We start from the raw sequence: 283,383 nt of genomic DNA on the forward strand, positions 1-283,383 counted from the left end.
AGGGCACGGGCTATACGGTCATTCAGAGAAGAGCCTTTTTTATCGTGATATATTACTAGATGTACTCTACTGAACTCTGTTTCTCGCGTATTTCTCTCTCTCTCTCTCTCTCTCTCTCTCTCTCTCTCTCTCTCTCTCTCTCTCTCTCTCTCTCTCTCTCTCTCTATCTCTCTCTCTCTCTCTCTCTCTCTCTCTCTCTCTCTCTCTCTCTCTCTCTCTCTCTCTCTCTCTCTCTCTCTCTCTCTCTCTCTCTCTCTCTCTCTCTCTCTCTGTCTATGTCTCTGTCTCTCACACACACACACACTGCACTGAATAAGTGAAAAGCCCTAGTCTCAGTGTCAGGCAGTATTCTCTCACAGGACTCCCTGTGGTACCGTCCCTGACGAGGCCTCCTCTCCCTCTCCTCCTCTCCCTCTCCTCCTCTTCCTCCTCCAGGAGACGGAGATCCGCACGAGACGGAGGGAGCGTGACGTCCTCGAGGAGGAGGTGAAGAAGAAGAATCTAACATGTCAGACTTTGGCAAGTGCTCCCGAAATACCCCTGCCTCTGTCTCTCTCTCTCTCTCTCTCTCTCTCTCTCTCTCTCTCTCTCTCTCTCTCTCTCTCTCTCTCTCTCTCTCTGAATGTTGAGACTGCAAATTGATTTGTGTCAGGAAGGCCTTGCCCTGCAGCGGTCACACTCACACACCTCTCCCCAGAGAACGGTAGAGCGGCTTTACGGAGTGGATTACTCAACTAGAAATATATAAGAATGTTTATTTTTCCTCCGTTCGATTTGCATGTCGCTTGAGACTTCCGTTGGCGTCAACGGGATGACTGTGTGGCGTTTTGCATAACGTGTGGGATGCACTTGTGTGTACGAGCTGTTATTTGTGCGTCATGGCACCGACTTTGTTTCAGGATCCTCACGGCAACAACCCGGCCTGAGAGAGACGCATGTCCTTCACTTTTAGCTGTGTCCCTAAGCGCTGTCCACAGCGATATGTGCACGGTGGTCCTGGTTGTATGCTAAATGAGGCCGGTGTGTGTGTGGAAGGTGTGTGTGTGTGTGTGTGTGTGTGGAGGGGGGGTAGAAGGGTGTTACATAAGCCCTCTGCTCCCATGCGCTGTTCTGGCCTGCTACACCCCGGAGGACATGCTCTCAGAAAGCACCAGAAATCAGCGTCAGCGGGCCTCCTGGTCTGGCCTTCGCTCTGAACAAAGGGCCGGGGACGGGAGAGAGAGAGGGCGGGCGGGCGGGGAAGCCAGCGCTGAGAGAGGATAACCTGTCCTGACTGGCAGGAGAGGGCCTTTTAACGACGGGCCTCTCTTCTGTGTGTGCTCAGCTTACCTTCACATTTCATTCCGGCTGACTTTTGGTCTACTTTGTTTTGCTAGAGATCTGAAAAGGAAAACAAAATCTTGTATCATTCATGGAGCATTTAAGCCAGCTACCAGTTTAATGATGCTCTGGGTATTTAATGGTGCCAGATGCAGTAAATCAGTGTGAAATCCCGACTTAGAGCCTGGAGGTGTGAAAACGTTCCAGCCTGACATGGAATCTCAAGGAATGTCTCATTTAGTAAATCATAGCATGATGAATGGCGCACTATACCGATTTCTCTCTATTGGAAAGCCCCTGATCCATGCTGGTTTGTTGTTGTTACTGTGTGTGTGTGTGTGTGTGTGTGTAGGGCTGCAAGCTAACACAGCCACACACATCGAAGACGAGGGGGGCCGTCAGGAGCCATGAGTGTGTGTGTCCACCCAGCCAGCCTCTCCCAGCAGGGGTCCTCACAAGGAGGGACCCACGGCTCCACTGATGCTAATGGGCTACGGGCTGGGGCTGGGGCTGGGAGGGGGGGCTGGGGCTGGGGCTGGGGGTGGGAGGGGGGGGTGGGGCTGGGGCTGGGGCTGGGGCTGGGGCTGGGGCTGGGGCTGGGAGGTGAGGGGTGGGAGGTGAGGGGTGGAGGAGGCGAGGGGGGGGTATTTCATAACCTCTAAATGATATTTGTTGTGCTAACTTTAATAGCCGTGCTACTGGATGTTATTCCAGACTTGCTCTAACCCTACGCTCAGAGAATTGTTGAATCGTTGGGTTCTGCCCACAGTTAAAGTAGGATGTTCATGGTGCTGGAAGGACGCACCAGGAAGGTGATGTCTCTGTTGGGGTCATTTGAATTCACTCCCTGGTGCCCAGAGGCCCTCCTCTTTAGAAAAGCTGACTTTGTGTGTGGCGTTCTGCCCTGAATAAACAATCCATTAGAGCTGTGTGCTGTGTGCTCGCACTGTCCTCTCCTCTCCTTTGTACTCCTCTGCTCTCCTCCACTCTGCTGTACATCCCCTCTCTCTCCTCTCCTCTCCTCTCCACAACTCTCTTCAACTCTCCTCCATTCCTGGCCTGCCTTGTCCTCTCCTCTCATCCTCTGCCCTCATCCTCTCCTCTCGTCTCTGCTCCCTCCAGACAGCAACACTCCCCACCCCCCACCCCCCTCCTCCCCCATTGTCGGCCTCTTCAGTCCCAGGGAATTACCCAAAGGACAAACTGTCCTGTAACGCCAGTCAGAAGTGGCGGGCTAGTGTCTAGAAAGGCTCTTATCTCCTTGTCCAGAGGGCTCCGAGAGGGGGCCACAGCTCCGGGAACACGCCAACAAACTAAAGGAACGAGAGGCTGACTTTCACTGACATTTATGTCCGTTTCGGTTTGGCCTCTCTTGGCTTCACCTCCCTCCTTCCTCTCTGAGCACAGACACCCCAGCGCAGTTTTCAGAAGTCACGGCACAAAAAAGCCCGGTATTTACACTGTCACAGAAATAATTGGGAATTCTGAACGTCACTTGCAGCAGCTGTCGCCCGTCCCCAGCCAGTTGTAAAGTTGATATTTTGCGAAGGTTATTTATCCCTGTTTGAAATGAACGCCTGGCTAGATTCTGTCACATTTCCAATTGCGAGAGAGGACATGTATGCAAACAGACAGTCCAGGAGCCTGCAGGATTGAGTGCCACTATATTGTGTTGGAGAGCCATTTTCCATCTGGTGTCTTCTCAATCCCAGGGACATGGTTTTGTATTTTCATCAGAGCATCCCATCAGAGCTGGGGAACACACCATGGCAACAGACTGGCTGGCCCGTTACCTAGGCGACGACAAACAAACATTTCAAAACTCCTCCCCGTTCTTGATCGGCAGTTAGAAGGTTGACAGGACGAGGCTTGGCTGTACAGCTGGCTCCAGCACTGGCTGTGCCGTGTATGTACACAAGTAGTCATTTCAACAGGTGGGCGTTGAAGGCATGCTCCTGTGTCTATGGAGCCCACGCGACATCTCCACACTCAGTGACTCCACACGGGGGGGATTGTTTGTGGGCAGAGAGACCTCTGTCAACATCACATTTTGTCCAGAAGGCCTATTGATCCAGGCAGGGGAGAGAGAGAGAGAGAGAGAGAGAGAGAGAGAGAGAGAGAGAGAGAGAGAGAGAGAGAGAGAGAGAGAGAGAGAGAGAGAGAGAGAGAGAGAGAGAGAGAGAGAGAGAGAGAGAGAGAGAGAGAGAGAGAGAGAGAGAGAGAGAGAGAGAGAGAGAGAGAGAGAGAGAGAGAGAGAGAGAGAGAGAGAGAGAGAGAGAGAGAGAGAGAGAGAGAGAGAGAGAGAGAGAGAGAGAGAGAGAGAGAGAGAGAGAGAGAGAGAGAGAGAGAGAGAGAGAGAGAGAGAGAGAGAGAGAGAGAGAGAGGGGGAGAGGGAGGGGAGAGGGAGGGGGAGGGGGAGGGGGAGGGGGAGGGGGAGGGGGGAGGGGGAGGGAGGGGGAGGGGGAGGGAGAGGGAGGGGGAGGGGGAGGGAGAGGGAGGGGGAGGGGGAGGGGGAGGGAGAGGGAGGGGGAGGGAGAGGGAGAGGGGGAGGGGGAGGGGGGAGGGGGGAGGGGGGGGATGTCTAAACTCCACAGGGGCCCGGGTTAGGACCGGGAGGATCTGACGCGGGGGTAACAAGGAGAGAGCAGCACAACACTGCTGCTTCCACAGGGGCCCGGGGGTAACAAGGAGAGAGCAGCACAACACTGCTGCTTCCACAGGGGCCCGGGGGTAACAAGGAGAGAGCAGCACAACACACGGGCAGCGCTCTGCGGCCATCCACAGCCAGACCACGTCTGGACAAACACCCCCCCTCATCCCCCATCATCCGCCCCACCCCCCCCCCCACTGATCTTCTCTCAACAAACGCAGGGAATCTCAGGTATTCTGCACATGTGCCTAATTACCCCGCGTCGTGGTCCAAATGTATTATTCACAAGCCCTCCTTTCCTTGCCTCCTGAAAAATGAATAGAATTCATCCTAATGACCTCCCTGTCGGCAAAACATCAAATGCCATATATATATATATATGGCATTTGATGTTTTCAAGTCACGTTTTCAAGTCACTTTTCTATATCAATATATACTTCCTCAGAGCAGATTTCCTTAAATAACAACTGCATGTCTTAGTTTTTTGGGGGGTTCTGTGCATCTCTCCTCTGTGTCTCTGGGCCTGCCCCTGTATTCATGTCCTGTCCTCTGCTCACATCTCTCAGCTCGGAGATGAAGGATCAATGGACGGGAATTGGAATGCCAATGCAATCATGCGCTTGTACAGGAAAGATTAGAATTGACTGGAGGGAGCTGATGCAGATTGAAAGATCTTTGGATGAAAGCAAATTTGAGTCGGTTCACCTGGGTTGTCGTGGTCTATGACATCTTGGTCAGTGACGTGTGTTTTTCTGGTGCTCGTACAGTCCGTTCCCTCTGTCCTGGGCGTATGTTTGTTTGCGTGTCTTTGCTTTACCCGCCACCGAAACATGGCTGACCTTCCCTAAATAAAACATCAAGAAATAGCAGTGCAACCCTGTGCACTGTCAGGAGCCATTAGCAGACACGCTGTACTTACAGTAAATCTATCGTGCATGAGCGGGCGAAGCCCCTGGACACAGCGCCGACTGAGCCCGAGCGAGAAGCGAATCACAACAGAGCGTTCTTCGCTCGACGCTGTGAATTGCATTCCTTGGCGTGTCTCATGGCTGTTGATTGAACGTAATTAAGTTTTCCTGCTCTGCCATGAAGGGATGTTTTTTAATCTCCCCCTGACACACTTGGTGGGGGGGGGGGGGGGGGGCATAGGGGGGGGGGGGAGGAGGGGGTGTCGTGCGGTGGTAGCGGGGGTATAAAAATGCAAATCGTATCCGCATTCTGTGAATGTGTGTCACTGGAAGCGTCACGCCGTTTTCCCCTCTATTTCCTACCCAGCGCTTTGCAGTAAAGGCCTGTGTGTGTTTCCCATGCTGACATGTGGCGCCCGAGTGTCTGGCCGTTCTGTTCTGCCGTGATACCGAAATCCAGAGACGGTCGTAGCTTTAGTCATGCTCCCTAGAACAGAGAAGTAAACCTGCCACGGTTTGCCACGTGGATGAATAATGCATGGCCTATCGACGGCAACACGGTAGCACAGAGCGGAGCTCTGGCCCAATCATGCTGTCCAGCCGGGGTCTGAACACCTCCTCTCTCTGTCTCTCCTCCTCTCCTCAGGAGAATGAGCTCCAAGATGTTCTCCAGGAGAAGCACCTGACTCTCCAGTTGTTCAACAACAGCCACAAGGCGTCCGAATATGAGAAGGTAAGTTTAGAGACGTCACACGCTGGCATAGGACTGGTGCTCGGTGAAACATTCAGCTTGTCCGCACACGCACTCCTCGGGACATATTCTCCCCCCTCTACTGAATCATATGTCTGTCATCTGAATCTTTAGTTTTTTTTCTGAGGAGGAGCCAATGGCCAAAAGACCCTGTTGTCTCCAGTCCTCCAGTCCAATCAGACGGGGGCTATTGTGTTTCCTGAGCTCCCTCCCCCTCTAAGTTCCAGCTGCATAGATGAATGTGTTTACCTTCCTCCAGTGTAGCATGTTGAGTTGTGTCTCCTCCCCTGCCTCCTCTCTGTCACCACCAGCCTTGAGCCTTCACTTCCATTAGAGTCCCATCAGCCTCCTCTTAGCCCCCAGACCTCCTGGGTCGACCTGGGCTGATAAAACAGAGCGCTTGCTTTAGACCGGGGGAGAAAAAAAAGGCAATTTCCTGGAGAGGAGTTGTTGATTGGCGGGTCGCTGTTGCCGGGTGGAGGGAGAGGGGCGGGATGTTGCCGTGGGGATGCTGGTTATTGATGTCTCATCGGGAGCTGGGGGGCGTGTCTCCCGGCAACCATCGCTCAGTGTTATCGCCGGAGGCGGATAAGGGAGCAGCACTGACGGCAGTGCGGATGTCAGCCCTCTCCCCAGCCCCCCTCGCCCCCCTCACTGATCTCTATCACGGTCCCTGAGTCTGGCCATGTCCCAGCCTTCCTGTACCCATGTACCCTGTCTGAGCTGGCTGCGTTAGCTCTATCGCTAGCTTCATCTGGACACTTTAGCCCCATTGCGGTCTCTCTCTCAGACCACCACTACCCCCACCACCACCTCCCTCCCTCCCTCCACCCCTCCACCCCCGCCCCACCCCCCTCTACCCCAGTGTGCAGATACATCTGTTGTTCTGTGTTGTCGTAATGGTAGCAGCCTCCTTCCTCTCTCATTAGTCATTTATGGCTGCAGCGAGAGATCACCGTTAGCGGTGGGGGCCGGCTAGCGTGGCCATGTCGTGGAGGGCTGGCGCGCCTGAATTAGCATCAGAGCTCTTGAAACGCTGTCTGCTGTCAGAGGTCCATGACAAGTGGTCTGTCGTAGAAAACACTTGTGTCAGGAGCGCATGAGAGCACAAGATAACGGTGGAGCTCTCCGTTCACCTCAACGCACATTAGACAACCAAGTAGCTCACCACCCTCCTAGTACACAAGTAGCAAACACCGCTAGGACGCCCAAGTAGCAAAGCAAACCGCAGGCTCAGTGATGCTGTCTGCCTGTGATGGTGAGACCGGTGGGAGGAGACCTCTGCTGTCCACAATATCACAGCTTTCAATCCACCATGTTCTACCATGTTCCACCATGTTCCACCAGCCAGGTTCTCATGTCATCACGTCCAGTCCCAGTGTGTCTCACCTTGTCTCCTTACTGTGTGTGTGTGCAGGTAAAGTCCGAGTATGCCCTGCTCAGAGACACGCTTGGTGCTGTGACTCGGGAGAGAGATTCAGCCCTGCGGGAGAAGACCCAGCTCCAAGGCAAACTGGAGAACCTAGAGCAGGTGCTCAAGGTGAGAACCCAGGGTAGCCACGCCACGGCCGGGACCCCACTTGGGAGAACCTTCCTATGTGTGTTTCGCGGGCTCGTGTTCCCTGTCATAGCTTAGGTCTTCTTGTAGGGCCCCTGCCCCCCGACTCTTTGTCTCAACTCCCTGACTCCAGCCCCTGTGTTTCCTCTGCCCTGCTCCGTGGTTTTCTTCCAGTCCTCCTCCTCTCTCTCTCTCTCTCTCTCTCTCTCTCTCTCTCTCTCTCTCTCTCTCTCTCTCTCTCTCTCTCTCTCTCTCTCTCTCTCTCTCTCTCTCTCTCTCACTCTCTCACTCTCTCACTCTCTCACTCTCTCACTCTCTCACTCTCTCACTCTCTCACTCTCTCTCTGACTGTCTAATGTCGCTGACCTGTCTGTTGCTTTCTAGAGCCGAGGTGGGAGGTGTGAGGTCTGACCAGGAGCTGTGAAAAGACTAGAAGACCAGTCTGCCCCCTCCCTCCCCCTCCCCTATTCCGCAACCCACCCCTGCCACCCTCCCCCTCCCTCCATCCCTCTCCCCCTCCCCCACCACTCCTCTCCCCCTGCTAGATTGAGAAGGTATCACTGCTATGCCACATGTCCATTCGAGAGCAGCCCACTGTAGACCCCGCCCCCACCCCTACCCATGTGAATGCTCCTCCTACAATGTAGTGGCTTTGGCTATCTCTTCTGCTGTCTCTCAGGCCTGCTTTCCTAGCTCACCACTGGGCAGCCGGCTTTGAGGGCAGCGCATTCTGGAATGTGCCGGTGGTGCATGACAAGGCAGACCTATGTTTGGCTGTAGGGGTCTGGGCACAGGGACAGGTAGAGGGGCAGTGGGGTTGAGGGCCGGGTGATGATCACTGTTTATGGTCATCTTGAGTTTCACGCACATGCTTGATGACGTCAGCTAACCTACAGTACGAGTTTAATATTGGCATGGAAATGTATTTTGCTGGATTCCCCCCCTAACAACTCCAATGCCAGTATGTTTGTTTTCTGATTATTCACATGGTTTGAGAGCTGTGCAATGACTGGTTGGCACAATGGGATTGCCTTCAGGCTTTTGTTTTGTATGGCTTTTTTATGTTGTTATGGATGACCACAGTCATGTAAACACAGGTTGGAGTTTGCTCACCCTTTCTGAGTAACTGAAAACGCTACAGCATGTCGATCGTGCAAATGCAGCATTGCTTTCGAAGGCTTTTCGTTCAAGACACGCCTGACAGGGAATGTTACCTGAAGGGGGCAGCAAACCAAAAACCAGTGCATTGATGATTTGTTTTCATGCACAGCTAAGCATCTCCTCTCCTCTCCCACCTGCTCCGATCTAACCCACACATCAGGAGGCATACGATCTGACTAAAGACTGCTTCATCTGGACTGTATTAGAACGTTCCGACCAAATCACACTCGCCAAGTGAGTCTTCACAACAGGCCATCCAGGGCCGCAACACGCCATGACAGGGCCGCAACACGCCATGACAGGGCCGTGACATTCTGCGGGGGGGGGGGTCTAACTCGGCCTTGCGCTCGTCCGTTGTCGTGGTGGTGATGTCAGAGTTGGTACAGAGGACTGGAGATGCATTCTAGCCTGGCGAGCCCTGAGTCTTTCACTCGACTAACACCAGCCCTCTGTATCCCCCCCCCCCCCCCCCCCCCCCTGTCTCCCACCCGGCCCCCGGCCCCCGTGGACAGCATATGCGCGAGGCTGCAGAGAGGCGGCAGCAGCTGGAGTTGGAGCATGAGCAAGCCTTGGCTGTCCTCAATGCAAAGCAGCAGGAGATTGACCTTCTGCAGAAGGTAAGGTGCGCCCCCTCTGGGGGTGGGGGGGGGGTGGTGGAGGTTACGCAGCTCGCCAAATGATCGCAGGAGGGGATGACCTCTCTCGTTAGCCCGGCCTTGTTCCATGTCAGAGGTCAGAGGTCAAACGCATGACGACGCGGCCCCATCTACTACAGCGTAGGCTCTCTTTTTTTGGGGGGGGAATCGTCTCTCCGGCTCCCGCATCGCCCCCTTCAGGCTGGGCAGGGGAAGGACATGCCGTGCAGCAACAAGCGCCCCCCACGTCGAGCAGATAAGGCCTCTGGGACGGCAGATCTTTTGACGTGGCGGTTGTGGAAGCCGAACGCGGCCGGGCTGAGCGGTTTGATGTTTGGTCTGGCTCCTCTGAGGGGAGGGTTGGATGACGTCACGACGCGAGGCGTCTGTGAGAGCGTGATGTCTGGCACTAGAGCCTGCCTCTGTGTCAGTGTTCATGTTGTAACGCTCATCTTAGAGCCATGAACAGACAGGTCGTCAGCCGGAGATGCTTCTCAGACTGCTATGTTCCTTCAGAGACATTGGCTGCTTTTTTTTTTGTTGCCTTCTCTCTTGAATTAATTGCTCAAAGTGGATTCATAAAATTGGAAGATGCTGCCCCATTCATGTAGAACGTTCAGTTTCTCAACAGATGTTCTCTGTCACAATAAGTCAACTAGCATGAATTATTTTCTGCTTTGTATGCGGTACAGTGAGATGAAAGTACACATGGATGAATCCTCTTGAAAGCCCTTCACCTAGTTTGAACATATCTATTTTACGCTTACAGTACCTGGTCAGATTTATTCAGCATCAATCCGGATGTTTTTTTTTGTTGTGTTTGTAAACTTATTACACACACAACCATAGAGCTCAACCCAAATCACACTGACAAGTTAACCATTGCCCTGTCTCCACAGGTTAGCATGCTAATGCCAGTGTGGGGGGTGCTGTGTTTGGTAGTGGATGCTAATGCTAGTGTGTGGGGTGCTGTGTTTGGTAGTGGATGCTAATGCTAGTGTGTGGGGTACTGTGTTTGGTAGTGGATGCTAATGCTAGTGTGTGGGGTGCTGTGTTTGGTAGTGGATGCTAATGCTAGTGTGTGGGGTGCTGTGTTTGGTAGTGGATGCTAATGCTAGATTGTGGGGTGCTGTGTTTGGTAGTGGATGCTAATGCTAGTGTGTGGGGTGCTGTGTTTGTGCTGACCTCAGTCTCCCTGTGTTCCAGGCTCAGGTTGAGGCTAAGAAGGAGCATGAGGGAGCGGTACATCAGTTAGAGGTGAGTGTTAGCACCCCAGGGGGGCGGAGGGAGACTTGGCTGGGGGTGTGGGGGTGTGGGGGGCTGGCTGGCTGGGGGTGTGGGGGTCTGGGGGGCTGGCTGGCTGGGGGTGTGGGGGTCTGGGGGTCTGGGGGGCTGGCTGGCAGGGGGTGTGGGGGTCTGGGGGCGGGCGGGCTGGCTGGCTGGATGGGGGTGTGGGGGTCTGGGGGGCGGGCTGGCTGGCTGGGGGTCTGGGGGGCGGGCGGGCGGGCGGGCTGGCTGGCTGGGGGTCTGGGGGCGGGCTGGCTGGGGGTCTGGGGGGCAGGGTGGATGGCTGGCTGGGATCAGACAGCCAGTTGGACTTGTAAGAAGCCTGGAACTACTCTAAGTCTCTCTAAGTCCCTTGGCAGAGAACTCTGTGACTTGATGGGACCTGTTGAAGTAGTATTTGACATTTTAAGCAACGCTAATATGTGTATATACTATTTAATTTGTATTTCACCTGGGAGGTCAAGTATGAATATATTCTTGTCCAGAATAATGGCCTATATAAACTGACAGTACAAAGTGTGAATATAAGTGTTTTGTGAATATAGAAAAAGTATTATTGTCTGTAACCATACCAACCATTACCAATCATGATTTCATATTATTCATAGATACTACCCTTATATATTATTTAGAATACTGTAATGAATAAGTTTTGCATGAATGCTGCCAGAATACCTTATTTTTATATTTTAAATATGTTTTGGTTTCAAGGTATGAGTGTTCACATGTGTAATTGTGCTTAATTTCTTCCCTACATCTCTTTTCACTGTGTTACTGGTGTGTGTTAATGCATATACAGAACCACTTGGACAGCATGCAGGTATTTCAGAATTGTTTTTATTTACTTAATATTTGTCATCTTTACCTGTACAGTACATTGGATGTGTCCCTCTACTGTAACTTTCTGGCCATTGAGGTAATTGATGACATAAAAAGAAAAAGTTTTGTATCAGAAATTATGATTTCAGAATGGATCGGTTGTACCCTTATGCATATATCACACAAAGATGGAATTTCGTGTGAGAGTTCTTTTTGTATTTGTTCTGTTTGGAACCATGAGCTGAGCGACGCGACCATGGCATGATCTGGTTCTCTCTCTCTCTCTCTCTGCTGTGGCAGACTGTCCAACATGGAGCGCTGAGCGCTTCTCTGAGTCTGCACGCAGAGGGACAGCAGTCGCTTGCCTCTTTCCATTCAGCTTGTCATCAGCATGTGCTGGAGATCCTTCAGACCTTAGAATACACACACGAAAAACACAAAATCCTAATAGCGTGAGATACAGGAGAACATGAGAGAGGAGGAGGGAGAGAACGAAAGAGATTGAGAGGTTGGAGGAAGAGAGTGGGGCGACTGTAGGAGGGCGTAGCGGGTGAGAAAAAGAGAGATGCATTTGATGCTTATTCTCCTGTTATACTTCAACTTCATCGTGTTTGGCGTGGCATGCACCGCAGCATGTGTTTCCACGGGCTGCCACTGCCTTTCGGAGCGAGCTACGTGATGCTAATAGGCTAACCACACTGTGTGTGCTAATGCACCCAGCCATCGAATCATACGCAGGGAGCGCATTGGAAAGGTCACCCCCGCCCCCCTTTCCTATAACAGCATGTTCATGCCCGGCCGAACAATAACTTGCCTGCATGAAAGTCACCCACGGTGCTTAACACAACTCCAAAGACGTTGCAGCAAGGCAGCTGTGCTGGGCTTCTGGGAAACCCTGCCAGCTCCATGGTCTCCTTCAGAGGTAGTGAGATGTAGGGGAGGGGGGGAGGGGAGGGGAGGGGGGGGGGCACCCTTGGGTTTAAAATCCCATTGATGCCCATGGGTCGGCTGCCCTCATAAAACCGGGGAGTCCGACTCCTGAATGCTGTTTCATTCAGAGGTAGTCCTTGGATGTGCTTGCCCCTGTATTGTCTCTAGCCTGTACGGTGGGGACGGTGTTTCACTGCATGGTTCTGTGATGTTGTCAACTGCTGTTGCCCCTCCTGTCATGTGACTCACGATGACCCTTGCCTCTATTCTACTGTCTCTATGCAATGAAGTTGAGGAGCGTGTCCCGCACTTTGAACACAGTGCAGTTTTTGGTATGCATACTTCCTCTGAGCAAGAGGCTGCTCTTATAGAATCATGTGCATTTACTGTAGCCGTGCATGTGATCTTTGCATATTGTGACTAGACTAGGTGTGTAGGAGTGGTCTGTATTTAGCTTGATAGGAACCCTTCAACACCCCTCTCTCTGTAATGGATTAGTAAACATTTTAAAAGTCCATTATCACATTCTTCACTGTAACTGTTTGTAGATGCGAATGTTGTCATCCTAACTGGTAACATTTTCCACTCCTTTTCCTCTTATCACTTTCTACCTTTTTTTTGTCTGGATCCTTCCTTCCTCCCTCTCTCTCTGTCGGTGTCTCACTGTCATCAGGCCAAAGTGCGAGAGCTGGAGGAGAAATGTCGAACGCAGAGTGAGCAGTTCAACCTCCTGTCGAAAGAGCTGGAGAAGTTCCGGCTGCAGGCGGGGAAGTTTGATATCCTGGGCACCGACCCCTTGACTGGATGTGAATCCCCCGGTTCCCCCAACAAGACCCTCTCCCAGCTCCTCAACGGACTGGCTGCCCCCATCGGGAAAGGTGAGTGGAGTCCCATCCACCCCGGGTGTGTCATAACTGTCTGCGTAAGCACGTCACAGAGCCTTTTGGAAAAAAGGCCTGACGTCACTGTTTAAAAATGCGGTCAGAGACATCTGAGAGGTTGTGTGCGTGTGTGCGTGTGTGCGTGCGTGTATGTGTGTGACACTCCAAAGATTTAGTGAAGACTATTGCAGTGATGCGGGAGATGTTTTTGTATAAACAATCTCTTTAGTGGATGAGGTGGGAGCCACGCGCAGCTGCGCTTGAAATTGGATACGTGGAAAGCTTGTGACGCGCACAGGGGCAAACACTGCGCTACTAATGAAATAATCAATCATAGAGCATGTTCTTTATCCTCCACAGCATGCCACGGGCTTGTTGTTGGCTGTAATAACCAGATACGGCACGGAACCGGCATCCTAGAAATGTTGAACTCTAGACTCACTGTGTGCCTTGTTCACCTTGGATTACTTACAGCCCACATACCACACGATATGCTGTAGAATGGAGATTCGTACACAGCGTGTGGATGTGTTTTTGTGAGTCATACAGGTATATTATTTGCGCATTCCAGGTCTCAGTGCTTCTTTTGTTTTGTTTTTTCCCGCCCTCAAGGCAATGACAGTTCTCTGAGCAGATCGTTGATATCCGAGTTCATCCGCCCCCTCCAGCTCAGCGGGGACAAGCCTGAGCTGCTGTCGGTGAAGCCGACCTTCCTCACCCGCAGCCAGGCCAGCTGCACTGGGCGGACCGTGCTCTCCGAAGTGAGTCCTGACCCTGACCCTGGTCTCTGTCTGTCTCCGTCTGTGTGTCTGACCCTGGTCCCTTGTCTGTCTGTCTGTCTGTCTGTCTGTCTGTCTGTCTGTCTGTCTGACCCTGGTCCCTTGTCTGTCTGTCTGTCTGTCTGTCTATCTGACCCTGGTCCCATCCACATGTCTGTCTGTCTGACCCGGGTCCCTTCCTGTCTGTCTGCTTGTCCAATCCTCTGTCTTTCTGTCCGTCCAACCACCCCTAAGACTCTCCTCATGGCGTCCCGTCCACCCATCCATCCATCCGTCCAATATTCGATCAGTCAGCAAAACACTCCTCCAAGTTTTGCCAGTTTTACATGAGCCGGCGAAGCTGTCTGTGAAAGAACCTCAAGACGCTGTAGCAAAAGTGACCCTGATTTTCAAACAGAGATGGATCAAGCTTCCGCGATAAGAAAGCATTGTACCAGCGCTTCATTCCCACAAGGTCACTGCCGTGCACATGAAAAAAAAAAAAAAAAAAAAAGCCCACATATTTTTATGATTGCAAATAGAGCTCTACTTGTGGTGCCAGTCAGAGCTGAGGGCGGGTGCATTGAGAAGCCATCATTCTGTCAGAGAGAGGGGGACTGAGGACGGAGGTGCGAAAGGCCCCGATCTGTTCCCTTTTCCACTCGGCTGCCGAGGAGGATGGCGAGTCTGCGGGAGGGGATGGAGATCTTCAGGAATCCTGCCCTCCTGCTTCCTCACCCAGACCGCACGCAGGGCTTCTGATTGGTGCCTGGAGAGACCCAGAACGGAACCAATCCTCACTGTTCCTCTTCTCTTTTTTTTTTTTTACTTTTAAAGATGGAAAAACAACTGAGCTCGACGACTAGGTCCAGGCCCAGATTCACTGGCAAGGTCCGTCTGTGTATAGCTCGGTACAGGTGAGTAACAAGCCTTAACAACCACTTCTGAAACGGCACTGCTGCACCATACAGTTTGTCACAGAGAAAGGTTTTAGGCCAGCCTTTAAATTGTGATGCAGTGCTATTTTCCTTCCAAAGAAAATGGCCTGTCAGCAATAAATAATTGGGTTTCCCTGATACGACTGAATCCCCATGCTGTGCACCTGTGTTGTCTGTGTCTCTCTAGCTCTCTCTCTCGCCTGCTCTCTCTCTCTCGCCTGCTCTCTCTCTCTCGCCTGCTCTCTCTCTATTCGCCTGCTCTCTCTCTCTCTCTCTCTCTCTCTCTCTCTCTCTCTCTCTCTCTCTCTCTCTCTCTCTCTCTCTCTCTCTCTCTCTCTCTCTCTCTCTCTCTCTCTCTCTCTCTCTCTCTCTCTCTCTCTCTCTCTCTCTCTCTCTCTCTCTCTCTCTCTCTCTCTCTCTCTCTCTTCTCTCTTCTCTGTCTTTCTTCCCAGGAGAAACTTTATACTTCAGATTAGGGTTATAGCATATTACTCAGCACTTGCACGGAGTTACATAACAGAGCTGCAGTGTTTGTAGTCAGGATATAAAAGACCCCATATTTGTGTGAACAGAATTGGATTCTCGGGGGCTGAATGTTTAGATTTCCCATTTCCCTGTAATGTGGAATTCCCCAGGAGGTCTAGCTCTGCTGAGATGGAGTGTGTTGTTCCCTTCCTCTAGCTATAACCCTTACGACGGGCCGAATGAGCATCCTGAGGCAGAGCTCCCTCTAGTGGCGGGGAAGTACCTGTACGTTTATGGAACCATGGACGACGATGGCTTCTACGATGGTCTGATATATGAGATATAAATATATATATATATACTATGTATCATTTCAAAATGGATAAAGATAGTATTTTGAACATGGTTTCGGTTGCAATTTTTTGAAAATCATTTATGTTTAAATGTGGAAAAGCTCATAATCCAAATCAGTTTTTCATGAGTGCGTCTGACCAGAGGACTGTGGCTGTGTGCGTCTGCAGGGGAGCTGCTGGACGGACAGCAAGGCCTCGTCCCCTCCAACTTCGTGGACATGGTTCAGGATGAGGAGACGTCTTCCGTCCACTCCAGGGAGAGGACCAAGGAGCCGAGCTACCTCAACCAGAGTAGCCTGGGCTCTCAGGGGCTGAGCGTGGACCTGGGGACCCTCGCCTGCCTGGACGACCTCCTGTCGGACAGCAAGCTGGACTGTCTCGGCACCGCCACCTCCACCAGCGGCAGCGCCGGCCTGGGCATGGACCTCCTGGGAAGCACCTGCAGCAACGGCACGGGAACCCTGGACGTGAGCGTGGACGAGGTGGGCGAAGACGTCGTGCCTTACCCCCGCCGCATCAGCCTGATCAAGCAGCTGGCCAAGAGCGTGATCGTGAGCTGGGACCCGCCCGTGGTCCCTCCCGGCTGGGGCTCCATCAGCGGCTACAACGTCCTGGTGGACCAGGAGGTGCGCATGAGCGTGCCCTTCGGCGGCAGGACCAAGTCCCTGATCGAGAAGCTGAACCTGGCCAGCCGCACCTACCGCATCTCGGTGCAGAGCGTGACGGAGCGCGGGCCCTCGGACGAGCTGCGCTGCACCCTGCTGGTGGGGAAGGACGTGGTTGTGGCGCCGTACTACCTGCGGGTCAACAACATCACGCAGGTGTCCGCCCAGCTCTCCTGGATGCCCAGCAACAGCAACTACAGCCACACCATCTTTCTCAACGGCGCGGAGTACGACATGGTCAAGGCGGGAGGGTACAAGTACCAGTTCTTCAACCTGAAGCCCATGACCGTTTACAAGGTGAAGGCCGTGGCCCGGTCCCACCAGGTGCCTTGGCAGCTTCCGCTGGACCAGAGAGACAAGAGGGAGATATCTGTGGAGTTCTGCACACAGCCTGCAGGTCAGCCCGCCTCCTCTCTCCTTCTACCTCCCAACCACATTTCTGTCACATCTACGTTTCACAAAATGACATTTGTAGATTTGAGGATTTTGTTCATCCTACTCCTACGATCTAGAGAAGTGGTTTAGTCTGCTGTGTGTGTGTGTGTGTGTGTGTATGGTGAAGCAGAGCTCTGTAGAGTGGTTAGGCCCTTCAGTTCCTGCTGGCTGTCAAACCTGCACTCACCACATCCACCCTCTCTGAAAAATCTCTCTTCCTATCTGGTGGAGAGGCAATCTGAAGTGAACTGTTCTTTGAGAGCAGCCTTCTATTTACTTAAAGCTTTGACAAGCTTCAAGCTTTGAGCTCATTATATTTACAGCTTCGTGCCTGACAGACATCCAAGCCTAGGTGGTTGTTTAGTTTTTTCACCCCGTCCCTCCTTCGGTCGCCCTCGAGGATTTGTGCGTTTGTGGCTTTGATTAAAGATGATGAGGCGCATTGGAAACGTAGAGGAGAAAAGCAGGATGAAAAGTAGCTGTAGTAGCGCCGGATCCACAAGGCTGCGGACTCCTCAGGAAGAGAAGCACCAGAACAGAACTGGTGAAGGAGACAACCTCTGGAGGCTCAGTGTGTGAAGTAGTGTGTGTGTCTCTCTGGGGCTGCTGTCACCTGAGACCCTGAGAGAGGAGGAGGAGGGAGAGGGAGAGGGAGAAGAGGAGGAGGGAGAGGGAGAGGGAGAAGAGGAGGAGGGAGAGGGAGAGGGAGAAGAGGAGGAGGGAGAGGGAGAGGAAGAGGTTGGGGAGAAGGAGGAGGGAGAGAAGGAGGTTGAGGAGGAGGTTGGGGTGGAGGAGGAGGGAGAGAAGGAGGGAGAGGAGGCGGTTGGGGTGGAGGAGCAGGTGGAGATGAGAGGAGGAGGAGGAGGGAGAGGAAGAGCTGGGTGGGCAGCTGCGTCTGTGCATCAGCAGCAGCATCAGCAGTGTGTCTGGGGTGTGGACTCATTACTGGGAACACACTGGGCCCTAACCTCACAATGTGATGGTGGCTTGTGATAAGATAAAGACAGCATTTGTGAGCCTTTCAATTACTGGGAATTGATCTTGTTCCTGTGGATAAAGTCACCAATTACATGATCCACTCTGTGCCCTCAGCCTTGTCATGAGCTATTTCAGTCCTCACTCAATGGATGCCTTTGATGCTGCCCCTCCATCCATCCCTCCCTCTCTTCCTCCCCCTCTCCCTCCCTCTCTCTTTGTGCCGAGTCGTGGGCCTGCTTTAAAGACTTGGAGCGTGTTAGGCTGAGTGATGTGTACGCGTCTGTTGTCGACCGCTCACAGAGTGAGCTCATCAAATGACCTGGGTACTGAGCGTGCTCATTAAGGGCTCTTGGACTTGCCTTAAACCCCCTGCTTAGGACTGAGCCCCCACAGTACTGAAGTGTGTCCCTGTCGGACGCGTGGAGACCTTTCATTATAGATGAAGGCACAGGAAGCGCTACTCTATCGTCCTCTGATGGGACGCCGTGCTTAATCAGAGGCGGCGTTGTCATCCGGGCCTCATGGGACCTGTTACTTTCAGGTGCTCATTTAAACACCCCCCCCCCCCCCCGTCGGGGTTTGAACCCTCACAGCAACCCGGACTCTCCGACGTGCGTTGTGGTAAAAAAAACAACTGAAAACAGCTGAATGGCCAGAATGTCTGCTGACTTCCGAGTCCTCCTCTCATCCCTGCTGACAGTCATGGTGCAGAAAATGCAATTAAGACGTATTGACGTGGGTAGCAAGACGAGGCAGGGAGCTGCCGCCGCTGAGTGCAGAGTGGGCAGCTGGCTGCTCGCGCTGGCTCTGTGGGAGCGGGGAACTGCAGGGCACGGGCGCATCAGCCCAGATGGGGCCTGTTGGTGAGCACGCAGCCGTGAGGAGCTGCACTGTGGAACTCATCTCTGGGGCGGGGGGTGTATGAGGGGGGGGGGGGTGTGTGAGGGTGGTGTGTGTGAGGGGTTGTGTGGTGTGTGTGAGGGGGTGTATGTGGTGTCTGTGTGAGGGGGGGGGTGGTGTGTGAGGGGGTGTGTGTGAGGGGGTGTGTGGTGTGTGTGAGGGGGTGTATGTGGTGTGTGTGTGAGGGGGGGGGTGGTGTGTGAGGGTGTGTGTGTGAGGGGGTGTGTTGTGTGTATGTGTGGTGTGTGGGGGTGTGTGTGTGTGAGGGGGTGTATGTGGTGTGTGTTTGAGGGGGGGTGTGGTGTGTGTGAGGGGGTGTATGTGGTGTGTGTGTGAGGGGGGGTGGTGTGTGAGGGTGTGTGTGTGAGGGGGTGTGTTGTGTGTATGTGTGGTGTGTGTGGGGGTGTGTGTGTGTGTGTGGTGTGTGTGTGTGTGTGTGAGTTCCACGTTGATGTACGTTTCCTCGTTCACACACTGGCATCATTAGATGTATTTGCTTTGGCTTGTTTCTGCACTGCATTGGAAGCGTGTCCAGTACAAGTCACACACATACACAAGATGCATGCACCTGTATAAAGATACACTACAGTGGCACGTTATACTGCATCCTCAATATTCACATTATACACCGGCCAAATTCAAAGTAGCTGTGTTTCAAGCATTGTACAGCACTATGATATCCGGTCAAGCTGTTAATTAACAAACCTAACATTTGATCTGATGTTGATGTCCTCTCCGCCCCCCCAGGACCCCCCTTCCCCCCCCAGGAGGTGCAGGTTCACTGCGGCCAGAGCCCAGGCATCCTGCAGGTGCGCTGGAAGCCCCCGCCCCTCACCCCCGCCGGGACCTCCAACGGGGCCAACGTGATTGGCTACGCCGTGTGCACCAAGGGACAGAAGGTGCATAGGAGCAATCTGCCATCCCACAGTTTAGTCATGTTTTGTTTTGTTCTGTTTGTTAGGATAGGAGCGTGTATTCTGTCTGTAGTACTTTACCGCCATCTGCTGGAGGGAGGCGGTATAGCAATGGCATTCCATCCAATTGGCCTGGATTATGTAACACAATGGTTTTAAAACGGTTTTACCAGGCTCCATTTTGGCTATGGCATGTGTATGTGTGCATAGAGAGTATGTAATCTGTTTCCCCTAGCTCTCCCTTGCATGTGGGTGAATGTCCCAGTACAATGTGAATGGCCCAGTCCAGTCACTGGAGACCTGTGTGTTGTCCTGGCGTCCCCAGATAGCGGAGGTCCTGTACCCCACGGCCGACTACGTGACGATAGAGCTGAACCAGATCCAGGGCCTGGAGGCCCGGGAGGTGATAGTCAGGACGTTGTCAGCACAAGGGGAGTCCCAGGACTCCCCCGTAGCCCCCATTCCACACACCCTCCTGGGCTCCCCTCGCCTCCCCCACAGGCAGCTTGCACATCCCCCTCCCATGCCTCACCCCCAGCCCCCTCCGGCACACACGCAAACGTACCCCCCTTACCCCCAGACCTACCCGCCATCGCACCCCCAGCCCCACGTCCAGCCCCGGCCCCAGCCCCACACGCTGCCCCACGGCCAGCCGCACTCCCAGCCCCTGCTGCGCCACCCGCCCCCCCAGACCCGTCTGCAGACCCACCCCATGCCCAAGGCCAAGCCCCTGGGAAGTGCCCGAGAGCCCCAAACCAAAGACGGCGAGGGCGGGGGCCTGCGGGCCGGACAGCCCTGGGAGCACGCCCGCACGCCCTCGCCCCACCCCCCCGCGCGTGGACACACCCTGGAGCCGCCCCACTACCAGCCGCGGCGGTCGCCCTCGCCCCAGAGGATCCTGCCCCAGCCTCAGGGGGTCCCCATCCCCAACACCATCGCCAAGGCCATGGCCAGGGAGGCTGCCCAGCGGGTGTTCGCCGAGGGAAACCGGGTGAGTGCTATATGTATAGAATACACAGTACGGATGAAATATAGCATTTCAATTCCACAAGTTCTCTGCTCAGGCATGACGCAGCACTCCCGGGTGAGCCACGCTTCCCGTTCCAGTGTCTGCTCCCTGACCTATCAGCTCCTTGTGCGGGTGTCTGAAGTTTGTGTCCTGTGCTCCAGGTTGAGAAGAGGAACATCTTCAGCGACCGGGGCGACGCCCTGCATCCTCTCAACTCTGACGAGGAGGAGGACGGCTACGACTCGCCCCACGCCCGCCGGAGAGGCGCGTCCGTGGACGAGTTCCTCCGGGGCTCCGAGCTGGGAAGACATGTGTGTGCTGCACTCCGCTACACCACACCTGGGTGTCCTTCACACAACCACAGCTACACAGAGGACACACGGGGAAATCTCACAGTTAATGACAGGGAAATATCTCTTTCTATCTCTTTATCTTTCTCTCTATCTTTTTCTCTTTCTCTATCTCTATCTCTTTATCTTTCTCTCTCTCTCTCTCTCTCTCTCTCTCTCTCTCTCTCTCTCTCTCTCTCTCTCTCTCTCTCTCTCTCTCTCTCTCTCTCTCTCCCCCTCCCCCCCCCTCTCTCCCTCCCCCTCCCCCAGCACCACCACTACAGCCACAGTGAGGAGTACCAGACAGAGAGCAGCCGTGGCTCAGACCTGTCTGACATCATGGAGGAGGACGAGGAGGACCTCTACTCTGAGATGCAGCTGGAGGAGGGCCGCCGGCGGAGCATCAACTCTCACAACACTCTCAAGGTACAGCACACGCCCCCTGGAGGGGGGAGGGGTACAGCACACGCCCCCTGGAGGGGGCAAGGGTACAGCACACGCCCCCTGGAGGCACCCGGGGGGGTGGGGGGGTGGGGGGAGGGGAGGGGGGGTTCATGTGATCTGCAGCGGCCCCTCTTCCACACGCTCCACATGCAGGCTCGCTGTGGCCTTGCCTGGCTGAGCTCTCCAGCCTGCTGTGACCCCTCTGACCCCTGTGACCGTCTCTGACCCCTGTGACCTCTGACCCCCGCGCACCTCGCTTCATCAGGCTTAGCTACCGCCGGGGTGTGTCTCCGCCCACCCAGCATGAATGACACCAGGCCACCCTACTGTGTCGATATAATGTCTTATGTCGAGATTCAACGTGCTCCTATTTGACATTTTAACTGTTGTTGTTTTCCTAGTTTGAATTATCTGTATGATGTCAAGTTTGGATTGTGTGGTGTTGTTTGTAAAAAAAAAAAAAATAACGAGATTTTAGGATTTTCTTTGGAGAACGTTTTTATTATCTTTCAAAATGTACAGTACCATCAGCTAGAAAGGCCATGGCATAGTAAGAGCATATGGGAATCTCATTTAAGTGAGTTGGCTTAAATGGAACTATTCACTTTTGTTTGAGTCTTGTCTCATGGAATTTGTTTTGAATTTTGTTCTTGATGTCCATGATATCCTGTCTGTACAGTGTGTGTCTAACTGTCATCTTGGAGTGTGGTGAAGAGGCACATGTTAAACTGGCGACTTGAGTTAAAGAAACTGTGCCAGAGGTGATGTGAGAAGTATACAGTACCATGTGACCTGGAAGTTCATTGGTGTGTTGATCAGCATGGGACCTTCTAATGCTGCATCTGCCCAATGTTTCCAAATTCATCAGTTCACAAAGTCTGTCTGTTTACCTGTTTGTGTAAGACTGCTTGTTCGGGAATGTACTTTTTATGTTTTTTTTGTTCTTTTTTTATCATGTTCTGGATCAAATATAAATGTTTTATTTTAACAGCGGCAATTAAATAATCTCATACTATTATCAGTAGGATAGAGAGCCAATGAGAAATACATATTCAAGACGAGATGAAAATGAATTGATAATTCAGTATTAAGGTCAAAACTAACCTTTAATGAAATCTGTGTTTCTATCTATATATATACATACTTCATTTTTATCTTTTCCTTTATTTTATCATTTTGTTTCCACAAATTTATGTTCAGCTCCTCGTAAACATTTGCATTTTTCTGTGTGTACTGGTCATCCGGTAGATGGGTTGAGGTCATGAAACCCTCTGACCTCTGAACTCTGACCTCTGCTCAGTGGAACATCCAGTTCTTTCATTTTCCCTCCTCTGTTTCCCTCCACAGATTCCCGTTCAGAGCATGAGTCATCTCTCCCTGCTCAGAATGACACTGCATGCCTTACCTCAGGCCATTGCCTCAAATAACTAATTCTGTCTTTATTTTGTCTTCCCCCTCCCCAATTTATTTTCTATTCACACACTGTGTTGTTTCCTGCCTGTTCTAACACCTTCAAAAACAAAAAAACCAATACAATACAATCCTCCCAAACGTAAACCTCCTTTACTGAACTGTGAAACCCGGATGGTGCTGTGTGGCGGATGGCCTCCCCTGCCTCAGGCGTACTACCGGCGGCAGGACCTGGGGGAGGAGAGGGACTCGTGGGACCTGCAGAGGGAGGTGGTGAGGCAGAAGTCTCTCCGCAGCAAGCGGCTCCACAGCATCCCCGAGGTGTCGGAGGAGGAGCCCGACGGCGTGGACGGCCTGGGCCCCCGGCTCCGCTTCGAGGACGGCGGGGGGCGTCCCGGCACCCCCCGCATGCAGCGCAGGAACCGCATGTACCCGCCCGACCCCCCCCTCCACCACCAGCTCTCCCCCAGCAAGAACTCTCGCCGCCTGCAGCGCCAGCGCTCCTCACCCCGCTACTGCGACGGTCGCTACGGTTACTCCCTGGAGGACCGCTTCCCGGGCCGGCCCGGCCGCCAGGCCACCAAGAGCCCCGACAGCGGCCTGGACTGCGGCAGCGAGGAGGAGGGCTCCCTGGGTTACCGCGGCTACCACGGTTACGGCCCCGCGCGGGCCCCCGTACGGGTGATCCACTGCGAGGGCCCGGTGGAGCGGCGGGCCCTGGCCATGGGCCGCAAGAGAACCCTGACGCGCCAGTGCAGCGTGGAAGAGGACTTCTGCGATGGGCCCGGCTCCGCCCCCAAGACGGGCCACGTGGGGGAGCTGCGGAGCAGGGAGGTCCGCTACGGACCGGGCCGGGAGCCCGGGCCCAGATTCTACCCCAGGGAGGCAGGGCTGAGCCAGGGCAGGTTCAGCCAGTTGGACAGGGCCTATCTCACTCACAGGGACAGTAGGGCCGGGCTCGTCAGGGGCACAGACCAGCCGCTGGTGTGTGTGACTCAGACTGCTCTGCTGTGCATTCCATCAGTAAAACCCATTCTTTATTCCTTCGAAATTATCATAAAAAATGTAATAATTTGTTTTTCCGTTGATTTTCTCTGTGGGTCTCTCCACGTTTTTTACGTTGATTTCTTATCGTTTTTGTGCGATATATACCTGCAAGTTACTACATGTTCATGGTGGCTCTTATTTGTAGTTTTTCATGTGTATTAGTTTGCTCGTTCTTAGAACGTCCAGTGAGTTTTTAAGTGAAGCTTTTTTGGTTATCTAAAGGCCATTTCAGGAAGTTTTTGTTTCTCATGTCTCTGAGGAGAAGGTCTCATCTCCGGGGAGCTGGGGTGTCTCTACATGGAGATACGTGGTCTCCCTCTGCCCCTCCCCCTTCTCCCCAGCCAACCAATGAGGCGTCCGTGTGACAGCTGACTGACATCAGCCCTCCTAGCCTGTCATTTACCGGTCCCTCCACCCCCCCCTGACTGCCCCCCCCCCCCCCCCCCCAGAGAGACCTGTGCTCCCAGCATGCCCTGCTTCTCCCAGGTCCCTGTGGCTGGTCTGCACTGCCAGCTGAGACTCTAGCTGTGACCCCTGGCCTGCTGTGAGGTGTGGCAGTCCTGCGCCCTGTCCCCACCCCATCACACCGCCTCAGACAAAGACCCCTCTCTCTCTCTCCCAACTTCTTCCTTTCCTCTCCCTGTCTCCTCTCTCTCCCTCCCGTGCTGAATAGTCGCCCCCCCCCCCCTTCCTCCACCACCCCCTGCTGCCCTCGTCATGAATAAGCGTCGGTCCTCAGTCTCTGCCGACAGAGAGCAGGGCCCAGGGTGGAGGCCGGTAAGGCTGTGCCCAGCCCCCGCACACAAGCCTTCAGCCGTCTCCCTCTCCTCCACGCACGCTCACTCCTCCCGCACCAGCGCGTGCCGTCAGGGAGCCGACATGCACAAAACTAACAAATGGTCTTTAGCTAAACACCCCCCCTTCCCTCTCCGCGGTCCATGTTGTTGTGTCGGGGTGCGTTTGATTTGGTTGTGTGGATGGTTTATTGGTTTGTTGTTCTCCTTGTTTTATGCGTTGATTACTTTTACTTTGCCTCCCTAAGGACAAATGGAAGTGACATCATTTGCTCTTATGGTTTTGCATTTGTTTTCAATGGGTGATTTGTCTCTCTGTCTCCCTCTGTCTCTCTCTCCTTCTGACTTTCTCTCCTCCTCTCTGTCTCTCTCTCTCTCATCTCTGGCCAGGAACAGGCAGGGTGTGTTTAACCTGGCGTGTGTTCTCTCTCTCCCTCCGAAGATCATAGGGAACTCCCCCTCTCACGGGCGCTCCGAGCGGATGGACCAATCAGGACGGAGGCCTGTCCGCGGAGGGCCTCCCCCCCAGCGACGCCCCATCACGGTCCCTTCCATTGGTTAGTGAGGCCACCTCCCCTTCCCCCCCCCGCCTCGGGGCCCCTCGGTGTTGCCCAAACATCCCATGTGTTCCCCTGGCAGAGCCCATGACAGGGCCCACCTGCACGTTCTCACCCGTCCTCACGCCCCCCTGGTGAGACGAAGGGGCGGGGGGGGCGGGCAACACCGGGCTGGTAACCCCCCCCCCCCCACAAAGACACCTGAGGGAGATGTCTGCCCCTTCAGTGGAGGTGGATCTGAATAGGTGGGCGTCTGTCTACACACAGGGCCAGCTCTATTCTGACCTCTTCTCGTGTCAATTTTGGCGCAAGCTTTGCTGTTTTACACTGACGGATGTCTTCTCCTCCCCCGCCCTCGCAGCCCTCCCAGCCCCCTAGCGTGGGTCGCTGCAGAGGGCTAAAGCAGTGTGCATGTGATCGTGTGTGTGTGATTATGTCTGTGTGTGTATTGGCTTTCGTCTATGTTTGCATCTGTGTCTGTGTGTGTGTGTGAGGGGGGAGTCCCTGACTGTAACTCTGTGGTTGTGGTTGTGGTTGACTGTCTCCTGTAGAGATCACCATGGAGAGTAACAGTGAGGGGAGTCTCTCACCTGGCAAGGAGGATGGTTACTATGGCAGTGTAGCTCGGCGCAGGAAATGGCATCACTATGGTATGTGGAGCAGCTTCTCTCAAGCAGACTGTTACTGTTGACCATGACGGGGAAAGACGAGAGAGCCTTGTGTTCATCTGCAGGGTGTTTAGAGGTGGAGGGTCTTTCTGCTCCGAGCTCGACTCTAGACAAGATGGCCGCCGTTTCTGTCAATGGAGAATGAGTGTCCCCTCCCTGTGTGTTCCTTTACGACCTCAGATCCCAAATCTCCCTTCGAACCCCCTCCTCTCCTCTCCTTAATCCACCCTCAACCTCCCCCCCCTCCTCCCGCCCTCCACCCAGGTAGTTTGTATGTTGATTTTGCATGAGTGGTTGTTTGCAGAACAGTGAGAAGAAGACATGGTTGGAGAACTTGCCCCCTTGTCTTGTTGGTATCACACCACATGATGTCATCTCAATTAGACATTTTGATTCCAAATAATTTCCCACAATGTTTATACTACGTATTCATTGTGTCCAGTACATCTTTGTGGTTCTGGTTGCACAAGATAAATAGATGGGATTCCCAGGGACCTGAAGCAGACTGCCATCCAAACGATCGCAATCGAAGCATTTGATTCAACATGGGGGACCCATGAGTTGCATGGTTTACAGCCATCAGGTTCTTTCCTTTCCCCTCACTGTCCCTGTTATGGAACCAGGAAGCTGCTGTGGCGTTTGGTCTGTTGACTTCTTTGTTCTCCGAACCCTAACCCTAAAGAACTGGGAGTTTGTCGCTTCCTGTATGACATGAAGCAAAGTAAAACAGCAACGTTTGTTACCACCCCTCCCCCATCCCTTCTGATAATTTGCGCATGGTCATGTGATTACCCCCCCATCCCACAGCTTGGCTTGTCTGTCCTCCCCTGACTGTGTCTGTCTTGTGTCTGTCTGTGTGTGTGTCTGTGTGTGTGTGTCTGTGTGTGGCTGTTAGTGACACTCTGTGTGCGCTGTCAATTGCTCCAGCTATAGGACCTGTGTGTATAAAGACCCGTCAATCAGATTACAGAAATGTAATGCAAATGTAAAAAAGTAAAAGAAAAACTAGTATGTTTGGAGTTGAAACTAGACACGAAGTGTACTTTAGACACACCTGGCTCTTCTTCTATACCAGTGGTTCCCAACCCTGGTCCTCAGGGATCCCCTGTCCTGCATGGTTTAGATGTTTCCCTGCTCCAACACACCTGCTAACGACCATTCATTTAAATCAGGTGTGTTGGAGCAGGGAAACATCTAAAACAGGCAGGACCGGGGTGCCCTGAGGACCAGGGTTGGGAACCACTGTTCTACACACACACACACACACACACACCTCCCCCCCCCGTCTGCCGGGCGTGACGCAGGGCCACCTGGGCTGGCCCGGCAGTAGCACCACCCTCCCTCCTGTGTTTCAGACGGGTACGGCGGGCGTGGCCACCTGCCGGGGCGAGCGCGGCGCAGCCAGGAGTACTACGAGGAGTCGGAGGGCGAAGAGCCGGCACGCGTGTTCGTGGCGCTGTTCGACTACGACCCGCTGTCCATGTCCCCGAACCCAGACGCTGCCGACGAGGAGCTGCCCTTCAAGGAAGGACAGATCATCAAGGTGGGGGGGGACAAACACAGGAAATGACGTTGTAGTGATAAGTCTCTAATAAGCGTGCTGCACATGCACACACACACACACACACGGGGATGCACGCGCTACCTTTCATAACAGAGGTGGGCTGTTGTTGGGTTATGTTCCCTGACTGGTGCTCTGACACCAATGCTTGTGTGTGTGTGTGTGTGTGTGTGTGTGTGTGTGTGTGTGGCTTTCAGGTGTTTGGGAACAAGGACACAGATGGGTTCTACAGGGCGGAGGTCCGAGAGCGGGCGGGGCTCATTCCCTGTAACATGGTGTCTGAGATCCAGACTGAGGATGACGACATGATGGACCAGCTGCTCAAACAGGGCTTCCTGCCCCTCAACACCCCGGTAGAGAAGCTCGGTAGGCCCCTTCTCCTATGCTTGTCTCCCTCCCTCCTTCTCCTCCTTCTGTCCTTCCTCTGCCGCTGTTTCCTCCCCGCTCTCCTCCTCCCCCCTCCCCCCGCCGACTCTCTACACTGGTGTGTTTTGCGGATGGTGCTCTTATTTCTTCTTCTCCACTTCCTCCTCCTGTCTTCTTCTCTCTTTCCCTCCTGATAAGTCAACTGCAACCGCTTCAAAGATGGCCGCTCAATAAACCGCAGGTCCCGAAAATCCAAGAGAGGTGTGTTCTTCCCAGGTGCCCTTTGACCCCCTCCTGCTCCCATATCTGTCCCCCACCCCCTCCTGCTCCCATATCTGTCCCCCACCCCCCCCCTCCCATATCCATCCCCACCTCCCCCCCCCCCCTCTTGTTCCCATATCTGTCCCCCACCTCCCCCCCTCCCGCTCCTCTAACCATGCTACCGTCTCGGGATTTGTTCATTCTAATCCATAAATCATAAAAATGTGAAGATGACAGAGAAGGATATAGCTGAATGTATGACTGACAGTATTACCAATCAGTCCCTGATTGAGTAACTTCACAAGGTCATTAACCATCACATGCATCTTCAGGAGACGATTATTTAGTATGTGACCTTTTACCCCTCCAATCAACCACCCATCTCTCCCTCTCCCCCCCCCCCCCCTGCCCCTCCCTTCCTCCCTCTGCCTGTCCAGAGAGGAACCGGCGCAGCGGGCGTCAGCACCCGGCCTCCACCCGCAGGATGGTGGCCCTGTATGACTACGACCCACGGGAGAGCTCCCCTAACGTGGATGTGGAGGTACCTGCTGCCTCCCCGCAGTCCCACCGCGCACTGTACACTCACACACACATGCTAACGCTACATGCTAACGCTACATGCTAACGCTTCATGCTAACGCCACTGGCAGGGAAAGGGACAGCGTGGTCTTCCCCAGAGTGCACAGTGGGGTCCTGTTGCTACGGTAACATCGACCGTATATCAGACTGAATCACTTAAATAGGCTCAACGATAAACAACTCCCCCATAACCCCTACCCCCCCCCCCCCCCACACACACACACACACACACACACAAACACGCTCCCTGTGAATCATGTGAATCATGAAGTGGTCACCTGTCCCCCACTGCCCCCCCTCCCCTTGGTTTCATCCCCTCTCCTTTCTATTGGGGCCCAGCCACAGTATGGGAGAGACAGGCTGATGGAGGAGGTGAGTGCGAGCAGCGTGCGTGTGCTCTGTGTGTGTCCCCCACCCTGTACAGTGTGTAGACGGGGTGGGGTTCAGATGAGGGCCCACCCCCCACCCCGAACACCCCCCTAACACACACACACCCCCTCTCTAGTCGTCACTAATCCCCCTCCATGCCTTGCTGGGCCCAGCATCCTGCCTTGGTTTTGGTCTGTGTGTTAAGTAGTATTCTTCACCTGTTTGTTAGTGTTTGTGTTTGGTTGGAGAATCCCCGAGGAGTCCCACTGGATTGTGATGCAATCTTGTCCTTCAGTCATCAAACAGTTTGATACATGTGTTTGTTGTCTGGTGGCTAGACTGTCTTGACCCTCCCACATGCATCACACTGATTGGAAGAGGGAGGAGAGAATCTCACGCTGTTTCCGACCCTAATGGAATCCCTGGTTCTTCCGAGGTCTTATTTAACTGTGTTTAGCTTGCATGGGACTGTGTGAGGCATGCAAGGGAAGATCGATGTCCTGTAACTCTCTCTCTCTTGGTCGACAGGCTGAATTGACATTCTGTGCCGGAGACGTCGTCAACGTCTTTGGCGAAATCGACGAAGATGGATTTTACTATGTAAGCGTTCAATAGAACGAAGTCACATTTGTTCATTTGTAGAAACCGATCGAAGAGTCTGTGTTTTGTGCCTCTTAAAAACCCCTTCCATAGGGCTGCGCTTTACCATCGCCACCTGGTGGTTTACTGTGAGAACTGCACTTGTAATGCTCCCCTTAAACCACTAGATGGCAATATCGAAGCGCAGCCCAATGGCCCTGTTGAAACAGTGCCCTTTAACGACGGCCTCTTCCTGCTCCCCCCCCCCCCCCCCCTCCCCCCCCCCCCAGGGTGAACTCAATGGACACAAGGGCCTCGTCCCCTCCAACTTTCTCGAAGAAGTGCCTGACGACGTGGAGGTTTTTCTCACGGACTCTCCATCTCGGTACCCGCAGGACGCTCCGGCTAGGATCAAGACCAAAAGGGTACACGCTCTCACGCAGTACTAGCCCTCTGTCATCCATATGCTCCTTTCAGGTCCCTCTCTCGCTCTCCTTCCTCCTTTAGTTTCTCTGTCCGTGCTTGTGTGTGTTTCGTTGTCAAGGTTACGATGGGGGACGCTTTGTCGCTGTAGACGGCAACGACGTCCGAGAGCTACCTTTTAGATACCACACCGAGGGTCGTTTTTCCTTTTTCAATGTTGACTGCTGTGAAAAGGGGGGAACTTATGCACTGTACGTAATATCTGGACATACCGTATTCATAAAGCATTCTTCCTAGCGAAGGGGCGGGAGCAGCAAGATGCTGACTTAAAAAGGTTAACGTTACGTAATATCTTGGGAACGTCCACAAACTTTTTTTTTTGCACATGCATATTTAGCATTGTAGTAATGCTTTATGAATATAATCTGTGTTTGATCTAAAATAACTGACGATAGAGGGAGTAGTTTTGATGTATCGGAGGATGAAATATGTAGAGTGTAGTGCCGCATGTTCAATCTTTAAGATGCATGGATTCTCCTTGAACAGTTTTATAAGAAAAACAAGTCAAGTACTCTCATTTTTGTATTTGCCTCCTGAACGCCTTGTTTTTGTATGTTGCTTAACTGTAAAATAGCACGCCAGATGTCAACTAATTTATGTTCCTATCAGAGTATAATTTCAACAAAAAGAAAACATTCTATAACTAGTTGAAAATATGTGTCAACAAATTGTGTTAACAAATAACTGCAATTGATGTTTGAATACCAACAGGTTTTCATCAGAGATTTCCTTGGTTTATAGTTTTGCCATTCTCATAGTGTAGATTATTGAAATGCCATCACTGCATTTTATTTTATTTATTTCTTTTTTTTCTCACCGCTTGGCAAACCAGAAGAAGAGTGTTCATTTCACACCTTAAAGGCTCTGTTTCCGTCACGTAAGTGGGCAACTGAGGATACCAAGGTTACGTTTCTCTCGTCTAATGCAGGTGACATGGGCACCTCTAAGTTATGGTACACACTTTTTCATAACACCTTTCGTCAACATCTTTCTTTGTCGCCTCGGAAACACACAACAACGCATCCCACATTTGGCTCTTACATTACGACGGACAGAGAGCGTTCGGAGAAAGGCGTGTGTTCTCTCACTGAAGAACAACCGCCCTATAGTCAGTGCATTAGACGAGAAGCATGGTGTCTTCGGTTGTTTCTCTGAGTGTTGTACGATTATGTCCGTCACCCACTCTTAGTCTCCTGCTGTAACTCATGAAAAGCTAAAAGGCTAATTGTTGCACGACCCAGGATGCTTCACCTGTAGAAGTAGCGCTAGACTGAGCCAGGCCCCTAACACTGACCTAGCACCTCCCCTCTCCCTGAAATAGTGCACTCCATCAAACGTACCCAACCCTGTATCGTGGCCGGATGCCAACCAATGACAACATGTGTCAGACAAGCGCATGGATTTCCTGGAGCTTTTATCACCTGTTGGGCACAAAGCTGTGGTCTGCTCCAACATCTGACATGATGCATCACTGTTTGTGGGGGTGCACTTTTTCCTCTTTCACCTAACGAATGACGCAAAATGGTTAAACAAGCCATTAACATTTTTTATCCTCATAGAGCCGGCATCTAGTTTAGATTTTCAAACCTCATTTTGATTAACATGAGAAACTGAGAATCTCATTTTTTTTTTTTTTTTGGTTAAGTTTGCATAAATAATTTAGTGCTTGCGACCAGATTTGTAAATTAAACTTTTTTAAAGCAGGTTGAATTGGTTCCCACAACCTTGAAGTTACCTTGATGAAAAGTGATAAAATGCTCCAAAACTGGTAAATTGATAACTTATCTCCTTTACATGCCATAAACTATGAACATTCAATGTGCAGATACTTACCATTTGGAAATACGTATGTTATATGTAGCTCTGTTCCTCCAGAGACTTCTGTCTCATGTTAATGGTATCCTGTCAACACATTTCTCCTAAGTGCAATTTAAAGGAAGCCTTTTAGCTCATGATTACAAGGAATATTTAGATATTCAATGTTTCTCTGTAACCCAGTTGTACAGTATACAGTATGTAAGTAAGACTATATATATTTAAACAAACCTTTGCTGTCATTTTGGCCCATGATGTAACACAGGACTATGTTGTATCTTGTTTTCTGTGAAAGGCATTTCCTTTTTCATTGATAGACATGTTTGTTGGAGAGATTTGTGCAGGATCAGCAGACCATGTATACTACTTGGGAAGAGAGAGGAGAGAGAGGACCTAAAGAAAGCTCTCATATAGACTCTGTGTCTTTGACTTTACGCTAATAAGACAACACCCAAGTTCTGACACGTAAGGGAGACAGACTGGGGCATCCAGAGCTATGGTGGCCCCGATGAGACAGAAAGGACTGAGAGAAGGGGAGTAGTGACTGGGGTGCGAGAGCTGGCTGTTTAACCCCCTGAACTGTCCCTTACGGGTCTCCCATTAGGTTCCGACGGAAAAACCGGGTCCGCCCAGAAGAGCCGCCTCACCCACTGTGCGCCCACACTTCCCTGGGTCCGGCCCCGCCATCGTGGGGCCCGGGAGTCCCACGAGAAGCCCCTGCGACTTGTCCTCCAAAAAGAAAAAGGGACTAATCTCCAAAGGGAGGAAACTGTTGAAAAGACTTGGCGCTGTAAAATAGTCTCTCGACATACCCTACGTGAAAAGGATATTTCATTATATTAACACCCCCCCCCCCCCCTCTCTCTCTCTCTCTTCCATTTGCTGTCATTTCAATTCAGTCAAGAAAAAAAATGGAACCTCGGTCTTAACATGGATTTGAATGACATGTTGCCAGCTTGGTAAACCACTGTATTCTGATACATCTGTTGTATATTAGTCAGAATCCGTATTTTCTTATTTAAGTACAGTACATATTTTGAATATGATCTCACAGGTTGACGTTGTATCGACCTCTCTGGCTGTTTGCGTTTTTCAAGCTGCTATAAACCTCACAGCAGCACCAGGAAGGACAGGATGCATGCTGGGAAGTCCTCCACGGTCAGTAGGACTGTGTGTGAAGTCGCTCCAGCGGCTCCACTGAGCCGGTGTGTGTGTGCGTGTCAGAAGTAACGGCCGCGAGGCCACAGGCTCGCCCTGGGGCTCGTTGAAAGCCCAGGTTACTGAGCCTGGGAGCAAGTTTTGCATGTGGTATCTTAAGCACATTCAGAGTGGTCGTTCCCTCATTGACCCTATGAAAGCACACGCTCATGGGACGAGCTTTGTCTGTTCAGACCTTCTTGCAAGAACCGCGGAGTTCTGTTAGATTCACGGTTTGACCGGTTTCAGATGAGTATGCAGTAGAACCGTGGGTCCTCTTTACGAAGAACACGTGATATATTGAGATTGAACAGAACATACTGCCCAGGTACACACAGTCTTGTGAACACGTTATTAAAGGCAGGCTCAGTGCAGAGGAAAGAGACCACATGGCTCTGGACCGAAGCTGTGGTGAGGCCAGACCACTATGTAGCTATGGGGCTGAAGCTGTGGTGAGGCCAGACCACTATGTAGCTATGGGGCTGAAGCTGTGGTGAGGCCAGACCACTATGTAGCTATTTTTCAGACTCCCTCTGGACAAGCACATGATTAGATGGGATAGGGTTTCTAAACAGCAGCATTATGTTATTTCTTTTGAAATAGTTGAACGGACATGAAAAGCCGTGATGGAACCGCCCTAAATGTATCTGCCTTATAAATGCACAATGGTTTGTATCTTGTCAACCGGAGAGTTTCTATGTCCTATATGCATTCATGTTGTTGCATTATTTCAGAAAATGAAATGTAATTTGCAAATCCAGACTAGTGACGTGCAGCTTGTTGCTTGTATGAGTGTCGTGTTTTCTGGGGGGCCTAAACTTTTACAGCTTGTTTGAAACTTCAGACACAAGGTGGAATTAGGAGTGGGGGGAGGATGATGTTCAGAGTACGTTTTCTCACAAAATTCAAACCCCTGATGTTTCGTTTCTCAGACTGTGAACAGGAGAGAAAAACAGACGGTTGCTTTTTAATTGACATAGTTGGAAGACATTTGGTCTTCGAAAATCGAATTTAATCCCTGCATATGTTCTTCATTTCGCACAACTAACTCATGACAAAGACGTTAAGGCACTTTACAAGAATATTTTGTGTTATAATCTGTACTTAAAAGTTAACTGCATTTCCAGTCCCTCGTGTGTGAGACCAGAAGGGGCATCACTCAATCAACACGGCCTTCCAGGGAGCGCTCACATGAAATCAACATCCATGTATAACCACAAGACGAGTGAGTCACAATATGCATTTACTATTCATTTGTTTCGTCGTGTACACACGTTCCTGTTGAGTTTCTAGACTTGAGAGCATGAGGAAGTTACTTTGTGGCTTGCAGTACCCTGAGCACCATGCCGTCAGATTTGATTGAGTGACCTTCTAGTCAATTAGGTCTATAAATGACTTTATAGAAGTGTCCTATTAACAAAACACAAGCCTACCTCCATTGGTGACCCCCTAAAGTCAAATAGAATACAGAAGGCTGGCATCTGTCATACTTCCAATAGAAAACCATGTGATTACCGTATGCCCTGTGCTTATGGTACTGGGCAAGAGTGCTGTCTTTATATCCTTACCCAAACTAGCACATAGGAGTGAATGTATGATGAATTGAAAGCCAATGTATCAATACTATTCCTAAGGGTTGTGCAGATGTCCAACTTATGTACCTCTGGTCCAGGCTTGTGAAATCAAACCTTTTCTTCCTGTTATCTCACCATCTTCCGTTAACCACTCCATCCTTGAATCCACCTCAAAATCTGATTAACTTGTTAACTGACATGAGATTTGAACTGAGACTGCCAAAAAAGAATGTATCAAAAGCATTCTGTATAATGTTCTGTACATTTCTCAGCCAAACAGGCGTTTAAACTACGATTAATATATGTACATTTCACAGACCATGCTAAGTTGTCATTGCTTCTATACATATTATTTGAGCCACTGTTGCTCTTTTTGTACTTGGTCCATTTGTAAATTGTTTTTAAATGTTTATACTTGATTTTCAGACTGCCTTTTTTGTACATTAAAACTTTATAATCAAACAGTGCAAGCTTTCCCCATGGTGTCTTCTAAACCATAATGTTTTAAAAATCTGCAATTGTGTGCTAGCTTTATGAAGAGATAACAGCCTATATTGGTGGTTACAAAATATTGTATGGGTGTGCATGTGCAATTTTTTTATGAAAATAAATTTGATATTTTGTACAGTTGTGTTTCGAGTTTTGCCCTGTTGTCATATTGCTTTCAGTTTCCACGCCTCACCTGTGACATATACAGCTGTCTTCGACCCTGGTCCTTAGGGCCCACGCCACAGGATCTTCGGCCCCACAGACAATGCTAGGTAACATATGTCCCGATTATCTTGATGGTTCAGCAGATGATCCCTTGGTGTGAGGTGTGTTTAGAGTGACCACACACTGTAGGAGCAAAACGGCTACATCTCGGATTTTTTGTCCTCATGTTTGTGGTCTTTCACGGTTTGAAAATCTTATAAGGGAAAACAAATAATAATCGTATAGCGTGTCCCCAGCATAAGATGTTTCCCGCTCCAACACACCTGATACTAAATGGGTCGTTATCAAGCTCTAACCATTTCGTATCAGGTGTGCTGGAGCAGGTTAAGGCCCTGAAGACCAGGATGGCTGTATACAAGTTTAAAGATGAAGTCACATGGTTATCAAGATGAGGGAGACATCCTCCCCATACCGACTGGAATATCCCCTCTGCCAACTCCTGTAAGCATCCATCCACGACCCAGCACACCCACACCTCTCTAAACTCTGGCCAGAATGCTTTATTTTGTAGGTAAACAAAAGGTGGCAATTCAGCTACTAGGATACTGGGATCTTTCAGAATGCTAGAACTGTTAGAACTATAATCTAAAATTATTTATTATTCAGCAAACATTCAAATAGAATTTGATGCACATTTTTTTCTTCTTCTGATTACTAAAACAAATGAATTTTAGACGTACTGACTAAATGGAACATAATATGAAACAAATCAAGTAGCCATTCAAAATGACTGAAATGTAAACAAGCAATATTAAAACAACACTTGTAGAAACTAAATGTTCTCTCAAAAACAGAAGTGACCTAGCCCCCAGCAGGGTAGCTGGGTTCGTCTCACAGGTAGTAGAGGAAGTCATCCAGGTTCGAGTCAGGCTGTCTGTGGATGCTCTGCCCCACCAGGAAGGCCAGCTTGTGGGCATACTGGCAAGGAGCAGGGACGCGAATGATGCCCTGGAAGAACACACACACACACACAATACTCCAATAAGGCTTACCAGTCACAACATCTGCAGGACCACAAGGCAGGGCTGTGCAATCCCAGTCCTCGAGGGCCGCTGTCCTGCATGTTTTAGATGTTTCCCTAATCCAGCTCACCTGATTCTAATGAATGGTCGTTATAACAACCCATTTAATTGAATCAGGTGTGTTGGAGCAGGGAAACATCTAACACATGCAGGACAGGGGCCCTTGAGGACTGGGATTGGAGGACTATCAAAACAGTAAGTGTAGTACGTCCACCCAGGGCAGAGAGAGGCTGGTATAGACCCGTCCAGCTCAGCGGTCCTACCTGCCAGTTGTAGTACATGTGGCAGAGCTTATAGGTGAGCCTCTGCATGTGATCAGGCTTGAGGCCGCTGCTGTCGTACACCACGTTGTAGTGGGTGGGTGACACGCTGCCCATGCGCACGGCCTGGCTCACGATGAAGAAGTCATACCTGGGTAGGACCAAGCACAAGCACATCGCGCGCCAACACCTCAAAACAGGAGCATTTACATCGATCACACAATTTTAAGTATTATATTAGTTAAGCCAGAGGGATTTTAATCCAGGGCTGTTTCCTGACAGGTGGGCGTACCATTCGGGGCGGGTGACCTCGGTGTCGATGACGGTGCCAGGGGGAGGGTTGGCCAGCTTGCCATCGATGCGGGCGAAGAACCTGGAGCTGATGCGCTTCTTCACCACCACCACGGTCAGCTTGGGGCTGGAGGGAGAAGGGAGGGGCACAGGCATGAGACCAACCAGAATCTGTTCACGTTACCTTAGGTGGGGTGGTGTGCAGGGGAGGACAGACACAATGGAAGCTCTGGCTCAGATGGTCAGAGAGCTGGTCAGTGCGCTGGTCTTACGCGTAGTCTTGGCCCATGGTCTTGATGGACTCCATGATCTGGGGCACCTCGTAGTTGACCACGCTCTGCAGCATCCCGTCCCCCACGCCGTCTCGGTACACGATGATGCGGGACGGCAGGCAGTTGTTGTACTTCAGCCAGGACTTCAGAGCGCCTGCAACAACACGTCACTTCAACACCACGCATGGCAACGTTCCTATTCAGATGCTGAAACTAAGAACAACATCGACTACCACAAGGTAGGAGTTGTCACACATCTCTAGCCTTGGTCCTCTGTAGCTCATGTGTTCAGGCTTTTCTATCGACTGGACTTGCCTTGCAGGGCCACCTTTAGCCCATCCATGATCTCCTGGCCCCGGTTCTGCAGCACACACTTAGAGAACCACCTGGGAAAACAGGCTAGAGTTGCAGTTCAAAATGGCCACTCGTACTGTCAGTCAGTTTGTCACATCTGGCTGCCTCACATCTCCCAAGTTCTCTTCAGATGCGAACACCTGACCACCTCTCCAACACGGCTCCCCTCAGCTAACCCACCCCAGGACCTGGTGTCTAAGGAGGAGGGCAGGGGGGCACTGCAGACGATGCAGCCCTGAGGAGCTGAGGATGAAGGGCTGGGTGGTACCTGGACATGCCCTGGTTCAGACTGGCCACCAGAGCTCCGATGGACCTCTTCCCTGCCGACGTGTCGTGGTAGCAGTCGATCCCCACGATCATCAACTGCTTCAGCTGTGGGGCACGAGAGAGGTGACATAAAGCCGACACTACAACCATGCTTCACCACAACCCATGTGGTCATAACCCACAATGCATTCTCAGCCTCGCGATGCTTCACCATGACCCATGTGGTCATAACCCACAATGCATTCTCAGCCTCGCGATGCTTCACCATGACCCATGTGGTCATAACCCACAATGCATTCTCAGCCTCGCGATGCTTCACCATGACCCATGTGGTCATAACCCACAATGCATTCTCAGCCTCGCGATGCTTCACCACAACCCATGTGGTCATAACCCACAATGCATTCTCAGCCTCGAGATGCTTCACCACAACCCATGTGGTCATAACCCACAATGCTTTCTCAGCCTCGCGATACGATTGGTGGAGACTGATTGCGTGCCACACTCACCGGGATCTCCACGCTCCACAGCTCTCCTCCCATCTTGCAGTTCATCTGCATGGCGATCTTGGTGGCCACGGTCATGAGGGCCTGGGGCTTGCTGAGGGTGCGGGACACCACACACTGGCTGGGCGTGGGGCAGTCCACACACAGGTACTTCTTCACACTGTCGTACTTGTCCTTCCTGTTGCTGGGCAACACCACCACTGCCTGGGGAAGTGGGGCGGGGGGGAAGAGACAAGTGGCTGAGGTCTGGCTGGAGAGGGCTGCGTGTGTTCTGCGTTCCATCTGAGGTCTGGCTGGAGAGGGCAGTGTGTGTGTGTGTGTGTGTTCTGCGTTCCACCTGTACATGTATGTTTTGAACGGAGTGCATGTATAAAAACGCATCATCTTGGAACCTCCCGTTTTAAAAGAAGTTCCCCCCCCCCAAAAAAAAACACAAAAAAAGAGAATGAATGTCAGCGTGCCATGCAGACTGACCATCTGGGTGTCTGGGTGGACCTGCTGCTGCAGGGCCCTGAGCAGAGCCTCCTGACGATCCTCATACTCCACCCTGGCCACAGGACGCACAGAGCATCAGCAACACGTCAAAACGCCCCCGTCTCACCCTACTGTTCTAACAGCAGCGGGTCGACATGTCACATGAAATCCACATCGCAAAGTGCTGCCACTAGATGGCGCTGTGGTGGTCGTAGGTTGACTCACATCTCAGGCCTCTGTATGCGGATGCCCAGAGGCTGGGACACCTTGTTGAGCGTCTGCAGGAGAGCCTGGGCCTCGCCTGAGTTGCGGCGGGTGTAGAAGATGCACCATTTTTCCAGGGGCCGGGAGCTGATCAGGGGCAGGCCCCTCATCTCCTTGGTCCAGTCGGCCGCCCAGGGGTTATAATCAAACTGGGGAGAGGACGCACAACCCGTTAATGCTTGTGTTTTGTGAGCCTGCTAACTGAAGTGTCATTATGATAGGAGGCTTGAAAACTGAGTTATGAAGACAGGTTTGTTTGGCATTGGTGACACCTGTCCTGTATGTTTTAGATGTTTCCCTGCTTGATTCAAATGAATGGTCGTCAACAGGCTTCAGCAGAGCTGAAAACGACCCATTCATTTGAATCAGGTGTGCTAGAGCAGGGAAACATCTAAACCATGCAGGACAGGGGGTACCTGAGGACCAGGGTTGGGAACCACTTGGTTTAGAAAACCCAATAGCTCCAAGCGTGTGATAGTGATGTTATTTACCGATCTGGAGCCCTGGATGATTCTCTCTGCTGGGAGGACTCTGCCAGTGAGGTTCAGCAGCTTGTTGTCAAAGTTCAGCCCCCACGTACTCATCTCCTTCTCTGCTTCAGTGTTCCTGGGCAAACGAGGAAGTGGTCACTGTGTGACTGTTGACCACAATGCTTTTCTCTTTTGGGGGGCTTTTTATGGCTTTATTCAACAGACATGAACAGGAAATGTGTGGGGGAGAGAAGGGGAATACACTCAGAAACGGCCCGGGCTGGAATCAAACCCAGAGCGGTACACGCTCTACTTGATGGGCCGCACCACGGTAACCTGGCTTTAGGACTCTACAGTAAATGCAGTGGTCCAGACATGGCCGGCCTACTTGTGGATGTTGTTGACAAAGCGGGTGAGCCGGCCCTCTCTCTGCTCCGGGGTCAGTCTGGTGTGGGACGACAGGTCCTTCATGATGTTGAAGTCGCTGCGCATCCTGTCGGTCAGGCCTGTTGAGGAGTTGAGGAAAAATAGGCAAAAAAAAAAGAAAAAAAAAAGAAATACATTAATACACACTGCAGGACCAGCAGTGGTTCAATCAACCATAGTGGTTTGCTCTGATTGGACACCGTGGTTTGCTCTGATTGGACACCGTGGTTTGCTCTGATTGGACACCGTCTAACAGGGAAAGTAGTGAATGTGGCTATGACCTCATGAGCACTGATAACTCACTCATACAGGTGTGTTGTGGAGGTACCTGTGAGGTAGCAGAGCTCAGGCACCAGCAAGGCTGGCCCTGGGGGCAGAGCTCCAGCAGGCCCCAGCTTCTTCACGTGGCTGATCAGAAGCACCTGGTTGCTGTCGACGATGTCCAGCCCGTATTGCTGCGGAAACACAAGGATCAGCTGGTCTCAGAGCAGCACACCCTGGGACGATCCCCGCCCCCTCATCTCAGGAGGACCTACTGTCTTGTAGTAGTTCTTGAAGGAAATGTCCGCGTCTCCTCTCTTGAACGTGTTGTTGGGCGTGTGGTCCCAGGCGATGTCATCAATCCGGTAGGTCTTGTTGTTGTACCTGGAGATGGTGATTGGATCAGAGCAAGGCCGTAGAGTCAACAATGGGGGGGGGGGGGGGGGGTTGGCCGTTTATGATGATCATACACGGCCCTGGATCAGAGTGAACATCAACATGGTCAGTATGACTTTTAACAGTGAGGAGGGTTCAGGGGGGTTAGTGAGGGGGGGGGTGAGTCAGGGGCTTTACTTGGTGAGCACGATGAGGCCCACCAGCTCCTTGGTGCAGGCCTCGGGGAAGCGCTGCTCGCCACACTGCTGCCTCAGGCCGGCCATGACTGACAGCACCGTCTCACTGCGCAGAACCTTGTGGCTCACGTCTGTGCACAGCATGATGCTGGACTCGTACTGCAGGATGGTGGTGGTGAAGCCAGGCCAGATGGTCAACCTGCCTCACACACACACAGTACACACTACTTAGTATCTACACAAACACAAGACTCAGAGAAAGCTACAACTCCCAGCAGCACTTTCAGCCTCTGAGTTACCAACCTGTGCTGGGGGATGTTGAGCGGGTCGTCAGGGTTGTAGTAGTGGCGTCCTATCTGCTGCATGTTCAGCATCCTCAGAACCCTACATCAGACAGACCATGTCAGAGGTCACAGGCAGGGGAAGCTCATACCAGGGAGGAGGAACAGTATGTTACGCCCCCCAGTGGGCTGGAAGTGTTACTAACCGTCTGAAGATGATGTTGTAAAACTGCAGACACACTGGGGAGGTGGGAGGCAGCTCGTTGGTCAGGGTGACGGTGATCTGGACCTTCTCTCCGTGTCTTGTCTCGCTGTGCAGCACTGTCTCCTACAGCACACCGTGTTACATTTAGCAGACGCTCTTATCCAGAGCAACTTAATGTAAGTACAGTTAATGTAAGTACAGGGACATTCTCCCCGAGGCAAGTAGGGTGAAGTGGCTTGCCCAAGGACACAACGTCATGTGCACCGGCTGGGTTCACCAGCCGGGAATCGAACTGGCAACCTTCAGATTACTAGCCCGATGCTCTACCCGCTTAGCCACCTAAGTGTTCCACGTCTGGCCTTCTCAGCTCATTTACAGCCTCGCTACTAACATCTATTCATCCTTTTACAGGATTTCAGCCTGGCTGGAAGTCCAAGTCCATTATGGGGATTGTGTACATTTATCCATCTACATAACCATTTATGACTGAGCTCAGGAACCTTCTACCCTTATATATTTGATTATTAATATCATCACAACATGTATCTAACCTAATCAAGCCTGCTCCAAAGACTTACACTTTGATATCTCTACTTGAACCTTTATTATATATGCTTTATTTTTCTGGAATCATAATGTTACCTCCTGTACAGCAGTTTGGTAAACCATGGTTATTTTTGAACATTTGATGGATCTGTAGTGTGCGCTGGTCACAGCCAGCCAGTGCCAGCTGGAGGGCTCTTACCGGGTTGGGCAGCCTGTGAGGCAGGAAAAGGAGGGCTCCGTCGAAGGTGCGAGCCATGCCCAGCGTCTCAGAGTGCTGGAACAGGAGGGCGGAGCGCAGGCGGCAAGACTCCATGGGGGGCTTGAAGTCAACGTGGTACTGGTACAGCACCCACTGAGGCCGGGACAGGATGCGGAAGAAGTTGGCCTTCAGTTCAATGGGGGAGCCAGAAGTACCTGGGGAAAAAAGTTGTCTTGGTTACAAACGAATGTAAAGAATAAAGAGGCTTGTTTAGTTTTTTTTAATTCAAATAATGCAAAACTCGACAGCAATGGAAACATGTTAAATGGCGCTTTGTTACGACTGAAAAGCACAAACCAGTCTTGGATTCCTTGACGTGGTCCATGGCCTGCCTGGTGTAGATTCCTGCATCGTGGAAATCCCGGCGACGTCCTCCTCGCTCTCCAATCTTCACTTGCTGAAAGCCTGCAGATATCTGGAGAACAGCTGTAGGGCGGACCACCAAAGACGAGCAGAACCAATACAAATGGATCAATAAAAAGTTTCCCCCTAACATCTTATAAAAAATAAACTATACAATGACATACACTCTTATCAAGGTAAACGCATCATTTATGATCACGACAGTGAAAAATGTGAATTTATTGCGGCTGGTGATCAGGGAGTTGCACCTTCTGTGGCCGCCACTCCCGGAGCCGTTTTCTGTCTTCCGCGTCCCACGAGGTCCCCTTCAGACTGAGGGGGGGCTGGTTCCTGGGAAGTCTGCGAAAGTGAGTATATCCGTGTTTAGTATAATTATTGCCAGATACACAATGGGACACGACAGATGTCTCTTGTATCATGCATATTTTACTCACAACTCCGGGAGCCCCGGTCTCTTGACCGCGTGCTCTGCCTCTAGATCTTGCTCGTGCGCGACCTGTCATTTTCGGTTTCTGGTAAATTGCAGAATCACCTGTAGAGTGAGATTAGATGGCTAGCTACTTACCACGTGTTGCTACAGTATGTTAGGCCGTGTAACTCACACGCACCCAAATACGGCACCAAATGCACCCAAATCAGAGATCACAATTAGGTCGCTAAATGCTAATAAGATGGAGACATCATGAACATGTCGTAGCCATTTAGCCATTTACTTTTAAATAAATCTTACATCAGCAAATATTTGTAACGTTCCTTTAACAAATATACTTTCACTGGAATTGGACCAAAGTCGTCACTAATGTGGACCGCGTTAAAACAAACTCGCTGAGCACGTGTATGGCTCCTGCAAGTACCTAACAAAGCGAGCTCTTGTAATTTGAAAATATGGGAGATTTGTCGACTTTATGTATTTCTAGTTACACATACAACACTTAACATAGGTATGCACATATTTAACAGGAAATAAAACGTATAATGGCCATTAAGCGAGCGAGGCACAAAATGTAGCTAGGATTGCTAATAAGCTAACTAGCGTTAATTGGTAGGTGTGAGCTCGTTTTAAGTTTTGTAATCGATTTCGAATACTCGTGTATTATAAGACTATGTAATATATGTAAGAAACCTCTACATTTATATTCTCTAAAACATAGATATAACGTTCATTACTTACTTTCTCTAGCTAGTTCATTAATTAATCTAAGACTGACAGGCAGCTGCGTACTGAAATATTGCGCTCCTTCTCCAGGTTGATATAGGTCATGTCACAACCATATACCACTCCGCAAACTGTTATGTAAATACAGTTATACCACCTTTCTGTAGTTTATTTCAGTGATCTTATAAAGTATACCAAAGCATTTAGACAATAATTGTTACATGTTACAAAGATCCAACACATCATCCCCGACGAATAAAGGAACTATTTTGGATATGCGCAAGGACATTAATGTTGCACGAGGTGGCCTCGTGCTGCAGGCCAGGCAAGGATTGACAGCGATTATACATTGTCTGCTGCGATCTATCGAAAAATCCACTAGGTGGCGTTAAAGGACAGATCTGTGTCCGATCTAATAGACCAGTGACACCGAGAATCGGAGTATCTCTCCAAAAGGGCCTAGAAGTATTTTTTTTTATAAGACAAGGCCATATTATCAAGGCCATCATCTCATAAGATCATGTAACCCTGATAATATTTGTCTGTGATGTTGTCTGTGTCATACAGTCTAATGGTCTTATTTCCGATAACAGAATTCTCACAATTACTGTGTAGTGTTGGTTTGTGTTTGTGTTCATTACACTACAGCAGTCTCTCCATGGGACCGCTTTGTTCTATCTCATCACTATCGTTTGTTTTGACGTGGTAAAGATCAATGGGAAATGCCTGTTTTGGTGGATGGTTGTAAACAGATCTAAGCAAAGAAAACTCAGGTCGGTAAAAGGGGAAAGCAAACTAAAAGTTACAGTATTAAAAAAATATATAAATACTATGTTCAAACCTTTGCACATAAATGTTAGTTGTATGCTTAGATTCACAATGCCTGTTTTTGGGGGGTTTGTTTCCCCAACATCACTGGAGCGCGGAGAGTCCTGGTGCATGTAGTTGTCTCTAGCGCTTAAAAGGGAAACATATAAGCCTAAGGCTGAACCCAAACCACATCTTTTATCGCTATAGAAACCATAAGTCTTTAAAAAGACTTGGGCCATTTACTTGATTGTGTCATTGTTCCCCCCTGACTTCGATGAAAGATTCTGATGTTTAAGGATTAGGGATTCTGAAGACCCCTTTTTCTCTTACTATGCCGCGTTAAGAGAGCCAGATAGCCAGTTGCCATTTCTATCTCTGTCCACTTCCTCTCAAACCTTGACCCCCTTCAACCTTCATCCTTTATAAAAAACAGAAGTTGGCACCTTTAGAGGGCATTTTGAAGAAGACATACTGAGGACTTTCATGTCTGAGATCTAAGACTGATTAGAGATTCAGACCTGAGGGACCAGTCTGAGAGGAATTGCTCCAGTCACTGTTTACCTGCTCGAGAGAGAGAGGAGGGGGGGGACAGGGAGAGGGGGAGAGGGGGAGGGGGAGAGAGAGAGGGAGAGAGGGAGAGGGGGAGGGAGAGAGGGAGAGAGGGAGAGGGAGAGGGGGAGGGGGAGAGGGGGAGGGGGAGGTGGAGGGAGAGGGGGAGAGAGAGAGGGAGAGAGGGAGAGGAGGGGGGGGACAGGGAGAGGGGGAGAGGGGGAGGGGGAGAGAGAGAGGGAGAGGGGGAGGGAGAGAGGGAGAGGGAGAGGGAGAGGGGGAGGGAGAGAGGGAGAGGGAGAGGGAGAGGGGGAGGGGGAGAGGGGGAGGGGGAGGTGGAGGGAGAGAGGGAGAGGGAGAGGGAGAGGGAGAGGGAGAGGGAGAGGGAGAGGGAGAGGGAGAGAGAGAGAGAGAGGGCGGGGGGGAGAGGGAGAGAGAGAGAGGGCGGGGGGGGGAGAGAGAGAGAGAGAGAGAGAGAGAGGGCGGGGGGGAGAGGGAGAGAGGGAGAGGGAGGGAGAGAGAGGGAGAGGGGGAGGGGGAGAGAGAGGGAGTGGTTGGGGAATATGTTTCATAAACATTAATGTTCCATTTTAAAAATGCAAAAATGATTTGGTTAGCATCTTTAATGGGAGCGTCACATATTCTTGTTTCTCCAAAACTGAACACAAAGAGAAAGTAACAAGAGAAAAGACAACAAGGTTTGTCTGTTGAATTCCACTCGGTAAATGTTTATGACGGGTAGTTAAATGCAAATAGAAGTAAATAGACCATAATGTGATCATTTAACACTCAGACTCAAACCTCTGTTTGAACTAACCGAAAAGTATAAATTCCCTGTAGGCAACAGCAAATTAGATTCTTTCTGAAAACGGGACTCGGGGGTGTAAGTCACTGAACAAAGGGGAATACTCTGAAAGCTAATGACCTGAAATAGTCCCATTTATTTTTGGTTAGTGGTGGCTGAGAAGTAGCTGGGCTGCATGTCCATAATTGAAGTGGATTTGTTCTTATGTGTTTGCAGACCGATCTGGTTGTTGCTTGCTGCAACTGTTGCTCCTGGACAATGAGTTTAACTATCAAACTCAATCAGGTGCAGATCTGTCATTGTAGAGCATTGCAAATAGATTGTTGAATAAATACTCTTATTCTATTCAAAAAAGTCAGGGATATGCAAACATGTATTCAATGTTAATAAACATGTATTTTGCATATTTATACTGCAGTTAACATAAGTTTAAAAACTCTCAGTAGGGTGGCCTTCTTGGAAATGCACAGAAAAAAAGCGACATATCGTTGTAAGTGTTGAAACCTCGGTCTGCATTGCATATGACAAAGTGAAGGCCTGCCATCATGGTGCTTTTGTGGAGGAGATACCGTAGCAAGCTGATAAAACAGTAGTGTCCTTCCTGGAAATAGCATTATCTATCACACCACCTTTCAGTTCGACGATAAGACATCGGACGCATACTATAAAGGCCTTCTTTGCGCAAAAGAAAAAAAAATGTGTTTCTGTCAAACACCATCCCGTCCCTACATCAAACAACAAAGGCCATGCCTCCCAAAAAGAGAGGGAAAATGAAAGGAGAAGAAGAAAAGCAGAGGCAGAGAGCGAGCAGGAAGCTGAGCCGTGCTGGGTTGAGAAAGGTGCCCCCTGCCAGGGACGCTGATGAATACGCTTCAGGCTTCAAGCTGGCCCAGCACCCCCTAGCAGTGTGGATCCCACACTTACTCTAATCAACTACTGCGAGACATCTAGGCCCAGCAGAAATGAGTGGGCGCTGTGCTCTGACAGAAGCCTGCTCTATGGCCTTGGATTGCAAACCAAACTAGAAATGGGGATAAAACTCATTATTATTGTCGCCATAAAAACAGACCTTTTCTTTTCAGAACGTCATTTGGTATGGTAGTGCTTTACGGTGGTATATAGTGTATGGTAGTGCTTTACAACACTATGTCCCCTAACCTCCGCGACCTGATTGGACTAAACCAGAAGGACAAAGCCAGATCAAACCGTGCCATAGGCTCCCACTCCTGATTGGACTAAACCAGAAGGACAAAGCCAGATCAAACCTTGCCATAGGCTCCCACTCCTGATTGCAAAAGTAGAAGAAGAGCGGATTGTGAATAATAAGGATGTACCATGGCATGATATCAGTAAGCGGGTTAGGAAAATTAGATTACTCTATTGCCTGCTGTGGAACCTAATCTTCTCAGCATCACCGCAATCCCTCTATAAAATAGCACCTTCTGCATGCACATGCACACACACCCACAGCCAAGCAAATGCACACACACACACAAACACACACACACACACACACACACACACACACACACACACACACACACACACACACACAGGGACCTTCATGTCTCACATGTCTAATAGTTTGAAACCAGCCACTTGCACATTCGATAGGAAAAAGTGTTGGCACAAAAATCTGCATGGACATTGTACTGGAAGCTTTGATATCCGCCTGAAATTCACATCTTCTGCTTATCACAGAACTCTTTTAAACCCTAGTCAAGCTGAGTCAGCCAGCACAAAACTGTGAAAAGAGGGTTTCTACCCCAAGAGTTAACCCTCGACAAAAGCTTTGTACCCTTCCTGATAGTTTAAAAGGTTCCTTGCCTTTAATCTTTAATAAACAGTGCTATTGTGCTATTATCTCCATTAAATACAGTCCTGACCAAGTAGTAGGAGTGTCTTTGAAGTCCAGTAAGTGGAAACAAATGGCCACTGAAAGATCCTCCAGAGAAGAACGACTGTGACGGACATTTTCTTTAACGTTTTCTTTTCATATTGAAGTCTGTAGCTCTCCTGTGTAGAGCCCACCATGCCTTACAAGGATGCAAATGTATTTGGGGAAATCCAATTAAAATAGATACCAAACTAAGAAAGGCAACAAGGAAGATTAGAGTCAAACCACAACACCTCTGTTATTTATTTTCACAGCAAGACTTGTTTTGATAAGCATCCTAAAACCATATCTTTAAAGAGGTTTAAGAAAGATGTGTTTTATTTTTAAAGATGGGTCATAAGTTTGGTAGTGACCACCTAGACTGTTAAGTGAGCTTGAACTGACTGTATTGACATTAAACAAACTTGACAGAATCCAGCTGTCAGATCATTCTATGGGTGCCATGTCGATTTGTTAGCAAAAAGCCAAAAGTTAGTTTGAAGCAAAACCTTGAAGGAAAAAGTGTAAGATTGTTTATTAGCACAGTAGCAGGTTCAGCGGGTTCCTAAAAAGTCTGGAATATTGTCCAGAAATAACTTCCACTCTCTCAAAACATTAGTGCCAAGGACAACTTGAAGTTCGATTTCGTTTCTATTTGGCAAAAGCTGTTTCCTCTACGTTCGATAACAAAGATCCCACTCATCCAAGGACCTTGACACACCTCCGGGCCTTCACAGCTTGTATGTTGATACAGCAACAGATGGGAAACACACAGCGGGGATAGCGAGGAAAAAAAACTGCTAAAGGATCTGAACAACAAAGAAGGAAGACGTCCTTCTCTCATTGTGTGGTATGTCATGGCGCCTGCCATCCTGGTTAGAGACGAGAGGAGCACTGGAACACCTGGCAGACTCCATAGTGATAGAAATAGAATCTTGTGTTATCTTGTGTGGCCTCCACATGTGTAAACATTCTGCTTGGCTGTTGTCTTTTGTGTAGGGCGGGGGGGGGGAGCAGGAGAAGCAGGAGAAGCAGGAGGAGAAGGAGGTGGGGGGCCCCCTGCTGACCACAGCAGTGTCCTACAGAGGCGGTGCCCCCTCAGAGGGAACCTCTGAGAGGGGGCCCATGTGATCTTTGAAAAGTCAACAAAGGGCCGGGCCACAGCTGGGCTTCGGGGGGGGAACAGAGAGCGTTCGCGTAGCAACACCCTCCTGCTGCTCCCAGGCGGAGAGAGAGAACTCACACACACGCTGCCCGGTTCGGCGTCGACGTCGGCAGCATCTCCTGGAAACACCGGAGGACCCGAGGTCTCTCCCACCCTCCGCCCCCTTTCTTCAGAGGTCGAGCGAAAGCCGGCGTGTTTGGTTGTCGAAGGGAGTTTTGGGTTGTTTCCACCGGAAGCTGGTTTGTGTTGATTTACAGTTCCTCGTTGGAACACCTGGGCTGTGATGCCTGATCTGTCCTGTTCAATACTGAGCAGGAAGGATTCAGTAGTTCCTCCATACGCCAAAACTCCCTTCCTCGGATTTCAGCCAAAAGCCCATCACCCAACTACGAGTATCAGCGATTTCATTTACACAAAAGATGAAGTTGCTATTTGCACCACTCAAACTGTCCTGAAAGAGGAGGAGGGCAGAGGAGGAGGGCAGAGGAGGAGGGCCGGGGGGGGGCGGGGGGGGGGGGGCAACGGGTTAAAGTTGAGATTTTAGTCGTTATGCTTCTTTTTGTCCAAAGCATCGGCTTGAACAAAGGTGCAGTGGAGCATTGTGCGGCAGGAATCTAATAAGCAGGAGGGGGGAAGACAAGCAGAGGGAAGTGAGCATCAAAGAAGAGCAGGCACAGCATGACTGGCACTGGCCTGAACTACCAACCTAAGACACACAGCATGCTCTTCAGCTATCCCCCCTTTAGATGAGTCCTCGGCAGTAATTAAAACCATCATTCCCACTGCCTCGGTATCTCATTAGCCACAGGAGCCTAGGCTTTCATCCCTGCTTGTTCCCAAAACATCACAACTCCGTGCTGACAAAGGGGGGTCCTACAGTACCAAAACAAGCATTTGTAACATCTCAGGGCTAATTAAAACACAATTATCATTTTGTAATGTCTAAACTGGAGCATACAGTAAGAGAAGGTCAGTAGATATCCCCATGGTTCGATGTCGAGGACAGATCTGTTGTGATTAAGAAAGCAACACTAGTGTCGTCGACAATGCTATTTTCAGACTGTGTGTCGTTGGGGAGGCAAAAGGCTCTGCGTTTCCCTGATAAAAAAAAAATATCAGTTGACCTTCCCAGACGTTGTTTCTGGCTCCGGTCCTTTCATTTGCAGGATGTTACAACCCCAGAGACCAAAGCGACAAAGAAAAAACATCTCTGCACGTCTAAGAAAGGATTTCACTGACATATTACATGTGAGTTGAGTGGATGTTTGGGATTCAAACCCTCATAGTGTAGACAAACTGATACATCTGAAGCTCTTAGGCCTGTGCATCAAAGAGGAAATTAGAGACGGGCTAGTATCAATAGCCGTGGTCAAATTTAGCACATTGGCTGCAGATAAAAAGAAAATCATCTTGCCATGTTTAATTCAGTAAGGCATGACTAACTTTCGCAATACGCTGGGCTTGAGGAATATATTGGAAGCGATCTGTCTTACACTGTACAGAAAACGAGTGTGGTCTGAGAGAGAGAGCATGTGTCAGGACAGGTGTTAGATGTTCCAACATGTTACCCTCTCGTGAATCAGTTCCACTACAGTTCAGCCATGTGGAGTCACAGTGAACACATCAGCTATTGCACTACATGACATTTTCAAGCTGTTTTAACACTTTGAAAAAAGGACAGAGGGAAAATAGGAAAGTGCGGTTATAGACACAAGTTGCGCGGTCCCAAATATCTTTTACATTTGCATATCCAGGTCAAAACAAATATCGTTTTCTGACAAAAGTTTATTCACCACAAATTGGCCCATTTTTTCAATTTCCTACTTGACTCACAGTATACTGTACTAGTACTCTTACACTGTACTAATTTCTGCATTTTTTTGCATAATGTTCGGATTTGGCTTAGATTTCAGCCACTCACTCAAAACAAAATGCTAAGAGCAAGTAAGAGGTCCTCTCTTTCCTTGTATGGCAACATCCATCTGTTCCTAAACAGTGCCATTACAGAGCCCTCACAAACATCTTGACCCTCCCTCCCTCCCTCCCTCCCTCCCTCCCTCCCTCCCTCCCTCCCTCCCTCCCTCCCTCCCTCCCTCCCTCCCTCCCTCCCTCCCTCCCTCCCTCCCTCCCTCCCTCCCTCCCTCCCTCCCTCCCTCCCTCCCTCCTCCCATCCACTGTGTGAGAGAGGAGGACATTAGAGCTGAGGTCCAGCCTGTCTCTGACAGTGGCAGGCCCCTCCTGAAGTAAAGGACAGCTTGAACCATACTACGGATGACAGTCACGCGAGTCCATGCCCTCAGCCACCCCTCCTGGTCCATATCCAGCCAAGCACTTTTGCAACCCAGCTGTGTGTTGTTTACGTATTGTTTGTTGTATAAAACGCTGACTGTGTGTCACTTCCAAACCCATCCGAGTTTCCAGTCCCCACTTCCTCCTTGATACCATTATGAGTCAGAGGAAATTAAAACCCATCCACAAGCTGGTTCTCTGCCAAAGTCTGTTAGCCGACTTTCTTTCCCCCTCTCCGTTTCTTTGAGATGCCTTTGATGTTGGTTGGGGGGGGGGGAGTTTCACCCTCAGTGATGGTAACGAATGATACTTTAAGCGATTCTTTTTTATCCGGCTAGCTTAATGAAAGATTAATGGGTTTGATATTTTCTCTTGTTTATGTTTTATTTAAGCAGTAAGTCTCGGTCCTTGGAACCTGTTAAAAGCCACGCGGCAGCTTCTGGAATGATTTTAGTGATCAGTGGCTCCTCATCTCTGCGTGCTGCAGATTGTCCTCCCGGTCTCACCGTCTTCGAGCGAGGGATGTTGACCTCGAGATGGGCGCCCACGGCCTCTCCATGGGAGTGGGACAGCAGAACCCGGTGTGTAGAGATGACTGCAACAGACGTGCTCCTCGCCTTCCATTCAGTTCTGAAGGAACTCCATTAGTTGTGTTTGAAAGCATGGACTCGTGGAGGATAAAAGGCCCAGGTTTAGGAACTGCTGTCTTCTTCATTCATCTTCCTTGATGTCAGGCCTTTCAATGCCTAATCAGTTACAAATGAGATCCTGTTACTTGCCGCGGGTGTTGATTTGGATATTTGGTTGTGTGGACTATCTATGATATGTTGGGGTTTCTTCCTGTAAAGAAACAGGGATGACAAGACACCATGGCAGACTGACAGAAAAACAACTAACAATCTCTTCCAAGTAATTACCTCTAATACAAAACACTCGTTTAAGGTATTGCTTTCGATTGCATATTATATCACCACTATATTTACACATGTAAGACAGGCTTTTCTCTAACCTGTCTGTGAACCAGTCTTTGTGTTTGATGTGTTGCATTCCGTAACATAATCCTTAACACAGTAATAGTTTAACGATGACATAAACGCACTTAACCATAACTTTTCTAATCTCTTTGATGGAAGCTGCAGGTCGGGACATACCAGGGTTTTTTGATGTTCCTCTCCCTGAGTGGGAGGCGAGGGGGGTCAGGGGGAGGGAGGAGGGTGTTGGTTCACATCAGCAGTCTCGGACGTTGTTTCCTGTTGGCTGACGCTGGCTCCTTTAATGTGCTCAGAATGCAGGAGGGCAGGATACACATGTGGTATGAGCTGGCAGAAGGGAACCCGTTGGTCCTGCACAGGGCCCGGTAGGAGCAGACTCCCACGTCCAGAAGAGTCTCTGGTCACTGTTTGTGTGTGTGTGTGTGTGTGGGAATGAGGGAGGGAGGATTGGAGAGAGAGTTTGTGTGTGTGTGTGTGTGAGGGATGGAGAGAGAGAAAGAGTTTGTGTGTGTGTTTGTGTGGGAGGGAGAGAGGAATGGAGAGAGAGAGAGTTTGTGTGTGTGTGTGTGAGGGATGGAGAGAGAAATAGAGTTTGTGTGTGTGTTTGTGTGGGAGGGAGAGAGGAATGGAGAGAGAGAGAGTTTGTGTGTGTGTGTGTGAGGGATGGAGAGAGAGAGAGAGTTTGTGTGTGTGTGTGTGTGTGTGTGTGAGGGATGGAGAGAGAGAGAGAGTTTGTGTGTGCGTGAGGGATGGATGGAGAGAGAGAGAGTTTGTGTGTGTGTGTGTGAGGGATGAAGAGAGAGAGAGAGTTTGTGTGTGCGTGAGGGATGGATGGAAAGAGAGAGTTTGTGTGTGTGTGAGGGAGGGATGGACGGAGAGAGAGAGAGTTTGTGTGTGTGTGGGGGGAAGGGAAAGAGAGAAAGTGCGTGTGTTCTTTGCACTGTTTGAGTGTGTGTGTGTGTGTGTGTGTGGGAGGGAGGGAGGGAACAGTTGATCTCAGAAGGTGGCTTCTGGGTCCTGGCAGGGCCTCCCTAACCCGAGGCCCTGCCTCTCTCCTTCTGATTTACGTCTGACTGGTGTAATTACACGGCCCGTCAGAGCTCAGCCAGGTTCAGAGAGGGTGAGGCACAGACATGCCCCATCACCTGAGGAGAGACGCTCCCCACCCCCCCCCCCCACCCTCACCCCCCCACCCTCACCTTGTCTAAAACACAGCTGCAATTTTCCCCTCTGCGTAATCTCTCTGACATTTGCTCCGGGAGCATAGTTGTGTGACAAACTAAACAACGCCGTGGCTCATCACGAGACGTTGTTCGATTTTGGAATTTGACGAAAGAGTCAACACTTCATCGACGTGTTTTATCAAACATAATACATATGAAGACTCCAGTCGATAGCTCACAGCATATTCCCATGCTGCTTTTGGGATGTGGGAGTCCTCGATCTCAGGGGCCTGCGTTTCTGTGTGTGTTTTGTGCACACATGGGGCTGACCATGATTCACCACACTCTGACAGTCAGCAGAATCCTGTTCCTCTGGAACAGTCCGTGGGTGAAGCAGGGACAGGGGCCGAGAAAAGAAAGAAAGAGAGGAAGAAAGAGAGGCAGCGACGTGAGTGTGACAAAGTGCTGCCGACTTGATTTGCTCGCCATGACAACGCCGGGCTGTGGAAGGGGGGTGGGGGGGGGGGGTGGGGGAGGGGAGTAGGAGACCCCCTGCCTTCTTGGCCCCAGACAATGCAGAGAGGCAAGGCTTTCGTAACCGCGGTGACATCCCCGTTGTGGCCGGGTCAAATCCTTGAATATCAATGAACTGACTCGGTGCCCCTTGTGAAAGTCCTCAAAGGTGTCCGGCCCTCGCAAGAGCCCCTCCCAGCTCTCCCTGACCTCCCGTGACCTGCTCCTTCCACTCACCTCATTCAGCTCTCACGGAGCCACCTCCGGGGGTAGAGCCGGCCTTAACGGGAGCACATCCATCTCTGTCTCCAGCCCCCCCTGTCCCAGTCTTTAAAGACACATGTGCCAGGCGTTTTATGGAGTAGTCTAATATAGTCCTCTCCTCAATGGCCTGTCAAGACCAGGACGTAAGCTGTATCTTGTCTTGTAAGTCTGTACTTAAAGGTTTATCGTGTCGTCTGCACCCAAACTAGTGTTGATGGAATAGCTGTGCTTTACGATGGACTGTTACCACCATGAAATCTAAACCCAGACTTTGGGAAAGGGTTCAAAAGACGCTGAAGAGAGACACGTTGAGGCGTGGGACGTTGAAGTGTGGGACGTTGAGGAGTGGGACGTTGAGGCGTGTGACGTTGAGGCATGGGACGTTGAGGCGTGTGACGTTGAGGCGTGTGACGTTGAGGCGTGGGACGTTGAGGCGTGTGACGTCGAGGCGTGTGACGTCGAGGCGTAGGACAGGGAGCATCCAGCAGCAGCTGTGACGGCGTCCACACAGACGCAGAGACGGAGAAGTGGAGGCTGCGTGCTTGTGTGGGGCACAGCTCCTGCAGGGGGGGGGGCTGCAGGGGTCAACAGACATTCCTCCGGGCCCCTCTTTCTCACTTATGACAGCTGTCGTCCAGACAGATTTTAAGTGGGCTTGGATTTTCCAGGGCCAGATAAGTGGGAACTGCAACACCCCCCCCCCCACCCCCCCCCTCTCCCAACACCCCCCCCCCCCCCTACACACACACACACACACACACACACACACACACACACACGCTCGTGGTGTGGATAAGTCAGTTCTGCCATCAGCATCATTCCTACTATCAGGCCTCAGGGATCTTGGCCACCGCCGTTGTCCATGAAAGTATATACCTCCTTTAGCCGTAGCCTGATTACTCAAAGGAACACATGTGCCGTATCAGATACAGGACAAAAACGAAACAATACGACCATTTACCATTCCCCGCCCCGCCCTTCTTCTGGGTTCAATTACTTCCAGTCTTGTCACATTCTGAATTTTCACTTTGGAGCTGAACGGGACATTGTTTAGGACTGCAGAGGACTAACACATGTTGCATGTTGTGCGTGCCACTTCATATTAACTCAATGTCTTGGAGGAAGAGAGAGCTCTCAGCGGCTTTGTGCGGGCTCCGAGTGCCCCAGTTCAAATGAACGAGGAGGACAGAAGCACATATGGTGGAACCACGGCGGCCTGGGAGGGTCAAAACAGGAAGTGACACATCACGGTATAGGTTTACTGTCTGGGAAGAATCACACACTTCATATTGAAGTCATCCAGACATAAGGAATTTCGCTTAGAGGGTTTCAACGTTTCATATAGTGAGTTTATTCTCGTTTAAATTCCAGCTGTCTCGGGTTGTTTTGATGATTACTAATCACACTAAACAGGCCCTTATGAAATGAAACTTTTGATAAGCTCTAAATGTGTTGCTCTGATAATGATTACTATACAGACGTTTTGTACCACGTCTTTATATTTCCTGTTGGCAAGGCCGAGATGTTTTCCCCAAGTTTATGTGACAGTTGATTGTGTCGTTTCCTTCGCGAAACCTCCCCTCTGTGCAGACTGTCTTTGTTAAGTCGGTAGAGAGCGTCTTTGAACCGCAGGGTTTGCCGTTCATGAGCCATGCCAGCTCTGCCATCATCCCTCTCCCTCTCTCCCTCTCTCCCTCTCTCCCTCTCTCCCTCCCTCCCTCCCTCCCTCCCTCTCTCCCTCTCCCTCCCTCTCTCCCTCTATCGCTCTGTGTTTCTCTCTCTTTCTCTAGATCTCTCTCTCTCTTTCTCTCTCTCACACACACACACACACACACACACAGAAACACAAACCAATGCACAAACATACTGACAGTCCCCCTGGTGTGCCTGCCCTCCCCATCCTGAACCTCATAGCATCAATCCTGTCACTGGCTTGCCAACACGCTCTGAGAGAAGTGCCACCCACACACTCACACATACACACACACACACACACACATACAGACAGACAAACACACACATACAGACACAGAAACATACTCACAGACCCAAACACAGTACAAAAAAAAATACATATTTTGTAATTGAGAAGAGTGTCATCTTAAGGAGTGGCCATTCCTGTATGCACTAAAGATGGAAGCCTGATCGGTAACCATGTACACCTCACATTCACTCACGTGCATATTGTATGGACACATTAATGTGTTCCTGAACAGGCAGCCCCTCTTCTCTAGAGTGCAACAATAAGATTCCAGGGTGCAGGAATTCTGATGGGAGGCATTATCCTAGCTCTGCGCTGTGAGGATTAGGAAGGTGGCAGATTAGAGCGTCGCAATCTGGCACAGCTAAATCACCATGGCGAAAACCTCGCTTCTAGCTGACACCAGACTATTCCCACCCCCCGTCTACACACCAGTCTCCCGTCTTTGGCCTTTGTCGATCCTGCCTGCCTTCAGCCAACCCGGCTGCCACGATTATTCGTTTTTAGCGCTCCCATATTTTTCGACAGCACACTGTGGAATATCCGTCGGCCATTGTGATCCTGGTGAGATCTTCCCCAGCAGAAAGACTCCCCTCCATCGTTAGGAAGAGAGATGCATCTGAATGGCAGCTCCGCCTGGTACCTCACCAACATATGGCGGTTTAAACCCTGCTGCATTGATGGGGAGAGGGAACGGAAGTAGTCAGGGAAGGTCCCAGAGGAAGGAGCGTCACAGGCAGCGTCGCAGACACTGTAGTCACTGTAGGCCCCACGGGCAGAGACATGTAGAGAAAGGGACTTTCTTTGCTATTGTTTGCTTTCTGCCTGTTTGCAAGGCGGCTTCCAATCTAATCTAAACAGAGATGGATTGAGGCAGAGCAGGAAAAACGACAGACAGACAGAAACAGACACACACAGACACACACAGGCAGACACAGACACAGACACAGATAGACAGACACACACACACACACACACACAAACACAGACAGACAGACAGACAGACAGACAGGAAGAGAACACAGGCTAAACCCAGCAGTTCCCATGTCTTGTCTGTTGTGACTGTATGCACAGTAGTAGCCAACCACACCACTAAATGTGAGGTGTGACCGTGCTTCCTGGTTAGAGTGGGCTGTCTGTTTGCAGGGGCTTTTAGACACGAGTCTGTGTGAGTTAACACTCAACAGCCTGGTCTGGGGCACTTCCAGAACAAGCTCATGAACATGTTGCTCTTTCTCTGGGAGCAAGCGGTCATCAAACACCTGTTTGATCAGCGGGGTGCCCCATCTGCATGTGAAAACTGGTCCCTGCCTGGTCACACCTAAGACAGCTCTCGTTGTCACCGGATTCTTAAGTAAAGACTCTCACCTCCAGCAGGAGGAGGGAAACTGCTGCGGCCGTGACAGCTGCAGTGGAAACAGGAGAGTGTGTGTGTGTGTGTGTCTGTCGACCACTTGTGTGCAGGACTTTGAAGAAAAACATAAGGATGACGTAAAAATGGCCTAGTTGAGAGTTTGAGCTCTAAATGACTTGAAATATGAGGAAAATTGTGACTTAGTTACATGATATGTTCCTGTTTGCTCTGTGTAAAGCTCTGTATTAGAAGTATGAATTATTTTACATATCCTTTTAGGCCAGGGAAAATTGATTATGTCACCTTTCATCCTTTACAGTAAATGTCCTCGAATACAAACAAAGCTTAGTTCTCCGAGTGGCAAATGATTTATGTCGGTGGCAGTTGTTTGATAAGTGGGAGAGGTGCCAAAATCCACCACAAGGATACAACAGGCCTCTTTACTCTTGTTTCATCAGGAGCATACATGTTGGGAGACCCCCCCCACCCCCCCAGCCACAGCCACATTCCTTTGTGTGTGCGTGTGCACGTGTGTGTATGCAGACGTGTGTGTGTGTGAGTGAGTGGTAATAGGTCTAAGACACAGTGGAGCTGAGGGCCTCTCTCCGAGCAGACAGGCCCGAACGAGTAAACAGGTGCTGTCTGACCAGCTGAGGATGAGGACAGGGGGCGTCTACACGACGACTGATCAAAGACACGTCATACCTGCCGCCAGTCAGCCAGACGAGCCTGATTTATGTCACCGTGTGGGGAGTGCCTGTTGACTGCCTGCGACAGCAGCCGCCAAAGTGCAGGTAGAGAGAAAGGATTCCTCCACACCTTCGCACACACACAGGGGGGAGAAGCCACGGTTGAAGATGAGGGAGAAGGATGGGGGATTGAGTCACCGTGGATAGACGGAAAACTATTTTGACGTGCTGGTTACAGACTCAACTGTAGTGATCATGTTTTTAGGTCTGCTTTCTCCGTCAATATGCTGCTCGGCTTTTCAAATGAGTCAGGAGTACAAGGCTTGCAGCAGGGCCGATCAGTCACATCAACTGTGTGTTGGTAATATCCAGCCCCACAAAGACACTTAACATCATCTCGATTACACAGTGTAAAAGCACTTCTCACATCTGAAAATCCCAACTTGTGGGAAAAAAAAAAAAACCCTGCCTTTTTCAATTAAGTCAAGTTGGTATCAAAGGTTTCATGCTTTTTCAACTCAACTGATCACAGGCTTGCTTTTGTCAACACATTACATTTCCTCTACATAGCTGTCTTTCCCATAAATCTGCCAGGGTGTAGACGGCAGATCTAGCAGAGTTGTTTAGGAAGACAGTGATGACAGAAAACAAGAGTGACAGAGGGAGAGGATTGGTGGGGGGAGGGGGGGGGGGGGTGAGAGAGATGGTGGGGGGAGGGGTGAGAGGAGTGCTGGGGGGTGAGAGAGGGGTCTTACAGAGAGGGGCCGTGGTGGGGCTTTGAGATACGGCGATCTGAAGGCCCTGAGACACAGTCACATGCCTGCTGCCAGGTTCCCCACTGGGGCAAACAAAACATGGCGTCTAGCATCCCATGGCCAGAGACAACAACAGGCCTGTGAGAGTGCCCATGAAAATCACAGTCATGAGCTAATGAGCTCCTTGGCTGATACACTCGGTGGAGCTCCAAAACAAGCTAATGTGCTTGGGAAAACAACATTTCATGGGTTATGTGCAATCTAATAGTGGCCAGAAACGAGACACAAAGTCTTATCATGTTTTTTTCAAATTTCTTTAAGTCAGAGATTTATTTTTTATTTTTTTTGCTGACAGTTTTCTTCACTTTGCTAACCAACCAAGTATTTCCCCTTTGAAAAGAACAGAGCGAGCGAAAGCCAGCTAGCAGGAGCAAAGCCCAGAGGGGTGGTAGCTGTCATGTATATTTACAGCCTTCCCAGACACCTTGGGGGCTGTTATCCAGGTGGCCTCTGTTGAAGCTCTCCAAAACACTCACCTATTTTTCTTCTTCTTCGCAACACAGAGTATCAATAGACACTGCTTGACTTTGATTCAGCCACAGTGAAGCTGTGAGTCATGTGCTTTTCCACTTCTAAAACAGGTTAGGCTGATGCTGGAACTCGAATGCCCCGAGGGCGAGTGCATATTTACACTCGACCTGCCACATTATTAGACCTTAGAGAAGCATTCAGAACCTATAGTGCAAAAACCCTGACAGATAATGAAAAGAAAAATATCCCATATGCAGTTGTCCAACACCAAAGCTGTGTTCACATTTAGGAATATCGAACTCTTAACACGACATAGACACAACCTCTACTGTTTTTCCATTGGGAAAACAGCTGCCGTTGCTTTCACTCACTTTACTCAATATGTCTGAAACCAATGAAATGGGTTTGCAAGTCTGCACAACTTTAGGGTTGCTAATTTACTACTCTGTTCCCACACTGGAACAGTTAAGTTGAGTAAAACCCAGAGGGCAGCCCAGTCAAGACTAGACTCGTAGTCCTGAGAGGATGTGCTTTAAATTGTTTACTGTGCAGAAGCACTTAACCCCCACCCAATCCACTACACTGTCAGATTAACCACTTTGAGTCAATAGCTTTACGCAGCTATGGAAAACCGTCTCAGTCAATACAGAGCTGACAGAAAACCAAGCCCAGAAGTGGGTTGAAAACGAACAGTGTATCCTGTGCATGACAAGAGGACGGATGACAGATATTGTGCATTTTGTTTGCAGTCATCCTTCCTTCAAAAACCATTCAAACCGTCTAATCCTGTTCTGAATAGCTGTCGGGTGATTGCGTAACCCCCCCCCCCCCTCCCTAACGAACTCTATCAAACTGATGAAAAGCAATATCAAAATGTAAGTCTTATCATAATGTTGAGTTAAAAACGTATGAACGAGACTGATTAAAGGATCATCTCTGTTGGAAAATCGAAGGTAAACTTGAGTTGTTGGAGAGGCTATGTCTGACGGGATAACATCAGGCTCTTCGTTGCACATTCAGCGCTCTGAACTTTGTCATGTGAAGAAAAGGTACTAAAATCAAAGGCTCAACATGAGAAAATGACCTGATTTGATGTCGAAATAAGTTGTAAAACTCTAAACCAGAAGCAAAACAAACTTAAAATCTTCTTCTGCTTTGTTGTTTATACATGATGGAACATAAAAAATTTGATACGTTTTAATAGAAAGAAAATATGAAAGACTCGCACTCACAAAATGGTTTAATCTACAATTATAAAAAACTGCTTTGTTCATAATCTCTTTGATGTCATCCAACTTTTGTAGTCGTCTCTAATAAAAGGCCGTCAAGAAAGAATTGAGACTCCCCATCATGTTCAACTTTTCCAAAGAAATTATTTACAGATTGTTCTACTTCCTGTGTGTAGCAAGCGTTGTGGGGAGAATGACTGTCAAAGATTCCGTACTCAAAATTGTTACCCTCGGCTCTATGAATTAATCTGCACTCAATTCCACAATTTACCGTGGATTACCTATTTACAGTCTCATGCCAATTCAATATATACAGTTATCCCCACATTTAATTTGCCACAGATTTAACCATATTACTATGTGCTAGTGACTCATTCACATCATAAACACAACACGCACAGCTGTAATATACAATTCCAGTTTCCACCACAAAACTAGAATGTTTTATTAATTTTCTATAAAATATGACATTTAAGAAATATATACAAAAAAACAAACAAAAACTCAACCACCTGTACAAATAACTTTTGCGATGTCTAGTGCTTATTGATTTATTTATGGCATGGATTAGCTTCACAATAGACAGTCCGTAAGGTCCTGACTCTCTCCACAGCTGCTCTCTCTCACTTCAGTTCAAACATCTATGACACCGCCTTGATTTCCATTAAAAAAGCCACACAACACTCTAGGCCTCCATCTCTCTCAGAGAACCCGCTCCCATTGTCCCTGGAGTCCTTTCATTGTCTGTAATCTGTTGCTACAGTACAAGTGTCTTTGTTTGCCTCGAAAGAAAACATCTATTGCACATTATTCAAGCAATCCAATGACACAATCCAAATGGTTTATTCCACTTTCTTAGTCTTGGAAAAACAAAAAGTTATTTTCTCGATTAAAGTTCTGCAACAGGATGTCTCTGGGAGTAGTCGTTTTTCCAAACAAAGGCCGTCCTTGTAGCTTGAGAGAGATCCCAGGTACGAACAAATAACACTCGTCACATTGCATGATCTCCAACAAAGTTTTGCATAAATTAAACTACGAACGCTGCCGTCTCACTCTTCAGTTTGAAGTCTGGGGTTTTAGGTTTAAGGGCTTTTTCAAACGGGTTTTGGCTTTGCACAGACCGAGAGAGAGACGCTTCACACGCAGGGGGGCGGCGGCCTGGCGGGCTCGTACTTGCCGTTGTGTCCTTTGAGGGCCGGGTGAGGCTTGAGGTACGGCCCGCTGCTGGCAAACACACTGGCGGCCTTCCTCCTCGTGTTCTTCTTCAGCTTCCGGCTGAACACGTTCTGCCACGACTGCAGCGTCTTGGAGGTCCAGATCCACATGCCGCTGGTGATGCCCACCACCAGCAGCATGAAGATCTTCACCATGAAGATCTCCACGGCAGGGATGGAGCTCTTCATGACGCACTCCTCCGACTCGGGCCCCCCGCCGCCGCCGCCGCCGTCCATGCATGTCTGCTCGCCGGCCAGGACCCTCCAGTAGTCCATGTTGAGGCGCTCGTAGAAGTAGCAGGCGATAACGCAGGTGGCGGGAACGGTGTACAGGACGGAGAAGACCCCGATGCGCACCATCAGCTTCTCCAGCTTGTCCGTGTTCTCGCCCTCCGTCTTCATGATCTTGCGGATGTGGAAGAGCGCCACGAAGCCCGACAGCAGGAAGGAGGTGCCCGCCACGAGGTAGCAGGAGAGGGGGATGAGGACGAACCCCGTCAGTGCCTTCACGTCCATGCTGCCCACGTAGCACAACCCCGTCAGCTCGTCCCCCGCCACCTTCCTCATCACCAGGATCATGATGGTCTTCACCGCCGGGATGGCCCAGGCCGCCAGGTGGAAGTAGCTGCTGTTGGCCTCGATGGCCTCGTGGCCCCACTTCTTCCCGGCCGCCAGGAACCAGGTGAGGGTGAGGACCACCCACCAGATGGACGAGGCCATGCCGAAGTAGTAGAGGATGAGGAAGACGATGGTGCACCCGGTGGACTCCAAGCCCTCCTGGATGATGTACTGGACGCCGCTGTCCCTGTCGCAGGCGATGCTGTCGGCCCCCACGAACAGGCGGATGAGGTAGCCCACCGAGTAGACGCAGTAGGACATGGAGAGGAAGATGATGGGGCGCTCGGGGTATTTGAAGCGTTGGGGGTCGATGAGGAAGGTGAGCACGGTGAAGGAGCTGGAGACGAAGCAGAGGATAGACCACACGGCCATCCAGACCAGGGAGAACTGCTTGTCTCCCTGGCTCCAGTACACGTCCACTTTGGGGTAGCACTTGGGGGCACACGACTCGCTCTTCTGGACGTAGTGGAACTTTCCGGGGTTGCTGCATGTTTCCTTGCTGCCGCTGTCTTTGGTGTGGAGGTCCTGGCCGCTGAGGGGCCTCTGGGGCCGGAAGTCGGGGGTCTGGGTGTGCGACCCTCTCGGGGACTCGTCCGAGCCGTTGTTGGGGGCCTCCATGCAGAGGTTGTTGGGGTCGTTTTTGGTGGGTAGCCTGGAGCAATCGAGGGATTCGGGCCAGTGGAAGTTAAACTGCTCCATGATGGGAGAGCACTTGAGCCTGGCCTGCTCACACATCACCCTGCAGGCTGGAATCGGGGTGGACACCTGTTCCGTGCACATGGGAGCGTACAGCGAGCACAGGAAGAACTTCAGGTGGCTGTGACATCCGAACTCTATCAACGGGGCGAACTCATGCAACTTTATGGCGGCCTCGTTCTGGTCCTCGTGCCCCATTAGATTGGGCATTCTGGTCATGTTGTAGCCAATGTCTTTACACAAGGGGATGACTATATGCTGGCATCTCCCCTCGCCTGGCCGGTCTGGGTCGATGGAGCTAATGGCTGAGCAGCTGCCGCTAAGGCAGAGCAGCAGATAGATAAGGCTCCACATGGCAGAGGAATTCATTCTCTGTTCTTTAATCTCTCTGGTAACGAACAGTTGGAAATAGAAAATGCTCGCCTTACAGGACAACGCAGAAATTGCGTGTCCCCTGGCCAAGTAAGATGCTGTAACACGCTGTGTTTATGTCCATGAATGTGACAAAAAAAAAGTTGAACGGTGAAACCTTAGGATAGTTGGTGAAAGGACCGGCATTTAGTAAGTATTCCGAAAATGTAATGGTTCCAGGTTATGTGCGCCCACCACAAAGTCCATGGTTTGAAAATTATATTCAGTTTTCTCCCGAATAATCCAAAAACGGAGACACGTTTGTCTGTTGTTCCGTGGGTGATTAATTCTACGTCCACTCATTTAAGTAAATTATAAAGTCTTGCGATCATCACATTCAACTTCTTTCAATGCGCGTAAAGACAACCACATATACCGAAATATCCCGTTGCTGTTCGGCAGCTCAAAATCAACCCCTCGGCTAAAACTTTAATATTTACCAACTCAAATAATTGCTCTCCTCTTCTGCTGTCCGTTAGGGTTTGTGCGCATAGTTAAAAAAAAAACAGCGAAAAAGGAGAAATCTAGATGTGCATGATCACATCAGTTAAATGTGTATTCTAATTCCTCTCCGGAGACAAAGTCAATTCTACTGGTTGGTGTGGCAGTGCTCGTTTGAGCTAGTACTCGCCACCGTCCTGGACTAACCTGCCAAAAGATCCGCCTTCAAAGACAGCTACTTTGCATAAGAAAGATGAAACTGACACGGTGATTATGTTCAAATCGCGCGGAACAGTCTGTAGACGAACCATCACTGCATTTAAAAGGGTGATCACAGTAAAGTTCCTTTGGTCATTTGTTCGCTTCCAAACCAAAACTTTGTCCAAAAGTAAGAAAATGTAACTCGTTCCAAGGCAGATTTACAGGCACCAAACGTTGCCAAAGACAACCAAGGGGATTCAGAGGGGCACCAATCGAGATGTCCCTTTCTCTGCCACAACTGACAATTTTCACGCTTCGTTCATTGTGGTAAGGGAGTAAGCAGTGGTAAGGGAGTAAGCAGTTTTTCTCTCCAAAATTCCCTTTGCCCCCTTTTCTGTAGTAAAGTGTAGTGCGTTAACACGCTGACAAAAAAACGGACTACCACAGGGGCGGTTTGCCAGTTATAATCTCAATTAAAGTTACACCATTTTGAACAATAATTGGTGCATAGAACAATATTTACATGGCAGTTGTTGAATTAAATTACCGGTGGATATAATATGTTCATCATTAGAGCAACAGAAGATTATAGATACAGCTGTAAATATATGACATAAGTGTTCTGTACTCCAGACAATCTACATGATATTTAGCAGATAGGCTGGTGACTCAGTTGTTTATTTTTAGATACTAAGTCACCATTAAGCATGAATTTTCCCTCTAATCCTAACCGTCTCAGATACCATGGGATCCATGATACTATAAATATGTGTATAAATACTGTTTGCCATCAAACAATCTTCAATGTAGCATCAATTACAGCTTGACAGCCAATAGTTAATGACTTTTACATTAGAATAGGACCATGATTCAGAGGATTGCTGAATTTAATAATTTATTAAAATAAGATGACGTCAAAAATAAGATAAAATGCCATCTTGGCACGCCACCTTCATATTTTCTATTCTTCACTTTGTCTTTTGTTTTAACTACAGATCATTCTGAGTGGAGACAAAAGATGAGCTATCAAGACTGTGGCTGCTGCCAAGTCTCGTACTGTATGTGACAGGGTGGCACGGTTCCTCCACTGTGTCTGGGACACCAGATCCTCCCTGGCCAACTCACATTACCTTGTAAACGTCCAGTGCTGGTGGGAGAGTTATACTGTGGCCTGGCTATGGTTTCCATCACGGCTGAAAAACCCGGATCACAAGTAAACAGAGCTGCTTTTAGTACATGTTCTTTTACAAGAGTAAAAAAAAAAAAAAAAAATGCTTTTAAAAGTATTTAAGAAATGTGCCCATGCCAGATGAGATGGCACCAGCGTGTCTAAATGGTTTAGCCTTGCATATCTCTCTGGTGTCATTTCAGCTGTCGCTGCTCAACGGGATGCACATGAACATGAATACAAGCAGGATATGAATACGTTCATTATAAACACAATGCCCTCCCCTTTACGATCTACATGCACATACCTGTTAGCTAGCTGTCTACCAGACACATGTTTCAATGGGATTTACTGCAGACAGGGACACTTACTACTCTAATGCTTCGTGTTTTTTTACCCTCTCACAATGGCTTTGGCAAACAGAACAGCTCACAGGCCCGATCAGTCTCCCTTCCTCTTAGGGATCCTACAATTGTAACTGATGCTGGTAGTAGAAAAAGGTGACAGTTCTAATGTTGAGATAAATGATTTGATATGTTTATGTTCCCCAGGCCGTGGGAGTCGTGCTTGCTTCTCTTTCTGATCACCCGGCGTTCAAGAAACCCCCTTCTGGCACATTCTAAAGCAAAACATCCATCCTCATTCTCTACAGCTGTTGTTTCATGACACACCGACAAGATAGCATTGTCACGTTGCCTAATAAGAGTACACACTCTTCAGGTTGGTTGTGATCTTTCACCTTTGTTCCTGCTATCTCCTGTCTGCTCTCTCCCCCTCTTTCTCTTTTTTGTGATGGCTTCGCTGGTCGTGATTATATCTCTTTGAAAGGGAGAAGAAAAGAAGAGGAATTGTGGACGTTCGATCTTTAGCATCTGTAGCCTTAGCCTTACTACTGTTTCTCAGATGTATTTTTTCCTCCCTACCAACCTCCCCCCACGCGTCCCGCCTCTCATAGCTTGCTCACACGCATGCAGACGCACACACAGATACTGTACGCGCACACACACACACATACAGACATACATCAACTTGATCTCATCTTTCTGTCCACAACAACACTATAAAGCAAGCAGTGCAGTTCCATCTCTGAGAAATCAGCAACTGTGAGATAATTCTGTAACTAATAAAGTGAAAAGGAGCCCTTTGATGGCTGGAGCTGAAAAGATATTTTATTTTTTTGTGTGTGTGGGATTTGAGATGTGTGATTCTATGGAGGGCGCGGGCTCCCCTGCTGCTAGACTCTGACTGGAAGCTGGCCCCCCTCTGGCTAATGTTATGGAGAATCGGAGGAATTTTATGGCTGTCTTTTCCCTGAGCCCTCTTTTTTCTTTTGTTCCCCTTTGAAGAATGACTTTAGACATTTTATTTACATATTTAACCACGGATGAAAGAAACCAAGGGTGAAAAAAGAAAGCTCTTTTGGTCCTTGTGGGAATTTTGATAAGTTTAAATGAACAGAAATCAAATTAGCTATTTTCTGAAGGAATTTGTCGCTTTTGTCCTAAAAAGTCTCAAATGAGATCATTATCACGTGCCAGAATGATAGTGATACTTCTGAAACAGACAACATCCTCTGATTTTTAAAAATACAATTAATAGTCTTTGTGGAATTTTGTTTCATTATCTAACATCAATCTGTAAATTCCACTGACTGACCTCACGTGTGTGGTTCTTGTTGCAGTCCGGTCTGTTACAACATGTGAGGTATGCCAAGGAAGAGAGGGGGGTGAGGTGAGAGGGGCGTTTCAGACATGTTTCATATTGTTACCCGAGCTGAAAGGGCATGTTGATTAAACGTACGGGTGGGGTACGGCTATAATCTTCTTAACCAAGGGCCTCCTCTTCTCATTCAGGGGCCACAATACACAGAAACAACACTCTCTGTTGGAGGTGACACTATTTATCCACATGCCGTGTGTATTGTCTAGGACTCCTCTTCACCCTTCTGATCACAACCATTCAGTGGTTGTGAAGCTTGGTTTTTGGGTTTAGCCAGCTCCGAATAATACATTCGGATCTATTTTATGAATTTTCTCAATTTTGTCTTTGGGTTTGGTTGCCTTAAATTAAAACCACTCTTTTTGCAGCAGTATTTAAGTAATGTTATTTAAAAAAATTTTTTTATCAAAGATGTGACAACTAAAATGGTGTGTGGCGTGTGACAAAATTATATTTTTTGAGTGTGACGGAATGAGCTGTGCAATTTGAGAATCTCGTGTTAACGTTGTCAAGAAAAATCCACAAAAAGCATGGCCTTATTTCCTTGTCTAATATTAAAAGCTGGTGCTTTAATAAGAGAGCCGATTTAGTGAAGGGTCAGACGTTTTGAGGAAATGCATATGAATCTGGCAATTAATAATTTAAGAGCCTCGCTTACATCAAAGCCACCCATAGTCTTTGCACATATGGTTTTAATGGTTCAATAAAAATAACTAATTAATGAGGGCTAATTTGTCCAACCCTTCTTCTTTCCGCGGCTTTACAAAAGTTGTCTTTATCTCTGTCAAATGAGAAACCATTTAAGAGTCTTAACACCCTAATATGACTGTGCTCTTGGTCACTGACAACAGCCACTAAGCATGAAGGATGATTAAGGAAGTCAACAAGCTATTACCACCTCACTGCCCGTGTTTACTGTGTGGATTAGTATTCAGTATGATGATGAAAGATTCGTTCACACGAGTCGAGAATTCTCATCCGCCCTGTGACGGCCCTGCTATAAACACACTGTCCCAATAATGAATCACATTTGTTAAGTATCAAATCCGATGTGGTTTTGGGTCTCCCACGATAGGGCAATATTAGTTTAGTCCTTTGTTCTGACATCCCTCTTCCTTTGAAGTGGTGGTCGTTTAACGGCGGGGAGAGGCGGGGGGGGGAGGCATCCACTTCCCACCAGCTCGAGACGAAGCGACGAAACCAAAACAGTTCCGCTCAACCGCTTGCAAAACACATTTTTGTTTGGGAAGTCATTTTAGATCCAGTGGGAACATTTGACTTGAGACTTCATTCACTTTTCAACACAGTTACCATGACCATATCGGACATTACAGTTTGGGTTGCGTGTGGGGAGATGGGGCGGGGTGGGGGGGGGGGGTGGCGAAGTGTGAGAAGGAAAACGCTCAAACTGAGAGTAAACAACATAATGCTCCCACTGGAAGAGAATTGATGGAAATATTACCCAGAGTCCTTGTGGGGAAACTTCAGTCTGAATTGCTAATCAGGAAGGCCTTCTCTGTTCTAATCCCTCTTTGAGTGGCCGGCCTGGAATCAGCGTGTCTGGGGAGACTCCCCACTGCTTTTGGCCCTTGGGGCTCCATTCAACACCACAGCCCTCCTGCACCATTCCCACAGTCCCCTTACACTGTGCAGCACAGTGTAATACACACACACACACACACACACAGACACAGACACACACATCCTCCAACCAAATTAGATTAGACCCTTCCCTTTCTCCCCAGAAAGGCGCTGGTCTTTTCTCTGCCAGGACCTTTATCCTAGCCTTTTGTCTCTGCTCTCAGAAAGAGAAACAAATTCACAAACAACTCCCCCCTCCTCAGAACACACGGATTCAGAAAGGGGTGAGCAAAGGGCGGCCATTTTTTAACTAGACCCTTAGGTGATTTCATAATATCCCTCATCCATTGGTTCCACTCCTACAATGGTCTTTGGGCTGTGTGTGTGTGTGTGGGTGTGTGTGTGTGTTTGTGTGTGTGTATGTGTGAGAGAGGGGGATGGAGGGCGTGTGGTGGTCGGGGTGGAGGGCTTGAGCAGAGCCTTGGCAGGGCAGTGAGAACATGGCCAGCTGTGCTTCTTGTCAACCTGTTACTTCCAACACAGCATAGAGCCCTCTCTGTCAGCAGCGCTGAGGAGCTCTTTATTCAAGCCCCACGCTAACATTGTTTAACCATTTGGTCGGATCGGCTCTAAAACCCTACAATGGACTCCAAGTGAATCACAGGAATGTGCAAGATTGATAATCTGCCGCCTGTTTGCTGAGCTGTGTGTATCTGGCGTGTTTTAATACGCTCCAGTCCTGTTGTGGTTCGATAATTATTTTTTTGGGGATTCATGGATGAGTCCCTTTTTGTTCCTTCCACCAATATGGAACACTGACTCCCACAAGCAGGAGACCGACTCTGGTTTAGTGCGTCTTTTACGGGAAAATCCTGGTTCAGTCTTCATTGTGCAGCCAAGCCATCCCAAAGCAGCAAATTGAGATCAAAGCCAAAATTAAAGCTGACTCGTTCAAAGCCAGATAAAAATGTGTGAGCCTGCAGCCATGTATTTTCTCTATTGATTTCCATCCCTTCGCTGCCCTCCATGGGACTGTGCTGGCTGGGCTGGGCGCCGTGGAGACGAAGGGAGACTTCTGCTGGCTGCAGGGGAGGAAGGAAATGAATATCGATGACAACAAACACAGCCATAACGAGGAGGAGGCCTGAACAGGTTTCAAGCTGAGAGCGATCGCCTTTGAGAGTGATTCGATTCGTACTCACTCTCGTCCCGTCGGTGTCAGGGTCCCTTTGGCCAGAGTTTTGATGTCTCAATCAGACAGATTTGCAGGTGCAAGTCAATTCACTCTGTTTACTACAACACGCTAAGCAAAGCGTACAACATTTAAGTGTGACTATGATCTTTTGCAAACATTTTAGCCTTGTCTTGCGTTTTTGGCAGGATTTTTGTGATTTTGTTAAGACAGGAGGTTCAGTTGAGCCAACCACGTTTTTTTTATTTATTCCTCCGTCAGGACGAAGCCTGTTGTGTTTATGTTCTTATTGTTATTCATCTAGTGTATTCTAGTATATGTCGCCCGATAATTGGAGTGGTATTTGTCACTTTCAAAAGGAAGGTGTTTTGACCCCATCAGGCCAAAATGTCTGAAATTGGCATGCATGCCTTTATTGCTCATGGGAAACCGAACAGTCTCGAGAACCCATAGTGTCCGCAGCATTGCTTTTGTGAGTGACAATTTGTGAAGAATTTAAAATAATACCTTAAAATCAGCCATTGTTCCAATTACCTTGAAATTTGTGCACATGTACATCATGAAATACATCTGTCTGTATCATTTCAATTTTGAAATGGTTCACAATATTGTGGAGGAATCCGCCATTGCTGCTGGCTGCTATATTCTACTTTTGTCTTTTCACCCAAGGCGTGGCATTCTCTTTCAACGAACCACATGTGGAGTCTGTCTCACTGAAGTTTGTTTAGATTTGCGAGGACATTGAAGTCCGCGTTTTGCAGACGTTTTCTTTGGCAGCGTTTCTGCTTAACTCTGCTTAAGTAGAGTACACAGGAACACGCTCCACTGAAATCTTCTCAATGCTGTGCAGCAGATAACTTCATTTTAGAAAGATGACAGATTTAATTAAAAAGAGTTCAACTTGAACCCAATGTTACAGTCATCATACAACACCAAATAAAAATGCCTTTGTTAGGTGGATCTTCAATCTGGATAATTATGGGTAATTTAGCGCTGTGCTGACACGGCGGGTTGTCTTCAAGGTGTGAAGGGATGAGTGAAGAATTCTGGGATGCTTTTGAAGTCTGCGGGGGTTGAGGATGGGAGGAGGAGGAGGAGGAGGAGGGGGGGGGGGCTCGCTGTGAAACCTGAACAGGTATGAGAACAAGCTGGAACAATCTAGTCCTGGACTGTGATCAACATGAACAGAACGTCGTTAGACACTGCTCTCCTCCTAAACCTCCTACCCCCTGCCGATGGTTCCCCGACCTCATGCTGTTTGTTTGCAACAGTGTCTGGTTGTTTCTGGAAAGTTCCTTTTGGTATTGTGTAAATACTGCTTGTGTATGCTGTCTCGTTTGGTGGAGGCGTGAGGAGGACCTTACTTGTTGTATATGTTACATGCATATGTCTAAAACACACTCACACACACTGACACACACGCGCTTCTTTTTTCTCTCATGCCCTCTCCACCTTTCTCTTGTAAGTTATAACACCTGGGCTAGCTGAAAGGAACATGAATCAAGCTGAGGAAAATGCCTTTTAATCTGTTTCAGATATTGTTTCATAGCTGTGAGCAATTTGACCTCATCTACTGAGCTTCCGTCTCACACAGAGGGACTTCTGTATCTTCAGGCATTCCTCAGGCTCAGATATCAAAACAGGCCTAAATAACATGTCATTCTCCTCCCCAGAACACAGGATTGTGTGCATGACAGAGCTTGTGGTCCATTTTGGGGGGGGGGGGAATTACCCTGCAACAGTATAACCTCAAGGTGCAACGGCATTTAAATGATTTCCTAAAAGTATGCGGCTGTACTGGCACCTGAGAGACATGGAGCATCGCAGCTCTAAGATATCTCGACACAAAACTTCTGGTTACAGGATACCTGGATGAACACGGTTAGAAATGTTTGTTAGAAACTGTAATACAACAGAAATTCCCAGGTTTCTAATTTGTTTTCTCACTTTGCCAGACTGAACAACATGATTGTTTTGCTGCTCTCTCTAAATGCTTTGTCAGTACTGTTGGTGAGGTTTTAATAAAGTGTTGGTGTTAACTGAAACAAATGAATCAATTATTCATTGAAGGATGAATCAATTATTTGGACAAAATATTCAAGGCTGTTCGATGACTGCTATATCCTTGAGGTACCTACCTGCTATGGTAAGTATAATTCATTATTGATACTGCAGAGTACAGCTTTCTACATAGTGTGTTGTGTCCTCTCCAGAGCGGTTAGAAATGCCACATTATGTGGATGCAAGATTTGAACTCAGGGATAAAAGGATCTTGAGGGAAAGGCTGTTTTCCCTCTGATTAAACAATGCAGGAGACAAGACCTACTCCTCTCTTTCGATTGGTTCATTTCTCCTGCTCTCTTTCTATTGGTTTATTTATCCACTCTTCTTTATGCTTCTGCCTCTCTCTCTCTCTCTCTCTCTCTCTCTCTCTCTCTCTCTCTCTCTCTCTCTCTCTCTCACACACACACATATACAAACATCTTTTGTTGGAGTCATTTGAAGGGTGTTGTCTCTCATATCCATTCACATACTGAGGCTAAATAAAGTAGGTGCCGTGAACATTCAAACATTGTATTGTGTCTGTGTTGATATTCACACAGTACGCATTGTTTGAGCGTGACAGCCGAAGGAAGGGCTCAGCTTTGAACATACTCAGTTTTTCATGTGACCTACTAAAGATCTAATAATACATGTTAGATACAGCTCATGGTGTAGGAAGACTTGAGAATATGAGCATTTTGAGGCCATATGGTACTGCACCTTTTATATAATAAGTAATACCAGAGCATTCTCTGGGCGTACAGTACTTTATGCTCAATAAAGCACACCCCGTGACTCACTCTCAACCAGTCAGAATGTTTGATTTAAACCACCCGTATTATAAATGTAAAATAAAACTGTAATAATGTTCGAGATGCTCACATTTTTTCCTTGTAGCCACGCAAACAGTTTCCTGAAAAGGGTTGACGCCGAACTACAATTGCCTTCAGGTGTGCATGGAACTTGACTAGGAGGACTGCAGAGTTTCGCATGATTGCATCCAATTATTATTCTGTTTCATCTCACCTCTACAGATGTTGAGTTAAATCTTAGCTTTCAGTCTCCTGAGAGAGACCAAAAGGAGCACAACACAACTTCTGTCGTCCCCTTTGAACAGCGTGTCAGGGAGTGCTGACAGTCCAGGTAGGAGTGGATGGAGCAGACTGTTAGCTGTCTGAACAAGGTGGCGGAGGACGTCCCACTGAAGTTCAAACAGGCCAACAGGAGTGAAAGACAACACTCTGCGTCGGTCTCCTCGGCCACATGATAGCCTGGCTGGCGTCTCTCCTGTGGTGAGTGACACCTTGGTCCCCTGTCCTCCTCCAGGCCTGGCTGGGAAGGACGGGGCGTGTTTTCACAACCCTGACCCTGTGCTGTGTGTCTGGGGCAAAAAAAGCCTTCCCCTTGCCCTCTCTGTTTCAACCCCCCCCCCCCCCCCCCCTCATTCCCTCCCACACACGATGGTCTTCCTCCCAACATACAGTTTTTGTAACAGAGAGGAATGTGTCTCCGTTAGGTTCGGGACGTTTCCATGAGCACCTTTTGGTGAGGTGCTTTCATGCCGCCATTACAGCTACTGTGATCTGCTGAGGAGCGGCAGTTAAACTGTCACAGTAACCGTGAGTTAAACTGTCACGGTAACCGTGAGTTAAACTGTCACGGTAACTGTGAGTTAAACTGTCACGGTAACCGTGAGTTAAACTGTCACGGTAACCGTGAGTTAAACTGTCGGTAACCGTGAGTTAAACTGTCACGGTAACCGTGTCAAATCAGACAGACCCACTAACGCTGGGGAGGAAGTGCCCCCACCCCACCTGACCTCACCTACAAGGAGCAAAGGACATCTTCTGGTGTTGTTAGCTTAGCACTTTGCAAGGTATTTGTTTACTAGTGGTGTTGTTGACATGACACGAGCCGGCTAAGCTTACTCTGTCGCAAAGTTCCTTGTTCATCAGGCTCTTTTATATGGTTAGTGGTCTCTTACAGTTACTTGTTAGTTGTGGGTGTGATTGGGACAGTTACAATGCAGGTCTGTTTGTTTTCTAATCACTGACTCCTATAGCCTCATCTCCTATCTCTTTCATAGTCTCATCCTACCTTTAGCCACCCAGCCAACGAAGAGGGGATTGTTGTCCTGTAAAGACGGGTAAAAAGGGTTACTTTAGTTCGACGCCAGAGCCATTATCTCCCATCACTGGCACCCTCCGAGTCAAGCCTTTTTAAATGATTTATTGAATTCTCAAAGAGATCTCAGGAACACACTTCAACTGATGGGGCAGACAATTAATGCCATCCTGTTTATTTGAAGGGATTATATTGGGTTTGTTCCTGCGTCCCTCCCATGGGAGGAAGTGGTGTCCCTGGTGCAGATGCTGTTTGTCAGAAGTCCGTCCTGCGCTGGGGACAGTGCCAACACACAACAGAAGACACTCAGACAGATGGAAATAGAACAATGGCTCTACCATGCCCACGTCTTATTTCACTGAAAACAATAGCTTTAGTTTGTGGCCCGTCTCCATCCACATGAAAGACACGGCACACGGCTATCAGGGCCAGGCTCTTCACGCGTAGTTTTGTGTGTTTGTGATATTTTAGGCCTCTTTTTCTCCCCCTTTGATACGTGTTCGGTGAAACTCGAAAATCTTACGCGAAAAAAAAAAAAGTATCACGTGCTTCTCTGTTTGCGAGGTCATTTTGATGGGGTTAGTTTGATGCAGACTAAAAAGGGACGGCCTGTTCAATCGTTTCCACGTGAAGATTACAGCCTGCTGTTGAGACTGTCCACAAGATACTGTATCAGACTTGGAGGAAGTGTGTCTCCTTGACTCTGCTAATTACCTCTAACTCAGTTCAGCTCATGTTTGACTTGGGTAAATACATGCTGCTGTATTGACCCAAGAAACTTTCATCTGAGGCACAGTATATAATGTATTTTCTTGACCGTACTCCCGCACCTGTTTAAAGCATTTGTTTGTTAATGAGGCTATTTTTGTATAAACAGACATTATTGCCTTTGTCGTCCTCACTGTAGATCTTGAGATCAAACTCTTTTGAGGGCTGTCTGTTTGTTGTCGTCATGGCATCATTGTTTTCATAGTGGAACTGTTTTTACTGTGTCTGTTTGTTCCTGATTGTTTTATTGGCCCAGATGTTTGGAGGCTGCTGGTCTCCCATAGCAGGGCCTCTCCCATGGTATCTGATGTGCGCTGTAGCGTGACTCTGTTAACAGAGGCTTGTTTCCTAAACACTAGGAAGCACCGGGCGGCCGTGAGAACCACAACGGAGAAAGATGGACCCTAAACCATCCACTACTCTCTACACACGTGTATTTTATTTTTTTACCTAACTCATCAGTTCATGTCGTTCTGTAACAACCAGTTGTTTCTTTCCCCAGATTTCAAGATGTTGGAGAATTTGGAAATAAATCGGTCTCCGCTTCGACTGAAAGTGATGTTTCTATTCCCCTTGTGACCCCAGGCGCTCCCCCCCTGTCATCCTCCCTTCTTTGCTGAGAGGCCTCTCCGGTCCCCCTCCCTCTGGAAAGGTTAGTCCATGTGAGTGGATCAACTCTGTGTGTGCTCAGGGAACCAGGGGGGCAGCCAGGCCTGGGATGGTGGGGTGGACGTGGGGGGGGGGGGCAGTCCGGCTTCCCAACCTCCAATCAGGAGTGATAAAACTGCAGAGAGAAGCCCATAGACAGCATGGGGGGGGGGGGGGACCCAAGACTCCTCTGTAATTACAACATGGTCTTAAAAACCCAAATACCAAGCCCTAGCAACCTCAGCCAGGGGGCCAAAGGAAGAGAGGGGGAGATGGGGAGAGAAGAGAGGGGGAGAGGTGGAGAGAAGAGGGGGTGAGAGGTGGAGAGAAGAGAGGGGGAGAGGTGGAGAGAAGAGATGGGGAGAGGTGGAGAGAAGAGAGGGGGAGATGGGGAGAGGTGGAGAGAAGAGAGGGGGAGAGGTGGAGAGAAGAGAGGGGGAGATGGGGAGAGAAGAGAGGGGGAGATGGGGAGAGAAGAGAGGGGGAGAGGTGGAGAGAAGAGAGGGGGAGAGGTGGAGAGAAGAGAGGGGGAGAGGTGGAGAGAAGAGAGGGGGAGAGGTGGAGAGAAGAGAGGGGGAGAGGTGGAGAGAAGAGAGGGGGAGAGGTGGAGAGAAGAGAGGGGGAGAGGTGGAGAGAAGAGAGGGGGAGAGGTGGAGAGAAGAGAGGGGGAGAGGTGGAGAGAAGAGAGGGGGAGAGGTGGAGAGAAGAGAGGGGGAGAGGTGGAGAGAAGAGAGGGGGAGAGGTGGAGAGAAGAGAGGGGGAGAGGTGGAGAGAAGAGAGGGGGAGAGGTGGAGAGAAGAGAGGGGGAGAGGTGGAGAGAAGAGAGGGGGAGAGGTGGAGAGAAGAGGGAGCGAAGAAGAAAAAAAAAGGACCAGGGCAGTTAAGAAGCGCCACAGAGAGCGACCCTGCCGTGACCTCGGCTCCCCAACAATCGCCCCCTGCCAGCTGGAGCCAGGGTTAGGGGGCGAGGGAGAGGGGCCAGGCGGGATCCCCTCCGATTTACGACTGACTACAAGGGCCTCTGAGAGAAACCCTATCACCCAGGATTCCTGCGCAGCATGGCTCTGGGTGGAGAGAATAGATAGCTGGATGGAGGCTCAGAGGCTGCCTCTGACACTCTGGGCCTCCCCTCCAAGGGGAGGGGCACCAGGCACTGCCTCCATTGTCTCCGGCTCTCTGCATCCAGCATGATATCATGACATCCGTCCAGCCTGAGCCGGGCCCTGTTTAACAAGTCCCCAAACTCTGCACTTTTTTTTGTTTTGTCCAATGCCATTTCACAAGCTAGCGTTACACATGCACGGCTAATTACTCTCTCTATCTAATTAGTAGAAATTAAATGGTTATTAAATTTCAACCTGCTATTAATGTAGAGTGGGAATGAGAGAGGGAGGGTGAGAGAGGGAGGGCATGAAAAGAAAGGAGAGAAGGCAGCTGTCTATTTAAAGCAGGGTAAGCCGTGCTCGGAGCTACCCCGCTGCTCCATTAGCATATCTGAATTATCCTTCTCCTGCACCGACGCCACCATGCTGCAAGGTGGCACATCTGAAGAAGGCGCCCTTTGAGTGCGCTCGCAAGCTGAGGGAACTCTTATTTTTCAACCCCGTTTGAAAAACCTGGAGACAACTTGATGCTGGAGAAAAGAAACACAAAAAAAGGGAGAGAAAAGGAGAACGAGAGAGAGAGAGATGGGGAGATAGGAGAGACAGAGAGTCAGAGAGAGAGAGAGAGAGAGACAGAGAGAGAGAGAGAGAGAGAGAGAGAGAGAGAGAGAGAGAGGGAGAGAGGGAGAGAGGGAGAGAGAGAGAGAGAGAGAGAGAGAGAGAGAGAGAGAGAGAGAGAGAGAGAGAGAGAGAGAGAGAGAGAGAGAGAGAGAGAGAGAGAGAGAGAGAGAAAAAAAAAGTTTCAGTTTTTGAAGGGGACAGAATTTTACAAGCTGTTTGAAGCTGGATGCTTAATAATTCACTTCATCCACTTGCTGTATTGGAAGTCATGTGTGACGTCTGGTTCAAAGTTCTGCCACAAAACACTATAGTTTTTTGATTTGACAGTATATGCCCTTATGCACAACCATGATATAAAAAGATTAGACAGTGTATCACAAGTGTATCCAGTGTGTTCTGTATTTCCAATCTACAATAAATGAGAGGATTATCCTCTCATTGTAAACTTTCTGTTATGCTCATCAGTCCATGAAGGTGAAATTGGTCTCATGAATAAGAAGTTCACTTGGGCAAGGCAAGGCACAGCAAATGAAGTGAACACATAATAAGTTGGAGTTGGTTTATTTTACGATTGGATAACATCTGAGATTAACTTGAACAACTATTTATTGTAACAAATTGACACACCTCAGTTCACACAGCACATATAGAACATTCGTTTTTTTTATGTAAAAAATTACTTTGCATGTTGCAGTACTTTAATTGTTATCTCTCAAGCACTCCATGGATACCCTGTGTAAGTATACAAAAATATGCCAATCTGTGTTAATCTATTACTTCAGGTACAATTCTTCAGCTTTTACTGGACGAATAATTCAACAAGGTCAGGACGATCCATGATCTACACTTTCATAAGATGGTTTTAACATACATCAGAATATGACTACATATTTCTCTGAACGTATTTGCGTGTTCCGATCTAACTCGGTAAATGTGTCAGGCGTTTTTTTTTTTTTTCTCTCTCTCTCTTTTTTCAGATTAGCCTTGAAGTTGGTCTCCCCTCAGCCACAAAGCGGGCTTCTATTGACTGGTTCCAGGGAGAGTATTGATGGTTCCATAATTTGGGCACAGGAACACAAAAAGGCCTACCCCCGCTGAGCTCAGCACGACAGCCCAGTCAGCAGGGAGGCTTGCATTTATTAGCCTGGGAGAAGAGCCCCTGCAGAATTAAAGCACATTCACCCATCCATTGATCTCTGTCATGAAAACAATACCCGCCTCTTTCTCCAGCAAGCAAGCAGAGAGACAGACAGGGACAGGGAGGCAGACAGATAAACAGACAGACAGACAGACAGGCAGAGAGAGAGAGAGAGAGAGAGAGAGAGAGAGAGAGAGAGAGAGAGAGAGAGAGAGAGAGAGAGAGAGAGAGAGAGAGAGAGAGAGAGAGAGAGAGAGAGAGAGAGAGAGAGAGAGAGAGAGAGAGAGAGAGAGAGAGAGAGAGAGAGAGAGAGAGAGAGAGAGAGAGAGAGAGAGAGAGAGAGAGAGAGAGAGAGAGAGAGAGAGAGAGAGAGAGAGAGAGAGAGAGAGAGAGAGAGAGAGAGAGAGAGAGAGCCAGGAGGACAGGCAAACAGGGAGGCAGACAGATAAACAGACAGGCAGAGAGAGAGAGAGAGAGAGAGAGAGAGAGAGAGAGAGAGAGAGAGAGAGAGAGAGAGAGAGAGAGAGAGAGAGAGAGAGAGAGAGAGAGAGAGAGAGAGAGAGAGAGAGAGAGAGAGAGAGAGAGAGAGAGAGAGAGAGAGAGAGAGAGAGAGAGAGAGAGAGAGAGAGAGAGAGAGAGAGAGAGAGAGAGCCAGGAGGACAGGCAAACAGGGAGGCAGACAGATAAACAGACAGGCAGAGAGAGAGAGAGAGAGAGAGAGAGAGAGAGAGAGAGGTAGCCAGGAAGGCAGGCAAACAGTGAGGCAGACAGATAAACAGACAGACAGGCAGAGAGAGAGAGAGAAAGAGAGAGAGAGAGAGAAAGAGAAAGGTAGCCAGGAAGGCAGGCAAACAGGGAGGCAGACAGATAAACAGACAGACAGGCAAAGACTGAGAGAGAGAGAGGTAGCCAGGAAGGCAAGCAAACAGTGAGGCAGACAGATAAACAGACAGACAGGCAGAGAGAGAGAGAAAGAGAGAGAGAAAGAGAGAAGTAGCCAGGAAGGCAGGCAAACAGGGAGGCATGCAGGCAGACGGATAGGGAGGGAGAGAGAAACAGGCAGGGAGTGGGGGCAGACAGGCAGAGAGGCAGTCAGACAGTGAGACAGACAGACAGACAGACAGACAGACAGAAAGACACTAAGCACTGTAAGATCCAAAGTAAAGCTGCAGCCATTGAAAACAGGATGTCATGCACCCTCAGACTCCAGAAGAAGCGAGATAAAGAGGAAAAGAAAGAGGGGGACATTAGATGATCAGTCCACCTGTACAACTGTGTTGCAGGAATGGCAGCTGGATGGATTTGAAAGCAGACACTTTGTATGCTGACAGAGGGAACAGTCTTTGCTTTGAGGGTGTGATGGTGTGTATGATGTGTGCAATGTCCCTGTTCCGGACTCCTGGTTCCTGCTTCTGTTTGTGTGCGTGCAGTATGTGGTAGGCATTGAAAGACGCGTGTGTCAATGATAGAACAGTTGTAGGTTTTTTGTGCATTTTGACTTTTTGTTTTTTTGAGGGTGTAGGCTAGGTGTGGACGTTGGGTGTCGACATCTCCGGGCAAGAACTCTGAAACTCTTTCGAGCGTCGCTCCACAAAAAAAGATGACGATTTCATCTGTGCCTCCTCCTAGTTGGTGCGTCTGGGAGGAGCGATCCGTTGAAAGCCATCAGTACGACCACTGGGCGTTTCAGTGTTTTTATCTGTGGACTAGAGGAGTGTCTGCCTCCACTGATGTAGAGAGAGGGGAGGTCGGGCGACATGCTTCTACACAGTGGGCCCCAGTCTTCTGATAGGACCCTTCATCACCTCCCGAAATACCAGACGCCAAGTCACAAGGCTGCGCTGGCCTCTTCTGTGTCCTCTCGCATGAGAAGGGCAAACAGGGACGTGTAGGGACATTGGCCCACTGCTTTCGGACCAGGGGGCCACCCCGAGTGGTGCTATCCCAGGAGATAGGTCGCTGGTGTGATGGTCCAGGCGACCGCGGATAGGGGAAGTGAGTGTAAACACAAGACAGGGAGTGTTCAAGCTCCGTACAGAGTTGAAAGGAGCCGGTGCATCTCATTATATCACCTTGGGCTCCTATTGTCAGCAGGGGTTTGATGTTCTCAGGGCGGGGCTGCGGGGAAACAGCCCAGCCTCGACTCGAGAGCCACCTGCCACAAAGCAGGTGACTGAGTTGACGAGGCCTTTCATATTTACCCCCCCAAAAATAATAAAGGAAAGTCAGGGGACGGTCTTGATTGGCACGATTGTTTGATCGCTCGGTAAACGGCTTGAACTAATCACCACGTGCCACTGCCCCGTTTGTCAACCCTGTGCTCAGCCTCGGGGGACCAGGAACACCGCTCTGCTTGCACTTTTTTGTCCTCAAACATGGAACTTCCTTTAATCTATTCTTACTCCCCACCCCCCCTCCCACAAAAAAAGAAAAACCCATTCAAACGTCTTACATAAATTATGCTCTTTGCATTAAAATCAAACGCCGTCACTCCAAGTTCCGTGTGAGAACTTTATGATGGACAGATATGCGCTGGTTCATTTCATGGGTAGCATATGCCCCAAATGTTACTCTTCTTACTGTTATTCCAAAAAAGGACTTTGAAATCCCACCACGTCCCTCTCTAACCAGAGATTTCCTCCATCACTGTCTTCTCTATTCCTTCTACATCTGAAGGCAATGTGGTTAAATGTGCAGTGTGATAGAATGACAGTTTAAATGCCTCCCATTTAAAGGAGAACGTAAAACTTAAGCTACAGCTCTTGACCAAGTGCTCAGCTGACATTTAATTTTGTCATTTAGCAGACGCTCTTATCCAGAGCGACTTATAGTAAGTACAGGGACATTCCTCCCGAGGCAAGTAGGGTGAAGTGCCTTGCCCAGGGACACAACGTCATTTCGTCCTGGCCATGAATCGAACCGGCAACCTTCTGATGGGTAGCCCGATTCCCTAAACGCTCAGCCACCTGACCCAACTGTCCAACTGTTGGGTTTCTGACTGTCAACGCAGGAGAAGAGACCCAGACACCGAAGGAGGACTTAAAAATAAAACTATCTCTTCATCATCCGGAGACCGCCCTGTTTTTGAGCCGTTTCCATCCACACGACAAAAGATCAGAGAGCAAGAACCGCAGAGGAGCCCCTTGCTCCACACCGCCACTGCAAACACATCAGGTCATGGTGAAACCAAGGACCTTTTTTCCTGGACAAACTACTGTACACAATGCTGCATTCACAGACAGCTAGCAGAAGGGGAAAGAGACCGGCGGCCGGTAGTCCTCTTATCTCTGTTCAAATAGCGCAGGAGAGGAAACACCAGAGGTGGAAAGGAGCGTGGAAACAAAGCCAAGTACAAGATAATGACAAGGGCAAGTGTGTGCTCAATGCCTCAATTCAGCCGGGTAAAGATAAGGCCTTACCTGCTGACAGGGTGTGTGCAGCAGAGGGGAAAGAGAGGTCAGGTAGCGCTCTGGGGATGGACTCCCTCCTGCCACACTCTCTGTCTGTCTGGAATGTGCCCTTCCAAGGCTGCTCTGTGTATGGCGCAATTGGCTCTCCAGCGCCCCCTAGTGGGAAGACATTCTACTGTACGGGACCCCAAAGGGCACATGAACACAGTTGCTGGGTTAAAAAAGTGAGTTTTGCGTATTTCACATAGACGGACGGATATATTAGATTATCATTAGGAAAACATTATTTATTTAAGTTATTCATCAGACGACGAGTCTGTGCCCATGACGGCAAACAATGTTATGTGACGTTGCATGTTGGAGAATTACTCGAGTGCTGTGATGAACGACAGTGATGGAGTTGTGTGTCTGGGCTCACTGCCAGGTACACATATCATGTATGTCTGAAAGCCATTCTTCCAATAACCTTTCAACTGAAAGAAAACACATAACCCTTTGAAGTGCCTCTGTTTGTTAATAGACTCAGTCAAGTGAAAGGACACAGATGTCCTATCTGAAGTTGAGCGTGACACCAAGTTAAATCACCTTATGTGTTCAGGCTCATAAATCACTCTCTCAGGATGAAAGACAGGATTAGCTGGAGGATAGCTCGATGTCTGTCGTCACACCGGGTGATGGGGGTGATAGATATACGAGAGGAGAGAGATAGAGAGATGGAGAGATGCTGAGTATCTGAATCCTGATAGATATGGTCCTAATCCTGATCTTAAATCCGTACCCAGAGCCTGAATGAAGGGAAGAAAAGCAAAGGTGGAGAGGTGGAAGAGAATGCCAGGGACAAAGACGGACTTGGAACTAAGCAACTGAGGCTGGGGCTGGGGCTGGGGCTGGGGTCGAGGCTGGGGCTGGGGCTGGGGCTGGGGCTGGGGCTGGGGCTGGGGCTGGGGCTGGGGCTGGGGCTGGGGCTGGGGCTGGGGCTGGGGTCGAGGCCAGGGTCTGGGAGCTTGGAGGCTGAGGGCTTGAGGGCCGGGGGCCACTGGGATTTCTCAACAGGAAACCCTTTGACCACATCAAACCTCCAAAGTTCTGAGGGTCTGGGCTGGGCAGACGACCAGCGTGGCTTGATCTGCCAGAGCAAGGCTGGGAAGCGTCGCGTGGGCTGAGGGAGAAGGGGGGAGGAGCCAGGGGGGAGGAGCCAGGGGGGAGGAGCCAGGGGGAGGAGGGGGAGGAGCCAGGAGGGGGGAGGAAGGGGGAGGAGAGGGAGGAGCCAGGAGGGGGAGGAGGGGGGAGGAGGGCCAGGAGGGGGGGGGGAGCCAGGGGGAAGGGGGAGGAGGGGGGGAGGAGCCAGGAGGGGGAGGAGGGGGGAGGAGCCAGGAGGGGGGAGGAGGGGGGAGGAGCCAGGAGGGGGGAGGAGGGGGAGGAGGGGGGAGGAGGGGGAGGAGCCAGGAGGGAGGGGCTGGCTGTTTGCTCTGTGGTTAGGATGATGGGAATCTGGAGTGTCTGAACCACTCCTTCTTCCTATGTTTTATAGTAGACCCAGCCCTCCATTTGGTAGCAGGTGGAGGAAATAAAGTATGATTTTAGATCCATTCTCCAGTTGTATTCTGGGGTTTAGCGCCATCTAGTGTTTTGATAGTATGTTTTTGTACAGGCATCTTTTGGATGAGAAGCAACCAGCGTCACAGCTGTGCTTGTATTGAACAAAGTAATCATAGATTGTTTTTTTTTGCAGTGTAAGTCTTGTCTGGATGTGTTGACACTGAAAAATGAAATTCTCTGTCCTGGTCTGTCCAGTGACTGCGCATGACTGCTTTCAGCACTCTATCCAGCAGCAGGCAATCTCCTGGCAGAGATGGAGGGCGCCATCCTGGGCTCACTGAACAGGAGACGTCCCCCAGCCCCTCTGTGTGTGCTGGGTATTAATGGTCCGTTTCAGGGCCCTGATGGGGGTGGAGCCGAGCGTGGCCAACATGGTTCTCCCCAGCTTCTATCAATCAGAGGATTCCTCCTCTGCATCACCAAATTGACCTGCCCATGCACTGTCCACAGCCCAGGCTGTGTGGAAATAAATCACATCAGATCAGTGGTACGTAGCTGTCAGCTCCCCTTGATACAATCCCATGCCCATGTTCCTTCCTTCCTTCCTTCCTTCCTTCCTTCCTTCCTTCCTTCCTTCCTTCCTTCCTTCCTTCCTTCCTTCCTTCCTTCCTTCCTTCCTTCCTTCCTTCCTTCCTTCCTTCCTTCCTTCCTTCCTTCCTTCCTTCCTTCCTTCCTTCCTTCCTTCCTTCCTTCCTTCCTTCCTTCCTTCCTTCCTTCCTTCCTTCCTTCCTTCCTTCCTTCCTGCCTGCCTGCCTGCCTGCCTGCCTGCCTGCCTGCCTGCCTGCCTCCCTCCCTCCCTCCCTCCCTCCCTCCCTCCCTTCCACACAAGATGCTTACAAGTAGCAGTGGACTGCGTCGTCCACTCTTGGTGAATCTTCCGTCTCTCCCTGTACTTTCTGCCAGCAGTTCATCCTCCATTCCTTCACTGACTACATCATTGACTTGCCTCCTCAGTTGGTCGAGCGGCATAGCTCTGCGCCCTGTCCTTGTCACAAGCACACTCACTGATCCCAAACCGGACTTCCAAACAAGAGCTGTGCAGCGTGAGTGATGGTCTGTGAGGATAATGGGCAAGGAGGGGCTTTCAATCTGGATCCCACTCCTCGGATTCTCTGCTCCTGCCGGGCAGCTGGCTGATGGATGACCCAGCATGCCACTCTGGCTCCATCTCTCTCCCCTGGTCCTCCATCGATCACGGAAGTGATACGTTTCTTTCTTTCTTTTTCTCTCTCTCTCTCTCTCTCTCTCTCTCTCTCTCTCTCTCTCTCTCTCTCTCTCTCTCTCTCTCTCTCTCTCTGTCTCTCTCTCTCTCTTTCTTTTCAGCTTTGCTCCACTTGCTCCACATCTATCACTCCAGCCTTGTAGGACAGCAGGGCTGATGGAGGATACAGAACTCATTGCTGAGGCCTGACACATGTGACCACCACATCAGAGAGCCGCAAGACCGCGCACCTCTAAGAATACACACACACGAGGACCACGTGTGTGTTTGTATCGTGACAGATGTCATATTTTACAGTAAGGGAATGTCAGTGTGATAGCAGTGCATTGATTTGGCACTAGATGGCAGTACACACTCAACCACTCGTCGCAATTCAGCAGCTCATCTAATTTTCGAAGAACGTTTGTGTTTTTGTGTGTCTTTGTGTGTGCGTATGTGTGGAGATTATTCATTGTTTGTAATCGTTATAACACATTTGAAGGATTTGTGTATTACTTAGCTCATACACAACATCATGTCCTGTCCATAGGGTACTTTCCTAATTGTCAAATGCAGTGTGCAGGGACTGTTCCCACAAGCCTGTGTGCCAAGAGAAAAAAAAAATCTAATAATATGGATGAGTAACCACACAGCCAGCAGGTAATGCGGGGGTGAGCATGCATGCAAAAAACATCCAGAAATGATCGTCATGCTCTGATATCCACCCTTTGGTCTGTGCTCAAGCAACGCTGGAGATGAAAAAAAACTGTTCTGAGGGGAGATAATCCCCTGGACCTAGTCAGCACTCTTCAGGTAATTCCAGAAGCTGTTTGTATCTGATCTAGGCAAAAACAACTGTTGAAAATTGGGAGTTGGTGGTCAAAATGAAAGTTGGCTCTCTAAACTGCTACTGTTCTTGTATCTAAAATAGAATAAAGAACCTCAAACAAACGAGGGTCTGTTTCGACAAAGATATGTAAGTGTAAACAATTACCCAATGAAGTCATCTACTCCAGCACTCAGGACAACAGGTCGACAGCAGTGTGAGATTGCAGGTAGTTAACAGTCCAGAAATCTCCTGCTATCCAAACGGTGAACATCTGTCGAACATATTGCTGTTGTTGGAATTTCGAAGCATCCACACATATCTCCATGGGTGGCCGGGTAGCACTCACCGCTCCACTTCATCATGGCTGCCTGTCACCCCTGGAGCGTGACGGATAAGCTTCTCATCTGTCTCCCGGTTTCACAACCTGGAGCAGTCTGATGGAATACACTCCGGATGCAGACATCACATCCCAAGCTCTACAGCCATTAGCCTCAGCTGCTCCCGTCCCTGCATCCATCCGTCATCCGAAATGACGTGTCAGAGATGGGCTTGTGAAGAAAGTTACACTTCGAAAATAACCCAAACTCTGCATGTCTTCCTCCCTGCTGTCTGAGACAGGCTGATGGTGGACAGGTGTAGGAGCGGATATTTCAGCAGCATACGTCTGTTGTTCGAGCTGATAAGCTTCGACAGAGGTCGAGGACCGACTGGTGAAATTTTGGGCAATCTCGGTGGGCTATTTCAGGAACTGCAGTCAGTTTGTGGGCAGCTTGGATTGCCAGCCTTGGCGAATGGGCTACTGTGATGCTTTCAACTCACAGGGGAAATCTGTTCAGGCTGCCTGAAGTCCAGGTACCTGCCAGCATCTTTCTCCCAGTGTGGAGATTGCTCTCATGTTTTATTGATCGTTGCCCTCGGCAACTTTCTGCCTTGGGTATGTGGTGCTAAGGCCGCGCTCCATGGCCCCCATTGTATTCCCATAGCAACGGTGTTTCAGTTTACATCCACTGCGACCTCCCCCTCCCCCGATCAATCTCATCACCGCCTCCTCTGAGATATTACGGTGATGCTCAAAGCAACGGATTAACATCTCATCTACCGCCCTTGTGCTGAACAACCTGTTGGAACTCTTCAGCAGATTGAATAACAAGACCAAACCTGCCTATCCTCTAATCTGTGAACCTCTAACCCTTTCATATTCCTCAGCTGCGGTTACAAGAGCTGTACAAGCACACTTGGCGTTGATGCCGAATTTGGGTCAAGACTTTCTCAATATGCCAGTAACTGTCATGAGAAACACCAGCTTCTATTGCTCTTGTCGGTCCTGTCAGTCTGTGCTGCACGGCTGACATGCTTTCCTGTTTCAACTGTCATTCTGCCAACAGGGCTTACATAAACATAAGCCTGGTCATGATGGCTCCATTTGGCGTTGTTTCCATGGAGTGATGTGGGGGAACAATCAGGCCACAAGTCGGGAGATGACACAGCTTGTTTTCCAGCTTGTGTTGTCAGTCTAGCCCGTGATACACATACAGACACAGTTAAATGTGTCATCAATCGCTCCTAATCCGGAGAAATCATTTTTTGTGAAAGGCCTTTTTTTTTTTGTATTCTCCTCTGCTTCTCCTCTGTTTTTGTGTCCCCGAGTCTGGCTCCAAATATCCCAAACGTGAGACCCCTCTGCATCCCTGTTTCATTGTTTCTCAAACTGAAACGGATGATGAAATCATATGAAAGTTACATGCCTGCGTCGAGCAAGCATGCTATGGTCATTCTAACGGGGGGGGGGGGGGGGGGAATGGAGGCTAACATCCATACCAGGAGCTGTCACAGTGTGCGTGCGGTCCAGATCTCTCCATGTCTTGACCCATCCCCCGGGAGCAGACTGGGAGAGGATTTCTCCGAACGTCTCCGCGGAATGCGGCCTTGTCCCGCTGCCATGGTGTGGATGATTTCTCTGTAGTACGGGATTACTCTGGGGGATTAGCGGCACACTGGCAACTCTCATAGATGTGGACATGACAGTCCCCATCATGTAGTCCCGGCTCCTAACCCTCGGTACACTGGGGCTTAAAATGGAGCAAACAGCAGATTACACTAGAGGGCCGCCAGGGGAGAAGTCACACATCACCAACATACACAGTGGAGATTAAGAATTGTGAACAAGCTCTTCCTTCAGCTGTCTGGAGGTACCCAGTCTGAGGACAGGCGGTTGCCTCTCGTGAACTGGCCTGTATAAGTCGAGGAAGTAGCAAACAAGCTGCAGCAAAGCTACTCTCCAACACGCATACAATCAATATGTGAAGACCAATATTTGTTCATTTCATGCCAATAGCTCCCGGACGCACCGAGACAGTCTTACGATAAGACATGAAACGCAACACTTGAAGGTGGAAATCAAGCACTTCCTGTAGCAAATGTGTTCTGTGTAGGCTTTTCCCTCGGATATTAGAATGGGAATAAGAGCAATGAACCCCGGAGCAAGGTGTGTGGGTGGACGACGAGAGCTTCCTTCATCCATCAACAAGAAGAACGACACACATCCAAATCACATTCTCTTCCTGACGGCGGTCACATTCATCACCCTCTTAGGGCTGGTATCATCATCATGGCTGAGATCTTCTCCTCCCTCTATGACATCCATCTATGACAGTGAGACTCACGACGTGCCTATCCTGAGGCTTTTCCCAGTCCCTGCAGTTTTCCCTCTTCTTTCTAACTGCACACGTTTGAATTGTGTTTGTTTTGTTACCCACAGCGCACCTTTGGCTTCTGTCTGTGATGATTGAATTAAATGGAAGAACCCGGTAGAATACAACACTGATGGAAACCACGACGACCAGATTGTATTTGTGCTTGTGCGTTGATGTTGTCTCTGAGTGTGTTTGGGTCGGCATATCGTGTGGTAAAAAAAAAGAAACTGAAAACAACATGTTCATACCCTGGGTTATTTAAGGTTGACTCAGTAAATAGTTTGTGTTGTCGGTTTCCATGGCGCTGTGAGCAGGTAAAGAGGAGAGGATCTAAATGACCCTCTAGGTAGAGCCGTACAGCCCCCCCCCACCAGTCCCCCCCCGCCCCCGCCCCAGCCTCCCCCCCCCCCCCCCCAGAACAGCTTATCTCAGCTCTGCAGTGGAGAGGTGCAGCTCAGGGTAGCTCATGGCAACTTCCCCGGACTCTGGTTCCTGTGAAGTCTGCTACAGAAGTCATTACCATGGCCACAGACTCTGCTTGTTTGATCCTCTCAGGGACTACACTGGGCCACCGATTGCTTTTTTCAAATTCACATTTTCCAAAGGAAACTGTGTGTCTCTGTGGAGGAGCTAGTTGAGTTGCATCTTAACAGAGCATATCGGAAATGATACATAATAAATCACCTGTTGCATGTTGGAAAATAATGACATGAAGGATGACTGTGTCAGTTTGTGCGGATGCTTCTTTGCTGAAAACTAGAAGAATCGCATGGTGGTATTGTGTTTGGGATCAAGAAAAGCTGGGTGAAAGGCGTTCTAAAATAACACATTCGATGAGATGTTTTGAGATGTTTGATGATTTTTTTTGTTTATTTTATTCTTTCCGAGTCAGACACCTCTTCAGATTAGCACCAATTCCAAGTTAATTTTTCATGTATCTCCTGGTTTACCTGTGTAAGCTTTTCACCCCAAAACAATGATCATGTCTGATGTAACTGCCTGCAAGGTAGGCTCTCAGATTCATGCTCATTCTTCCGCGTTTCTATATTTTCTTTAACCAACAGAGGGCACTGTAATTCCATCCCCGACCGTCACAAACACAATGCAGGCACCCAATTACCAATGTACAAATTGAAACGGGCATCACAGGTGAGACAATTAGGCCCTGAGCAGAAGTCTGATGTTTATATCGTCCCCCCTACTTTCGAACATTAAGTTAGTCAAAACGACCACGGCTTCGCGAAGTCATTACATTATGCACCTTAATAATCTATTCTTCAGTTGTTTGTGGCATAGACTATTATCACTTCCCACTGGGTCAGCGTGCTAATTACGCATTGATGCATTTAGTAAACATTATTTAGGCAGTTAATGTTTAAGAACTGTGGAATTAAATGAAGTCCTGGACGTCTCGTGCGTGTAATCGACCGACTCTGAAATCCCGTTGCGACCTCACGGGACGTGCTCTCTAACCGAACAGAGTATACTAGTGACAGATGATGGGTTTAGTTTCCCGAGGATTGCGCACAAGGCAGGCAGTGATCCGTTAACTGGCGTTTAATATCGCGACGGTGTCCCGACGTTGGTCGAAGTTGAAAACTGGTGTACGGGGACTTCGTTGATCCTGGTGAAGTTTGTTTGATTGGACCGTTGGAGGAAACTTATTATAGTCAATATGGCGATATAAAGACCAAGATAAAGTTCACAAACCTTTCTAGGTTGCTTCCCACATTAACAGTACTGGATTTCACACCAGGCACGACCAGTCGTTTTTACGCTCGACTTTTACGCGTGGAGGAAGTAACTGGATCGATCTCAATGCATTCATATCATTACGGACAACGCAAACTACCGAGTGACAGGTGTGATTCTGTACAGTAGACAAGTTGCAGAAATGGACAGAACATATCCTTCTTCACGTTGTTGAAGGCTGCAACTCCTAGACTCGGAAATTAATGGAATAAAGTGAGAGACACGTCGAGTGCCAAAATGAACGTTTACTCTCACACCTGGAGGATTTTACAGATATTTCTAGCGACGATCGTCACAGTTTTCACGCAAGGTATGTTGATTTAATTATGAAATTAGCAACATTAGCAACAAGAAATGCATGAACACATATGAATATTGTAACCCTTAGTGATGCGGACATTCTTTAATTCAGTAATTAAATTAGTTTGTTGTAAATTCAAGAATAACCCGTTTTATTTCTTATAAAATATTACATACTTGATACTTCGATTCCACTTTAATATGGCCCACTATTTTTATATCAGCATCTAATCAGTATAGGTAGCCTGTGTCCTTAGTCGGCAAATTAAAGGAATAGGGCTATAACTTAATGAGTAGCATTCTGTGAACATACTTTAAGAGCTGCGCTCAGGTATTCACCCTAGGGTACAATTACATAATATAATTGAAAGTGTCGAACATCATCAGGGTTTGAAGCGAGTGGCTTTTGTGGCGCTATGTTGTTTCTATTAGTTAGCTGGGATGCCAGTCTATAGCGTGTCACGCAGGAAAAGCTTGAGTTCCATGGCAACACATCTCCATCTAACAACATATTGATGAATTTAAATTAACTTACGTTCACAACACTTTATTATTATTATTATGTATATAAATGTTTGATGGGAGGGATTATCTTGAAGTACTTCAACTCAAGAGTCATGAGTCACTCATGCCATTTCACTATTCCACAAAATCCATTCCATTTATATTATTGCAATAGTCTATAAATTGGTCCAATGTACCAGAACACAAATGGCGTTATTCATATCACACCAGTGATAGTCTGGATTGGCATCTGAATGGTAATCACACACAGAGGAGCAACATCGTAGGATGACAATGCAATCCGGCTAACACCACGTGACACCACAACGGCATCGATTGAAAAGCTTTTTGACGGCCCCAGAGATGGCTATTTCCAGGCTAGGGTCCCTCCTGAATTAGAATAAACTGACAGGATAAAGAGATGATAAAACGGAGAAATCCTGATAAAACAGATTTTGAAAAGCAGCTTTAGCAGTCTCATTGGATGCAGCAATCCTTACCAATCCCCACAGAGGCCTAAGCAACTGTCCAGCCCTCCTCCCCTCCTCCCCTCCAGCCCCTCCAGCCCCTCCAGCCCCTCCCCTCTGCAGCATGGGCCTGAAGGATCATCTCATTTGTATGTTTAAATCCTTTTATGTAGCAATCGTCAGTGACATAAAAAGATGAGTCCCTTCTCAGGAAAAACGACCAATTACTCTCTTTGGTCAGATCTGCCCCATCAGATGGGTACACTGGGCTTGATTCGTATCAGATGAAGAGGACATATACATGCCTGGAAGCAAAATAAGTGTGTGGGTGTGTGAGTGTGTGTGTGTGTGTGCCAACTCCCCTGTTTTGTGTGTGTGTGTGTCTGTGTCTGGCCACGATTGACGAAACTGACAACTGTGTCTGGCTGTTGGATCATCTGTGATCTGAGCAGGAAACGACTGCACTACAGTGGAGCCCCGGAAGTCGCGCGGTGCCACACACATGGTGCTTCGTTCTACGGCACGCTTCAGTGTAGGCATCTGGGGCCAGACTCTGCCACAGTCGCTTGAAGTCTCATCACTCACGAGCCGTTAGACACATATGGGGGATGTTCATTAAAGCACATTCAAATTCTCTGAACTTGCTTGCTTGATTTATACTTGGTAATGGATCGACGGGGACTTATCCACATATGACATGAAGCTGGTGAAGGGAAAGTACTTTTAAAAGCCGAGCCTGATATGTATACCCATCTATTAAAGAACATTCAAAGGAGGAAAGAAAATTGTTTTTTAAAATGTACACTACTGAAAAGCTTCACTGATTGTTAGACCAGGGTTCCAATATACTCTCTTAGGACATGCATCCTAGTTTGTTAGTGTCAGGTTTTGTCCTGTATGTCGTTAAATCTGTATTAATCCATGAGTAAAAGATTAGCAATGAGAAAATATCACTGGAAAAAATAGGATTCCAGATGATAATCCTTTGTTTCCTATCAACAACAAAAGACGCTGAGCAGAATGCCTCCCCTGCTTAGTTGACAGCTTTCCAACTACAGTCATTGGAATTAGTCTAGCTTGTACTACAGCTAGCTAGCTGTTGGAACACTATCCAAGCATCGGAACTGAGACAGTTTTGTAGATCGTATTATGTCCATTCAAAGTCTGGGTTGTCATTTTGAATAAATATTCTGATCCATATTGTCTCATTCTGCCCCAAGGCCTTTTGTCACACATTGGGTCCTATGTGTTGTAGGTCTTTGACTTGCATTGAAAACATACTTAATTTCCTTTTTTGACGGGTGGGTCTAATGTTTCTTGGGGAAAAAAAAAATTTCACCAAACGCTCCCACATTATTGATATTGAATGGCTTGCCGTTGCAGGCTTTCTCTGTTTTAAAGTGAAAAGCAGTTCTCAGAAATCCATTAAGATAATGCATTTGATCGAAGGCATATAAATGTAATCCTGTCCTTGCATATGGATTTAAACAGGAATTCATTTCATGAAGTTTTGTCCGTTGGATGATATCCTTCATTATAAGAGCGAAGCAAGAAACACTTGAACAATTGAATGGGTGTGGATTGCAACATTATTTGTGGTGAAAATTGCACTTGAACAGTGAGTGTGCATGCCAGGATATTGGTCTGTGTTGGTCTGTGTTGGCCTATGACAGAAAAGAGTTAAGGGTCCCTCCAAGATGAGAGAGGCAGAAACAGCTGGTGTAGGGATTAAGTCTCTCTCTCTCTCTCTCTCTCTCTCTCTCTCTCTCTGTGTCTCTCTCTCTGTGTCTCTCTCTCTGTGTCTCTCTCTCTCTCTCTCTCTCTCTCAGATGAGTGTAGAGTTCTCATCCGAGAGAGAGAGCACAGTCACAGTAAGACTAGGTGGAGCTCAGCACGACTCTCTTTAACAATAGAGCTGAGTTGTTACCGCTCAGACAGGTACTGTGTTTAATGGCAGCGATGGCTGGCATCAATGGAAGTGTATCTGCATGTGGTGCAGCTGTGCTGTCATCCTTGTGGATTTAAAGAGATGCGTGGAACAGGGCCACTTGACTAGCCCCACCCAGATGGCTGTTGGTGCAGTGTCCTGTTCAAAGCTGTGCTGCCTGAAGCCATGAGGTACTGTGCTGTGGTCCCCTCTGTAGCAGACAGGCCCCTCCTGGAGATGGAAATCCAGTGTTTGTTCACAGCTGCAAGGGTTCTGCCAGCTCTGCTATTAATCAGCCCATCTGTCACTGGCCAGAGCCGGGGGGCGGGGGGGGGGGGGTAAAGAGTGTCTCTCGCTGCATCAGACACAGTTTCCCTCCAGCCTCCAAAGCAACATGATTGAGATGCACGTCTGGGTTTTTTTAGTTTTTGTTTTTTTCCATGGGGTGGCACGTTGTGGACATGACTATGACACATCAACTGTTTCCCTGTGTAAACCTTGCCAGTCTCTCCACAGACCCTGTCCCAGGTGGCTGGCTGGTGATAAAAACAGGCGAGGGGATGATGTAGGGACCTGTCAACCCCACAGTCCGTGAGGGACAGGGCCAAGCTAGATTTACTAAAGCGCTAAGCCTGCCTCGCTGGGGGGGAAAAAAAACAAACCGCCATCAAAAGTATGGAGACAGATGAGCAACACTCTCTGGCATCTTGTGATAATGAACCAGTGGATGTCAAACATCCGTGCCTCTACAGATTTGGAAAGTTGAATATCCTATATATTAAAAGTGAAACTAAAATATAGTTTTGGAACAATGAATGACATTGTAGTTGTTTCATCAATGGATACATTGAAACTGGACTAAAAGGGTCTGGACTAAAAGGGTCTGGCTACGATAAGCAGTTTTCATCCCCAACTGATATCATCTCTGGTAATTGTTTAACCATTTGTGTACTTTTCCCCCGTCTTTCCTAGCAGGCTAATTAGTTTCGGATTGCCCAGGCAGGCCCCGGTCATCCACCATAATCTGTGTAATCTATCAAAATGGAGGCTTAATCAGCGTAGATGTTGGCCTGCTGAACTCTGTGTCTGTCGCATTTTCAGAAACCGACACACCTCTTAGGCTTTTATGGCGGATCATAGAACATTCATGCTGTCGTTTCCTCTAGATTCTCATGCAAAACGGTTCAAAAGTACAGACCCAACTGTTGCCTCCACAACTAATGCCCAAGCAGTGACTGCCGTGGAAGCTCATGTGCTTGGTGATCCTTCTGCAAATGTAACGTTGATTACAGGAATTGTTGGTATTATTCCATGGGGCTAAAGCCGCCGTGATCATTTATGCCCTTCTTACTGGATGCAGATGTTTCATTGCTGCATATTGCTGCCATAGAAAAGTGACCGTCACCAGAGACTATTCAAATCCAGAGGCTTTTGCCTGCAAAACAATGATCGTAGTCGGGGCATGTTTGTGTCAGTACCTGGCCTGTTCTTCAGCCATTTCGTGCCGCTCATCCTCCACCTCATGGCTCCTGTCCTCACTCTCGTTATCAACCATGTTTCTCTTTGGATGACAGATATCAAGGACATTTAATTAGTCTGCCCCACTGTTCACACAATCCTTGTGTCATTCTACAGCTTCTCCATCAAACTAGTAATACTCTTATGGGATTTTACCGTCTATCAAGGCTTCCAATTTATAAAGGCTTATTGTACATGGGAGGTATTAAGTAAAAAGGTCTAAACTTTCTGATGACCCCGATCTAGCCGATTATCTTATCCATCAACTTTTTAAGATATTAGTTCCTAGAAATGTCCACAATCGGACTAGCGTACTCTACAACTCTTCAATTCCATATTCTAAGAAATTACAAGTGTATTATCACTTTGCTATCAATGTATTTCATGTACAAAACAGTACATCAGTGTCTGAATGACGACACAAAACCTCCTTTTTCCTCATCTCCTTTGCGTGTTTGTATTAAAGCTCCTATCTAATCAGTTAAAACGTTGTCTTGTTTTCTACAGATTCGGACAGTCCGGAGCTATCAGAGAACACTAAGAATCCCGGGCGATTTCCGGTCTTCCTCCCCGTCAACTACCAGGTCCGGGACGCCGACTACTTCCTGCTGAAGGAGGCCAATCAGGACTTCATGAGGAACTCCAGCATGCAGACGCACACGCAGCCCTTCGTCATCCTCCGAGCCAGCCGCCCGCCCGTGGTGAACGCCAGCCACGGTCCTCTGTCCACAGAGCAGCCCGTGCCCCTGGACCTGGTGCATTCCGTGCAGCTCTTCCGAGCCCCGGGGGTGTTCACCTACAACTGGAAGGTGCAGTCGTTTGTGCTGACCCCTAGGGTCTACTCCTCCGTGCCCAGGGTGCGAGTGTTGTTCTACGTGGCTGGGAGGGACTGGGACAGGGGAGCGGAGGGGCTCCGGGACGAGCTGCCCTGCGTGATGGTCTACGCTTTCTGGCAGACTCAGGAGGTGAGGGGCTCCTGTGCCATGGGGGGCCAGAGGGGCACCTGCATGGCCGAGCTGGAGCCAGCGTCCGGCTGGTTCAGCCCTGGGGCGGGCAGCTCCAGCCGGGAGAGACTCGACCCGTCGGAGGGCAACATAGTGGAGCTCTACTACCAGGCTCGGCCCGGGGCTTCTGGGAAGTGTAGTTCTGGGGACGGCGGCCGCTGGGGAGGCTTCGAGCAGCAGGCCCAGGCGGATTACATCCCCGTCACCCCCATGCAGAGGATTGGGAGTGTGCGCCTCCTGCAGGTGCCTAAGGGTGCTGCGTCCTTGTCCCGCCTTAAACTGGGCAATGCCATCGTCATCCAGACGTCTTCTAAACCCCTGAAGAAGACAGATATCGCCACGTTCTACATCCTCATGGCCAGCTCTTCCTCTCTGGAGAACTTCACCCTTAGGTGAGATTAAACGTGGTTTTCCAGCATTTGAGATTTGTTTTGAATTGTAATTGGTCGCTGACAGTATTAAATATCCCCAGGTGTAAAACGGCTGGTAACATGCACAAATCCGGTCTCGTTAGAAATCCGAGAATATTGGAGGAAATGGGATTTAGCCTGGATTATAGCAGTTCTCTGAAAATACAAAGTTAGATGTCTTCTGGGAAATTCAGTAGGTTATTCATGTTAGAACAAATACAAATCATGTGTAAACTTAGCTTAATAATACAGGTTTAATCTAATCTTTCAGCAAACTGGATAACAGAAAAAATGTACATTCATGTGCAAGTGCTAGACATCTGATTCACTCAGGCTGAATGGTGTGTGGTGCTAGTGTACTATGGGAGAGGTTTATGGTGCGGTGGACAAAGAGGATCGACCTATGCTTTCTTTAAACTAGATAAGACTGAGCTGGCAGAGTCGTGGATCGCGTATCTTCAGATTGATGTCAGTTAGTTCCCAGGAATCAATCATTCTCTCTGCCCAGAGAATGGCAGAGATGCCATGCTCTGCTTTCAGGCCTCATGATCAGTCTTGTGCTGGAATGGCAGTCTGCCTTCAGTTCCTTGTGTTAACACTGCTCAGAGTGAGCCATGTTCCAGTGGAGACATTCAAGAACTGAGTGCCACTTACTCAGTACTCAGTAGTTTTCGATTGACCATTTTTATTAACTTTCACCATATTAATGGCACCTACACCTGTGTTGGGTATATTATTCTTATTTACAGCTCTAGGCCCAATAGAACCAGACTTCACACATCAAATGAATGGATAGCCGGCCTTGAAAATGGAAAGCCGGCCCTTTATTGCCGCACAATAAAGACAAATGGCGTTGTATGCACGTATGATCAGCGGTATCCTTACTCCGTAACTACCTCTGGTCTGCGAGTGATTTATGATCCATGAGAGGAACTAAAATCTCCTTTTCTTGTGATGTCACAAGAATTCTTTTTCGTTTTGAGACTATCTGTTGGATCCTATCTGGATGAAAAATGGAGTGTGGTACTAACTTCCTGGAAGGTGTCGCCCCAGCTTTCGTTGGGAGTGTCCCCTTGCAGGTTCCCCTCTGTGGAAGGTCTTTTAATGCCACCTCGTCCAGCTGAGCACTGCACTCTGGCTCTGGGGAGTTTCATTACCTTGAAAGGGGGACATCCAACAAACCTGTGAGGTCAGGCAGTCTTCATTCATTATTAATCTGCCCATGGTTTATTTATTTATCACACATGGAGGCTCTGAGGAGTCCATTTTATTACAAGGTGCACAGCGCCAGGCCTGTTCTGTTTTCCTACGTCCACTGAGGTCAACCTAGGCTTTCAGTTGACACCTGGGATTAACCTTTATGGTCAACAGGCAATTACTGGTACTTTATCTGCCGGAATAACTCATCTAAAGGGTCTGGGCACTTATTGAAATAAGATGACTTTGTCGTCTAGATGACGGGTGTTCCTGGCTCTCAACACTGTGGCACAGTCTAAACTGTGTGTCGGGAACTAAGATGTGTTGCACTCTGACCCCATTGTGTCTGTGTTCATTACTACCACGTATCAAACCCCTTTCAAATGACCTTCTAGCTGATGTTTGCCCCCCACCGTCTCTCTTTGCACACGCGGTCCCAGGAACGTCCAGGACAAGGAAACAGTCGATCGTTCTTATTCCTCACACGAGGTGTGCGTCTGTGTGTGCCGTCCTCCCCCCTCCTCTCCTCCCGCCCCCCCCCCCCCTCCCCCTCCCCAGCCTGGTCATGATACTGCTCTTCTGAGTTTGCATTGTGTTGTGGGCTTCAGCAGCTGTCTGTGAAGTTCCATCACCGTTCACGCCTCATTAAGCCATGCTTAATGCTCAGCCGTCAGCATAATGATCCTGGTGGTGGTGGTGGCGGTGCTGCGTGACAAGGGACCCAGAGATCAGAAGGAAAGGACACGATGGAGCCAGACTGGCATCCCTCGTGAAGCCCTCCCCCCTCCCCCGAAGGTGATGCTCTCCATGACGGCTTTGTCGCTGATCATATCAACTGTATTCCCATTACCTCTCACATGTATTCCTGTTGCTCACTGTTAGTTCAGCCTGTGCTTAGCAAGCTGGCTGGCAAACCACCAAAGCTCATGCGAGCCACTGTTTCAAATCGCTTGATTAAATCCTGGGGATATAATATCAGACACACTTTACGGGGGGACGGTTTCTCTTGTAACGTGTGTTTTATTTAAAGAGAGCACATCGAGGAATTAAACTGATTTAAAAAGTGATAAGCCAGACTATCAGCTGAGTACAGCAGCCTCGAGCTCTGACTGTGGAGGTGGCTCTTTCGTCTGGTTAACCAAACAGGTCTGCGTCACCGTGTTTCTGTCTGGCCATCTGGCTAGAACGTTGCCCCCCCTAAAAGTCTCTTCCACCTCCCCATAAGTATGACTGTCACGTCGCTGAGGACAGACGAGAGAGAGGCTGAACGACGGGTATTGACTCTCCGTAATTAACGGTTGCATCTGTTTCCGATTGCGTTTGGCGTTCGACGTTAGGGTTCCCAGCAGCGATGTGTGCCCGGCGCTAAAGAGGGGCTGGCGGGTAGATGGGTGGGATGATCAGGTCTCCTAGACAGCAGTGGAGCAGGTGTGTGTCTGCTCTCCTGGGCCTGGATCAGCCTGGATGATGGAGTGCCGCAGGACGGCGCTGATGTTTGTTGCCCTCGAAGAAATGGGTTTCATCTCATTAAGTATTCCGTATTAAACCATCCTTTTTGATGTCAGGCTTTTTTGACGGGTTCCTCTTTTCAACGCTGCTTTGGAGAATTGTATTTTTTTTGCTTCTGCAGACACTTCCAGAGACCTGGGGGTGAGGGGGGTCGTTGGGGTGCGGGTGTGAGGGGGAGGAAACAAGCTAAATAGCTGACCATCACCGACTGCAAGAGGGCCAAGGGGCAAGGACTGCCGAGAATTTGTGGGACAGAGGTGAAGAAGGCCATGGCTTCCTGTGTGTGTGTGTGTGTGTGCGCGCGCGCTCACGCGTGTGTTTATGTGTGTCTAAAATCCCTATGCAAAAAACTCTCACGGTTGCAGTGCCACTCCAGACTCGGCTGATCAGAATGGAGATGGATGGAGCAGTACCTGAGAGCAGCTTTTCTCACCCGCTGTCAGCGCCAGTCTTTAGACCCATCCATCTCTCCTGCCCTGGTGCCCCACCCCCCCCCCCCGCTCTCCCCCACCCCCACCAGTGTACTACCCCCACAGCCCGGAACCCCCTCCTGCACCATCATAGGAGGAGTTTCCTTTAACCCCAAGGGGACCTGGGGGAGGAAATAAATATCTTGTCTCTGTCCCTTTTAATAAGTGAAATTACGCTCCACCCTGCTAAATACCAAGAGCTATCAGGTGTGAATGTATTAAGAATGCCATTACTAGATTAATAATAATAATCCCCCCAGAGGTAACCTTATGACTCGATGCATGCCTGTCGTCAGAGCTACTGTGACCTGTCATAATAAATCACAATATCCCGGCAGGGGTGGAGAGGTTACGGATCGGGAATGAACGGATTACGGATGTGTATCCATTAAAAGATTTAAATGTCACATGACCTGCACCGGTTGGTTTGTGGGGGGCGGGGGGTTCTATGGAAACACCACATGGAACCTGGCGAACATCATTCTTTTGTCTATGCATCGCTCTCTATGCATGAGCTGTAACCATGAGCTGTAACCATGAGCTGTAACCATGAGCTGTAACCATGAGCTGTAACCATGAGCTGTAACCATGAGCTGGCCGAGGCCTCGAAGCTGACCTCCTCCTGGTCCCTCTGGGCTCCCGTCAAGGACAGATGGGATGGGAAAGGGTTATGTTCCTTTTCCAGTCTATCACCTCCAGCTCCTCTCATTCCTCTCTCGCAGCCCCGGCGCCCGTCTTGATCAAAGAGCAGCCCTGATGTCTGGCACTGGCCTGTCCGGTCCTCCCAGCCCGCAGTGCGCCTCCCCCCCCCCCCCCCCCCCCATTGGAGCCTCTCGTTCCGCAGGCCCCTGGGACCGCTCTAACAATAGACCTGCTTCTCCTCCCTCTCGCTCGCTCGCTCGCCCGCCCTCCCGTCACTCTCTCTACTGGACGGGACGGAGAGGGCCGGGTCACCTTCAGACACGCTCCTCGTGGCTCAGGAACACAATGGCCCGCTCTCCTTTCTGCTTACGTCGAATTGTGCCCCTATTTTAAAGGAGCGCAGCGTCGAAATGAGTGGGTCGTTTCAGAGAGTGTAAACGCAGCGCACTGGGGTACGTGCGTGGTAAAATAATGGCCAAACCCGATAAAAAAATAAACGTTGGTCCATCGGTACCTGAGGGACCAAACGCTTGGGAGCTTTGCGAGGGCTTTGTCCGATTGGAACAGAAGCAAGTGCAAGATCGAGGCCGTGTGAATGCATCGGCGTGTCGCGTCACGTGCTACTGTGTGTATGTTGATATGCAGAGCAGGAGAGAAGGGGAGAGAGACAGTAGGAGAGAGGGAGAGAGGGAGATGGGGGGGGGGAATAGAGTAGGGAAAATATGGAGAGTGCTAAAGGCTAAGGCATTGGGTCAGCTCTCTGTGCCATGTGGCTGCCCCACAGCAACCTCCATGCAAAGATTAGTGCTCTCCTGAGCCGTCCAACCAGGCCTCCTCATTACATCTTGGTAGAGTTCCGCGTGCAGCTGTTCCTACGCACGCGTAAGCACAGACATGTGCCACATACACACACACACACGAATACGTCAATTCCGAATGTCCCGAAAGTGAAGATGTTGGGCGTTGTTGACTGTGAGTGACCTACCCTTGTGTCCTTACCAGAGGAGTGCTTGGGATAGATGTTCAATCAGCATCCCAGATTACTGCTCCCCAGACACTTGTAATGCTCTCCCTCCTGCCTCATGGTTCATCTGGAAGATTCTGGGATAAACCCCTGAGCTTTGGATAGAAATGAAAACGAAAAACCTCACCCCAGATGATATTCTCTCTCTCCCGTCACAGGCAGGAGCAAACGATTGACGCGCGCCTTCTCAGAGATTAGAGAACCCGCTCCCAAGTGTCATGGAAGTTGAGGGTGATTACAGCCAGGAAGGAGGTTGCGGTGTTAATGTGTCGAAGACGCACCTCCGCCACGCTTTGATGTTTCAGTGTGTCTCTGACCTGCCTGCACCCTCGCTCCTGTCTGATGTCTCTTTCGTGGCCTCTAACCGCGGGAAAGAGCATCTCATTAGTATTCTCCCAGAGGCGTCTGTGCACTGTGTCCCTGGCCTACCGGGACAGAAGGAGCAACTACACAAGATGCCTCCAATACACAGGAGGCTCTTCAGTATTTCCAAACGACAGGCCAGCAGGCCAATGAGCTATTAGTGCAGCATGAATAATATAGGCACGTACTGTAGCAGAGTGGCCCAGCATGGGAGGACTAGACACGCGCAGCCTCAAAGGCTCCTTGGCCTCCCCCGTTTATTGAAAGCGATCCCCAGGGCCTGGACCGATCCTTTAAACGCTACTTGACTGACTATGGTCCTAAGTCTGTATAATGATGCGTTGCAAGGCCTCGGACACTGGAGGCAGGCATCATTTTAATTCTATGTAGGTCCAGCTGACGGTCTCTCGAGAACACAGATGTTTTTTTACCAGGCATCAATTAAAATCTATATTTTATGAGGCTAGTGTTTATCTCCCGTATTCATTCTTGTTTATTCAAGCTATACAATGGCACAATGTACAGAATGTATATGAATTTTTAAATTGATTGTACAGTGTGTGGTTAACAAATCCAATCGTTTTTATACTTTCTTCACGTCGACTTTCTCTTCTGTTTCCTCCCAGAGCCATGGTGAAGAAAGGGGTTTCATTCCGCACGGCGACTCCCAGTAACTCGCTCCTGTGGGACATCACGTTGGACATGGGGGCTGACGGCACCATCGCTGTGGTCTGTCGGAGGAAGTCTGACATACCGGGGAAAAAGTGAGTGTGCCCACGATGGAACCTCTTCCAGCAGCCATGCTAGACATACAGCTCGCAGCTCCCCCTCTCCCAGGGTGGAGAGAGGTTCACAATGAGTTCAATTGGGCTCTCCTGACTAATAGATCTGGGAGGAGTAGGCTTGTGCATGTGATGTAGAGGGTGACTCTCAGGCACCGTGTTACTAAGAATAGCTGCCACCCACTCGTGGTATCATGTTGACACAGGCTTAGCAGACCAGGTAGGACATGTCTGCTCTCAAAGACACAAGTCTGCTGCTTGGCACAGTTCTAGTCAATGTGCCCCTAGTAGACGAACATCATTTCAGCTGTATGTTATATATCAGCAATTGGCGTATGATATATACATATACACTTTATGTTCTGTATAATGCTAAAAGGTGTTTCGTGTTTGTTATTGTGGTATTCAGTGTTTAGTATTGAAGTACTTTTGTGTTTTAGTTTTTGTGTTTTGATAGTTTTAGTAGGTAGCAGTGATTTGTGTTTTCTAGACAAACGATTAGCCTCAACATTTAAAGGTAAGGCTTAAAATGTCCTGATGTCGCGGTGCTTTCTCATACTGAACCTGCGTGTCCTATTAAGTCTATGGGATCCTGTCCTGGCGCCGGTGTCGAAGAGGAAACCGCCACAGTGGGAGTTCAGAAGTTCAGTTGCCTAATCCTCCTTATATTTTAGTTTGAAAACATTTGGCTGGAGGCTTATTGAATGGCATCAATAGATCTGTTCGCTAAAGCACTGTGCACTCCAAGAGTAGGGTACTGGGAGCCACATGCGAACCATTAGGGCGCGTCTATCACATATTGAACAGTTCATTTGTTACAAAGAGAAGCTTTGTGGCATGAGAGATATGGTGATAAGCTGAGTCGAAGGACAAACATCTCACTAACTTACTAGTTTGGGCTGACTCCATCTCCTTGTTTTCCCCCATTGCGAGGGGATTAGTCAATGTTTGTAAAGAGTGGTTTGGGGTCAAATATTTGAGTCGTTGTGTCGTTTGCTGGGCTAATCCATCTTAAAATATCATACAAATTACTAGACCCCCTACAGAAACGGTCTAATGTTGCACCACTTTGGGGATTTCAAAGACTTTGTCACTCAGCGTGGGCGGTGCAGTAAGTAGGTAGAGTGTTTAGGCTATCTGGATATGAAGGCATTATGAAGGCTCTCTGACAATAGATAACCATGGATCTTCAGACTAAAGACTGACACTTAATAAGAGCGTGGCCCCGTTCGATAATCCACTTCTTTCACAAATGGCAGAGGGCATCTGTTTAATGGTGCTCCCCATTTCACTATGCCAGATTAGAAGGGCAAAATCTCTATTAATGCAGACTTAAGAGGATCTTATGTCTTGTTTTTATACATGCATGAAACACAATTATACGCCGGTTTTAGTTTCTTTGTAAAAAAATACTAATATTATTCAATTACCTATGATCATCTTGAAAGCTTTTTATTTTTTACTTTTCCTTGAGGGATTCATCAGATCAGGATCTCAAGTCCTATTGAAGGTATTACAGTAGACATTGAGAGGATTGAGCTGTCAGTGAACTATGTTGGTAGGATCCCTGAATCCTTTAAACCCATTTGTCCCTCCATTCCAGTAAAGCATGCACATCTAAGTTAAGGTAAGAGGTTTTTCTCTGGAGACAAAGACCTCATTAACGTGTCAATAAGCTAGCAGTGGATCCTTGTGCTCTTAATAAGCATGCTAGTCCAGTAATATCTCACATGTGCACAAAGTGACTGCAACATTAGGAATTAATGCGTGGAAAGAGCATTAGTTAACTCCCAGGGGTAAATAATTACGTTTTAACTCAGTAAATGACTCCATAGGGAATGTTTTGACCGTGAGATATGGTAAACAGAAAAACAAAGGATTTAAGATGATTGGTGGGAGTGAAACACCAGTCAAAACAACATTGCAGGGAATTTTTGCAAGTAATGTAATCATACAAAAAGTAGCTTGTTTTTACTTCATTGTGTGCAATATTGTTTACCTCACAATGTAACCTTAAAAACAGTAGCTTGTTTTGATTTGATTGTAAAGAACTTTCTGTTTAGAAGTTCACACGTCTTTGTTGACGTCTTCCAAATAGCTTGATTTAGAGTTCACCCATTGTCGCAGGTTCCCAGTGTGCGCGCGTGAGAGGGGTGACGTGGTTCCTCTGACTGTCTTCCAGGCTGGACACCAGTCTGATGGAGGTTCTCCAGATGGACTTTGAGGTGGAGGAGCTGAGCAGCCCCCTGGACAGCCAGGTGATCGCCTGGAGGCTGGAGCTCCCCGCCTATGCCCGGGACTCTGGGAAGACGGAGGGGGTCATGAGGATCTACACCACCCAGAGGGACTTTGTGGGTCTGGCTCCTCTGGTGATGGTGAGCACGTCACCACCAGTCCCCACCAGTCACCACCAGTCCCCACCAGTCACCACCAGTCACCACCAGTCACCACCAGTCCCCACCAGTCACCACCAGTCCCCACCAGTCACCACCAGTCACCACCAGTCACCACCAGTCCCCACCAGTCACCACCAGTCACCACCAGTCACCACCAGTCACCACCAGTCCCCACCAGTCCCCACCAGTCACCACCAGTCACCACCAGTCACCACCAGTCCCCACCATCCACACGGGAGGGATGTTCCTGTACACATCAGAATGTGGAGGGGTTATTATGGCTTTTGGGAGGTTTGGAATGACTGGCCTTGGCCGGGTTTCCCAGATTCGTTAAGAAGCTCTTAATGCTAAGAGCTTCTTAGGAACATTCTAAGAGCATTCTAGAGCGCTCTTAGAACGTTGCTAAGAAGATGTTAGCGTTAAGAGCTTCTTAACGAATCTGGGAAACCCAGCCCTTGTTTATACCCAGGGGTGAATACACCTCGGTGGGGATGGGTATAGCTCGGTGGGGATGGGTATAGCTCGATGGGGATGGTTATAGCTCGGTGGGGATGGGTATAGCTCGGTGGGGATGGGTATAGCTCGATGGGGATGGGTATAGCTCGATGGGGATGGTTATAGCTCGATGGGGATGGGTATAGCTCGATGGGGATGGGTATAGCTCGGTGGGGATGGGTATAGCTCGATGGGGATGGGTATAGCTCGGTGGGGATGGGTATAGCTCGATGGGGATGGGTATAGCTCGGTGGGGATGGGTATAGCTCGGTGGGGATGGGTATAGCTCGATGGGGATGGGTATAGCTCGGTGGGGATGGGTATAGCTCGATGGGGATGGGTATAGCTCGGTGGGGATGGGTATAGCTCGGTGGGGATGGTTATAGCTCGGTGGGGATGGGTATAGCTCGGTGGGGATGGGTATAGCTCGGTGGGGATGGGTATAGCTCGATGGGGATGGGTATAGCTCGGTGGGGATGGGTATAGCTCGATGGGGATGGGCTCGGTGGGGATGGGTATAGCTCGATGGGGATGGGTATAGCTCGGTGGGGATGGGTATAGCTCGGTGGGGATGGGTATAGCTCGGTGGGGATGGGTATAGCTCGATGGGGATGGGTATAGCTCGGTGGGGATGGGTATAGCTCGGTGGGGATGGGTATAGCTCGGTGGGGATGGGTATAGCTCGATGGGGATGGGTATAGCTCGATGGGGATGGGTATAGCTCGGTGGGGATGGTTATAGCTCGATGGGGATGGGTATAGCTCGATGGGGATGGGTATAGCTCGGTGGGGATGGGTATAGCTCGGTGGGGATGGGTATAGCTCGGTGGGGATGGGTATAGCTCGGTGGGGATGGGTATAGCTCGGTGGGGATGGGTATAGCTCGGTGGGGATGGGTATAGCTCGGTGGGGATGGGTATAGCTCGGTGGGGATGGGTATAGCTCGGTGGGGATGGGTATAGCTCGATGGGGATGGGTATAGCTCGGTGGGGATGGGTATAGCTCGGTGGGGATGGGTATAGCTCGATGGGGATGGGTATAGCTCGGTGGGGATGGGTATAGCTCGGTGGGGATGGGTATAGCTCGGTGGGGATGGGTATAGCTCGGTGGGGATGGGTATAGCTCGGTGGGGATGGGTATAGCTCGATGGGGATGGGTATAGCTCGATGGGGATGGGTATAGCTCGGTGGGGATGGGTATAGCTCGGTGGGGATGGGTATAGCTCGGTGGGGATGGGTATAGCTCGGTGGGGATGGGTATAGCTCGATGGGGATGGGTATAGCTCGATGGGGATGGGTATAGCTCGGTGGGGATGGGTATAGCTCGGTGGGGATGGGTATAGCTCGATGGGGATGGGTATAGCTCGATGGGGATGGGTATAGCTCGATGGGGATGGGTATAGCTCGATGGGGATGGGTATAGCTCGGTGGGGATGGGTATAGCTCGGTGGGGATGGGTATAGCTCGGTGGGGATGGGTATAGCTCGGTGGGGATGGGTATAGCTCGGTGGGGATGGGTATAGCTCGGTGGGGATGGGTATAGCTCGGTGGGGATGGGTATAGCTCGATGGGGATGGGTATAGCTCGATGGGGATGGGTATAGCTCGGTGATGGCGCATGTGAAAGCAGATCAAAAGATTGCAGGTTGAAATCCCCACTCCTGTATGATGCTTTGGATAACATCAGCTAAATGAACATGTTGTGGCTGTTGCTGTTATTATTTACTTTGCTGAGGGACCTCTGTGTGTCTGTCTTCTATCATTCACTACTATTTTTGTGTTACATCATAATTTGATTTGACCTCTGCAGTAATGTAGGATATTATTCTCTGTTATTAACTATGACAGGCTACTAAGCCTTTGTCCTATTGTAATCTCAGGTCTGACCTCTGAAGACAAGCAGATTGTGGGAGATTTACCCTCGCATTAAATGTATTCACTTAATGTAGATTTGATTCTATGCATTTTTCTATTATGAAACACACAATTCAGAGAAAGTTCGTAAATACAATTTTCAGACAGGACATGCAAGCAGGTACTTTGCAGAACGCTATATTATTGATGCTGCATCCAATATACATTGCAGTATTTTTTGACACTAACACAGCAGGAAACCGTAAAATATGAGGGCATTGTTGGTCTGATCTGTGTTGTAGACCATGACATGGTGCTCTCGCTTGTGGATTAGATGCTGACCCCGGGCTGAAGGCCAAACATGAGGAGATCACCGGCCTTCAGCCCTGGTCTGATCTCACGATCTGGACCATGAGCTACAGCTGAATGCCGGTACACATTGGATGTAGCTTACAGTGCCAAAGCCCTGCAGTTATAGCATACAGCTAATAAAAAAAGAGCCGTTGACTATGTATGCTGGGAGTATTGATCGGTCTAAATATAATTTTAATGTCGGGATTGTTTCTTGGTCTCGGGTCTAATACAAAATGATTGAGAGAAACAATTTGGTCAATACCTGCACACTGGGAGAATGACGTCATTAAAATTCAAGTCAATAACCCTCAAGGTTATCGTCAAGCATATGCCAGCGCTCTTTATTCAAATACCCAGTTTGTGTTATACAAGGGATGAACCAGCTGTCTATACCTCTGAGTCACCCAGATTGAAGACCAACTGTTTTGTTCAATCTTATCCAAGTGCTTTAGTAGGTCATGATACACAGACAGTTATTTTTGTATCCCAATAGCGGAGTAATGAGAGTATATATTCTGGGTAGTTACAGCTTAGCATTGACTGTTTCAGTCCCTAACTTCATCCTGTGTGTGAATTGTGTTCAGTTAGTTAGGACCAGGTTGTGTCTTTCATTTATAGCGGGCACAAATGAGAAATTATTAGAAAAAAAAGAAAATGAAAGCTATCCCAATGAGCTCCAACGTCATGTTTTGTGGCTCCTGTGTAGGACACTGAGATCCTGAACACGGCACTGTTGACGGGCAAGAAGGTGGTGATGCCGGTGAGGACCGTGGCCGTCGAGGAGGATGGGGCTGTCACCGACGTCTCGGACTTCACCGACTGCAACTCCACCGATGAAGACATCTTGAAGGTAGGCAGTGAGATCAAGCGACCCGGAGAAACATTCAAAAAGTGAGGTCAGGTCAAGCTCTGTAAAAGCACCTCGAGAAGACGAGCCTTTCTATAGCAAAAGTTGACGGTATCTCTATCGGTGATGCCGGCGTGTTCCGCTCTCACAGGACACAGCCCTGTGACGCCCGTTCTGAGGTGAGAGTCCTCTGCTTTTGTTCAAAGCTCCCTTCTCAAACCGTTAGCATCCCAGCCAGGGTGACAGAACGGTTCTGAAGAGTAGGTGGAGTGGGCCAGATGTTTGTTCCCTGTCTGACTGCCTCAGGCCAGGAGACAAGGGGGTTGGGGGGTATTTGGAGTGGGTGTACAATCCGGCTTCCGCAGAGGAAGGGATATCTGAAGGCAGTTCTCCTCTCCCTCTATCTCTATCCCCCCTCTCTCTCTTCCAACGATTCTCTCTCTTATAGCCTCTCTCTTTTTCCTCTTCGGTCTCTCTTTCTGAAGCTTTCCCTCTCTCTTTTTCTCTAACACCCCCTCAATCTTTCTTCCACATCATGAAACAAGCTGTCAGTTAGACTCAAGTGGCATCTGACGTCGGTCTTCCCCTTTCTATCATCTGGACTGTCCTCAGGACAGCAGGCTCTCTGGCTGCGTTCAGTTCTTTGCACATATCCTCCGACTCTCTCACCCGGAATGTTTCCCAAACCTTTCTCCAGTGCTCCCTGAGAGGGAAGGAATTTGATTCGGGTGAAAGTCAAACAAACAACTAAATAAGGACCTAATAATGATGAATACTGTGGCGTACTGAACTATATACTGTGAGCCAGATGTTTCTAATTTAATTAATCACATGACAAAACACATGTTCATCTCCAGATAATCCAAGTAAAATGTGTTTGTTTTATGTAGATTGTTATCCTATGACCATGGGCATGCACAGACAAATAAGTGCAGATTTGTTTTTGAGTGTTATTCTGTAAGATTGACTGGATTACTATGAACATTGCCACACAATGTAAAGAACATCATCCTTTGTTTGGAGAGAGAAAAAAAAAAGGAGTCTTTGTTGTCATCGCATGCTTAGCTTCTAAGCTTATAGAGTTGTGTTTGTTAACCAGATATCAGCGGAATCAGAAACATTCCCTGTAATCTTCTTAGATTTAAGGCTGGATATCATCCTGATCAACTGCGTGTGGGAAGAACTGTCCAAGTGATAGATGGTGAGGCCGTATTTCGTTTAACCCCCATAGTTGAAAAATGACAAAACTAATCAAAACAAAATCTAATCTTCGACAATAGAGGCTTTTGGTGACTGCATGCGAACACGGAATGCAGACGGACTGCTGTTCTTTTGAGGATGATGATCTGCAGTCAAGTCTATTATGAAAACAAAGCAAACAGTCTCTTCCGTAGTAGATGGCAATATTTATACTGATACACTTGCCAAACATCATATCGCAAATGAAAATGGATGTTTGCAGTTCCTATCTGTTTAAATTTATGTCTTGAGTGTTTGGCTGGGTACATTTACATTACATCACATTACATGTATGCATTTAGCAGACGCTTTTAGCCCCAAACATTGCAAGTAGCCAAAACATGAAGCATACATTGTGAAAACCAAATAAGTGCCAAAGGGAAGAACCATAAGAGCATGCAGTTAAACAAGTTACAATTACACAACATGAAACTCAAAAAGTGCAAGTGTACCTGTAGAAAAACAATCAATAGTAAAAAATATTTAATCCAATATCTAATTTCATCCAGTTTCTCACTAGCTTTCAGCATTCCCATGACAAATGATTGAAAAAAAGACTCCTTAAAGAAAACGGTCTCAAATTATTTGTTCTCTTTAAAAGTGTATTCTACTCGACTTTGAACAAGTACATCCAGTCTCTACAGGAGCACTGACATATACTCACAAGCTACACGCTGAGACAGTCCATGGAGGCTTGAAGCTGCACTTGAACCTTTTCAAGTAGCTATTTGTTGAATGTCATCTGACTGCAGCTGGATGAGTAAATGGCCGGGCCTGTAGCCAACAGGAAGCTCAGTAGCTTGGTAACAAGGGGCACTTCTAACCTAGAGTACAAGCACACTCAGGACAAAGGCCTGGAGGGCGGCAACCGTGTCAGTGTAATCCTTTTCTAATACTCCTGTCCCTGGCACCCGGTATTCACCATGCAACTCTATTCAACAGTCAATGTCACACTTGAAAGAAATCAAATATTTTTTTTATATTTATGGCCATTTTTACCAAATAATATCACAAAGACCAGTTGCTTAACTTACACTTATAATGAAAGGAACAACTTAACGATAAACTGACAAGGGAGCACTGTCATGGCAACTGTACTTCCTGTGTGTCTGGGCTCAGGGGAACACAGCTCTGATATTAGCATACTGCCTTGAGTTCTCTCTGAGTCACAGTCGTTTCTCTTGACTTACTTGATCACTTCGATGACCAGTGACAATTTTGCTTTGTAAATGATGAAAGCAGAAAGTGAGAAAAATAAGTCATCTGAATGATTCAAGGGTGGAGGATGGCTGTCTTAGGTGCAGAGGTATTACAGTAAATGAAATTAACAGTAATATTGCCGTGTGTTCGTGTTAAACAACTAAAACGAACTTGCCATACTGTTTCTCATAATGACTTGTGATCATTGAGCCTGTTTATAATTGTGACTTGACTGTGTTACCGAAGCTTGTATTGTAAAACCATACATTAGATCAGTGTGTTATTGATGCATCTTTGAAGCTCTTTGGACAACAAAATACAAATATATAGTATTTAATTCCAAATGTCTAAGTCAATTGGATGATTATCTTTAAATGGTGGTTAAGACTCATCCCATTTCTCATCCAACGTATTGGTTTAGAATATTCTGGCATGTCTCCCCCTCCTCCGTCCAGGTGTCGGACAGGTGTGACTACGTGTTTGTGAACGGGAAGGAGATGAAGGGCAAGGTGAGGATGAAGGTGAACTTCACCTACAGCTACCTGAGCGCCCAGCTGGAGATGAACGTGTGGATCCCCCGCCTGCCGCTCCAGATCGAGGTGTCGGACACGGAGCTCAGCCAGATCAAGGGCTGGAGGGTGCCCATTACCACAGCCAAGAGGTACACCGCCGACTCCCTGTCTGAGTCAGACGGGGGCTTTAAACAGGGAGCAGGTTGCTTTCAAGCACATTACGTAATATATTGTCATAAATTGCAGTGCGATCTAATCCAGAGAGCGAGAGAGCGCAAGAGCAAGAGAGCGAGAGCGAGAGAGCACGAGAGCGACTTAAGCTCAGTGGGACATGGCGTTTTGTTGTGTGACAGGTGTGACCTTTTGTGGTAATACCGCGCGCGTGTGTCTTGATGTTCCAGGCTCAGCTGGAACAGTGACGAGGAGGAGGACAGGAAGGGGAGGGGCTGCATGCTCCAGTTCCAACACGCCGTGCTGCGCGTGCTCACACACTTCACAGCGGAGCAGGACGACCCCCGCGACCCCCAGGCCTTCCTGCTGGGCTCGGACTGGCAGGTAGACGTCACCAAGCTAGTGCGCTACTTCCTGAAGGTGGAAGACCCTCGCATCGCCAGGCTGCATGCCGGGAGGATTCTGTCTGGACGGGATATCGGGACCACCTCCATCCAGGTACACATGACTTGACTGATCCGGCATTCGTCTTTGAACCCCTATCTGATTGCCCCCCCCCCCCATACCCGTGTTTGTCTGTGAACTGCTATCTGATTGGGCCCCCATACCTGCGTTTGGTGTTTGAACTTCTAATTGATTGGCCCCCTAACTGCCTTTCCTGGTTTTGAAATCCGGAGCCCTTTGAGAGACGTTCTAATTGGTGTTCTGTTGCAGGTGCTGTCCCCCCTGTCCGACTCCATCCTGGCCAAGAGGAGCATCTCTGTGGTGGATGACAAAGTGACCATCACAGAGCTGGGGGTGCAGCTGGTCACCGGCCTCTCCCTGTCCCTGCAGCTGAGCACAGGCAGCAACAGGGCCATCCTCGCCACGGCGACCACGCAGGAAGTGCTGCGGAGCCCCAAACAGGTGCCGTTTCCTCTCTGCCCTCCTCAAATAAGTAGACGTTTGCTAAAGAGTTCACTCGGATGTTAATTTGTGGAATCGATGTCTAAATTTGTATAAAGCAACTTGTTTTTCCATCCCATCCCGTCTCCCCACACAGGAAGCGGTGGTGAGTACCTGGATCCAGTTCAGTGACGGCTCCCTCACCCCCTTGGACATCTATGACCCCAGCTCCTTAAAAGTGACGGTAATGTCCCTGGACGAGGGGGTAGTCCTGGTGCAGGGGACCCCCCCGGCTGTGGTGGCAGTGGGGGAAGGGCAGGGGGTGCTGGTCAGGGTGGAGATGGCCATCTGCGAAGCCTGTCAAAAGTCCAAACGCAAAAGCACCCTGGCCGTGGGCAGCGGCAGCCTCAAGGTCAAGTTCCAGACCGGCAGCCGCCACTTCGATGGCAACCGCGGCGTCAGCGACAACAGTAGCGTCCCGGGGTACGGAGCGGAAGGCGGTGGAGACGCGGCGGGGGGTGTCTTGGGTGTGGGGGCATCCGGCGGAGGCGTGGGGAACGCCAGCAAGGACAGCAGCGGCAGCGACTACGGGAGCGACGGCGAGGAGGCGGACGGCGAGCGGAAGCAGCAGCAGCCGCCGCCGTGGGCCGTGCCCAGCAGCTCGGCCTCGGAGCGGGAGGAGAGCGCCGTGCGCAAGGCCAGCACCACCGCCAAGTCCACCGAGCGGGCCGCCGTGGCGGCCGCGCCCGACAGCATTCCCAGCGGAGGCAGCCTGGGAGGGGTGGGCAAGAACCGGGAGCCGAAGGACCCGAGGAGCCCCTTTGATTCCGGGTACCCATACGCCCCCGCCGGCCCCTTCAACGAGAGTGACCTTAGCAGCTCTAAGACGGAGGGCTCGGATAACGCGAAGGTGGAGGAGATGGGCGTTGTGGGCTTCGGTAGCACGGTGAAGCCTCCTGGCAACCTGGTGAACTTGAACAGCTTCCCTGTGGAAGTGGAACTACCTGAGCAGGACATGGGCGGAGAGGACATGCTCACCCCCAGGCCCCTCACCGACCTGGAGATCGGCATGTACGCCCTGCTGGGGGTCTTCTGCCTGGCCATCCTGGTCTTCCTGGTCAACTGCATCTCCTACGTGGTGAAGTTCAGACACAAACAGCCCCCCTCTCACGGCCAGGAGCCCACGGGGCACCGGCACGACTGGGTGTGGCTGGGCACGGACGCCGAGCTGGTGATGAACGTTCCTGGCAGCCCCCTCCAGCAGGACAACCACAGCACCACCACGGTGATAGACATTGGGCCCGAAAAGACGGCCACCCTCCCCAGACGGCCCAGCTGCCTGGCCTCCTCCACGGACTCCCCCCTGGGCTGCAGGAACAAGCCCCTGCGCGCCGAGTCCCTCCATTCCCCCACCAGCAAGAGGAAGAGGGTCCAGTTCACCACCTTCGCGTCTCCGGACCGCCAGCCCTCGCCCCACCTCTCCCCCAGGGAGAACGGACACGGCATCCACTGGGTGGGGAAGGAGGAGAACTGTCTGGAAGCCCAAGTGCCCATTACAGAGACTGTGGACTGTTTATAATGAGGACTGTTTCACCTCCACCGTTGCAGTGTGTGTATGTGGCTTTGATCACCTCAATGCCTTTGTTCACCCCTCCGCAAAGAAGCATCACACACAGACTCAAAGAGCATCGCACTATTCACGGCAGCACACAACATCATCTGTGATTACCCATCGATCCTGTCTTCACGTTGCTTTTCTGTCAAGGCCTTTTTACGTGTAAATACATTTCAAATACTGCGAGAGACTATAAAAAATTGTTGGATCTTGAGAGAACGTTTGTAGACAATGCATCACCTAGCCCAGCTTTCATAAGGTTGACTCAGGCCAGTACCGTTCGTGTTTTTATAAAAAAAATCTCACACAGGAAATGGTGTTGTTGCATGTGAAAAATCTGACTTTTTGCACCCTTTGAAACGTGTCCCCTCTCACAAAAACAAACATGCTTTACTCTATAAGCAAAAGATCACACAATGATTTGTGTTTGCTCCCCCCCCTCCCTGCTCCACAAAAGCCCAAACAAGAGCAACCTTTTAGGGAGCTTGTCTATATGCAATGTGTATGTCTTCTTACTGTATACAGTCTAATTGTAGTTACAATATATCAGTTGCAGAATTCATTTTTCAACCGTATCTGATATAATTTTTCATTAAAAAATACATTTACCTGAATTTTTTTGGGGCCTATAACCTAGTGTTTCCCTGCAATAGTTAACTGTTCGACAGTGTTCGGAAGAGATTCTACAACACCATTATTTTTGCTTCAAAAGAGTATTGAGTCTATTCAAGCCATGTGACCAGCAAGTCTCTGGTGATCTTCGACTCTTCATTTCACTAATCTTTCCTAGGAACTCGACTTGATTTATTGCGCTATGAATAGATGGACCACAGTGAGCCGTTTCAGACCGGATTTATTCTTCAATTCTCTTCTTTCTTCCCTCAAGCATGAATCTTGGAGGAAATCTTAAATCCAGACTATAAGGATATGACCTCGCAATTCTCACTCTGCAATGTGGACAGCAGCACTGTGGACGTGCGCGATGTTGGATGCTTGTGTTGTCCAAGCAAGTCTGCCACTGACAGGGTGTTTGTGAGGCAGTTATTTTTTGTACTTCACACAAAAAACAGATACCTGTCCTTCTACCAATGTTTCTCAACAGTGTTTCTGACGACAAATCACAATGACCTTCAGTGGTCTTATGCCCTTTACAAACAAATTGTGTTTTCATAAAGCCTTACATAGGCTGTGACATTATACAGGCCTCTGCACTACATCAAAAAACGAACGTGTCTATAGGTCGTCCTGGCTTCTAGACAGGAGATTTAAAGCGGAGGGCTTTACAGAGAGAAAACCAACCACGATTTTGGTATTTTATTAGGCATAGTACAATACATTATCAAACATATCCTCATAGCAAAACATAAATGAGTAAAAGCCTCTATGTTTTCCCCAGATCTTACATTCATCAAGTATGTAAACATGAAAGCAGCAGCGCATTGCAAATGCATTTTTATTGCACATGAATAACCAACAAGATTGCTGTTGTTCTTTGGTTGATCGTGCCCTACAGCAGAGTTTTACAGTGCGTTTGGCAGATCAGGTTACATTGCGCTGCATGAGCTGTTCCTCGGGGGGGGGGGGGCGTAATTTAGAGCCTGAGAGATTGAAAACACTTGGACATCAGTAACACGGGACATAAAAGCTATTCCTCCCTTTATGGGTGAATCTCTCTCTCTCTCTCTCTCTCTCTCTCTCTCTCTCTCTCTCTCTCTCTCTCTCTCTCTCTCTCTCTCTCTCTCTCTCTCTCTCTCAGGCCCACATGATGTCAGTGCTTCGGTTGTAAACAATCCTTGGCTTCGGAGTCCTGTGTGAGTGAATGTATGTACGAGCCCACAGACGCAGGGTGTAAAGAGGGCTGTCCCTGAGATGAGAGGAGCCAGGGCTGTTAGATGTTCGAGGTGTGGGCCTGTCCGCTCAGTGCAGAGTCTTCACCAACCTCTGGTAGGTCTCCCTCTCCTGGACCAGGCTGTGGTGCTCCTTCACGTACATCTTTCCGTTCCTCATGACTCGCTCCCGCAGGTCTCCATCCTCCAACAGCCTCTTAGACTGGAGCACAAACTCCTGAGGAGATGGTCCACATTTCAGCGATAACAAACGCGGTGAGAACATTTACACGACTTTTAACATGATTACCAACGAGAGACCATGAGAGTAACGACCGATTGCGGCTTCGCAATGCCGAACCCAATCTCTTAATGAGTTGAGGGAGGGTTGTGACTGGTAAATAGTCGTAAAAAAAACTTTGGATAGTTAATTGATGGAGACATCTGCAATTCACATTTTTGCCAAAGGAGGGAAGTACAGAAGGAACAGAGACGGCTGCTAGTGACATCCTCACCAGCTGTCAGGGAGAGATGAATGACGAGAGAAAGATATCAAGAGATTGCAAAATGGAACTCCTGGCGATGCTTCCAGGCTGGGGGATAAAGATTCAGCCAGTCCATACGGTCCGTTTGGATCCTGGTAACTCGTTCTGGGGGAGAGATTGGCTAAGATTGGCCTCTGATGGACTCAGGGAGTCCTTTAGTTTAGAGCCGCGCTGCCTAGCAGCCAATTGGCCCTGGAGCAGAACGCCTGTGGGCAGACTGAGCTTGAGGCAGTGCTGGGCTAACAGGCCAGGCCAGGCCAGGCCAGGCCAGGCCAGGACACCTAACTTCACTCGAGTGATGTGATCATATCGGGAGAGCCTCTTCATGTGTAAAGGCTGGAGGAACAGGAAGCCATATAGGCAGCAGTCTGGAAATCCCAATCAATAGTTCTGAAGGTGAGGGTATGAGGACTGTAAACTGGGCACTGCGGGTGGAACATTTAGTTTGAAAGGGGAATTTTCTATTGATAGTCTGCCAGACATTTGAGGACTAAATAGCTTTGAGATTATATGCCACATATGTTGGCTAATGTGCTGTAGTCTACTGTGCGATAGTTCAGTAGTAAATCGAATGCCAAGCTGTCGGTCATTGAAAGCAACTCAATTTCAGATAATCAACCCCAAGTGGTTCCACCTCACACCCAGTGGTTCCACCTCGCACCCAGTGGTTCCACCCCCCACCCAGTGGTTCCACCTCCCACCCAGTGGTTCCACCTGCCACCCAATGGTTCCACCTCGCACCCTGTGTTCTGTGGTCCCCGTGAGAACGCCTCGGCTTAGGAAGGAGAGTTGCAATCGCAGCCTGGAAGTGTTGTGAGTCAGAAGTCAGGGGATGACTGCCCTGTGCCCAGCAGCCATCTGTGGTAGGAGAGCCCCACCCCCCCCAACCCAGGGATTTTGACTGGGCTCAGCCAGGCAACACATGACCCAACCCCCCCCTCCTTTCCTCCCCATCTGAATGAGACTTACTGTACATCCTGCGGCAGCAGCACGCTAGTTTGATCATGTTATCGTCTCTTCATGCTAGCACGCTCCCCCGCCCCAGTGCCCCCCCCCCCCCCGCTGGGTCTTGCTGACCTATGCTCTTCTGGCGTCACACTCCTCTAAGCTTTCGATTCAGGAAGCGTCCCAGGAGCTCTCCGCGGGCCGCCCGCGCCTCGCTGCTGACGAGCACCGCATCACCGTGCAGTTCAGTGGAGAGGAGCGCCATCGGAGGCAGACCATGGTCAGTTACATCGACGCCTCCGCAAATTGGACGCTCAATAAATAATCCACAGGCCAAGGTTTAGTTTTGGGACGGCCGTTGTTGCTGTTTTGAGGTAGAGGCAGGATGTTCGCTGGTGATGGGTGAAATCCTGGATGACAATCGTGACAGGACCCTGGTATTATGGTCCCCTTGAAGGTGCAGATTGTAAGCTTTCAAATGATGGCTCATACATTGAAAACTGAAAATTGTTGTTGAAGAAAATATGGTTATTTGAGTGTTGGTACACCTTAATCATCGAGCGAAAGAAGCTCTTTCGGTGTTTCACTGCGAGAGATAAGATTGCTGACATGGGCCTATTTACCAGCTCTTTTTACAATCTCCCAATGAGAAAACCGAGCAGTGTGTCGGGCTGGCTGGGGTCACGGGGGGGGGGTGTAGTGTGTGTGTGTGTACCTGAGGAGAGGAGAAGAGGAGACCAGTGACCTCATGCTGCACCACGGCTGCATTCCCTGGAATGTTCCGGGCTATGACAGGGACACCCAGATCCATGGCCTAAAACACACACATTTGAAACGCTTTATTTGAATCCACCATTAACGTTCATTTCATGAGGAGTTCACACACCGACATGCATATCTGCACGCACATTCATCCCCACGGTCACACACGCCTTATCCACACCCGAACACTAACTAATGCTCACTGTAGCTAACATTTGCCGTCACTTAATTACACTCTTTGGTCTGACACTTTAATTGCGTGTATGGCTTTAATGCCTATCCAGCAAGATGTTTAGTGGGAACATGGACTCCCATGTAAATGAGTGTTTAAACCTTGTATGGATTGTCTTAATCTAGTGTTTAAAACAGATTAACAGGATTACAGCCTTGCTTGGTGAAAAGAATGAAGAGATGGCGAACCAGCAATTAATTCTAGTGATTTGCCTTTGAGATAACGCCGATGCAAACACGAGGCGTGACGATGAAATTCATGTCTTTGAGAAGCTTAGGTACATCACTCGTTAAACCGTTTCAGATTTCAAGGTTTGGAGGGCGGTGACTAGTTTATCGAGTGTCTGAGTAGAATCGGCCGTGCCGTCCCCACGCGTCGGTCACCTCCAAGATGGCCGCCGACATGCCCTCTGAGATGGAGGTGTTGACCACGGCGACGCTCCTCCTCATGGCTGCGTGGAGCTGCTCCTGGCTCCGCCCCTGGGCCAGAAAGACCCCCGCACACCTGGAGGCAGAGAGGCAGAGGCAGTCAGGAGCAGAAGTAGGGGCAGGGGCAGAGAGGCAGAGGCAGTCAGGAGCAGAAGTAGGGGCAGGGGCAGAGAGGCAGAGGCAGTCAGGAGCAGAAGTAGGGGCAGGGACAGAGAGGCAGAGGCAGTCAGGAGCAGAAGTAGGGGCAGGGACAGAGAGGCAGAGGCAGTCAGGAGCAGAAGTAGGGGCAGGGACAGAGCCAGAAGGCAGAGAGCTGTTGTGACTCAGCACTCACAGAGGCGTGAAGGAGGATGAGCAGGGGAGACAGGAGCAGGACGGTAGGCACGGGCACTGTGTGTTTGTGACTGGGTCTGTGTGTGTGTGACTGGGTCTGTGTGTGTGACTGGGTCTGAGGCCGCAAGTCGGTCTGAACCCCCGGGCGCACGTTCGCTCCCTACAAACTCCCGCTAGCGAGCTACCTACAGATAAGCCTGCGAGGGCCTCTCTGGTTCAGAGGAGAGGACAGGATTAGAACTCTGCTACTTACGAGTGCATTCTGCTCACTGGACGATCGACGAAAGAGAGAGAGAGAGCTCTTTACAGGCTCTCTGAGGCCATGCAGGATGAAGAGTGACATGAGCCTGCTCACTTTGGATTTATAGCTCGAGAAAAGGATCAGTTTGGTAGATCTCGAGTCAGCCTGTATGAGAAGCTTAAGTCCTTAAAGATGAGGGAGAATAGGCGTTACCTTTTAGTTACAGCTTCAACTTCCTCCGTGAGCACAGGATCAATCTGAGAGAAAAAGGTAAAAAAAAAAAAACATATTGATAGGATGTGTCATGCCGGCTGTGCATCAGTATATCTTCATGGACACACAGCACGGCCTATGATATAATGCCAGCTGTGCCTTAATCAGGACCATAAGATAAAACAATGGCAACAGCCCTAACATGGCCAAATCATTTTACAAAATCCCATATTCTGAGAGATTGGGGTCAGGGTGGGGTGGGTGCCCAATCTGATTGAGATGTGGGATTTGCGTGCATTAGCCTGCCTACTGCAAAGTCCTTGCATAGCAATTTAGGTCAAAGATGCCGCCAAGCAAGCTGCTGCTTTCTCTTTTATTTTTGTGCTTATCGGAGGGGGGGGGGGGGGGGGGGGCAATTCCCCTCCCCGATTGAAATTTGATAGTCTGTGCATGTGTGCACATAGAAATAATCTCACTTGAGATACACTCCACAAAAGAAAATCTAGGATTTGCGTCAAGTGATAACTTCAAAGCAGAGTGGGGCTGTGGAGATCACTGTCGGTCTGTAGCCTAGTATTTCAATGAAGCGTGTCTACCTGTCATGATTTAAGAATAAGTATAACACTGTTTTACTCACTTGTCCACGCAGAGACAATAGATAACGAGGACTGGAGGTAGACAAGAGATCACACAAGGAAATACAGATACTTGTCAATTGAACGAAGGGAACAGTCTGATAGGTCAACAGCACAGATTGAGTGTCCTGGCGAATGTCACTCTATTGAACATTGATCTGTGATTGGCTGCCTCCTGTCCTATGGCTGATGAGTCCTCGTCTCTGCTGCTTCCACGTCTGAGCGGAACGCAAATCAACACGAGTGCTCGGCGGTGACTCATGTCATGTTGGGCCCACATGAATCACCGAAGGCTCAGCTGAGCCTTCACCGACTCCTGTTATCAAACGGATGCACAGAGCACGGCGTAGCAGAGAGAGACAGGGAGGTGCAGACAGTGGCGTGCCCCCGGTCCAATTCTTCTCAAAACAGCTTTGAACGACTCACACACAGAACGTACCTTTTTGTCTGATACGGCTGTCTCGGAAGGCAGGGCTCACAAAAATAACACAAAGTTGGGAGATGGAAAGGAAATGCATGCTCTCCATGCATGCTAGGGTTTGGTTTCGACACAGTGGATAAAGAGAGAACCAGGTTGCTACTGAGAAAGATGTTGGCAGGCAGGACATTGAGTTTCCCCGGCTGCAGTGCCTCCCACAAGGTCAATATTTCAAGTCAATCAACTCAAGTGAAAAAACAACTTTTGTTTCTCTTCAGGTGTGAGAATCACTCTTCACTCCGATTAGGGCAGTTGTCCGTCGGCCCCTAGCCGACATATTCAAGCCGGTGGAACCAACAAATACTTTCATAACAATGACACTGCTGGCTCTTCACACTAGGCAGACGGTTTGTTTTTAGCTTTGACATTTGTCAAATGAAACGAGAGGGACTACAGAGCGGTTATCAATCCTAGCCTCTTTTACATTTACATGTCTTCATTTAGCAGCTGACGCTTTTATTTAGCAGACGCTTTTATCCAAAGCGACTTCCAAGAGAGAGCTTTATAAAGTGCATGGGTCACTGATAATAACAAGATAGCCCCTCTTTGAATGCAGGCGTCTCCCTTCCTAGACAGACGACAGACTCTTAAGAGCCAACCGTCAACCGTCATCCACACCTGCCACGCAGTCCTGATCCCTGATCCAGCACCAGCCCAGGGACACGGATGTACGTGACCTTTGCCCCAGGGAGATTCCCCCCTCTACACCCCCCTCCCCCCCCCCTCCCCCCGCCGCTCCTTGCTTGGCCGAGCAGACGTCCAGGGGCAGCTCCTGCGGCTGGTTGGAGCTGGCTGCTCTGGGGGAGACGAGGTCTGCGAGGCTCTAGACCCTGTCACTCCCCCCCCCCGGCCCCCGCCGCCATTTACTCCAGCTTAGAGGCCCACTAATGCTGTTATCTCTGCTACATCCTATTACAGGCACACTGGACTCACGTTGCTGTGGTTACGTCCACAGCCATGAGCAGGCAGTCTGCACGGGGCACACAGGGCTGGACTTCCCACAATCCCCGTCGTCATCTCGTGACCACTCACCTTCGGCCCGATGATGACCAGCGCTGTGAGGGGATCTTGACGGTTCCATTCTGAAAGACATGTGACCGCGGCGGTCGACGACAGTCACAGAGACAGTATAGGAGGGGTCCTTTAAGGCCTCAGCACAGAAGGGGGGCAGTACCTGAGAAAGCTTCCAGGAGATACAGGGGGTCCTTCACTCTCCTGAGCCCACAGACCAGCAGGAAGACCCGCAGAGCCTCATCTGCAGTCTGCTCAGCCACACCTACAGACGGACAGAGACGGACAGAGACGGACAGAGACGGACAGAGACGGACAGAGACGGACAGAGACGGACAGAGACGGACAGAGACGGACAGAGACAGACCGATTAGTGCAAGTCTTGAAACACTAAGTAAAAACCAAGGAAGCTACAACGGGATATAATGGAAGTAATTCATCACCCAAGGTCACAGAGGAGAATGAGACAGTGGTGACTAATGCTCTCACATAATTCTCAGGGGAACAACATCATGCCTGGAAGTGGTTCATTGAAATCATCTGTGAGACAATACAGACCTAACAAGACCCAACCCTCCAATAGAAATGCAGAGTTTGTTCCCTCCAGGATTCAGACTCTAGGGTGCATTACTAAACTGAAAGTGACACAAACTGCATCTGCGCTCCTGGCATTAGAGGCATGAAAAAAAATAAAAAAACAACAACTAAATCTGCTCTCCTCTCAGATCATCCACCTTCCACGCTCAATCCTCAGATCAGTGTGTTGGCAACGTGTGGTTGGCAAGGGCACTGTATGCCAGCTATTACTGTACCTGACGTGCCAAGCTCACCCCTGACCTTAATCACAAAGACCGAGAGAGGACGACAGTCTGAACCAGCAGTGTGTCAACTCTGGTGCCGTGCAGAGAGTTCCGTCTCTGCCCACTGGCAGATCATGTACAGCAAATGAGCAGAAGTATTGTACTATTTGTGTTGCGATAGGTAGTACAAGTATTCATGACTGCATCAGATTGCATACCAATATAGTTCATGGGTATAGCTTATTGGTAGATTATTGACTGCAGCATCTGTAATTGCATGCTATACATAAAATTATTATGTTTACATCGAAAAAGAAAACATGGAAGAGCTTTGGAAAGGTTGTGGCTGTTAGTGAAAACCTGAGTCAAGCTGCTTGTTAACCCATCTGGGATTGTAAGGTTGGAGCAGGTAACAGGGTGCCACACAAGGGTCATAGTAGACCTGAGGCTGTGCACAAGGATTAGGATAGCCTCAGACTATTTTACTGCTCCACTTCGAGGTATGCTACACATCTATATTTGATATACAATAACAAGTGTGCTTTTGACACGACCAGTTGAGTTAACGGTAGGGGGAGGCCTGGAAGAGGGTTGGAGTTCTGAAGACGTCCAGAGATCTTAGTCCTGAATCTTTTTAGTCATGTAGTGTGTGGGACCGGCTGCCTAGGGAAACACCACACATCCAAAAGGTCACCAAATCCATCCACCATTGGGTTTACACTCATCCCATTAGTCCGGCTGTTCTACCTCACGATGTTCCACTAAACCAGGACACAATGACATTAATGATATGCTCCCGTGTCCAGGAACGAGTGGCTCTGGCAGGGATGTCAACCTCCATCAAACGCAACAACAGCGACAGGCTGGTCGCTTCCTTCTACCCGCATCGCTAATATATCTTGGAAGTGGTGAATCAGTGCTGAACCGAGCTGTGCCGTGAGAGGGTTTCTTTAGGTCAAGGTGATTCTGAACAACTCAGACAAGTAATCAGATCGTTCTCAAGATAAGCAAAGAAACAATTGGGGGCTTAGGAGTAAATCTACTTGTGACCTCCATTGTTGAGAGCGGCAAGCCAAGTAGAAGTGTGTCATGCAATGCGCAATGATTACATCATTGTTACGTGTTTCACTTTCTTTCTCTTTTAAGCATGGAATGAATGTCAAAAAATAGCAGGTCAAGTATAATAGTAACTGGCCAATAAGAACAACATACATTTCAATGACAGTTGCCCACACATTCCCAAACAAACTCACAAAGTACACACATCCATCAGGAGTACACACACCCAACACACATCCATGAGGAGTACACACTGAGACACAGACACAGAAGAAGAAGAAGACTATAGTAGATACAGGCAGTGACATGTGATGCAGAGCACTGCAGTCTTAGTGTGCTGCTGAAATCCCTCCTGACGACTGAGGCCAGATCAGGAAGCCAAGGCAGCGCTTTTAATGCTATTATACTTTAGAGCATCTACAGAACAAATGGCAAAATAGAGTGCGTGTCAACCAGGGCACTAACTCTGCTCCAAGTGGGCAGGATAAGAACTGGCTGTAGGCAATTTATTTAACACATCAAGTGAGGAGACGTCTGTTTCGCAAACGGAGCTGTAGAAGCACTGTAATCACGAAAAGTATCAATCCTCCAGTTACAGTAGCAACATAAGCTGTTCTGCAACACAAAGACGTTCTGCAACACAAAGACGTTCTGCAACACAAAGACGTTCTGCAACACAAAGATGTAGGAAATGTCTTCTCTCTGGTCCTGTATTTGGATTCTCTTTACCTTTCGTAACAGTCCTGCGAGACCGAATGGAATATTTCAATCTGGAACACTTAAGCGACTTTCCAGGCAGTATGAAATGTTCACAGTTCTGTGATGGTAAAGAACTGAATTTCATCCCAGTGATCCAAAGGGAAGGGTGACAACCAATGGCAGGGAAGGTAAACAACCTTCTCACCTCCTCCAATCGAGAAATGGAGAGGGGAGACTGGGGAAAAGTTTTCACAGACCTGTCAAAAGCAGTAAAAAAAATGAAAATAAATCTAATCAAATAGAGAAAATATACAATCCTCTAGAGACGACAAAACAATCCAACTTTCTTTAGAGGAGAAACTGGATTGGACAAATCCGTCTGTTGTGCCGGCAACACAATTTTTTGTCTGTCTGCCTCTAACTTCTAAAACAGAATCACTTTTTTGTTCCTCTGCCTTTGATGCTGAGGGACACTTTGCATAGCTCACTGTCATTTAGCAAAGTGTATTTGTGTGTGTGTGTGTGTGTGTGTACAGTTGTGACTCCTGTCAGTACGTAAGGAGATTTTGACAGTGTAAGGCACACAAAGTGCAGAGGCTAAGTTGCAGCTTCAGGAATACGATGAGCTTTTGAACATCAACTCGATAGCACTCGAGACAGAGAGGCCTGGCACAATTCCCAATTGTCATCAAGGGCTGTATCAGGAAACAAGTCAATGATCACAGCTGAGTAAGGGAGAGTTGTTTGAGTGTTGTTCCATAATGAAAATAAATGACGACATTGGTACTGTACTGTACCAGCCTCCCTCCCCGTCTCATCTCGCTACCCTTTTGCTTAGAGGACCCCCTGCTGAAATTCCCCCCGCCCCCTCCGCTCACTCCCCCCTGACTCTTTCACATCAGACTCCCCTCTCAGGCCCCGCACCTGCCTCCCGCACATCCCCACAGCCCCTCACCCTCCTCCCCTCGCTGCACACAGCAGGCTCCCCAGACTCTCCACACACTGGGCGTCTTTGATGGTTCACCAGCCTCTGGATCCCACCACTGTATTCTCTCTGGCCTTCTGAAGGCTTGAAGACAACCACAGGGTGACACACGCGCACACACGCCCATACACGGCTGTACACACATGCGCACACTGCATACGGATGCGCACACACACACACATTTTCAATCAGGCCAGTGAGATGACTTGCCTCTGTCATGTTTCATTGAGGAGGTCTCTCCCAGTGGAGCCCCTGGGCTATGCCTCTCCTTTACATTTACTTTGGAAACTCAAAGCCCCACTCACCTCCACACTTGGAGCTTTGAAGGTCCTACTCTGAGCTGAAAGAGGTTTGGGGTATTTACCCTACATACACGTCACCACACAACACCCATCTGGGATGTAACATTTCAAGCAGCATGAACGGTGAAAATGCTCCGACTTACTTCGAGGGAAACAAAATAAGAACAAAGAAAAACAAGAAGGAGATCAGACCAGGACAGGGATAACAGGCAGATGAGATAGCATCCCCTGCTGTGCAGAGTGCGTGTGAAGACGACAGGGAGAGGGACAGATGCTGACGGGGGCTAAGGGATTGATCTCTTTCAAGCGTTGATTTTCCTAGCTCGTTTTGTTGGGCTTGAGAAGCGTGATATCAAAAGGACTTATGTTGGAGGAACTGAATATTCATCGTTCTAGTAGAGGACGTTGGGACGCAGCGTGTCAGAGATCGGAAGAAGAAACAGAACTGCACGTGGTAAATGCCATGCAGTGAAGTTATCATACACTACTAATGAAAAAAAAATTATTGACATCATAGAGAAATAGATTTGTTCTTTTTTATCTACACCACCATGAATGACATTAAAAACTAGAGCGAGAATCTTCCTTACAAATATTGTATAGTTAAATTGTCGCCAAAATGTTGACGCACAAATGCCTCAAGAAACCGTAACCATGGTAATTTTAAAGCATTACATTTGCCGTTCTTGTGTTTTTATTATAGTCAAGAAGAGGCTCCTATCCTATGTTTACCGGATAGAGAAGTGAGTTTTGGCAATCGGTATTACTGGCACCAGTAGAGAACTATGGTGATGAATGGCTCTCTACCAGGGATCCATTCATCAACCGGGGCTGGGCTGCAGAATCTGTGGGCTTTGGTGTACTTGGGATGGAAATCACCCCACGATGTCCAATTTAAAGTGGATCGTGTGTGGGGACACTACACTGAGTAATGACATGCACTTACTGTGCTGGTGGGAAGGGAGCAGGGGGAAAGAGCAGGAAAGCAGGAGGAGCTAGCAGCTATTGAAGATTGAGAAGGAGGGAGGGAGGGGGGGTGAATAGATAAATAAAGGAAGAAAGCAACCCCCCCCACCCAAAAATAAAAATAAAATGCAGATACAAAAAACACCATCTTTTTTGAGCTGCACCGGTTCAATTTGTGGTTTGGTGATGGTGTTCTTGATCTCAGTAGAGCCGTGGTGCGAGCTACTGTACCTGAGCTCTTCAGAAACTCCTTCCAGCAGAAGCTCTCTGCCACTTCCGTACTGATTCCTTTATTCCGAAAGAAAAGAGAGAATGTGTAAGAGCACGCACCTGGTGTCACTGCTACACCTACCTACAGCATGCGTGACCTCAACACGTCAAGCCTCCCACCCCTCAACACCTCCTCTAGCTGAGGTGACACATGGGCAGTAAGATCAGTTCAAATCTTCACAGGAGGTCATAAGATTAATTATAAGTACTGACATTCTTGACTTCCTCAAAGGTCATTTCTTTCACTACGTCTCACAAAATGATGTAACTCACCTATACACTTCTATAGTATAAAAAGCACATTTGACAAGTTCAATATAGGATGTAATTAGGCTGGCACGATGCGATAAAATATGGTGGAACTTTTGAGATGGCTACCTGGAGGCACGAGAAGAACACCCACACAGTCCAGAGACCCTTTTTATTTGTGCATATTTGTCTTTGACGGATATGCTATGCAAACAGGGAGCAAACGCAGAAGGCCAGCATCCTCTCCCTTGATGCGCATGGCTGAACAGACAAGCAGTTCTGCAGCTTCCTTAGGTTCTCCAACACTGTGTGTGATTTTCAGGAGGAACCGGCGAGGCTGATTAATGCAGCAGATTCCACCAAGGAGAATCAGGAGATGCGCTATTGCGAACAGTGAATATTTCATCCGGCAGGACTTACCTTGGGGCTGGATGTAAATTTTACCACCCTGGGAAAGCTGAGGAAATGAAAACAAAGCAAATGTGAATTCAACACCGTACAAAACAGGGAAACAGCTTCAAATATTTCATGTCCAAACACTGGGCCACCTTTTACGGGCATTAGATTCAAAGCACCATTTTGAAATCCTCTGTCAAACACTGGGATATTTGTTAGCAAGCTCAAGGGTGGGGGTTGGGTTTGGAGGGGGGGGAGAGTCATTTCAACACAGTTGTGAGAGGTGCCCATGCAAATAAATCAGAGTTGATGGAAAGGAAATTGACTGGATGTTATCAGTCAGTTTCCAATGCATGGTTTTCTGTCTCAATAAAAAAGCACTGCATGCTTGCCCTGATTGCATGCTGTCAGTGCTAAACGACAGCGATAAAGCTTGCCGTTTGCCTCCATCTTTACCCCAGGGGTCGGATCTAATCTGAAAATAAAACATGGTAATATTGTTTTAATGCCACACTATTATGGAACAGAAGCAGGGAGGTTGTGTTTTCGGTAGAAAGACTTCCGCTTTTTAGATGGAGGCGTTAAAGACATGGTGTATCTTGAATGCTCAGAGAATCTAAGTGAAAAACATTTCCCCTTCACTCATAGTATAACCCGAGTGAGTGTATTACTATGTTGATGTGTCATATTGAACCAGTGGCACTAATATTAGTCCAAATGTGGAATCTTAATCTGGGGGTGGAGGGAGGGGGGGGGCATTCAGAACATCTTAGAGCTTCCTTCAATGGTGTGAAGGGAATAACTCTTGATCTCCACCATGACTGCAACCGTGTGTTACTGTGTGTGAACTTAGTCACAAGTCTTAACAAACAACAAGAATAGGACTAAAACAGTTGTAAAACCGTACCCAAAAAGTAGCTTCTTCTCTCAGTTTGTTAGTAAATGCCACAGCAAACCTGCTCCAAAAACAAAACATCCAATAAAGACGTCGAGGTTATTAGCAAAGTTGCAAAATTATCAATAACAAGCATGTTTATGCTGAGGACCGCACAATAATGACACCCATCAAAATGAGACTAAATGAGTGAAGGTTTGAGGATTCGTGGATGAATGTATTAAAAATAAGAATATAAAGGGAAAGACATTGGTGGGATTTCTTTCTTTGTTGTGAAATGGGCCATGAGACGAGTTATTGAGGACTGTATTTTATGATCAAGATCAGAAGCTTCAACAGCAGGGGGTGCTCTGACAGAAACATTTGAAGTCATGAGACCCAAACTGCACTCTAGTGCACCCTGGAGGTAATCACCCCCTTAGGCTCACTGTCTTGCTGTCAGTAAAATCAAATAACACCCTTGAAAATAAATACACCACGGTCCGAGTGATGTGACAGGTATATGTGGACCTAGATGTTGATAAGCCGTGCACTGTGCTGTAAGATGTCACGGCAGAACAAGATATGAGGGAGAGGAGACACACACAGAGCAGGCGCCACACAGCTGGGGTGGGCTTCCCTGGTAAGACTCGTCGACCTCACTCTGTTTCATACCAGTTATCCAGACTCTCAAAGGTCTCCTGTTGGTGGCCTACAATAATCCTCACTTCATTTTCCCCCTCAGGTTCTCACGGTGCGGAGGTTCTGGAGAACCTCCTCTAACTGCTGTATGACTTTATTATGACATACATGTACCGCGCATGCCCTCAGATATTTGTTTAATGGATATTTTGATTTTGTGATGGGAAAGGCTTTAAAATTGACGAATGTGGATGGCTTTAGGATGCTTGCAGATATCCTTCTTGACGAATGCATCATATGGTCTTCTGTTTGTACAGTGTATCTGCTTACATCGCTCCAGTCATGAACAACACCGTACACCTGTGGGAGCTGTGTCACCTGGCTTTCAGCAGCACCTGCTCCATAATCAACCGCTTCTGCTCAACTTTCACATCTTCATTAATGTCTGTTCCTCCAAAGATAATTCCATAGGGCACTTGGATGTCTGATCAAATAAGCAAAGACAACTGGGTCAATCTTCACTTTAATGAAGCATTTATACATTAGACAAGTCTTGTGGCAGAGCAGCGGTCCATACAAAAGTGTGTTTGCTGTTATTTTCACCTAGTAGAAGCCTTCCAGCCTTGAACAGATGAATAGCAATTGCACCCTCAAATGGTGGCATCTGTTTAAATAAAGTCACCATGTCGGTTGAGGACTTGAAATCCGCTGCATCTCGAAGCTCACAGGTGTGACCTGCCGATTCAATATGTGCCCTGTAACCACATTCATACAGTTGAGAATGCAGTGAGTTGCATTTAATTATAGTTTCAGCATGTCGAGCGCACCTGTAATAGCCATATCTCTAAAATTATACAAATCCTACGCCTTAATTCAATTCTAGACAGTAGCTACTTCCTACTCTACCCGTCACATTACCTTATTCGCTCAGCTGTTGTGCAGTTTCCAGTTTTGGGGCTAAGGCAAGCTAGAAATAACAATTTCATATTGGCAGCATTGAGGGTGGAATTTAGTTTGAATGACTGTACACAACAATATTTATCTGCCCGGAGTAATGTAATAGCTGTAGCCTATATGGCTACGCCGCTACCAAATTAGGTAACGTCGGGAAGAAGTCTAAGTTCATCCTGTAATGTTGTGTACATAGGTGAGAAAGCGACGTGGCTACGTCAAAGTTTGCACGCTTAGATACACTAGTCCGTCTATCATTTGGGGTCCTCTGGAAACAAGGAAAGACTGCTTATTTGATCGTACTATTCCGCATGGGAAAAACTCACAAATGCATCCTTCTAGACACCAAGTTCAGAGGTTTATTTTTAACGTGTTTGACACGACAGAATTTGTAACTGTCTCAGAAAAACGTGGCAAAATTATCCAGCTGACTTTTCCTTTCTACACTCTGTTTGTGTCGACCAATGATTGAAAAGGATGTCACGGTTCTAGCCAATGGCTATCTTCGGTCCCAGGCTTTCTGGCCAATGGCTCTAAGCGGAAACAAAACGGGTGGACGTCAACATGAACTGCGAGCGTAAACATTAGCAGCAACAGCTCAAAACCACTAAGTTTAACCACGCATGGATAGGCTTAAGGTTGTCAAGGCGCGCTGTGTTGATTGGACGTAGGGTGTGCAGTTTCAACATTAGTGAACGAGCCTCAATGTCACGCGGTAGTATTGTGACAACTGAGCCTTGTTTAGTCCTGTGTATATCGTTGTTGTTATCTTGCTAGCCTACCTTATTTCCTGAATCCGTTGATGATATATATAATTTTATTGACATGTCAAGCCAGTAAGGATTAGCTACCAATATACAAGAAGTAAATGGGGGACATTGGTGCGTCTTACGTCCATTAACGGTATGAAAACTTCCTGTTATGAAGCCAGTCATGGTAGCATGGATGCTATTTCTGTGTCATCGGGAACAACTTTGTTGAGTGGCTTTAAATTGACTTTTCAACTCAGTTAGATAAGGCCTCCTTCTGGATAATTGTATTGCTCTCTGTAACAACTATGTACTTACTCTTTTTTCGTAGGGTTGACATTATCAAGTAAACAACCCTAAAAGTCAACAAACAGAGGATGTCCAGCCATAGTCGCAGCGAGAGTACCCCTCTCCTGGAGAACTCAGGGACCGTGAGCAGACCCACCGTGTCCGTGTTCAAGGGCAGAAGACTGGCATGTGCTGCCATACTTCTGGCAGAGTCGTTGGAGAGAGTGGCCTTCTATGGCATCACGTCCAACTTGGTCCTTTTTCTTAACAGCAGCCCGTTTTACTGGGAGGGAACCATGTCAAGCCAAATACCGCTCATGTTCATGGGGGTCACCTATCTGATTTCACCGTTTGGTGGCTGGTTGGCTGATGCATATCTCGGGAAGTTCCTTACCATCGTTTGCAGTTTAATCCTGTACTTGATTGGCATGCTGTTTTTCCCATTTATCGCCAATGAAAACTCTAGAAGTTACCTGTGTGGTGATCAGACGGCGTTTCCAGTACAACCTGCAGAATGTTTGAATCCCAACATTACCCTCCCTGCCAATGTCACTTGCCCTTCACGCACACCCTATTGTGGCCCAGTGATCTACAGCAGCTTGGCTCTCATTGCATTAGGGGTAGGGACAGTAAAGGCCAACATCACTCCCTTCGGAGCTGAACAGGTACAGTATTTATTCTAATATTTCCTGTAACCACAAGCTTTAGAAATCGTATTAATAACAGTGGTACACGAGAATAGATTGGAATTTTGGGAATTGGAATCAGGTTTTTTGTCTTCCTGTGAGTTCTCTTCAGTGTTGTTACCATGACAGCTCATTCAGTCATTTTCTGGCTAGTTGTAGGGCCGTTGATAATTTGTGTCATGAGATTCACATTTGGGTGAATCATTGGGTTAGCAACGACTCACTGGTCAGGCTGAGAGAAAGGCCATACACGCTGATGTAGGTACAGGAAGTGAAACTTCACGTTTGTCAAATGTCGGCCGATTATTTCCTTAAAATGTGGGATTACCTCACAAAGTAAAAGCCTGTTTCTGTGGTAAAAATAATCAATAAGGCATTCCGGATAATCTGGCTGGTCGAAAACCCTTTCATAGAAACAGTCACAAAAATTCCATAGCCGTCGTCATTTTAACACGATTTCTTTCCATCAGTGTTACAGCTCTGCTATTGTGTGATTACACCCTAGCTTCAGTGCCCACTAAGCCAGATTTGAGTATTTTTTTGTATACTGCAAGAACTACTGTATTGACATTTCTGTTGGCATTTGTGATATTTGCAGTGGGGGGTGAAAATATTATTGGAAAAAGGCATGCCCTATGCCGTAGGAACAGTTTTCATGGAAATAACGATATTTATCTTTTAAAAGTTTATTAGATTATTCATGAGTCTGTCAAGTGTTATTGCTTTTCATAACTCAAATTCCTTCTCACCTCTGTAAGATAGAATATTGTAGTGTCTTTTATCACTTGGCTCTGTATTGTCATGCCTTTTTGGTAGTGACAATGGATGAATGGCCAGACTATTGAAAAAAAACAAAAAAAACATAATACAGTATATCCGAGATATAAATTGTGAAAGTTCTCTGGTATTGTTGCTAAAAAAAGGGATCTCATTTTTTTTTTTATATTAAAGAGGATTCGAGGGATGATTTGATGGTGACGCCAATATTGATTGTGTTCCAGGTGAAAGATAGGGGCCCCGAAGCCACCCGTCGGTTCTTTAACTGGTTCTACTGGTCCATCAACCTGGGAGCCATCTTGTCTCTGGGAGGGGTGGCCTATATCCAGCAGAACATCGACTTCCAGCTGGGCTACGCCATCCCCGCCGTGTGCCTGGGGGTGTCCTTCCTGGTGTTCCTGCTCGGCCGCGCCGTGTTCGTCACCAAGCCCGCGGACGGCAGCGCCTTCACAGACATGTTCAAGATACTGGGCTACGCCTGCTGTTCCTCTCAGAGGCCCAAAGAGCCCAACCTGCTCCTGTAAGAACGGCATGCCTACCCCCCCCCCCCCCCCCCCCCCCCTCTGTGCTACTAAGCATCCGTGGTATATCGTGGGGGGGGGTGGGGGGGGGGGGGGGGGGATGGCTGAGCTGTTAAGGAGTCGGGCTATTGATAAGACGGTTGCCGGTTCGATTCCCGACCGTGCAAAAATGACGTGGTGTCCTTGGGCAAAGCACTTCACCCTACTTGCCTCAGGGAGAATGTCCCCGTACTTACTGTAAGTCGCTCTGGATAAGAGCGTCTGCTAAATGACTAAAATGTAAAATATCGGGAAAACGAGACGGGCCAGTCCAATTGCAAACAATCAACATGAATTGATGATATCATCGGATCTGAGTGGGATAAACAGGGTAGCAGGTCTGTTTGGCTCAGTTGTGGAGTTCTATGACAGTTGATGAGTTAAGCCACATCCGATCGCACTGTTCTGCAGAGTGATTTTCCACAGGTCTGGCACACTATCAGTCACTCAGGTGGAAAGCCACTCTGAAGTGCCGTTTCTTAGCTTTGAACCTCGGTTGAAAAATGTGGAGGAAAAAAAAAAGATAACTTGACATGGAATATTTTAAGTTGCCCAATCTCACAGCTTTTTTAAGAATTCTTATTACGGTCTGTTCTTCAGAGACGGGGATTATAGGCTTTAGTATAAAGTTTCTGTTCTTTTCCAAAAGTCCCATCATTTAATGGGTATTCTTAAAAGCCCATCATCCTAGACTTTAGTTTCATTGTCATTTATAGAGCAGTTGATGTATAGAAAAAAAACAAAACTTTTTTTTCCCCCTTCCCAATAAAGGTCTAAACCATCGCTGCTGGATGGAGCGAAGGTGACCTATGGAGGCTGGTTCCCTGAGGAGAAGGTGGAGGAGGTGAAAGCCTTGCTGAAAATCCTCCCCGTGTTCTTGGCCCTCATCCCATACTGGACTGTGTACTTCCAGGTGAGAAGGACAGACAAGCTGTTGGGCCTCAGGTTCAAATCCCCCCTCACCTTTACGTTGCTAGATCGGCTTGTGTGGAAGATGTCGGGTACGGTATATGCAGTACGACACGCCTTAAGAGACTGATCGGGTTCAGGAAGAGTGTTCTTGCGGAGAGAATGCTGACATTTGTGCAAAGGTGAGACACACTCCATCCTTGCGTCGTGTGACATTTCTCGTTGTTGTCCTTCAGATGCAGACCACGTACGTTCTGCAGAGTTTCCATTTAAGGATTCCTGACATAAGCAGCAACAATACCTCCACGGGCTCCCAACAGGTACGTTTTATGAAACATGAATCTGGTTTTCCCACAGTGTATGTTACTACATACATACTAGTGTATGTTATTACTTTCACAGATGTAGTGGATTAGATAGATGTGTATGTCAGAAATATTAATCTATCAAGCATTGCACAGTCAGTCGGTGAACAAGTTTAAGAAAGCTTTATTGCTTGCGGCCGGCCCACAAGGAAACAATAACATCACACGCCATTGTGCTACAAGTTTATCTGCTAGCATTTTGTGCTAGCTAGCTATTTAAGCAGCCCCACTCTTTACAGTCATTGGTTAAGACAAAGGCATGCAAATGTTCCATGGCTCTTCTTCATTGGCTCCTTGCGTAGACCTGGTGCGCGTGTGTGCGCCATCAATAAATCAATCAACCAACCTTTATTTATAAAGCACATTTAACACAATACAAATTTATCCAAAGTGCTGTACACAGTGCATAGCAAAACTACGCTATAAAACAACAATTAAAAGTTTCCAAAAGCCAACAAATACAAATGCGTTTTTAGAGTAGATTGAAAAATGTCCACTGAAGGAGCAGACCTCACATGACAAGGGAGAGCATTCCAAAGCTTTGGCCCAGCCACAGAAAAAGCCCGATAGATATTTCATATGTTTAATAATATGTATGGATGTATATAGTGTATTTATATACATAGCACTAGTATGTATATTATTTATAGTATTGTAAATACACTGTAAATTCATTGGAATTCAGTTTTCTGGAAAATCATTGTCAGTGTCTTCCTTGTTGATGCCATTGATGCCCCATGTCTCTTTCCATCACATGACATTCTAGAGCCTGGTTCAGGAAGTAAAGCTGCTTTCAGGTCTGTTATCAAACCTGTGAAAATCAGCGTTTGAGCTCCTTAGGGTCTGACATGCACTCCATCTACCTTAGATGACTTATTTCTCAGTTGAACACATGTCAGGAGATAGGGGAAGTGAGCACAGCGAAGTGTGAAGCAAAAAACCCTACCTCAGTAGCCGCACCATTTAACGTGTTAGACTAACCAGCGAGGCGGAGAAGATGAAACCGTTTCTGTTTGTTGTTCAGAGCGTTTCTTCATTTGTATTCTACACCATTGAGGCGGTTGGAAAGAACTTCACACGGCTCATTTTTCTCTCAACTAATGTTCGTCTTATTCCTAATCTCAGTAACTCTATTTCGGTCAGTGGAAGGAAAAAAAGTATCTGTTTCAACCTGGCACTTTGTGGTCTTGAAGATCACAGGGGAAGTGAGATGAGATGTTTTCACTTCTGTCAAGCTCTGGGCTTTCCTACTTGACTCAACAGTAACCTTAATAAAAAAAGCCTTTACTTTCTCAGGAAATACAAGCTTTTCTAATGAATATTACAGATGGGTGTATAGAGCCAATAGCCATAGTAGATGTGTACTGATCCATTAGAAGGGTTGATCTGTCCAGGGACGTGTGTAAGATGCTTCGTCCGCTGCCTGCTTAGGTGATTGATACTACAGAGGCTTTGGGAGCATCAGAAAGCACTTGAAAAGTAAATATTTCCAAGAATGCCTCAACAGTGTATTGGTTTAACATTATAAATTCTGTATGTTCGTCCTCCCTTAAATTTCGCAACTCCTGTTATTATTTTACTAACGTCCGTTCAATGTGGAATTGCAATGGGTTCTCCTCTCTCATGGAACAGAACAGTGAGTTTGGGCTTTGGTCAGGTTTGGTTCCGACCACTGGAGGGCGCCAGCACAGTGTCAAGCCCTCTTCCCAAACTCGTCCCCAAAGGAACGCGGGCCCCCTATCGCTCTGACGTTCTCAGTATTGTTTTCCATGCTATGTGCACTTCCACACGCTGCTCCTCATGTTTCCCCCGTCCTGTGTGTCCCGGGCAGATCACGTTCCGCTTCCCCGCCGCCTGGCTGACCATGTTTGACGCCGTCCTCATCCTCATGCTCATCCCCCTCAAGGACAAGGTGGTGGACCCCATCCTGAAGCGCAGGGGCCTGCTGCCCTCCTCCCTCAAGAGGATCGCCGTGGGCATGTTCTTTGTCATGTGGTCGGCAGTGGCAGCCGGTGAGCCGCCACGCACACACACACACACACAAACGCCTCCCTCCTGGTTGATGACTTCCACTCCGCCCTGTGACTGGAGAACGTCACGAGAGCTCGTTCTCGCATGTGCTCCACCTAGTGGCCCTCGTGAGCGGGAAGCGCCACGCGTCTCTGCTGAGCCGCATCGCCCCTGAGAGAGCCCCTCCTCCTGTCTCCTTTCTGGTGTCATCGGTGGAATGTCCTCGCGGTTCCCATTGTCATTCATCTCTTTATCCGCCGTTGCAACACTCTCGGCTCCAACAGTCGCAAGCTATTGGGTCAATAAAGTCAGAAGAGAATAGTCCTTCACAACCACAGAGGGAAAAGCAAACTGATTTGATGTGACACGAGTGTGCGTGGGTTCCACTCTGTTGTCTTTGAAGAGCACCTGACCTTCAGGATGTGGTTTGTTCTTCCCCAGGCCAGCTGGTGGTCTGTCGTGGAGGTCGTCACGTCGGCAGCATCAAACCTCCTCTCCCCGACATGCTGCGGAGACACGGGATGGGAGCAGGGGCAAATCTAGGTTCCCACTTGTGGGGGGGCTAAGCCCCTAGATAAAACCTATTATTTTTCCTGTGACCCAGCAACACTAGGGGGGTCTGGGGGCATGTTCCCCCATAATATATATATTTTAAATATCCTTTTAAATAGTGTCCTCTAGTTGGTTTTAGGAAGAGAAATAAACCAATTAAAAAAAAAAAAAAAAATGAAAATAATGAAACTTTTGGGGGGGCCCAGGCTAGATACTCCCATGGACGGGAGGACCAGCCTCCCAGGGTTTCCTCTGCTCCCAGGGCCCAGAAGCTCCGCCCTGTTTGACCGCACCCCCCTGTCCCCTGGCAGCGCTTGGTCCAGTGCCGGTCCAGCCTGGGGAGTCGGATTTCAGCATGAGCCTGTCCGCTCTCAGGCTCTCTCTCTGCATTCTGCGTTGGGCACAACCTCGCTTTTGAAACAACGACACGTTTCGTACGAGACGTCCGAAGAGCCTTACGTCTCTCTGAGTGGTTTTGACTTTGGAAGATGAGTGTGTGTGTTCACGCTGACCTTTTAGATAGTTTTAGATGGGAAATTATAGTTTGTTAATCCCCGAAAACATGCACTATACTTCACTCTGAATAGCCATTTGGTTGAAGACAAGGCATTCTCCGTGGCCCGATTTCCTTTACAAAACCACACACCCCTACTGTTCCGTCTGATTGGTTGTTTTGTTGGGGTGTGTCACCCTGTGTGGGCAGTATGAGAGCTGATTGGATGAGTAGCTTCTGCAGAGGTAGTGTGGGATCCAGGTCGACTCTGTGATGCCCTCTGGAAGGATGTGATCAAAGACTAATGATGGCCCCAGGGACCCCTGCCCCTCCCTCCCTGCCCCCCCGGGCTCCCCTCCCTGCCCCCCCGGGCCCCCCTCCCTGCCCCCCGGGCCCCCCTCCCTGCCCCCCGGGCCCCCCACCCTGCCCCCCCGGGCCCCTGGGAGATTGGTGCTCAGCTAGATCCATCTCACCACTGTTCCATCGATAATAAACCACAGCCAACCACAGGCACTGTGCAGGAGGAATTGCCAAACGTGTGTGTGTGTTAGGGAAGGAGGCAGGACGTGTCTGTAAGGCATTGTGTGTTGCAAAGTATGAATGGTGTGTGGTTTTAGGAAGCAGGGCTGTCTTAACTCTAGAGAAGATAGGCTACCCTGACAGCAAACATGTTATGATTAGAGAGATACAGTCCAGGCTGCGTACCAATCCTGATTGGTGTTTCTTGGCTCAACAGAAAGCTGTTTTCGCTATTTACACTATGCCACTTTTAGGAGAAGGGAGAACCAAAAAGTTATTTTCAGTTCAAATGTTCTTCTGCTTTCTTGTTTCCCCATAAGGGTATTTTAAAGTAGCGACTTATAACTTATAAGCAGTTAATAATACTGTAAAACCTAGCCTCAAGTTCAGCTTTAGTGGCTCAGAGGCCAACACATTTCTCTCAGAGGTGAGGTATAAAATACCAATTGATCTGGTTAATATCTCTGTTTATGCTCAAGTGCAGGCAGGGGACTAGCTGGAAATGAGTTTCATCTGTTATTAATACGTCATGAATAGTCATGTCAGTCAGATTACGAGTCGCTCTCCGGTGGGGTGCTACGCTGCTGCTCCCCAGGAGGGTCTACCCCTGGAGGGTCCAGCCCTGGAGGATCTAGCCCTGGAGGGTTGGCCCTGGAGGGCCCGGCCCAGGAGGATCTAGCCCTGGAGGGTTGGCCCTGGAGGGTTGGCCCTGGAGGGTCCAGCCCTGGAGGGTCCGGCCCTGGAGGGTCCGGCCCTGGAGGCCCGGCCCAGGAGGATCTAGCCCTGGAGGGCCTGACTGGTGTCTGGGGCCCTAGACACAGCCAGAACATAAACAGCACCGTACACCTGTCCCCCACACACACACACAATTCACAGGGCTGCCTTGGCTCCTGTCGTCTCTTCCACCACCAATATGTGGTCCTCACATTTGCCTTTGAAGTTACCTTTTGAGCTAATGTCCGTTCACTGTGGAATTGCCTATCAGCTTTAGCTGGTGTTGAATGCCTTTGACTTACTCTCCAAAAGTAGCAGTGTTTTTGTTTGTTTTTTGGTCTGGAGAGACAAGGGCCTGGGGCGAGGGAGAGACGAGGGGCTGGGGCGAGGGAGAGATGAGGGGCTGGGGCGAGGGAGAGATGAGGGGCTGGGGCGAGGGAGAGATGAGGGGCTGGGGCGAGGGAGAGATGAGGGGCTGGGGCGAGGGAGAGATGAGGGGCTGGGGCGAGGGAGAGATGAGGGGCTGGGGCGAGGGAGAGATGAGGGGCTGGGGCGAGGGAGAGATGAGGGGCTGGGGCGAGGGAGAGATGAGGGGCTGGGGCGAGGGAGAGATGAGGGGCTGGGGCGAGGGAGAGATGAGGGGCTGGGGCGAGGGAGAGACGAGGGGCTGGGGCGAGGGAGAGACGAGGGGCTGGGGCGAGGGAGAGACGAGGGGCTGGGGCGAGGGAGAGACGAGGGGCTGGGGCGAGGGAGAGATGAGGGGCTGGGGCGAGGGAGAGATGAGGGGCTGGGGCGAGGGAGAGACGAGGGGCTGGGGCGAGGGAGAGACGAGGGGCTGGGGCGAGGGAGAGACGAGGGGCTGGGGCGAGGGAGAGACGAGGGGCTGGGGCGAGGGAGAGACGAGGGGCTGGGGCGAGGGAGAGATGAGGGGCTGGGGCGAGGGAGAGATGAGGGGCTGGGGCGAGGGAGAGATGAGGGGCCGGGGCGAGGGAGAGATGAGGGGCTGGGGCGAGGGAGAGACGAGGGGCTGGGGCGAGGGAGAGATGAGGGGCTGGGGCGAGGGAGAGATGAGGGGCTGGGGCGAGGGAGAGACGAGGGGCTGGATGGACGGCTGGTATTAAAGCATGGCTGGATTACGAGCCCGCATCCCCTCTAAACTGCAGCATTAAGTGTGGCTGTGATAGGAGGCTGTCTCTGGGCATTTTCTGGAAATAGCTGCTGGTTCCATGATAATGGTTATCGAATAAAGCTTTTAGGAAGCGGCGTTGGCTGATGACAACTGCTTGGGTGTTATTGTTAAGCTGTCTCTCTCTCTCTCTCCCTCTCTCTCTCTCTCTGTCTCTCTCTCTCTCTCTCTCTCTCTCTCTCTCTCTCTCTCTCTCTCTCTCTCTCTCTCTCTCTGTGTTTCTTTTGGCATATTGGCTGATGACAACTGCTTGGGTGTTATTGTTAAGCTGTCTCTCTCTCTCTCTCCCTCTCTCTCTCTCTGTCTCTCTCTCTCTCTCTCTCTCTCTCTCTCTCTCTCTCTCTCTCTCTCTCTCTCTCTGTGTTTCTTTCTCTCTCTGTATGTGTCTCTCTCTCTCCCCCTTCCTCTCTCTCTCTCTCTCTCTCTGTCTCTCTCTCTGTGTTTCTTTCTCTCTCTGTATGTGTCTCTCTCTCTCCCCCTTCCTCTCTCTCTCTCTCTCTCACTCTATTTCTACACTGTCTGTCTCGCTGGGTCAGTCCTCCCGCTCTCTTACTATCTCTATCTCTGTTTCTCCTTCTTTGTTTATCTGTCTCTCTCCATCTCTCCTTTCTCCATCTCTCCTTTCTCCCTGGCGGGCTGCTGTAATCTGTGTTGGAGCGTGCAGATGGGATCTTAATGAAGCAGTAGTCTTGACTTGGCCCTAAATCCCTCGTGGACTGTCAGTGAATCCCCCTAATTCCTGCCAGGGAATATGTTTGGATGTTTGTCTGTGTTTGATGTAGTACACTAAGTACTGTAAGCAGTGCTTGCTAACCCTGACTGCATTATTTATGCTTTCCCCTCTCAACTAGCCCGAGAGGTGCTTCTGTGCCAAGGGGATTGTACAAACCTGCCGAGGCAGTGATTTCTACGTTGAGATGTTGTTATTTTGTTTGAATAATTTTAATTTCTATCTCTCTTGTCGATTGGTTTCACGTCACACGCCGCCCCAAACACCCCAGCCTACAAACACACCCTCAAACTGCTTTGTATTTACTCGATATTGTCTCCCAACACACGGTGTGCATCTCAACAAAAGACAATGTATAACCTACTGGTATCTCTCGTCTCCCCCGCCGCCCCCCGCCGCCCCTGCAGGAATCCTGGAGACGAAGCGTCTGGAGATCATCCAAACCAAAGGGACGATCGACCAGGTCTTTGGCAAAGTGACCTACTACGCTGCTGATCTGGCCATCTGGTGGCAGATCCCCCAGTACGTCCTCATCGGGATCAGCGAGATCTTCGCCAGCATCGCAGGTACAGCGCTCGGCGCATGGCCTCGCTAACTCACATATGGTGCGGCCCCTACGTGCAGAATGTTTACGCTGTCCACACTATAGAATACACTGTGCGATGTGCGATGATGTAAGGAAGAATAATTCCTGTCTGGTGTAGGACTAAGGTAGGCCATCTCAGCCGCGGTGAGGGAGTCGGGCTGGTAATCAGAAGGTTGCCGGATCGATTCCCCGCTGTACCAAATGACGTTGTGTCCTTAGGCAAGGCACTTCACCCTACTTGGCTCGGGGGGAATGTCCCTGTACTTACTGTAAGTCGCTTTGGATAAGAGCGTCTGCTAAATAACTAAATGTAAATGTAAATGTAAGGTCGTACAGATGGTGTTAATATGTAAATACGACCTCAATTTCCTAGACTGCTACCTTTCTGTATATAGCCAAATGCTAATGCCACTTTTCATATTCAAAGGACAAGGTAGAGCCTTGAATGGCTAAGGGGAGTCTATGTGGTGAGGCTTGTTCTGCCCAGCTGCTGCTGGGCTTCAGTTCCTGGCATCGAAGCTGTCTCTGTGGTTCATTATGTCCTAATGACTCATGTAATCACTGGCTTGTTTTACTTAAACACACCCTCCCCTCTGCTTTGGTAAATGCTGGAGGCAGCCATTTTGTCTGTTTCGTTGTTGTTGTTGAACAATTCTCGGCGAGGAATCTGGGAGCTATCAGCCAGGAAGGTGTCATCAGAAGAGACGCACAGTCAGGTTTAAGTCACGTTTCTGCGACTGTACTGTGCCACCAGTGTGCTACCATGACGACAGGTCTGCTCTGAGTGTTCACTTCTTCTGCAGTCCTGAGAATACAGTCTGTCCTGTACAGTTCACCGAGGAATGTTTATCACGCCAGCATCCCAACTGTCATTTCTGCACCGGGTGTTTTAGCTTGGTGACGTCACATGAGCACCGCTCACGCTGTTACACGGTACAATGAGACTCTGGAACCTAATGCACATAAGAACCCCCATCCTTGGTTACCCTTGGGATATCCACACCACCGTCCTCTGAATTAGAACTTTTTCGTTTGAAAAGCTCGCCTGACATCCATGCACTGTCTCTGGCCAAGGGAGAGGAGCGTGAATGGGACTAGATGGGAGGTAGCTTGATCCAGGTGGTCTCAGTGCACCATAGGGTTCTCTGCAGCCTAGACTGTAGGCTCAGTGAAGATCTTCTTCAAGGACAAAGTCTCTTCCCGGAACATACTCTTGATCCTCCTGATTTTGTAGGAGTGTAGCCAGCCCTCTCTCACTGAGCAGGCATAAAGCCCGAGCAGTAATAATACTAAATTGGATGTATACGTTTCCACTTCTACCTTTTTCTCCTCCGCTTGATCTCCACTGAGCTACGCTTGCTTCCTCCACGATAGCATCCTGCTTTGGTTGTCATTGCCTCCAAGTCAGCCTCGGCTCTCCAATTTACAAGAGGAGCTTAGAAGTATTAGCAAAGAGTGACACTGTTGGTGTCCTGGTACAGGATAGGAGCCTTTTGAAGCAACTGGCTGTGTTGAGGCAGCGAGCAACAGTGGATGTTCATGTGGGGGCCTTTTTTTAAATCAATGAAACTCAGTCTCATTATTTTTCTTCTTCTCTGGTTCTGATCATTGCCAGGCTCAGTCTTCCTGTGGAGAGCCTGTGATATCCTGGGTGGCTAGGGACTGGTAGTCCTCTGTCTGGGGCTGAGACAAGCCTCATATATCCTGCTGGATCAACTTAGCTTCCCCTTTCTTTTTTTAAATTTTTTTAAATGCGTTTTTACCTCGGAGAACCGCGGTGATACTCTGCATTTTTACATAGCGAATGACATCAAGCCATGTCAGGTTAATTCAAAGAGTTTTTTTTTTTTCTTTTCGGGATGAGAATCTGTCAAGTTTCTCGAAGCAGTGCGTTTGTTGAAAAAGCACCATGTTTTTAAATGGGTTAAATTGATCGTAATGAAGTAAGATTAAGTGGCGCACACATACGTTTATTTGTATGCCTAGGGTGACTTTTAACAACCACTGGAAGTCACGTCTGACTATTAGGGCATCCATGAAATTCTAACAGAGACAGAACAAAGCTTTGGGGAACCTTAAAATACGACTTACTCTGCTCTCCTTCCATACAATCCCACAGGGTTTGACTTCAAGGGAAATTGGATGACAGAATTGTGACATATGTCTGGGACAAAAGGGAGTCGTTCCATCCCCCCTCCCTGGTCTTATTCTGTTTGAATAAATCTGTTGAATACATCAGGTGCCCACCTGGTCCTCAGCAGAGGGGTCCGCCTGGAAGGGACCCGGGTAATTCTTTGCTTGTGCTTCTGCACCACCCGCAGTTTGTCTGCTTTCGGGCGCTAAGAATATGCGAAAACTTTGTAAAATGATCCCCTAAGGGATTTTTAATTATGTATTGCTCTTTCGGAAACGTTAAAGGCTAATGTGATTTTCCAAGAAAGAAAAATCGCCCCTCTAACATGGCCCTCGGGAAGAAGAAAAAATACAAATAAATATATATTTTAACTTTCCTACTTCCTTTTTGAATAATTCTTCCCCCTGGTCTAGAAAGGTCAGCCTGTTTGTTTGGGATGTGCCGGGGAGGCAGAACGGAGACATCATTGTAATTCCGTCTCAAATCATTGTTTTTACCTACGACTGCAGTTGAAAATAGGCCCCCCAGTCCTCCTTCGACTGCTGCACATTGTCCTTCGTGGCCAGTGTTGATTTTTTTGGCCATTGACCCAGGCTTCTGGGACTGGACTGGAAAGGTTATCTGAGGGTAGAAACGGTTTAAATGTTTGCTTCCACAAAACATGGGAAGGTCAAGTTTGCATCAGTGGAGTACAAGTTTTTATTTTGATTGTTATCCCAAAAGATGGCCTTGGCAAGCATTCTTAGAACGCTCCTAAGAAGCTGTTAGCTTTAAGAGCTTCTTAACGAATCTGGGAAACGCGGCCCTTGTCTTTGTCACACCTCCATATCCTAATGTGCTACACATCCAGCATAGTCGTCTGCAAGGAACGCCTGCACTGCTTATTTCTTCTCTTATTTCCCTCTGAGGAAGGCCTTAAAAGCCATCGTTACTTAACGGACGCGCCCTAATCTCTACTGACAGAAGCAGCTATAAGGCTTAATTCGTGAAACCCCAAGTTTGAGCTGCCATGAAATGATAAATGTCATCTGGCAGGCTGTCTTCTACAGTATATTCACAGACACGTACAAACAGCACACACACAGCCTATCTCTTCCTCTGGTCACTTATTAAATATAAAGAGATTTACTCAAAACAATTGCAGTTGAATAGGTGATTAGGAGGAGGGGAGGACAACTTCTGTAGGCCTGCCTGTCTCATGCATAATAAGTGGACCGATGGTGCGCCTGGAAAGCAGGCTCTCTGATCTGGATGTAAATGTAGTCTACTGAACGTGGGTTCTGAGCTTTGTTGCTGTACTGAATTTAAGATGCCCTGTGTGTGAGTGTGTGTGTGAGTGTGTGTGTTTTTTGAGTCTGTGGGTGGATGGCTGGATGATGAGTCAATATCCATGTCCGTGAAGAGTCCACAACACATCAACCTGAATGTCAGCCAACAGTGAGTGCTCCTGGCCACAGTCTAGCCCAAAGTCATTATCACATTATCACTCTCCTAATGGAGCCGGTGCATCATTAGCAGGTATCTCTGAGCTTTTGTCTCCATTATTTAAAACATTAACCGGTAGTCTTACAACACATCTGGTTTTCATTGAATAGCCTAAAACGAATAGTGGAATCATGCACTCTTTAATCTTCAATCTACCTGTCGGACGTCCACTGTTCTGTGCTGAATGTCAGGTTGGTGTTCTGGGTGTACAGCTGACCACTGTCACTGTACAGCTGACCTATCTCACTGTACAGCTGACCACTGTCACTGTACAGCTGACCTCTCTCACTGTACAGCTGACCTCTCTCACAGTACAGCTGACCACTCTCACTGTACAGCTGACCTCTCTCACTGTACAGCTGACCACTGTCACTGTACAGATGACCAATGTCACTGTACAGCTGACCACTGTCACTGTACAGCTGAGCTGACCACTGTCACTGTACAGCTGACCTCTCTCACTGTACAGCTGACCTCTCTCACAGTACAGCTGACCACTGTCACTGTACAGCTGACCTCTCTCACTGTACAGCTGACCACTGTCACTGTACAGCTGACCAATGTCACTGTACAGCTGACCACTGTCACTGTACAGCTGACCTCTCTCACTGTACAGCTGACCACTGTCACTGTACAGCTGACCTCTCTCACTGTACAGCTAACCACTGTTACTGTACAGCTGACCTCTCTCACTGTACAGCTGATCACTGTCAGAGTACAGCTGACCTCTCTCACTGTACAGTTGACCACTCTCACTGTACAGCTGACCACTCTCACTGTACAGCTGACCACTCTCACTGTACAGCTGACCTCTCTCACTGTACAGCTGACCACTCTCACTGTACAGCTGACCTCTCTCACTGTACAGCTGACCTCTCTCACTTGGGGGCTGGCCTCTGCCAGAGTCTGCTAGACAATTCTAGTTGGTTACTTCCTGTCTCCCATGATTGGAACCATAATTGAATTGGCCAAGAAGGACAAAAGTCAACACGTTGAATTGTTTGCTCCACATACACACAGGAACACATGGGTTTGTTGGATCAGCTGGATGTGGATCATTGCTGGGCATTATATAAGGATTCACACAGATTTACCGTACTCATAATACGAGTATTCATTATTTGTAATTGCCTTTGTGTATCATGGGATTTACGGTGTGTTCTTGTGTGTTCCAGGCCTGGAGTTTGCATACTCCGCTGCTCCTAGGTCCATGCAGAGCGCCATCATGGGGCTGTTCTTCTTCTTCTCTGGTGTCGGATCCTTCGTTGGCTCTGGTCTGCTGGCCATCGTCTCCCTCAAGGGGATTGGCTGGATGTCCTCCCACAAAGACTTTGGTAAGGAACAGAAGAAGAAGAAGAAAAAAAAATATATATAATAATCCAATACTCTTTTTCTTTCCCGTTCTCTCTCTATCCCTCTTGTGTTTTAAAATGACGCAAAACTTTGATCTACTTTACAGCAGAAGGTCATCTATCTTCCCCCTCCCCCCCCATCGACGTGATGTCAGAGTTCTTTATTGTGTCATTTCCGCGTCCCAGTGAGCTCAGTGTAATGACGTCACATGGGCCGCTGGGTTTAAGGCTGGAAGGGCACTTTATAGAAAAAGCTATTGTCCTGAGGTAAATTGGGGAGATGACTCAACTGTGTACAATATTGACCCAGCTCTTCTTTAATGGCCCATGGACCCTGTGGAGGCCTGGTCTTACAGAACTGAGTTTGAGGCATGACCGAGGCATCTTAAGTTCCTCCGCCAACCTACCAGTTATTGAACATAGTTTTCCTGTCGAGAAGAATGACCCTCCTCATCCATATTCTGATGCCCTCCCTTTGCTATCTCTGCAGGATGTCGTGAGGGTTCAAGGGTTTACAGGGCGGGGGATTGATGTTAGCGAAACATCTACTTCTTTCCTATTCTCACGACATGACACAGCATCGACTGTGCAAATCTAGATATGGATCCCCTCAGCTGCAGTCTCGGAGCATCAACTGAAATGCATTTTCTTAGGGACAAGTCTCAAGAATGTTCATGTCCACTCTTGATTTAAAACCCACTTAAGGAGTTTGTAAATGAGTTGCGCCGGGGGAGAAAACGTGGGCAATTCTCTTGTTTTTAAGAGTGTTTCCTGTAATAAATAGACATGTCAGACTAACGACAAAAGGTTTGTGTAAATCTGTCTGAGTGCGAGAATAAATAGCGTGGAGGTGGCAGCAGACGGATGCGTTCTCTGGCGAGACCACCCTTCCGTCCCAGATGCACTTTCCTCGGAGCGCACGGTAAATAAGCCAGCTCTGTAAATTGTTTACCCACAAACACCTAATAGCTCATTAATACAGCGGGCCGACAGGTCCGGACGTATTTTTGATGATGTTAGCACTCGGGAGATGCTTGGCACAGCCACATAAATCCATCCTTCGCCTCGGCCCTCGTTTGTTTAGTAAGCATCATTCGATTGTTAAGCGAGAGCCTGTACGCCCGCTGGCTTTCTCCTTCCCTCCCTCTCTGACACTTCTTTTTGAGAAGGTAATTTAAAGAACGAGAGAGAGGCAAAAAAACACCGGAAAGAAAACATCCAGGTGGCCGTTGATAAAAGACAGATGGCGTGAAATATTAGCCTCAAAGTCAGTCAGAAATCACAGTTTGTTGTGAGTGTTCAAGTTGTTTTATTTTTCCTCTTTCCCTGACATACATTTGTGGTTCTACCTGCCTGCTCTTGCCAGCCTCCTGGGAGCTTGGCACTGCGCAGGGCCTCTGCAGGGGAGGTGGAAATGAACCCTCCTTATTTCCATGGCTGGGGGGGATGTTTGGAGCTGTAAACATCAGGCTGGGAGAGGCTTCCAGCCCGGGGACAAACAACCTGGATTAATCACTGACTGGGGGCTTGATTACACAGCCCGGTCCTCTTAAGTAAATCTGCCCCTGGAGCTCAGCGCTGCCACAGCCACCCCCTCCTGGCCCTGCCCTGCAGGCTGATTTACCCCCCTCTCTGCTCCTCCTCCCCTCCTCCTCTCTTTTCCTCCTCTACTCCCCTACTCCTCTCTGCTCCTCCTCTCCTCCCCTACTCCTCTCTGCTCCTCCTCTCCTCCCCTACTCCTCTCTGCTCCTCCTCTCCTCCCCTACTCCTCTCTGCTCCTCCTGTCCTCCCCTACTCCTCTCTGCTCCTCCTCTCCTCCCCTACTCCTCTTCGCTCCTGCTCCACTCCCCTGCATCTCTCTGCTCCTCCTTTACTCTCCTGCTCCTCCTGTTCCTCCTCTGTTCCCTCTCTCCTGTACTATGCTGTACTCTCCTGCATCCCCTCTACCCCTCCTCCTCACTTCTCCTCATCCACCCCCTTCCTCCTCACTTCTCCTCATCCACCCCCTTCCTCCTTACTTCCTCCTCATCCACCCCCTTCCTCCTCACCTCCTCCTCATCCACCCCCTTCCTCCTCACTTCCTCCTCATCCACCCCCTTCCTCCTCACCTCCTCCTCATCCACCCCCTTCCTCCTCACCTCCTCCTCATCCACCCCCTTCCTCCTCACCTCCTCCTCATCCACCCCCTTCCTCCTCACTTCCTCCTCATCCACCCCCTTCCTCCTCACTTCGTCCTCATACACCCCCTTCCTCCTCACATCCTCTTCCCCAGCACATCTTCTCTCTGAGCCTCCACTTGTTATTTAAAGTCCAGTGCTCTAATGTGTTTTCCGTCCGACTTGGTTGGTCATTCATCCTGTTCCAGTCCGATTGAGATGGGCGTCCATGTCCGCTCTTGCCCGCGAGGCACTGACCTGGAGGTGACCTCACGAGCTGCCTCTGTGAGGGGTCAGCTGCCCCCACCTCTACCTCATCAGCAGCCTCACATCAGAGGCTTTGTTTATCTGAAACGCTGGCTGTTTTGTTGTCTCTCGAAGACGGCCCAGAAGCCCGAGTCAGGGAAGCTGCTCTGAGAGAAGACTCTTGTCACGGAGGACGATATCGCCCTCCCTTTGTTCCGTGTTCAAGTGCTGGTTTGACCCGTGGGTCAGGGGTCGGAGGAGAGCTTCGAGTCTCAGTCTGAGATGACATTTTTCACATCCTGCTCATGAACAGCCAGGTCATACTTAGCGAAATGTCAGTGTTTTAATGGGAGCTCAGGTGTCACAGGACAAGAGTCACCCGTGTTTTCATAAAGCTTTTTCGGTCTGAAAGAAATCTCCTTTCATAGGCCCAGACAGAGGGACTCGACCACAGACTCCTAGACAGGAGATTAGTCTGGGCTGCAGGGGAAGGGCTTGGTGTGCATATCGTATGTAGCTATGAGCTAGCTCCTCCACCAAATGATGGCACAAATGAAGACATTTAAATACCGATATGAAAGAAAAGAAAATGGGTCGGAGAGAAATCGTTTCAGTTGCGGAGAAAATAAAGCTTGCATTGATCCTCCTATTCCGCTCATTTGGAGCCAGAGGAGGGGTATTGAATGCATTGGAGCATTCAGATGTTGGGACACTGCACAGAATGCGAATGCATTGATCCATTTTCAGAACGGTAAATTGATATTGACCTGGTTCATCTAGACTTCATGTGACAGGTTCTTTCTTGGCCCTCACAGACCATGCAATGACGTCTTGTTTCTCTGTGCCTGTGTACAGGCTTGACTTGGTTATTAGTCAAGCTTTTTTAGTTTCTGGGGCAGTAATTCTGCTATTATTTGACCTTTGACCTCATCAGGGAGTGTTGGTTCGGCCAGTGTCTGGCAGAGGGAGAGCGGAGGAGAAAAGTTCATTGTGGGTTATAGGATTGGAATGACGATGCTTCTTATGGATTAAGCTGCACTCCCACATCTGCCCTTTTAAAATACCTGTCAAATATTTATGGTGTTCGTTAATAGTTTGCACAGCAAGTCCTTGTTTTGCCTTTTGCTTCCATAATTGGCACACTTTTGGAAGTGCTTAGCAGCAAAGTGGGCCCTGGGGGCTGGAGGCAGGAAGGGGGGGGGGGTCTCAGCCCAATTTAGAATGAATTTAGAATTAGTCCCATTACAGAATTGAAACCTTGCACGATCTCTCAAATGAGCTTCACAAACAGAGTTGTTAAAGAGATGTTTTTTTTTCTTTCTTTCATTCTTTCTTTCTTTCCCCCCTGATATTGCTAAGGGACCAGTTCATCGGATGTTTATTGAATCTATAAAGCACTTGACAATTAGGGTAAATAAAACAGGGCCTCTCCTCTCTCCCATCAGATGTCTCTGGCCCAGCTGCATTCAGGTCCCTGTGCCCTCCGAGCCGGGCCCCCAGTGCTAATTAACACTGTGGTTGGTGGACTCTCCTGTGAGCGCCAGTTAAAGTGAATTATCGATCTGAGACCGTAGCCGATTCCGAGGCAACTGCATGCCCCCATCCCTTCCCCCCCCCCCTCCCCCCCGCGCGCTTTCGTCCTGCAAGCATTGTTTTAAACCTACCATGAATTATTCACGCGGTGGTGATAGACTGTCTGAAATGTTCTTTTGGTCCGCTCACATCTAAAACAACTCCCAGCTTGATACAGAAAGGGGAGTGCAGACAGAAAAAGCAGGGTACTGTGAGGAGGGGGGGGGGGGTGTATTCATATTTTCTATTGTATTTATACCTTGACAGAGGTGGGATTTATGAAAATATATCAGCTCACACGACAATTTCATTCTACATGATCAGGAGAGATGTGTCCGGGCTTTTGAAAGCCAGATTAAAGGATTTCAGAGAATCAAGTCACATTCAGGGTCCTGTACGAGGGCCACGTCCCGGCCCTTGATGGGGTATTACACGTCTGTGATGTTCTGTCTTTAATCTTGGACGTTTCCAATCGTCTTGAAAGGGCACGAACAAAGCAAGCGATCGGCGGAGCACGTGAACAAGGCGAGACTCGTCACCTTGGTGGGTCTATGCCGTACACTGATGCAGGATGTGCCCAGCTCAGAGACCACACAGGGACAGGAAGCCATGGGAGTCTTTGTCTGGTAAAGGTTAGCGCTGGCCTTTGTTGAAACTGTGGACGGTGTCAGCGGCTAGCTTCTCACAGGCTAGGTGAGGCTGAGTGAAGGCTAGCCTCTCACAGGCTAGGTGAGGCTGTGTGAAGGCTAGCCTCTCACAGGCTAGGTGAGGCTGTGTGAAGGCTAGCCTCTCACAGGCTAGGTGAGGCTGAGTGAAGGCTAGCCTCTCACAGGCTAGGTGAGGCTGTGTGAAGGCTAGCCTCTCACAGGCTAGGTGAGGATGAGTGAAGGCTAGCCTCTCACAGGCTAGGTGAGGATGAGTGAAGGCTAGCCTCTCACAGGCTAGGTGAGGATGAGTGAAGGCTAGCCTCTCACAGGCTAGGTGAGGATGAGTGAAGGCTAGCCTCTCACAGGCTAGGTGAGGCTGTGTGAAGGCTAGCCTCTCACAGGCTAGGTGAGGCTGAGTGAAGGCTAGCCTCTCACAGGCTAGGTGAGGATGAGTGAAGGCTAGCCTCTCACAGGCTAGGTGAGGCTGTGTGAAGGCTAGCCTCTCACAGGCTAGGTGAGGATGAGTGAAGGCTAGCCTCTCACAGGCTAGGTGAGGATGAGTGAAGGCTAGCCTCTCACAGGCTAGGTGAGGATGAGTGAAGACTAGCCTCTCACAGGCTAGGTGAGGATGAGTAAAGGCTAGCCTCTCACAGGCTAGGTGAGGATGAGTGAAGGCTAGCCTCTCACAGGCTAGGTGAGGCTGTGTGAAGGCTAGCCTCTCACAGGCTAGGTGAGGCTGAGTGAAGGCTAGCCTCTCACAGGCTAGGTGAGGCTGAGTGAAGGCTATCCTCTCACAGGCTAGGTGAGGCTGTGTGAAGGCTAGCCTCTCACAGGCTAGGTGAGGCTGAGTGAAGGCTAGCCTCTCACAGGCTAGGTGAGGCTGTGCAGGTCTGGCTCACTGATGTTGCAGGCTGTTGCACGCACTGTTAACATAATAAGATATAAAAGTGTCTGCTGAACGGAAAATGTTATATATTATTACTATTATTATATGACAGGATGTGCCTTCAAGTACAATCTCAGGACACAGTTGACACAGATTACCTCTCCAGCACACCTTTAGTATCAGATCCTGCAGTTTTGCCAATTACAATGTCCAAGTCTGATTAGTTGATTTCAGTTGGGGGGGTTCATGCAGCAGTCCAGTCAGAGAGAGATGATGTGTGGCCCTGACCTGTCTTACTCCAGTGTACCCTGCAGGATGTGACCACGGAGAGTCCTCTGGCTCCTTCACCCAGAGTGGGCCTCGCTCCACACAGGAAGGTGTCATTAGACTGGTCTCTCTGAACACCCGGCCTGTCAGAACTCTCTCACCACACTCCTCTCTCTCTCCCCACTTCGCTCTGGCCAAATGCACCATGGGAGATGACAGGACTCCTGGGGAATTACCCCCTTATCCAATTAAAATCAAGCCTGGGACTCCTTCTGTAGGTCTTTATTCACCGTGACAGTCCCACTTGGAGAACTTAATAGGTGGGTTCCTCAGACAGCGCACGGGCCCTGAAGCAATGGGATTTTTCTCATTTGAAGATACAGGGGCTTTCAAACAGCTCTAGCGGCCAGGCTTGCTTGCTGCTTCCTGCTGTATTACAGTAGGAAACCTTAAAAAGCCAGCAGCCCGTTGTGTATAGAATGTGACCATTTTAATAAAGTGGAAAAGAATCCAATACCGGGAACTCTTGACAAGAAACCTGTCAAATGAAGAGCAGGTATTTGCTGCACAAGAGTCTCTTCACTAAGCAGTAGGACCAATAAAACAGTATCTGTAACATAGCCAGGGGTGGAAAACAGCTATAATGCCAATACAATTGTCAGACAATGTTCTGTTTAAGTTTCAATATGGAGGATTTAGGATGGATGTATGCTTTTTTTCCCCCCCCTTCCCATGTCAGACTGGAGCAGGGGGAAAACAAGATTTGTTTAGGATTCCCCCGCAGCGCGCCTTGATGAACAGGGACTGCCAGTCCTATCAGCAGGGTTAGGCTTCATACGTACACCTTGTTCATCTGTTGGAGAATAGGAAAACCTTCACATATACAGTCACTACTGGCAAGCTTTTCAGTACTATAAACGCTAACCCTGCAGCTAACCCTCCCAGTTTTTTTTTATGTGTCCTAGCAAGAGAGGTAGGGCATGAACAGATATTTTAGGTTTTTGTTCCGTGGTGTGCTTCAAAAGATGAAGGTGGTTGAACTAGGTGTGCTACTGTACAGTGTAGGATAGCAACAAAAAGGATATTTGATCTGTTTGAGAGAGGATGTTGAGACTTAACATGTACAGTTAATGTTAACCCTCTTCCACCACCCTTTGCTCGGTCTCTCACACACACACACACACACACACACACAAACGTACGTTCACATGTATGTGAATCGAATCCAGGTTGACGGTGTACAATGCATTTTTTTCCTCCCGTTTTGATTGCGTTCTCTCCCCTGGGAAAACAAACAGCGCTTTAGTTCTGATGAAAGACCCCCCTGGTTCTGCTCACAGCCGAGGGTCCAGATTGTTCTGTTGTTCCCCGTGCTTCAAACCCACATCAATGACGGGGAGGGGGGGGGGGGGGGTAGGGTTAGGGTTAGAACGTTTCTCTCTGTGATAAGAGAAGAAGAAGAAGAAAAAGCCCTCCAGCTTCCTGCTGACAGAACTGTGTTTCCTCTCGTCCACACAAGCCGTTCACAGCCGTTCTGGCTTCCTTCTCATCAGACAGAGCGAGCTCAACATGGAAGGCTCGCTACGTGAAGTTGCCAGTTTGTCAATCCCATGGAGCATGGAGGTCTGGGGACCTGTTGGATGGGGAGAGCTGGAGCCATTCACCCCAGACATGGGGACCTGTTGGATGGGGAGAGCTGGAGCCATTCACCCCAGACATGGCCCACCGGCTCATAATCACACACTCATTTGTGAAAAACACCTGGCAATTGTTTGTATTGATTGGAAATCATATCACCATGATCACATCTATAAGTGCTTTCCCAACTGGATAGTGACATCGTTAAGTGAAATACCCAAGAGCAGTGGTCATGTTTCAACAGCCCCAATGGCTCAGAGAGGAGAGAGGCTGCTTTGTAACCAAGAGGTTGAAGGTTTGATTCCCAGGCATGCTGCTGGCAAATTTTAAACCACAAATTGGAAGATGCACTTGAAAAACGCCCGGAGAAAACGCCCTTCAGCAACAGGACAGCCTGGTGTGGTGTGCTAAGTTGTTGCGAATAATGGAGAGTTGTTGGCTCTGAGTTGTAACATGATCAGTTTGATCCCCACCCATGTGTGATTTTTAATATAGTTACTCAACGTGCATGTCTTCATTCAAGTGAAGTACCCAAGAACGGTAACAATATAACAGTCCCAATGGCTCAGTGAGGAGAGAGGCTGCCTTGGAATCAAGGGGTTGAAGGTTTGATTCCAGGCTCCTGTCAGTGTTTTAAATCGATCAGTTTTGCAGAGGCAATTACCCGAGAACAGTGTGGTGATCCTACCAGTCCCAATGGCTGATAGGAGAGGGATGCAGCCTCGTAAACATGAGGTTCATGGTTTGAATCCAGGTGGCTGCTGCTGCCACTGTCAAATTTTTAAGCACAGATTGGCATTGAAATGCATGTCAAGAACGCCCGGAGAAAGTACTTCTTTGCGAAGGACTTCTGTGGTGTGGCGGTTAAAGGGCGTGAACAAAGACAAGTCGCTGGGTACTTCAGTTCACACATCGCTGGTTCGAATCCTCTCCCAATGGTCGGGATGAGTTGTCACCCACGGTTGTCTGGAGCGGCCCCGGCTACACGAGGCAGGGGGGGGGGCAATCTCCCCCCCGGTCGTTCCCAACAATAATCCAAGAGGTTATCCTGTCCAGGAAACCAACACCAAGGCCTTTTTACAAAATATTCCGTGGATTTGATTTTTCGTTTGTTTGTGCAGCCGGCCGGCGAGGCAGCCGAAATTTTGCTGAATTTTGGTGAGGAGGGAGGAGCCAGGGGAGGGGCCACAGGGAAAGGAGGAGGGGCCACAGGGAAAGGAGGAGGGGCTACAGGGGAGGAGGGAGGGGCTGGGGGAGGAGCTATCAGATGAAGCTTCACAGGTCAAAGGATGAGGCAGGTGAAGCTTCATTCTAGTTCCTAGTTGTCCAACAAACTCCCTGCAACCCAGGTAGCCAAGAAGCAAATCAGTTGAGTTTTGACTTTTCAAAACCTCTAGTGAAAGTCTGGAAAGATCTTGAGTTCCTTTTTTCAGCTCCACAGTCCCCTCTGTGTGTTCTGTCACAGTAACCACCTCGTCTCATCCCCTCCCTCCAGGTAATATCAACGACTGCCATCTGGACTACTATTTCTTTCTGCTGGCGGGGATCCAGGGCGTCACCCTGCTGGTGTTCCTGATTGTGTCAGTCAGGTACGACAAGCAGAGGACCAGGGCTGGCAGTCTGCGACAGTCTTGACCGCCCCAAAGCCCCGCCCCAACACCAAAGCCCCGCCAACACCCCCTCCCCACAACATCCTCTCATACTGAATTTGATTGGTTTGTTGCCGTCTATTACCACGTTAAAATGTTTAAACCGGTTTAAAACATCTGGAAACTTTCATTAATGAAGACTCCTGATGGTAAAGCTTGTCTTTACCATGCTTTTTGAGCCTTTGACTAATGGCTCGCACTTGAGGTGCCATAAACAGACTTTACTTAGAACAGGAAATCATGAATGTGGCTTATAAATACTGCTTTCGCTAACCCTTCTTTAAAAAAAGAATACTGTAGATTTTTTTTTTCAGAATATTTGCTTTGTGTTGTTACCCCTGTTAACAGATGAAGATGTTCAGGACACTCCAGGTACCTGTTATTTGCCTACTTGTTCAGAATAGCATTAATATTAACTGTGGCAATGTTGATGAGCAACGGAGTGACAAGACACAAAAGTGATGTTACAGCGTTTTAGAAACCAAACTCCACTCAGGGGATGTGGTATAATTTCACCATGAAATTCTAAACTGATCTACCTTCTAGAACATAATGGACTGTAGCAGTTTACACCATCTCGGGGGGGGGGGGGGGGGGGGGGGGGGGGGGGGGATTGAACTTGAAACTACCGATACCGCTAGATTGTTTTAATGTTTACCTTTCTTCAATTCTGATTTGTTTTCTGTATCTGTACAACTGGAGTGCTGTATGTTTGGGTTTCTTTGTCAATAAAAACATTTAAAATGCGAGTCGTTTGAAAAATATTCGTTGGGTAGGCTTGAGTCAGGAGTATACTAGATGTTGACCAAACACTAACAATGTTTAACAGTATCCTAGCAGCACGAGGCCAGCAACTTAGTTGTTATTATTTTCATACCAAGACAGCAAATGTGAAGTGAAGACATGCGTCACATTAATGGCATCTGCAGCGACAGGCTTGCATGAAATAGGCTATTTCACAACTGAGGTAAGAGGCCATATTTCACACAAGTTTAGCTTACCCTGCGAAGATGAAGAGTATTCCCTTCTAGTTTTCATCAGACACAGATTGAAATCCAGCGTCATCACGATCATGTGTTAATGTTGAGAACTCGGAGGCAAGGCAACAGCAATGGCCGTATCCTGTTGATGAAACTGGTTGGAGAGCTCACACGGGCGTGACAGAGCAGACAGCTGTAAGTTTGAAGTTAACTTATTGCCTCCAGCACCAGGCTGCGGTGTGTTCCTCACGTTGAGAGTGTAAGCGTTGGCAGATATGTGAGTGGATATGAAGGAATTGCTGCGAGGCAATAACAATGAGAAAATAAGTCTGAATGGAGATAAATCTGCTTCGGAGGTTGGAAGGCAGCAAGCCTCCGGATGAGGTTATCTATGCATTTATTAAATCAACCTCTCTGTGTTTCATTCTGTTACATTTATTGCTTCGATGCTGGTTTTCCATCCATCAGATAATCAGCTAATCCCCCTCTTTCTTCGAATCCAATGTTGCAGGCCAGGAGGCATTTGCCAACATCAATTTAAATATTTGTATACGTTTTTAATCGTATTACTATATGTAACCTGCAGGATGCAGAATAAAAGGGCATTAAATCGTGCCATTATTCCAGACAGTTGAGTTTACAGTGAAAATCAATATTGACCGGTCTCTTGTATTACTTAATCAAACACCCACGACGATGAGAGGCCAAATCGAAAAGTCAAACAATAGCAATTACTGGATTAGAGTGTAGTATCACATCAAGCTAATTAAAATAAGCTTTTACCACTGCGCCATGAATACAGAAGCAGAGAGATCTTTATCCACTCCTAATCACCGACCTTCAATGCCATTCGAGGTTGATATTTTGGTTTATGGGCGTGTTTTCCTACAGGTGTTTTCCGAACGTCATGATTAATACAACTGATTGATTAACTGTTTAAGTGATAAATTCACTGGTTTCTTTTAGTTTTTATTAATGAAAGCTTAATTTTAACAGGGCTGTCACACTGATATCCAGGTCTATTTTACATACATAACACAATCATGAAACCAGATATGCAATCAATTTAAAATTGTAAATAAAACAAATGTAAACGAAATGGTTAAAACACATTCTTACAGTATTCGCACAACTGTTCGCACATATGATGCCCAATAGTCACAATTAAAGAAGAATTGAAGACTTGAAGAAGTTTGTCTCCAGTTGTGTAGCGTAGTTGTGTAGCATAGTTATAACTATGACAAGATGTCCTACCTGTACCTAACTCTGTTGAGAACAGGGTTGTCTGGAGTCGTAACTGTGTCTGGGACCAACTGGAGCTCTGAAGGATGACATAGAGGATCCACACAGCAGGAGTCTATTAAAATGGCTTTATAAATACCAAGTGTGCAATGTAAGAATATATGTTGCGGTCACCACTGTCCATTCCCTTTGAAGGGACAATAACAAATGCAGAGAAATGACCTGTAAAACTAACAGCCCTGAAATACCTAAACAATATCCTAAGGTACACTATTTTATATGGACCAGGATTTATTGCTGGAATTTTGTCACTATATTCTGTGTCTCTGTAGGCATGGAGCATGTCATTTGAACATGATGCTACCTAAGACCCAGGAGGGGATATGCTAATAAATCTTCACTCAGCGATGACAAAGCTTTCCATTATCACCAGGTAGGTAGAGTATATATCTCTGGCCTTGTGACCTTGGCTTGTTTTCCCAACAGGCAGCTGAATGTCCTGGCCTGTGGGACCCACGTGAATCACATTCAGCTGCTGCTGCTTTTTTTCCTGTCATTGCTTTTGGGTGTCGGAGCCGCTACAGTTTGTATTTATTCATGGAGTACACTTACATAAAGTCCATGGGGAAGTCTTGTTTACAAGGCATAGATTTGACTCAGGTACGAGGGTTGTGTTTAATAAACAATGTGGTCTTTGCTTCCCCTCTGGTCCATCTGTAGGAAGTGGTCACACCGTAACTACGGTAACCTGAACAGCTGCACCTCACTTCTAAGTGTTCTACAAGTGTTCTCAGTGTTTTTCACGTGTTCAATTAAAAACAAAGAAATCTCCGAATGGAAGTCCTTGGGTAGTTTCTTTCTAAAAGGGTCACGGGCAAACCAACAACAATATTGTCTTCCAAAAAAACTCAATGAGAACATTATTTCATCAATGCCATGTAGTTTTACAACACACCCTTCCAGAGCAGGGTCTCAGAGGAAGGGATAATGGAGACTGCGCTGCATTGTCCCTCCGTGACAAAGCCAGGGACGGAGAGAAAGTCACACTGGTGTGTTAATTACAGGGGCCCCTCCATCAATCATAGACCTGGTGCCTGACAGATACATTCCTCTCAGGCTCCGGCGCCTGGCTCCCCTCGCCCTTCACAGTCCACAGGCTGTGCACAGCATCCACAGCCCCGCTGCACAGCACACTGCACACATCCCACCCACCCACCCACCACATCAATCCCCCTCCGCTGAGCGCCAGCACAGCCTGGAACACACGGGAGAGGAGGGCGAGAGACATGGGGGGGGGAAATAAAGAATCATTGATCAGGAAAGGGGGAGGAAGCAGAGACAAAGAAGTCGAGGGGAAGACAGGTAGGGGAACAGGGAGAGAGAGAAAGAGATAGATGGATAAGACCTTTAATCTGGTGTTTTCATTCAGCATAAAGCAGCAGATCAATAGTCGAGCGTCAGGAGTAGCCAGGGAAGTCATGTAGACAAGCTACTTGAACTAAACAAATAAGGGAATGGACACTGCAGCCAGCAGTGCAGGTTTCTGGGGATCGCCCCGGCCTCCTTGATGTGGTGGCGAGCCAGTGTGTTGTGTTTACTGTTCCTCTCCGAGGGGGACTTCTTCCTCCGTCAGTACTCCCGCACTGCTGTTGGGTTTTACAGCCTGTTCACACTGCTGATCACCTGATGGTCAAAAACATGGCTGCTGTCTGCTTCACATGAAGCATTGTGACAAAAAAATTGAATCCAAAGTTAATCAACAGCCAATTATCACATCTTTTTTTAGCTGAGCTTATCATTATATCAGGAGGGCAGCCTATTTCAACATTAAAATGTAATTAAATTGACTTTACGAGAATGATTTGTAGAGAAATGTCTTTTTCACCATTGATCTCTCCCATGCTTGGACAAGCCTGGTGTGTTAATCAGGGTTGGTGCTAATTTTCCATCTCGGAATTGCGTGAGAAAATGCCATCACTTTGTCCACAGTAAGCAGTCCTATATGCTCTGAGACACACACACACCACAGACACACACCACACACAGGTTAATTAGTCTATAATTGCCATTTTTTTTTTGCATGAGTTTACTATAATTTAATTTGAAGGGTTGTGGAGGAAATGTCACACTGGCAAGTAGTCTAATCATTATTCAATGTAAAGTCCCTTTCATGCAGTAGGCGTTGTAATATTCCTCTAATAGGACTTGTAGAATAGATGGCGACAGCTTGTCCTTTATCTGAACACTGCAGCTCTGCTATCAAGCCTAATGGATCGGCCTAATATACAGTCGACTTCACTGTGACTGAAAGCTTTGTTTGGATGTGACAAAAACAGACGAGTGCCGAATTTCTTTGTGGCTCATGAGTGAATAGAGCATTTGAAACAAGCTGGAGTGATCAGGAGAAACCAAAGGGCATGATTAAGGGTACCACGCACGTTTGACAGTTTGAATATTCTTTAAATGATAGGTACTGTATGAAAATACAATATACAGAGCAACAATACAATGCCTTTGAGGATCAGTATATACAGAACATAGAAGATCTCAGCTTCTTCGGATGAGGATCAAACCTAAAAGTTGTGCCTTTTGTTTCAAACCACATGCAGAACATTCTGAAGCCTAATTCTGGTCTGTTCCTCGAAACAAGTGCATCAAAACAAGGACCCGGAACACAGTGAGAAATCAATATTCGAAATGTTATAAAACTTCCAAAAGCCCATCTATGTGTAAATATACACCTTGAACATCTACTGTGTCTGTCCATTTTGCATTCTGAAATAGAAGTGTCATCAACTGCATAAAACGTCAAGCTTAATGCAGGGCTATTCTGGGAGCATGTTTGATTCTTCCAACTACAAAAAGAACCGTGATGATTGGACGATGAAAACGGAGGTCAAATTCAAGGTAACAAAACAACAACCAGACGTCATCATCCATAGACATATTTTTCAAGTTAAAGATTTGTCATTAATCCTATTATGGTATCATGACTAATTTTCGTCCTTGATTTTCCAACATCCTTTTGGCAGTTCTATGTGGTTCACAGAAATGTTGCTGTCAGTTTGCCGCGACCCTGTCTGGGCGCAGCGCTAATCACAGTTACGGATCCAAGCGCCCCCCTAGCTGTGAAAGGCATTAGGGTGAGATCATACAGGGATGCACCGAGCACCAAACATTATGCCACCTCTTTCAAAGCACTGTCATTCAACCTCTCCATGTAGTTCCGGAGCTCCTTCGAGTCCCCCAGCTCAACGTCCTGACACACCCACTTGATGTCCTGACTGTGCCCCAGGCTCAGGGTGTTGACCATGGGGCAGCCGTCGTCCGGAGGGATGGTGGTGAACGTGGTGAACTTCACCCGCTTCCTCTTGGTGGTGGGCGAGTCTCCTTTGTCCTTGGTCACCTGGCAGGCTGTGTTGGCGGCGCGGTGCACCTGCCCCTGGACGTTCTTCTGGGCGGAGGAGGAGGAGGAGGAGGAGGAGCCCCCGTTGAGCAGGTGGCTGCCCTCCTCCAGGCCGGCGCTGGAGTCCATCATGGAGACCTGCTCCTCCTGCTGGGGGGACAGGCTCCCCTGGCTCTCCAACAGCTCCGCCTCGTTCCCCAGCCACACCCAGTCGTGGGCGTGGTTCATGCTCTCCTGGCCCTCGACGGACAGCTCCTTGTGGCGGTACTTGAGGGTGTAGGAGATGCAGTTGATGAGGAAGACCAGGATGGCCAAGCAGAAGACGCCCAGCAGGGCGTACATGCCGATCTCCAGGTCGGTGAGGCCGCGCGCCGTCTGCAGCAGGTCGTCCTCCAGGCTGCCTCCCCGAGGGAGGTCCACCTGGGCGGGGAAGTCGGAGAAGTCGACGGGCTCGTTCTGGACCCGGCTGCTGTCGTCCGACAGCTTGCCCCCATTGGGCCTGCGGACGAGGGCGCTCTTGGTGGTGGTGGCCCTCCTCGCAAGCCCGTCTTCCATGTCGGAGATGGAGCTGCCGTAGTAGGGGGCGTCCAGCCCCGTCCTGTCCTGGGAGGGTGACGGCTGGCGCCGGTCGTTGGCCCGGTTCTCCATCTCCTCACCCCCCTCGGGCCCGTAGTCGCCGCCGCCGCGGCCAAACTTCACCCGCACGTTGCAGTTCCCCGCCGCCAGGACGCTGCGGCGTTTGAACTTCAGGCAGGGCTCGCACACCGTCATCTCCACCCGGACCAGCATGCCCTGACCCTCGGCCTCTGTCACGATGACCGGCCACTTCCAGGACGGGTCCTGCTGCACTGTCACCACCTCCTCGTCCAGGGAGGTGGCCGTCAGGATGAAGTATTCCGGGTCGTACAGGTCCAGAGGGGCCATGGAGCCATCGCTGAACTGCAGCCAGGCGCTGATCAGAGCCTCCTGGAGACACACACACACACACACACAGAGGGAGTTAGGAGACAACGAACGCAGACACCCACACACAGAGAACACACACACACACAGAGAACACACTCACACAGACTACACACACGCAGAGAACACAAACAAACGCCTGAAATAAAAGAAGATTATACCGTAATAATGGCTTTTGTCAATTGGTGAGGATACACCTCAGAAGAACACAATCTCCTTATTACCACTCCTGATAGCTGCAGGAAGATGAACACCAATTTGGCTTCCATTTACCCATTATTTTGGAGGCGTTTCAGGATCCCATGATGTGAGATGAAATGGGGAGACGATGCCATTATTTCATTAAGAGTAAGTGTGGCTCTCAAAACAGGAGCTACGGACAGGCAAAGCCTCAACAAAGAACGACGCAGAATGAATCTGAGCTGTGTTAAAGAGAAGAAGGTGGTGTGGTGCTTTTTGGAGGCAGAGCAGAGAAAAACTGTCGCGGGGGAACTAGGCGAGGTGGAGGACAGCCTATTAGAAGCCAGGGTTTGGATAACTTAGCTGCAGTGCTGTGAGAGCGGGGGGGGGACAGATCCCAGATAAGGGAGAGATCAGACAGCTGGGTTAAAAAAAGAGCTTTTTCCAAACGAGGATTTGCCATTTTCAAGTATCTTAAGGTCCCTTTCTTGTTGTGATTTTGCAAAGTTAGCAAAGTGCTCTTTGATATAGCCAGGGTCTAACTCCCATCCCCCCTTACCCCTGTCCCCAGCCCCCTCTTTAATTACTGTACTGACAGAAGAGGCCTTGCAGCTTATGCCTACAGAGATGGACCAGATAAACTTGCCTTAACATCATTCTTTACCAGAGAGAGAGGGAGAGGGGGAGAGAGCAAGGGAAAGAGAGAGAAGCTGAGGGGTAGATCAAAGAGGTCACAAAGAGAGAGAGACAGAGAGAGAGAGAGAGAGAGAGAGAGAGAGAGAGAGAGAGAGAGAGAGAGAGAGAGAGAGAGAGAGAGAGAGAGAGATGGGCGGGGTAAACAAGAGGGGAAAAGGGAAGCGATAGATGATTGGCTAGTTGGAGTTTGAACCGTTAGTGGTGTTTTCCTATTGAGCGGTGCGGTGTTGCTTCTGCGCGCTCGGATATTAAGCTTGCTTTTCTATGAGACGCCCAAGGAAAGTCTCACTCTGTCACACTCCGGCTTTCAAGTCCCACAGCTAAGAGGGTTAGGAATGCTGGGGAACAAACAAATGCAAATGCACACACAATACGCTCTCTCTCTCTCTCTCTCTCTCTCTCTCTCTCTCTCTCTCTCTCTCTCTCTCTCTCTCTCTCTCTCTCTCTCTCTCTCTCTCTCTCTCTCTCTCTCTCTCTCTCTCTCTCTCTCTCTCTCTCTCTATCTCTCTCTCTCTCTCACACACACACACACACACACACACACACACAGACACACAGACACACAACATCATAGGCCACTAAAGACGGTAATTGTGTGAAATTGGAATCTCACATGCGAGCAAGTACAAAGATAAGCCACATAGTACAGTACAGACTCTTGGCTTCCCGTGCACGCGTCACCACACAGCCTCAAAGCGCGTACAGTAGGACAATGGTTCAAAGAGCACAGCCAGTGTACATGAGTAGGTGTTGCATTCACGCAGGAAACTGGCGTCTTTTGAGGACAGAACACACACACACACTTAGAGACCATTCCTGGCTCATCTGTATCGAGGAACAGAACGGCAGCTTCTCTTCCCCCTAGTCTTCCCTCTATCTATCTGGAGCACATCATCTGGGTAGAGCCCTCCCCTAACCTGTTTGGGGCTCCGCAGCACTTCCTGCGTGGTCGCCGTGGCGAGGATGGCCCTGTTGCTGCCTGTGCTCAGCTGCAGGGACAGGGAGAGGCCGGTGACCAGCTGCACCCCCAGCTCCGTGATGGTCACTTTGTCATCCACCACCGTCACCGTCTTCTCTGCCAGGATGGAGTCAGACAGGGGTGACAGCACCTGGGTCACCCAGAGAGAGAGGGAGAGAGGGACAGGGAGGGAAAGAAAGAGATGGGGGGAACGACAAACAAACAGGGGAATGAACCTAGATTATGGCTGTACTGTAACATCAAAGCCTTGCTTTTTGAACGAAACAAAGACAGTGGAGAACATTTTCCCCAAACAACAACATGCGTCGACGGTTTGAATTACTGAGAGGTGAGGTTACAATAGGTCTCTCAAAACATTTCATTACATATTAAGGCATGAGGCACCTCTGTGCATTACACACACACACACACACACACATAATGTCCCTGTCTGCACAATAGGTAAATAAATTAGATTATTTCATTGTGTTAGCCACCTTGTTCCGTTCTAGTATCTTCCATCTCTAGTCTGGTGCTTTGTTTAACTGGGCTGTTGGAGCCAGGGTGCGTTTATCTAGTTCATCAAATCATTATTTGCAGTGGAAGCCTGAATACCCAGGGGGATGTTCCCACTTAGGGGCTGATTTGTGCTGTTAATGGATATCGACATGTCTGGTAACCTCACCTCATTGCATCTATCTAGCAAGCAGATAAATGAGAACGTGCCTGCCTGCTCGTTCACCGAAGCTTCTGCTGATCTGTCTGTGTACGTAAGAGAGGCTGATAATGATGCTCCTGCATGGCAGGAGGGTGGGTAGACAGGACTGGTACAAGCACTGCTGCAGGTAGGGATGACAGGAGGAAATGGAGGAGAAGAGAGGAGGAGACCAGATAGAGAGGAGAGGAGGAGAGGAGCAAAGGGGAGAGGAGGAAAGGAGGAGAGGAGGAGAGGAGGTAGGGGTGAGAGAAGGAGAGGAGGAGAGGAGGAGAGGAGGAGAGGAGGAGAGGAGGAGAGGAGGTAGGGGTGAGAGGAGGAGGAGAGGAGGTAGGGATGAGAGGAGGAGGAGAGGAGAGGAGGAGGTAGGGAAGACAGGAGGAGAGAAGGAGAGGAGGAGAGGAAGAGAGGAGGTAGGGATGAGAGGAGGAGGAGAGCACGTCTCCATGCAGACAGATGGATGAGTCCACACTGGCAGGTGGCTGATCAGTCACACACAGATGTCATTAGAGACACTGCTATTCATCCAGTTAGCCCACCGGGAGTGGCAAATGACAAATGGTGGTGGTGAAAGCTGACATGATGACACCGTGCCTGCACAGTGACTGTCACCACAGCCCAGAGGCAGGGATGCCTGGAATGGGCACACTGATGACTACCTGACTAGCTGACAGGGCGAGGGGGAAATGGCTCCAACACAAATATAGGTATTATCTCCTCTGAGCCAACAGCGCAAATATCGGCTGTTGTTATTGACTTGGAGATCAAAGTATATGTTGAAGAAATCTTGAAGAAAGAAAACTGAAAAAGAGTTTTACCTTCTCCTTTCAATCGCTTTTTCATCTCTCTCTGTCTGTCACTGTCATTTTGTCCTGCCACATACTGACTCATGAGCACATGCTCACACACACACACACACACACACACACACACACACACACACACACACACACACACACACACACACAGCCTACCTGGATGGTGGTCATTCCCATGTCCAGTCCCACCAGCACTCTCCCATCCAGGAGCTGGGCAATCTGGGGATCCTCCACTTTCAGGAAGTCCCACACCAGCTCTGTAATGTCCACCTGCCAATCACTGCCCAGCATGAAGGTCAGCTGACCGCGCGGGTCCGCCGACTCGGCCACCAGCTGTGTCAGCACTCGCACCATGGCGTTCTGGTACTGTAGGGTGCAGCCTCGGCCCCTGCGCTCCTCCTCGTCCTCATCCTCGCTGTCACGCGCCGACCTGAGGGACCCAGGGGGGGGGGGGGGGTGGTGATTAGTAGCTGGAGGCGCAAGGCTGTCACCTGCCTGATTGCAGGGCTGGAGCCCTGTCTGTCTGCCTGGCCTGTTATCCGGTCGTGCTCCATAACCACCCGCCAAGCTTCATCCACAAAAAAAGACCATTCTCTCTGAGGGACACGGCAGCCTTATAACTGCGCAGCCACTGTGCTGGATTTCACCTGTAACTTTGTTTCATTCAAATAAACAACTTCCTAGCTCAGCGTGTAGCTGCCGAGAAGTGCTTGGGTCTGTGAGGGAAGTGATGTCGTAGCTCTGGACCGTGGCACCGGGGCTGACGAGTCAACAGCATAGTGCTCTGTCAACAGAGTCGGTAATCACAAGCCTTCACAAGTCCTGCTGGCTAGTCACTCTCCGACACGCAGCACACACACACACACGCAGCACACACACACACACACACCGGGCGCGCCAACACAGAGGGCCGCACACACACACACACGTTTTCAGATGACATGATAATGTAGGACTCAAGGGAGACAATAATCTGGAGATGATCCTCTCTTTTCTGTTTCACTGTCTGATTCCCTGAGAAACAGCCCTTGACGCACAGCAGGGGCCGCTGGGAGGGGGGGAGGTGGAGGGGAGGGGGGGAAGTGGAGGGGTGTGAGATGTTGGCACCATGGCAGTGACTGATCAGTCTTGAGAACACTGAAATGCACTGGAATTAAGAAACGTGACTTTCACTGACAAGATAAAAGGGATTTCAGGTCAGGGGTGATTTCACACACGATTGGATTCCAGTCAAAGGGATTCATCTGCACTCTCATTAAATACTGTCAATATAGAAAAAGCCATTTTCTGGGCAAAGAACTGAAGTTGTGTATCCATACCTATACTGTGTTGTAAATCAATGAGTAAGATGAAATACTGATTGGTAACATCTGGTCGAAAGTTAAAATATTGAAATTAGGGTAGTGGAAATTTGAGGTAGATAGAATATTTTCTGCTGAGTCACGTTGTTGGTGGGGTGAGGAGGGCTGTGTGTCTGTTTGTGTGTGTCTCTGCCAATATTTCTGTATGTCTGCCTGTCTGTATGTCTGCCTGTCTGCCTGTCTGCCTGTCTGCCTGTCTGCCTGTCGGTCTATAAGTTTATATACGTCTGTTTATCTGTGTCTGTCTGTTTGTATATCTGTCTGTTTACCTGTCTGTGTGTCTACATATTTGTCTGTCTGTCAGTATATCTCCTGCATATCTGTCAATTTCTTGGCAGCTGGTACAGTTTTACCACTGGCATGAATCTAATCTACAGGAAGGTTTTCGGTGCCACTGAGACTAACTCCAATCTAATATCAGGTTAATCTAATATACAAATACTACTCAGGAAACAACCGCAATCTGAAGTACATTTATAACAAAACTGTCTGCATCGTTCAGCTTTCGTTCCCAGAATGCTTTGCGTTTGGCTTAGCGAAGCTGCATATTAATGCTCACGTCGTGCTGTTTCCTGTGCCCAGTGCATCCTTTGGTGTGCTTGCTTTGGCATGTCAATGTTGTTGTTTTACAAAGACATAATGAAGGTCGTTTGGAGAGAAAGCGACATTACTGCCGCTTTCGTAGACGAGTGTGGTGAAAATTGATTGTTTTTTATTGTCCACAGTCTGAATGACATGTAAGAAACCTCATCATAAGATTCACAGTGTCACCGTGTGGCAAGGTCAGCACAAGCCGCCGGAAACAAATGGGATATATATGCATGTTCACGTGAGACCTTGAGGATGTTCACGTGAGACCTTGAGGATGTTCACGTGAGATCTCGAGGATGTTCACGTGAGATCTCGAGGATGTCGTGATGAGGAGAAGAGAAACCTATTAACCTAATAATATCCTAACATCCACGAGGAAGTCATGACTTCACGTGAAGAGCCTACAATTATGCAAGTAGGGTAGGGTTTGGGGAATACAAGATGATGAGGGCTTTTCTGGCTGCACCGACCCCCCCCCGCCCCCTCCCTCCTCAACCTCTTCCCCCAACACCCAGCCCTCAGCCTCCCCTCCGCCGGCCCGACAGTGTGAATCACTTGGCAGCCTAACAGAGACAGGCAGGCTCTTCCTCTCCCTCTACCTCTCCCTCTCCCTCTCCCTCTCCCTCTCCCTCTCCCTCTCCCCTCTCCCTCTCTCTCTCTCTCTCTCTCTCTCTCTCCCTCTCCCTCTCCCTCTCCCTCTCCCTCTCCCTCTCCCTCTCCCTCTCCCTCTCTCTCTCTCTCTCTCTCTCTCTCTCTCTCTCTCCCTCTCTCTGACGGGCTGTGCTGGACTGTGGCCCGCCGCCCGCCCCTGTTAGCAGGGCTGCCACTGCTCACCAAGGTCACGCCTGCTGCTCTCTGATAAACACAGACGAGGGGGGGCTGGGGTCGGGGGGGGGGGGGTCGGGGCTCCCTGAGGACTCCTGTCCGGCCCCCCGCCGGCCCAGGCACGCACCCTCCAACTTCCTGCAAGGGCACAGCAGAAAAGGCCATACCGACACACACGCAACCTTCCACCTCCCGCACGCGGCCCCAGCGCGTCTTCCCCTTCGGTCGGCCTCCGCCGCATGCGGGGAGCTGGGGATCATTATGCTGCAGCCAGAGGGGGGCGGGGGGGGGGGGCTCGTCTCCCAAGGTGGCAGGTCCGTGGAGCGAGTCCAAGTTCAAAATGAACAGTGTGCGTCCGTCCGGTAATTACAGCAGGGGCAGGCAGGTATCCACTCCCCTCATTGACGGATGTCAACAGCTGAGAGGAGAGTCTGGAGCGGGCGTGGAGGAGAAGGTGCTGACGGTGATGAGGCCCGGGGGGGGGTGTGACCTCCAGACAGCTCTAATAATGTCCGGGTTGCGCGAGGAGCCACGGCGCGCCACCAGGACGACCTGACACGATGACAGCCACGCTATATTGCATGTGTCGGCCATTTTGTTACCACCCCGAGCCGGCCACTCATTGGAGATAGCAGGGAGAGGGAGAGGGAGAGGGGAGGGAGAGAGATAGCAGGGAGAGGGAGAGGGAGAGGGAGAGGGAGAGGGAGAGAGAGAGAGAGAGAGAGAGAGAGAGAGAGAGAGAGAGAGAGAGAGAGAGAGAGAGAGAGAGAGAGAGGTTTCTGCAGTAGTGTGCGTGCCCTCATTACCCTATCTCAGACCTCTGGGACAGTAACCCAATACATCACAGCGATCAAGGTCCTAATCTGCACAGACATTTACACACACACACACACACACACTCACACACACACGCTCGATCTCCCACACAGGCACACCGACACCTGTGCACGCTTGAAGAGACAAGTTTCAATCCAACAAGCAGCAGGCAGTGGTGCGGTAAACAGGAGGAACTTTTGAAGGGAAACATTTGTTGAGTTGCTATTCTGAAGGTTATGTTGCATCCATGAAGAAACAATGGATTTCTTTACAGAGAATTCAAATGTGAAACAAGAGGAGGAATGAGGCCTGCCTTCACACAGCATTACACAGAGATGTAGAGAACATTAGCATTCTGCCAAGAGGTGGTGGACGTACAGAAACCATAATTAGGTGCATGGTCCCTGACAAAAACACCTCACATAAACATTAGGAGCTGCCGTCTCCTGCATAATAAAAATGAAATGTTCTGTCTGTCTTCAACCTTCGGTTTTAAGGAAAGGTCAGGGAAAATTACAAACAATGAAAAGGACTCAAGATTATTTTTCCATGCACATGTCAAATATTGACACCATATCCGACAACCAGAAGTAGCGTTTATAACATGAGGCCATCTGATGAGAGACCTATTACTTAATCTGAGTCACAATACACTTTGTATGAGATCTAAGACTTTTTTTCCCTTCTATTTCGTCGAGCGTCCTGTGTGAGGTGACTTTTGGTGGATAGAAGGGGCGTGGAGTTCAAGTCCGAAGCCGCGACGAGCTGGAAGGAATGACCCGAAACACGAAACAAACGCACCTCTGGCTGCTGGCCGGAAGGGGCACCCTCCAGCCCTTGATCTGGCTGAGCTCCGTGTCCGACACCTCGATCTGGAGCGGCAGGCGGGGGATCCACACGTTCATCTCCAGCTGGGCGCTCAGGTAGCTGTAGGTGAAGTTCACCTTCATCCTCACCTTGCCCTTCATCTCCTTCCCGTTCACAAACACGTAGTCACACCTGTCCGACACCTGGACGGAGGAGGGGGGGGGAGAGAAGAGGTGTGTGCATCAAGCCACTGACGGGTCACTGACACAACACTTAATATCACAAATAATAAGACAACACTCACTCACAGCTGTATTATGTAAAGTGTAACCCAAGTGCATGTGGGTCAAACCTTGTGAAATGACCCGTATTCTATGATAAGCACTGCAAGGCACAGTGCTGGGTATGCGCATGCATTTCTCTGCAGTTCCTTTGAACAACAAGATAAAAGCTCCCCTCGACTACAAAAGGAAGATGAGGGGGAGGGCATCTTTGACTCTGGAGGTGGTAGTGCTGGTGGGGATAGTCTTTGCCTATTTAAGCTCTGATTCTACCCAGGGCTGAACTCATCTTCAACAGACGGGAGGAGAGAGAGAGAGAGAGAGAGAGAGAGAGAGAGAGAGGGAGAAAGGGTCTCTACTGATAGCATTACTAACTGAAAACCATCTGTTTCAAAAATTGATTTTCGAAAAATGTAAAAAATAAATAAAAAATGTGCAGCCATTTGCGCGCCATCGAAGGAGGCAGGGAGTTTCACAGGTGCCACAGCTGACTGTGTGCCTCACCAACGCTGACCTTTAAACTGTTGGTATGTCTGAGAGAGAGGGGGGTGGAGGGAGGGAGGGAGGGAGGGAGGGAGGGAGGGAGGGAGGGAGGGAGGGAGGGAGGGAGGGAGGGAGGGAGGGAGGGAGGGAGGGAGGGAGGGAGGGAGAGACGGAGGTGTGGAGAGCACAGGGGTAGACTGTGAATCTTAAAAGTGATTATTTACAGAAGTTTGGATTTGGAAGGCATCGTTCTATTTGGAAGCCTTTTTTAATACTTCACTGCCTTCAGGGAGACACAATGAGATAAGATCTTTTCTACTTCAAAGTGAAGGTGTATTTCTCAAGAGTCAGATATAATATATATATATATATATATATTAAAAAAGAGTCAAATTTGTGTGAGCGCAGAGGTTTTGGTCTTTGTGACAGACACCTCCAGCTCTCTCTCCTCCCTGCTTCGCTGCTCATCTAAGGCAGCTTAAGAAGCCTGGCCTTAGCCTCGCTCCAACAGCTCCCACGTCCTCCCAATGCCCCCCCCCCCCCCCCCCCACCCCCCACCACCACCAAGATACAAGATTTGATCTGGTCCACCTCCTGGACCATTCCACTGACTCACAGTCAGGATTTGGCACAGTATAGTCGACCATCAGAGACGACAGACACAACATAGTTCATAATTCAGTAACGGGTTCAACTCCACTGACTACATATCTCTATAGGTGAACCATGTACACTTGTACAGTATATGTTACAGTCAGGGCCGGATTTACCATTGGGCTTGACTGGGCTACAGCCCATTGGCTTCGTCCGGTAGGGGGCCCCGCCCGTTTACGTGCAGCGGAGGACTGAGCTGAACTTAGCCAGAAAGCTAAGTTATGCTAGCAAGATTCATAGACAAGAACATTATGTACGGTTGACAAACAGTAAATATAATTTGACAATTTGTTTGACAAGAAGACTAGCTAGCTAACAAGCCATGTAATTGTCCCCAAATCAATATCAAGATTTTCACGAAAAAGGTAGTCTATCGGCAATATACTAGTACTAGGCTACAGTGCGGCCGCAGCATGTGTAGCGAGTTGAATATCAAATGGATGTGAGATGATCACATCAAAGTTGACATATTCTACAAACAGTAATTATAGTTTGACAGTATGTTGAACATCAAGACTAAACAGCTATCTAACCATGTCATTGTCCCTCAATAATTTAGAACGGTTAACAGTTTTGCTGGAACTACTTGGCTGATTGGCTGCAGGGGTGGACACCCTTTCAACCAATCAGAATCGAGTATTCACCCAGACCATGGTATAATTCAGATTAATTAAACATTTTAAACAGAATTCAGCTCTAAATACATATAGCTTGTGTATCATTTTGTTCTATTCAAAGTCTTGTAGGCCTATAGTTGGTAGGGCCCGAAAATGGACCCAAGCACAGGGGCCCCCACCGCCTTAAGTCTGGCCCTGTGTACATTACCCATTGAATTAATTGGCAAAGGCCAATATAAAAAAAAAAAAAATCAATGTACAGTAACTAAAATACTATGTTATGAAAGTAGTAAGAATTTATTGTCAGGAGTGATGTCGCCATCTTGCTTTGAGAAAGTGCTTCTCCTATTTATAGTCACTGCTGCTGACTTGGTGCACTGTATTTATGTCCAGTGTGTGTGTGTATATGTGTGCATTTTTACGATAGCGTGTGTGTGTGTGTGAGAAACTGAGTGTGTGAGTGTGTATGTGTGAGTGTGTGTGTGTGTGAGAGAGAGAGACTGAGAGTGTGTGCGTGTGTTTGTGTGTGAGCGAGACTGAGAGTGTGTGTGTGTGTGTGTGTGTGTGTGTGTGTGAGAGAGAGAGAGACAGAGAGAGAGGGGGAAAGAGACAGACAGTGTGTGTGTGTGTGTGTGTGTGTGTGTGTGAGAGAGAGAGAGAGAGAGAGAGAGAGAGAGAGAGAGACAGAGAGAGACAGAGAGAGAGAGACTGAGAGTGTGTGTGTGTTTGCGTGTGAGCGAGACTGAGAGTGTGTGTGTGTGTGTGTGTGAGAGAGAGACAGAGAGAGAGAGAGAAAGAGACAGACAGTGTGTGTGTGTGTGTGTGTGAGAGAGAGAGAGAGAGAGAGAGAGAGAGAGAGAGAGAGAGAGAGAGAGAGACAGAGAGACAGAGAGAGACAGAGAGAGAGAGACAGAGAGTGTGTGTGCCTGCTGACTGATAAAGATGTCAGACGCCTCCTGGTTTCTTATCAGCCTCAATTGTTCTGTGCCTTCCTCCTCTCCAGTCTTAGCCCGTTGAGACTAAAGTGTCTTTGACAGTCAAATGTCACAGTCTCTTTCCCCGAGCGACGACACAACAACAGGTACAATGCAGCTAGCCTGAACTAGTCTCACATAAACTCGGGTGACAATAACGTCAACATGCTAATCTACAACACAACAGGAAACAGGGTACACTTCAGTTCAAAGGCTGTGCCCAACACTACCCCAACACTACTCTGACAGGCTAACACAGGCCTCACTACTCTGACAGGCTAACACTGGCCTCCAGTGGTGTGTTAACAGCGGACTCAAAATCAATACATAAGGGTTACATATGCTGCAAGACAGGTTAGGCTAGGCCATGTTAGACCAGGCCAAGTCAAACCAGGGAAGGCCAGACCAAGTCAAACCAGGGAAGGCCAGACCAAGTCAAACCAGGGAAGGCCAGACCAAGTCAAACCAGGCCAAGCCAGTCCAGACAAGGCTAGGCCTGGAATCCAGGTAGATTGTAAGAAAGCCTGGTCGTTTGAGTAGAACATCCAAGTTGGAGCATATCTGTCACCCCAACCCCTTCAACGTATCATAAACATCCAGCCGTGTTCACAGGCCCATAAATCAGGCCCATCAGGCGGCTAACAGGAGAGCCTTACAGAGGACATTAAAGCTGCTGTCTCCAGCCCGGGAAATTAACGACTTGCCGACAGACAGAATCAGAGGCGGATATGAGGGATGGGTTTAGAGAGCGTAGAGGAGGAGGTGGGCACGGTGTTGGGCCCGACAGAGCTGGATCTTGACAGAAGTAATTAGGCAGAGCGCGGCCCACGTCCATCCCACGCCACTCAGCCCCGCATCCGGGAACCCCTTGAGACCTCTCGCGTGGACACAAAAAACACTCGCTGGTCCTCGTGACGCCCCCTGCTCACACACAACTAGTGGGTTACCTGTGTGTTTACGATCCGTCACGGCGGACAAACGAGCACAACGCTTTGAGAGGCGCTCAGAGGCTGGGAGGAACGACCATGTACTTTTCTTCCTGTGGTCTGATCTGGGCAACGCTTCCTTTCAGGATGGCAGCACGGTTTCCGTGGTGACAGCTCGGTTCTTCGGGGAGTGAGAATTGATAGCCAAGCTACTCACAAACCCTCACGGGACCAAGACTAGAATATGGAGATCTGGTTTAGGCAAGATGGAGTATCGCAGCATGACTGTGGCGTGTATACATCTGGGGAATGGAGTCCAGGAGGAAATGAAAACCAAGACATCTTAGATACTCATTCGAGTTGAGAAACGGAACGACCAAGTGATTTCACCTCTGCTCATCTGTTGTGAAACCAAACAACTCTGTCTGCGTGGCAGATGGACAGCAAGGGCCTCCTGAAGTGCCTCCAATGATTGGACACGGCCAATCACCAGGGCTCATCACCATGGCTGCCACTGAGCGAGGCCTTCAGAGAGGGGGCTGAGGACATGCAGAGGGACTGACGAAGGCTCCTCGAAGCGCAGTGACTGCACCAATTACAGGGAGCGGAGGAGATGGCTTGGGAGGCTGGGGTGAAGAGGGTGAGTCACGTTTACAGGTGCCTGGTCGCCTGGCTCAGTTCAGCAGCACCTTGCAGAGCAGGCTGGACTCTCACCAAAAAGATGTTGACAACAAAACACACAGTTGCACTGTGGGTCCCTGAGGAAGGCATGTGAGGTGAGGTGAAGGATCGGTCATTATGAATCTACAGTGTGTGAAGAAGGGGCTTAACGAGCCTCGGTGATTCATTATTCAAGTTGACGGCATGTATTCAGTTAACGGACCTTCGCCCGCGCAAACAACAGGAATTTGTCATGTTTATGCTCCAAGGCTGGTATCAGGGGCTCTGACAGTAAAACGAACACACAAACTAGCTTCCGTTAACAAGAATAGTTATGTATGAGTAACAGTTAAGAGGAAGGACACATGACTCAGGGAACAACCTGAAATCATCTCTTTTCCCCCCGATTCACTGTTGAACAAAGCCAGTTTGTCGCTCTATAAAACGCCCAAATAAAACGGAGAAAGCTTGAGGCTTTATTCAATGAGGGATAACCCTACTGTGCATGCCGAGGGAACACAGTGATGCCAGTCCAGCACCGTAACACACTGTACAGTCCACCTTACATCTGTTTATTTATTGGTAGTTTTTTTCATGAATATAGTTATCACGTTGGACTACAAAAAAAACATTCTGCCTAATGTCTCAATGACATACATGTCGGTAAGTAGGTTGGTCCCAGTGATCTGCATGTTCAAAGAGAGAGAGAGAGAGAGAGAGAGAGACAGACAGACAGACAGACAGAGAGAACGAGAAAGAGAGAGAGACCACATCAATGGTGGGAGCCTTAAGCACATAATGAACCCATCTCTAGTCATCTCTACCAGTTAGGTTGGGAGACAGGCGTTGGACAGATTGACGGCTCTCTCCACTCCAGTTTATGCTTCGGAGAGTTAGCCATTCCACGGATAATGAACTAGTCATTTGAAGTCAGGAGTATGATTTCTCCGAGAGCGTGAGCAGGGACACGCAGTGCGATCTGCTGTCCTGCCGTGCTGGGCTCGGCTCTCTACTCTGCACCTCGTGGCCCCGGTTTAACGGAGACACAGAAAATATAAAAGAGAACTCGAGCGAGCTGTCAGCAGAGATCACGTAAACGAATGCTCTGATGCTTTCTCTCACTGTTTGTTTATCCGTTCTTGAGGCTTAAATCTTGAAATAGGTGGTCTATAAATAGACCTACTTATCTCTCCCACTTTTACTTAATGATTTAACACATGCTTTGTTGCACAATGCTTTGGAATGCCTGGGTATTGTTCAGTCATTGTGTCCTCAGATACAATCCTGATTCAATGGATAATTCTTATTGTTTGATTTGTTCATCTTATCAGTCCCAATCCTCTGGCTGTTCCACTCAGAACTGACCTTATCTGCACTTGTGTACATAGTACGCCTGAACATTCAGTAAAGTTGTTCAACATAGTGCCTTGACTTTAGTTCATATCTACCGTCTCATTCTGTAATAGACTTAAGTACATTTTGTCCAAATAAGCCTGTAATCGACACAAAACTAATCAAGGATAAAAGTGTACGCGAGTGTGATGAATGAGCCTCGAACTCTGCCCGGGCTCGATATGTATTGGAGGTCGGTGCAGCCTGGGGCTTGTGCACCCAACCAGTGGTCACGCTCCGTCTGTCTGGAGTGGATACCCATGACTTACCACAGGTGGGTCTCCAAGCTCATTAGTCATACATTATCATCCAATCACAACGCTCGGCAAAAGAGCGAGAGTTCGAGAGAGAAAGAAAAAAACTTGACTCTTGAAACTTGTCTGTTGAAAAACACTTGGGTGAATGAGAGTCTGCGAACTCCATTACAAGTTTTATAATAGAAAAGTAATATGTGGGGAGGGGAGGGGTGGGTGGAGGGGTGGGTGGAGGGGTGGGTGGGTGAGGGGGTGGGTGGAGGGGTGGGTGGAGGGGTGGGTGAGGGGGTGGGTGGAGGGGTGGGTGGGTGAGGGGGTGGGTGGGTGAGGGGTGGGTGGAGGGGTGGGTGAGGGGGTGGGTGGGTGAGGGGGTGGGTGGAGGGGTGGGTGGGTGAGGGGGTGGGTGGGTGAGGGGGTGGGTGGAGGGGTGGGTGGGTGAGGGGGTGGGTGGAGGGGTGGGTGGAGGGGTGAGGAGGTGGGTGAGGGGGTGGGTGGGTGAGGGGGTGTCTATAAATGGAGGACCCTTACCCACATGCTCATCTCTCTCTCATGAGTTTCCACTTTACTGACCTTCACCACGTCTTCGTCGGTGGAGCAACACTTGACTGCCTCCGAGACGTCTGTGACGAGGCCCTCCACTCCCACGGTCACCACCTTCACCGGGACCGCCACCGTCTTCCCTGTCAGGACGGCCGTGTTCACTATCTCTGTGTCCTGAGAGAGAGAGAGAGAGAGAGAGGGGGGGGGGGGGAAAGAAAGAGAGAGAGAGGGGGGGGGAAGAGAGAGAGAGGGGGGGGGGGAGAGAGAGAGATGGGGAGAGACAGGGAGAGAGGGCGAGAGAGAGAGAGAGAGAGAGAGAGAGAGAGAGAGAGAGAGAGAGGGAGAGAGAGAGGGAGAGAGAGAGAGACAGAGGGAGAGAGAGAGAGAGAGAGAGAGGGGGGGGGGGGAAGAGAGAGAGATGGGGAGAGAGAGGGAGAGAGGGCGAGAGAGAGAGAGAGAGAGAGAGAGAGAGAGAGAGAGAGAGAGAGAGGGAGAGGGAGAGGGAGAGGGAGAGGGAGAGGGAGAGGGAGAGGGAGAGGGAGAGGGAGAGGGAGAGGGAGAGGGAGAGAGAGAGAGAGACAGAGGGAGAGAGAGAGAGAGAGAGAGAGAGAGAGAGAGAGAGAGAGAGAGAGAGAGAGAGAGAGAGAGAGAGAGAGAGAGAGAGAGAGAGAGGGGGGGGAGAGGGGGGAGAGGAAAACAAGGAAGAGGAGAGAGAAAATTAATAAACGAGAGAAACGAGAGAGAATTAAGAGACCGTAATCTTTATTCAGCTGATGATTCCAACCCAAACCAAATGACACTAATTGCATTTTGCACATCCGGTCTCAGTTGGTCATAAAAAAAGAGATTCACTCATTGAGTATGTGGTGCCACCATCTACTGAATATGGATGAGTGGCCAGCTCCCCTTTTTGGGACCCGCGGTATTGAACAGACAGGTCCAGAGCTGCACATGAATAGCTACGACTCCTGAAACCTCACCATTAGTGAACACGCTTTAATAAGGTGACAGTGGGCTCGTCAGAGAGTTGACCCTGCTGCCTGACCTCGCTGGTGAAAGTGTTAGTGAGTTAGAGAGTTATTCATCGTGGGTCCATGACTCTGAACAGAGCCCTTAACCTTTCATTATGACCCATCACTCTGACAGGCCACATAATTGGGGCCAATTAAGACAGCCACAAGAAAGACCTGACTGTTTCTCGTTGCACGACAACATGAAATGGCTGTTAGGGGCCAGTTTAGACAGCTGCAGGTGGCAAGATAAACTGCCCCAGCCTGGCCTCACCTCACAGGGAAGGTGCACGTCAGATTAAGCCTCTAGACCTTTCTGTTGAGGATCCTACATCACACCCTATGGGGAGGAAAAGCCATTCCTTGTGCATGACTTAAACCTCTCTACTCGGAGAGTTCACAATGACTTCAATGGTTTGACAGTAAAAATGAAAAGGGATTTTTTCTTGCGTGGAAATGAGAGGAATTCTTTGCTTTAGCCGGTTAAGGCTTCATTGATTTGTCTCCCGCATGCCATTTGAGATCATTTGAATAATGCAAAATGAGTGTTTTTATATTGTAATATCTAATTCCACAATAAGGACTGTAGAAGAAAGTGACACATCCTTTCATATTAATAATACTGATTAATTCTGACAGGCACTATCTGCTGTGTTCGACTTTACACCAACATTTTCCATATTTACAAGAGAAGCACACAGGATTTGTATATTGCATTGTACAATCCATGGGCTTCTGAAACCGTTGCTTGCCTGTGTGCAGTTGTGAAGAAGAGGAATTCAAGAGAAAAAAAAAGTGGATTAGGTTTCTTTGGATGGAGCCTAGCCTTTTGCAAGTGTCAGTTACAGTCCATTCAGCTCTGGAGTGAAATTACATTAGCAAGACCAGAGATACCAGTGAGCCACAAAAACATTTAATGTGGTCCTATCTTCAAATAGCTTTTCATTATGTTTTTTATAGACTGTGACAGAGTTATATAGGATGGAATACCCCCTTTTCTCTCTGTACTCTGGACTTTGATTCAGTTCCCTTAAAAGTAGAATCTGCCGAAAATTATTTTGCTCGCTGCTGGGATTGGTCCATTCCTGGGAGGTCATCTATAAAACATGATAGGGTAACTGCTTGCGACCTGGCGAGAGAGAAGCTAATGTGAGATTACAAAGGTCCAGCATGGCCCTGTGGGCTTGGCCCAGCACAGAGCACACCAGTAACAAGCCACAGTGGGATGTTGCAGAGATGCTTCAATCGCCCCACACCCACCCAACCGGGCCCAGACAGCACAATTAGAGACAGCAGGAAAACCATTGGTGCACGACAGGAGAGATCCTCACAGCTCAAGCTGAATGATGCTGAAGCAGCGGTGAAATATGAGACAGATTCAGGTCCTACTGGCTGGGGATGATTACTCTATTACCTGCTGATGCTGCGTGGGGAGACAGGGATAGTCCCAGTCTTTAGAAGGGGGGAAAGCAGTTTTGACACCCTAAAACTTGTAACCCAGGGTACCTTAAAATCCACTTATTTCGAGGCACTACTTCCCACTACCGCATGCACAGCCATGATACCAGTTATTCAGAGAACCAATAGTACACTCCGGTTTTTGAGAGCCTATTTGATAGCCAATCAGGCCTGTCTCAGTCTCGCAGATTGAGAGTGTTTTTCTCTGCCTGGGCCCTGCATCATGTGGGGGAACTGCCCGGCCAGTTGATCATGGGCTGCTCTGTTAGCATTCAGCACGGCGCGGGCGCTGGGTGATGTGGTCTGGCCCATCATTTCAGCCCTGCGTCTGGCTCGGATCTGAAAATAAGTGAGATTTATGGTGCCAGCCGGAGTGACATAGGCAGCATGAGAAGCAGCGGAGCCTCCCAAGGCAGGGAGGGGGGCATAGACGCTCTCCATGACGACCTGGCCCTGAAACATCCGCATTCTAACCCAACCACGCGGTCCAGGCCCCCCTCCAGAGCAGGTCAAGCACGCCGCTGAGCCTGGGATTGGGTTGGCCTGCATAATTCATGGCGAGCGGGGCGTGGAGAATAAAGTGAGTGGTAAACACTGAATCTGTGCTTTCTATGCTTATTCATGTCGCCACACTGCTGAGCCAGCTCAACACCCAGGCTGCCTCTACAAAAGGCATTTCAACAGCAAATAAAGAAAGTTCATCACCACTAATTTGCCACCGTGAGGATAGGAAACTGATGATCATTAAATGCCGGCATTATATGTTTTATAACATCGAATGCCAACTCGAGAACTAGACATGACTAGACATTCAGTCTAGTAGATTCATCAAATCATTATGGCAAGAATCTGGAGGTGTTTTCTCCCTTTGACAGTACCACAAAAGAATGAAGTGTGGGGGAAGGAAGATGAATATGTTGCACACATTGTGCCACTCAAACTATGTCTTGGAGCTATTAGGCGGGCAAAGAGAGACGCGTCCTTTCATCAAGTCCCCTCTTCACGCCAAGCAGCGCCCAGTGTGTCGTATTCCTCTCTCTCTCTCTCTCTCTCTCTCTCTCTCTCTCTCTCTCTCTCTCTCTCTCTCTCTCTCTCTCTCTCTCTCTCTCTCTCTCACTCACTCTCTCCCTGTCTCTCTCTCTTTCCCTGTCTCTCTCTCTCTCTCTCTCGCTCCAATGGGCTTTTAATTGGGAGGAGGTGGGATGGAAGAGAGCGTAGGAGTGAGGAAAGAAAGGGTTTCAGTTGCGCCATGCGGCGCGATGCATCGCCTGCATGACAACGCGCTGAAGTCGTGGGACGTTCGAGAGACCAATGCAAACCCCTTTTTTTTTTAAATGAGGCTCTCTCTCTATCTTCCTCTCTCGTGGCTGCTTTACCACTCTCTCCTCAGCCGCTCCGATAGGGACAGCAGCTATGTGACAGAGGCACCTCTACCTCCGCCAGGCAGTCGTTCCCTCTCTCCCCCTTGCTGCCTCCTAAAACGCCACTCACCGCTCACTCCCTCTCCCCCTCTGATGGCAGGGGCCGCCCCCACCGCCCCCCCCCTCTCCCAGATCTCATCCTCTCATTACGGGAGGGCCGCGCCGCGCCCGGTGGCTGCTTTGATAGCCGGGCTCCATCGACGAGGGGCAGTTAGACGGGGGAGGTGATGGGAGATCATGCTGAGGATCTCACGGCTGGGCGCCAGTGCTCTGAGATATTAGCAGGCCTTTTCAGAGGCCGTTGTAATCCCTCACTGCAATTGATTTGAACTGAGGGATATCATGGAGGAGCTAATTCGTGCAAAACAGAGAACTCTCTCTGTATAGAGTAGTGTTAAGAGCAGTGCCGGTCCAACAGATTTGTACCTGTGGATGGGAGGGGAGAGCGAGCTCTGATAAGCTGCTCCAGCAGGGGTTGGTGATGAGAGGGAAGGACTTCCTCATTTATCAAAGATCGAGTGTGATGTCAATAATATGTTGTGTTATGGATTCAACTGCGAGCCTGTCTTTGTGTAATGGATGCTCTCATTGGCAGGGACAGTCAACCCCCTGACTCCTCCTCCTCAGTCAGGGCTGTGTGGGAGAGGTTGCTGGGGCATGGACATCCACATGACAGCCTTAAGGATGGTATTGATGTTTCGGTCACTTTGAATTGGTTTCAGTTGTACATTATTTATGAGAACACATGATTTATGGGTTAACTTTTCCTCCAGTCAAAGTAGCTGCATGCCATGCTGCTGACCAAACAAATCTCTCAAATATTAATTAAAGTATAGATTGTGCAAAATTCAGTTTTGGCATGCTTCAGTTTGGAAAATGACTGAACATATCTAACAGGAGCGCCCTGGTAGCTCACCGGGTTGAGAGTGTACCACACGGGTCAAGGACATCCCGCAGTGGGGTATGGATTCTGGGTTTGTCTCTCTCTCTCTCTCTCTCTCTCTGTCTCTCTCTCTCTCTCTCTCTCTCTCTCTCTTTCTCTCTCTCTCTCTCATGTGCCGTCATGTATAATCAAACCGTATCATACTGTCATGTATCATATACCGTCTACACACACAGGGAACACATTCCTTACTCAGTTAGGGCTCCCCTTTAGGGAATGTACTTTAGAGGGAATATTGAGAGTTTTCCCTGAGAGGGAACTGAAATAAGATGACCCCCCCCCCCCCCCCCTCCCCCCTCTAGAGCCCAGTGGCTGTGAATCTTCGGTCCAGCTGGGCCGGGGAGCCCTTGAATAAAACATCCGGATGTAGAGGCACTATATTTTAACTTTATAGGACAAATCCCCTGCAACGCTCATGAATACCACACCTGCAATACATCTAGATCAATGGGTCAGGTGGGAGGAGCCAGGCTCCCTGGTGAATATAAATGACAGTTGGCCTCAGCTCCAGCAGCCACCAAGGTCACACTCACGGGACACGGACCCCCCCCCCCCCCCTCCACCACCACCACCCCACCAGGGGAGGTGAGGGGGGCGTTCGGGGACAGGGGAGGACAGGACTGTGGCTCATCCATCACGTCTGGGCGAAGTGGGGGTGCTGGTGGAGAGGGCGGCGATGCCCTGCGGGTTCCCCCTCCTGACTGCGCGGCGCGGCGGGCCTGTGGACTGTGAGTGCCCCGGCCGCGGGGGTACACAAGCAGGGCCGCGGCTCGGCCCGGGGCCGCCTCCTCCGGCCCCCGCCCCGGGTGGATCTGGTAAGGCCCGAAGCCGATCGATGAGAGAGTTGTGCACCCGGCGTCGGAGCAGGCCTAGCGGGGATGACCTCCTGATCTCACAGACTGATTCCTTCAGCCTGCTCTGATCAAGATCCATACCGCCAGCTTAGCTTGGCTTAGCTGCCCCTCCAGACAGAAACCTCCCAGGGCACGCACAAAGGTCAGCTGGCCTGCAGACTCCATTACAGCTCCAAAACACACACTGCTCTCTGCGCGCCTCCCTCGGCTGGGTCCACAGCCTGACTAAAACACTAAGATCGACAGGATGTGCTTCTTTAATGACAGTCATGGCATGTTTTTAGACCCTTCGAGTTCAGTCCCGGCAAATGAGCTGTTGGGAACGGATGGCCTATCGGTGAAGCATCTACTTTAAAAGGAAGCTAAAATTACCACACTCCTCTAGGCTTTCAAGCGCCTGGAAGCATCATCGCAGTTTGAAACTAAAGTGTGCATCTTCTTGAGCGACACTGAAATAATACACCATTAAAAACACATCAGATTTCCTGATAAACTCTAAACTCACAAAGGCTCCCACTTTCCCCGTCGCTTTTTCGATTCACCTGCACAACGAGTGATCGTGTTCTCCAGCTGAAGGGGTTTGGACGGAGGCAAACTTCAACGCCGACTGTACGGTTTAAGATAAAACCTGCCGTCTTCCAGAATAGTGAAATGACGGCAAGCCAACACTCCCTGTATTAGTGCATCCCTGTTGAATTGTACTAGGTGTTACTAAAAGTAGGTTACAATTAGCTAGTGCACTTCATAAACAGCCTCAGTGCCCCAGCAGCTTCTAACAGCTCCCATTGGGGTTCATTTATCATCCTTCACATAGGAAACCGCGTGAGTCATGCCATGACATAAAACGCCTTACGTTGGACATGTAATCGACAGTGACATGGTGGTGTGTGAACCCCGGAAGCGCGTGAGCGCTGGAAGAAGCCCTATGGGCTGATCGGGCATCGATTGTGAGATCTCTGAGATACGGAACTTATTTATGCATTGTTGTTTTGTAAGCACGTATTGTCTGTATGTAAACACCTAGAAGCCATGGGTGCCATGGTGTTTACATCTGGCAAGACACACAATACAATACACAGTCACACAGGAAGAAAAAGTCCCCTTACTGGATATGCACATTCACAGTGTTCTTCCTCCTGACTAAGTGAGCGTGTTAGTTTGTTTACCCTCCTACCTGTTTGCTTTTGATAAATTGCTATCCTGCGTCCGACAGCCCCAAGCTGAAGATGGTCACCCAGGTTCCAGGAATGGAAAAAAGAAATGAAGAAAAAAAAAAAAAAAAAGGAATCATGGAAGATGAGACTGAGGAACTTGATAGATAGCTCTATCAAGTGATGGCCGGAGAAGGCCAAGGCGGTGATGTATTGTCTGACGATACCCCGAAGCGCGCGTGAATACAAACGGCTCGTCTCATTCCCCCTCATCGTCATCCCCGTGCCTGCAAATGAGCGGGAATGTTTATGAGTGAATGGCTTCTGCAGTGGAGGACAGCCGAGGAAGAATGATGAGGCCAGGTATGATGTATGCCCTGTCGCCACCCTCGCTCTCCATCAGTGGCCCAGTGCATCGTGGGTAATGATGATGAGGCCGGCCTGGACAGGAGCTTATTACTTTGGGATAGTAAAAGATAATGGACCAGCCTCCTGCTGGGCTGACGAATCAGATCAGCCTCCAATTACTGCCTTAAAGATCCATCTTGAGTTTGACCCAGAAACGTATACACTCAGCTCTGGACTCGAGCGCCACAGAGAGGAGGCGGGAGGCGGCAGGAAAGACAATTAATCTACAGTGTTAATGTATGAATGCAGCTAAGTTTGTGTGGGGAACACATGGGAGGGAGGGAGGGACGGAGGTGTTCTAGGGAGGGAAATGGGGTGTAGAGAGAAGACAGAGATATTTAAGAACACAGAGAAAGAAGCAGAGAAACTCAAAGTGTTTTGAGGTGTTTCCCAGAACTTCAGAGAGAAAAAGAGAGAGAGACAGAGACAGAGATAGAGAGAAAGAGAAAGAGAGGGGAAAAAAGAACTTCTGAATTCCCCTTTCAATTTTGGCTTTGGAAATAATTGCTGCATTTGCAGAAATGCTCGCTTCATGGTTTGAAACGGGTGACAAACCAGCGAAGCCTGCTGTGAGGCTGCCAGTGCAGGTGGCCTTGTCTACTGCAACACACAGAAGGAGCTCTCTTCAAAGAGGGAAAAAAGAGAGCTCATATTTCAAAACAGTCCTACCTTTCCCTGAGGTGTCACCTAGAGCAGAAACCCATCACTTGGCTATGGAAACTGCCATAAAAAGGCCTTTTTGTAATAATCAATTACGGCAAGGGCTCTGTCATTTACAGCGTGCCATAAATGGAATGGTGCTGAGGAGCCATTGAGGTAATAAGCCATGAATGTGATAAAACCCTGAATAAGCCTCCCATTATTAATAATCATTAGCTTTATTACATTACAACCTTATGAGACATGGTCATTTAAGGATTCCACTTCCAATCTACCGGATTATTTCTGTCCCTAACACAATTAGCTTCTTCGTTATGGCAAAAGACAATCTAGCACATTAGCCTAATTAGTACTAATTACAGATGAAAGGCTCGTCTTTGCTCAAGCTGCGATGCTGTTCTGTCAACAGATGCCCCGAGCAAGCTCTCTGAAGTCTCCCCTACTCCAGCTGCATTAAAAGCATTACACAGAAGCTGTCTGACTCTCCAGATCAACCTCCTTGACATGGAGCCTTCCCCGTGCCCTCCACTGTGAGGATCCCAGTTCAGGCCCAGCTGTGGGAGATCACAGGGGGGGGGGGGGGGGGGGTTTGTGTCCTTGTGTGACTGCAACTCAGGGGCCATTGTGGTCTTAGTGCTGCTGACTACAGAGTCTGAGGTGGCTTTCTCTCTCTGTTTCTCTCTCCATCTCTCTCTCTCTCAAACTCTCTCTTTTTCTTTCTCCATATGCATCACTCACTCTCTCTCCATCTCACTGTCTCTCCATCTCTCTCTCTCTCTCTCTCTCCATCTCACTGTCTCTCTCTCTCTCTTTCTCTCTCTCTGCATCACTGACTGTCTCTCCATCTCACTCCATCTCACTTTCACTATCTCTCACTATCTCTCACTATCTCTCTCCCTGTCTGTCTCTCTCTGTCTCTCTCTCTGTCTCTCTCTGTCTCTCTGTCTCTCTCTCTCTCTCTCTCTCTCTCTCTCTCTCTCTCTCTCTCTCTCTCTCTCTCTCTCTCTCTCTCTCTCTCTGAGGAGTCAGTGGGCATGCTCTCCCTCCTTTGGAGAAGTGATGCAGAGTGGAGCACTGCTCTCAAACCCCCTTGCTTCCTCTGGTTCACCAGCAAAAGCAATAGGAGAGGAGTGTGTCTGTGTTTCATGCCACAGCGATCTCATCTCATTCAGACTCCCTGGCTAGCGAACCTCTCATTCCAGCGCGTTTACGCATGCAGATTGCAAACACTCCCCCCCTGCTACATGTGGCTGTGCCTGTGTGTTTTGTAGCACAGAGAGAGAGAGAGAGAGAGAGAGAGAGAGAGAGACAGAGAGAAAGAGAGAGAGAGAGAGAGAGACAGAGAGAGAGAGAGAGAGAGAGAGAGAGAGAGAGAGAGAGAGAGAGAGAGAGAGAGAGAGAGAGAGAGAGAGAGAGAGACAGAGAGAAAGAGAGACAGAGAGAAAGAGAGAGAGAGAGACAGAGAGACAGAGAGAGAGAGACAGAGAGAGAGAGAGAGAGAGAGAGACAGAGACAGAGAGAGAGAGAGAGAGAGAGAGAGAGAGAGAGAGAGAGAGAGAGAGAGAGAGAGAGAGAGAGAGAGAGAGAGAGAGAATATGTCAGTATTCTGTCAGTATTCCTCAGTGTAAAACTGTGTAGTGACTCATGTGTGCAGTGACTCATGTGTGTAGTGACTCATGTGTGCAGTGACTCATGTGTGTAGTGACTCATGTGTGTAGTGACTCATGTGTGCAGTGACTCATGTGTGTAGTGACTCATGTGTGCAGTGACTCATGTGTGCAGTGACTCATGTGTGTAGTGACTCATGTGTGCAGTGACTCATGTGTGCAGTTACTCATGTGTGCAGTGACTCATGTGTGTAGTGACTCATGTGTGTAGTGACTCATGTGTGTAGTGACAGGGTATATTTCCAGCTTGTCAATGGGAATGACTCTGCCTTCTGTAAGCCAAGATTTCTTCTCTCAGTGTTAGCAAGTGGACTTCCACAGAACTAGGTTGTAAATGTGAGAGAGACTCATATGTCACTCTCAGTTAGTCACCATAACAATAATTAAGCACTGATCAATGGAGGCCCAGAGAAATCATGCTTTGCATGTTTAATCGTTAGATCCCAGTGTCCTGGCCTGGCCCTGGCTAATGACTCGTCTCTTGTGGGGAATACTTAACCAAGGCAGAAAGGCAGAGCATCAGGGGCAACATTGCACATCCATAAACATGTACAACATGAAAACACTCTCATAATCTTCTCGCCAGAGTCTTCAATTGGACAGATTCCAGACATGATTACTTAGAGATGAGATTTTCCTCATGCAAAACAGGCACGTGATTAATATGAATCATTCCAGATGAAGGAAAAAAAAAAGCACCTTTATGACTTTCCTCAAATCATAAATTGTTGCCTGGAAAAAATGCACATTGATTTCCCCACAAACATAGATTTTAAATATGGGGTGACAGATTTGAAAATAGGATTAGTGGTTCACATGACTTCCTCACAAACAGCCAGTCTGCCTGCAGTGTCTGACAACAAGAAAAACATTCTACAACACGATGCTTACATGCTGTCAAAATCCAACACGTGATCAAACAAACAGCAAAAACTTATTTTCATCCTCCCGCAAGGGTAACAAACAACATAACGAAATTGTTTCATCACTGTAAAATCGGTGTCAATACAAAGCGTGGGAGAGTATGGTTCTATAGTCAGACACTGTTGACACATCAGGGTAGCACGAAGGCATGAAAGGGATGTATAGGTGCCATAAGCTCAGGCGACACAGAATACACTGGCATCAATTACCCGGAGAAAGGCATTGTGGGTACAGGAACAGTGGTTGTTCCACTCAGTCCAGGAACTTCCACCCACAGGCAACCCTCAAACATCTACTGGCAGAGCTTCGAGAGAGACATTTACCCAGCAGGCACTTTCATGCCGAGCACAAATCAAAACATGAGACGGAGAGACAGAGAGCATCTACAGAACAGAACACTCCACATCGGGGTACGGCATCTCCTCTCTTTAGTGGGTCTAACGAAACTCCTGTGTCTTTTATTCTAATGTTTTGGATAAAGAGAGATAGAGAGAGAGAGAGAGAGAGAGAGAGAGAGAGAGAGAGAGAGAGAGACAGAGACAGAGAAAAGAGAGAGAGAGAGAGAGAGAGAGATAGACAGAGACAGAGAAAAGAGAGAAACAAAAGAAAGAGAGATAAAAAGAGGGGAGCGGGGCAGAACACTGGAACTGTGATGTTCTATGGCGGGTGCTCTTTGGTGAGCGCTCGCCCCAGTGGGGGTGGAGGAGGGGATGTGTGGACGGTCCTAACAGCCTAACAGACACACAGCCCTGGGCCTGCCCTCGGGCCCTTAGCCCCCCCCCCCCCCCACACCTGCCTCTGAGCCCCGCCCTGGGGCCAGCTGGACTCCACTGTGTTCCAGCGCTCGCTGTGGCCGATGGAACAGGAAAGACAAAACAGGCTTCCCTGGCTCCAAGACAAACAGCCCAGTCCAACACAAAATACATAACCGGCGCTAACCTAATAGCGTGCCAGCGTTTCAAATCACCAATCGGACAAATCACAAACATTGAATCGTTGTTGTTATTCGAGCTCCAAACTCGGAGTGAACTTTGCACCCCCTCCACGAGCTCCGTCTCCCGCCATCTGTGCCGTGTGTTGTGCTAGCGAGCGGTGCCACTCACCATGGCCAGGGGCACAATGCCCCCCAGGTCCTCCAGCGCCAGCCGGATCTCCGTCTCCGTGTCCTGGGTGGTGGAGCGGCTCCCGGGGTACTCCACCTGCCACGCGATCCAGCGGCTGCCCGCCGCGTCCGGGAAGCTGTCCACCTTCAGGTCCACCTGCAGGACCCTGTGGACGCCGCCCTCCGTCCTGCTGGGGAAGGGAACAGAAGGACAGGGGTCAGGGGTCAGGCTGGCGGGGGGACTGGTGGGCGGACGGGGTCAATCTCCAAGCTGTGACAGCGTTCAGTCGGATGACTAAACATACTGTAGTTGCAGCCTGACGACTCCATCAGAAATCTGCGGCCTTTTTAAAAAGACCTCGCAACGTCCACTCGCCGATACCGCACGTGTGGCGTCGCGTGTCACAGCAGCAGCCAGATGATCACACAATCTGGTAAAGGCCCACGGAGAGCTTTGCTCCTGCCCCCGCTAGCACAGGCCTGCCGTGCACCCGCTCTGTGCTCTGGGCCGTATTTCAAATCGGGAACGCAAACACGCGTCACCCCCCTGCTAGCGGAGATGAATGTGGGCTTTCTCGACACTGCCCTTGTTTGCTGTGGAGTGTAAATACTGTATAGCGTACAGTATGCAAGGATATATGGCAGGGCTGAATTAAGCCAGACAAATGGAGAGCGTTGATAATAAAATTTCCTGTGGAACTATAAGTCTCTGGTGCCAAGGGTTTAAATATAGCCTGGAGGCAGGAAAGGTCAGTTTGATACGGGTGCATGGGGAGAGGCTCCAGATCTGTTAACCATGTCTCCCGTGTCAAATTGTAGGGCTCAGGGCCAATACATTTTGGTCTGTCTCTCTAGCCCACTGGCACAGAACAGCCTGCTCCTCAATATGAGCGTTGGCCAAAAAGAAAGAGAGAAAGAGCAGAGGAGGAGATATGCACCCCCTCTGGAGCCCTTTTCATGGTGCTTAGCTCAGGAACAAGGGCATCAGCTAGTCTGCATACTATAAGGCACAGTACTGAACACTATGGACCAGGAAACTACCCTGAATAACTTTCACCGCTTGTTTACTACTATATATAGTATGTATATGTATATAAATATATACATATATATATATATATATATATATATATATATATATATATATATATATATACATATATATTGTACATAATGTATGAGTTCGTTTCTTATTGTTGGTGTGAAAACATTTTTTTGGGGGGGTATCTCTTGAAAAGACTTCTGAGCAAATATGTGATGTTGTCAATTATGAATGCGAATCGGAAAACGGGAAAACAATGAATAATACACAAGACATCCTGTTCACTGATCCTTGGATTTCTGAGGCTCAATCGCTCTCCATCCTGATTCCCACACATTTCATTTTCAGTCAAGAGAGAATGAATGATTTGTTGCATCCATCCCACAACACAACAGCCCAATTCCTCAAAGAAACAGAGGTGAGTATAAATAATTAAAACCACAACCGAATAACTCGCGTCGCTGCAGAGAGCAGAGCCCAGCCAAGTGTAAGCCATGGCAGCAGAACGGCCCTTACGTAAGGAACCCACAGCACTATGACTAAACAGATGCCATATTTGTGTTTGAAGACCAATTAAGGGCCGAGGTCAACAACCAAACAAAGAAGACAGATGATGCCCAGATCCACTCGGAGGGGGAAGCCTCTTCTAGTCACCAGGCAGACAGAGAATGTTCTGCTCCTGTACTGTACATTCCGGGCTGTGTCAGTGGCGATCTGGATTGGCCTATTTTCACAATCTCTCACTTCTTTTACAGGATTTTTCTCCCAGCAGCATCTTCTGGCAAACATCACACAGAGAGTTGGAGGACAGGCGGGCTGAGTCAAACTAATGAAAGTGAATGTGGAGCTGCAGAATTGTGACGTGAGAGGCGTTTGGGAACTCAAACACAGATACATCCCCCCCCCCCCCCCCTCCACCATGTTTTTTTTTTGCTCTCTGACTATTTCTCTACAGAGGGAGAAAGGCTTATTTCGGATTTTGTGATTTAGATATGTCAATTATCGCCCTCTCTATTGTAATCAAGGGTGGCAGTTTTTAATAACCTCTGTGAATATGATAGTTCTCTTATAAGGTTTCATATTTCCTCAGAATAGTGTGTCAGCTCTGAGACGTCTGGGAGATTTGACTTCCGATGACAGCTTTCCTGTGACCCACCTTCTGCTCATTTTGCAAATTTGTCAGTGAGAAATCAAACCACCATACAGGCACTGAACGAAACCATTTATTACAAAGATGGCGGTGAGATCCGGAATGAGAACGGGGAGAGAACAGGATGAGGATGAAGAGAAATAGGACGAGATATACTTGTTTGTCTCATGGAACTCTTGTCTTCAAAGAGTTTACTCCAACATTCACTTTGAGACATAGAAAAGAATTGCATACAATGTCTTTAAATATGCATCACAAAAGGTTTACAGTACTGTGCTGCTGGTGAGTTTCCTTGACCTTTTTTCAGAGGGAATTTTGCTTGACTACAAACAAACCAGCCAGGATTCCTGCCGCTGAGGTTATTAAAAACAGCCAGGGAAGTTTGCGAAGACACGGAGAAAAGGCACGAATAGTTTCTAGAATAAAAGAAAACAGGTTCTTCCGTTTACCTTCTGGGCAGGTGACCCCCTGGGGTGACACCGGACAAACTAGTGACTGGCTTTCCCCAGACCAATCAGTGTCACTAGGACCAGTGAGCTAGGAGAATCAAGACTACTCCTGCATCAACTCCCCACAGAGACGGCTGACAACAGCCATGGTGGGAGGGTTGGGGGGGGGGGGGGGGCAGTGAGGCATGGCGTCTAATTCAATTAGCTCCAAACAGGCTCTGGATGAGTTCCACACAGCTGGCCCAAGACTGATCATGATCTCTAAACTGACTGGATGCGGTGGGGGCGTGGGTCGGAGCCAGGGCTGGCAGACAGCGCGGGCCAACCAAGAGCATCGTGAGAGGGATCTGAGCTGATGGGAGGAGCCTGGGGGGGAGGTAGTTGGCTGGGAGAGAGCACCTGACAAGGTGCTGAGCGGGGCGGGCTGATGGGCGTGCGTGAGAGGCCGCCCCGACACGCTCAGTTGTCACGACGACAGGCGGAGCAGTGGGACGGCCAATCACAACGACCCAGCGCTGACACGCCTGCCTGTTCGGTCTTTACTGCTCACATAGGCAGACAGCACAAACACACAACAACTCTGGCATTTTAATCGTATGAAATATTTATAGTTTCTCTGCTCGATGTTCAAATGTTCAATCAAAGTTTGAAATACAAATCATTTCTAGTACAGGAATAAACGAAAGGTGCTTATTGCGCCAGAAGCTTCCAGAAGAACCTTTTAGTCTACATAGAACTGCAATAACATCCTTTATTTTCACTGTCAAGAACCCATAAGCTTTTACCTGATATTTTAGCTACAGCTAAGAATAGTCTATTCTGGTTAAAGCAGGTCATACTAGCTATGAAATTTAAGCCTGATTTAAATGTCATAGAGTAAACCGATGAAAAAGAAAATCTCTGCTGCAGCATGTGGGCTCCTGTGTTTCCCTCTGGAGGAAGCCTGTAATTGAAAGTGGGTTCTATTGTCCTATTATCAGAACCACTGTCTCACTGTCGCACTCCAAGTCCCTGATGTGATGGGGGCTTCCAGTCCCGTTGTCTTACCGCTGAGGATTACAGGACGTGCATGGGTGTGTGTGTCTGTGTGTTGACATTTGCAGTGTCTATCTGTTTTGCCCCATCTTGAAAAGGCCCGGGTCCTATCAGTTTGAGTCCTGATGCGATGCTGTAAGAGTGATGAAATGACCTTATCTGGGAGGAAACGTTTGTCTCGGTTTGCGGGAACATTTGTGCAAACAAAGACGAACATTAAGGGGAAGCAGTGGTTCTCCAATTAAGGGTTTGTACACTAAGATGAAGCACTGAGGAACTACAGGGGGAAGGTGGGCTGGGGGGGGGGGGGGGCACAGCTGGTGCAGGGGAACAGGGGGAGTAGGGAGGACACTGGTGATAAAGACGGAAATAAAGTGCCTGCATTTTATCTAGTCAGGGATCTGGGGGGGGGGGGGGGCAACAGTACTTTTCATCTGCAAAAGAAGATTTGACGGAAAAGGTTTTAGAAGGACTGGTATAAATCATCAATGATGTGGCCGCTGGCAGGAGGTTGGGAGGTGAGCTGAATGAAAAGCCGGGCGAGGTGGGGAGATGGGCACGTCCTGCACCGAGCAGGGACAACAGGAGACGTTTACTCCACAACACAGCACAGCTCTGTAGCAGCAAAGGGGGGAGGGGAGGCGTTTGGCACACTGTAAAGCTCTTGTGATGGGGGGAAAAAATAATCAAATCAAATTTAGGGCTCCACTGGTGCCTGAAAACAGCACCCTGAAACTGCAGTACCTCGGCTTGTCGAGGCGGAACAACAATATTCCAACCAACTGCATCACACACACACAAACACACACAAACACACACTGTCACATTTATTTGGGGCATCAAACCACACTCACGGAAGATAATCTGTCCAAAATACGTTCTGAAGGATAAATATATCGCAAAAATGACCTTGCTTTACAGTTGGTAGCCATAACAATTTCAAAAGCAGGAATAACATCCCAATGACATTTGACCGAATAGTATTGACACAATCTGCAACAAATTACATTGGGGGGGGCCTGTGCTTATTTCCCGGTACCAGTCACCTGTTTGCTGATTGGTATGTGCTTCCCAGATCTTCACAGTCGTTCAATGTCACCCAGCCTGTCAGTGTGCAGAGCCACCAACAGTCATAAATATGCAACAGCTCTCCAACGCCAAGTGGTGGCACAACTGTCATTTTCTCCTCGCGTCCATCCCGTGGCAAATCAAACCTACGCAAGTCACGTGGGATCGGGCATGTTGCTCTTGGCCCAACGAGAGACGGATCGCGTTGTCTTCTGGAACGCCCTGCTTAAAGGCAGCGAGCGAAACCCACTGTCGATCGTTTGTCTGCAGCCACTTAAACGCGGTGTTCATTTGCTAAATGTAACAACAACAAACAAAACAAAAAAAAAATGGTTTCCCTTGCAAGCTCAAGCACCTTGATTCAGGTCTCAGCTAGTGCATGTACTTTACAGGAAGGGCACAGCCGGGTGCTTGCTTAGCGCAGAGAGCGGCCTGCTTTGTTTTGCCTCTTTTACCCACTCTTCGAGTGTGTCTGCAATTTGGTCGGCCATGACAATAATAATACATCAAAGGAAGATGATTAATTCCTGTTTGAAAGCCCTTTTAGTCAGACCAACTGCCAGGGAGGGGAGGTGGGGGTGGGAGGTGGGGGGTGGGAGGTGGGGGGTGGGAGTAGGGGGGTGGGAGGTGGGGGGTGGGAGGTGGGGGTGGGAGGTGGGGGGTGGGAGGTGGGGGGTGGGAGTAGGGGGGTGGGAGGTGGGGGGTGGGAGGTGGGGGGTGGGAGTTGGGGGGTGGGAGGAGGGGGGTGGGAGGAGGGGGGTGGGAGACGGGGGGTGGGAGTTGGGGGTGGGAGGTGATCGGTGGGAATGAGGTTGGAAACAGTAAAAAGACGGGACTTGTAAAGGTAAATAGCAAGTGAAGCCCGGCTGAAATTTCACTAAAGCTGCAGGGGAATTTCATTTCGTAGCCGGAGGGGAGCCAGTCAGAAGTGTATTAGACCGGGCTGCTCCCACCACGCAGTCAACCCAGAGGTGAGGTGGTCTTGTTAGGCGTGCATTGTCAAACGGGACCCCAACAGTCAGAGCATGAAACCCAATCTCCCTGCTAGCATGGGAGCGCAGACTGGAAGCTCGTCATCGTAGGAGCTTGAGTCTGTGCACAGCCCACTCCAGTACTAACACACACCAGATCTCTCCGCGCTTGACTACAGCCGGGGGAGTCTTGCAGGAACCAAGGGCACGAGCATTTCATTACATAGAAAAAGGAATTAAAATCGATATTAATAAAAAGTATTTATTTATTTTTAAAGTACAAAGTTGTTCGACATGAAGTGTTACCATGGATACATCAGTATCATTAAATCCTGAGAGTGCATACTTGGGTCTTCTGTTGAAACCTAAGCAAAGAGACGAGAGGCTTGGCGTGTAGCCTGTGCATTATGGCACCACTGAGGGGCAGTTCTATGGGCGTATGTGAAGCCCTCTGTGACATGCTTGCATGTAAAAAGGTCTATACATTTGATTTGACCACAAACTGCACACACTACAGACTGAGGCAGCTCCGTTCAATACAATCACTGTTATTACACATGAGAGAGAAAGAGAGAGAGAGAGACAGAGAGAGAGAGAGAGAGACAGAGAGAGGCACAGAGAAGAAAGACAGATAGAGAGAGACAGCGAGAGAGAGAGAGAGAGTCACAGAGAGAGAGAGAGAGAGAGAGACAGCGAGAGAGAGAGAGAGAGTCACAGAGAGAGAGAGAGAGAGAGAGAGAGAGAGAGAGAGAGAGAGAGAGAGAAAGAGAGAGAGAGAGAGAGAGAGAGAGGGAGGGAGGGGAGGAGGAGGAGGGCAACAAAAAAAAGGGAGAAAAAAAGACTGAGAATATTGTGTTATACCCAACGGACCATTTCCATTCAGCTTGTCCAGAAAAGGGGAGTTGAGGGAAGGAAGACAAGAGATATACACTCCCATTGAAACACCCTCACATAAAAGGGAGACGGGAAAGAGAATAATAGTGATAAATATCACTGAGGTGTACAGTAGCTAGCTGAATGCTTTAGATCCTCTGGTTATAGAGTGAAATATAACCCTTAGTGGCCACTGGAGAGACGAGCCTCAGCTTGGAGCACCCCCTGTTTTCCTCTAGTAGAAAGACAACAAATACACGATATATAAAAAACGATATTTAAATATCGGAGTCAGGTTTGTCAAGCAAAAAATAAACATATTTTTTTCTCTACAGGACAGAATATTGTGCAATGTCACCACGAGGATAGAAATGATGGCTGAGCTCTGTCGCGTGGTTTGTTGCTGTAGAGGAGCAACATGTCATTCAGCTGGCAAAACCCAGGTGATGACATGCAGGAGGTAAACATCAGAGTGTCAAGACCACCGCTGTCACTCCAGAGTGACGCTTCAGGAACAGAGGAGCTGCACTGGCTGATGTCTGACAGGAAGATCAGGGATACAAGGGGGGGGGTGAGGGGTAAGACCGGGGAGAGGAATGGAAAGTATGTGTACAGTGTGTTACTATCTCTCTCTCTCTCTCTTTCCCCTTCTCTCTCTCTGTCTCTCTCTGTCTCTCTCTCTCTCTCTGTCTCTCTCTGTCTCTCTCTGTCTCTCTCTGTCTCTCTCTGTCTCTCTCTCTGTCTCTCTCTCTCTCTCTCTCTCTCTCTCTCTCTCTCTCTCTCTCTCTCTCTCTCTCTCTCTCTCTCTCTCTCTCTCTCTCTCTCTCTCTCTCTCTCTCTCTCTCTCTCTCTCTCTCTCTCTCTCTCTCTCTCTCTCTCTCTCTCTCTCTCTCTCTCTCTCTCACGCTGTCTACTTTTGTGTTTAAATTTATATTGGTGTTTTTAGACACATCAGAGTGTTTTTAGACACATCAGAGTGTTTTCCTCTAACCTGACGTGTGAGATGAGGAAGTGTCAAACGGGCCGAAGCATCCTTCATGCTGTCATCATTTCCTCCAAAAAGCAGAACTCATATCAATGATTTATGGTGAGTCTCCTACCATGCATTTAGCCCCCATTGACACAACCCAAATATTGAATTGAAAGAAGAAAAAAAATCCACCAAAGATTGCCGTAGTAATGTGAAGAATACAAAGCTGCAGGCAGAAGTGAATTTCCCATTTGAGATGTCAGAATTGAAGTACAATGGGACATCTTCAAGCCTTTCAAACGCAGCAAGCATGCACAGCACTGCAACACAGCAGGCAAGCGCAATGATGAATACTGTCACTATCTTTACTGTAAGTAGTGCACATATGCTTTGTTCCATTTGCCTTTGAAAATTGTTGTTGAGAAAACCAACTTGCCAAAGGTACAATATTTTGAATTCAACATTGTAATTGTGAAATCATTATTTTCATGATGGTTTAACATCTAAGCTTATGTTGTATACAAGTTTTACATGTGTGTCTATGGTCTACATGACTACATATTTGCACCCAATATTTAGCTGAAAAACAGGTGTCACAATTCTACAATAAAAAAAGATGCAAGAGGCAAGTATTTGCTCTGAACAAGACAAGCAGAGAGAGGAAAAAAAATTGTTGTTGAGAAAACCAACTTGCCAAAGGTACAATATTTTGAATTCAACATTGTAATTGTGAAATCATTATTTTCATGATGGTTTAACATCTAAGCTTATGTTGTATTCAACTTTTACATGTGTGTCTATGGTCTACATGACTACATATTTGCACCCAATATTTAGCTGAAAAACAGGTGTCACAATTCTACAATAAAAAAAGATGCAAGAGGCAAGTATTTGCTCTGAACAAGACAAGCAGAGAGAGGAAAAAAAATGTCCATCCATTTTGCTCTCTCATCTTGTTCTTTGAAAACATGTAAAAGGATTTGCCAATTAGATTTGGAATAGCTTACTGAGTAACTTATTATCAAAGAGAGGTTTGAATATGCAACAGATTCTTTAAAAAATGAATAATGTATTAGTCCTGTCCTAGCATACAAGACATGTACATGGAGAAAAGGCATTAACAGACAAGGTATTCATTATAGCATTACAATTAAACATGGGTACGACTGTACTAAGGGCTTCTCTCAATTGTGTATAAAACACAAAGAGAAAATCCTACTGCCTATTAGCCAAAAGGCATTCTGCTACTAACAAACTCAGATCTCTCTCTCTCTCTTTTCATGTCAGTCTGTGTTTCTGTCTCTCTCTCCACTAGTGTCTATAAATACTGACCTTGATAAGGGACCCATCGGTAGATGGAGTAACACAGTGTACAATACCTCCACGGCTGCTTGGTTTGAGTTTAAGGCTGGAGCTCTACTGAGACACTAGTGTACCGGACTACTAGTGTGAGGTTATGTCTTCCCCTCTATCACAATTTACAAAAAAAACAGACCCAAGATACTGGATTCCTACGTGACCTATATTCCAAGGTGGTTAAAAATATAGCACTGACACTTTGTAGAAACCATCCTGCTCTGAATACTGGGAGATGATCAAAGACCACTCCTGAACTGGTTATGAACTTATGTGATGTTACACTCGTTGCAGTTCGATCGACAAAACACTCCTCATTCCCAAACATCCAAACAGAAACTAATTAACTTTCAACAGAAGAGCATTTTCAAGGCCTCAAGCTGATGAATCCCTGATGTTTTCATTCGGACCTAATCGCCGTGGTAATTACCAACCTCTGCACCCCTGTCATTCACCAACAGTTTAATTCACAAGCAAAGGACGGTCGTTCCTGCACCTGCGACAACAACACGAATGCCCCACCGGAATCCCGACCTCCCATCCACCGTGGATGACCGCAAGGCAGGGCACAGCACTCATCCACACACTAGGGGGAGGCAGACACTGACCCCTGCAGCAGCAGCAGCAGCAGCAGTAGCAGCAGCAGCAGCAGCAGCAGCAGCAGCAGGGGCTTGGCTGCATCTGTCATGTGACTGCAGATGAGCTCACATCCTCTGTGCCGGGGCTCGTGGTGGGGGGGGGGGGGGTGGGGAGGGGGTGGGGAGGGGGTAGATGGATGCTGGGGTGAGATGAAGTGACAGCCAGGCATGCTCCTCGCACCTGCAGCAGTGACACTGGGAGAGTCTGTCCTCGTCCTCCATTAATGAGCCTCTCCCGGCCAACAGACCCTGAAGAAACACACAAGGTTCATTGACGGAGGGGGGGGGGGGGGCTTTCAATCGGGATCAATGGTACTCTATCAGAACCACTGTTTAGCTGAGGCCCATTGCTGAAAGGTTAACAACTTTCCTGTTAGTTGAGAGTCCCTGAGAAGGAGAGGGGGGTAGATTGGGAGATAGTGTGTTTCTAAATGAGGTCAGTGACAGACAAAGCAAATCCACCCAGCCTTGTAATGTTCCCAAACAGGAGGTTAGAGATGTGCAGGTTTCTTAAGAAGAGAGGTACCAGCGATACAACATTCAGATTCAAGTGTACACTGGAGACCTTTGAAACAGAGGTGAGACAAATAGTCACACACACACACCCACACACATGAGCACACACACCCCACAAGCACACACTTCCTTTGTGTTTGGGAGGACAACAGTAGCAGTGAGGAGCCTGTTGAATCTGAGAGAAAACACTCCTGCCTCACACTGGCATGGCTGCCTCACTGCCTCACTGCCTCACTGCTGCCAGTCAGGCCCCAGAGGGCTGACAGGCACCAGGCTCCTCCAAGCAGAGCCCTCTGTGTCCTCCTCACACAAACACACACCCACACACACAAATACACACCCGCACACACACAAACACACACCCACACACACAAACACACACCCACACACACAAACCCACACACACACACAAGCACCCACACACGTAAGAGCTGCTGTGGTTACAGTCCGACTTTGAGGCAAAACAACTAAACAGGAGGAGAAGCAGGCTGTTCCGCAAGACGTCCAATCACACGTATGCAGTTGTCGTCTCACAGTCGAGTAGAATAACCCAACTGTAACGATCTGGTGGATGGACCATCTGATGCCCACTCTGTCGTCACCTCTCCAAACATAAGCGTCATTCCTGGTATTTGTAGTCAGCTGGATCAATACAAACGCACATGTCATACAGGGCGTGTGTTTGGACGGACACACACAAACGCACGTACAAACGCAGAAACACGTAAGTGAGCCGTATACATTAGGCGCATTGTGGTCCATCGATTCGGGGGGTGGAGGGGGTGGGGGGTGGGGGAATTGGCGCTCTCTGCTCTGCAGAAAAGACATTATTAAGCATTTCATAACTGCAAATCTGCCTCCCACCATCGGCTCCCTCGGCAGAAATGAGACATTGATCCATAATTGGAAGCACTCGCTCATGAAATCTGAAGACTAATTAAAGAAAGGGAATTTAATGGCAAATATTTACATATTGGCACACTAATTCAACATTGGTTACAGGCATCTCGGCAGTGTGGGGATTAATCACGTGAAGGAAGTGAAACTGACTGTTTAATGAGGGTGTAATGATGGATTGAGGCATATTTCAAAATGTACCTTACAGTATGTGTCGTTCTTAGAAACCAGAAGCGTCATGGCAATGTACCTGTGTGAAGCCTGGTGACAGTAAAGAATGTCGTGTTTAAACCCGTAAGCAAACATAAACCCGACTGTGTGTTAACGTTCAGGTTGTTGAAATGATGCCAGCCCTAAATTAAATAAATGATGAACTAGTATTTTGATAAATGTGATTTTGAACGTTTAAGGTTCTAATGCTGCAGTAGATCTATTGAGTCGTCTGTGAGGTCTTTCTCAGTGTTTGAAAGTGAGTTTTCTACGTGTGTGTTGGTGCATGAGAGAGATAAAGAGTAGAGAAAGAGAGAGGGTAGAGAGAGAGAGAGAGAGAGAGAAATTAGAGGAAGAGAGAGAGTACAGAGAGAGAGAGAGAGAGAGAGAGAGAGAGAGAGAGAGAGAGAGAGAGAGAGAGAGAGTAGATATAAAGAAAGATAGACAGAGCATAGATAGATAGAGAGAGAGAGAGAGAGAGAGAGAGAGAGAGAAAGAGAGAGAGCGAGAGAGAAATTAGAGGAAGAGAGAGTACAGAGAGAGAGAGAGAGAGAGAGAGAGAGAGAGAGAGAGAGAGAGAGAGAGAGAGATAAACAGAGCGTAGATAGATAGAGAGAGAGAGAGAGAAAGAGAGAGAGAGAGAAATTAGAGGAAGAGAGAGAGTACAGAGAGAGTACAGAGAGAGGAGAGAGAGAGAGAGAGAGAGAGAGAGAGAGAGAGAGAGAAAGATAAACAGAGCGTAGATAGAGAGAGAGAGAGAGAGAGAGAGAGAGAGAGAGAGAGAGAGAGATAGATAGATAGATAGATAGATAGAGTCTGAGTTTAGAGTCTGAGTTCTCCTTGTGTAGGAAGTGACATGTACCAAGTGTGGCATCTCATCTGGAGGCTGGTAAACATGGCCAGGGGCCTGCAGCGGGGGGCCCTGTTAATGACAGATTCTGGGGGCCTTCGGGCAGCCCACTGATGCCCCCGTGGCCCCCGCCTCTGCTCATGGCCTGATTACATGTCAGCGGCAGTAAACACCTGCTAAACTTCAGATGGTTAGCGAGGGGGCGGGGTGGGTGATGGTGTTGGAGGAGGAGGAGGAGGAGGAGAAGGAGGAAGGGGGGGGGGGGGGTAACTTTAACTGCATTTCATCAACTGGGCCATTTGTACTCTTGTTAACAGTTGTCATGGAGACACAGGAGGTCACACCCCCTGCATTGCTGTTTCTTCTTCAGTACAGGATGTGCTTCAACGCGGGACAGAAACTCTCTATCCCCCAAATGCCTTTTTTTAGCCTCCCACCTGTTCCACCCTCCCGTCTCTCCTGTCTGGTTTCCGCCCCGATGATTGATTCTAGAATCTTCCGACTGAGACGAGAGCTCGCTGCACCGTGTTCGATGTGCTGTGTGTTCCCCTCGGTCCCCAACTGCCACGCAGACGAAAAGCACCACTTTCCTCACCACCTTGTCGCCGTTCTTCTCAAATTTTCCCCCTTCCATAAGCAACCGTGTCCCTCAATCTGTCCCTCAGTTGAAACTCCTGAAGGGCCACCCTTTAATAGGGTTATTTGAATATCTCTGCAGCACATGTTAGAGGAATGAGGCAGGCCTCGTGCCAGACAAGCAATTTTAGAGTCGTATACTTAAGGACCATGCTGTGAACTGCATCGCAAAAACCCAATCGTCTGAACACAGAGTCAGAGAGGTCAAGGCTCTCTCATTGCATCTCAGCCCCGACGGAACATTTGCATGCAGGTTTGGTCGAATACGTTTGGTCACAGTCTGAAAACAAGGCATGGCATGTCCGTGTAGAAACCAGAGGTGGATTTGACACTTCCTGACAGAACAACAGTCATCTAACAGTCGTCCCTTCCCAGTTATCTCGTTACCTTGCTGTAAAAGACCAAACACCAAGCTCAAAGGAGCAGGAAGTCCTTCATCATTAGCGTGTGTCCACAGACATGCTAGTTCCTGCTTAAGCCGGCTGTCTGTCAGGTGCCATGCCACCTGTTGCTAGGCACAGCAATCGCTTCGTTTTAGCCGACTCCTGCTAAAACGGCATTCACCGTAGGTCTAATTTTAAAGGAAATTGTATTAGGCTTTTTAAACCACATTGGAAAATGCCGGAAGGGGTGCAGCAACGTAGGAAACAAATCTGTTTATGTGAGTATGTTTGAGTAATAAAACCATGCCAGCTTATCCAAACCATGCTGGGCTTATTTATGTTTTTTGATTTCATACGGCAGTGTCTTTACTGTCACACCACGCTGCCATGTCCAAAATTTGGGATTGAGAGGATTCGAGCAGTCGTTTTGTTAGCAACAACACAGTGCACTAATGTGAGGCCATATTAAAATCCTCCGAGGGATTAACCTCTAAGAGCGGGATATTCTCTGACATCAACTCTAAACCTTTATAAAGCCGCGACACATGAGCGCGCCGCGAGAGAGCAGAAAGGAGGGACCACATGCGAACCTCAATCTGTCCGTCCTCCGGCACGCGTGTCTGTCCCACGCTGGGCGGCGCGGGGCAAACAAGAGCACAGAAGCGCCGCGCCACCGAGCAGCATCAACCCCCCCCATCCGCTCACCAGCCCCGCCCCTCGCCACCAACACAGGGAGCTGTGGGGGGGGGGGGGGGAGGGTTCTCCTCGTGTGCCAAGGACCACAACGCTTCGACGACACGCTCTCCTGAGTCTCTAATAGCCGACCCCTTCCTGTGTTGTTATTCTCAGGGCTGATGGGTATTTACTGTCCATCCTGCCTGCAGCAGGAGCTTCCTGCACGGCACAGGAAGAGGGGAGGCGAGCAGGTCCTTGATAGCGGTTCCCCTTGGCCGACAACGACGAGAGCAGCGACGCCTTTTTTAGCCGGATGTAATCAAGGGAGAGATTGGTGTGTCCGTGGATGTTCCAGAAAGAGCTTTCAGCCGAGGCAGGCTCCGATTCGAAAGCGAGGAGGGTTGGGGGGGTGGGGGAGAGGGGGGGGGACTGATTCACAATGTTGCATGTACTTGTATGTGGCTCGCCCATCCTCTATTCATTACAGAACCTAATAACTGCAAAGCCATCTCTCCTTCATGACGAGGAGGCTGTGACACAACTGGGCAGACAGGGAGAAAGGGAAGCATTGATCACACGCCATCTCTATTGTGAGAGGAGAATATCAATTGAGCAGGCCCAGACACGATCCTATATTGGTGAAAATGCCAGACTGGCTTTGATGAAGACTATATTGGAGAGAGACATGATTCATTATTAAGGCAGTTATCATTAAGACTGTCCTGTTAACAGCCCACTCTGGTGCTAATGTAATAGACCCATTTCATTTCTGCTCTGATTTATGCAGCAGCAAAGTGTAGGGCCGGCAGCCCGTTACCCAGTGTTTTGACTCTCTTAGATACATACTGATCTCTTCCTCTCCCCGCCCCCTCCTCCCACCCCCCTGAGCGTCCGCACTTACTGTCCTGTCCACAGGACACTGTGCTCACAGCAGACAGGAAGACAGCGGTTTAGGCAAATTCGCAAATAAGACAAACGATCCTGCGGAGGACGTGTCGTTTCCTGTGAAACAAAGTGCAGGAAGAAAAAGAACAAATTGTGGAGGGAACAAAATCGTCATCCCCTACCCCCCCCCCCCCCCTCCAACCCTGTCGCCACGGCAGCCCCGTCAGTCAGACGGTGAGTGACAGGGCTTGGCGGCGGGGACTCAGGGAGGGTCGCTAATGACCTCGCGGCCTCTTTAAAGATCCTGTTAGTGCTCTACACGAGCCCTGCCCCACTGGTAAGGACCGGGGATTAATGAACTGGTGCCACACCACACACATCCATCTGGGCCGACACCCTCTTAATTAAGTGGGTCCAGACACAAGTCTTTGACTGAAGGGGTGGAGGTGTGGGGGGGGGGGGGGGGTGGTGGAGGGACCGAGCGAGAGGGCTCCACTTAGACTGGGTTATGACATGCCGGGGGAAGCGTGTGGGCGGTTGTTGTTTTAAATGTCTTTAACGGCGTTGCGAGGGACTCCAATCTCCTGGAGTGCTCTCCGGCCGGCACCTGGCGTGTGACTCAGGGTTCCTGGGCTCCTCAAGCGAGCGCTGATCCCCCGTGACGTGCAGTGGGTTGCAGGATGCCACCACGCCACTGAAAAGACCACTTTAGCGGACGCCTGTTTTTGTATCTTGACATGCACGGGGGAGATTTGATGGCACATGATATTAAGCTGAGCCAGCACTTGAATCTTGGCCAGTGGCTTCTTCTTCCTCTGTACTCTGTTGTACAGCATGCGTCCGGAATAGAGCGCCTTCTACACCGTTGCAGTCCTCAGAAGTGATTATGGGCAACTATATAAACATTAGGCGAACCCCCTATAGACTTCATACACTTCATAGACTTGATGTGACTGAAAGAGGATGGAGTTGTGAGCTGGTAGCTTTTCAAGGGCACAGACCCCGGTGCTGCCGGTGGGGGGGGGGGGGTTTGTCCAGCGTGCCTGGCAACCTAAGGGGGGGTGAGCCGTGCCTGGCAACCTGAGGGGAGGTGAGCCGTGCTTGGACACTGGTAATGAGACGGTTAATCACGCCTCCACGTGATCAAAGGAGGAGTGGAGGTGAAGCACGACTGGAGCAGGGGCGGAATGATCCGGCACGTCCCCGCCACAACTCATCTCTCCGTCCCCTATAGGGAGGAGGAGAGGAGAGAGAGGAGGTGGGAGGAACGAGGGGTGGTGGGGGGGGGGGGGGAGGAGGAGAAGAAACAGCAAGAGTGGAAGGCAGAGAAATAGGATGACAGCTGAAAAGATGAGATGGCCACCTTTAATCCCCTCCATCGTGCGTGGACGAGGAGCGAGGGGGCAACGGGAAAGGGAAGAAGAAGAAAGAAGGGAGAAAAAAAAGAAAAGAAGAAAAATAGATCCTTGTCTGTAGTGCGAGGCGGGCGTCTCTGGGCCTCTCGGTGAAGTGACTTGGACAGCTGGGGGGATTACAGACCAGTCTATCCAACACGACCCAACAGGCAGGGATTAGACTAAATATGCCTGCTCTCGTCTCCCACTCCCTCACTTAAATCAATAAAAACTGATTTAACGGCGTACTTGTGTGAGAGAGTGAGCCTTTGGTGCCGAGAGGGAAGAACAATGCCTGAGTCAGGGGAGACCGCGGGGGGGAGGCTGGGGGGGGGGGAGGCTGGGGGGGGGGGAGGCTGGGGGGGGGGAGGCTGGGGGGAGGCTGGGGGGGGGAGGCTGGGGGGGGTGGAGCTGACAGCGTGAGCTGCTGGATGTTGAATCCATCCTTTAATGTGCCTCCTCACAAAACCTCTAAATTGCTATCCTTTCTGAAAGTCATCGCTACACTTGTTACAATCAGATCTTTACGATTCTCGACTGGAAAGGGGGCAGAGTCTAAGGGGGTAATCGTTTTTTTAATGCTGTCGCTATCCTGTAAGTCATAACATTGAGTAATCATCCAAATTATTGTAATAAATAAAAGATGTAAAACACTGACTGGCTAATATCAGAGACATGAAGCAGATTGTGCCTGCTGTACATGAGCTAATTTTATAGACTAAGGCTACGTTGTGAACAACTGCAGAACTGGCTTAAATGTTACAGCGAACTCTAAAGCCATCTATTTTCCTTGGAGGAAGTTTTGAGCAATGATGGCCACGGATCTAATAGGCAGAACTTCCCAAAACCCGAATCTGGCACTAATCCGTAAAATTACACCTGTCACTAGAAAGTTAGATTTATTAGCTCAACTTCCTGATCCGTGGAGAGAAACCATTAGAACATACAAAGGCTTTGGATCTGCTCTTAATTAACACGGCAACCTTTCCCACATCCTGGGAATCACTTTCCTATTTGCCAGATTAATTTAAGGATGTAAATACGGACAGGAAATGACCAAAACATCTTGAAGGCTATTCCAGTAGGGAAATGAAAATGCTAATGAGCCAAGAGGCTTGGAGATGAGCCGTTATCTTCCTCTTATCCGGAACGGAGAGCAAAGACACTCCTTCTCTCAAGTGGAAACTGAGCACCACATGATACCGAGGAACCATAGGGGAACCCTGTGGAACCTTGAGGAACGTGTATGAACTCTGAGGAACCGCAATGGTCCATGTGAAACACTGAAGAACCGCGATGATCCATGTGGAACACTGAAGAAGGAGTGAGGAACCTTTAGGAACCATGAGGAACCTCTAGGAACCGTGAGGAACTGGTGATGAGGTGGCATAAGGGCCTGCCAGGTGCTCACCTCTGTCCGTAGCTGGCCTCCTTCCTCCGGCAGTGGAGGGTGACCACGCGGTGGCCCTCGCTCCGGGCGTCCTGGCTGACCATCCACAGGGTGGGGTTGCTGGGCCGCGCCCCCAGGAAGGTCAGGCCTTCTTTCAGCTTTACCCTGGAGGAGCAGCACACACACAGAGAACCTCGGGTTTACATTCAGCACTGGAGCCACGGATGATCAAGTAGTTAAACACCATGATCAGAGTGGAAATGACGTTTGTTACGTTTGTGAAGCGGACGTGGTGTAACTCGACCGCGGCGCTGATTAGAAAGCAGAAAAGAGCAGGGAGGAGGGGGGGTTAATCACACGGGTGGCTTGCTTGAGAAAGCCCCCTTGATCTAAATGATTCAGCATGTCCAGCTCAGACGCACACCAGCTGAGGTCACACACACACACACACACACAACAAACCAGGATCAGACGGGCGAGGACAGGTCTGCCTGTCTTCAGAGACAGCAGACGTCTGCCGTCTGGAGGACAGACGCTTCCACTGGAGGGAACAGGGTGAAAGACACGGCTGGGTTTTTTCAAAACATCTGCTATCAGTTCATATAAACTTTAACTGCACGTGATGAGGAAATAACACAGGGAACATATACATGTGAAAAGCAAATAGCATGGAAAGGAAATACACATCTTGATGCACATACAAATGCGTGGTCGACCCAATGCCATTTCCCTTAAATGAATGGACTGTTTTGTTTTAGCCAGAATCAAACAGACAAGCGTACGTACTCTGAGTCATGGCCATGCCACTTCTATGTCTCATGTCTATCCAAGAAATGGCTCGTATGATTAGGTATATTCACTTTCTCCGTCTCAACCGAAGAATGGCTGTTATGAAAGGTGTTCTCTGACTGTGGCAAATTACAGACTCAATGTCCTTTTGCCTCGACAGACTACAAAGGAGAATAATGTTTACGGCGACCATCTACAATGTAAAAAATCTCCACCATTAGTCATTTGCACATTCATCGCACACAGAACAGCATGGGGTTGGAGGGAAAAGTGGCAGAGAGAAATTAAATAGATTCCCTTTCTCTATGTCATCAAAGGATGGAGGTCAGTAAAGGGCAGTCAGAGGTAGCAATCAGACTTCTGACCCCCACCACCCACCCCCACCACCCACACCCACCACCCACCCCCACCCCCACCACCCACCCCCACCCCCGATAAAATATGTTCCCGCGACTATGCTATCTCTTTGCACGGTTGAACCTGTTGCCTCAGGGCAACTGGCCCACAAACAACTGATGTAGGGGTATAAAAGACTAGAGTTTCACTCTGTTTCCCCCGGAGGTACTCTGCAATCAAACTCTGGTGTGCTGCATGGCAGTGGCGTTCTGGTGGTCTGAAAACACCACACCGGCAATGACAAAGTAGCACCAAACGGAGAACAAACGAGAACCGTCGTTATTTCAGGCAAACGAGTCAAACAGCCTTCCTGCTTCGATGACAGGATCCAGAATTGAAGGGCAGGATGTGGAAGACAACAGATGGAAGGGTTCCACTCCTTCCAGAATAGGAGGGCCGTACAGGGGCTAATGATCCTCTCCCAGGAGGGTTTCAACCAGGGGATAGGACGGCTCACCACCAGCTGCGTCTCTCTCTGTCTGACGTGGGCATCCATGTTCCCAGTAATGACGCTGTTGTTGGCAGCCCTCTATCTGATGGGATGCTTCTATAGTACAGGACAAACCCTCTATGGAAACAGGGAGGCAGCGACGGAGCTTGGGATTCATGCTCAATAAAATTGAAAAACGGACAGACTTTAAGACTTTCTCAGCCACTCAATGTCTCCTTAGCTATCCCTCTCTCCATCTCTCTCTTGCTCTCTCCCTCCCTCTCCCTCCCTCGTTCCCTCCCTCCCTCCCTCCCTCTCTCCCTCTCTCCCTCTCTCTCTCTCTCTCTCTCTCTCTCTCTCTCTCTCTCTCTCTCTCTCTCTCTCTCTCTCTCCTCCTCTCTCTCCGTCTCACTCCCTCTCAATGGAACATTGAAGGTAGAACATTTCTACGCTGTGTGTGTGTGTGTGCTTGAATAGACAGAATGTCCATCACGGTCTCCATGGAGACATTTGAGTGCAGAATGTTCGAGACAGCCCAGGGGATCCTAATCATTACAGTGCCGACGTGCCATGTCCAACCCAGATATCCTTGGTGAATAGTAAAAGTGCAGTTTACTGTATTGACCTCATGGTCAATACGGCCTTGCATCCAGTATGTTGAGAGACCTCTCACAGTCTGGTCTGTCCATCTGAAGTCTTCTAATACTGGCTGTAACTCCTGGTGTGCATCACCCCTGTGGGGTTAACATGATTCAAACAGCAAAGCTTTAAAGCAGACAAACATTCAAACTTTTTGCAAACAAAACTTTGGCTTTCTAACAAACCGCGAGGATGTCAATCTTAGGTGCGCTACGATTAGGGACCCAGATAAACAGAGCAACATCAGGTTGTTTCTTCCACAAACACTGAAACTAGGAATTAGGCTCTATTTTCTTTACTCTACAGTAAAAGGAAGGGCAAAGAACATGTTGCTTTTCAGAACTGCCGGGCTAGGAATTCACACCGAACTCCAGCACCGTGGCAGAGTTTTAAAATGTTAATACGGTACACTGGTTTGGGTCGAGGAACAAACCACTTCTCGCCCAAAAAAACCTTTCGAATTCGAGCAGCGCTGAATAAAAACCCGAGTCGAACACGGGGCAGCGGACACAGTCTGCGAGGCCTGAAGCAATCATGGGAACCCAGTGCGGTCCACGGTCAATTCCTACACCATTTCACCTCATCATGATCCTTTCACCTGGAGCAAAGGGAAAAACATGGACCCTCCCTGCCACCTAGCGCTCCCCCTCCCCTCCCTCGGAGCCCGGCCCTGATTGTCGGCTGGAGCCGCACTCGGACTCCTCTGTGGCTCCCTCGATAAATTATGATGAGATAACTAGAAACGGGAAGCTGTCCCTCGGCGTGTGAGAGAAGGATATAAACATCTTCCGAGGAAATCCAATAAGTTGGCAGCTGAGCGACACTGGAAAAGTCTCCCTTTGCTGCCGTCGCCCACAGACCCGCCCTCCTGCCTGGACGCACGGGCTACACTCCTTCTCTCCTCCCCTCTCAGGGTCTGGCTCCGCTCTGCGGGGGAACACCGGTTCTCCCAGCTGACCCTCTAACTCCAGCAGTTCCTCTCCATTAGTCTGCCGAGCCCCATCTGCATCCCCCAACAGCAGGCCCTGTGGATGGGATGGGGGGGTGGGGGGTGGGGGAGTTCGTCCTGGTTCACCAACCTACATCAGCGCTGGGTGGGGAGTCAGGCACCACGGCGGGGGGTGAGGCCAGGCTGACTGTGGTGTCTGGGGGAAGGGAAGGGACGGAGGTGGGGGGGGGGGGGGTGATGGTGTGTTGCTTTAGGCTGACGGAGGCTGCAGCATTCATGTCTACAACAATAACTACCTTAGGCTTCTCGCATACACACACACACACACGCTCATGCAAATACACACACGTACACAAATCACACACAAACACATTACCCTCGAGTCAACAAATACAACAACAACACCAGACCGCAAACTTGATTTTCCGAGGCTAATCAACATTCTACAGATACCCAAAGTCACTGCAAGTGACTGCAAGAAAAAACATTTTTAATGTTTTGCAACATCAGGCAAACCCATTGCCCCCCTTGAAGAACCACAGATGTGAGTTTGAGAAAAATATTGCATGTAGGCCCTCTTTAGTTGGAAGCTACATGACGTGCTGCTGTGAACCTGTGTGTTCTTTAATACAGAGATCTAACCAGTATCTTTCATCCATTTCCCCAAACAAATAGCTGTTTTGACAGTGCACACATGTAGTGCATACAGTATGATTGTGTGTGCGTGTGTGTGTGAGAGCATGCTTTGTGTGTGTGTGTGCGTGTTGTGTTGTGTTTCTGTGTCTGTGGGGACATATTACAGTACGTGTGCGTGTGTGTGTGAGGGCATGCTTTGTGTGTGTGTTGTGTTGTGTTTGTGTGTCTGTGGGGACATGCTACAGTACGTGTGCGTGTGTGTGTGAGGGCATGCTTTGTGTGCGTGTTGTGTTGTGTTTGTGTGTCTGTGGGGACATATTACAGTACGTGTGCGTGTGTGTGTGAGGGCATGCTTTGTGTGCGTGTTGTGTTGTGTTTGTGTGTCTGTGGGGACATATTACAGTACGTGTGCGTGTGTGTGTGAGGGCATGCTTTGTGTGCGTGTTGTGTTGTGTTTGTGTGTCTGTGGGGACATATTACAGTACGTGTGCGTGTGTGTGTGAGGGCATGCTTTGTGTGCGTGTTGTGTTGTGTTTGTGTGTCTGTGGGGACATATTACAGTACGTGTGCGTGTGTGTGTGAGGGCATGCTTTGTGTGTGTGTTGTGTTTGTGTGTCTGTGGGGACATGCTACAGTACGTGTGCGTGTGTGTGTGAGGGCATGCTTTGTGTGCGTGTTGTGTTGTGTTTGTGTGTCTGTGGGGACATATTACAGTACGTGTGCGTGTGTGTGTGAGGGCATGCTTTGTGTGCGTGTTGTGTTGTGTTTGTGTGTCTGTGGGGACATATTACAGTACGTGTGCGTGTGTGTGTGTGTGTGTGTGAGGGCATGCTTTGTGTGCGTGTTGATTTGTGTTTGTGTGTCTGTGGGGACATATTACAGTACGTGTGCGTGTGTGTGTGTGTTGTGTTGTGTTTGTGTGTCTGTGGGGACATGCTACAGTATACGTGTGTGTGTGTGTGTGTGTGTGTGTGTGTGTGTGAGGGCATGCTTTGTGTGCGTGTTGATTTGTGTTTGTGTGTCTGTGGGGACATATTACAGTACGTGTGCGTGTGTGTGTGTGTTGTGTTGTGTTTGTGTGTCTGTGGGGACATGCTACAGTATACGTGTGTGTGTGTGTGTGTGTGTGTGTGTGTGAGAGAGAGAGAGAGTCAGGTCATTTATCTTCAGGCCGCTGTGGTGTGACAGAGCTGCCCTCTCCCCTCTGACACTCCATGAAGTCAGAGCGTGAGGATGAGGGACTGTTTGCCGTCACAGAGCGTGACTGTGCACTCGGCAGCCAGTTAAATCAATCTGTCGTGCTGCTCATCCCTAGCATTCAAAGACGAACGAAAACAGATGGTGTACTATTAAGAGACTGAAATATCTGCCGTCTGAGGGAAAAGTACTACTCAAGTTCTTCGTAAGCAGTTTTTAGTCATGATGAAATGTTAATAGGATGGGAGCAGGATTATAATTAGCGTTTTGTTCAAAGTGAGGAGATGTAAAAAGCGGTGTAAACTCATAAATAAATTGAGTGATTAAAGAACAACTGTGTGAGTTGTGCGAGAGCAAAGTGGACGGGCTGTCAACAAGCCTTCAGCATCATCTTCAGATACCGCGGCTATCTTTCCGGACAGTCTATCAGGCCGCATCAGGCCGCACTTTTAATCCCAGCATGAATTATTCATCGTCTGTCTCTCTTAACCATCGCCAATGTCAACAGGAATGATAAGAGAGCGTTTAGAATTCCCCACCTGTGTCCATGTCAATATTTGCATCTAATATATAGTCGGATGGATTTTATCGCTTCCCCCCAGACTGACAAGGGTCAAGGCAGCTCGGAGCCAGAGCCGAAGCCGGAGACAGGACCTGAGATGACTCAGACAGAGGAGAGGACTGAAACCGATGTGACAGGAATGCTCGTGAACTTTTGGCTTTCACTCGTTGCGCCGTGAGTGCTTCGTAGGCCTTGCTCGCGAGTGCCGACCGTAGCGCCACGGCAGTCGCGGTTCCAGCCGCGGAGGAGACGTGTCTTTCATTTCAGTTTTCTGAAATCTTCACCGCGGAGATTACCGCCGGCGCTTCCATTGTTCTGCTGAGGGCCCGTGAAGAGAGGGAGGGAAATTGTTTCGTCTAGATATCTGTTTGCCAATTACACAAGTCTTTGTGTGAACACGATGCGTGCGAAGGGGAGAGAGAATGGCGCGGCCCGCATCAAAGTTTGTAAGCTTGGTATCATGGCGCGCTGTTCTGCGCACTTCTTTGGAAATTCCTCCTCTAATTGGATTTTGATGACAGTCAGGAGGAACTCAGGGAGAGGAAGATTGCACGCACGCACCAAGAAGCAGTGGGAGAAACATGAAAACAATCCAAAACACACTCCTTTGTGGGTTCCAATGTTTACACAACATGGGTTTAGGGGCTCTCACCGAGGAGGAATTATCTTTCAAAATGAAAAGACCCTAATGGAACAGAACAGAACCCAAGACACTGCTGGTGTGCTCGTAAGCACACACAGAGAGAGATGGAACCCATCGACTCGGACGGCCCGTTAACTTGTGATTTGTACAGTTTCTGATTTCCATAGAGGATTAGGAGGACAGCTCCTATATCCTGTGCCGTGTGGCACCATCCAGGTCCCAGGACATAAAAATGTCAGAGGCTCCAGACAGGAGCAGATTTACAGAGAGCAGGTAAAGCAGATCAAACCGACACATACTGAGGAGGGTGGATTTCCACTGATTCCTGGGGCAGGCTAATCTGCAGACGAACGCGTGCGTATGGGTAAACATGCCTATCATTTACAGCACAACAGACCCTCTCAAATGCACACACACACACACACACACACACACTCTCAGAGGCACACGAGCGGGCCTCCACTAAGCTGTAACGGGGAGATAATGCCACGCGGTGCCGGCGGCAGGAAAAAGATTTACCCTCACACTTGTTTTCCATTCCTCCACACTCTTATTTTTCATTTAATTTCTACTTTTGGAGAAACGGCAGGAAATAAATAGCTTGAAACCTAGAGGAAAGAGTTTGTAAGTGGAAAGCCTGTTGAAGCTTCAGCTCCCTCAGATGTTAAATGGTTCTTTCTGCACGGTGGTCAGCTGGTCGACTGCGACAAGAATCTGCTGAGGACTAGCTCCCCGGGGACAGGAGAACACAGATCCATACATGTGGCTCTGGAAGCTGGCAGAGCGGAGAGATCAGCAGCTCCTGCAGGGGCTCCCAGACGAACGCTGATGGTCCAGAGACAACAACACAAGAGGGAGGGAGGGAGAGACAGAGAGAGAGAGAGAGAGAGAGAGAGAGAGAGAGAGAGAGAGAGAGAGAGAGAGAGAGAGAGAGAGACAGAGAGAGACACAGAGAGAGAGAGACACAGAGAGAGAGAGACACAGAGAGAGAGAGACACAGAGAGAGAGAGAGAGAGAGAGAGAGAGAGAGAGAGACAGAGAGAGAGAGAGAGAGAGAGAGAGAGAGAGAGAGAGAGAGAGAGAGAGACAGAGAGAGAGAGAGAGAGAGAGACAGAGAGAGAGAGACAGAGAGGGAGAGAGAGAGAGAGAGAGAGACACAGAGAGAGAGAGAGACAGAGAGAGAGAGGGACAGGATCCCTCCTCACTGATGCTTGGCCTTCCGTCTGCTCTCCGGCTGTGTCAGCCAGCCATCGCGGCCCTGGGTTATTTACACTAGCGTCTTCCTATCATCTGTGAAACCCTTCCCCTTCCTCTCCACACACACACGGACCTCTTCACCACCCCCGGGCCCCTCTGCAGACCCACGGGGGCAGAGCGTGGGTGGAAGATAAGCATGGTGTGGCAGCACACCATGGCTACTGACACTGCTCCAGCAACGCAGAGGATTCATTCTGAGAACAGAGAGCTAATGCCCGGCACGTGACATGAATGTCAGATAGACACACATGCACACGTAGGGACCCGCACACACACCTATGAATCAATGCACACTCACACACACACACACACAAGGATACGCATGAATTCTATCTTTCTTTTGCGGTTCACACAAACGCTTAAACACCTAATGTACACCTTAATTGCGTGGGCACACACACATACACACACACACACAGAGGTAATGAACAGCCTGCTGTGGTGCAAGGCTCCCGGCATGGCTTACTCTAATGCTCACAAAATTGCTTTTAATTGGTGGAAGAGAATAAATCAATGCAAACTATGTTTGGAAGCTTCCAGAGAGAAGGAGGGCGGAGGAGGGGGGGGGGGGGGGGGGGTAGAGAACAAAGTGTAGCGTGGGTGGATCATCTGCCATATCGCTCCGAAAACTCTGAAGAATGCTGTACAAATGACAAATGTTGTGACACCCTTAGCTAATTTACTTTACACCAGCTTGTGAATGCTAAGTACAAAGAGGTTGCTTGCATACAAATATGGAACAGAGTTAATTGGTTTGAACGGCACTAATATGAAGACTGTGCCTTCTCTATCAAAACACGATCCAGAAAGGAATACTTGATTTTATTACTTAGCCAATATCTCCAAAATGTTCAACTTAAACGGTCTAAATGTATGAGACACAATTGGAACCATTTGACTGACGTCGATGTTTAAGATCAGTTAATTCGCTGGAGGCTTCTTACAATCCAAATTCTTTCTTCAAGAAAGTTATTCATGACAACGCTTGGTTTTGTGCAGCAGAGCTGATAAGCTGCGGGGAGTCCTCGTGGTGAGAGACCCCCCTCACGGCCCCCCTCACGGCCGCCCTCACGGCCCCCTCAGGGGCCCCCTCCCTCAGCAGCTCAGTGGTAGATGAGAAGGCAGTCGGGAGGGCTCCTGTGATCGACATGTCCCCTTCCCAGACACGCTGACCTTTCCACGGGAAGCAGGAATGAAAGGAGAGTGCGCCTCCCCCTGTCACCCCCAGCCCCCCTCCACCTCGCCCACCTCCCCCACCTCCCCTCCCTGAGAGAGCCAGAACACGAGACACAACACCTCCTCACCCTCTGGAAACACAAAAGGGACGACGAGCCCGGAGAGGAGTCCCAGCTTCCTGAGCGGCGCGGGGTGGGAGGGGGTGTGGGAGGGCACGAGGGCTCCAGGGAGGTGGGAGGGGGGGGGGGGAGACATCAAATGTCGCCGTGGAGATAAAAGCCAGCCCCCACAGGCAGGGAGAGCACTTGAGGAGCCGAATCGACAAACTCCACTCACGTGGTTGGGGCACTAGATCATAATCTCACTGGATGTCACTGACTCGATCCCGAACGCCCACCGAACAAAAATGGTAATTAGACTTGAATTACTTTCAACCTGTTAATATGCCCTCAAATCTCCCATTTTCGGCGCCCGCCAGGTAAAAATCCATTAAAGCCACACATTTGTGTCAATTGAATTAGAGCAGCTTCTATTAAAGCACATCTCCCCCATTCTCTCAGCTGAGTGACTACGCTGCCACCCGCTCTCTCTCTCTCTCTCCCTCTCTCCCTCTCTCCCTCTCTCTCTCCCTCTCTCCCTCTCTCTCTCTCTCTCTCTCTCTCTCGCTCTCTCTCTCTCTCTCTCTCCGCAGGCCAAATGGGATTAGAAGCTAACAGGAGCCGCTAATGTATTACCAGAACTTTTCAAATCTCGCAAAACCACTGAGCGCTAAGGCCTAATGCAGGGCAGTAAGATGGGAGTCAATTAGAGGTCTGTCTCGTCTTCGGAGGTGGAGAGAGAAAGAGAGAGAGAGACCAGGGAGAGAGAGAGAGGAGGGAGAGAGAGAGACCGGGAGAGAGAGAGAAAGAGAGAGACCAGGGAGAGAGAGAGAGGAGAGAGAGAGAGAGACCGGGAGAGAGAGAGAAAGAGAGAGACCAGGGAGAGAGAGAGAGAGAGAGAGAGAGAGAGAGAGAGAGAGAGAGAGAGAAGAACAGGAGGCCACTTTGCAGCACCTCGTCTGAGTAACGAGCAACCTCTCTGTGTGTGTGTTGATTAATAACTAACCCTGACCCCGACGATCCAATGGGCTCCCCACACACACACATTCAATCCAAACAACCGACTAAGACTCGTGCTTTCAACAGTCAATCATGATAGTGACATCGGGACTTTTCCTCTGTGCCCCCTGGAAGTGAACTTGACAAAGCATTAGACTAGTGAGTGACAGGTGACAGAACCAATGACAGTCCAGGAGACATGTGGGGGAGGAGGCTAGGACAGTGGTGTTGTGTCCTTGTGTTATGGGAGCGAGCCAGACCTGAACTCAGGCCAGGTGAGAGAAACACAGGCTTGTCAGAACACAACCATCACCGCCTCTGGGTCCCTGTAGCTCCCGAAGTGCTCTCCAAATCTCTCTTCCAACTCCAGGGAGAGGTGTCTTACACCACTTCCCTTGATTCAACTGCTCCTCTCTCTCCCTCTCCTATCACACAGCTCTGAGGTAAAAAGGTGTGTGACGTTGGAGGGCATGTACCCAGTTGACCCAGTCACTTACAGTGCTGTATTGACGACTGCTTTGTTTGGTGAGACACACAAAACAGAGAGGTTCTTTGAGTGCGCAAGGTGACATGGACTCGAGTCGATCCGAATCAGAAACCAGTTTATTGCCAAGTATGTTTCCACATGCAAGGCATTTGCTCTGGTGATGTCGGTGCGGACAATAAACACAGCAGCAAAACAGAAAGATATCTTGATCTTTGCACACACAGGCATGCGTCCACTGTGCTTCTTCACTGCACTGCAGTCTCCCTACCTCGCAAGGAGGCCACTACAGATCGTCTGACTTCCTAAGCAAAGCACCAATGGATGATAAGAAAATGTTAGTTGATGTCATGCATCATCCATCCAGTGGGCTATATTTACAGCTAGCTTATTTCGTTCGCAATGATCTCACATGCAATACCACAAAGGTTAATGCCTTGTGAATAATTCAGCAGCTCTACATGATCTAATTGTTATGATGACCCAACGACTAAAGGCAAGGTCTACGTGAAGCCAGACAAGATGTTGAACAAGGAATCGGAGACGGCAGCACAGAAGCCCTCACTAGTCCAATGCTTTGCTGTTCCAGTTAACACGCAACTGCCGCTGTACATGCTAACCATCCCTCACAGTCTTCAGTCAAACCCCCCCCCCCCCCCCTCTCCTGCTATCAAGCAGACACGCAGCAGGGAGAGGTTAATGCACATGTGAGGTCTGGGTATTAGAAGTTGTGTGTTCTCTGGGGGATTAAAACACGCTCATGAATGGATGCTTGTATCCAGGCTGGAGCGTGCATTGGCCGGAGCGTGTAGATAGGGGAGCTCGGTGATGGGGAATGGAGGCACTCCATGCATGGAGTCATTCATTGATGACTCAATGTCTGCCTGTGTGGAGTCTGGAGTGGAAGCAGGCTCGCACTTGCTTTCTTGTGCACACGTACACACACACACACACACACACACACACACATACACACATGATCATACAAACACACACACTTACATATGCTTGTGCAAACACACACATGATCACACAAACACACACACACTTACATATGCTTGTGCAAACACACACATGATCACACACACACACAAATCCACAGACCTCGCTACCTCCTCCAGACAAATGCACATTATTGACAGTACGCTTCATTTCATCTCAGCTAAGGATGTTTACTGTGTTTACTCACGGAGGTAACGAGACTGAAGCAATTAATGCATCTTGTTTGCTAAGTGGGCTGTGATGTAGCTGGTGGAAAGGCTTCTGTGGAGAATTCCCAGCCACCACCAGCCGTCCCTGACAGAGAGAGTCAGGCTCAGATATGGGCACCGGAGAATCCTGCTTGTGAATACAGCCTCGACCCCCCCCTGCTGGGCCAGTCTGTGTGCCGGGTGGAGGAGGGCGGGGAGGCGGGGGAGGCTGGCAGGAAGCTGGCACGGGCCCAGCTGGGAGTCCATGGCACAGCGCAGACCGTTCCTCTGGGGTCTGGATTAAGCTCCACGAGGAGAGACGTGATCAAATAAGCCGTGGTCAGAAGAGAGTTCTCCAGCAAGGTGCAGCAGAACCACAGCGCCATGGAGAGCTGACCTCACTGGGTTGCTGCCTTTGTTGCTGAATGGCGAATGGGGTGACGTCTCTCAGTCGCCACGACAACAGAACGCGTGTCGGGCTGACCCCGAACATCCCTAGAGACGACGCCATCGGAAGCAGGCCTTTCTGGACTTTTCCGTGGGAGTTCATGGAAGGTGCAGTTGGACACAATTTCCCAAACATTGACTTGACATCTCCTTGGTAAGATGCTGCTGTGTCTGCAGGGAGAAGCACTGCTCCATGTTTTTCCTGGGATGCCATCTGCTTCAAACAAATACCAAAACCATGTAAATACAGGCATGGCGTCGTAAATGAGAGACCCAACCGTGTGTTTTCGATCGAGTTTCTTTCCTGGCTGAACGGGGAGATACTGAGGCGGTTTGGTGAAAAGACACGAAAGGCACTTTAGCAAGGCTTACTGAGACCACAGCTGCTGACACGCTCCGACGAGAACCTGAAATCTCCAGATAAGCAGACAAGAGGACAGACGCGCCTGCTGAACTGCTATACCTAGAACCTATATAGAAATGGCTGGATTGTACACTCCTGAAAAAAGGCTAGTTTCGAGTTATGAAGTTTGAATTGTAATTCTTGCATTCACATTCCATTCTTCCAATATTTTCAGGAGCTGGAAGATTGCTACTTGTAAGACACAAAAAGGACATTGTGGGCATTTCATTTACAGCTAATAGAAACAGCTGGAGGTACAAGACAAGACAAACAGCGTCACACAGCGAAAAATCACAAAGCAAGACATCCACAGCGACGTCAGTGATTCAGTATGGCATAAGTGGTTGGGAGAACACAGAATGTGCATTCTAACATCTCCCTTTATTCCTCTTTGTGGGAAGAGTTTTCAGTCCTATGACTTTTCCTCGGAACAAACCAAGTACCTTATGTGGTACAAACCAGGTACATTATGTGTGAATGACTGCCTTTGTGTATCTGTAAGTGTGGGTGTTCTTGTGTGTGTTCTTGTGTGTGTGTGTGTGTGTTTGTGTGTGTGTGTGTGTGTTTGTGTGTGTGTGTGTGTGTGCGTGCGTTTGTGTGTGCGTGTTGACATCTCACTCAACCCCTCTATACTGTATGTTATGATGTTCTGATTTCTAATTGCCTTGGTTTGTTCCTAGGAAAAGTCATTGTTGAGGTTTTCAACAATTTCCTTCTCACAATGGCATAGTCAATACTATGGTAATATATTTAAAGATAGAAATAGGATCATTTCTATTTGTACTTTTGGCATTAGTTATTTTAATTACAATGTAACGGCTGTTGTTGCCATGGATATGTGTATGGGGGAGTGTGTATGTGTGTGTATGTGTGTGTATGTGTGTGTATGTGTGTGTATGTGTGTGTGTGTGTGTGTGTATGTGTGTGTGTGTGTATGTGTGTGTATGTGTGTGTATGTGTGTGTATGTGTGTGTGTGTGTATGTGTGTGTATGTGTGTGTGTGTGTGTGTGTGTGTGTGTGTGTGTGTGTGTGTGTGTGTGTGTGTGTGTGTGTGGGGGGGGGTAGAATGACACTGTATATATTGACAGAACCCGCCAAGGACCATGAGTGAGATAGAAAGGCTCATGTCTGAACAACAATAAACCTCAATCTCCGATCTTTCAATGCAACCATCCAAATGCTCTCCTTCAAAGCATCACAGGGAGAAAGCGATGGAGCAAAATCCAATTATTTACTGAAGAGACTTCTTCCCGAGAACCAGGAAAGTATATTGAGGACATAAATATACCTTGAGACTGTCAGTCGCTACTGAGACAGAAGCCATTCATAAATGCCTGTAACTGTAATTGTTTGACAGGGCTTTTAATCACTGAACTACAAACATATTTCGAGAGACAATGATGGTCACTTAATCATCTGATGCTTGGCTAGGTGCTATCACTGATATTTCCTGACATGTGAATCTAATCACAAGCACGCTCCCGACACGTAATACAGCAAACATATGACCCTCACCGAAAACATTAGAGAAGATGGGAGCCCCATTTTCATTAGAAATCCAGCCTGTTTGAGAAGCAGAGCACAGCCTGTGGCTTCTCCTTGACTCAACTAGACAACCCATCTTTCACCTTAATCTGTGAGGTGTGTGTGTGTGTGTGAGTGTGTGTGTGTGTGTGTGTGAGTGGTGGTGGTGGGGGGGGGGTAACAAACCCTGTTCTTAATGGCAAGCTGTACGGATAGGGTGTTCTCAGACCACTAGCGCCCCCCCACCCCCCATCCCCTCCCCCCACAATGGGACAGCTAGCTCCCAGTATCAGCTGGAAGGGTGATGGATGACAGGCGGGGCCCGTGTGAACAGGGCTCTGACGAGCACGTCAGGGAGGCTCCCTCCGCCCATTAGTCTTCCGTTTAGGGCAGCGCTGGCCCTGATCAAACACACCGGGAGTTTCTCCCCGGCCACCAATCCTTAACCTCCCTCCAGCGGGAAGGGGGCACCGGGAATCCATTTAACCGCGTAGCAGAGCCCGGCGCCGCGCGTCGCTCACGGACGATCTGTCTCCTTCCTGTTCTCAAAGCTCCTCCACCTCTGCAGTCTCCGTCACGTGCTCCACGAGTTACGTCGAGGCGGAAAAGTTCAGGCGTCGTGTCAACCTCGAGCGTTTAACGTTGTGTATGTGAGTCAAACCTGTGCCACCGGTATCTTGTAGATCTCCCTTGCTCCCCTGTCTGAGAGAGCAGGGAGGGGGGGGGGGGGGGGATTGCAATTCTGCAGAATACAGGATCTGGGCGCTGCAGGCCATCGATTAGCCCTGGGAGACCAGGGAGGGACTGACAGGTGAACAAGATCACAGGGAGCAGCTTGGGGATCAATCCCTCCTGCTGATCAGGCACCTGCAGCCCTGAGAAGGCCCCGGCCGCTGACACCGCCACTGGAAAAACTCATGTTGAACACAGGAACATTGACATCGAAGGCACCAAATGAACAGGCAAAGGCCATGGCCTTTGTAAATGCCAGCCAGTTAAATAACCCCACAAACTTTGGAAGCGCATGGGAAATGCCACAGTGCTGTTCAGCATCTCTTCACTTTCCACGTCTCTCAGTGCTGAGTTGTATGACATGCTGAGACAAGTTGAAAATAAATTAGCCGAACACGGAATCTGCGGCAGAAAAACAATATCTCATCTACTCCAAAGCTTGCTATTGCTTATTAAACTTCAATAAAATATGAAGCCATTCGAAATCAGATACTAAAATAAACCCCCCCAAACATTAAATAAATCATGTGATAACTTCCTGGAATGAAATGCAATCCCATTTCGCGTTTTGTTTTTACAGTGTTTGCCAGTGCAGAGTGTTTCACTGGATGTGAGCCTCAATAGGTTCTACAACAGTTCTACACAGCAGTTCTACTCTGGGGTTGGGACTGACAGGGAAGAAGAGAGAGTGGATTTTGAGAATTGAGTTTTGCGTCGCCATTACGTAATGCACTCAACCTTTGCATGAGTTGCGTCGATGTGAAGTCAATAAATCAAATAAGTTTAATCAAATAAGTATAATCAACTAAGCACAGTCGTGACAGGTGTCATTTCCTGTTAAAGTGTTACAAAATATATAAAGTAAAATGAAAGTGTAGGCAATAATTCCCTTGCCTAAGAAAAAAAAAAAAAGAAAGTTGGAAAAAAGGCTTTGCAAGGTGCAGTACAAGTGGCAGAGCCACTGTAGTGCGTGCTGAGTACAGCCTCCAGGTGAGTCTCTGGGGAGAAGTGCTGGTCCAACATCCTCCCAGACAGGAACCATCCATCTTCCCAACGAGCAGGAAACTCCAGGGAACCTTCTCTTTATACTGATGCAGAGAGAAAAGCCACTCTCAGTCCTCAAACAAAGCAGGTAATGAAAACGCAGAGTGTGGAAGGTCCTTGCGTCTGACATGAGCGTTCATGAGGTAGGGGGGGAAGTGTTTGAGAGATGGTGGAATCACTACCGTAACCGTATCTCTTTTCTTCTCAGTAAACACAACCAGCTGCTGATATTGGCCGCGTTTCCCAGATTCGTTAAGAAGCTCTTAACGCTAAGAGCTTCTTAGGAACGTTCCAAGAGCTCTCCTAAGAAGCTCTTAGCGTTAAGAGCTTCTTAATGAATCTGGGAAACGCAGCCTGTGTCAGTAGGATCCACCCACAGTATAGTGACCGTCACTCTGGAACTAGTTGGTCGAGACGTTTTGAGGTGAGTCTGAGAGAGACTCAAGGTGACCATGGACGGCTGTGATTAATGGTCATTCAGGCAAGAAACTAAAAAACACAACAAACAACAGTGGCATCGACTGTGACTGAACAAGGTGGTATCTATGGAAACCAAAACATGGAGAAAAAAAACGGCATAAAACATGTGCCCAGAGAGAGAGAGAGAGAGAGAGAGAGAGAGAGAGAGAGAGAGAGAGAGAGAGAGAGAGAGAGAGAGAGAGAGAGAGAGAGAGAGAGAGAGAGAGAGAGAGAGAGAGAGAGAGAGAGAGAGAGAGAGAGAGAGAGAGAGAGAGAGAGAGAGAGAGAGAGAGAGAGAGAGAGAGAGAGAGAGAGAGAGAGAGAGAGAGAGAGAGAGAGAGAGAGAGAGAGAGAAAAAGAGCTTCTGAATAAAGGCAGACCAGGTTATTTGGCAGGGAGAACGGTATCGCAGGGCTAGCCTTTAATTACACGTTTCCTCAATCCGTATTCATCATATGAATGGGTGGGTGTTCACAGCAAGGGCTTTTGATCACTGGCACACTGGGACAATGAAACTAGGGTGACCCTGTCCAGGCTACTGACGGACAGAGCGTTGCACAATCCTGTTCCTCTCAGACTTAACTGATAACCATGGAGAGGCACATACTCTCCATCTCTCTCTGATTAAAGATGATGGGGGTTGGAAGGCCACTGGCAGTTCTGCCATCTGAGCATACACTCAGTCCCATTCTGACTTTGTTTCAAAATGCCCAAGTAAAGGATTAAATGAATCCAATTTAATCTGAACCAAAATACTGCGAGAACCGTTTTCCTTCGAGAAGTATTTAAAACGGTTCTGCGGAGATTTGACACTCAGTCAAAACGTGTCGTTTTCTGCGAGTGTAACGGAAACCCTGTTCACATGTACATCGGGGGCCCAGCTCATTCAGCAACCCATGTTAGTGATTCATTTGTGGCTACTTGCAAGTACTGGTTGGCCTACAGCAGGTCAGGACATAGCGACGTGAGAGAGGCTGTTGACACGACAGCCCAGATAGGTTACTGCCCCTGCCAACAGCGAGGACAGCTGGATGTCTCTGTGGTTAAGTCAGTCCTGATCTCCAGATGAGGGGAAGACAGCCAGATAAACATCCCAGCTAGGTGATAACGGTCTGAGGATAATGTGGGTCAATCCGACATTGGTTTTGGGAGAGATATATCCGACGAGGTGCTCTGAGCATGGGTCATCAGCAGTGAGGACAGATAGTAAACAGATAATACGCCCGACCAGTTAGAATCCAACCATAGCGAGTTGTAAGTAACTGGCAAGGTGGCAATCTGCCGGTCAAAGATAGCTCTGCTGTAGAGACATACAGGAGGCAGCTCATGTCTGGAAAACCACACAGGAAAACCACACAGGAAAACCACACAGAAAAAACACACAGAAACCTCACAGAAACTTCACAGAAACCTCACAGAAACCTCACAGAAAGTACACAGAAACCTCACAAAAACCACACAGAAACCTCACAGAAACCTCACAGAAACCTCACAGAAACTTCACAGAAACCTCACAGAAACCTCACAGAAAGTACACAGAAACTTCACAAAAACCACACAGAAACCTCATAGAAACCTCACTAAAACCTCACAGAAACTTAACAGAAACCTCACAGAAACCTCACAGAAACCTCACAGAAACCTCACAAAAACTTCACAGAAACCACACAGAAACCTCACAGAAACCACACAGAAACCTCACAGAACAGCCTGGGCTGGGTAAAGGTAATGCCATGCACATGATTCACTTCTCATGAAGCCCCCAGAGTAACCGCATCCACGGCGCAGTTAAAGGGGGTTAAATACATTGAATGCAGCCCCTTGCCTGTGGCTAAACTTGCAGTGTCCTTTTTGGAATCAATAGAGAACTAGAGCAGACAGTGATTATATGGGCTCCCAGAAGAGGCAGCGTCCTTGGGCTTTTCACACATCACATACCATCATGACTCATTCTTTTAAGAAAGACAAAAATGTGGATTACAGCAAATAAATCTCTTTTGCAATGTTGTGCACGCTTTCCTCTAATCTATTCACAGATTCACAACGGTGACAGAATGCGTACTGATTTTTAAAGCAATTTGAAAACAATTTGCGAGAGGGAATTGTCCTTTTCCTCTAATGGGGTCACATGTAACTACAGAGGTGTGCCATTCTGCAGGAAGGCACCTGGTGGCAGTGATTTGGAGACTTGCCCTATCTATTCTGAACAACACCATATCCCACAAGACTGTATTCAGGGTGAAATGTGTTTCCTTATATATTGAATACTTTAAAGTCAATTAAAAAGCCATTTTGGTGTACATGTCTTCATTTGCATATTTGGATGCCGTTTTTAAAATCCTTTTTCTTGAATGTTTGTTTGCACGCTCTGTTCGTGCGGTAAGGACGATAAAAAGTGTTGGGTTTGCACCCCCAGACCTTCCCACATCGCTCTACTCTCGAGGTAAAGGAGTTGAACTGTTCTGCACAGCCTATTTGGCAGACTAATAGCTAGTGTGTGTTTGTTCTCTGAGTCAGAACAAGCTTCTCTGTTGGTTCAGTGAATTCAACCTTGAGTGGATTTTATTCATGTTTGCCTGGGTGATTTACCCATTGACCACTGTTTATTGTGCTAATGTTTCTCATAATAGATAGGATATTATGTCTTACTTAATACTCCTAATCACATCCCAATAATTCTATTCAAGCAAAATTGATTCAGCAATACGTGACTTGGTCATGGCGTAATAAGTAGAACTCTATTGACTGCTAAATAGCATTCCGAATTTTCCATTTACTAGATTTAATGTGTGTTAGTGTATCAGGGAACCTCAACTGTAAACTGTGTGAATCGGCAACAAGTATTATAAGATGATGTTGATCCTATTATTAATAAAATCAAGAACCAGAACAATTAAAAAACATTTGTATAATGTGTGTGGAAGTCTAGATTAGAGATTGAAGTTAATGACAAGACAACGCTTTGATCACATCTGCACTGTAGTAACAGTTAAAGAAACGACAGAGAAATGCTCCTCCGTGAAGACTGAATAAGCTTACCCAGTAATTAGCTCCGATAATAAACAGAAAGGATTATCATGATTTAATTCAGTCATTCAGCAAAAACATAATTAACTCTAATGCATGTTTAATGCGGAGCTACAAAAGCGGTTCGAAACCTCTGAACCTTATTCTGATCAGCATTTTCATCAGCATCGAGAATATGACCTCGATTAACTTCAAATACAGTATATGAAAGCTTGTGAAGTGTCAAATGTTCGCCAACATTTAATTAACATGTTAATGGAAAAGTGAGAGGTTATGCGGAGACAACAGCAGCACAGAAGGGGTCCTATCAACAAGGATGTAATGAAGTTATAGTAATGTAATATATCTTGCCGTTTAGACCCCAAAACAGTGTTTGTGTGTGTGTGTGTATTATATAAAAGGATAATGGGCTTAAAAGAAGACCAAAACCCTCTGTAACCAATTGACAGCTACTTAAATGTAAGCAAGTAATCAGCCACAGTCTAAGCGCTTACAGTACAGTGTGTTGGTCTCACAGCAGCAGCTCAAAAGCCAGAGGAGTCTTGAAGGACCCCCTGTGGAGAATCACAAACTGAGCTAGTGGGGGGGGGGGGGGGGGCAGGGTGGAGGGGATGGGAAGAGAGGCTGGAGGAGCCAACAATGACTCTGTTCAGCCACACTATTCCTCCACTTCTCTGCTCCAGCTTTCTGGCATGAGTGTTTGTGAACAGGACCTCGGTCAACTTCTGTCCAGGGCCACAGGTGAGCCTGTCTGTCCACTAATAAAAGTGTTAAGGACGTATCGGGCTCAATTCCAACAAGCGAGCTCAGCAGAAATACGGTGTCCAGGCCTTGACACCGCAGAGAGTCCCCCAGGCTGCCTTATGGTAGAGACAAGCTCTGGCACAGAAGTCACGGCCGCCATGTTTGGATGCGCTGTGTGTTTGCCGTCGTTTTAGGGAACGCATTTATCACCGCGGCCTTGTGGAGACGCCTCGACGGCTCAATGAGCAATAGTGTCGCCGCACGAAGCTGAAAAGAAACAAAATAAAAGAGATGTTTGTCTCCGACACGGAAGGTTTGCGCTGCACGCCGTGAAAACCGTGCCGGGTCATATTTTGGGCAGTGAGACAAGCGAACGGTACAACCGCTACAATCCTTCATCGTCTCTCTACATCACCCAACAACTCGGTTTCTGGTGGGTGTTTTTGTTTTTTTATACTGGCCAACGGCAAAGCATTCACCAAAGCTTTCATGTCATCATTCTGTCCTGCAGTTCAATTCTAACAGATGCTGATTCCCTGCCGGTTTATTGTAAATGATTATGGCTTTCAAATGAGATTGCACCATTAATGTCCTGGTGTGAATGTCGGACCACTGAGTGATCAATGGGCTGCGGTATCAACAGCCTGGTCGAACCTTATCCACTCAGACTGGATACTTAGTTGCGCAGTAGCGCTGTGTCATGCCAGGTATCGTATTTGTTTGTTGTTTACTTTGTTCTACATGTGCACTTAACCATGTAATTCAGCTTATTGGTGCCCTAATGCCCTGGCTCTTTAAAAGCTACTCTCTGTTAGGGAAAGAGAGGGAGATTGAATGAGCCCACCGTGAGGAACCATGCGTGGTAAAAGCAGGGTTTCAGAGCTGTAGGCACGCACACACGCCCGTGCGCACTAACACAGTGATAGGAACCTCCTCTATAAAAGCCGGGGAGGACAGTAAATCTGCTCTGTGAAGCTCCATGTCAGGCCCTGGTCACTGTAAAAGTCACTCACGGACAGTTGCCATGGACAACCACGCCCGCACACTGTTCATGTTGACAGTACAAACACAGAAGTCCGCTTGAACTCCAGCAGGGTAGGCAGGTAGACAGAGAGTAGAAACAGAGAGTAGAAACAGTCAGAGAGGTCAAGGTACCTCAAAATCCCCCAATACAGCTTTCTTATCTGGCTGAATTTATGTCAAGCTGTGTCAGTATCATCTGCCAATAGAATTCGTTTTTCTGCCAAAATAATTTGTTGTATCAAAAGATGTCAGTCACAGCTGCTAATTGAGTGAAAAGCTAACAGGTCGCTCTTAATACAACAGCTGTCCTTGCACCGGTTTGTCTGGTGCTTTAATGAAAGGAAAAGGGGGAGATATGTAATAACATGGAGCAAAGCAGAGGAGGACAGGGATGTGCATTAACCCTCCACGGCAGCTGGAAGGCTTACCATCACAGCTGCTAGGTGAGTACACAAATCACCATCGCTATTGCAAGGAAAGAAAAAAAGAAAAGAGAAAATCTACCGAGACACAAACAATTATCCATAAAGAAAGATAATCACATTTCATCCAGGGCCCTCCTATCCTACACAGCCGTGGGTCACTCCAGGCTGAACCGGGCCACGCCCAACACCTGTCCAGAAGTCAGACTAGATGTTCTAAACTCTGCCCTCTCCCCCTCCATTTTGGTTGTGATTCATAGTATCCTGCACCTGCTGTTCTGGAAGGCCACCACTGCATACATGAGTTCATTGTTTTCCATCAGCACTTAATGAAGCATATTAGCGGATAACGTGTTCGGTGATGCACTGCCTTTTAAAGATGAGGGTAATTGATTCACACTAAGTAGTTTACCGCTTTCGGTATTCACAGGGTGTGCTATGCATAGATATCCACACACATATGCGCGCGCACACACACACACACCCCATGACCTCCTATCTGTCAACTTCCAAGTGTCATTTAAATCTGTTTACAGACAAATGTTTTGTAGATTGTTCTTGATGGGGGGCAAATGAGTAAAACAAATTATGGGCACAGAAGCGACGGTGTTGAACTGCACACAAACACAAAAAGACACACGCATAGTTTAAACCTACAGACATGGCATTGGATGTAATCACAGGCAATTAATCTCATGGGCTGCGAATCATCAGTCAACTACAATTGATCACTTGTTGCTGGGGACCCTTTTTCTTGCGGCATGCTATTGCATTTATCTCATCTTTAAAGACTAGCAGTGACGCTTGGATCAATGTGCTCTTTCGAGGTCACCGCCGACTCAGGGACCTTCAGAGAGAACACTATCACACAGGAATGGTATTTACACCAAGTTGTGGTTTCTGGAGTTTCATCAAATAGGCCTACATCATCATGGTATTGAGCAGCCTCACAATGGAATACAGAAATGGGCCTTGTGTGTGTGTTTTTTTAAATATCAGGCAGTTATTTAGATAACAAGAACTAGACCATGGATTACTTTTATGATTGTATAAGGGTAATCAGAATATAGAATCCTTGCGTATGTCTGACCAAACATGCTCAACCGATCATCAAATTGCCAGTTGCTCACATTACTGCCACGAATACGCATAAAGTGGTATGACTGAAAGCAAGCTCTCCTAGTCCAGGATGTAATTGCCTCTACAAAATATAGAGCACTTTCCTTTAATGAGCGTCGCTTTCTTTATGCCACTATACAGCAACGGGTGCCCTGAGGGAGTATAAAGCTTTTAAGTCAGTTTCTGCCTTTTCCTTATTATATGATTTGCATATAAACTATCTAATGCTGGGGGATAATGAATTATCAATGTCTTAAAACCACGTACATTTGTCCCATAGTCTCGCAATGACGGCCATAAAACAAATTATGTTAATGCTCTGTGTTACATATATAATTAGCATATTTATGGTAATACACATTCAACTCATATGCGCTTGCTTGAAAGATAATGGGCTGACCAGGTACGGATTTCCAATATTCTCAGGGGACATAAAAGGCCCTAATTAAAATGTATATAGACAAAAAGATACTATCCCCTCTAACTTAAAACAGCAGGGAAGAATCAAACACAGGAACTATAATTAGGTGTTTAATCCTGCCAAATCCAATCTAGTCTATTATGATCACTTAGTGTGCAGCCATGTTGTTTGACGCAAAGATATGTTCAAATCTATCTTAGATATGTTTCATTAATCACCAGTGGTGATTTACTAATCTACCCCTTTGCAGACACTGGATTTTAAAGGATTTCATATCAAGAAAAACAAATGTAAGTGAGATCAATTTCCAAAGTACACTGTGAATCCTGTCTTGTATTTGTGTTTATTTAACCTTTATTTCAACTGGGAAACCATGTGTGGCACAGGTCCTCAAGGGATCACACAATACAAACAACAAAAAATGCCCCAAAATATGAAAAAAATACCGGTAAGCAGGTACCCCAACCTGAGTATCTTTGCCTGACAGCACTGTAGGTAAACAAGGAGATAAGTGAATAGTGACAAAGAGATGAGGGGGTCAGATGGCTGTGCGGTTAGGGAATCGGGCTACTAATCCAAAGGTTGCCAGTTCGATTCCTGGCTGTGTCATATATATAAACTTTATTACAGGCTCAAGGCCGACATGGTAAAAAGAAAACACAAAAAAACAAACAATTCATTAAATAGAAATATGCAAGGAAAGAAGGCACTGATGCCAGTGTTCCCAGATCTTAAAGGTGTACTTACATTTACATTTAGCAGACGCTCTTATCCAGAGCGACTTACAGTAAGTACAGGGACATTCCCCCGAGGCAAGTTGGGTGAAGTGTCTTGCCCAAGGACACTTGGGCAAGGAATCGAACTGGCGACCTTCAGATTACAGGTCTGAGTCCCTCACCGCTCAGCCACCTGACTCCCTACTTGACAGAGCTGCGGCCAGGGTCTGTCATCAGATCAATTATAACATTTGCAGAGCGGTCCAGCCGACTCATAAACCTAATAGTAAGATTCCTCAACAAGGCCATGAAGGTGGTTAGACCCACATTGCAGAACAGCTCATTGGCTCCAGTACTCCTTGGTTCCTTCAGGAGTATCCTAAGACAGTCATTATAAGCTACTTTCAATTTACGTAAGCTCTCTTTCTTGTAATTCACCCAGAGTGGAGCTGTATAGACAGGGGAGCAGTAGGCGCTAAACAAATTCATATTAACGTCAAGTGTACAGTGGTGGAATTTTATAACCAGCATGTTAGCTTCAACATAGAGCACTTTCCTCTGTCTGAACATGTCAGCATCATCCTCCAATGTGTCTGTAATAATGTGCCCTAAGTATTTGGTACTATTGGACACCCCCAGAGTTTGCCCAGAGAGTTGAAAGGCAGGGAACTTAATATCCTTGTCATCCTTAGTTCTACAGACCATTAGCACGCTCTTCTTGGTATTATATTGAACATCAAAATCAACCCCATAATTAGACCAGATGTTAAGCAGCTGTTGAAACCCGCTGCTGCTAGGGGATAGTAAAGCTAGGTCATCAGCATGCATAAAGTGCTTGACCAGGGAATCACCTATCACACAACCTGTTCTGCATCCCCTCAGCTGCCTGGAAAGGTCGTCCATATAGATATTAAACAGGACTGGGGATAATATACCGCCTTGCCAGACCCTGTTACCAACTTTAAAAGGGGCAGACAAGATGCTCCTCCATCTTACTCTCATGCTCTGGTTTGCGTACCAGTAAGTTAGGATGCGTACTACTGGGCACACCTCTAATCTTGAGCTTATTAAACATCTTAAAGTGGTGGACGCGGTCAAATGCTTTGGATGCATCAATAAACACTACAAGCATAGTAGAGCCCTGCCTTCTATATGTGTCAACTACCTCTTTAAGAGCATAAATACATAGGTTGGTACTATGATGGTACATATGATGTGGTGTCCCTGGGCAAGGCACTTCACCCTACTTGCCTCGGGGGAATGACTTAATGTAAATGTAAGTAAACTAGCTGGGATCAATTTGTGTCCCCCTGTAAGTAGTGTATGTCGATGGTGATTCAGCGCGCCATCACTACTGGCTGACTATTCACTACTGGCATCAATTACCAGTCGAAAGTTAAGCAGATGGTTTTTGATGGAAGTCGTGGCAAATGAGCACCAAGAAATGACATCCAGATAAAATGTTCACGATAAAGGATGCAGACGCAAGTGTTTAACAATCTCTTCCAGATTGACTTGGATTTTTAAGTAAGAAAATATGAGTTAGTAAGTTCCCAGAGTTGGGTGATTGACACAGCCAAGAAGCCTACATGCTGGCTGTCCATTTTATACAAATTTGACTGGATTATTTCTGATTAAAAACATTTGGAATTAGCCCTCGTCGCTGCATGGATTTGGAGTTCGTGAAAATTGAGTTCAAGACGATGAATGAATCTACTGAAAGGACAGAATAACTTTGGACTTCTGAATCTTCCACCAGTTACAATAAAGAACGATGTGAAGAACGAATGACTCATTCCTTTACCATGCCAAACGTTTGGTGGACACAACGTTTACTGTGAAAAGCGTGTCTTAAATGACCTGCAATAGAAACAGACAATGAAACTCATAGGAAGACAGAGATCAAGGTGTGTTTTTTGTTGTTTGGGGATGACAGTCTTATCTTCTGTACGCACATAGGTTTGAAACCAAAGACCTCTTGCTATCTGCAGCTCTCAGCTGGCCTGCTCCATTCTGCAGTCGCCGCATGCAGGGCCGCTGCCAAAAGAAAAACACCACAGGCAAGCAGCCGTATGCTGCCCAGCGTGGAGCGTTAATTTCTGTGATGAGAAATTATCCTCATTTTCTGTTCAAAATAGATGGCACTCTTTACCTGGGCCTCTCAGCTGTACGGACTCAAAAATGGATTTTTGTGAGGAAATGATGACATTAATTTTGTTTTTCTGTGTTAAGGTGGCTTTACCTGATAATCTACTTTAAATTAACTGAACAGGAGTTGACTGCGAACACTGGAAAATCTGTTTATTTTGCCAGTTCACATCCTTCTACCACATCAGACAATCAGGCAACTAGGACGGAAAGCAATCACATCCTGCCTGTGTCTGTGTTCAAGATGAGAAAATGATTGTCAAACTGCCTTTTGTTGCATGTCTATTTCTACTCACCTAAGCATAAAACAATCCCATCAGTCCATTGGCTGGTTTTCATTTAGATGGATTGACAAATTGGCTTAACCCCCAGTCTGAGCATATCTTATAGTTTACAAATGTTCTCAACCGGTGTGATTAAGACTGGGCTCACAGTCATTACGCTAATGAAAATGCATTTTAATTAATGACATCCTCATTTGCATTGTGTGTTCATTTTCTAAATGACTTAGTCTAATCTGAACATTCTAATTCGTACCTACAGTTTCAGTGAATCTTCGGAACGATAAATAAAAAAAACACTGCGGTTTTTGCTGAGTAATTGAGTCTGCAGTAAATCAACCTTACCTTGGCAGGTAGGGTAGGGTTAACGCAGTTGTTTTGACTTGAAAGTGACTTGAATGGACCTGAATTATGACACCAACACTCTGTGCTCCTCTGCATACAACACCACTGTACAAAAAAACTATCTTTTCAATAATTACTTATTGCTCACCTCTATATACTGTATATCAATGACACACTGCATAACCTGTGATATACAGGAACCTGTGACAACCATGAGTAGTGCAGAAGCGTGCAGGGTCCTACCTGAGAGTGAACATCTCCACAGGAGAGAAGGCCGAGGCTGTGACGAAAGCGGACATGGTGTCCCTCTGCCTCAGGGGCGTGGCCGGCACCAGGACCTGGAAGTTACTATCCAGCCTGTGTTCGGCCAGGGGCGGGGGGACGGGGCTCTGGTACAACCGCACGCTGCCTATCCTCTGCATCGGGGTGGAGGTGGAGGAGCCAAACATGCCCTCCTGGTCGGAGCGGATGGAGTTGCCTTTGCGGACCTCCTCCGAGTGGCACTCCCCGGTCTGGGTGGACTGCAGCATGTAGTAGAGCTCCACGGGGGTCCCCTCAGCCAGCTCCTGGCTCCTCTGGCGCCCGGGCACCACGCTGGGGGGGCTGAACCAGCCGGCCAGGGGCTCCAGCTCGGCCACACACAGCCCCAGCTCCCCTCGCAGCTGGCAGCTGCCGCGCACCTCCTGGGTCTCGTGGAAGGCCAACAGGCGCACGCAGGGCAGCTTGTCCACGGCGCTGTAGTCGTCCCAATCTCTCCCCGCGACGTAGAACAGCACCTGGACCTTGGGCTTGACCAGGTGGATCTTGTCGTCGATGATGAAGGTCTGCACCTTCCAGTTGAAGGTGAAGAGGGAGGAGGAGGGGGGAAAGCGGCCGGGCTCTGCAGCAGTTCCGGGGGGACAGGCTGTTCCACAGACAGGGGGCCGTAGCTGGCGTTGACGGAGGGGGGACCGCGGGCCTGGTAGATGAAGAAGGGCTCTGTCCGCGTCAGCTGGCTGGAGTTCCTCATGAAGTCCTGATTGGCCTCCTTCAGGAAAAAGGCCGACTCGGCGTTGAGAACCTTGTAGTCGACGGGCAAGTAGGTGGGGATGGACGAAAATCTCTGCAATCCCTCCAAGACCCGACAGTCTGCTACTGCAAGAGAGGGAAAGGACAGCCAAGTTTTAAACAAGCTCCCATGTTGTGCACTGCACATCTGCCGAAAATCCTGCAGTGAGTAATTAAACTATCTTCCTATAAAAGTACCGGAATCCTTCAGAGGTACCACTGTCATGAAAACTGCTTCTGAAACACCTCAGAGATGACTTAATGGCACTGCATATTGTGTGGTTTTGACTTTTGACTCATGAAAGCATGATAGCCATGCAACGCTTATCATCTATAATTAATGTCTACATGATTAAAATATGTATTTCGCTCATTTAACCTACAGCTGACTGTAACACAGTATTCTGCACGGTCAAGCAACGAGATTTAATAATGGGAAATGTGCGTGGTGCGTTAATCTGCACTGTGACTCTCCAGATGTTGGACACGTGTCATTTCCTGTCTGTGTGAGTCAATCCACAGAGGTGAAAACAGAGCGTACTGATACCTCAGCAGAGAACACGGCAATAAGATTATGGATTTGAGCTGCGATGAAAATAGGTTTAGAAAATTCAGTATGCCATTTTCTGTGCTAAATCAGGCTTCGTCAGTTTCCCAATTCAATTTTCAGAGTCCGAAAATGATTGTGTGCCAATGTATATACAAATCACTTGGATCAAAATTAAACAATTAAAGCGGACTTTCAATTCACTTATGAAGTGAGGCTGAGATTGTTTAAATGTACTGCAATCCCAGGCTGCACTGAGCATGGTTAACAATCTCCACTCTCAGGTCCACAGTGACGAGAGAAAACACTACATGTGTAAAAAGGTTTTAATCACAGAAAGAGTGGGCTTTGACCTTCTTCTCAAGAGCAATCTGCTGTGTGATTACACCCCCCCCCCCCTCCACACACTGCCATCTTCCATGCTGGCTGAGACGGATTTCATTCCTTAGCCTAGCCTTGTAAATCAATGTCCTGACAATTTACAAATCAGCGAGGGGATTTGTGATTCATGGCGCCCACTTGACCTCGGCCCAGTCCCCGTGAGGCAGCCGCGGGCGTAACGGCGGGCGTAGCTGTGGGCGTAACGGCGGGCGTAACCGCAGGCCTTCTGAAGGGCATCGCCACGCCGTTTAGGAACTCTCGCCCCAAACACCACAGTCGCAGTTCAACTTAGACATCAGTTTGCTGCTTCAAGAGAAAATGGAAGACCGCCCTTTAAAACACGAGGACGGGAACCATTTAACTGCGCTGGGCAATCTGTTATTTTCTGTGCAAACAGGGGGAAGTGTTGTTTGTACACAAGAGGCATTGTTGTAGATAGTGGAACGACACTAACAAATGAGAAGCTTGATAGTGCGGCAGTAGTCATGGCAGCAGCCTCGTAAGACAGCACAATCAGGCCCAAAGTCATCCTGCTTGGTCTGCGGGTGGTAATGTCTCTCCTGTCTCTGGGGCTGCCTCACACCAACATACAATCTCAAACAAACTTTCCTGGGGCCGTCTCGACCCAGCAAACACTCTCAAACACAGGGAGTTGCCTTGACACAATACGCACTCTCAAACACAGGGAGTTGCCTTGACACAATACGCACTCTCAAACACAGGGAGTTGCCTTGACACAATACGCACTCTCAAACACAGGGAGTTGCCTTGACACAATACGCACTCTCAAACACAGGGAGTTGCCTTGACACAATACGCACTCTCAAACACAGGGAGTTGCCTTGACACAATACGCACTCTCAAACACAGGGAGTTGCCTTGACACAATACGCACTCTCAAACACAGGGAGTTGCCTTGACACAATACGCACTCTCAAACACAGGGAGTTGCCTTGACACAATACACACTCTCAAACACAGGGAGTTGCCTTGACACAATACGCACTCTCAAACACCGGCCACAGTCTGCTCCCTCCCACCCTCATGATATTGACTGTATCTGCTGCAACTGCACACACCACTTACTCGTCCAGCCTATGGATAACATATACTGTGGCACAAACACCAACACACACACACACACAGTATTAGGAGGACAGCTGGCACAGACACCAACACACACACACACACAGTATTAGGAGGACAGCTGGCACAGACACACTATTTTACAACCTGTAACACCACTCTTAATTAAATCAAAAAAATGAGTTTGGACAGGTCAGACAGATCGACTCTAGTTACCAGAAAATGGCTGTTTTCTGCGACCCCGATTATGTTGTGTTCAAGTTACTGACAGGTAAAAAACACTTCAAACAAGAACTGTTTCAACTTCAATTAACCTAATACTGGTTGGAGAGGATTTTCTTTGAGACTTTCTTTCTGCAATTGATTTTTGAGTTGTTGACCTAAAGATTACCCATTCAGACTATGTTCTAGGAAAACCATTATAGACTTAATCTATTACTGCAAGGTTGGCTGATTTTGTTTAATTTCTGGAAGGCCCATTTATAGCTGCAGTGAACATTTGATACAAGTGAAAGATGACACAGTTGGGGACAAAATGAATGACTCTGGTCTTTAATTACAATTACAGGCATGAGCAGGGACTATGAAAAAGAAGCACACTCATCAAGAAGCATTTTAATCTGTTGTTTATGAGCAATCTGCTTCTGGTGATTCAAAAATAAAAGGGACCTCATTTAGTAAGGAGGGAAGGAGGGAGGGAGGGAGGGCGGGCGGGCGGGCGGGCGGGAGGGAGGGAGGGAGGGAGGGAGGGAGGGAGGGAGGGAGGGAGGGAGGGAGGGAGGGAGGGAGGGAGGGAGGGAGGGAGGGAGGGAGGGAGGGAGGGAGGGAGGGAGGGAGGGAGGGAGGGAGGGAGGGAGGGAGGGAGGGAGAATTGTATTAAAAAAGCCATTGAATGTACAAATCGAAACTGATTATTGCAATCCATTCAAAGCAAAAGTGGTCCTGGAGCCCCCTGTGAACACATGTAATCATTATAAAAGTCAGTCTGAATGTGCCTTTACAAATCAAAAGGGACAAAATGAGAAAAGGAAAAGCAATAGGAAGCACAACGCACCAACGGCTCAGTATTTAAGAGCCTAACCCTCTAACACAATGCAGTTGTCAGGTAGTGAGGACCAAGGTCAGCCTGGTCCCAGGGCTGACAGCCACGGGCTCCTCCGGGGGTGAAGGCGACATGTGAAGGGGCAGGGAGGTTCTAATCTTCCACAATCAGACCCCACTCATTTCTCATTCCTTTGACAAAAAATGACTGTTAATGAAATGGTTTTTCAGCAAAATGTCAAATGTGAGGAAGACTGTCTTGGGACAGGTGGGGTTGATATTCAAACCAAACGCTAAAGCAGGGAGTTACTTTATTATTAACAATAATATATTCATGTAGCAGATGATTGTATCCAAAGGGACATACGTACAGGGTGGGATTTGAACCTGCAACCTATTCCACTTGACATTTAGTTTTTTTGACCAAATAAACTAAGATATTCAAGTATACATTTATCACTCTTTTTCTTTTAAAAGACTGTTGATTAAATATGTTTACAATCAATGTCAAATGTGACTGCCACTGAATTTGTCTTTTTCAACATGACAACAAACAAAAGAGAAAAATGACAGTCAATCCCAAATGCATTGTTTCCTCATAGTGGTGTTAGAAATGGATAAAGGTAAAACTAATAAAGAAATAGATGGTGTTGGTGATGGTGTGGTGGAGAGAATTGTCCTGTTATTGTGTTTGATGGAGTCCCAGTGTGTGAGAGATCTTCAAATCACAATGCCTGGACAAATCCCTTCGTAAACAACCATTTCCCATGCCTCCCGACTAGATCCAGAAGGTGTTTTAGTATTAGTATGTTGTGAGGGTTGTGTGGGTTTTGTTCAGCTGCAATGGGGAGTTTTTAATATCAGGACACACTGTAATATTCTGCAGTCAGTGAGGATGGTTGTCGATCAGAGTTGATCCCCCTGACAACCACATTAGCCTGGTCTGCAGCACACCTGGATTATGTTCCCGTCCCTGTGAGTGTAGCTGACAGTGAGAAGCTGACGTTAATACAGGCACGACCAAACACTCAAAGACTATTTCTGCACACTACTTTAGGATCCTTCTCATGAATATAACATTGGCGAACTCGTGTTTGCTTTTCTTCATAGCACGGCCTTAACTCCCGAATATGCATGTCTGCTGGTGCTGTTTGTATTAATAAAACAGATCGAACACACTCAAAATGTAGGCTATACATGGAAAAGCAATGAAAGCCTGCATGTCACGAGAGGGGAAAGTTAAGACCATTTGAAGTCTCCCGTCTCTGAGAGAACGACAGTCTGGACCACTCCAACCCGTGATTGGTCGTTTTTTCCTCTTCTTATTTCCATTTCAGGGCTGACCACTTCCCCTACTGCTGCCTTGCTGATGGCCCAGGGGAGAACAGGCAAGCTCAACTTTTAAAGCCGTCCGGACAGATAGGCTGCAGACAGGAGAGTGTGTGTGTGTGTGTGTGTGTGTGTGGGGGGGGGGGGGGGGGGGGGGGGCTATGTGTGTGAGTGTATGCCGAACAACAGCAGGTCCAGTCGGAGAGCTGACCAACCAAGCAGCACCTTGGCTCTACACAAACCCATTCAACCAATCACCGACGCCCCCCAGACCACAGTGTCTGAGGAGGTGGAGCAGGACCAAGGAGTCTGACTGACGGAGCGAGTAGAAGTCTTCTCACACAAAAACACACACTCAAACACACACACACTTACATGCGAATTCACACAGACACACAGAGTCTGGGTAAATGACTGGGCGATGAAGGAGGGCACCAGGGATGAACACAGTGCTTGTCCAGCCCTCTGCCAGCTCTGATGATATGGGCGGTCACAGAGGGGGTGCTGCCAGTGTCTTCCTGGATGGCAGTCTCTATGCTCCACTACACACAAGTCAACAGGGATTCGGGGATAAGGACAGAGAGCTCAATGACAATTAGAAGAGATGGATGGTACAACACAAGGGAGAGAGTTAGAAATCTTTCTTAACAGAGAAAAATAAGACGAGACACTTCCAATGTGGACATCCTGACGACTCACACAGTAGGACAATGGGAGAACAGGACTCGTCCTGGCGACTCACACAGTAGGACAATGGGAGAACAGGACTCGTCCTGGCGACTCACACAGTAGGACAATGGGAGAACAGGACTCGTCCTGGCGACTCACACAGTAGGACAATGGGAGAACAGGACTCGTCCTGGCGACTCACACAGTAGGACAATGGGAGAACAGGACTCGTCCTGGCGACTCACACAGTAGGACAATGGGAGAACAGGACTCGTCCTGGCGACTCACACAGTAGGACAATGGGAGAACAGGACTCGTCCTGACGACTCACACAGTAGGACAATGGGAGAACAGGACTCGTCCTGGCGACTCACACAGTAGGACAATGGGAGAACAGGACTCGTCCTGGCGACTCACACAGTAGGACAATGGGAGAACAGGACTCGTCCTGGCGACTCACACAGTAGGACAATGGGAGAACAGGACTCGTCCTGACGACTCACACAGTAGGACAATGGGAGAACAGGACTCGTCCTGGCGACTCACACAGTAGGACAATGGGAGAACAGGACTCGTCCTGGCGACTCACACAGTAGGTCATAGAAGCTCCATGGAAGAGCAGAAAGTTCTCCGGGGATATTGGATACATCTGTAGCCAGGAAACCACACATAGAGGGTGACATTACCTTCTGCTGCTTTTGATTGACACCTCCCTCTGACCTGCCTGGCTCCCCCCTCCCCCCTCCCCAACACCGCCCCCCCCCCCCCCCGCGCGCTCCAATCTCCTTAGGCATGAAGGATGAGAGAAAGCTTTCTAGTCCTTCTGAATTACCTACATCATATTTTTTTGGTCATACAGTATGCCATTAATAAGAGCTATTGAGTTTGTGCCCACGCGTCACAGATGATAAATACTACATAACCCTCAAGCATCCTTTGAGTATAATTTATGTTGTTGAGGCACAAAGAAATGTAAGAACGTGGCAAAGGCACTAAGGTTCAAATCAATAAATGATCCAATATGATATAATGTTATGCTTGTTTACTGTTGCTATACAAAAGGGGACAGTAAGGCAGAGTTTGGTGTGGAGACAGCACAGTAAAGGTGGAGGGAAACTGAATAAAGTGGAGCCCAGAGAGGTTGGCTGTAAAAGTTTCACTACCAGTCTGGTTCCTCTAAAAACAGAGTGGAGATCCCTTTCCCCAGGTGAACGTCTAGAACCACCTGTCATCCTTGAGTGGTGCAAAATTAAACCTGTAATAACCACCCGTGATTAAGGGACGGTGCCAATGATGTGTGTGTGTGTGATTATGTGGGTCAGTGTGTGTGTGTGTGTGTGTGTGTGCATGCATGTGTGTGAGAGTGCGTGGATGTGCAGTGAGTGTGTGCGTGTGTGTGTGTGTGTGTGGAAACGTTGGCTGCAGAGATTACCAGGCCCCTACTGGGGCTGTTTGTTGCCTTGCCTCTAATGGATGGCCCCGTTTAAGACGGTAAGAACTAATAAAGAGTAATGGGCACGCGGCTTCACCGACGGGATGGAAGAGCTATTTTTGAGTTCATGAGAGAAAGCATCATCTCGGGGATTAAACCGTATCGACCCAGGGTGAGAGTAAACACAGCCTGCCCAGGCCTGTCTGACCAAGCCAGGGCAGGAGAGATGAGACCCTTTCTCCCTCCATCCCTCCATATCTTAGCCCCTCCACTCCTCCATCCTCCATCCCTCAGCCCCGCCATCCCTCCACCAGGCTCTGTGCTGAGGGGGACAGTCGGCAGGTAAGCCATTATGGGCTAAACAGCAGTCCCCAGGTGTCAAGGACGAGGCCTGATGCTTCTAACAGTGTTATCACGCCGGGGTATCGACAACTGAGGGGCCGGGTTAGCAGTGGGCATCACTGGCTTCCTGGGGGGGGGGGGGACGAGCCCAAACAGAGGCGAGGAAAAAAGGTCTCCTTTATGCCAGGTCGTAGGGACCCGCGCGCGGGGGGGGGGGGACATGGACCAGGAGGATGAGACAAGCACAGATTTGTGTGCCAATCAGTATTCCCAGGGCCACTCCGGACTTCTCTAGAACATCAACTGGCCTCCCTAATGAATCTCTTCCCCTCACACTGCCCTTTATGGGCGAAGTGATATCGTAAATCAGGCCAAACACAGGGCCCCTCGCAGAGCGGGCTAGAGTGAGTCGGCCTCTTTGTGAACGCTGGGGGACATTTAACAATGAGAGAAAAAGCTCTTCCTGTACCATAGGAACCAGCGCAGACCAACCCACTCAGTCAGACAGAGAAGAGTCAGAGCAACAGTTATCTCAAACAAACGAAGCGATCCAGCGCCGTTCCAGGACACATAAGGAGGTGTACAAGAGTTGGCTGAAGCATTCTTCTGGCCAGGTTCCCCCAGGTCTCAGAGCAGGGGAAACAGCATACTATGGGATCTCTATTCTCATCATATTTGACTAAGCACGGGTCAATAAAATGCTGAATACACTCTCATTCACCCCAAAGGATTTCACTAGAAACACAACTTGCTGCTCTGCAACATTCGCTACAGAAGGCTTACAATGCAAAATAGGAGAAGACATCCTGAAAACGAGAGCAGAGTAGTTAGAGATGTTAGAAATTGCTCTGGACGTCCTTTGTCATCTCCTAATTGAGACAAACAAGAAGGAGAGATCTCTGGAAACCACAAATCATTCATTAACACAAAGCCTAATGCATTAGCAACATGACAGATTACTTTCTTTTGATTTTAGCTGCACACAGTCTCTACAACATCTAAGACTCTCGTCATTGCCAGTTATCGTCAACATTAAAACAGATTCTGGCAGGCCAACTAAGAGAAATAAATGGGGTGATGAAAAAGTATTATCGTTTGTGACAGTGTTCCCTGAGGCTCTCCCAACACAATTTGGTCAACAAGCTCGAAGAAAAGCACTGGTTTTCTCCAGTGGAGGGGGGAGATGGGAGGAGAGTTCCCTCTCATGGTGAGATTGACTTTGAGTCGCTTCTTCAAACACTGCACCAAGAAGCTCCTGAAGGAAACGCACACACTAACCGCACACACCAACTTGTTTAATAAGTTAAGCTGCAGTTGAGAGGAGAGAACACATCATTTAATTTAGCATTTTCGTTATCTTTCCAAATGACTTTTGTCACCGTAGGTCGTTACTGTACTGTGGTGGTATTTCAAATAGCTGGCCGAGGAACACAAGGATAATACTTTGGGGGGGGGGGGGGGGGGAATGAGAGAGAATCTCATTATCTGAGGTTTTTCAGTTTTTTTGCAGAGGGAAGGGTTTCTTCAAATCTCTTCTATTCACAGCGAGCTATTGTGGAGCTGCAGAAAGAGAAATTAACACTGCAGCATGTTGGGTTTTAGTCCTGCACACTCAGAGATGCAGCACCTTAACAAAAAAATTGATGAACCTAACCCAATGTCACCTACATAAAGAATGACACAGTTGACCTTGTGCTCCTTTCATACACAAGCCTACCCTACAAGACAACACTTTCTTGCCATTAATAGAGCTGGGCTAGAAAAACAAGCTATTCCAAGGTAGTTTCCCTGTATCTTTCTTACAGCAACATAGGAAACTGTGAAAGAGAAGAGAGACTCAATAATTGTTACGAACAAATCAGGAAAGATCTTAATTCACGGCCCATTAAAGAGAATGTGACTGTGGAGGACGCGTGCTTACACCTCAGTGCCCCTCTCTCTCTCTCTTTTGAGAAAAAAATCTGCTTTTGTTGCAGCCCCAGATGGACTTCCTTTAAATCTGTGGTTTAACCCCAAGGTTGTCAGTGTGTGAATTCACTCCACAGACAAGTACCTCTATTTTCATCCAGGAAAATAAAGCCTTTAGGCAACAACAAGAGGAGACGGAGGATTCTATTTCCGACTTGATCAGAAGGAAAGGCAGCGAGCTGTCTTGCTCCCGACAACATCTCTTAGTTAAGAAGAAATATGGGTGGCAGAGGGAGCACCTTGTGTTTTCAAAGACTCTACTGTCCAACAGCCAAGATCGACGGTCCAGCTCACCAGACTTGAGAGTGCGGTAGTTGTCCCTCTCTGTTTGTTCACTCGGCACATTTCCACAGAGGGATCATAAGAAAAGAACACGCTTTTCTTCCCATCAGTGAGGTTAACCAGAATTAATGATTATAACGAGGGCCCACAGCATCTCTAGGGAACCAACACAAAACAGATATACACATGCAGTCTCTCATTACCCCGAATGACTCGACAAAAAATAATAATATTCAAGTCGTAGCACTTTCTGGATGTTGCCTTAGTAATGTAGCTCACCCAAAGAACATTGAGTGCCTTTGATATACTTAACATATGTGTTGTTGTGGAATAACACACATCCCAATCCACATTAGGGAGAAGGAATCCTGACACAGCATTCACTCAGGAGTACCGATGACAAACTCCATCCTGTACGCACCAACCTGGCAACCTAGCACTGCTAACCTGCTGCAACCGACAAAGAGTGTCAAGGCTAGAAATTGGAGCCCAAGTTGCACTACAAAGAACATTTTGTCAATGTAAAAGATGTTTATAAAGACAGTTCCCCTCTCATGTGATACCTCAAACGACAAGCCTAGCCTTTTCATGTGCGCTCTTATTATTCAGGGCCAGCCAAGGTCTGTGTTTCATTTCCAGCCGCTGAGCCTGAGAGGGCAGAGAGGCAGGCTGCTTATGAGGGTATGGGAGTGGGCTGCAGTGGCCTGGCCACAGCCTTGCCTTTAGCATGATGGTCCTCAGCCTCTCCCCTGCTCTCTCTCTCTGATCACTGCTCTTCCATAGTACTACAATCAGTGCCTCTGGCAGGCCTGCTACTCAGTCACCTCAGACTAAGGCTTAAGGGGAGGGGCTAGCTCACGAGAGAGCGTTTGACTGACAGATCAAAAGCTTGATGATTCAAAGCCCCACCTGTACGTCGGTTTGGATGCAAGAGTCTGCCGTAAATGAATTATATATGATATAATATGCAATATGCATATTATATAATATGTGTTACATGCAAAAGACCGCAACAAACTTTATAGCCAATGTAACGTTTTCTCATCTAAACCTTTTTAATTTCTGGAACGGACACACGGCAGATTGTTTCAGCTTGCATCTTTTGGACATTCGCCATCTTCTATTTCTGCACATGTGGATATGTCTGGGGCCCAGGGTCCTGCTGTTGTCTCACCGCTGGTCTCTGTGGTGTCCTCCTGGTGTTTACTGTGTAATATCACAGCATGGAGCCTGTCCTCATCTATCTCCATTCACAGGGGGCTGCTTCAGACTGCCGCATCGCTCCCCGTCAACCCCTGCTTTATTTCCAGACAAATGACTCACTCAGCCAAAAGTCCCCTCCTTGACATGCAGGTCAGAGCACTGGATATCGCTCCGGTGAAATGGCCACAGCTTCCCAAATACAACAAAGGATTGTTAATATTACCCCGATGCATTGGCCTATGTTCTTTGTCACCATGGTTGCGAGATATTGCTCGGTTTATGTGAAAGGGATCCTTAAGTATTCCAGTGGACAGGCCAGATCTGTGGGGCTGACTGAATGAGTTTGTGACACCTTGGTAAAAGTAATCCCTACTTGTGTCTCCTTGGAGGACAAACTGGAGTGACAGCTGACACTATCAAAAAAGGAACGGCCTTTGTACTCTCCACAGACGCTGAAAACACACGCCGAAGTAAATTCTGGTGGTCAATATTAAACACAAGATCCCCTCATGACAAATTCGAGCCAAGACTTGCCCCCGGGTTTGAGCGACGGTAATCCCTGCAGTCTCAGAGTCATCCGACACGGACATGACTCCACATATTACGAGCAATAACAGACAGAAGAAGCGACAGTTCCCGTTTGAACTTGCGCCAGAGCAAGGCATACGGTGCCAAGGTCAAGTGTGTGTTTACTGTGTCTGGGCATTCATTACAAGCAGCAGAGTGGTGGCTGCAGCAGCGGAGGCAGAGTCCGGCTCAAACCGAGGCCCCTAGCTCGGGCTGGGAGGAGCTGCCACACAGCCGCAGGCGTGCTGGAATGTATATCTACTGTATGGAGACAGATTATCCTATCTGCTGCCCGTTCCACTAGCGATAATACAGAAAAGCTGGATGCGTTGTTTTTTTGTTTTGTTTTTTTAAGGCAAGAGGGAGTGAGGGCTGGGAGCGTGTGTGTGTGTGTAGCGGGGAGGGGAGCTCTCAAATGGAGAGTTTGTTTAAATGTTGTTTAAAATGAGTACCTGAGTAATACATTGAAGGCGAGCAATGAGAAGGGGAAAGGTTGAGACGAGGGCATGTCTGAAAGCTTCAGCAGTAGCAGAACATCTTCATCCATTTCGCATCTCATTTGAATAAAACAGTCGTAATTTTCCGGGGCTAATCCCTGTGTTATTCTTCGATTCATTCATTCTCAGTGCTCTGCGGAGGCCCCATCCAATTTGCCTTAACTAGGAGGCCCTGGGGTAAGGGTGAGTGTGTGCAGGAGCAGATAGTGGTGCTTGGAAAAGAGGACTGTGTTTTTCTGCCAGAAAATGCCCTCTGGCCTGACCTGGGAGAGACACGACCAGGGGTGGAACTGTTGGTAGGAGCCACCGACGATTCGCTGTCATGACAGAACTGCAGCACAGCCAACTGCCTGTCTTCAGCCAACTGCCTGTCCACTGCCTGTCTACTGCCTCCGCACACAGATCGGTTTAAATAGTTCCAACTTCAACTAATTGGTTGTGTGGGCCTGTGGGGAGAGAAAGGGTGAGGGGAAGAGGGGGGTGTGTTTCACAAGAGTATATTTTACACGACACAGAATGCAGTTTTGTGAGTTGTTAGGAGGTGTTTTTTTCCCATAAGGTGTCAACCACGGAAGGTTCTCAAACCAGAGTTCATTAAAGTTAAACTAGCCTTTTCCTGCCAGGAGTGCACACTGATTGTGTGCGGCGGCCATTACCTTGCACTCTGATTACGGGAGAATGTGATTCTGCTGATTGGCAACGCACAAACACTCCACTTCCCAATTAGTAGTCCCACCTTGTTAGGTGTCAAAGCACGTCACTCAGGTCCTCAACATGGCTGATTGTGATAAGTAAAATAAAATAAAAAATAATCACTGAAGGTATTTTGGGTGTGTTTCATCATAAAACAATAATTATACCTACAGTTCTTACTTATGATATCAAGCCCAGTTAGTCGATGGGAGTGGATGTAGAGTTAAGATAGACTGGATGTGAGCCAGGGTTTCATATTTCAAAGTGCTGAGTAAACACAAAAGCAGCCACGTTGTGATCCAAGGCTAATAAACAGTTGTAGGCTACCAAAGAGATGGCACAGGCCAGAAGGAGGAACAGCCTTTTGGCAGAAGGACATATGATGGAAGTTCTTGTAAAATTGAAGAACAAAACAAACTCAAGGTCATTGGTGTCAGTCCCTGGCATTCAGTTGCAAACCACAGAGCAGGAGATATCACCAGAGCTGCCCTACGTGTTGTTGAACATCAACTGTCTTTGTTGTCTGTTTCCTGTAGTCTCGTTTACACCATGACCTGTCCAAGTCAAACTGTCAAAACGCTTCTTGAATCCTGCACTACAGACAGACACTTTGATTCAACTTCAACAAGAAAATCCTCCACAGTAAGACAGGTATTGGGAATAGAGAAGCCATAGCAACAACCTACTCCAGTCATCCAAAAAGAGGCAAAAAAAAAGGGTCTCCAATTAAATTCAACATTTAACAGTAAACTCATTCAACAGTACACCCTAAAGTGCTCCAAAATGTAAATCCATGCTACGCTCTTTTGGAGTGGACCTCCACACACATGAGTATAACACGCTGAATCCCAAAAAAGGGGTCAAAGCTCTCAACCGTTTTCAAACAACGTACACCTGTCACTTTCACGGCCTCTTCTGACTCTTCTGACCCTGGTCTTTCCAACTGATCCTGACAGACGTTAAGCCTGTCTCATGAGTCGGATACAAGGAGCCTTTGTCCAGACACCTGTGCATAATTCCACATGAAATACAGTACTTGATATATGTAGCCTAGAGGCCACTGTCCTGCAAAGAGGTACATTTCTGGGTAAATTCCCTTGTCTACACAACCTCAATTAAACAGAGTCATGTAGACGAAAGAATAAAGGCCTTGTGTATAATCGTGTTGCGTTTAATATTAACTTAAAAGCCTCTAAGCACAACATATTGCATTAATATCTAATATTGTGTTATGCCGGCTTAACAATTTTTCCTACAGGAAGCCCTGCACAATAGCATCTCTATTAATGCAGTAATGAAAACTTGGTACATGAGTCGTTTCAAAGTCATATCAGCACAGCACGTTAGTAGATTATTGTTATACTGGGAGAACATTTCCTGTAGCCTACATTGGATACTAACTGTAAAGAGATACCATTCATTTGATATGAACAGGGTAACTTGCTCCTCTGGACATTAATGTTTTCTTTTTTATGTTCAATGTATTTTTCTTTTTTATGTTCAATGTCTGTGTAGTGACGACAAGCTGTGACATTCAGTCAAAATTCACGTTTCCTCCCTGTCTAGCTGTGGCGGCAGAAAAGTCTACTTAAGATCTTTTTCTGTGCCTCAATGGAGAGGAAAAAAGGAAAATTACAGGATTATCTCAGACATATGGTTGAGTTTACAGATCTTGCTGGACTCTACAGTTGGTCTTAAACTGGGGTTCAATCCCAATGTTGAATCCCAATTGATTGGTTTATTAAATAGAAAATAATTCCAATCTAAAGCAATAGCATTTGTGATCATTTGTGCATTTGGAACCATCTGGTTTAAACTGGAATATTAATGTCTGTGACTCGTCACTTCATCTTACTTTTCTCTGTGTAACTAATGAACAGCGTTGTCCCTTAGTTACTCAAACGTATATTGAATTCCAAAATACCAGTATTTTCTAAAATGTCAGCAATGATTGTTGGAACTCAAAAGAATGCAGGAGAACTTTGTTTTACATCACCTTTTCTCTCACTTTCTGACATAGTCATGGTCCTGTCATAATGACCTTCTGAGTGTGACAGTAGGTGACTGTGTCCGTTGTCTGAGATGCATTTACCAGAACGTAATTAATCACAGCATTAAAAAAAAAACGGTTCAATTTCAAGCCCAGAATTAACAAAACGTTTATCACCAACCGCTTCCATTCCTGGGAACAAAGTCTTCTGGATGATGCGGGAAGATTAGAATTAACACTCCATTAGTCCACTTTCTACACATAACCATGGTCCCTGTGTGGGTAACCAGGAAGTGATCAGGCTCATAATAGAAATGTCAAACACCCTGGCAATGCTGCACTGAATGAAATAAAGGAAAAGCTTTCGACAACGCAGCCTTGACAGACACAAAAACCGACCTCGGATTAGACGTCAACTTTTGAACCAAACGTTGACACAGGCCTCACGCAGCCAGTCCGTACAAGACAGTTCTGAAACAAACTCAATTGTCTTTGACCTCCCATGACTTCCCAGAATAGTTTTTCATTTTTAGATATCAGCAAATGATGAGGAACCCATTTCTGTTCCTGCCTCATATCTGGATCTGATGGAGGGGTATGTCCCACCAGGACCACGCCCTGAAGACACAGCCACCCAGCGAGCCCATCACGGATCCACTGTGATGACTCACAGCTAAACAATGGGGATTTTACAACTGCCTTTTAGTCCAGTGGTTTTGACGGTGCCACCCCCCCTCCCCTCCCCCCACCCCCTCCGTTAACTTCTAAAATCTTCAATACTCTGTCCACTTCAATTGGCTTTACCGTCGCAAGGTTTGACCCCATCGCCGTGCCCAGACGGCTGCCAGTTGCAGCTCTCGTGGAGGTTTCCAGGGGTGTGGATGGGAAGCTGGCTCTGGGCTCCCAGAAGTGTGGATCACTGAAGAGTGGATCACTGAAGAGTGGATCATGCCGAGGACAGTGATGGTTCTTCACTTCCTCTTGCAAATAGGTGGGCTCACACTTGAGAAAAGCATCATACCATGGTTGAGTGACTCCCTCAACACGCATATTAAAGCATCCGAACGACCAGAGAAACACTTCTTCTGCAGCTGTGTTCACACTGTACTTGTCTGAGAAAATCCTTCAGTCGAAGAACACTGCAATGCCAGCAACTACACACCGTTCGGTTGAAGGAGAGGACAGCATGGTTGGACTGCTGGGTACTTAGAGATGGAGAGAGTATTCATGCTTGATCCCCCTTTGAATCATGCTACGATGGCAGCTGATGGGTGTTAGGTAGGAGCAGGTTGATTTCCCTACTGGATCACTGGATCCCACAAAGCAGTTCTGCAAGTTCAATTAAGACCCTCGCAGAATGCATACTTCAATACTGCACGTTGTGCTTTTATAATGGTAACAACTTAATACTGGTGCTGGCCAGTATTTTGACAGAATATGATTCTGTTGTGTAAGCCTCAAAAATTCCTCTCCTTCAAGACCATGAAGATCCCACAGGTGTATAAATAGTATCCTCTTAGGGGTGCTGTTTGTGGCTAGATTGAACAACCTGCATTCAAGCTAACTTCCATTCTATAATGTCTGGGACTTGGTAGCGTATTGTTAAATTGTACTTTTATTTGGAAGGGAACAATCTTCTTCCAGAAGTAGACCCACTCCAGTTGAATCAAGGTCAAAAAGAGTCAAGACAAGTCGGTGATAAAAGCCGTGATTGTGGTAAAGTGACTTCTAAGGCAGGATGTTCATAAATGAAACTAAGCTGTAATGTAGGTCTGCACTCAAAAATAAAAAAAAATAAAAATGCTTTTCAGCTCGAATCAGAGTAGACTCATCCTGATTCAGGTTTCTGTGTGGTGACTGGTCCTAAACCTCAGACAACTTTGACTTTTCCCTGCAGCCAGGAATGGAAAAATGCATACAGTATGTGAAGAATTGACACATTATGCCATGTGCTGCGATTTTTCCTCTGAATCTGTCTCTCAATCACTATCGTGCTCACCATGTCCAGAATGTGCAAAATTGGTATTTCTGCGTTGCTTCTGTGGAAAATGTCTGGATCTCTGTAGCAAGATCTTGAGAGTCTGCACAATATCACACTGGCCATTAAAAATAAAGAATCTGGGTAAAAACACCCAATTCAAAATCTGACATGATTTGTGCTGGTGGAACAAAGCACTGATGAAGCAGGCAACAAATATTTCCAATCCATTAATTTTGTCAGTATTCAACTATAGGCAAGAACATAAATAGGTGCAGTCTCCTTACACAGTAGCAGGGTTTATTATAGGCTGTATGTTTTCTGCTAATACATTTCCCCTATACAACATATAAACACAACTTCAAAACAACACTGAATTGTATATTGGATAGGCTAATGTCTGAAAATTGAGATGCTTGAAATGTTTAAGGAGTAAAATGTTTGTTAATATTTAACTAAATTACACTTACCCCCTAGAAGTAACATGATTGCCTGAAGCGCGCAGATGTGCATCATCTTCTTTGCCTCTTTAAAAACATCCATCAAAATGAGCTGCGTTATCAAATAGCCTTCTTCAAAAACGACAACGCATTGATTGCTTCTGAAACAGCCGAAAATGTGGTTAATTGTTTACGTATGCTTTTCACAACATACGTTTGTCATAGGGTTTGGGTTACATGGTACTGCTAAATACAAAAATCAAGACAGGCAGTTATTCTACAAACAAGTCAAACCTGGCCGGATAGAAAAATTATTTGCACTGTGTGAAGACACTTTTCTGTGTTAGGTAGTGCTTTTGAGTATTTTCTTCTTGTGAATAAATATACGAGAAAGCCGAGACTTGTTAAAACCTTGTCACATCATTTTAGGATTACAGAAAATGTACAACATTTGTTCGGTTATTTCAGTGTCCTTCACATCATCTGCCTACTGATGTTCTTACTCCTGCGCCCGAAGTTTCTTGACGATGCGTAATGGTAGTCCGTAAGAATGTCACCACCATTCTTAAATTATTTTCTTTAATTGACATTCTGTTGAATTTTGGAGAAGACGTAGAAAAACATGTTCGCTCTTTCCAAAAAATTCTTCAGGTGTCACCTTACCTCTTGGAAGAATACAAATTCTAATCACGCGCAACTCCAGCATCGACGGTGTATGGCGGGAACAAAAATGATGAAATTAAGACACTCTTTTAGATGATGTGAATAATATTTATCAAGTTATTTGTTTAGGAGTTCCATGTTTTAGAGTCTATACTCTATCATTAAACTTGTGACCAAGGTTGCAAAAGCACAGGCTAGTCTTCCTTGCTCCTGGCGGGTATGCAATTCAGTCATCTGAACATGCGAAAAGTTAAAATCGACATAAATCCACTGTTGTGCGGGGTACAGCACACTGCGACAAGATCGACGGAAAACGACTGAGGAAGGAAGAGTTCTAAGTGACCATTTGGATTGACAATTTTTTTTGAAGGGGGCGTGTGGTGTTGTAGGCATAGAGCGCAATCACGCACGCAACGTGGATGTGTGCTTAGGGTCCATAAATGTTATGCTATTTGGTTTCTTAGGTTTGCCTACATTTCTGGTAGTTTACATTTGATATGAATGCATGACTTTGCGCTTAACAGACGTTGCAGTGATTTACACAACCATTAGGCTACTTAATATGAACCAATATGGTCAGTAATGGCTATGGTATAAAACATCTAATTGGATAGACTGGCCCACAATGAAAAATATCAATGTAACTAAGACGAGTAGCCTGAATGAGGAAAACGCAAGACAGTTTGAAAATTACTTTTCTTCTATTGATATAGCCTAAAGGAATCCCTGGAGTAGGCCTACACCAAAAGTAAATTTTTAGGCATCAGCGTTTATAAATTACATTTAAATGTTAAATTATGGCTAAATCCAATAAATTTTTTAGCCTATAAAAAAAGATCTTGATATTCTGCCAATTGCCATCCACTTGCGACCCCATGTGGCCAAACCAGACGTAGGAACCGTGTTTTTCGCATAACAAGTTATTTTTTATGTTTTATTCACATGCCTCATGTTTCCAGTCGTGTTGTCTAACGCGATTATTGTAACATAGCCATCTATTATGAACTAAATGTTTCCACATGCAGCTGTTACGTCAACACAAGTATGCCCCTTGGAGATAGTGTAGACCGAAAAAAACATTTAATGTTCAAGGCGAAGATGCAGTGAACTATGAATGTTTATCCCAGCTGGCTACTTTCTTCATGTTAAAAAATCTATATTGCATGAATTTCCAGCGACTCTCCAAAAGATTCATTCGAGTAGAAAGTAGTCAGTCATACCACACGACACGAACCTACCTCTTTAATTGTGCGCTTACTTGTATTATTATGCAGTAGAATGCACCTCTGTGCTGGTGTCCCCAGCAAGTCATTACTCTTAACCATGGTGTTCATATCCTGAATTATGAGACCACAAACCCCACTGACAGGCTTTACATTCATTGGTACCACCACTACATACAAATCTGCAGCACCCATTTGATAGTACTCTTAGAAATGTGTTTATTTAAGCCACATAATAGGCTTAGACATGTTCACTTTACATTCCAATCCTCCCTTAAGGAGCTTGTGTTTGGGTTCCCTGTCAATGTTGGAAATGTGATCTCTGTCTAAGGAAGTGTACTCACTCTTAAACATCTGTGAAAAGCATTAAAGCCAGAGACAGGAAGTGTTGGAAGAAAGCTGAATTTCCTCATTGCAATAACAGTGGACTGCTGGCACCATTCTCAAAGCCACTTCTGCTGTGGTTTGAGCTTTCACTCAAATCCCTGTAAACCAAAGAACCATTCAACTTCTGAGAACCTGCATGTGGGCCAGACAAGTTCTGGAGTACAAGTCTAAGGTTACATCGTATGTGGAAAGACAATAAAACACTTTCAGCTCTCTCCCTGAGCCACACAGCTGGTAATTCTGTTACTCAGGTCAATGATTGAAGGATTTTTTTTCTAAAGTACTTTTCACCATGGTCCTCAGCAAGGTCGCCCTAGCAACCACATCCATCTTGAACGGTGACTCAAAAGTAAGATCAGAAGTACGTAGGGAAACCGAGTTTTAAGAAAGATTGATACAAATTACAGATATGCATTTCCAAAACGTTATTGGCGTCAACCTTGTACAGTATGATAAACAAGTTTATTGTAAGACTGTGTGTGGGCTTGTGACCTGAAGTTGACAGGAGGCAACTTTTCAGGTTACTCATCTTCTGACCTTCAACGCAAGCCCTCAGATAGATGGCATTACGATCTGCATGATGTAGCACTTGGGTTGTCCCTTGCAGCCCCATGGAAAGGTGTCCTTTATCCATGACCTTATCCTCTCCCAAGCCTGTCCCACTAACTGCGGTCGACCAGAGCCGCCAAATTCATCATGAGCTTTCATTCTCCTCAGCTTATCTGATCTATGATATCACTAATAATAATAGAGGCCAGCCACCCTGTCACCCTGCCTGGGTGCCCTGGATACCTTGAGACTGTGCAGATTGCCTCCACTCATTCAGAGCCCATTAAAAAGTACATTTACTTATCGCCCTTATTTTACCCACTGATCCCCCACCGGGGGAGAATTAAAGTGACCTTCCCCCTATCAACAATAACTCACTGGAAGGCACCCTTGACAACAGCTGCCCCTTCAGAAGATTCATTCTGTCGCCCGTAACCTTTAAAGCAATGTGACTCATCCAGAGAATTCCTAAAATAACAGACTTTCTCTTTAATGACTTGACTTGTGAAACTCGATGTCCTAGTATTGTGATGTGTTTGACACTGCATCGCAACTATGTATGTACAAGTACACTGTTCCCCCTCAGGCAATCTTACACTGTTGCTATGTTGAACATGAACATGCAATTTACTGAATACATTATCAAGAGCTTTAACACCCACTTGAATATTCTACTATGCCATACATAAAGGATTGTGTCTGAGACACTGTAAATCAGAACTAAAAATAACTTCTCCCTCTGAGCACGCTTTTAAATTGGCCAGTTGACACTATTATTTTGACTGACAGTTGAACGATTAGTTGAGTGATAGCACAAATGGGACAACGGGGGTATTTTTTTCCTCATTCCCACTTACATGGACATTTATATCTTATCGGAATTGCAGAGTCAAAGCCTTCTTAGGGCCTGCTTGACTTTCCGTGACCTTTCAATCGGCTGATTATCTCTCCATACTCTTTCCTCTTTTCAATATGCCGCCAGCACAAAAGGACATTAGGCAAAGACCCATTGGACGGATAAATCCAAAGGCCTGGCTATCCCAAATGTCTTTCTTACTACATTTCCATGCGTTTAATTTCACCCTGCCGTGGGCAGTATATAACCTCTCAGGTGTCTTTACCAAGCACTTCTTTTATATGAAAAACGGTTCCTCTCTTGTATATTCATAGTGAGTTGTGTGCCCTAGTGTAGAGTCCACTAAGGGCAAATTTGCCCCAACTCCTTATAACCTAAGAGTGTTCACTCCTGAGAATACTCTGGGTTTGTTGCCACTAAAGGCCTTTGTGTCTCAAGCCTCCAGCATCCTTGGTTTTGTACCAACCAATGGTAGAGAAGAAATCTAAGGACCCAAAAAGCACTTAGATTCAATCTAATGGATTCTGAAGTTGTGATAATATTGTAATCATAGGTTTGAGGGCTCACATATATCATTGAAGGGAAAGTCCTGCTACCTATCCCCCCAGGGCAAAATGTGAACCAGATAAATGACAGGTTTGTTTCACGGGAGATTGCAAGCTATGTTGTATTGATATTGTCAGACTTTCAGTAGTTCCTACATTTCATTATTAAGAAGAAACCTGAGAATTATGATCCAAGGCCAATAATGTTTAATTAGTAATCAAGCACAGCACACATCATTAACTGTTATATTTGTCTCACAAGAAACCTTACCTTTGCCCCTGCTGACCACATGGCTGCAAAGAGATAAATTACGCAGACACTTTTCTTCATTAGTTTCTCCAGAGACCTTGAACAGCTGTAAGCAGAAACATGGAGAAACTAATGCTTGTCAGAAAGACAAAAAAAAGGGAGGTACAACTAATAATGAATGACCACATGGCTTATAAATAGGAAGAAGATTGACTGTGGTGGGAAATGGCAGGAGAAAGAAACCACATTAGACAGCCAGAGCAAGATGTCATGCCTGCAGTGAACAATGCTTTATTCAACGCCCAGGTAGAATGTGATTATAATAATGCTTGGCCAAAAAGTGGTGAAATCAGAATTATTAATCAGGCATTGATTTAACTGCCTTCCACTACAGGGACAGAGTATGCAGGCCCCCGCTGATCTGTGATGGATGAATACACTTTTGTTTTTTAACATGAAAGCCAAGTACAGCACAACTTGTGTGTTTGCGGGTATGTGTGGGAAAGTAAGTGTGCAGGCAGATTGAAGAAAGCTTTCTTTTACATTTAACTTTGGCACATTTGCATCAGGCTAGGGCAGTGTTTCTCAACCCTGGTCCTCAGAGCACCCCTGTCCTGTATGTTTTAGATGTTTCTTGGCTCCAACACATCTGATTCAAATGCATCTTCGTTACCAGGCTACAGAGCTCAATAACGAGCCATTTATTTGAATCAGGTGTGTTGGAGCAGGGAAACATCTAAAACATGCAGGACAGGTGGTACCTGAGGACCAGGGTTGAGAACCACGGGACAAGGGCAACTGAAAAGGGAAACATGGGCAAAATACATCCAATCGTGCTTGAAAATTATTCTTTGTTTGATTTGAGTCTTGGGCTGCACAACTGAATGTATCAGAAGTTTATGTACTGAATTCACCACTGAGAATCAGATATGTTGGAGGCATGTTTACAGTTTACTCACAGATGGTAACATACTTAAATCCATTGTGTGTTATTACTTAAGTTGACATTCAAGTTATAATATGTTACAATCCAATACCACATTATGTGCTATTCTTACCAAATGTGCTCATAGTATTGGGTTCAAGTTCCTTATCACAACTGCAGGTCTGTTCTGCCACCTAGAGACAAGCTTTGCACTGCAAGAAAAAATAAAAAAAAGAAACGAGTCGAGGTAATAATGAAACGTCAATTTTCCTTGTTCTGTTTGGTTGCAGAGAAGGTGCGCCAAGCTGGGAGGTTTGTTGGTCCTAATGCGGCACACCTGTGCTGATGAGACACACCTGGGTCCAGAGATACATTAAATTAGCCTGCACCATTCCGGAAGACTATCTCCCCCATATGACAAGTTTGGTTTGATTATGGATATATTTTTATAGTTGCAACTGACTTTCATTTATTCAATCACTCCGTCAGTGATAAACTGATTTTCACACCCCATCCTTCGATTTGAGAGTTTGCTTTGTTTTAATAAATTACTTTACTTCCTCGAAAGACCTTGTCCAGTTGTGCCAGTTGACCTGTTTTGATCACAACTTCATTGGACTGCGACTATTGGTTGCTCTATCACTCCCTGTCCATTGAGGTCGCTATCTTGTTGAGGTATAGAGGAGGGGGATAATCGGATTTGTTGTTGAAGGAAGTGGCCCCCTTAGGATATAGCTGTATGTGTTAATATCCGGTCGAAATAAGAATATCGTGAAATAAATGTCAGGTTTGCCAATTCGTTATAACAAGGAGCATGGCCTAAGACATGCTAACGCAGTCCGAGATCTTCAATTTGTGAGAAAGGGTGAACTTCTCCAAGATAAATAAAATAGTAATTCGGAGGAGGTAATGTTTTTTTCGTCAAATAAATGCACGTTTATCTTTACCCCCACGGATACCCCCACCCCTACATTTTTTCAAATAACATTTATTCATATTCATTTTTTTAAATATATATATACGGGATGGTGGTAACTTTTAATTTGTTATAGTGCCAATGTGTTTCAATGTCACTACATATTCTGATGGCGGCAAAGAGCTATTTTTTCTCTCAGTAATTGAGCCAGAATATTTTTACTCTTTAGCTTTAACATAATTGTATTTTCTTGTTTATGTTATGGTAACTGCAATCTGTTTATTTTACTACCATTTTTGGGAAAGAAAGTTAACTTTTCGCCTTCAACGTCTCGTGACCTTTATTTTGAAATATATTTATAAAATCAACCGGAAAGGAGGTTGACTGAGGCTAGCTTCACCCTGCTTCGAAACAGAAAGTGTAAATATGAAAGCGTGATAGGGTAGAGGGTGGTTTCCTCCGTATATTAACGGATAATAGCTAGAAACCTAAACAAATCCGTCAGCTACTTTTTTTATTGAATGCTGTTGTGAGTCGTGCCTTTCACAGGCCCCTCGCGCTTGCCCCCTCCCCACCAAACAAGCCATGTCAAATATGACTGAGAATTTTGACCGAGCTCCCGGGGCAGGGAGAACTCGTCAACAGTCAACCGGTGCAGGTGGAGGCGATGGGGATACCAAAACCTATGTTTTCAACCAGCGGGAGCCGCTGAGACAGCCTCGGACTTCGCCACCCTTGGTTGAGAACAACACTAGCATCGGTGGCGATGCAATCGGCGGAGGTAAGAAGAGTTGCTGTCAGACTATTTCGTATTTGACCCGATTGTTGCTGGGTGGTGCATGTCAACAACCAACCATAGCTTGTCACCTGCTAGTACTACTCTAGCTAGCTGGTTAGCTTAGCGTCCCCAAATGAGCATGAATTGTCCAGCTGTCGCGTTCATATTTCATCGTTAGTTAGCTCTATCTGGGAAGACAAGCTAACTTTGTTGTAGCAAGCTAGCTTACTAGCAATTACGCCGTGTTCTTTACATAACTAGATATTAATTTGCTCTGTAAGTGCCGCCTCAACATTACCAACGAGTAAACTAGTGCCTAGCCTTTTAGAAATTGAACGTGTCAGATGGCGAGTGCCAGCATTAGCAGTAAGCACAAAGCTAATTAGGCTAGAGCTATCTACTGTATCAATGTCACATGAACCTGCTTGCTAATGCAGACGTTGAGACAGCTTCTAAATTAAGCACTCTAAAGAAACTAGGTCAGATACTCTATTTATGATCTCTAGCACTTCAATTATAACGGGTATTGTTGGATTTTAACTTTAACCTCTATTTTAAGAGCAAGTCTAGTAATGTAGATAATTTGGCCCAGGAAGAAAGCAGTTCAACAGCATTGTACAGGTTTTGTAGGATGTTCCTACGGTATGACTAGAGCTAATATAAATAATTTAAATGGACAATATTCATGAACAGGGTGTATATTTGTGTTTCCAGATGGCAGAAGAGCAGGCAAACATCACCCAGCTACACACACCAACAACAGCACGCCAGCATCGCAGGGGCGCAACGTGGACTTGGTGAAGACATCTACCCTGTCGGTTAACGCTAAAGAGTTTGTTCCAACCACCAGCCAAGTCAGCCAGTACGAGGTATATGACGAGGTAGGCCTACATGACAATATCGCGGAAACAAAAATGTCCTGATTTTTAAGGAGCTGGTTACATACGTTTGCCAATTTTTCTAGATCGTTTGCGATCCATAATATAGCATATCAATTCGACATTATCGATCTCGTTTTAAAACAAGGTCACGTTGGTAACCATGCCAGAAAGCAATAAGGAATTGATGTGCTGTCTTATCAAGTGAGCTACAGTAGCAATGTCCAAGCTCATCACTCTACAATCTTATTTCCTATCGCAGGAGCCTGTCTGGGAAGATGGTAGTGATGGGTTTTATGGGGGAGAGTCTCTCTCTGACATGGTGGAAGAGTTTCTCGCCCACTTAAGTTCCTCTCCGGGGTCCTTTGAGACGGATGTGGAGCACATCGCCTACATGCTGAACTCCTGGGTCACCACGGAGGAGCTGCTTCAGGATCTAGTGGAGCTGATATACACTCAGGTGGGCCATGCTAGAACGCCTCTCTTTCTCACACACTCTCAACTTCAAAGGTTTTCTGAATAATGCCTTTAAAGCCAAAGAAGACTGTTTTAAGTTCACATCATTCGACTCCTAATTCGTGTCTTTGTTTTGCAGTCCACCGCCATCCCAAACTTTGCCTACACAGGAGCTCGACTCTGTAACTACCTGTCTCATAATATTACAATCAGTCCTGCCAGTGGCAACTTCCGGCAACTTCTCCTCAAAAGGTTCGTTTGGGGAGAAAAAAAAAGTGTGCTTGTGTTGCATATACTTCTCATGTAATCTTCAAATCATTTCAGATTTTGACTGCAAACCTCCCAACGCACTTTCTCCCCTATCCGTTTGTCTGACTGCTTCCTTCTCTGCGCATCTCGTTCCCTCGGGCAGGTGCCGTACAGAGTACGAGCAGAGAGATGTAGCAGTGAAGGGTAACGAGAAGACCCAGAAGAGCTTTCACTGCTACGTGCTGTTCCTGGGAGAGCTCTACCTCAACCTGGAGGTGAGGAGGCCCGGGTCAGGGTTCTCATGACAACCACTTCTCCTACCATCTAACCAGATGAACATTCTATCAGGGATGGGGGGATAGCTTAGTAGTTAGAGCGGATGGCTGCAGATCAAGAGGTTGCATGTTGAAATTCCCCTGTATACATTACTTTAGATGAAAGAAACACATACGTTACAATACCTACATGACATCACACATCGCGTGTAACGTTCTACAGCACTCGAGTACTTGAGGGTAGGAGAACAGGCACCTGACATCTGTGTGTTTCCCCCTCCAGGTGAAGAGTGCGAAGGGGCCTCCGTGTCGAGCGGAGGTCCTGCAGAATGCTCTGAAGGAGCTGATAAACGCCTTGTTCTCCAATCCCGTCGACGGAAACCTGATCTGCGCGGTCAAACTGCTCAAGGTGAGAGAACACCTGAGCCCAGCCTGTTCAGACCGTACCAGGGTTCTGTAGGAAGTCATTGAGCCTAATGCTTGCCTGCCAAACTAATGTGTGGTTGTGTGTGACCTTCAGTTGACGGGCTCAGTCCTGGAGGACACATGGAAGAAAGCGGGCAAATCAGACATGGACCAGCTGATCCAAAGAACAGAAAACATTGTCCTAGATGCCACCTGCAGCAGGTGGGGTGTGTGTGTGATGTGATGTGGAGGGTTGTGTGTGTGTGTGTGTGTGTGTGTGTGTGTGTGTGTGTGTGTGGCTTTGAGGAAATTAGTGTTTGGGATCTGATAAGTGTGCGGTGGGAACACCACGTCACCTAACCCTTTCAACTGACATTCAGCGTAAGCGAGTCCATAACCGTGTGTGTGTTTGTGTGTTTTGCATCTCACAGGGACGTGAAGCAGATGCTGCTGCGACTGGTTGAGCTGAGGTCCAGTAACTGGGGGCGTGTCCTCGGGGCTGCCGCCGCCAGCGACGCCACGCCCGACAACGACCCCAACTACTTCATGGTGATTACAGTCTGGACTGTTCTCTCTATGGAGAACTGCCACCATCCTCTGTGGATTTTTATATCGGTTACGACAGTTAAATTATTTGAAGCTACGATTTTTTTTTAAATTTCCTTTTTGTGGTGTGTTTTTTTTTTCTTCTTCAGAATGAACCCACCTTCTACACTACAGATGGTACTCCTTTCACAGCGGCTGACCCAGGTGAGCATATCAAAATGCACACGCGGCTCTCTGCACTCTGGAAACTTCTAAAGCTACGGAACGTGGCTTTAGCCTTGACACTAACCCTCCACACAATTGTCTTATTCCTTTTCAGAATACTCTGAAAAATACCAGGAGATTTTGGACAGGGGAGATTGGGAAGAACCTGATCTGTACGAGGAGAACGGGAGTGACTCGTGAGTCTAACCGGTTGAGAGTCATCTCTAACGTAGATGTTACCTGAAGGCTTTGCTCTTTCTATTGACTTCTCAGCTATGACGTACCCACCCTCTTTTCGATCACATCTGTTTTCATGCATTTTTAGTGCGGAGCAGATACCAGTTGATAAAAGGCAGTCACCCGTACAAAAAAGATATGGGGGATAGACCGAGGATAGCTGCTGCCCCCGCTGCCCCATATCACATGACCTGTCAGTGCAAGGTTGTTGACCTGGGGGCCCCTCGACTGGACACCTCAGTCAGTTGGAGGGGATTGTCTGTCCCACAATGCAACAGGGGAAGCTACAGCCTTCCATTTAGATGAGTCAGCAAAGAGGTGTTTCAGCTGCCGTGGCCCCTAGCAACCCGTTTATGCCTCACTCTTTTGTGTGTGGGACTTTCAACTGTTGTGGTTTAAGTTGTTCTGTACACTAAACAATTTCTTTAAAATATTTTTGCAGGCTTTTCGACGAGGACGAGATGGACCCTGAAATTGAGGAAGCTTTTGAGAAGTTCTGTCTAGAATCGGAAATGAAACGAAAACAGTGAGCGGGGAAGTTGAGAGACACTGAACAGGCACATGCAGTATCCTTGGTGTTGACCTTTCCGGAATGTTTGCTACTGGGAAGAACAAAGAGAACTAGCATTCAAATTGTTAATTGAATTTCTTTTTTTTTAAATTAGAAATCCTGTGCATAGTTTGCCTTGCCTGGTACCCCAGTTTCAGGTGTTGTTGGATTTGGGTTAGTTGGAAGATGGGGGACAATCAACTGGATCCTTTAATCTTACGAGTTCCTCAAGACAATTTTGAGTTTGCATTTTATGGGTGCTGTACAATTATTTTGTTTTCTGCTTCAGTTTGGACTCTTTTCATTGACAAAAACAAACACTTCTTCCCTCTCAGTCAGTCTAAATGCCACAGGGAGGAAACTGTGTGTGCTGTGAGTTTCTAGATTTTAAACTGAAATGACTGAACTGATCTGCATAGTCAGCTCAGTGTCATCACGTGTGTAGTTTGATTGCTGTACTGACTGTGTAATCAATGAGAGTACATACTTACCAGCAGAGGGCCACCCCGTGCTGTATGCAGGAGTAGAACACAATGCTGGGTGTTGGAGGTAGAACAATAGATGGAATCTTTCCTGTATAGATTCCTAGTTAAAGGTACATTTCTATATTTCTCCAATGTCCACACTTGGTGTTGGGCTCTACTGAACATGCCACAATGCCATCCAAATCCATTTAGTTTTGAGGACATCTGTCAGAGCGTGGATGTATCGTTCATCTTGGCAACTAGGCACCATAGAGCAGACTATGCATATAAAGAGGATGGGTTTTTGAAACTAACACAAAAAAATACACTGTTTGCCAGCAGGTAGCCACAAACTGATTGTCAAGAATCATCTTAAAATATGTTCAAACTTCAAGGATGTTTTACCTTTTCCTTCAATATTCTAGGATCAAATTAGCCTTTTTAGAAAAATGCTTGGCATCCTATTTGTTTAGGAATGTCAACTTCTTGTTTCAGGGGTGGATTTTGTATTAATTGTTTGTTGATATACCAACAGATCCTGGCTGTTCAAACTGTTAATGTCAGTGACAACAGGAACTGTTGGTTAAACTACTCCAAAGCTGTATTTGTTTTTACCAGCATCTATGGATCCCATACAAAGGAACTTCTGTTTTATAGTTTGTACATATTATTTACAGTATTGTTTGCCTGCAATAAATCCTTTACAATGTGAGACTTGTCTCTTTTGAAATCTGTGTGGCCTGTTTCTTGGTCATTTTCGGATCCTAAACCTGCCTTTAGAGGGCGATCGTGTGCTTCCAGCAAACTGTTCACTTAAACAGAAGAAGACTGTCAAGTTCAAAACCTTGCGGGAAGGTTGTTGTTGACAACCAGGCTGTTTGCAAGATGGCAAGGAAATTACTTTAAAGTGTAAACATCAAGTTGGATTGACAAATGGTGTTTATTTGACGTTCTGTGTGACTGACTTGATTTACAATGGCCGCTTTACCTGGGGTCAGTTTGATGATCATGTACGAGGATGAATCGGTAGACGTGCGTTACGGAGATGACTCCCGGTTACATCTGGCACCCTGTGGCTCTGAGTTCGTGCTTGAGAAACCACCTGAACCCACGGCACACCCCCTCCAGTCCGGTGAGAAAGTCCGACAGAGGACGCGGTTCGCCATCAGCAACTACAAGGTATAACGAGTAGAAGATGCTGCTGTCTGAGCGAATTGAATAAATGAGTTATGATTCAACACGCTAGAATAGGTCATTCGAGGCATATCGCGACAGCCACAACATCTACAAGACGTCGATGAATCTCATGTTGTTCAAGAGGCCTGAATTTGAACAGTTTACTCAATCTGTTAACAAGGAATTAACATGATTCTGTGCCTTGTTTACCATCACGTATGTTTTGACCATTTTGCTGTTGCAGGGGTTGCTACTGCAGGCTTTAAAGTTCAGGAACAAGTATGCCACACAACCTTACCTCCCGGAAGAACTCCTCCCCGACTCCGACAAAGAGGTAACAAGCCCATCGGCCGTTCTGTTTGTTTCCTTTTGGAGGAAAGAACAAATCACATGACCAGATTCTCAAACGTGCCACCGTCATTATCCTGACTTCCCCTCCCAGCGGTTCTTCAGTGTGGACCCGGAGGTGAAGTGGCCCACCCCCCAGTCCAGTGGTGCTGTGCAGGGGCCTGGCGGGGAGACCAGGGTAAACTCAGTGGAGGGGAGAGCCTGCCTGATACTGGCTGCCTCTGGGGAGGAGTTCTCAGTGGAGTTCACCTGCAGCCTCAGCCGCGACCGGATCCAGGAGCAGAGAGGCCTAGCCAGAGACCTAGAGCCAGGATCCTCCCCAGGGTCAGGGTCTGATTCTCTTCAGGGGGGTGTCCGAGCTGACCAATCAAAGGTAAAGACACCTATCAATGCTAAAAAACAACAACAAAGGTCTCCCCCTCAATCACAGTACTGCATTGGATTGTTATTGGTATACTGCATTATTCTATTTTTAGCCAGCAGGGATGTATCAGTCGAGCAGGGTGGTCCAGCACCACTCGTGCTGCAGTGTTCCTGAGGAGTGGGCCTACCCCCTGGGCCTGGCCCTGGCCCACTGGGCCTCCTGTGGAGTGGGAGCTGGCCTGGAGGGAGAGCCAGGAGGACGGAGGACCATGGAGGTCCCAAACCCGTCCAGCGAAGAGGGGAGGAGATCTACCCTGCCCCAAGCACTGCCTCTCAGATGCCCCTCCCCTCACCAGCACAGGTTGATGGACTTGACATGCAGCGAGCTTGGTGCTTCAGCAGGAAAAGGTTAGACTTAATTATAGAGTGTGTGTGTGTGTAGGTGGAAATTGAAGAACTCCCTGGGACTGACAGAGCAGGACCCAGAACAGGATCTTCCCACAGATCTGCTTAAAGTTGTCTGGTGTCAAGGAGTCTTCTTCAGGTACTGGATCACCACTGTGTCTGTCACATTATTCTGCAGAAGGTTATCTTGTTATCCTGGACTGTTGTGTGATACCAAACAGCTGTTTAGATTTTTTTTTTCACCAAACATACTGTATCTTATCCCTACCATTTCCCCATTTTGTGTTTCCCCTGGTCCAGAATAATGGATGAAGCCATCCCAGTCATAGAGGTTTCCCCTGGCGACGGCTCAGTCATTAGGTCTAATGGTGCCCTATCCAGCTACTTCACCCACCACAGGCCAGAGGCTGGGGCTGGGACTGGGACTGTGAATATGGAGGTAAGCTAAGTGACAAGCTGGCATATCAGCCCTGTACCTTATAGCACCACAACAATGGGGGTCAGATGGCTGAGCGGCTAAGGAATCGGGCTACCAATCAGAAGGTTGCAGGTTCGATTCCCGTGCCAAATGACATTGTGTCCCTGGGCAAGGCACTTCACCCTACTTTCCTCGGGGGGCATGTCCCTGTACTTACTTTAAGTTGCTCTCGATAAGAGAGTCTGCTAAATGACTAAATGTAATGAATGAGTACCCTATAGCAACACAATGCACACGCCACATTGGTGAGAATACGTCTTGAGGCGTTCTGAGGTATGTTCCTCCAGGTAAGACAGATCACCTACCACCTGAAAAGCATTCCTCCAGAGAAGCCCAGACAAAGCTACTCTGTGGCCTCCGTTGTGTCCCGCGCCAGCAGGTACAGTTCATCATCACAGTTCATCATCACAGTTCACCATCACAGCATCACAGTTCACCATCACAGTTCACCATCACAGTTCACCATCACAGTTCATCATCACAGTTCACCATCACAGTTCATCATCACAGTTCACCATCACAGTTCACCATCACAGTTCATCATCACAGTTCACCATCACAGTTCATCATCACAGTTCATCATCACAGTTCACCATCACAGCATCACAGTTCACCATCACAGTTCACCATCACAGTTCATCATCACAGTTCACCATCACAGCATCACCATTACTGGGAAAACAGCGCTCTAGAAACACAGCACAGGTCAAAGAGACGTGATCCGTTGCTTGTCTGTTTGGAGATTGATACAGTAAATCCTGTGGTCCTTTATGATGTCTCTTACACTTGACTAGGCCCCAAGTAGACCAAATCATTGGCATTAACTTTATGCTTATCTTCGTGACTGGTTGTAACAGGATCCTGAAGTGCTACGCCCAGACAAGACACTCACTGAAGCTGAACGCTATTCCCAGCTGTTTACGCAAGGTCAGATGATGCGTCTTGTCTATTTCACATTGTAGGGTACGCTTGCATCGATTCATCATTCCTGTATTGTACTTTCTCACTTGCTTTCCCTCTATAATGCTTTCCCTCACCAAGCTGGAGAGCAGTTCCCCCATGTTTGTGTGTGGTGATCAGACAGGACACTCGTCAGACCCTGAGCACATTAAGGCAACAGAGAGGACCCAGCATGGGTGAGACCCCCAGGCTTGACTCTGAAACGTGTGTGTGTGTGTGTGTCTCAAAGTTATTGTTTCTCAGAATGAGCTCTGTCGCTCTGTGTTTCCTGCCTCAGGCTAAGCTTTGTTGCTGCAGAGCTGGAGAAGATCAAGCGCTTCAACTGTATCCTTTGTTATGGGTAGTCATGGTTACTTGCGTGTTTTTCTGACAGTGTCTTTTTATCTTCATTTAAGCACAAAATGACTGTATCAGGGATCAGAGTCATGGGCTCAAAATAGTAGATGCTCAAACTGTAGTTACAGTGGGTAAAAGTGTGTGTGTGTGTGTGTGTGTGAGAGTGAGTCAAGATAGAAAGCTAAAGTAGGATGAGTACTGACCCACATGCTTTGATCTCTGTGAATTAGACATTAAGAGTGATTCTTTAACAGCTTGGATCCAGTCCTACTTGACAACAGTGAACTCCCACTGCCAGCCCAGAGGGCCTCGCAAGGCCCGGCCGCTGGCCTCACAGAACTCCACGCTCCTGGGGCACCCGCCATCGCCCAGACCCAGAGCTCCACAGACCTCCAGGATACTGGTGGAACTAGCATCACCCAAAGCAGCATCGCTGAGGCCCTGCAGAGAACCAGCAGGGCCATACAGGACATTGACAGGCTCCTGTCAGCCCCCTCAGTCATCCACTAGAGACAGCCCTACCTCGGGCAAAGACTCCCTGGACTTCAGAGATGAGGCGGCACTGTCAAAAAAAAAAAAAAAAAACACCCAGATACATAACCTTTCAATTTTGATGCCTGTAAGAGGCGAGAAGACTCATTTGCCACCCACCCAGCCTCCCTTGGACCTTCATTGAGCTGGTTTATGAGTGTGTTATAAGCACTTCCATTTTCAATGATTAACTGCTTTTAAAGAGAAGTGTTGAAGAGCGTCAACATTTTGACGCCCTTCTCAGTCTGGCCTAGTAACAACCCCGTCACTACTGTGGTTAAGTTTGTGGTTTCTTCACAGTTCAGCGAGAACAATTGTTCTCACAAAGTTCTGAACAACTTACATTATCAATATTCTTAAAATAAATAAGTTGCCGTCTTTTCTTACTGTGTTTTCTCGCAAAGCGTGGATCATGCGAGTCATGTGAAATAAAAACTTGAATTCGAGATCTGTTTGTGTCGTGTGCTTGGACAGCCCTGTGCTGTTGAGCACATTTCTTCGTGCGGACGTTTGTGCTGAATTGTCAGCACTTGGTGAGCTGTTGCTTTGGAAACGGTGGAGAGTGAGAGGCTCTGATGTTGTCTGTCACTGCCGTTGTGGTGCCTCAGAAGGAAAGAATGGTGAGTCTGAACTCTTTCTTGTACATCACATCACCCCATGAACACACAGGGACACAGTCAAGTCTATGATGAGACATCTCTATGCATTCAGCTGTTTTTTCTCTGTTTAGTTTGTCGCTTCATAACACTCTTGAGAAGGAACAAGCCTCAAACTGGTTGTGGTCTGAACATCGAAATGCCTTAAATGTCACTCTGATTATAGACTTTAAATAGACTTTACTTGTAGACCTTTTCGCCATCACAAAAACATAGCTTCTTTTTTCACACCTTATTTAATTAGACTGAACAGCTCTGGGTAGTTCCTGTGTGAGTAGAGTAGCGACGGTCTGAAAGGCCATGCTAGAAGTGGCACTGTGTTGACAGCCAGGGACCGTAGACAGACAACGCACAAACAGGGTAAGACAATAAGATCCCCGTATATGCTCTGTGGAGGTATGTGTCTTGGTGAGATGTTGTGCACTGTATTGCAATGTATACACTTAAACATACATCCTCCTAACAACTCTGCTAAATACTTTGTTCTCAAGGTTCAGACATCAGTTATCAGTTGTGTATTTGCACGCGCAGATGTGTGTTGCTGTGTGTTAATATGTTTAATTGTGTGCAGCAGGCCCAAAAAGACGTGAAAGAGTCTTATGGCTCACTTCAACACAGTAAGCAGCCCTATCCAGAAGGAGGGTGTTCGGCAAAAACTGTCAACTCACTCTGTCTTCTCTGCTGGTTCCTCGCCCCTTGTCAAAATGGAAAACTTGAAGAAAACGCCATCTATGGGGACCATAATAACCGCCACAACCCCTGCATCCAAGCCTGCCTTTCGGAGGACTTTTGACACTCCTGTGAGACAAGGTCCAGAAGCCACTGTGCCTAAACCACCACCCTTCAAGCCTAAGCTTACAGAGACTAATCAGGATGCTAAAACTCGGAAGCCTGGGTTTTCTTCTCAACCCAAACCTCCACTTTCAGCCCTTAAACTGCCCCTCACCCCCATACAGAAGAGCTCCTTGATGTCTGGGCTACAGGCACAGCAGGGACAGGAGATCCAGAAGGGAGAACACTGGACACCACCAACCCCCAAACCTCCAACCCCCCAGGCTCCACTGAAGCCCCAGCAGGGAGGAGGGAGAGGCAGGGGCCATGCTGCGAGGGGGGCATTCAGAACCAGCTTCATCCACTCTGTTCCTCCCAAACCCCCGGCTGCCGTGAAACCTTCATTTGCACCAGGACGGTCCGGAGGCAGGGAGGGTCTCATTCATCAGCAGAAGAGTGACAATCCGTCTGCACCTAAGAAGAAGACTGTCCCTGATGCCTTCACCCTGGGGAACCCCCCGATGAAACCCAACAGACCGCCACACATCAACTTACAGAGGTTTCAGCAAAGTGGAAAAGTGCAAGACGGTGAGATACTGTAATTATGTTTTGAAAGCAAAACTAGCCTGCTCTACGGGTGTTTTTTAGAATAAAATGTGTTTGGCATGACAGGTGGCTGTCTGGAGACCTCAGGATGTCCTGTGACTCTTCTCAGAAGTGCCCCTCCAGCCCCTGCCCCCTACACCGGCCCATCAGTGGCTGAGTGAGTATATTTACATTTAGTTATTTATCCACGGCCAGGAATCAAACCAGCAACCTTCTAATTAATAGCCCGATTCCCTAACCGCTCATCCAACTGACCCCTTATCTGAGTACAGACCACCCACATCACAGCTACTGCAATGGGGGTCCGAAGCAGATGCTAGTTTGTGGACTGAGTGTGTCAGGACCTGGTGCCCCATCGCAGACCCTAACAAGCCACGCGTGCTGTCATGGGGAAAATACCTGGAGCTTTTCTCTTATCAAGAAACTTCTGCTTTAATGTGTCAGTGATCACATTCCATATCTGTCCTCCTTACTGTATGGTTATCTGTGTAGGAGTCAGGTGGCTGAGTGGTTAGGGAATTAGGCTAGTAATCAGAAGGTTGCCGGTTAGATTCCCCGCCGTGTGAAAAAACTTCACCCTATTCCTCTCAGGGGAATGTCCCTGTACTTACTGTAAGTCACTCTGGATAAGAGCGTCTGCTAAATGACTAAAATGTGAAATGTGTCCATGTTCTCCTTTACCAGGAGCCCCCTGCCTGAGCATGAGAGCCATGATGATCCCACCTCTCTACTTCAACTAGGTGTCAAATTAATATTATCTATCCATCCATGGCACAGTAAATGTTATGTGTCTATTCAAATTAAATTCATTGTAAATGAACTGTCTTACAGGGTCTTCCAGTAATAAGGTAAATTATTTTAGTTTACTTTTACATGCACTCAACAACAATTACCTATCTGATAGCAGAATATTTGCTGGATTATAGTGATTTAAACTGAGTGGTATAAAGTGTGCAGTATATGCTTTTAACATACAAAACAAAATGAAAAAAAATTAGGAAGTGTAACTAAAGTAAGTCAGGGGTTAGTTTTGCTAAGAGTGTGTGTGTCTGTGGGTGTTTCTGTGTGTTATAGATAACGAGTTAATTATGAAGAAGAATGTCATTTGTTTAGAGTTTATTTCTGATGACTCTGATTATATTATTATTCTGTATTTTTCCCACTAGATGTAGATGCTATAAACAAAATTATGATTTTGATGTTAAGCTTGTCTTGTCCTTTCCTGGACAGGAGTCAGGCGTTAAGAACTTGCCCGAGGTCTATGATGACGTAGGTACCTGCAGGTAAAAACCGTCAGTTTATGTAATATTCATCTGTGAGAAGTTTTATTACAGTTCCTTCTCAGCAGCTCTGAAATAATCTTATTTCAACTTAAATTCACTTGAATCTCTAAATTGTAATCATGTTTGTAATGTTGTCATTGAAAATCCCATTAAAATCTGTTTTCAAAGGAATCCAACTTTTTTTTTTTCCCCCAGCGGACTCGAGGGTGAAATTGGTAAGCTTCACTTCCCAATGCCAGTATGACACCATGACTCACTCCCAAGCCATTCACAAAATGGACCAGCATCAACAGGTTATTTTCAACCCTGTTTTCTCCCTTTCATATGACAGTTGGTGATGATGTCTACAGTGATGTAGGCCCAGCAGAAGATCTCTTCAGGTGTGTTTCCTTTGCCATGACAACCTCTATTGTTTGTGTGCTTAGACTACCATCTAGTGGAGCAGCATTGTTACTGCAGCCTAAACACAGTTAGTCTTTCTGTGTTTTTAAAGGCAATATTCCATGCAAAAATATCCATAAACAATACCATTCCTTAATCTTTTCTTTAAATGTCTCCTTTATGTTTTCAGATTTCCCCCTCCACCCCCTATAGGTAAATACATATAATATAGCCTTTTCACTTGCTATATCACACACATTACCACCTACTGTACATAAGTACGTTGGTAACATGTGCTGTATGGCTTGCTAAAATTAGGTCTTTGTCTGTGTGCCCCATAGAGGAGCTCTATGACGATGTAGAGTCGGCATCGCTCATATCGAAAGGGAAGGTTGAACAGATGGACCCCAAAAGGAAAAAGAAATTTGAGAAGGAGGAGAAGGAATTCAGGAAGAAGTTTCACGTGAGTTTTCCAACTGTGGCCAGATCGTGAAGATAACCGACCTGAGATTGGGCCTAATATGGGGAGATCACAGGTCATGGCGTGCGTTGCACACACTCCCCTAGAGGTCATCATATATAAGTTAATATATAGGTAAAAGTGCTTTTCTGCATGAACACCTTCCAGTCGTGGAACAGCAAAGGCGAGATATCTTGAATTTTGCCAGGATTTCAATGAGTCTTCCTGCTGTTGCCCCCTATTGCTTTCCTAAAATCCATTTCTCCCTGTCCTGAGATGAGTAGTCTTTCCCTATGCTCTCCTTTTCTCATCCTGATCTCAGTTTAAAGGGGACATCAAGGTTCTGTATGATGTCACTATCGTCACCCCCTTGTTCACCAAGAAATGGGGAACCAGGGACCTGAACCTGAAACCAGGAGAAGTCATAAAAGTCATTGTCAGACCAGACAAAGGCGTGCTGATTGGTCGAAACAACGAAGGGAAATGTAAGATGTCTCAGCAATAATCAAATTGGAGATTAGAATAGGGAATTGTGGAAGGGAGCAATGCTAATTAGATCACGTGTCTCTCTTTGTCCAGTTGGATATGTTTCAACAACCCATGTTGCTCAGTGAGTATTTGTTGCTGCTTGTGCAACACACACTGCTGTGCCTACATGAACATACATTGGATATTGGTGCCAATTATCTGTTCATATTTATATTTGTCTAGGGATGCTGGGGATGTTTATGACGATATTGGAGAAGGTATGCATTCTAAAAATGGTTGTTTTGGAAATGGTAAGCTCGAGCCCATATACTGACTTTTGTTCTGTTTTACAGACTGCATCTATGATAATGACAAAGTCTGAGCAACAAGAAAAGATTAAGGAGACCAAGAATGTTGTACACACTTAAGTATGTTAATGTTGAAAAATAAAGATAAGTGGTTTATGTTTATTTATACATTTATTTAAATATGCATATTTACTTACTTACATTATTTCAAGATAAAAAGTGACTTCCAGTTTCAAAGACTAATTTCTAGTTGGTCCTTCTTACTGTTGATTTCAGTGGTTATATCAAAATCTGTTGCAAAATCTCTTTGTACAGTACAATACACTGTTCTTCTAAAAGCATACCAAGCCCTTCAACCCATATTTGAACCAAATAAGGCAAGGGACGCTGAAATTCAGAAATACCATAGACACTGGTTGTAGATCGGTTTTGTTTCGATACCGCGACTAGATTTATTTTTCCGACTGACCCCAGAACATTTGCACGAAGTCTCACTTCCCACCTTCTCGCGAGTAATTGCGAAGTTTCCGGTGTTGTGTATGTTCCTGGAAACATGGCGGTCAGCATCCGCGGCCGTCCGATCCGAAGTCTTCGGATGCGAGGTAAGCCTGAGAAACTCACTTTGACCTCTGGCCTATGAACTTGAGATTCGTGTTAAATATCTTCTCTAGTTTCTGGTGAGCATAGTGTGTTTTTTGTCAATCAACCTGGCGTTCTGCTTTGACAGGTCGGAATGACAGCGGCGAGGAGAACGTACCGCTCGATCTGACCAGAGGTAAGCAGGGCAAACAGGGGTCCAGGGAGTGAAACCTTTTATTCTTCAGAAAAGATGTGGATGAATAGGGATAAGGATGACGAGTGTTTATGACATAGCATAGAGAAACTCTGTATATAGCTGTTAGCAGCCAGATACAATTGATATACAGTTAGTCATCTTGTTTATCATCTGAGCCAGCAAAGAGGCGTAGCTAGCTAGCTAACCAGCTACTAGAAAAGCTGCCACTAGCTGAACTAATCCAGCCATGGTGACGGCGGCGGCGCTCTCTGTTGTTTTGATTAGCAAGTGGGTTGGTTAACCAGTCGTCAAGCCGATTTTAACATGCATTCGAGGGGGTCTAGTGGGTAGAAGACATGTTACGGTTGGCACCGAGGAGAAAAGGTTAGCTTGCTAACTTCGGTGTTAGCCACACACAGAGAGAACGGCCAGTCTTTGAATTGCAGCCTCAATGTAGGCTGCCTGCAGCTAGCTAGTGCAAGCTAATTACGCTATAGGTTTGTTTGTCTTTCGTTAGCCAGCTAGCTGCATCTAGCCACTGTGGTGGCTGAACACTGAACGCACGGGATGTTTTTGCACTGATCGAATTCCAGGCGACCACGCCTCCGTTCAGTAATCGATCGCTAATCACCCATATAACTTTCCTGCTCGCAGGCAGATCTTGTCTTCGATCTGTGAATAAAATGTTTTCAGCATCACTGAGCAGAACGAATACTCTCAATGCACTCATCAGTATCATGAACATAATACCCTGCCAATCTCCATCGTAAATGTACTGTATGTAACTGCAGGTAGATGTGACATAAGAGAAGCTTAATGTATCGAAGCGGTTTAGTTTTCGTTTATATAATATCCTGACTCCTCTCACCTTTACCCTCTGTTAAAACGATGCACTACAGAGCTGTGTAAGAACTTCCTCATTTTCCCTGTGACTGAACACAACTTGTTTTGAAAATGTTCGTGGTGTTTGCTGTACACACGGTCTGTGACCAGCTGAAACGGGTTCCTGTCACAACAAGCCACCCATAGCAGTTCACTGGCAAATGTTTTGTAAATACTATGGTACTTTCTGATGGTTACATTGTGTATAAATATATATTTTTAAATAATTTCTTTTTTTTCTTCTCCAGAACCTTCAGATAACCTACGGGAAATCCTTCAAAATGTGGCTAAGCCTCATGGAGTCAGTAATATGCGAAAGCTTGGGCACCTGAACAACTTCATTAAGGTAACGATCATTCATCCTCTAATAATTATGGAAATATTTGGGCCAGCCTCATTGAAGTCAATCATAATACATTGGCGCTGGTTTGTAGTTTGACAATAAATCACACCTTTAACACTGTAGAGAGAAAAGCATCACGGCGTAGCTGGCCTCCCCTCCTCTCCTGTCTCTTCTCCCCTTCCTCTCTCTTCCTGCCTCTCCTCTCTCCTCCTGGGTGCTGGAGCTAGCTAGCTGTCATTGTGATGCCGACAGTGAGTGTAATGAGATCCACGGACACGAGGGGAAGCGTTGTGTGACCTGATGTGCCTTGACAGCACTCTGAAACTGGAGAGTTGCAGCATCCGCTTGTGGTTGTTCTTTTGAAAACAGAGGCAGGGAGTGTCTCCTTCTCTCCGGGCTGCCTGGAAGTCGTCTCAGTCCCAGAGAGTGTTTGTTTTGATCCATGGGCACGGCCCATTGTGGTGTTGTTGAGATTGGCAAGTGTACTTGCCAGGTCACTGCCTTCGATCCAGTTGTCTAGGAGATAGGCAGGCTCTAGGTGATGGGTCTTCTTGGCCTCCGATCAGGTGCCATCCATATCTTCCTCTTGTTATGGGCGTAATTAGCAAGATCTGAACTGCAAAAGGGCTCTAGCTGTGTGTGTGTACACCTGACTCCTGTTTACCACTGACCCAAGACTCAGGGTGTGTGTGTGTGTGTGTATACGTGTCTGTGAGAGGCCTGTGACTCCTTTTATGGATTCCAGGACAGGGTGACCTAATCCCTGTGTCACATGCCCCCCCCCCCCTCCTCCTCCTTCCCTCCCGATCACTGCCTGCCAGGCCTCTGACATCATCACTAGTTCTAACTGTTAGACTTCAATTTCACCGTACCCCCAACACCCTCCAACCTCCTCCCCACCTTCACCCCACAGACACCGCCCCATCTCTCTCTCTCTCCCCCCCCTTAACACGTCACCCGCCTCTCCCTCTCCTCCCTCTCTCCTGGTGTTCACAGTGGAGGAGCTGAGCTGTAGGATCAGTGTCAGCCCTGGAGCTTGTCTTAAAGTTCAACATTTTATCTACCGCAGATTCATCGCATGACCACACATGCCATGAATGAACTCACACACTCTTTAATTCCTCTGTAAATTGAATAGGCTACCAGAAACATAATCCTCTTATTTTGGGCTGTATCACTATGTCACCCTGCCCGCCTCGCCGATTCACTCTCTCACCCTTTCTCTCTCACCCTTTCTTTCTCACCCTCTCTTTACCGCTCTCTTCCTCTCTCTCTCTCTCTCTCTCTCTCTCTCTCTCTCTCTCTCTCTCTCTCTCTGTAGCTGCTGGGCAGTATAGGCCACAGTGAGGAGAAGTTTGGGTTTACATATGAAGAAATTATTATCTGGTAAGTAATCTCCTTCATATGTCCACACTGTACCTTGTGTTTTTGTCCATTGGGCAACACTGGTGTCTTTCCAATGTTCCAGCCTGGGTATAATCTGTGGGTGTGTGTTTTTCTGGTGTGTGTCCTTGTGTGTGTGTGTGTGTGTGTGATTGGTTTGTGTTGTCTGCGTGTGGTTTGTGTGTGTAGCCTGCGTCTGGCCCTGCTGAACGAGGCCAAGGAGGTGCGTGCTGCTGGTCTGCGGGCGCTGCGCTACCTCATCAGAGACACCGACGTCCTGCACAAGGTCCTCCGTCTGCAGGTCGACTACCTGGTCGCTAGGTGAGAGCCCTCGCCCCCGCCCAGCCTGGCTGGCTGGCCGCCGGAGTTCAAACAAAACAAACTTTTTTAAATCAGTCGATTTATTCAACTGTTGAACACCAACTGAAAGCACTGTAAAAAGAGCTGAACCAGAAGGATGTGTGTAGCAGAGCGTCAAGCTGTTTCTCCTGTGTGTGTTGCCGCGTCCAGGTGCATCGACATCCAACAGAGCAACGAGGGGGAGAGGACCCAGGCCCTCAGACTGGTCCGCAAGGTAAGATGGCCGCCTCGAACCGTGCTGGGATTGGCTGCTGCGTCTCGGTGCGAGAATCTGATTGGTCATGGGGTGAATGGTCACTGGCTGGTTGCTTCAGGGTGCGATTGGTCATGTGTGTTGGTGTGAGAGTTTGATAGCTTGTAGAGTAATCCACTGTGTGATTGTGCAAATGCATGGTGTGTGCATTGAGCAGTGGATGTGTGAGTATGCAGACCTTTTGCAAACGTCTGCAGGCCAGGGTATTTATAGCTTCCTGTGTAATTTACTGTAAAACGCCAGCACACACACAAACACACAGGCTCAAGTGGCAGGAAATGACCCGAGGCCTAAACAACGTCTGCATTATCTATCTGAGCTATGTCATTTTTCTTAGACGCACAGTTTCAGCACCAGTGGAAGGGGGAACTGCATTCACAGTGCAAACTGAAGGTCTCGATTCACAATCCTCCTTTCCTTTCACCCCCCCCCCCCCCGGTTTCAGATGATCACGGTGAACGCCCTGCTGTTCCCCAGCTCCATCGCCAACTCCCTCATCGCCGTGGGAACGGACGGCCTGCAGGAGAGAGACCGCATGGTCCGAGCCGCCATCGCCATCGTCTGTGAGCTGGGTAGGTCACATTTACATGTAGTCATTTAGCAGACGCTCTTATCCAGAGCGACTTACAGTAAGTACAGGGACATTCCCCCCTGAGGCAAGCAGGGTGAAGTGCCTTGCCCAAGGACACAACGTCATTTGGCACGGCCGGAAATCGAACTGGCAACCTTCTGAGTAATAGCACGACTTCCCACCTCCCCCCCCCAGCGCTGAAGAACCCGGAGGTGGTGGCGAGGAGAGGCGGCCTCAGCACCATCCTGAAGGGCGTCATCGACTGCCAGCTGAGCCGCATCAACGAGGCCCTCATCACCACCATCCTGCACCTCCTCAACCACCCACACACGCGCCAGTATGTCCGGGTGGACGTGGAGCTGGAGGTAGGCCCTACCGCGCACACACACACACACACACACAGGTAGACACACAGGCAAGCACGCATAAACACACACCACATAGGCAAACACACACCGTCATAGAGGAAGTCTTAGCAGCGCGGTGACAGCCGTGTCGTCCCAGTCAGGGATTAGCCGCAGGTTGCCTCTGGTTTCCATGGAGATTAGAGGGAGAGGTCTCATCACCCTTACAGAGCCTGCCTGTGTGCCTGGCTCGCTCTCAGAGCCCTCTCTTGTCTCCACCCTCCTAACACTTCCTGTTTGGAGGCTGATGCTCGTGCCTCTGGCACGGGGAGCAGCGGGGGCAGAAGGAGAAGGGGGGGGGTGTGTGGAGGGATGGGGGGTTTAGGGGTAGGTGGATGGAGGTGGGGGGTGAGGCTGTGGTGGAGTAGTGGATCAAGGTACAGCAATGTGTGTTAAGGCTTGAATGACCTTCAGAAGGACTGGCTAGTCATCTGTTTTCTCTGTGTTTCTGTCCTCAGCAAATCCTGGCACCTTTCACTGACTTCCACTACAGGCACAACGCTGACACTGCTGAGGGCCAGCTCAAGTAAGTGTGTGTGTGTGTGTGTGTGTGTGTGTGTGTGTGTGTGTGTGTGTGTGTGTGTGTGTGTGTGTGTGTGTGTGTGTGTGTTACCTTTTCTGAAAGGACTGTTCCCATGGTTGGTGTCATATTTATTGTGCGTGTGTGTGTGTCTCCAGGGAGGATAGAGAGGCTCGTTTCCTGTCTAGCAGGATGGCCATAGTAGCAGCTTTTCGCTCCTGGTCAGGTAGGCCTCACAGCCCTGTTCTCCTCAGGTTTATGCTTTAACATGTTTGTTATTTACTGAATAACCTCCTTATCTGGGTTCCTATGCGAGTAATGCTAGTGTTAACAATGTCCTGTTCTCCTGTCCGTCCAGGTATTATCAACCTGTGCAAAGTTGGCAACTCTGGAATCCAGTCTCTGATTGGCCTACTCTGTATACCGAACATGGAAGTGCGGGTGGGTACAGCTGAATATGAGGGAAACTATTACTATTTTAATGGCGTTGTACGTGGAGAACATTGCTTAGAAGGTCGTTAATGTGTTTCTCTGATGTTCTTTACCTTGATACCTGCAGAAGAGCCTCCTGGAGGTGTTGTATGAGATCTTCAGGCTCCCCGTTCCCTTAGCAACACCGGACTTCACAGAGGCTCTCCTCAGCGTTGGTGAGAGAACACAACCGGCTTCCTAGCACTGTTAGCATCGATAGCACTGTTAGCATCGATAGCACTGTTAGCATCGATAGAACTGTTATTATTGATAGCACTGTTATCACTGTTAGCATCGATAGCACTTTTATCACTGTTATTATTAATAGCATTGTTAATTGTTAGCATTTTTTGTTGTTAGGGTTAGAATTGACCTGTATGTGGAATATACTGATTTGTGATCCGTCCTCCAGACCCTAGCAGGTTCCAGGACAACTGGAGGCTGTCGGATGGCTTCGTAGCTGCAGAAGCCAAAGTTCTTCTTCCCCACAGAGCACGCTCGAGGTGAGGGACAACATTCCCAGACACAGAACCACACGACAAGGAACCAGAAGGAACCCACACACGTAGAACCCAAACACACCCAAGTCACACAGCCTAGATAGAACACAACCCACATTACACATACCGGACTAAGGACTAGCGTACTACCTTCGTAACTGTCATAGAGACGACAGTAGCTGTCCAGTCAGAAGCCTGTGTTGAGCTGAGTGAGTCGTGCTGTGTTTCAGACCGGACCTGATGGATAACTACCTGGCTCTGGTCCTCTCTGCCTTCATCTCCAGCGGAGTCCTGGAGGTGAGCACACACCCAGTCCCTACTGCTGGCCACGAGTATGTGTGTGTGTGTGTGTGTGTGTGTGTGTGTGTGTGGGGCTTCAGATCTAAACCCCAACTCTGTCTCTCTTTTCTGTTATCGGCCATCTCTCACTCTCTATCTCGCTCTCTATCTCGCTCTCTATCTCGCTCTCTATCTCGCTCTCTCTATCTCGCTCTTTCTATCTCGCTCTCTCTATCTCGCTCTCTCTATCTCGCTCTCTCTATCTCGCTCTCTCTATCTCGCTCTCTCTATCTCGCTCTCTCTATCTCGCTCTCTCTATCTCGCTCTCTCTATCTCGCTCTCTCTATCTCGCTCTCTCTATCTCGCTCTCTCTATCTCGCTCTCTCTATCTCGCTCTCTCTATCTCGCTCTCTCTATCTCGCTCTCTCTATCTCGCTGTCTCTATCTCTCACTCTCTATCTCGCTCTCCAGGGTCTGGTTGAGGTGGTGACCAGTAGTGAGGAACAGCTGTCAGTGAGAGCCACCATCCTGCTGGGGGAACTTTTGCACATGGTAACACAACACACACTCGCACACACACACATGCACAAGCATCACACTACAATCACACACACACATGCACCCGCATCACACTACACGCACACACACCGCTTGTCTGAGATACAACACTTTGATATGGCAAATTATTTTATAAGTGTAGTGTTTCTGTAACCGTGGTAAAGTTTATTCCCCCTCTCCTCCTCCCTTGTGATATTCCTCATCCCTCTCCCCCCTTCCTCCCCCCTCCTCCTCCTCCTCACCCGCCTCCTCCTCCCCCTCACCCGCCTCCCCCCTCCTCCTCTCCATGTCTCCTCAGGCCAACACTATCCTCCCTCACTCTCACAGTCACCACTTGCACTGCCTCCCCACCCTCATCAACATGGCCGCCTCCTTCGATATCCCTCAGGAGAAACGCCTGTGAGTACGCACACACACTGAACGCACACTGAACACACACACACACACTGTACACATACATACCTACCCACTCTGAATACACACACACACACAAACACTGTTTACACACAGACACTCACTGCACACACACACACACACACTCGCAGCACACACACCTCCCCCATCTTGAACATGTGCTTGTGGGATGTGCGGTCTCCAGTCGGGCGAGCGGAGCGGTGAACCACCTGAAGCGCTTCCATGAGAGGAAGAGGCGTGGCCTGAGGCCTCACAGCCTCTACCTGGACCACATCATACGCAAGTCTGTCACGGTACACAACCGCAGGGAGTCCCACACACGAGCCCCCAGGGACATCTACGCCATCAAGGTAGGACACACACACGCAGTATAAATAGACAGAATTAATATACATTCTAGGACAGTACTCAAGTGTATTTGTGTGTGTGTGTGTGCGTGTGCGTGTGTGTGTGTGTGTTTTAGGACACTGAGGAAGCACTGATGATGAATCTAAGGGACAGTCACATCCTGAACCACAAGCAGAACCTAGAATGGAACTGGCTGCTCATCGCTACCATCCTCAAGGTGACGCGCGTGTTTGTGTGTGTTTGTGTGTGTGTGTGTGTGTGTGTGTGCGTGTGTGTGTGACGGTGTGCTTCCCCTGTCGTTTGCTGTGGGTGTGACGGTGTGCTTCCCCTGTCGTTTGCTGTGGGTGTGACGGTGTGCTTCCCCTGTCGTTTGCTGTGGGTGTGACGGTGTGCTTCCCCTGTCGTTTGCTGTGTGTGTGACGGTGTGCTTCCCCTGTCGTTTGCTGTGGGTGTGACGTGTGCCGTCTCTGTTCCTTCCAGTGGCCTAATGTCAACCTCAGGAACAACAAGGATGAGCAGATGCACAAGTAAGACTCTCTCTCTCCAGTCAGCCAAACCTTCCACTGAGACCACACTGTCTCTGCTGAGCCCCCCTCTGACCCTGTCTGTCTGTCTGTCTGTGTGTGCTCCAGGTTCGTGAGGAGGCTCCTGTACTTCTACAAGCCCAGCAGCAAGCTGTACGCCAGCCTGGAGCTGGACCACCCCAAGGCCCGACAGCTCACCGTGGTGGGCTGTCAGTTTGTCGAGTTCCTCCTGGAGTCTGAGGAGGTGAGGGAGACACACACACACACACTAACACACAATGACACTCACACCTTCAGACACAAACCCACAGACCCCACCACCTCCCCCATCCCCCTTCAGGACGGCCAGGCGTACCTGGAGGAGCTGGTGAAGGACATGGTGTCCTGGCTGTCCTCGTCCTCAGGTCTGAAGCCCGAGCGCAGTCTCCAGAGCAACGGGCTGCTCACCACCCTCAGCCAGCACTACTTCCTGTTCCTGGGCTCGCTCTCCTCCCACCCGCAGGGCGTCAAGCTGCTGGAGAAGTGCAGCCTGTTCCAGTGGTGAGTCTGACCCCTGACCTCTGACCCCGGGACGCTTTCACACGCCACAGTGTCTGACCCCGAGGAGGAGAAGGAGATGTGGGATATCCTACTGTTGTGTGACCCTCTCTCTTCTCTTCTCCCTCCCTCCCTTCCCCCTCCACCCTCCTCCCCCCCACCCACCAGCCTGTTGACCCTGTGCACAGTGAAGAACCAGGATGCCGTGTTGAAACTGGCCGTGACCACGCTGGACTACAGCCGAGACGGCCTGGCCAGAGTCATCCTCTCCAAGACCCTCACCGCTGCCACGGACGTGAGATTGACCGACCGCACACACACACACACACACACACACACACACGTCACCACTTCCATACAAAAAAAAAAAACAACGTTTCGACTTGTCTCCATGTCTAACCCTCCTCCTCTTCCACTCTTACTCCTCCCCCCTCTGTGAGCAGGTGTGCAGGCTGTATGCCACCAAGCACCTGCGTGTGCTGCTGCGTGCTGGGGTGGAGTTCTTCAGCAGCTGGGGCATGGAGCTGCTGGCCACGCAGCTGCACGACCACAGCAAGGCTGTGAGCATGGAGGCTTTGGACATACTGGACGAGGCCTGCGAGGACAAGGTAGGACACAGTGCACACACACACACACACTGACACACACTGATACACACTCCAGGACCCGGCTTGTGTGTGTGTGTGTGTCCCTGATGGTGTGTTTTGTTGTTCTGTCCCCCAAGGCCAACCTCCACGCTCTGATCCAGCTCAAACCTGCCCTGTCCCACCTGGGAGACAAGGGACTGCTGCTGCTGCTCAGGTCAGGACGCACACCACTCTGCACCTCACACCTCACACACCACTCTGCACCTCACACCTCACACACCGCTCTGCACCTGACACCTCACACACCGCTCTGCACCTCACACACCTCACACACCGCTCTGCACCTCACACACTTCACACACCGCTCTGCACCTCACACACCTCACACACCACTCTGCACCTCACACCTCACACACCACTCTGCACCTCACACACCACTCTGCACCTCACACACCGCTCTGCACCTCACACCTCACACACCGCTCTGCACCTCACACCTCATACACCACTCTGCACCTTACACCTCATACACCACTCTGCACCTCACACCTCACACACCACTCTGCACCTCACACACCACTCTGCACCTCACACACCACTCTGCACCTCACACCTCACACACCGCTCTGCACCTCACACCTCACACACCACTCTGCACCTCACACCTCACACACCACTCTGCACCTCACACCTCACACACCACTCTGCACCTCACACCTCACACACCGCTCTGCACCTCACACCTCACACACCACTCTGCACCTCACACCTCACACACCACTCTGCACCTCACACCTCACACACCACTCTGCACCTCACACCTCACACACCACTCTGCACCTCACACCTCACACACCGCTCTGCACCTCACACCTCACACACCGCTCTGCACCTCACACACCGCTCTGCACCTCACACCTCACACACCGCTCTGCACCTCACACCTCATACACCACTCTGCACCTCACACACCTCACACACCACTTTGTACCTCACACCTCATACACCGCTCTGCACCTGACACCTCACACACCGCTTTGCACCTCACACACCTCACACACCGCTCTGCACCTCACACACCTCACACACCACTCTGCACCTCACACCTCACACACCACTCTGCACCTCACACCTTACACACCACTCTGCACCTCACACCTCACACACCACTCTGCACCTCACACCTCACACACCACTCTGCACCTCACACCTCACACACCACTCTGCACCTCACACCTCACACACCACTCTGCACCTCACACCTCACACACCGCTCTGCACCTCACACCTCACACGCCACTCTGCACCACATCTCACACACACCACACACACCTCACACACAGCCTGACGTTGTGGTGTGGTCCTCCAGGTTCCTGTCCATTCCTAAGGGTTTCTCCTACCTCAACGAGAGGGGCTACGTCAACAAGCAGCTGGACAAATGGCAAAAGGTCATCCATCTCCCTCCTCCTTCCCCTCCTCCCTGTCCCGGTTCTCTGGGCTTGGCACAGATCACGTGTGAGAGTGTGTACCTCTGCTAACCGCGTGTGTGTGTGTGTGTCCTGTACAGGAGTATAACCTGAAGTATGTGGACCTGATAGAGGAGCAGCTGAATGAGGCCCTCACCACCTACCGTAAACCTGTGGACGGAGACAACTATGTACGCCGCAGCAACCAAAGGTGTGTGTGTGTGTGTGTGTGCGCAGGGTTGACAGAGGAGGAACTGGTGTAGCAGAGGGTGGATACAGGCGGGGAGGGCGATTCGGACTATCGCTGGACACGTTGAGATTTCCCGATCTTGTGTTTTGTTTCCAGGTTACAGAGACCAAATGTGTATCTTCCTGTCCACTTGTACGGTCAGCTGGTCCATGACAAGACAGGCTGCCACCTGCTGGAGTCCCAGGTAACTGCAGGGAGGTGCTGCTCAGACAGGTAGCAGGCTGCTAGCACAGACACCCTAGTGTAGTTCTGTGTTCCTACACCTCACTTCCTCTCTGTCTCGCTCTCTCTCCCCCCTCCAGAATGTGGTTCCAGACCTCAGCTACACGGTCCGCTCCCCGATGCTGGACACCTGGGAGGGGATCAAGCTGCTGAAGGCCGCCCTCTGGGCACTGGTGAGTGGCCCCTCTCACCCTCCATACATCCACACAGAGATCCATACATCCACACAGAGATCCACACAGAGATCCATACATCCACACAGAGATCCATACATCCACACAGAGATCCATACATCCACACAGAGATCCACACAGAGATCCATACATCCACACAGAGATCCACACATGAAACTATGAGTTCATCAATACTATTAGGCACTTGCTTTGATCATGGGACAGTGTTATGACGTGTGTGTGTGTGTGTGTTCCTGCAGGGCAACATCGGCTCCTCCAACTGGGGTCTGAACCTGCTACAGGAGGAGAACGTGATACCTGACATCCTGGGGCTGGCTCTGCACTGTGAGGTGCTGTCCGTACGGGGGTAAGACGCCACGCTGACACACACACACACACACACACACACACACAGCTGGCCCCAGTGTTGACCTCCCTCCCTCTCTCCAGGACGTGTGTGTACGTGCTGGGGGTGATCTCGCGGACGCGGCAGGGCTGTGAGCTGCTCAAGCAGTACGGCTGGGACGCCGTGCGGCACAGCCGGCGCACCATGTGGCCCGTCACCCCGGACGAGGCCCTGGACCCCCAGCTGGCCTCGGAGCTCACCTCCGTGCCCAGCAGCCTCAGCCTCTACTCCGAGTCCACCAGCTCCAGACACAACTCTGAGAGCGAATCACAGCCCAGTGAGTTGGGACATGTGACCCCGCCCCGGGGGGGGGGTGTGACCGCACGTTTGGCCCTTTCGTGCTGTGGCATGTTAGTTCTAGAACACGCTTTGCGTTTAGAATAGGTTCTAGAACATCTACTCGCTGGGTTTTGACTTTCTGTTTTAGAATGTGTATGAACTGTGTGTCCTTTTTTCTGTGTAAAAGAATACATGTTCCGTGCTGAAACGATGTTGTCCTATGTGTGCTGCCCAACACGGCATTCATCCATGACGTCACCTGTATGGCCCTCAGGCATGTACATCCTGGATGACGACAAGCTGGACGTGCTGGACCAATCAGAGGACACGTCGCCCTCGCTGTGCACCAAGCCGGCGAAGGACCGCAGCCCGTTCACCATCCTGGCGTCCACGCGCTTCGTCCGCAGCCGCTTCCTCAACTCCCTGTCCCTCCCCAGCAAGAAGCAGCGCTCCACCAGCGACCCCAAGGCCCCCGCCGGCCCCCGCACCCCCACAGAGCTCAAGCTCGGGGGGATGCGGAGGACCAGGACGGTGACGGAGCCCTCCATGTACTCCGGTGGGCCGGATGTGTTCAGCCCCGTGTTCAACGGCAGGGGGGGCCTGCCCCGGAGCCCCACGGTCAGCCTGGAGACCTCCTTCATCGGCTCTGAGGAGCAGCTGGCGCGGGCCGGGGGCTCCACGCCGGGCCTGGGAGGGGAGGGGGGCCCGGGGACCGCCGGGGAGCCCCCCGGGAGAGAGAGGGAGCAGAGCAGCCGGGAGCGTCTGGCGGGGGGGGACGGGGGGTCATCGTCGTCCGGAGGCGGGGTAGGGGGAGGGGGGAGGAGGAGGAGGAGGGGGCGGGACCCAGTTCAAGAGCCGCAGCCAGAGCTTCAACACGGACACCACCACCAGCGGCATTAGCTCCATGAGCTCCTCGCCTTCCCGCGAGACGGCCGGCAACCCCGACCAGCCCGACCCCGAGCCCGACTCCTCCGACTGCATCAGCCTCAACACCGTCGTCTCCGCCCGCGCCGCCAAGACCCTCTACCCCCTCGCCGCCGCCACCACCCCGCCCGCCGCGCCCCACGCCAACCACATCCCCCTCTCCAAGTCCAGCTCCGTCTCCCTGGTGCCCCCCGGCTCCTCCCACACCCTCCCCCGCCGCGCCCAGTCCCTCAAGTCTCCCTCGGTGGGCGCCATCAAGAGCCTGGCGGACTGCAGCTTCATGTACACCAGCCCGCGGGACGCCCTGGGCTACGCCACGCTGCGCCGGCTGCAGCAGCAGAGGATCCACCCCTCGCTCTCCCACAGCGAGGCGCTCGCCTCGCCCGCCAAGGACGTCCTGTTCGCCGACACCATCACCATGAAGACGGGCAGCCTGGACTCCAGGATCACCCCGCGCAGGTACGGCTCGCGCTGGTTCTGTCAGGTTTGGATCCTGACGAGAGGGAAGGTTTCTCGGGGGATCGGAGGTTTGCGGGGTGTCGCGGTCGTGGGCTGCATCTGCTGCATCTGCTGCCCTCCTCGCACGTTTCTCTGTGTCTGGTCTTCTTTTCCGTGTCTCTGTGCGTGTCTGCATCCATGCTGTTCTGATTCTCCCTAACCGTTTACATTTCATCCTTGTGTGTGTGTGTGTGACTGTGTGTGTGTGTGTGTGTGTGTGTGTGTGTGAGAGTAGCCCTTCATTACCCAGGTTGTCAGCTAAGAGGGTTAGCTGTCCAAGTGTCAGCACAGGGCCCCCTCTGTCTTCATATCGCAGGCTGTCATCCGCCCTGCTCCCTCGGTGGGTGCAGCCCCCCTAGCCCCCTCTAGACAGCCCCCCTAGGCCCCTCTAGAGAGCCCCCTTGCCCCCTCTAGACAGCCCCCCCTCCGCCCTCCCAGCCTAGATACTGACAATGTAACCTTGGTGATGCTTAGATTAGAACTGCCTGGAATTCTCTTGAAGGTTCTATAGCGGCAGAATGTTGTA

At 48.4% G+C, this 283,383-nt stretch overlaps 11 protein-coding genes and 2 long non-coding RNA genes across 21 annotated transcripts in view; 9 read left to right on the plus strand and 4 right to left on the minus strand.

Annotated features, from left to right (window-relative positions):
- The first annotated feature begins 8,860 nt into the window (after positions 1 to 8,860).
- rimbp2b (RIMS binding protein 2b) lies at positions 8,861 to 35,047 on the plus strand. 5 transcript variants are annotated; one of them, XM_084690697.1, is made up of 24 exons: positions 8,864 to 8,965; positions 10,190 to 10,240; positions 11,070 to 11,090; positions 12,310 to 12,351; positions 12,693 to 12,897; positions 13,513 to 13,661; positions 14,496 to 14,575; positions 15,278 to 15,387; positions 15,583 to 16,476; positions 19,140 to 19,291; positions 19,632 to 20,297; positions 20,477 to 20,626; positions 20,915 to 21,070; positions 22,709 to 23,482; positions 24,782 to 24,896; positions 25,448 to 25,546; positions 26,920 to 27,107; positions 27,323 to 27,491; positions 27,690 to 27,767; positions 28,190 to 28,293; positions 28,671 to 28,703; positions 29,229 to 29,300; positions 29,570 to 29,704; positions 32,182 to 35,047. In XM_084690697.1, exons 1-24 carry the CDS (start codon positions 8,864 to 8,866, stop codon positions 32,374 to 32,376), a joined length of 4,740 nt encoding a protein of 1,579 aa, XP_084546823.1. In that variant the 3' UTR covers positions 32,377 to 35,047. The 5 variants fall into 5 exon arrangements, with proteins under 5 accessions (XP_084546824.1, XP_084546825.1, XP_084546826.1 ...); XM_084690698.1 differs by lacking the exon at positions 12,310 to 12,351 and having other exon boundaries at positions 8,861 to 8,965; positions 25,448 to 25,582; positions 27,690 to 27,752; positions 28,677 to 28,703; XM_084690699.1 differs by lacking the exon at positions 12,310 to 12,351 and having other exon boundaries at positions 8,861 to 8,965; positions 10,190 to 10,239; positions 11,048 to 11,090; ... (3 more) ...; positions 28,677 to 28,703; positions 30,595 to 32,321.
- A 495-nt stretch (positions 35,048 to 35,542) lies between these two features.
- On the minus strand, positions 35,543 to 43,549 carry piwil1 (piwi-like RNA-mediated gene silencing 1). 2 transcript variants are annotated; one of them, XM_084690288.1, is made up of 21 exons: positions 43,327 to 43,549; positions 42,590 to 42,667; positions 42,404 to 42,494; positions 42,090 to 42,218; positions 41,733 to 41,947; positions 40,989 to 41,110; positions 40,805 to 40,885; positions 40,503 to 40,700; positions 40,205 to 40,313; positions 39,997 to 40,123; positions 39,631 to 39,748; positions 39,264 to 39,378; positions 38,734 to 38,921; positions 38,509 to 38,581; positions 38,038 to 38,238; positions 37,530 to 37,633; positions 37,223 to 37,293; positions 36,908 to 37,061; positions 36,637 to 36,762; positions 36,348 to 36,495; positions 35,543 to 36,010 (listed from the first exon to the last, which is right to left on the minus strand). In XM_084690288.1, exons 2-21 carry the CDS (start codon positions 42,656 to 42,658, stop codon positions 35,894 to 35,896), a joined length of 2,556 nt encoding a protein of 851 aa, XP_084546414.1. In that variant the 5' UTR covers positions 42,659 to 42,667; positions 43,327 to 43,549; the 3' UTR covers positions 35,543 to 35,893. The 2 variants fall into 2 exon arrangements, with proteins under 2 accessions (XP_084546414.1, XP_084546413.1); XM_084690287.1 differs by having other exon boundaries at positions 42,590 to 42,687; positions 43,327 to 43,548.
- A 17,131-nt stretch (positions 43,550 to 60,680) lies between these two features.
- On the minus strand, positions 60,681 to 64,065 carry fzd10 (frizzled class receptor 10). Its single transcript, XM_084690704.1, has one exon. It carries the CDS (start codon positions 63,171 to 63,173, stop codon positions 61,413 to 61,415), a length of 1,761 nt encoding a protein of 586 aa, XP_084546830.1. The 5' UTR covers positions 63,174 to 64,065; the 3' UTR covers positions 60,681 to 61,412.
- A 25,083-nt stretch (positions 64,066 to 89,148) lies between these two features.
- LOC146232976 (transmembrane protein 132D) lies at positions 89,149 to 113,742 on the plus strand. The gene is made up of 9 exons (XM_084690816.1): positions 89,149 to 89,756; positions 94,670 to 95,558; positions 101,408 to 101,545; positions 103,746 to 103,938; positions 107,366 to 107,509; positions 110,401 to 110,606; positions 110,859 to 111,126; positions 111,343 to 111,534; positions 111,671 to 113,742. Exons 1-9 carry the CDS (start codon positions 89,684 to 89,686, stop codon positions 113,090 to 113,092), a joined length of 3,525 nt encoding a protein of 1,174 aa, XP_084546942.1. The 5' UTR covers positions 89,149 to 89,683; the 3' UTR covers positions 113,093 to 113,742.
- A 686-nt stretch (positions 113,743 to 114,428) lies between these two features.
- glt1d1 (glycosyltransferase 1 domain containing 1) lies at positions 114,429 to 129,311 on the minus strand. Its single transcript, XM_084690678.1, has 12 exons — positions 128,938 to 129,311; positions 128,623 to 128,774; positions 128,398 to 128,503; positions 127,411 to 127,459; positions 126,528 to 126,564; positions 125,820 to 125,876; positions 120,941 to 121,042; positions 120,799 to 120,848; positions 118,654 to 118,697; positions 117,822 to 117,942; positions 117,160 to 117,258; positions 114,429 to 115,192 (listed from the first exon to the last, which is right to left on the minus strand). The coding sequence occupies exons 1-12, from the start codon at positions 129,003 to 129,005 to the stop codon at positions 115,046 to 115,048; spliced, it is 1,032 nt and encodes a 343-aa protein (XP_084546804.1). The 5' UTR covers positions 129,006 to 129,311; the 3' UTR covers positions 114,429 to 115,045.
- A 212-nt stretch (positions 129,312 to 129,523) lies between these two features.
- slc15a4 (solute carrier family 15 member 4) lies at positions 129,524 to 154,714 on the plus strand. Of its 2 annotated transcripts, none has more exons than XM_084690342.1 (9): positions 129,524 to 129,873; positions 130,051 to 130,672; positions 131,695 to 131,990; positions 132,802 to 132,943; positions 133,176 to 133,259; positions 135,136 to 135,316; positions 139,916 to 140,074; positions 144,889 to 145,047; positions 145,173 to 146,790. In XM_084690342.1, the coding sequence occupies exons 2-9, from the start codon at positions 130,097 to 130,099 to the stop codon at positions 145,334 to 145,336; spliced, it is 1,761 nt and encodes a 586-aa protein (XP_084546468.1). In that variant the 5' UTR covers positions 129,524 to 129,873; positions 130,051 to 130,096; the 3' UTR covers positions 145,337 to 146,790. The 2 variants fall into 2 exon arrangements, with proteins under 2 accessions (XP_084546468.1, XP_084546469.1); XM_084690343.1 differs by lacking the exon at positions 145,173 to 146,790 and adding an exon at positions 153,973 to 154,714 and having other exon boundaries at positions 129,530 to 129,873.
- A 307-nt stretch (positions 154,715 to 155,021) lies between these two features.
- LOC146232979 (uncharacterized) lies at positions 155,022 to 157,172 on the plus strand. Of its 2 annotated transcripts, XR_014742300.1 has the most exons (5): positions 155,022 to 155,093; positions 155,215 to 155,301; positions 156,386 to 156,499; positions 156,681 to 156,781; positions 157,069 to 157,172. It is a non-coding gene; the product is annotated as an uncharacterized LOC146232979 (long non-coding RNA). The 2 variants fall into 2 exon arrangements; XR_014742299.1 differs by lacking the exon at positions 155,022 to 155,093 and having other exon boundaries at positions 155,117 to 155,301.
- A 1,629-nt stretch (positions 157,173 to 158,801) lies between these two features.
- LOC146232980 (transmembrane protein 132C) lies at positions 158,802 to 231,825 on the minus strand. Its single transcript, XM_084690025.1, has 10 exons — positions 231,798 to 231,825; positions 231,466 to 231,686; positions 230,796 to 231,382; positions 204,273 to 204,416; positions 186,865 to 187,054; positions 175,296 to 175,439; positions 168,479 to 168,687; positions 164,241 to 164,514; positions 162,511 to 162,702; positions 158,802 to 160,720 (listed from the first exon to the last, which is right to left on the minus strand). Exons 1-10 carry the CDS (start codon positions 231,823 to 231,825, stop codon positions 159,527 to 159,529), a joined length of 3,183 nt encoding a protein of 1,060 aa, XP_084546151.1. The 3' UTR covers positions 158,802 to 159,526.
- Positions 231,826 to 252,744: 20,919 nt separating this feature from the next.
- On the plus strand, positions 252,745 to 253,970 carry LOC146232981 (uncharacterized). Its single transcript, XR_014742229.1, has 3 exons — positions 252,745 to 252,823; positions 252,912 to 253,022; positions 253,733 to 253,970. It is a non-coding gene; the product is annotated as an uncharacterized LOC146232981 (long non-coding RNA).
- Positions 253,971 to 254,710: 740 nt separating this feature from the next.
- Positions 254,711 to 260,112, plus strand: paip1 (poly(A) binding protein interacting protein 1). 2 transcript variants are annotated; one of them, XM_084690579.1, is made up of 11 exons: positions 254,711 to 255,139; positions 255,851 to 256,005; positions 256,277 to 256,474; positions 256,610 to 256,722; positions 256,883 to 256,994; positions 257,278 to 257,403; positions 257,515 to 257,621; positions 257,831 to 257,948; positions 258,095 to 258,149; positions 258,265 to 258,346; positions 258,829 to 260,112. In XM_084690579.1, exons 1-11 carry the CDS (start codon positions 254,944 to 254,946, stop codon positions 258,914 to 258,916), a joined length of 1,350 nt encoding a protein of 449 aa, XP_084546705.1. In that variant the 5' UTR covers positions 254,711 to 254,943; the 3' UTR covers positions 258,917 to 260,112. The 2 variants fall into 2 exon arrangements, with proteins under 2 accessions (XP_084546705.1, XP_084546704.1); XM_084690578.1 differs by having other exon boundaries at positions 254,712 to 255,139; positions 255,851 to 256,017.
- Positions 260,113 to 260,201: 89 nt separating this feature from the next.
- On the plus strand, positions 260,202 to 264,443 carry c24h5orf34 (chromosome 24 C5orf34 homolog). Its single transcript, XM_084690577.1, has 11 exons — positions 260,202 to 260,579; positions 260,821 to 260,910; positions 261,019 to 261,297; positions 261,401 to 261,648; positions 261,730 to 261,831; positions 261,993 to 262,131; positions 262,458 to 262,549; positions 263,028 to 263,097; positions 263,212 to 263,306; positions 263,408 to 263,454; positions 263,732 to 264,443. Exons 1-11 carry the CDS (start codon positions 260,376 to 260,378, stop codon positions 263,974 to 263,976), a joined length of 1,611 nt encoding a protein of 536 aa, XP_084546703.1. The 5' UTR covers positions 260,202 to 260,375; the 3' UTR covers positions 263,977 to 264,443.
- Positions 264,444 to 265,357: 914 nt separating this feature from the next.
- Positions 265,358 to 269,092, plus strand: LOC146232984 (PML-RARA-regulated adapter molecule 1). The gene is made up of 13 exons (XM_084690026.1): positions 265,358 to 266,012; positions 266,097 to 266,187; positions 266,715 to 266,770; positions 266,862 to 266,878; positions 267,261 to 267,313; positions 267,509 to 267,528; positions 267,645 to 267,693; positions 267,885 to 267,907; positions 268,036 to 268,157; positions 268,477 to 268,639; positions 268,734 to 268,764; positions 268,866 to 268,900; positions 268,976 to 269,092. The coding sequence occupies exons 1-13, from the start codon at positions 265,358 to 265,360 to the stop codon at positions 269,002 to 269,004; spliced, it is 1,344 nt and encodes a 447-aa protein (XP_084546152.1). The 3' UTR covers positions 269,005 to 269,092.
- A 362-nt stretch (positions 269,093 to 269,454) lies between these two features.
- rictora (RPTOR independent companion of MTOR, complex 2 a) overlaps positions 269,455 to 283,383 on the plus strand; it is a 17,672-nt gene continuing 3,743 nt past the window's right edge. The window contains 32 exon segments of the mRNA XM_084690438.1: positions 269,455 to 269,532; positions 269,658 to 269,705; positions 270,836 to 270,933; positions 272,252 to 272,316; positions 272,503 to 272,634; positions 272,824 to 272,887; positions 273,372 to 273,498; positions 273,693 to 273,862; positions 274,360 to 274,427; positions 274,580 to 274,647; positions 274,780 to 274,862; positions 274,981 to 275,068; positions 275,305 to 275,395; positions 275,623 to 275,689; positions 276,143 to 276,223; positions 276,528 to 276,628; positions 276,828 to 276,993; positions 277,107 to 277,208; positions 277,472 to 277,518; positions 277,624 to 277,759; positions 277,856 to 278,055; positions 278,221 to 278,347; positions 278,496 to 278,660; positions 278,777 to 278,853; positions 280,009 to 280,087; positions 280,207 to 280,316; positions 280,452 to 280,539; positions 280,658 to 280,750; positions 281,011 to 281,117; positions 281,201 to 281,433; positions 281,710 to 282,242; positions 282,244 to 282,818. Of these exon segments, the coding sequence (XP_084546564.1) occupies positions 269,484 to 269,532; positions 269,658 to 269,705; positions 270,836 to 270,933; positions 272,252 to 272,316; positions 272,503 to 272,634; positions 272,824 to 272,887; positions 273,372 to 273,498; positions 273,693 to 273,862; positions 274,360 to 274,427; positions 274,580 to 274,647; positions 274,780 to 274,862; positions 274,981 to 275,068; positions 275,305 to 275,395; positions 275,623 to 275,689; positions 276,143 to 276,223; positions 276,528 to 276,628; positions 276,828 to 276,993; positions 277,107 to 277,208; positions 277,472 to 277,518; positions 277,624 to 277,759; positions 277,856 to 278,055; positions 278,221 to 278,347; positions 278,496 to 278,660; positions 278,777 to 278,853; positions 280,009 to 280,087; positions 280,207 to 280,316; positions 280,452 to 280,539; positions 280,658 to 280,750; positions 281,011 to 281,117; positions 281,201 to 281,433; positions 281,710 to 282,242; positions 282,244 to 282,818 (4,238 nt within the window). The 5' untranslated portion in view covers positions 269,455 to 269,483.

This window comes from Hypomesus nipponensis, chromosome 24, assembly GCF_054491055.1.
Source record: "Hypomesus nipponensis isolate SF chromosome 24, ASM5449105v1, whole genome shotgun sequence".
Classification (NCBI taxonomy): Eukaryota; Metazoa; Chordata; class Actinopteri; order Osmeriformes; family Osmeridae; genus Hypomesus; species Hypomesus nipponensis.

Coding starts and splice junctions, on each gene's coding strand:
- slc15a4 (XM_084690342.1), top strand. CDS start 130,097: ATGTCCAGCCATAGTCGCAGCGAGAGTACCCCTCTCCTGGAGAACTCA. Junction 131,991..132,801: donor AAAGAGCCCAACCTGCTCCT/GTAAGAACGGCA, acceptor TTCCCAATAAAG/GTCTAAACCATCGCTGCTGG. Junction 135,317..139,915: donor GTGGTCGGCAGTGGCAGCCG/GTGAGCCGCCAC, acceptor CCGCCCCTGCAG/GAATCCTGGAGACGAAGCGT.
- LOC146232976 (XM_084690816.1), top strand. CDS start 89,684: ATGAACGTTTACTCTCACACCTGGAGGATTTTACAGATATTTCTAGCG. Junction 101,546..103,745: donor TCTGACATACCGGGGAAAAA/GTGAGTGTGCCC, acceptor ACTGTCTTCCAG/GCTGGACACCAGTCTGATGG. Junction 107,510..110,400: donor CCGATGAAGACATCTTGAAG/GTAGGCAGTGAG, acceptor TCCTCCGTCCAG/GTGTCGGACAGGTGTGACTA.
- c24h5orf34 (XM_084690577.1), top strand. CDS start 260,376: ATGGCCGCTTTACCTGGGGTCAGTTTGATGATCATGTACGAGGATGAA. Junction 261,649..261,729: donor CCCTCCCCTCACCAGCACAG/GTTGATGGACTT, acceptor GTGTGTGTGTAG/GTGGAAATTGAAGAACTCCC. Junction 263,098..263,211: donor TTCCCAGCTGTTTACGCAAG/GTCAGATGATGC, acceptor TCCCTCACCAAG/CTGGAGAGCAGTTCCCCCAT.
- paip1 (XM_084690578.1), top strand. CDS start 254,944: ATGTCAAATATGACTGAGAATTTTGACCGAGCTCCCGGGGCAGGGAGA. Junction 256,723..256,882: donor CGGCAACTTCTCCTCAAAAG/GTTCGTTTGGGG, acceptor TCCCTCGGGCAG/GTGCCGTACAGAGTACGAGC. Junction 256,995..257,277: donor AGCTCTACCTCAACCTGGAG/GTGAGGAGGCCC, acceptor TTCCCCCTCCAG/GTGAAGAGTGCGAAGGGGCC.
- fzd10 (XM_084690704.1), bottom strand. CDS start 63,173: ATGAATTCCTCTGCCATGTGGAGCCTTATCTATCTGCTGCTCTGCCTT.
- LOC146232984 (XM_084690026.1), top strand. CDS start 265,358: ATGGAAAACTTGAAGAAAACGCCATCTATGGGGACCATAATAACCGCC. Junction 266,013..266,096: donor AAGTGGAAAAGTGCAAGACG/GTGAGATACTGT, acceptor TTGGCATGACAG/GTGGCTGTCTGGAGACCTCA. Junction 268,640..268,733: donor TCGAAACAACGAAGGGAAAT/GTAAGATGTCTC, acceptor CTCTTTGTCCAG/TTGGATATGTTTCAACAACC.
- piwil1 (XM_084690288.1), bottom strand. CDS start 42,658: ATGACAGGTCGCGCACGAGCAAGATCTAGAGGCAGAGCACGCGGTCAA. Junction 41,111..41,732: donor CTCACAGGCTGCCCAACCCG/GTAAGAGCCCTC, acceptor GGTGTGCTGTAG/GAGACAGTGCTGCACAGCGA. Junction 39,379..39,630: donor TTTGTCAACAACATCCACAA/GTAGGCCGGCCA, acceptor TCGTTTGCCCAG/GAACACTGAAGCAGAGAAGG.
- LOC146232980 (XM_084690025.1), bottom strand. CDS start 231,825: ATGACAGTGGTACCTCTGAAGGATTCCG. Junction 231,687..231,797: donor GGTACCTCTGAAGGATTCCG/GTACTTTTATAG, acceptor CCTCTCTTGCAG/TAGCAGACTGTCGGGTCTTG. Junction 162,703..164,240: donor TGGGAATGACCACCATCCAG/GTAGGCTGTGTG, acceptor TGGGTGACCCAG/GTGCTGTCACCCCTGTCTGA.
- glt1d1 (XM_084690678.1), bottom strand. CDS start 129,005: ATGAAATTGTTATTTCTAGCTTGCCTTAGCCCCAAAACTGGAAACTGC. Junction 128,775..128,937: donor ACAACAGCTGAGCGAATAAG/GTAATGTGACGG, acceptor ATGTGGTTACAG/GGCACATATTGAATCGGCAG. Junction 125,877..126,527: donor AATTTACATCCAGCCCCAAG/GTAAGTCCTGCC, acceptor TTCGGAATAAAG/GAATCAGTACGGAAGTGGCA.
- rimbp2b (XM_084690697.1), top strand. CDS start 8,864: ATGCGCGAGGCTGCAGAGAGGCGGCAGCAGCTGGAGTTGGAGCATGAG. Junction 11,091..12,309: donor ACCACTTGGACAGCATGCAG/GTATTTCAGAAT, acceptor TATGCAATGAAG/TTGAGGAGCGTGTCCCGCAC. Junction 20,298..20,476: donor TGTTCGCCGAGGGAAACCGG/GTGAGTGCTATA, acceptor CCTGTGCTCCAG/GTTGAGAAGAGGAACATCTT.